This window comes from Podarcis pityusensis (genome assembly GCF_964106645.2).
Source record: "Podarcis pityusensis genome assembly, chromosome: 7".
Classification (NCBI taxonomy): Eukaryota; Metazoa; Chordata; class Lepidosauria; order Squamata; family Lacertidae; genus Podarcis; species Podarcis pityusensis.
In genome coordinates this window covers 20,780,210-21,065,703 of record NC_138031.1, presented here as the reverse complement: position 1 = coordinate 21,065,703, position 285,494 = coordinate 20,780,210, and the positions used below count along the sequence as shown (strand labels likewise).

At 43.0% G+C, this 285,494-nt stretch overlaps 1 protein-coding gene across 1 annotated transcript; it reads right to left on the bottom strand.

Annotated features, from left to right (window-relative positions):
- Positions 1 to 74,239: 74,239 nt before the first annotated feature.
- Positions 74,240 to 220,560, bottom strand: ANGPT1 (angiopoietin 1; the record flags this gene model as incomplete). Its single annotated transcript, XM_081012697.1, has 9 exons — positions 219,729 to 220,560; positions 142,821 to 142,976; positions 138,957 to 139,078; positions 124,339 to 124,571; positions 114,111 to 114,238; positions 110,700 to 110,801; positions 100,825 to 100,994; positions 84,788 to 84,918; positions 74,240 to 74,400 (listed from the first exon to the last, which is right to left on the bottom strand). Exons 1-9 carry the CDS (start codon positions 220,023 to 220,025, stop codon positions 74,240 to 74,242), a joined length of 1,500 nt encoding a protein of 499 aa, XP_080868823.1. The 5' UTR covers positions 220,026 to 220,560.
- Positions 220,561 to 285,494: the final 64,934 nt, after the last annotated feature.

The window sequence follows — 285,494 nt, the reverse complement described above, 5'->3', positions numbered from 1 at the left end:
ATATATATTTTGGGTGTCTCAGCTATTGCTGGTTCCAGCTGGGTTCGGTTATAGCTTTTCACAGGATTAGTTCTGTAGCAGTCCTGGGCTTTCTGAAGCACTGAATTATTATTTTTTATTATTTGTAGGCTTTTTTTATAGAGTGCTTGAAGGCTTTGCAGTCCTTATGTCATTCCTCCATGGGGAGTGGAGGGAACCACAGCTCTCTTGCGATCCTGGCCATTAATACCCCCTCTTGTCCAGATCACGAAATGAAAACAAGGGATTCTGCAATGCCAAAGGTCACTCAGTGACTCCGTAGATGCTCCCCTGGCCTGCAAAGGAGCAGCTCCCTGATTCAGCAGAAGATCTCTCAGCAATTCATGTGCGGTTATGTGAGAATCAAGCCGCCCTTGTCTTTATTTATACCCTACCACCAAGAAGCTCAAGGTGGCAAAACAGAGTTCTCCCTCGCTACTCTTTTATAATCTCAATAGTCCACCAAGTTAGATTGGACAGAAACGGGGGGGGGGGGGATATATCTTTCAGCTTGAGGACCACGGCTGACTTTCTAGGGTTGCAGGCCAGCAATGGGTGGCCCCAAAACAAAAGTGGGTGTGGCCAAACAAGGAAGGATTTTGCACACATACGAGCAGATTGCCTACAAACATATATGCCACACACAGATTCTCCCTCTCCCTCTCTGCTAGCATCAGTGGAAAACTGCTTTCAAGCCTGATTGCCACGTGGGGCAGATTTTTTATTTTCTCACCTCCCCACTGAGAACAGCCTCCTGCTCATCAATTAAACTTGCTAACTGGATGTGCCACACAACAACAGGGTTGGTGGGTGCAGGACTCAATAACCCTCCCACTCCATCTCCACCATGGCCCTCCATGCAGCAATTAAGCTTGGAGCCAATGAGAAGCTTTCTTTTTAAAGCCTCATTTTTATTGGTGGTGGGAGGGAAGTGATAATCCCGCCAGCTGGGTAGGGAGGTTCTGTAGCATTGCAAGAAGGTGTAGGAAAAGCAAGAAGGACAGCATCACAGGAAGAGGCAGCTTCTCCACCAACAGGAGGAGGAACGCAAGCTGGAGGGGGACAGTCTCCATCCACAGGGACCGTTGGGAGGAGAGACTTAACATATCCCAGACTTATCTCTGTGAGGTGGATGCTGCAATGTATCTGTACCTGAATCCAAAACGGAAAAGGGAGAATTGGAGATGCAGTAGAACAGCAATTTTGGTCAGCGGCCATTCATCTATTATTGCAGCGGATCCAAGTGATTAAGTCAGACCCTGCACATTTTCATGGCTTGTTAACTCAGATTAAACCAGAACTGTCTGGTTCTGAAGTAATTGGAAACTCTGGTTTAATACAAACTAGGAATGGAGCCAGGAAATCTGGTTCGTGAAGCCGGGATAGATTGTCTCAGTGAAGCCAGTGTATGAAAAAAAGGTTTCACCCTTTAAAACGGTGCCCAAGTCTCCATGACGTAATGGGCAAATAATGAAAGAAAACAGGAAAAATGAGAGGAACAAACCCTAATGCTATGGAAGATAGAGAAGTGCCAATGAAACAGGCAGTGGTCTAGGAGAATTAATCTATATAGGGTGGCTGAGTTTTTCTGTTGTACCTTATGGGAAAGAAAGAAATGAGACTTTCCAGTGTAACAGCTGACAGAGCTTCCATCTCAGCATCTATATAAATGAGTGAAAATCCAGGACAGAGAGCAGAGATGGAACCCACAATTTCACTTTCTTTAAGGTCTTAACCAGAGCAGAATTTCAGTCCAAGCTATTGGGATTTCCACATGCCCAAACTGGAAATTATCTGCACTTAGATTTTAAAAGCAGAATCCCTTGAATTTTTACAGATACAGCACTTCCTGGGACTACTGTGCTTTAATTAGAGGTGCAGCAAACTTGGCTGGGTTGTAAATTTATGAATTAGCACAAAATAGGAAGGCATCGGTTATCTGCTCAGCTGATAACTGAGTTTCTGGTTAATGTAATGGAACCAATCAGAGCATTATTTGGGTGTTTTAAATCTGGTATATAATTTGTGTTATCCTTTAATGTTTCCTGCTTCTCTTTTATAAACTTCTATTAACCTAGAATATTATAAGTTTCTTCCATTAATCTATCAGTGAAGCATGACATGGTTGCATTTTCATTCAGCGTGAAAAAAGATGGCTACCCTCTGTTTAGTGTCTGATTCCAGATAAAAGTTGACCTTTTCCTCTGTGTTTCAACATGTAAAGCCAGTACCCAGTCTGCATAAGATCCTGGTGTAACATCTTTTAACTAAACACACTTAAGGTATAAGTCAACAGTTTGTAGTATATATCATGCTCTTATTTCCATACAAATGTGTATACAGTTGTACCTTGGTTATCGAAGCATTATGCGTTTCTGTGCGCTCTGGCACTCATCACGGTCCTCTGTGATCCCGTAGCAGTTTAGCCATGCTGGCCACATGACCTGGAAAACTGAAGCTCCTGTAGCCAATCTGAAGCCGCACTTTGGTTTTCAAATGGTTCTGGGATGGATTAAGTTTGACAACCAAGGTACCACTGTACATTGCTGGCGAATTCAGCATTCAAAAGAACAGGAATATTAATGGGCAGGGCAACACCATTCTGACATCATTGGAATGGACCGCTTTATAAGATGTTAGGCCAATGAGGTGCCCACAGATGACTGGCTGGAAAGGGTTAGGATTACAAGGCAGTGCCTCTCCTGCCATGCCTCCCATGCCTTCACTGGTAGGATGGGGACCTCCTCCATGGACGCTCTGCAGGCTTAGCATTGCCTTAGTGATGCTTCCACCAGGGTTGACCCAAGACACCTGGCACCTAAGACAAACCACAAAATGGTACCACCTCCCACTGGGGAAGAAGGGAGAAGTGATGATCTATATCAGGAACATCGGGAACAAGGGTGGGAAGAGACCAGCAGTGTCTCTTACCTGCTAAGAGGCCACTGTAGAGGTAGCATGGGGGGCTGGGGCCTGCCAAGATAATGCCTTCACAGATTCAGCCTCCACAGAGTATGCCACAGTCATTGCTGCCACCATGGTAGTGGCAGCAGAAGATGCATTCTTTGGAGGCTGGATCTGCTGCTCCTGTGGATCTTGCCACCTGAGACAGTTGCCTCAACTTGATTCCTGGGTGGGCCGGCCCTGGTTCCCACCAACAGTAGCTGGCATTAGGCCCTGAAGTGGGGCATGCAGTGAAGGTGGGACAGACAGCCCTTCGGAGAGCTTTCAGATGTAATTTTGCAGGACTTGGCTATGAGCAAGATGTCCGTCTGTTCTGACGTATTTCCTATATTGACGCAGGGAAAAGACTTTGATATCTAACTACACATTAGACCAACATTTTTAAAGGTCAGCAATCTAAAGGTTATGGCCCTGATCCAGCAAAACTTAGTCATAATTAAATTGAATTGAAAGCAATGGAACTTAATAAAAGTAAGTCATTACTCAGTTATTCCATGTTTTCAATAAGATTAGTGATAACTACCTTAAACTGGACCAGAGCTGGTGTGTGTCTACTTCCAAGCTCCATTCATATCCATTATAACCACCTATCTTGCAGACAACTCTCTGGGTTTTCTATAGTCACCAAAATTTGGGGGAGGCAACAGACCCTGCAATACAAGGAGCACTATTGTCTTACTGAAAAAAATGGCTTCTTTTTCTCGTCCTCTTTATTTGATCATAATCTTTTAAGTAGGCTTTTGTGAGAAAGTTTCTACCGTGGCCACGAACCAATCTGAAATGAAGTTAAGTTTGACCTTCAGTGGTACTGTAAACTTCTGGCTGTATTCTTAGATGTCCTCTTGAAGGATAGTTTCACACATGTCCTGCTAGTGATTAGATAAACACCCTTAAAGGTAAAGGGACCCCTGACCATTAGGTCCAGTTGCGGACAACTCTGGGGTTGCAGCGCTCATCTTGCTTTATTGGCCAAGGGAGCTGGCGTACAGCTTCCAGGTCATGTAGCCAGCATGACTAAGCCGCTTCTGGCGAACCAGAGCAGCGCATGGAAACGCCGTTTACCTTCCCATCAGAGCGGTACCTGTTTATCTACTTGCACTTTGACGTGCTTTTGAACTGCTAGGTTGGCAGTAGAGTTTTTGAATTTCTTCATCAGAGAACACTGTTCTCAGTGGAATTTCTTGATGAGAGGCTGGCAGCCCAACCTAGTCAAGTTGAACACTTCAGTTACTCCTTCTAATAGCAATTTCAGCTGGTGAGTGCCAACAGTAGTCAAAACAATATGACTTAAAAACAATAAGGAGACATTAATATGTATGCAAGCATAATGTGATAATGTTGTGTGGTGGTGGGGCCCTCAATTGCGGGGGCAAGCCGGTATGCCTGGTTGAGTGGCAGACATACAACTCTTAGAAACATGACAAGAACACCTTGGAAATGATAACATACAGATAGCTCAACTGGTAGAGCATGAGACCCCTTAATCTCAGGGTTGTGGGTTCGAGCCCCACATTGGGTGAAATATTCCTACCTTGCAGCGGGTTGGACTAGATGAGCCTTGTGGTCCCTTTCAATTCTGCACTTCTATGATTCTATGAATGGTCACTTTTATCAGATGGGGCAGCCCTTATCTTTCTAAGCCTTTATTGTCCATTGCAGCATCAAAAGGAAAGCAAGGCTGAGCCTATAAATGTCTGCAAACTGTTTCCAGAAGTAAAATGTGGTCCCACTTTGCCGTAAATCTAGTGGAAATGCACTGAACTTTGCAATTTTATCACTAGTGACAGTTCATAAATTGAACTATCATTATTATAATAGGCCAATATATAGCGCTTTATAATTCAAAGCTTAAAAGCCATTTCTTCCCTTCTTCCCTTTGATGATTATGTCTGTTTCTATTACAAATGATTCAAAGGGGAAAAGCTGTAGTTTTATTGGATGAATGTTTTAAAAGGAACAGTCTTTGCCCTTGGCAGTTCTACTATGCAGGATTTTATAAGAAAGCACCGCACCGAAGAGAGAACAATAAATGTGTGTTGTACTAAAATATTTAGAGCCCCTGATTTCTAAAGGATAATCAGCTTTTGCATTCATATTGCTGAGAGTGTTTTCTTACAAAAATATTATGTAGTAAGATATACAAAGTCATTTAAACACACAGAAGAAATATCTGTCGCAGACCAGATGTTAATGGTAGACTGCAAGCACATTTGACGGGTAAAAAGTACTTGATTAATCAAAACCTCGTAATCAACAAAATGTTAGAAATGCATAGTATTGCAACTGTGATTAATCACTGCTTTATGTTATACTTAAGGAGAAATTGATTGGCAAGCTCCTTATTTGGCCTCCAACTCAAAAGCAGCATGTGAATTTCAGTCACATAAAGTCGCATAAAGAGCAATCCAGGGCAAATGTTCGTAAAAACTTTCATTCCTACTTGACCTCCTTGCACAGAAGGAAAGTGTAGTAGCTGGACGTTGTTTCTTGCTCTTTCAGTCAGGGGCTTAGTGTTGAGGGTCCCAGGGGAACCGTGTCCCCAGGTGCACAATTTTTAAGGTGGTACGAACCAGGCGACCCCGTGCAGGTAATCCCAGCACGGAATGGCACAGTGTTCCTCTCTGCCCACCAAGGGCTGCGTCGACTGGCCAGGCTCCCCCTTGCATGGGGGGGGGCAGGTGGTTCAGTGTAGTCCTGCTTTGATCCAGTGGGGTCGCTCCAGAAGCATTGGCTGCGAGTGCTGGACTGGCGCCCCCCTGCCTAGCATGTATCAGGCAGCAGAGGAACCAACCCTCACGGCAGGTTGCCAGGAACGGACAGGACAAGGGAAAAGTCCTTACCATCGGCTTTTATTCAATATTCACAGAGAGAGGCGTTTTGGAATGTAGCCTCTCAGAATAATGGTGTTGCCCCAAATGAGTCTCCACGCCCTTCCTCTCTCCTCTGAGAGTACCCTCTGCCTCTGAGCTCTCTGCTCTCCTACTTTCAATGCTCACTTGGTTCTGGGAGAGGGGAGGGTCTGGAATGCTTTCTAAAGACACTATATCCATCAGCTGTCCCCCGCTCTGGTGCTTCTACTTCCTCCTCTCCAATTATTTCCCAGCTTTCCCCCTCATCTGCTTCTGAGCTGTGATCTCCCTCAAACCCCTGTTGTAATTCTGAATTGTGCTCTTCTTCTCTGGAAGGGTCAGGCTGGGGAGGTGGTTTCCACCATTCCTCCTCTGCCCAGTCCCTGACAGCGTGTGTGTGTGTCCCTGCCCTGGTCACCAGCACCAGCTGCAACCAAGACTATGACACTGTTTTCAGTTTTGCCTTGGAATGAATTTGTGGCAAGTGCCATCTTTTTAAATCACTTTCGCTTTTAGTGGCTCTAGCAGATCTGATCTGCTATTAATGGAAAATGCTAATAAGATCATAAGGAGAGCTCTGTTTGCCACTTATTAGGAGTCAGGATGGTAGTAGAAAGCAGGTGGCTGCACACAGAATAAACAGGACACAAAGGTTGTTTAATCAGTTTACGATTTGATGATTCAAATACAGAGTTGGAAGGGACCCAAAGTCTTTATTCCTACCTTGGTATTTGGTTAAATTGGAAATACTAATTGTTGTTGCTGTAGTTTTGCTTGTTTACAATAGAATTGTTTAGCTGTTTATTGGTCGTATTTAAATTATTTTGTAGTTAGTCTGTATTGTTTTCCTCTGCTTATTATTATTCTGTGTTTCCCCACTCTGGGATTGGAAACATTCAGTGAAGAGCAATAAAGATGATATTGGAGGGGAGGGGAGTTTCCTTTGTAATATGACTTTTCCTTAGACAAGCAGAATTAAATATCAAATTAATTAACCTAGGACAAAATTCTCAATAAAATACCGTAATATGTGAAATAAAAACTAAAACTAAAACTAAAACTAAAAATAAGGAGAGCTCTGCTAGATCAGACCAAAGGCTGATAGTAGCCCAGAATCTTGCTTTCCATAGTGACCAACCTGATGCCTCTAGGAAGCTCACAGACAGAACCTAAGGCCAGTAGCCCTCTCCTGCTGTTGTTGTCCAACAACAGGCATTCAGAGGTATACTGCCTCTTATCATCAAAATATCTTTGAAAGAGGATTGGATAGATTCATGGAGTACAGTGGTACCTCGGGTTACATACGCTTCAGGTTACATACTCTGCTAACCCAGAAATAGAACCTCGGGTTAAGAACTTTGCTTCAGGATGAGAACAGAAATCGCGTGGTGGCGGTGCAGCAGCAGTGGGAGGCCCCATTAGCTAAAGCGGTGCTTCAGGTTAAGAACAGTTTCAGGTTAAGAACGGACCTCCGGAACGAATTAAGTACGTAACCAGAGGTACCACTGTATAAGGTTGCTTGCCATCTGTCGACATGCAGAGGGCGGAGAGACCAGCTTTTAAGCCCCAGCTGTGCCGTCTCCTTCCATCGGCCCATGCTCCGACGTACATCAGCGACCCGAGCTTCAAAAGCCAGGGCATGCAATTATCAGTTTGTACTGCACACAGAGAAGTAGGCGTGAGGCGTAAGTCATGCTACAGCTACAGATTTATTAAACATAAATCAGAACAAAGAAACATGTCGTCTCTCTCTCATGTCCTCTCGGAGAGAACAGCTAAAGCAAAAGCTATACACAAATGGAAGATCCCAGCAAGCTGTGCTGGAATGTAAACAGACATGTGACATGCAAGAATCTCATGCCTGTTCCTTAAGGTAGAACGGAATTCTCAACACTATCATGCCCTGCCTTTGTGGTTGGAAGCATTAATGTTTCTGAGTACCACTTGATGGGGAGAGGGCTCTTGTGCTCAGGTCCTCCTTACCAGTATCCCTCAAGCATCTGATTGGCCACTGTGAGAACAGGATGCTGGACCAGGTGGGCCATTGCCCTGATCCAGTGGGGCTCTTCTTATATTCTCATGCCATGACTAGGAGCCACTGATAGCCTTAATCCCCATGAATTTGCCTCGCCCCCTTTAAAAAGACGTCTGAAGTTGGCAACCACCACCACATCTTGTGATAGAATATTCTGTACCTGCTGCTCAAGGATGCCGCTGTCCAATCTGTTTCCTGGCTTTTATATTGGTTCTGAATATGTATGTGTTATTTATTTATTTAGAGCATTTCTTAACTGCCCTTCATCGAAAGATTCCAACGCAACGTACAAAAGGGAGAATGAAGCCATTCACGCACAATATGAATACAATGCTTCTCCTTCTTTTTTAAAAAAAGTTAAACATAATAAACATCAAGGAAAAAGGCCGACTAAAAATGTAAAACCCAAGAGCAGAAATAGCAAGCAAATTGTCACCTAAAATGTCTGGACAAACAGGAAGGTCATAACATGGCTCCACAAATATTGTTGGTTTCAGCCATGCTTCTTTTCCAAATGTACGTTGCAAGGCCCCTATTTATTGACTAGGGTGGTGGTGGAATACCTTAATCAAGCACATAGTAAATTTTGGCAAAAGAGAATAACAAATGATTTTAGGCCACCCTGCCTTCAAGATGGTTTCCATTTTGTCTGCAACGTATTCATATCCTCATGTCCTAAATTGGTGGAGATGATTTATTTCTTCAATAAAAATTAGAGACTAACCACATATCAAGTAAATGGTAGGGCACTCTTGAATTACTCCTCTTTAACATCGATATATTGTAAAAGTATGGAATTTTCTTCGTCTCCTTTCCTGCAGACATGGGTATTTTCATCTAGGCTCTTAAGTAGGGCAGACACTTGAGACACACAGAGAGCAATCGTTCTGTGTGACTTGATGTTTGAAATATCCAGATGTGATAGATGCGTGATGTTTAATGTCTGAGTTTAGAGCATTCGCCTTAGCTGGAGATTAAAAAGTCATTTAATATCAAAGGTATTTTGGAAAACATAGGCATGTAGTTCTTTGGAATCTGATTAAACCAATTACATAGAGAGAAACAGGGGGAAAACAAGGGGCCCTATGCTGCATTCTTGACTTCAGATGTCAGGTTTGCATGTTGATCTGATCATCTGTCAAAACTGCTCCACTTGTGCAACAGGACTTCCCCTTCCTCTCTTCTCCCTGTGTCCCCCAGGTCTGCTCCAGAGGGTCCTCAAACCCTCTGGAACAGACTTAAGGGTTATGAGGGATCTGCAGGGGAGAAGACAGGAGACAGAAATTCCATTGCACCAAATAGATTTACAGTGGAAGTTCGGGTTGCGGACGTAATCTGTGATGGGGGCATGTCCGCAACCCATCGTTCGTAACCTGCAGCACCACGTCTGCACACGCGTGTGACGCGATTTGGAGCTTCTGCGCATGCACAATTTAGCACTTCTGTGCATGTGCGAGAGGTGAAACCCGGAAGTAACCCTTTCTGGTACTTCCGGGTTTCCCGTGGTCCATAACCTGAAAACGTGTAACTCGAAGCGTCTGTAACCCGAGGTACCACTGTGCTGGTGTTTATTTCTAAATCATTGAAACATGAAGTTTCCAGACCATGTTCTCCTTTACACTTGGCTTCCATCCATATGAATTTCTTGATGCAGTCCATTATATCAACATAGCTTTGTAATTAATTACATTAACATAGATTAATAATTAGGATACAGAGCAAACACAGTATTTGTTGGCTGCTTTTCTTTTTTCTGTGTGAAACTTGTCATTCTTTTCCCCCTGTAAAAAAAGAACATCATAGCTACACAAAAAGCACTAGATGTGATTCCTGTGATAAGAGTTGAGGCTAAACATTTAATTTAATTGTTTCGGAACCACCAGCATCGGAAACACGCGATCCATTTCAGCAGGTTTCAGCAATGGAGGTCATTGCAAATGACCTGGATTTTGCTGCCTAGTTTAACCAAGGCAAGCTGTCTCAATTCCTTATTTGACAGGGTGGGGAGAATCTGGTCTCCTTTCAGAGATTGTCTTGAACTCGTAAGGCAAACATTTCAAATGTATTTACGTATAAAGAGCTACAACTGCCAGCAAACGTGTATATTGCCCTTAGGGAAAGAATTAATCATATATGCTGGTAAAAGATGAACTACCTACAGTAGATCAGAGATTTCACTGGAATCTACCAATAACTCTCTGTCTGCATAAAATCCTCCTTGTCCCCTCTCAGGGACTGGCAGGACACTGGCAAGAGTGCACTGGGGGAAGGAGGGCTGGCGTCTGACTTGGGAGAGAGGGGCAGTGGTTTGTGGGGACCTGTACCAGGCAGAGGGCAAGAGTCAGAAGCAGGGGAAACTTCAGAGCTAGAAGCTGGAGCACAGGATGGGTCAGAAGAAGATGAGAACCAGGCAGGTCAAGCAAGTGAAGGGCCGGGGGATGAGCAGCAGAAGTTCCCAGGCAGGCACAGTCTCTGGCTGCGTCCGTGAAGCTGGTTTGGGGAAGGTACATAGACTGGTGGAGTCCCCTGTTGCTGCAGCTGCTCCACAAAGCTTGGACCTGGGAATAGCTGTCTAGCCATTAGATTGGTGTGCATAGATATCCAGAGCTGTAGAAGGGACTGTGTTATCTTTGACAATAAATACCTATCTATCTGCCGTGTACATCCCTTTGGCTGGAAAGCACTCTTGACCTGCACTGGGATGATGTCACTGACCATATAGGTATGACCTACCTTCCAATATGATGCAGCCCAAATCTGGGATGCCATCTTCCAGCTCTGCACTCCCATGCAAGATCACGGACCTGAAAGAGTGTGTTTTGGTGTGGCAAGTGAGATTGTGGACCGGAAAAACACACACGCTTTTTTCAGGGCAAGATCTTGGCCCGAAATCCTACAGGAGCAAGGCACCCAAAATAGCTGCCTTGCTCTCGTGAGAAAAAATGGGATGTCTCGGTTTTTTCCTGGGGTTGATGGGTGTAATATGATCAGAGAGAAATATGCGCTGCATGGGGCCCTTCTTATTCCTAATGGACATTGAGGGCACATCCAACATAGTGGTTTAATTTTACAAGGCACATTTAAATCCTTGTTGCACACAGTTTGGGAGTGTGAATGCATGCAAGCACACACAAATGTGTACACACCGCAACTCAGCAGTAGAGCACCTGCCTTGCAAGGAGAAAGTTCCCAGTTCAGTCCTCAGCATTTCCAGGTAGAGGTGAGAGATAGATTCCCTGTTGAAAGTCCTGAAAAGCTGCTGTCAGTAAGTATAATCACTATAGAGATAAATGGTCCAGTGGGTCAAACTCAGTATAATAAGGCAGCTTCCTATGTTCCGCCCAAGAATGCTCTCTTGTTGGACCTGGTGCATCACAAAACCGGCCAAAGCCAACTACCACCAAACTTCACCATCTGTCATCACGGCTTATGAAGCAGAAAAATTAGCTGCAATTCTTCTAGGCTGCCCATAAAATGAAGGACAACTCCTCACATTTCATTGCGTTTTCACCCCTCCTTTCGATATTGAGAGTTTATTTCCATTATACAAGAGTACACTTCAAGATGTCTCTCCAGAACTTATAGATGCCTCCTAGTGTTATTCTTCTTCCCCACCCTTTCCCTTAATAATTCCACAGCCTTTGCCAGATCTACCACAGATTGGCTTCCTTTCTGAAGAACCTGTCATGCTCTTCTTCGGCCTTGTGATAAATCATATTTGTCACCATCAAACTAATGATAATCTATTTGGCCTTCTTTTAAGGAATGCAAGTTTCAGCTGAATGACTTGCTGGCAAGAAAAGAGCTGGCAATAGCGTTTCACAAAGAATACTGTACTGATCTAAAATATTGTTCCCTACCCCTTTTGGACATTTCCCCCCCAATAGAAATGTGGCTCTTATTTAGTAGATTGCATGTCTTTGATTGAACATTTCCAGTACAATGTGTTATAATCACTTAGCATGCATTCCTGTGCACATAAATGGTTCAATGGCTTTGAAGACTGGCATTCCATAGGGAGAAATTCATCACGCATGGCAATGCAGCTTTCCCTAAACACACACCAATAATAATATTGTTCTCCACAGCAGTGATATAGCAGGTTTGGTGGAAACACAGGAACCCCAATGCTCAGAGAGTTGCCATACTTAACGAAATCTGCTCCCTTCTTTCAAGGGACAGTTTGAGTGATGAGGAATCTGTCTGTAATAAGAAGCCTGAAACATTCTGGAATGTGATGCATGTGTATACAAGTATTTTAATGTGTTTGTCTGTGCAATAATTAGCTAAAGAAGTGTTTGGGGAATATTTACAGGTGGTACGATATCGTTAAAATGCAATTGGGAGTAAGAAATGCTCAGTTTTTAAAATGATTTCGTTGAAATCGTTCAAAATTTGCAATCTCATGTAATCAGGATAGCTGGTCTACAGCTCGACTTGTGTGATCTGAAATATCTAAACTGCTTTGCAGTCTGATCTTAATCATTACAAAAGTGTGTAAATTTAGGTAGTATGTTAGGGTCAAACCACGTATGATGCAAGAGATCTGTGACAGGATCTCTTGACATTTTCATTTAATCTGATTTTTTACAGGTGCGAGAGATTTTTAAAAGGTGTGGCAACACTTCAGGAAGGGCTGTTCATTAATGAGGCATCAGAAATCATAACCTATTAACCTGTCATCTGCACAATCAGTCCTGCACAAGGGGGCAGCTGCTGAAGCAGGAATTGTCATTGCTTTGGTGCATTTACCGTGCCAAGAGTGGGTTGTCAAATGGCTCCTTTGAAAAGTTTTATGCTCTCAGTATGTTCCTTCAGTGACACTACAGCCAGGCGGACTGGTCTTAAGCATGCTTTTCCAGAATTAGGTCACCCAATTGCAGCCAGACATACTCTCTAGTAAGTGTGCTTAGAACTGTTGTCTTAGAACAGCACTGTGTCCATTGCTTTCCAATAAGTACAGGACTGGACATCCAACTGCTTTGGAAGCTGGAAAGAGCTGAAAAGATGAGACAGCTTTGTTTGAGAATAGTGGTTTGTGCAAAATTCTGCTTTCTTAGCCTAATTCTGCTGAATATAGCCCTTTGGGAGGTAAACATTAGCATCTCCATGACAAAAAAATATCCCCCGGTGTACATTTATGCACTCCAGCATAAAAAGCTGATCTCCAGCTTTTTGCTTGATACATTAGTCAGACAAAAATAGAATTGTCATTTTCACGGAAAGTGATTCATCACATTCAGCAAAATATTTCAGACATCTGCTTTATGTTTCTGTGCAGAGATGATTATCTTCCCCTTCTCCGGGTTGCATGTATGTACTCTCCCTACATACCTATCCGTAGCGGGAATACATGGAAAATGAGGGACACAGGGTGGCAAAGTCTCTTGTACACAGAGCTTGGTCAGGGGGGAAGCCACTGGGATTTCAAAGCCCTAGCACAGTCCAGAGAGGCAAAATCTCACTTCTGGTCCGTGCTGAGCCTCCCATTGGCTGCCCGGCCACCTGGAATTTGTTTATTTATTTATTTATATCCCACCTTTTTCGCCAAGGAGCTCATTCCCCACAACAACCATGTGTGAGGTAGGTTAGGCTGAGAGGCAGTGACTGGCCTAACCCATTGAGCTTCATGACTGAAATGGGCATTTGAGACTCGGTCTCCCAGGTTGTAGTCCAACACTCTGACCATTAGACCACACTGAATTGATTTATTTCAGTCGCTGACAAGAGTGACTATACCACACTAGCTTCAATAATGAGCACTCACACTTTACATTGTGGGTGCCTGTGGTGTTTGCCCATTCTTTGGTGATATGTTTGTATTGGGGAAGAGAAAGGGTTAATAGACTGACCAATAAGAAAGCCCGGAGGCGGAGCCTACGTGACTTTGAGGCTCAGCCCAGAGGTTTTGACACCTATGGTTCTTTTGGGAGGGGTGATAGAGGAGTCAGAGTGAGTTAGAGTCAGGGACAAGACTGAGAGGGAATAGAGTGACAGCGTTTCGAATATATTTTAAAACTTGTTTGTGTTTGAAATAAACCTTAATCTTCATTGTTAACTCTACCTGACTAAGACTCAGTATTTCACTGGGGAGCCCTGGGTTTTTTACCACAAAATTGGTGGCAGCAGAAGAATAAAGTAGTGGTGCACAGGTCAATAGTCCGTGAAACGACTGGGGGTTCTGTATGAATGCCACAGTGCCCTTTGCAGGATTGCGCATGGTGCTACAGTTTCCAGGGAGCTTACTGGCAAACAGGGGCTGGCTTGCCTCTTAGTGTTCATTTTTGGAAGTTCATGCCCAGCCTCCGTAATCAAGTTTCCTGCTGGGAGGTGGGGCCAGTCCCATTTATAAATAGGGGGTGGAGCCGACAATAGCCAGGCAGTCGGCTCTGGAGATTCACCCTTCCCCCCTCCCTTTGCTTAATGTTTCTTGTTTGCAGGTTAACTTTTTCTTCCTGTTTAGCGGGCACTGCTATGGTCTTTGACTGGTTGCTGTTGAAGGACTGGGAAGAAATTTTCCTGCATTGACAGGTTTTGTCTTCTGCATAGCAATTCGTCACAACTTTGGCGGTTATGGCCATGGGTGGAATCCTTTAGTCTTTTCTTCCCTATATGGAGTGGGCAAGCATGAAGTGGTGAGACACCTTCCTGCGGCAGCAATTCCAGGGTCCCCCTCTTAAAGGGGTCATATATATGGGTTTCACTGGTCATACACTGAAAGGTCATCAGTGAACTACCCTGCGTGCGGGGATATGGGCTTGGCTGCCTGCTACACCCCCATATCCCATTTATCCTGATGAGCCCCAGTTCCCTCTGGCCGGGGGGCTGGGAGAGATACACGCCCAAGGCCTAAGCCAAGGTCTTCCTACATTCAGAAGTTTATTAAAGTTGTGGCCTAATTTTAATTCCATATAACATTGTTAGAGTCTTTATTCCTTCCTTATGATCCCTGGGGGCTGGGGCTGTCACTGCCTGGTCACTCAATGACTACCACCAATGACCTGTGCAAGCAATACAATGGCATACCCTCCAACATTTCTCCAATGAAAATAGGGACATCCTATTCAATATTAATATTATTATTTATACCCCGCCCAGCCGACTGGGTTGCCCCAACCACTCTGGGCAGCTTCCAACATATAAAAAACACAATAAAACACTAAACGTTTAAAAACTTCCTTATACAGGGTTGCCTTCATATGTCTTTTAAAGGTTTTATAGTTACTTATCCCCTTAGCTCGGGAGTCGCACAAGTCCATACCCTCCAACATTTCTCTGATGAAAATAGGGATGTCCTAAGGAAAAGCTGCACATTCTGGGATCAAATCAGAAACTAGGATGGCTTCTGTAAATCAGGGACTGCCCCTGGAAAATGGAGGATCTGCAAAGGGTGCCCACTGCTAAGGGCAACAAGCCTGTTTGTCTTGTTTATCATATCTCACTTGTTATAACCATAGTGGGGAACCCTCAACAGCTGGAGAGCTTTGTTCCTTTCTGGGCAACCTTATGAGAGTCACAAAAGTGAGCAGAGCAATGAATGTAAACTCTGTGCTTGTACTGTAGGCTAGTTTCTACACACATTCCTCTCTATACTTCATCAGAGTAACTGGGAGGCACTATCAGAGCTCATGATCCATGATCACCTCAGATGGTGACAGCAGTCACGAAATTAAAAGACGCCTGCTCCTTGGGAGAAAGGCAATGGCAAACCTAGACAGCATCCTAAAAAGCAGAGACATCACCTTGCCAACAAAGGTCCGTATAGTCAAAGCCATGGTTTTCCCAGTAGTGATGTATGGAAGTGAGAGCTGGACCATCAAGAAGGCTGATCCCCGAAGAATTGATGCTTTTGAATTATGGTGCTGTAGGAGACTCTTGAGAGTCCCATAGACTGCAAGAAGATCAAACGTATCCATTCTTAAGGAAATCAGCCCTGAGTGCTCACTGGAAGGGCAGATCGTGAAGTTGAGGCTCCAATACTTTGGCCACCTCATGAGAAGAGAAGCCTCCCTGGAAAAGACCCTGATGTTGGGAAAGATGGAGGGCACAAGGAGAAGGGGACGACAGAGGACAAGATGGCTGGATGGTGTTCTCGAAGCTACAAACATGAGCCTGACCAAACTGCAGGAGGCGGTGGAAGACAGGAGTGCCTGGCGTGCTCTGGTCCATGGGGTCACGAAGAGTCGGACATGACTAAACGACTAAACAACAACAATCAGAGCTCAAGGACACATTCCAGCCAGGCAAAAACATTTGGGGTGCAAAGTAAGTCCCAGCATGGGGAGAATTCTGAGGCCCAGATATATAGGCCTGAGGGCCACATTCAGACCCTGGGCCTAAGGGTCTCCCCCGCCCCGTTTTATAAAGACAAGGCAGGAGAATGTCTTTTCCAATTGCTACAAGTTCTTGGAAGTTTCCAGAGAGCTTGTCCTTACTGAGGGATGTTGGGAAATTCCGACAAAAACAGAAACAGGACTGGAAATTGGCCAGTGCTCATTTAGTTGTCCCATGTCCAGAATGAAAATCAGTCCAGCAGATACAACTGGTATTCACTGTGGCTGTTGTTGCTTTGAGTGTGCAAGCAATAATTTTCCATCCATTGCATTTCTTTTGCATTGAGGGAATGTTCTCCTGACTCCCCCAGAGCCAATTTTGGGGGACTGTGGGGCATGTGTGGGAGGAAAAGTGGGGAAGCTCTCTTGTGCATCCAGAAGTCTTTGCACAGAGCTACTGCTGATGGGGCTCATGAGAGGAGGAATCCTACCCTATGTAAGTTACATAAACTATGCAATTTTGTCACAGTGGACAGTGAGACAAATACCCTCAGTTTTGGTGGCAGATGAACTGCAGCAGAATGCAAACAGTGCTGCGTGTGATTAATCCAGGGCAAATGGAAAATGATACCTTCTTGTCTATCCAGATCATCCAATGGAACAGTGATTTACACAAAACTACTGGTAACAATCATTTACACAAATTTATATTATAATTAGCTCTTACACAATCTACATGGCTTCTCAGTTGTTTACTGCATTGTTCATGCAAAACTCAGTCTGCCATCTGGAACTGTCCCTCAGTTTTCTTCTCCCTTCTAGCACGAGCCTTCTTGATTTTGCCTTTTATGAGGCATCCCTTTTATATTAATGAAGGACCACACATTTCTGCTATTTGGGTCCCTGAAGCACAGATTCACACAAAGTGGCAAAACGTCCTTGCAGGTTATTAACAGGATTTTTTATTTGAAGTGCATATGCAGAACAAAGGTACAGAGCAATAAGTTTGCAATCTGTACACCGTAGTCAGGGTGTGCCCCCCTTATATAGATTTGCAGAATAGAATACCACATGATCTCTTGTAAACCGAAAGTTTGGCACTTCCTATGTCCTTACATGGGCTTGCCCCCCCTTTCCTTCCTGCACCAGCCTCTCTACGCCATGAACCTCGACACGTGTTCAAATGTAAAACATGTGATTTATACTAGTAGCAATCCTCCTCCCTTCAACTTGCCTCCTTGTCTTCAGTCTCCCCCCGGTCTGGGGCTTTCAACCCTGCTCTTATCTCTACTGTCGAAGCTAGACATTCCACAAGGGGCCCTGTAACATTTAGGCAAGAAAAAAGCCTTGTTCTTCTGGCTGGTGTTCTTCTGGCTGGTGAAAAACCTTAGGAAAAACCTCACCTTAAACAGTTTTTGGGATCATAGAGAAATATTCTAACTTTCCCCTTCATTAACTTTCCCCTTAACTAAAAGGTGAGCAACTGCCCGCTCCTGAGGACTGCCGTAAGAAGAGGAGGCAAGTGCCATTCAGAATTGTTTTTCCAACTTTGATCGCCTATTTCCAATCCCTCATTTGAATGGAATTTAAGAAATTACTAAAACGCAGCTGGAAATGAAGTAAAGGATACACAAGCAATCATCACCACTTACTCAAAGAATAAGCCATGTTTTTATATGAACTTGAATGCATACCCCAGGGTAATATCCATTCCTCATAACATCAGACTGGACCATAAGCATCTCTTTTAGCAATGCCCTAAAAAAAATAAAAATCAAAACCTCAAGAATAATATTTTGCAAACCAGAATTTGTGTCATATAATCTTCTTTATCTACAAGAATTCCTCATGATCCAGGCCGTCACCCTGAACCTATCCGAGCCTTTGTCACACAGAAGCAGTGTAGCCAAGGGATGTCAAGTATAATGTCCCCTCATCACGCTGGGGTCTAGATGAAGACATAGAGCCATCTAGCCATCTTAGGCATCTTCATCTGTGTCCAACGTGCATTGCTGAATTTATTTGGGATTCTGCAAAATTTTAGTGCATCAGAATTCTATTTTCTGGCAGCCGTTTTCAGCTAAAGTTACCACAGCAAGGAAGTGACTGTTGGTGAGAGGGAAAGACCAAAATCTGCTCCATCTCAGATATGCATGTGGCAGGTATAGAAAGGGGATCTTCAAACAAGCAGGCTTATTATTATTATTATTATTATTATTATTAAAAAGAATGACCATCAGAGTCAAGTATGGGGAAGTATGATGCTTACCTCTTCTAGGGACTTATATAGGTAGAGATTGTGCTTTCAATACACAACAGACCTCATTAAGAGGATTATGAATGAATTGACATGAGTCTGTGAGGTCCAGTGACAAGTGATTTGGGTAGACTTGGAAACCTGTATCTGGGTCTAACATCGGGGCCTTGAGACATCATTGTCTATTTGTAAAATGAGATATTTTATTGTTAGCTGCAACTATGACAATAACAGCATATTGATGAGGTTTGTTATTTGCTGTTGCCATTATCATTGCCATCATGAAACATACAAAGAGAGTATCTCTAAAGAGCAAGCAGAATGCTTTATTTCCTAACCAGAGCAGTTGCTGGGCCACTTCCCACGACTTGGAAACCTGGATTCAGCTTACAGACCTGGGTTAGCCACCCATAACGGGTGCCAGGAATCTTTGGCCCTCCAGATGTTGCTCAACTACATGGCCAATTGCAAGGGGTGATGTGAGATGTAGTTCAGCAACACCTGGAGAGCCAAATGTTCTTCATGGCTGCATTATAAGGTTGATACAAGAATGATCATGGTGAAGAATGTAAAGAACTCGGCATTCAAAACATGATCAATCTGTCTATCTATCCAGTAATAATAGAAGACACATCCTGCTTTTCATGTGGCAGATACTTAAATGCTGAAGAAAACTATTATAATTGTGTCCTGCATTGCTCTCAGACATTTGACTACCTCCTTGGCCTTGCCTGTAAAAGCTGCGAGAACCCAAGCAAAGGAAGAAATTCAGTACCTTAATACAAAAGAAGGACTCATATATTAAGTTCTATTAAATTCTTTACAAGGTCTTTCAGAACTCCCTTACAACCTTATTGTGAGAATTATTTTTACAAGGCACGCTTGGTTGGCATTTTGTAGTCCTTAAATATGAAGACAACTGAGTATAAAAATGAAAAGTTGTCTTGGGGTTCAAGGATAATGTGGCCTAAGAAGGAATTGGTAGGGGGCGCAGAGATATTTCTGAATAGTGGAGCTTGAAGACAATCTGAAGATCAAGAGAAAAGCACAAAAGCTTTGGGTGTAAGTTGGCCATTCTTCTTAATAATATTGACACATATGGTGCTTAATATTTTGACTTGCGCATAAAACTATTTTACAAGTATGTTGAAAAGGAAAGGGGGAAAACTAAGTACTGGGTATTGGTGAGTTATATAGGTTGTTATACGTCTGTTCAGCGACTTTGTGCAAAATCAAAAAAAGCTCAACAACTTTGAGCTCAACAACTCAACCATTTCTGTCCGGATTTTCACTTCTTGAAATATAGTAGTTTATAGTAGGGGCAATCTTCTTTGTGAGTAAAACCTTACATGATTTACTGGAAAACCAACATTCTAGGATGTGCAAGCTGTAAAATTGTTTTGTCCCATCTGCACTATCCATTTGGAGAAGTATCATACCACTTTAACCATCTTGTCTTCCCTTAAAGAATCCTAGGATCTGAGGTTTGTTAGAGGTTGAGAGTTCCCTGGGAAGAGGGACTAATTGTTCAACCACTCTGGGAATTTTAGCTCTGACGGGGGAATATGGGGTTTCCTAACAACTTATAGTGCCATTAACAACTTGGGTTCCCAGGATTCCTTGGGGGAGCCCATGACTTTTTAAAGTCTATGAATCTGCTTTAAATGTATAGTGTCAATGGGGCCAAAGTTTATTATGATGGACAGCCACTACCATCATGTGGGAAAGCAGTACAAGAAGCAGAAATAAAAAGAAGAAAATCAACAGGCTCTTAGTGGAATATGGCATGCAGTGTGAACAACAGAGTGTTCACAACTTGCCAGAAACAACGGAAAGATCAGACAATTGATTGGTGGCTTGCCACCACTGTCAATGGAGCTACACATTCATCTTGTGTGTTCTGGAGGGAGTGGAATAAATCCAGATGTGGAATGAACATGTTCTCCTGGGTTCTGTTCCCAACCCAGATTTCTCTCTCTGATTCGCGTAGTCAAGAAGGAACAAAGGCAGACTATCAGGGTGATAATACTTGCCTCGGAGAAGATTGTCAGCTTCAATTAATCTTTGCAGAGTGCTGAGTTTCTTAGATTAAAAAACAACAACAACCCTCTGTAAGTGCAAAGTATTCATTAATTGGCTGATTCCTAACTGAAGTTCCTTTGAAATAAAGCCTTTTATACTTTTATAGAAGTGGACTATTCTTCTGAAGAATAGAATACCGATATTCCCTCTAGTTTGGGCAAAAGTCTGTTTCTTGTAACTGTCAAATATTATAGAGTCCAAAAGCTCTTTAGCTGTTGCATTTGATTATCTAAAAATGTTTTCAAGTTCTGCCCCACGGGTACATTTTAGGGGTGTTTGTTAATGGAAAGGGGTGGGGATATTTAGACAGGTGTGGATTGCTGGTGCTGTTTGGAAATTTGGTTGGAGTCATCAGGTTTTTTCCATCACATTCTGCTGCCTTAGCATAGTGGCTTCCAACAGCAACTGGTTGCCTAGAAAGGCCCACCACAACTTCTGAAAGGCTTATCTCATGAGGTGGGCAGTGAGGAATGAAAGGGCCAGAGTTCAACTTTGCATGCGAAAGAGTCACAGAAGCATAGACTTGTAGAGTTGCAAGGAACCACAATGGGTGTTTCAGTCCAACCCCCTGCAATGCAGGAATCTTTTTGCTCAACATGGGGCTCAAACCCACAACCCTGAGATTAAGGGTCTCATGTTCTACTAACTGGGCTATCCTAGGGATCTCAGGTTCAATCCTTGGCTTCTTCAGGAAAACATGCAAAGCTGCTGTAGACAATACTGATCTAGATGAATCTTCTGATTCCCACCTTCCTGTGGTTCTATAATATGCACACACCTGCTCACTGCTCATTTCATGCTCCTGTTTATGAAATGTAAATGATACACTTTAAGGCATCTCAGGCGAAGTCCCGGCAGACTGGAGGAGGGCAAATGTTGTCCCTATTTTCAAAAAGGGGGAAAGAGAGGACCCAAATAATTACCACCCAGTCTGACATCAATACCAGGGAAGATTCTGGAGCAGATCATTAAGCAAACAGTCTGTGAGCACCTAGAAAGGAATGCTGTGATCACCAATAGTCAGCATGGATTTCTGAAAAATAAGTCATGTCAGACTAACCTGATCTCGTTTTTTGACAGAATTACAAGCCTGGTAGATGAAGGGAATGCAGTAGATGTAGCCTACCTTGATTTCAGCAAGGCATTTGACAAGGTGCCCCATGATATTCTTGTAAAGAAGCTGGTAAAATGCGGTCTTGACTATGCTACCACTCAGTGGATTTGTAACTGGCTGACTGACCGAACCCAAAGGGTGCTCATCAATGGTTCCTCTTCATCCTGGAGAAGAGTGACTAGTGGGGTGCCACAGGGTTCTGTCTTGGGCCCGGTCTTATTCAACATCTTTATCAACGACTTGGATGATGGACTCAAGGGCATCCTGATCCAATTTGCAGATGACACCAAACTGGGAGGGGTGGCTAACACCCCAGAGGACAGGATCACACTTCAAAACGACCTTGACAAATTAGAGAACTGGGCCAAAAGAAACAAGATGAATTTTAACAGGGAGAAATGTAAAGTATTGCACTTGGGCAAAAAAAATGAGAGGCACAAATACAAGATGGGTGACACCTGGCTTGAGAGCAGTACATGTGAAAAGAATCTAGGAGTCTTGGTTGACCACAAACTTGACATGAGCCAACAGTGTGACGCGGCAGCTAAAAAAGCCAATGCAGTTCTGGGCTGCATCAATAGGAGTATAGCATCTAGATCAAGGGAAGTAATAGTGCCACTGTATTCTGCTCTGGTCAGACCTCACCTGGAGTACTGTGTCCAGTTCTGGGCACCACAGTTCAAGAAGGACACTGACAAACTGGAACGTGTCCAGAGGAGGGCAACCAAAATGGTCAAAGGCCTGGAAACGATGCCTTATGAGGAACGGCTAAGGGAGCTGGGCATGTTTAGCCTGGAGAAGAGGAGGTTAAGGGGTGATATGATAGCCATGTTCAAATATATAAAAGGATGTCACATAGAGGAGGGAGAAAGGTTGTTTTCTGCTGCTCCAGAGAAGCGGACACGGAGCAATGGATCCAAACTACAAGAAGATCCACCTAAACATTAGGAAGAACTTCCTGACAGTAAGAGCTGTTCGACAGTGGAATTTGCTGCCAAGGAGTGTGGTGGAGTCTTCTTCTTTGGAGGTCTTTAAGCAGAGGCTTGACAACCATATGTCAGGAGTGCTCTGATGGTGTTTCCTGCTTGGCAGGAGGTTGGACTCGATGGCCCTTGTGGTCTCTTCCAACTCTATGATTCTATGATTCTACATGACACATGGTTGTTGCAATGGTGGCTATTCTTCTGGAGAGAAGTTCAACTTTGGAAGTTGGATGGCTTTAAAAGAGGATTGGACAAATCCACTGAGGACAAGGCTTTCAGCTGCTACTGGCCATGATGGCTATGTTCTGCCTATACAGTCAGAGGCTTCATGCCTCTGAATACTAGTTGTTGAGAATTGCAAGTGGGCAGCATGCTGTAGGCTTCCCACAGGCCTCTGGTCGACCACTGTGATAACAGGATGCTAGACTAGATGGGCCACTGGCTAGCTCCTGCAGCCTTGTCTTACGTTCTTATGTTCTTAGACTTTTCAGAATCTGAAATTGATTTAGAGATGGATAGTGGGAATCTTGGTGCCGGAGGAGACTCTTGAGAGTCCCATGGACTGCAAGAAGATCAAATCTATCCATTCTTAAGGAAATCAGCCCTGAGTGCTCACTTGAAGAACAGATCGTGAAGCTGAGACTCCAGTACTGTGGCCACCTCATGAGAAGAGAAGACTCCTTGGGAAAGACCCTGATGTTGGGAAAGATGGAGGGCACAAGGAGAAGGGGATGACAGAGGACGAGATGGTTGGATAGTGTTCTCGAAGCTACCAACATGAGTTTGACCAAACCACAGGAGACAGTGGAAGACAAGAGTGCCTGGCGTGCCCTGGTCCATGGGGTCACAAAGAGTCGGACACGACTAAACGACTAAACAGCAACAACAAGTAGGAATCTGACTGAAGTATCCATATTTATTGAACATGATTCTGCCCGACACTATTCTGCTACCATTTCTTGTGTGTTCTGTTGCATGGAGTAGAGACTTTAACACTATAACTGCAACTGTTTACTTATAGTTCATCCCTTGTTGAACCATAGAGGTTGAATGCCGGCTGAGCTCATAACAAGGCAGATAATATCTACCACATCACCTACAGTTGGGCTTCCTGATTGTCAGCCCAATCTGTGCTTGTCTGCCATGAAGTAAGTCCAAATGAGTTTAATGGATCTCTCACTCCTGAGTAAGTGTGCTTAGGATTGCAGCCTTAAATAATTATTTCATGCCTTCCTACTGTCATGGTGAAACAATTACTTGGGTCAAGGGTCTGCACCATAGGGATTGTTTTGGAAGGGGCCCACCCACATTCCAACCTGAGCAGGGTAAACCTGACTCTGGACTCCTGGCTGGAATGTCATGTTAACAATAAATCACGAAGCCATTTAGCTTTCAGCAGTCAAGTGTCTTCAGGTCTGCCTTCCTGGTTTATGTTTTTAATAAAGTCACATATCAAAGCTTTGTGCCCCAGTTGGAATATATTTGGATCAAGGAGATTTAAATACCACATTTCAAACAAAGCATATTAATCCTGGAATCAAGCACTCTGTAATTTATTGGGGAGAGACGTCCCCAAGGGCTCATTGTTATTTTATTGATATGCACAGATTAGAATTATTTCCACGCATGAATGTGAGGTTTAATTTTGAAAAGTTTGTAAAGGAGACTGTGAATTTACTACAAACTCCTCACTTGCTCAGGATGCAAACACACCATACTTTTAAAGCACCTCTTCACAAGAATCCTGGAAACTGTAGTTTACCCACACAGTGAGTTCCCAGCACCCTTAACAACATACAGTTCCCAAGCTGCACGATGTGTGTGTGCTTTAAATGCACGATGCGTGTGTGCTTTAAATGTATGCTGTTTATCCTTACAATACCTTATGCTTTGTTACACACATTTCCCTAGGTTTTACAAAAGTTTATCTGTTGCATTAAGAGGGTTTGCAAAATGAAGACGATATGTTCCTGCAGACTTAAACCTAATTACATCTTTACCATGAGGGTGGAATACCTTCTCTTCCCCTCCTTGGCACAAATGCTCCTCTCACTGTCTTAACCAACTACCTTGATGATAATCAGGTTTTCTGTCTCAACTAAGAATTGAAGAGGATTTGCAAAGAGTGAATCCGGTTAGTGTTAACTGTAGTCAGCATGTGTAAAGGTGAACCATGACTAAAGCCAGCAAGAGAAAGTGCTGGATTTACTGGAGGAAAGATTTCCTCTAGAGGAGGGAAGAAAATGAATGAAGCACATACAGGTTGACACACAAGGGGGAGAAAAACGAGGCTACGGGACCAAAGAGCAACCAGAGTTGTAGGGCAAATCAGAAGGCAGGACTACAGAATATCAGGACCAAAGAACAAGACAGGATAGGCAAGCCGCATTACAACTCTAGTTGACTTTGTTGCTCAAAGAATGCTCTGCTGGAAAAGGAAGTCCTTTTGGACAATCTGGGATGGTGAATCCAAGCCATCCTTTAAATGGACTTATCTGAGAGGCTGCATGGCATAGTTCATAGCTTCTCTGAATTATTCAAGCCCCTTCGCCACGGCAAGGCAGTGATCCATGAAGGGAATTAAAGAACCTTTTAATGAGGGTGAAAGAGGAGAGTGCAAAATATGGTCTGAAGCTCAACATCAAAAAAAGAAGATCGTGGCCACTGGTCCCATCACCTCCTGGCAAATAGAAGGGGAAGAAATGGAGGCAGTGAGAGATTTTACTTTCTTGGGCTCCATGATCACTGCAGATGGTGACAGCAGCCACGAAATTAAAAGACACCTGCTTCTTGGGAGAAAAGCAATGACAAACCTAGACAGCATCTTAAAAAGCAGAGACATCACCTTGCTAAGAAAGGTCTGTATAATTAAAGCTATGGTTTTCCCAGTAGTGATGTATGGAAGTGAGAGCTGGACCATAAAGAAGGCTGATAGCCGAAGAATTGATGCTTTTGAATTATGGTGCTGGAGGAGACTCTTGAGAGTCCCATGGACTGCAAGAAGATCAAACGTATCCATTCTTAAGGAAATCAGTCCTGAATGCTCACTGGAAGGACAGATCGTGAAGCTGAGGCTCCAATACTTTGGCCACCTCATGAGAAGAGAAGACTCCTTGGAAAAGACCCTGATGTTGGGAAAGATGGAGGGCACAAGGAGAAGGGGACGACAGAGGATGAGATGGTTGGATAGTGTTCTCGAAGCTACCAACATGTGTTTGACCAAACTGTGGGAGGCAGTGGAAGACAGAAGTGCCTGGCGTGCTCTGGTCCATGGGGTCACGAAGAGTCAGACACGACTAAACGACTAAACAACAACAACAACATCTGAGAGGCTGCAGTTATGCAGCTCACCACACGGGAAAGTGGCCAGCAGTTCCTGACTCAGAAGCAGTGGTGTAGTGGTAAACTTGAAAATCAGGAGCTCGTCACGCTAGTCTCCATAGCTGCATCCCCAACAAGGGTCCAGAAATGTAGACAGTTATTATGTTGATCCATTACTATACAGATATAGACACACACACAGCAGAACATAACATCCTAACACCATAATGAAGCTACATTTACATCTAAGTAAATTCCACTGAAAAACACCTTGATACTCCTGCTCTTCATTTTTAATTATGAATGGGTCAATGCATGTATGCATAGAATTGTATCAAGGTAAGCCTTGGGCAAAAAAGACCCACTGAACTCAATTGATTGTCCTATTTTTTTACTGTGTTTTATAAAGTTTATATTTATACAATGCACACACACACACTAAAATGGCATGCAAAATTGCATGGTAAAATTACGGTACATACCTGGGTAGGTTTGCTGGAGTGGGGTTGGAAAGTCAGGTTCATTGATTTCAGTGAGTCTACTCCAAAAAGGAAAGAATACAACCCATAGCCTACAATTCTGAATTGTTTGCTTCTGTTGTAAATGAAAAAAAAAAAAAAAGTTGAGAAGTCATTCTTGAAATATTTTTTTTTTCATGGGAAATAGCTAGTCTGGTGTTTTGTCAGAGATCCAAACTAAATAAGTATGTTTTGATGCATCGCATTAATCACAAAAAAGACAATGTTTGAAAGATTACAAATGTAAAAGCCCCCTGGGGAAAAATATACTTTTAATAGGCTTTTATCTTTTTTTAGTCTTTCATAAGTTCACTCCTCTTACAGGAAATCTGTCTAAAAGGATCAGCATGAACTGTGGAAGTGGCAGTGTTTTCTTCAGCTACTCTCCAAGGGCTTATACAATCTTTTGAAATATTAGGTACAGGGCAATCCCTCTGTTGCTAGTTGTAATCTGATTGCATTTAATTCAGTGTACAAAATGTACTCATCATCTCCTTTTATGAAAGGTGCTAGTCACTTCTCGCTACTTAGCCCTTCAGGAACCATAAACACACCATCGTTTAATTGATCACGGAACATCCATCACTTCCCCCAGTAATTCCTTCATCTCCCATAGTAAAGATAACTGAGCAAAGGCGCCAGTGAAGGAACCTGGGCTTCTTAGATTTCAAATAACTTTCTGTTTGAAAAAGATGTATGAATGGGCTTGGCAGCTGTGTCTTGTATGTTCTGATTAGGACTTTCAGATGGAAGAAAGGGTTTTGCTAGGGCTTTGACTTGATTATGGACAGTTTGTGGTTGACTGTCAATAATTTTTCCTTCATTTTCCTTCCGAATAGTTGGAAAAAGCAATGAATTAATATTATTATTATTATTATTATTATTATTATTATTATTATTATTTTGTAACTATTCCAAAAAAGGACTGCAAAACAGATTTGCATTCCCTCTTCTTTTAAAGACCTAACTTACCGTATATACTGGAGTATAAGCCGACCCGAATATAAGCCGAGGCACCTAATTTTACCACAAAAAAACTGGGAAAACTTATTGACTCGAGTATAAGCCGGTTCAGCACAGCACAAACCTCCTGGTGGGCCGGATTGCATGTGTGTGCATGCACATGTACACATGGCAGAGGGGGCTTCTCTCTCCCCTCCAGCCCCACCCGCCCCCCTGCCTACCTAGGATGCTGCCAAGAGGCAGAAGCTGGTGGCGGCAGCAGAGGAGGAAGAACAAGCAGCCCAAAAGGACCCTCACTCGAGTATAAGCCGAGGGGGGCTTTTTCAGCATTAAAAATGTGCTGAAAAAGTCAGCTTTTACTCGAGTATATATGGTAGTTTTGAAGGCTGCAATTATATATGCACCTCCCTGGGTGTAAGTCCCATCGAATCCATTGGGGCTTACCTTGGAGTAAATATGCATCGGATTGCATTATTAATCACCCCCAGTGAAGAATAGGCTTGTACCGCAATTGAAGTGTGTTTCCAGTTTCGACTCAGCTATCAAAAGTTACTACTTTAGCTATCATACTTATTTGTGGGTGGGGGTGGGGGTGGGGAACCTGTTCTAAATTATGCACTGCAACTTGGTACACATGATAGAAAATTGTAGTAACTGAATTAGGACTATCTATGTCACTCTGACTTCTGCTAATGAAGAGTGATTGTGGCTCTCATAAGATTGGTGACTATGATTATGTTCTTATTGGAAGACGGGATTCTTGCAGAAGTTAACACCCTCCCGCTGTGTTCAGATCAACTTGCATTACTTAAGCGAAGGCAGAACAACTAATTGAATGGGAAAGCAAGGTCGGTAGAGAAAGCCCAAAGTACTCTGGAAAATCATGTTGCTTGGCTGAAAATGCAGGAAAGTGAGTAGTAATTTTTCCCCTCAGAGTGTTTTTTGAAGCGTTATTAGCTGAGAAACAGCAGGGACTTATCACAGGCCCTCCTGTGTTTAAGTGGATAATCTGGGCCACCCAGATCTGATCAGATATAACAGAACTCGTCACCTGCAGAGGAATCTGATGGCACAAAGCAGCGTTTTTTCTTTGCTTAGAAAAAAAGGAGCAGGTCTTTTGCATAGCGTGGCTGAGATATGCAACAAAAGCCCCAAGTCGTTTTGCATTATGTTTGAAGCAGAGAATCCCAAAGGCATATCCTCTATGGTGAACACACACATCAAATTATATGTTGGATTGTGCCTAGGTATGTCCATTTGCTGATGGAAGACTCTTTTATCCAGTGAACATTTCTGTGAGCAGAAAGTAGGGGAAAATCTGCAGGCAGGCCAGGGGTGGGAGTCTTGTTAGAACATGCCAGAGATCTACTGCATCCTAAGGTGCTCATCTTCACAGATCCTGCCATAGGACTGTAGAAACAGGGTAAAACAGACTTATCAGTGAAAACAGGTAAAAATGATGCAGACTGGAAGTAGGCTGACTGTTAGAATTCCTGCTCCATGATTGCAGTCATGGGATTGTTGTCTTTCACATGACGGTATATGTTTTGACTCCACGGAGTGGGAAGTGACGGAAACAGGATGTTTGTGTTACTGTGTTCCATGAAGTGAGACTATTGTCCTTTGTTCTTTTTCTCCTCTTTGCTGTCTGATGCTAGAGAGAGAGGGAGCCATGTTGCAGTGCTCTGTGTGTGTGTATATATGTAAATAAAGTAGATTAGCAAAAATGCTGAGTTGCTGAGGTCTGTCACATGAGATGCGCAAACTCTGCGGATCCCTAAGTGTGCCGGTGTCAGTTGGCATTGGTCGCTGTGATTTTCAGGCTGAAGAAAGCTTTTGAAGCTCCCGAACGATCAACCAGGAGGGAGAGAACATGCCAATCGGGTATAGGCCGAGCTCCTGACACTGACCTGTCTATGCCATTATTATATGTCCATCCCTATATGTCAGCAGTTCTGAGCTGCCTAGAAAAGAACAGCGCTGTTGACTATGATACAAATCTCTATATGTGTTAGGTCGTGGGTTGACATAGCAGCCGGCACAGCGATTTCTTCAAGTAGCTCTTTATTATGGTAAGCTGGAATAGAACTGACTGCGAACAGCTCAGCCGGCCTGTATTTATAGGCAGCCGGCTGTCAACATTGTAACCACAACAGCCCAGAGTTCCCGCCTAAAATAACAGACGCGGACCTGAGTGAAAACTATCTACAGACCTGAGTGAAAACTATATACAGTATCCCCCTGTTGGCCCAGGGTGAAACTACACTACATAACACCCCTCCCCACCGAGATAAGGCGTTAGTTACAATCGTAATGGTTTCCTTATATACAGCACTACGCGTAATGGTTCAATTAAGCACAAAAGCATATCGGTTACATTTCCCATACTTAGACCAACAGTGATACCTGTCCAACAACATAGTCCTTTAAATAAGTTGGGCGCTTGGAAACTCTGCCAGACCGCCGGGGACTGGTAGCCAAGTCCGGAGGGCCACACAGTTCTCGCTGAGGCTGTGGTGCGACCCTAGGTGGCGTTGGAACCAACTCCCCTGGATCCGCTGCTGTGGGTGGAGCCTCCGCAAGTGGAGTGGTCTGAGTCTGTTCTGAAACGGCTTGGTTCGGCTCCACGCTGGCAGCTTGCGAGGGAGGTGTAGGTGGGGCCTCGCCATCTGTACGTGTCTCTTCTGGAGCCGCAAGCGCAGTTGGGGGCACCTCGGTAGTGTCCAAGTCCCCAACCCTGCGCCTAAGCTGGTCTATGTGCCGTCGCCACAAGCGTCCGTCTTCGAGTGCCACCTGGTACGAGCGAGGTCCAGTGACTCCCACTACTGTGGCTGGCACCCAAGGGATGTCCCCCACATAGTTCCGGGCAAAGACCTGGTTTCCTGGGACAAATGACCGTGGTGCGTTGGCACAGCCTGGGGGTTCAGCCACGGCAAAGTCTGGGTGTAGCCGGTCGAGCGGTGACCTGAGGCGGCGGCCCATAAGCAGTTCAGCAGGACTCCTCCCTGTGGCCGCATGAGGGGTGATGTGTTGCACGAACAAGTATTCGGCGACCCGCTCATGCCAGTCTCCCCGGTCCAGGCGCGCCAGTGCCTCTTTTGTCGAGCGCACCATTCTTTCCGCTTGCCCGTTGCTGGATGGATGAAAGGGTGCCGTTAGGGCATGGCGGATGCCCAGTCCCAAAAGATACCGCTCAAACGTGCCTGACGTGAACTGCGGTCCGTTGTCAGAGACAAGGACATCAGGACACCCATGCGTTGCAAACAGGCCTCGCAGCACCCGGATGACAGCTTCGGTAGTGGTGGAGGGCATCAGGGCGACCTCCAGCCATTTGGAATAGGCGTCCACCACTACCATAAAGGTCCGGCCGTGAAAGGGGCCAGCCAGATCGATGTGCACCCTCGACCAGGGTGTCTTTGGCGTCTCCCAGGTGTGTCCCTTAGCTGCCGGTGGTGCAGGCCTCGACTCCTGGCACGCTTGACAGGCGGACACCCAGGCAGTGATGGCATCGTCCATATTAGGCCACCAGACGTAACACCGAGCCAACGCCTTCATTTTGACAATTCCCGGGTGGCCAACGTGCAGAGCCTCCAGGACGCGCTGACGGAGTCCCTGGGGAATCACGACGCGGTCTCCCCACAGCAGGCAGCCGCGATGAGCTGAGAGTTCATGTTGTCTGGTTGCGAAGGGCTGGAACTCCGATGCAACAGGCCCTTGTGGCCACCCCCTCCACACCCAGTTGAGCACCCGGCTGATGGTGCGATCCTGGGCAGATGCGGAGGCCACAGTGGCAGCCGATACAGGCGCTGCCGGAAGATCCTCAATCAGAAGGAGCGATGAAGCTGGAGCCGGGTCTTCCACAAATGCTGGAAGAGGGCAACGGCTGAGGGCGTCGGCATGGCCCATCGATTTCCCCGGGCGATGGATGAGCCGGTAGTGGTAGGCAGCCAGGAAAACAGTCCATCGCAGCATGCGTGGTGAGAGGACCGGTGGAGTTGGACGATCACCGGCGAGGAGGCCCAGGAGTGGCTTGTGGTCAGTGATGAGGTCAAAAGTCCTGCCATAGAGGTATTCATGGAACCTCTTCACTCCAGCCACAAGTGCTAATGCCTCCTTGTCGAGCTGGCTGTAATTCCGTTCCGTCGGAGATAGTGTCCTGGAAAAGTAGGCGAGCGGTGCTTCTCTTCCATCTGGAAAACGGTGACTAAGGACAGCACCGATGCCAAAAGGTGAGGCGTCGCAGGCAAGGACCAGCGGCCTGGATTCACTGTACTGTACCAGCACACTGTCTGAAGAAAGGAGAGCCTTGACCGCGTTGAAGGCCGCCGTCTCCCGATGACCCCAGGCCCAAGGCGTCTTAGTGCTAAGGAGTCGGTGAAGAGGCTCAGCCACTGTGGCTTTGTGGGGCAGGAACATGTTATAAAAGTTCAGCAGCCCCAGGAATGCCTGCAACTCCGTTTTGTTCTTTGGGGTGGGGGCCTGCTGGATAGCGCGGATCTTGGATGTGGTTGGATGAAGACCGGAGGCATCGATAAGATAGCCCAGGAACTCTACCTGTGGAACGGCGATCTGGCACTTCTCCCTCTTTACCTTGAGCCCGGCCTCCTGGAACCTGGTCAGCACGGCACGGAGGCGCTCGGACAGCTGCTGGTGTGAGTCTGCAGACACCAAGACGTCATCAAAATATGGTACCACGCCCGGAAGCCCTTGCAGGAGACGCTCCATAAGGCTTTGGAAGATGCCAGGAGCCACACTCACCCCGAACTGCAACCGGCGGCAACGGAAAGCCCCCCGGTGGGTGACGATCGTCTGGGCTTCAGCAGTGGCATCATCGACTGGCAGTTGTTGATAGGCTTGGGCAAGGTCCAGCTTAGCGAAGACCTTACCCTCACCCAGGGAATGCAGCAGGTGTTGGACAACAGGAACCGGGTAAGCGTGCTGCTGAAGTGCCTTGTTGATCGTGCACTTGTAGTCAGCGCAGATTCTCACCGACCCATCTGGCTTGACAGGCGTGACGATGGGGGTTTCCCACTTTGCGTGGTCAACCGGCTCCAAAACTCCTTGGGCGATCAGTTTGTCCAGTTGTTCGTCCACCTTAGCCTTGAGAGCAAAGGGAACCCGGCGTGGCTTTAGCTTGATGGGGGCGACTTGTGGATCAAGGCTAAAGGAGATGGGCGTACCTGTATATTGGCCCAAGGTGCCGTCAAAAAACCTCGGCAAAGTCTTTGACCAGACCCTCAGTCTCTGCGTTAGAGATGCAGTTGATGCCGGTGACTTCCAGGCCGAGGGCATCAAACCAGTCTAGCCCTAGGAGGCTTGGCCGCTGACCTTCGACCACCACCAACCGGAGCAGGCCCGAAAAATCCTTGAAGGCGATCCGGAACCGGCCAACGCCTACCACGGGAATGTCGTTTCCCTGGTAGTCTCTCAGGTGTACGCGGTGAGAGTCGAGTTGCCTTTTGGACACTCTGGGTACCAGTCTTTTGATGGTGCTCCATGACACGATGGACAGGGCAGACCCGGTGTCGATCTCCATGTCACATGGAGCTCCTTCAATGAGCACCGTGACGTTCAGCTTGCGTCGCGTAGGCGAGTCGGTTTGGCCAATCGTGGTTCCAGACGGGCAGCGGCAGTTGGTGAGAGCGAAACAACTTTCCTTGGCAGACTGGAGTGAAGACTTGGACTTGCGAGTCGATGAAGGGGGGGTGTCAGACGGAGCCGATCGGCAGACCTTAGCGATGTGGCCCCTTCTGGAACACTTCCTACAGATGGCGTCTCTGAATCGACACTTGGCACGGGAATGGTTGCCTCCGCAGCCAGCACATTCCGGTTGGCCCTTGGACTTCTGTTGGAACTTCCTGCGCTCCCGCTTTGTCTGGTGCACGTCATCATCTTCACTGGAGGATGCCTCCTCACTGCTGGCCTCTTCATGATGCACCGGAACTGGCTCCCTAGCAAGACGCGGGCTGCTGGACTTGCGGATCTCCTGGGCGGAGCGTTCAGCAGCTTCTGAGGCCACAGCCTCCTCAATGGCTTTCTGTAGCGTGAGGTCTGGCTTGGCTAGGAGGCGCCGTTGCAGATGGATGTCCCGGACCCCGCAGACGATTCGATCCATCAGGGCATCGTCTAAGTCTCGGAACTCACAGTGCATGGCAGCCTGTCGCAGGGCGGTGGTGTAGTTGTTGATTGACTCCCCCTCTGCCTGGTTCCGGTGGTAGAACACATGGTGGGCAGCAATCTTGGACGGCTTTGGTGCGTAGTGGTTGCGGAGCTTCTCTTGGATCGTGTCCCATGGTGTTGCCTGGACTGCTTCAGGCGCAACCAACGCTCGGGCCGTCTCAAACACCTCAGGCCCACAGAGGCTGAGGAATAGGCCCCGCTTCCGCTCCTGTGATACTTCTGTCAGCTCGTTGGCTTGGAGGTAGCAGTCGAACCGAGCGAGGTAGGAGTCCCATGATTCAGAGGCTGGCGCAAACGGCGGTAGAGGCACAAGTGAAGCCATGATTCCGATGCCGGCGTGAAGGGCGATGGATGGAACACAGTGCTCTAGCCAGAACAGTCAGCTCTGAATTGGTTCTGCCCAGTGATTTCGCTCAGTGATTTCGCTCTGTGATTCAGCTCAGTTCAGAGGCTGGCCGCATCTGGCTGTGCTCTGATGTCCATCTATCCCATCCTCGTCGCCATCTTATTATGAAGTTCTTTTTAATTCATGTGTAGGCATCATTACTACAATGTGCAAAATATAGAAATAATAATTTTTATTTCCTTTCTCAGCTTTATTTTACAAGTCAATGAAACACCTGATTGGGGAAATGACTGATTAGGCTCTATGTACATGACTGTGTAACTCTACTTTCAGAGGATGGTTTCTTATAAAGCATGCCAAGATGGATTTCCATGTTCCAATATGTGCTTAATCCTCAATGTGCTTATGTACACTTCCATAATCTTTGCATCTGGGGAGTTGTGTCTCGGCTTATTGAAGAGGCAGCTGCAAAAAGCAGCTTTGGAGGGTTTTTGTTTTTTTAAAACTTATTTCTGGTAAAAGGATAATATGTTAGGTGACTTTATTGTACCGTTATGAAGTGGGCTGTGCAATTCTTTCAGTACGTACGCCTCTATTTTGTGACCAGACAAAGCAAAAACTGAAATGAATTTAAAAGCCTTTTAAAGACTTGCAGGCAGTAGTTCAGCAATGCCAAGCTTTATCCGCACTGCTGCTTGACCCAAGATTTATTGCTCTCTGGATTCAAATGATTCAGCTGCAGACAGAACATGAGAAATTATATGTTTTAAGCCAGCAATAATATGGCATGGATCTACCCTGGGCCAAAGCTACTACTTCATCTGTGAGTCTTCAGCCTCCAACAAGCTGCAATGAAACCTGCCCATGAGTCTGTAGCAAATTTAAAATGTGCATCGGAGCGGCTCCAGTGTAGAGCCAATCCATAGATTTGCATGTGTTTTCCTGGTGGAGAAGCGACACACCTCTAAATAAGTGCTTTGCAAACATGCTGGCTGGTTGAAGGTAATGCAGGAAGCACTGGGGATGGATTTTCAAGGGTGAATTGGTCAATAGGATTGTGTGCTAATGGCCTACACTGTAAAAGTAGGTCTGATGGCACTATATTGGCACTGGAAACCAAAAGTCACTTGATTTGTTCTGATTGCTGCTCAACTAACTAGTCCAACCACCCAGTTATCCATGGGTGAGCGGGACATTGTTCTGAACCCAGGATGGAGAAATCACAGAAGGGACTTCCTATGTTTACCAAAGCCCATAATAAAACATCGATAGATGTGGCCAAACCTTCTGTAAAACCTTTGATCTTTGGGTTTCAGGGGCTATGAAAAGTAAGACAAAAGTTTCAAGGCTATTCTATGGGGAAATAAATGTAAATGTGTTCTCCAAACATTTAGGAGGCAGTTTCCTATTTCAGTTCTCCATATGGCACAAGCAGATTAAAACCATTGGCTGACTAGGTGTGTGTGTGTGTGTGACAAGATGAGTGAACAAGTCAGAGAAGCTGCCAGCTGAAAGTTGTTGAAAGAATTGTGTTCTCTGACCTACCCTACAATTTGATGCAAGGGAAAACACATCCATCTTTGAGATTATTGTTTGCCCTAAGTGTAGAATGCTCCTCCATTAAACTGATGACATGGAGCTGATCTGTACACTCTTCCAGATGATACCTGATGCATATGTGGGGTCATAATTGCTGTAAGCTTATGGGTAGACACCAGTCAAATTGAGAAATACTATTTTGTCAGATGACTAGATGGGCAATGACATTGTCTATGCCATGGCAACACAAAGCCTTTTGCTTCCATTCTTTGCTGGAGTCAGAGACTGGCATTAATCTCCTGCACAGTGTTTTAATTCTTATGTGTGCACATCTATTAATGCCGTCTTTTCTCCTGTGCTTTTTATTCCCTACCCCCTGCTTAACGCTACTGGAATGTTATATATATAATATCTATTATTTATTTTTGTTGAATGGGTAGTCATTGTGAAGTCCAAAACTCATTTCCCACCCCATTCCAAACAGTTTGTTTCCTTTTAATTTTCTTTTCACCTCAGGCATTTTGATAGGCTTGAGTGGGAAGAAACAGGCAAACAAAGACAAAAGACTCCCCCCCCCCCGCTTTAGTCATTTAGAAACACTATGGCTTTATCAATAGCAGACTTCAGCCAGAATACCTGCTGTTTTTCATCCAGACCAGAAATGATAGACAAGGCAAAATGTGTCAGTTTTCTTTGCATGGAAATGAGGGGGTTTTGAGAGGGAGGGGGTGGAGTGTAGGCGTCTGCAAGAGGAAACATCATATCAGCAATTCAGGAAATCATATTCTAAGACACTGGAAGCCAAAATATGGAATTACAAATCAAAGCCCATGAAAAATGGGAAGGGTTTTTTTTTTAAGTCATGCTGGGGGAGGAAGCTGGCATTGCCAACCAGCAGGTTGCAGCAGTCCTGTTTAAACTCCTGGAGCCTGTCCAGTCTCTTCTAATAAATTGCTGTGTGAGGGGCTTTCATAGGAAGTCAGAGGAACAAACATTATTCCAGACAGATTCCTGTATTGTTCAGCAGCTTCCCATCCACACTTTGTCATGAAGTAGAAATAATGCATTTTCTGCTTGAAAGTCATGCCCAGTGCCTTCCAGCTCTCAGCTGGTATGTTAACTCTCGTCTCTGACTATCAAGTATCATACACCAATGCACCTTGGAGCAGTCAGGTTTCCTTAAAAGACATATCCAGACTTAAATGGTATGGAGTCAGAGTTGGGCACTTATTTGCTTTTAAGGTATAACTTTGTGCCATCTGTTGAGCTGGTAAGCCTATTATGTTTAGTTTTTTGTTCTGTTTTCCATTAAAGCCCTAAACGAGGAATGTTGAAGTGATGTTCTTCCAGGTGTTATTGTACTCCCAACTCCCAAACTAGTACACCAAGTGGTTAGGGATGAGGGAAGCTCTACTGCAATTGTTTATTTATAGGCTGTATTTTCAGGCATTATGACTACCAGAGTAGTTTACAACATTCTGAACAAATTCAAATCCTACTAAATAGTTGAAATCCACACAAAGCAATGTACGGTACCAAGTACAAATAAAAATACAGAGTGCAAAGGAGAAAAGAAAATCAACAAAAGGCCTGGGTGAAAAGATGAGGTTTTAACTGGTGGTGAAAACTCAAATGTTATCTGGATGCCATCTAAACCAGTGGTTATTGCTCACAGTTTAAGAAGATAGGAAGCTGCCTCCCTCCGTCAAACCATTGATCCATCTAGTGCAGTTCTGTTGACACAAGTAAAAAGGGTAAAGGTAAAGGACCCATGGATGGTTAAGTCCAGTCAAAGGTGACTATGAGGTTGTGGCGCTCATCTCACTTTTAAAGCTGAGTGAGCTGGCGTTTGTCCACAGACAGCTTTCCAGGTCTTGTGGCCAGCATGAGTAAACTGCTTCTGGCGCAACAGAACACTGTGATGGAAGTCAGAGTGCACAGAAATGCCATTTACTTTCCCGCCACAGTGGTACCTATTTATCTACTTGCACTGGCATGCTTTCGAACTGCTAGGTTGGCAGGAGCTAGGACAGAGCAATGGGAGCTCACCCCGTCACGGTGATTTGAACTGCTCACCTTCCGAATGGCAAGCCCAAGAGGCTCAGTGGTTTAGACCACAGCACCACCTGCGTCCTTGTTGACACAACTGATGGGTTAATGTGTCAGTTTTGCTTTCTCTCCATTTCTCATTTATTCACTCTTAAGTTGAGTTCTCCACATTTCCGCCTCAGTTTGCAATTAAAATAAAAATTATCATGAAAATTCATCTGTTTTTAATGCAGAATTCTCCCAATGCACGCATTATTGTGTGCTATGCTGCTCAGAATGTAGGTCTTCACAAATCAATTTTCCCTAATATAACAATTTTTTTGTATGTTATTTTCATGAATTATGCGTTTTTATACGCATTGCTTGGCTGGAGAACTACACTGCAAAATTCAAAGAAGTGCAAATTTTGAATCCTGGCTGGTTTTTTTTTAATTGTTTCGGAAAGTACAAATTAGGTTGATTTGCCTTTCAATGCAAAGTGAATTGAATATCTTCCCCATCTCTGTTTACAGCCCGGCTTTAGACCTTCTCACCCAGAAAGATCAAGTATAGATGGACAATACAAGTGATCTTGCTCTTCCTGTATGGATAGAAATTAAGAACACCTCATTGTGTTGGCTATTTCCTGGGCAACAGGCCCAGTGGGCCTTAATGCAGAGAGGCGACGCTAACAAATGTATTCCCCACCACTGCCATGCTGCTTTGACTGATGCTTTGTGCTGTACTAGCTTCACCCCTTCACCCTGGAATAAATTACAATGCAGATGGGAGGCAGTGAAGTAATGCATTGACCACATCACCGCTACTGTCTTATCGTCTAGAACATGAAATGGAATCTCTTCGGTGGTGGAGGGGAGTTATGAGAGCACATTTCTTTTGGTTCTTGCTATGTAAGGACATCACTGTAACTTGCTGTTAATCAGCCTTGGGGTCTCTATCTCTCAGCATTTTGTCAGCTCAATGTCTGCAAAGAAGGTCACTGCATCTGGGCATAATGAAACACATCAAACATCTCACTTGTAATCTTGAGGCTCTGCTTCTCTAGCCTGTCTGCCCCCTCCCTAAGAGCTGAATGAACTTTTAGACGTTTGTTTTCTACTGTTTTGGATATAGCCAGTGGGTTCCATTTTTCCATACATTACTGTTATATTAAAACGGCTTTATACTTGCCCAAAATCTGTTCCACACTATTGTTCTACGTTTATGATTCACTTCGGTGCCAAGAGATATGAAACTAGCTGTGTATAACGACCATCTGTTTTTTGGCTTGCTATGAAATGGTGAGTGAATGAGCAAGTGAGTTCCAAAACACAAAAGGGATGCTCAGTTCCATAGAAAACAAGCCAGGATTGGACACTTCTCCATGCTGCTGAAATGCATCCAACATTGTTATCTTCATCTATGGGAGCGGTTGTTTCTTTAATTGGCCCCTGCTGCTTTTTGGCTTATACTATAGTGGGAGATGATCTGGACTGGAATAATTTTGGTAACCATTCTGGCAACACTAGATCTGCTCAGTCTCTTTCATGGCTCATAGCTGGGAATAACAGTTGGTTACCCTCTGAAGCTAAAAATCTATCTAACCTGTCCTTGGTGGGATTGATAGAGGCAGATAGTGGAACCATTTTTCTGTGGGTGTCCTTAATTTGCATGAGAGGAATTGGAAAGAGGGGACATTAAAAGTAGAAGAACTTGCAGGATCATGTCAGTGACCCATCTAGTCCAGCAGCCTGTTTTCACAGTGGCCACTCAAATGCCTAAGGGAAGTCCCAAAGTACAACTTGAGCACTACAACACCCTCCATTCATGCAGTTTCTGATAACTGGTATTGAGAAGTACATTGCCCCTGGAAATGGTGGTACAACATACCAGAATGCACTGCTGAAGTTCATCTGAAGAACACTCTCAGTTCCATTTTTCTGGAGACCTCCACTTGCACATTTCTTGTGTTTCATAAAAAGCCAACTTATCCTGAGTCAGGCCATAGGCATATTTAGCTCAGCCTTGTCTACATTGACTGGCAACAGCTCTTCAGAATTTTAGGCCTATTCCTAACCATAACTAGAGATGCCAGGTATTGAACCTAGGAGCTTTCAGATACAATTCATGGAACTGTGCCTCTTCTTCATAATTATCTCCCCATGGGGAAAAAAAAACTTTCCACATGTAATAAGATCTAACTGAGAACTGGGCTGAAGGTTCCCACCTGATATGCTGCTTTTCTAAGATGTTGTTTCAGGGAGGAGGCAAATATGTGACTCCTGAAGTTTTAAGCCTTCATTTGCTCCTCAGCAAGGATGGGCAATCTGTTATTAATTTATTACATCTTTCATGGAGCTCTAGGAAATCATCCTTCCTTCTGTTGTCAATGTTCAGATGTGAATATCATTGCATATGACCAGCACCCTCCATGAACAAAGGGAAAATATTGACAGACGTAAGGGGAACATCAATATTTGCAGAAGTACAACAAAAATCTTTAAGGAGAATGTCAGGGAACTGACATCAGAGCGGGAGGCGAAGGGGAGGCTCCTAGATGATGCTGGAGAAGGACCCAGCAGCAGGGGGAGAGGCAGCTCAGTGGAGGGGGAAGCATTTAAGCGCAACACCAGGAACAAAAGTGAGCTGATGGGGAAATTGGAGAGAGGGCTCACGGACTCTTCACTGGAACTCAGTGAGGAGGGGACAGGTCCTCCGCTACCTACGCCCACCCTGCGCAGAAGGCTCCCGCGCAGTGAGAGGCGGAGGAGATTGGGTGTCAAACAACTCTTATGTTGGAAGAGATTCAAGAAACGCCCACTGACGGATTCTGCTAGTGACTGAGACAATCATGATGAGAAAGGGCTGTGCAGTCAGAAAGGTTTAACAAGGCAAATGAGCCTAGAGAAGCACCAGTTTACGCACGAGTAACTCATAATCATCACAGCAATCCGTCAGTCCCTGAAAAGTTGCTCGTGCGCAGCAGCAGGCAGGCAGCATCATGAGCAAGCCCGGAGAAGCAGGCACCCAGGGGGGAGCAGCTGGAGGGCAAACGCTGGTGGAGAGGAACCGAGAGTTGGAGCAGCATGTGGCCATTCTGACGGCGCGGCTGGACGAAAGGCGGTCTCAAGATGCACAGGTCAGACCCACCCCCATAGCAAGGAAGGTACCGGGACTGGTGCACAAGTTTGGGGGGAAGCCGCAAGAATACAGTGCGTTTCGAACGGAAATAGAGTACGCATTGGAATTGCAGCATAACGATTTTGAAGACGACGCGGCGCGGGTGGCATATGTTGTGGGTCACCTGCAGGACGGGGCCAGGGAATGGGTCAGGCCCCTTATGGCGACGCAGAATGCCGCCATGCAGGACCTGAGGAAATTCTTCCAAGCAATGGACGCGATGTTTTCCACTGATGTTCAAAAAAGTGTGACAAGGCGGGAATTGATGAACTGTAAACAGGGGAGCCAGTCAGTTAGGGACTACTGGTCGCGCTTTGCCATGATAGTTCACCGCCTCGGGTGGGAACTGGGCTCCGAACCCATACAGATGTTATTCGAGGAGGGGTTGTCCCCAACGGTTAAGGATGAACTTTCCCGCGCACCCCGCCCACAGGGGATGGATCAGCTGACCAAGGCTGTGCTTGCGATTGGCGTGCGCCAGGAAGCGCGGGCCCAGGAGAGGCGGGAAGGGAGAGAGCAACGTTGCCATGACTACCGCATTCCTGAAATACCAAGGCAGCCCTCCCCGCCAGCAGAGCCAATGGAAATAGATGGGGCACGCGCGCGGGAAGTTTCAAGCACCAGCGAAGGGCGCAAGAAGGAGGGAAAGGATTGGAAAACCTCCAAGAAGTGTTACCTTTGCCAGCGGCCAGGCCATTTTGCCAGAGCCTGCCCTCAAAGAAAGGCTTGGCAAGGAATGGTGGGAACCGCAGGGGGTGAGGAGGAGGTGGTAAAGGAACAGGAACAGGGAAACGGGAACGCTTGGCTGCCAATCAAGGGGCACAACAGCCAGGCCAGCCACCAGTAAAAGTGCCCCAACCAGACCCCCCCAAGGCAGCAATAGCCATCGAAGTGGTGCTAGAACTCCCGAACGGGCACCCAGTCAAGGTGAAAGGGATGCTGGATTCAGGCAGCTCATGTAATTTCTTCAGCAAAGACTTTGCATTAGAGCACCAGCTCCACTTACTGCCTTTGGATTTTCCCTTGCAAGTGACCACCATTGATGGCAGGGAGCTTCTAGGAGGGGAAGTGACACACCAGACCCCGCCAATGAGAATGAGGGTGTCCAGGCACTCGGAGACCATCGCCTTTCACGTCGCCTCACTAGCAGGACCCCCAATAATATTAGGGATGAGCTGGCTAGCACAACATGATCCAGTGGTGGCGTGGCATCAGAGGACAGTCACCTTTGGGTCAGCTTACTGCCTGGAACACTGTCTAGGGGGGGAAGCCCCAAGAATGACCGTGGCCAGGGTGGCTGGGATGGCGGTGGAGCGGAAAGGGGAGGTGCCGACACAATACGCAGATCTGCGGGAGGTCTTCAGCGAGAAAGAGGCAGATAGACTGCCACCCCATAGGCCCTTTGACTGCCAGATCAATTTGCTTCCGGGGGCTCAGCTGCCAGTGGGTAAGCTGTACGCCATGTCAGACAGGGAGATGGAGGAGTTGCGATAATTTATTGAGAAGAACCTGTAAAGAGGCTTCATAAGAGAATCAAATGCAGTAGGGGGCAGTCCGGTGTTCTTTGTGGACAAAAAGGACACAAATAAACCCAGGCTCGTAGTGGACTATAGAGCTGTCAATTTGGTGTCAGAACCTGTGACCTTCCCAATGCCCAGGATTGACGACATTTTAACGCGAGTGAGGAAAGGCAAATTTTTTATCAAGCTGGACCTCAGGGGCGCATACAATTTGATCAGGATGAGGGAGGGGGACGAATGGAAGACCACAATGTTCACACCCCTAGGTGCCTTTGAGTACTTAGTTATGCCTTTTGGATTACAGTCGGGCTCCGCCTGTTTTCAAGCTTTCATGCACCACGTGTTGGGGTCTCTGCTGTACAAGAACTGCGTAGCCTTCTTGGACGACGTCTTAATTTATTCAGACAATGAGGAACAACATGTTAGAGACGTCAGGGAAGTGTTACAACGACTGGAGAAGCACCAGTTGTGGGTCAAGCTGGAAAAATGTCAGTTTCACGCCAGAGAAGTCGAGTTTCTGGGGTACAAGTTGTCTGACAAAGGCTTAGCGATGGACCCAAGCAAGGTGCAGGCAGTCTGGAGTGGAAGGCTCCCAAAACACGGAAGGACGTACAGAGGTTCCTAGGGTTCAGCAACTTCTACAGGAAGTTCATCAAGAACTTCGCCCACTTGACAGCGCCCATCACGGATTGTCTCAGTAGCAAAAAGAAGTTTGTGTGGACAGAAGAGGCCCAACAATCCTTCGAAAAGCTGAAGAAGGCGTTCGCATCGGAAGAGCAACTCCTGCACGTGGATCTGGAGAAACCACTGAGGCTAGAGACCGACGCGTCCGACAGAGCCGTAGGGGCGGTCCTTTTGCAGCCAGGGAAGAGCAAGCAGGAATGGAAACCGTGTGCCTTTTTCTCGAGAAAACTGAGCAAGTCGGAGCAAAACTATACAGTGTATGACCGCGAACTGCTGGCAATCTACGCGGCCTTTCGTCGTTGGCGCCATCTACTGATAGGAGCGCAACAACAGATCCAGGTTTGCACAGATCACAAGAACTTGGAGTACTGGAGAACCGCACGAGTACTCAACCAGAGACAGATTCGATGGGCACAGGAGTTCTCCAAGTTTTTCTTTGAAATCCGCTACGTGCCCGGAGAGGAAAACGTAAGAGCAGACGCTCTCTCGCGTAAACCGGAGTACCTGGAAGGAGAGGGGCCGCCGGAGAAACGACACGTGATCCCCGAGGACCGATGGGTGTGTGTGGGAACTTTGGTGGGGAAGCGAGAACTAGCCGGGCTGACCAGAAACGACGTGTTCGCGCAAACTAAAATCCGGGAACTACGAGACGGAAGAGGGACCCAAGAAGGGTTTGAGGAGAAGGAAGGGGTACTGTACTATAGGGGAGCGCTGTACGTACCGGGGGAGACCCTGAGGGGAAAGCTACTCAAACAACTCCACGACAACCCCACAGCAGGGCACTTTGGACAGCACAAAACCATGATGCTTGTGACCAGGCAGTTCTGGTGGCCCAGGGTGAGGGAGGATGTACGGGAATATGTACAGGGGTGCGACCGCTGCCAAAGGGCAAAGGGGGAGCGAGCTGCCCCCACAGGATTGCTGGAACCCTTACCCACGCCGGGGAAACCCTGGGAGGTGGTATCCATTGATTTTATGACAGATTTGCCCAAGTCCCGGGGAAAGACAGTAGTTATGGTAGTGGTCGACCTACTGACAAAAATGTGCCATTTTATAGCTTGCTCACATGCTGTAACGGCAGAGGAAACAGCCCGGTTGTTTGTGGAGCACATATTCCGGCTGCATGGCGCCCCCTTGAGGGTTATCTCCGACCGCGGAAAACAATTTACTTCCCGGTTCTGGAGGAAGCTCATGAGCTTACTGCAGGTGGAGGTGGGTTTCTCGACGGCGAGACACCCAGAGACCAACGGGCAAGCAGAAAGAGCGAACAGTATACTCCAGCAATACCTACGCTGCTATGTCAGCGAGAGGCAGAACGATTGGGTAGAAAAACTAGCGCTGGCTGAATTCGCGTACAACAACGCGGAACACGTGTCCACGGGAATGAGCCCATTCATGGCCAACCATGGGTGTCATCCCAGGGCCTTCCCGGGGAGTGGGGAGGAAAGCTGGAGCGTACCCGCTGCAGAGCAGTTTGTGGAAGAAATGGAGGCCCTACACCAGCAACTTAAGATGAACTTGGAGCGGGCCAAGGAAACTTACAAGAGGCAGGCAGACAAGCACCGCAGGGAAGGGGAGACCATACGGGTGGGGGACCGGGTGTGGTTGTCCACCCAAGGGCTACCTTTCAAAGGGGGGTGCAAGAAGTTGCAGCCCAGACGGCTGGGACCTTTTGAGGTAACACAGCAAGTTAATCCCGTGGCATTTAAGCTCAGGTTGCCTGATAGCATGAAAATACACCCGGTTTTCCATAGGTCCCTGCTCTCACCGCATAGGGAAGGGCGGGAATTCCAGGGGCAAGAGGGAGAAGTCACCACACACCTGCAGGTAGAAGAAAGGGAACACCACCACAGGGCCACGGAAATACTGGACTCAAGGTGGCAAGGGCGCCGGGTGGAGTATTTGGTAGCATGGGAAGGGGAACCCAGGTCCGAAAACACGTGGGTCCCCACGGAAGCCGTCGAGGACAGGTATCTGGTGGAGGTATTCCACCGCCAGTTCCCGGACAAACTCAAACCCCTGGAGAGATTCTGGGAGGAGCAATTTGGAACCACAGATGAGGAAGAGGTTTTTGAGGGATTTTCTGACTCCGAGGAGGAGGGAGGAGAGGTTTCGGAGGAAGAAGCGTCAGACGGGGAAGACCACCCCGTTGGTAGGTGGAAGAGCGATTGGGAAGCGGGTTTCGAATCCACAGAAGATGGTGACAGTTCCTTCCGGGGTTTCCCCGCCTCCTCGACCGACGAAGGGGACGAAGTTGGTCCCACAGGTCGGTCCAGGGGTGGAGGGGATTCTGGGGGGGAGGTGGATGTCAGGGAACTGACATCAGAGCGGGAGGCGAAGGGGAGGCTCCTAGATGATGCTGGAGAAGGACCCAGCAGCAGGGGGAGAGGCAGCTCAGTGGAGGGGGAAGCATTTAAGCGCAACACCAGGAACAAAAGTGAGCTGATGGGGAAATCGGAGAGAGGGCTCACGGACTCTTCACTGGAACTCAGTGAGGAGGGGACAGGTCCTCCGCTACCTACGCCCACCCTGCGCAGAAGGCTCCCACGCAGTGAGAGGCGGAGGAGATTGGGTGTCAAACAACTCTTATGTTGGAAGAGATTCAAGAAACGCCCACTGACGGATTCTGCTAGTGACTGAGACAGTCATGATGAGAAAGGGCTGTGCAGTCAGAAAGGTTTAACAAGGCAAATGAGCCTAGAGAAGCACCAGTTTACGCACGAGTAACTCATAATCATCACAGAGAAGATCCCAAGAATGGCTCAGTTTAGGAATGAGTGATTTATTTTTAGGAGGGGGAATGAAAACTGGGTAGGAGGGGAATTGGGACAGAGTATTGTGGAAGTGGGCATGGCTGAATGAACAGGAAAACAGTGAACTATGCTACAACATTTTGTGCAGGTCCCACCTAAGGAAAACAATTTACAAGTTATTTAAGCACAAATTGGACATTTTGTTTTTGTATGAACTTGGCCATACCACAGCAGTTGCTGTCTCTGATATGTTGTGCCCCTCTCCATAACAGGAAAAGTGGTTTCCCTCGTTTATTCTCAAGGGGCACCAAGTCTCCTGATGGTTATTTGGCAGCAAATGTGATGACTCAGCCAAAAATATTGTTTAAAGAGTGGGATTCAGGAAAAGAAAGTTATTTGGAGGGTGGGGGCACACAAGCTTACCAAAGGCTCAGGGTTCGAATGAAAGCAGAAGAGCTTTCAAAGCAATGAAGTGAAACAAGAATTTTCCACTAAGAAAATAATCAGGAATTACTATTTAGTACTAAGTTTATTTTACTGTTATCCTCTCTTGGATTGTGACCTTCTTTGCAGTTGGAATGTGTTATTATTCAACCAATTCATATAAACATCCTTTGTGGCTTGGTAGCTTTATAACCGGGAGAAGATACATTTTTGGGTTTTCATCTCGTCCCAGCTTGCCTGTGCATCTCTATAGGTTCAACACAGAGGAGGACTAAGACAGAAGACAAGGAAAACAAAGAGAGGCCTTCATTTGTACATCAGTTGTTGTCTTGCCAAATATGTTGGCTCGGTGCAGCATCAATTTCCATCCTGCTTTGCACTGGCTTCCACTTGTGGAAGTTGTGAAATATTTATCATCAAAAATGAGTCCTCTGGGATTATTCTTGGAAGGCAACTGCTCTCCAAACCATAGCATGTTGATTGAAATCCTTTGTGTCCAGATGTGGAGAAGCAAATTGCGAATGCCACTCATTCCCCATTCAAAAGTTTAAAGGAAACAGCAGAGCAGATATGAAGAAATGGTACCTATTGCTGTTGGGTCTGTGTACAATATGGTGCGGTGTTTGGTCATCTTCTGCTGTTCTTGCCATGAAGTGGCAGGAGCAAACCAACCAGGTGAAATTTCATCAACCAGAAACAACATGGACGTCTATGTTAATTTTGGAAGGGAACCGCACCTGTGCGGTTTGCTGCAGCTTTCAGTTTCTTCAGCATTTTTGTGTCTCCCCCCAGTCCACATCAACAAAGTGCCCAACTACAGTGCTAAATCAGTACCCCCCAAAAAGCAGTCTTGATGTCATTGTGTACATACGTTTGCATCAAAATTCTTTTGTGTGTTGTGTTTTACCAACAAAGATGTGTGCTTGTGTGCGCTGATAAACACACGACACAAAGAATCTATCCCACGCAACTTTTTCCTCTCCCCACTAGCACCAAAGAATTACGTAAGTTTCATAGGGATGGGGAAGGAATTTAATTCAGGTTACATTCAAAGACAAATATACCTTTGTATTGAGTTGAACAGGATCCAAAATGCAGCAGTCTGATTGGTCCTAGAACAATCGGGTCCAAAATGCAGCAGTCTGATTGGTCCTAGAACAATAGGATCCAGAATGCAGCAGTCTGATTGGTCCACAGGAGCCACCCAATCCAACTCCAGGTGGAAGTGAATCCGCAACCTGATTGGCCTACAGGAGAATCCCAGAAATAGCCAATCATGTGGGGCCCATTGTGTAAATAATGTATATAAAGCAGACATTTCGGGGGAAATTCCATTCCTCACTACTATGAGCTGAATAAAGAGCATGAAATCCACACTCGACTCCGAGTATATTTCACATACCTAATTAGCACTTTCTGAAGCAACTAGCAAATTCTAAAGTATCTTAAAGTTTTCATTAATGTACTCCTCAATTCTTTTTTCATCTCTTATTGTTCACTTTCATTTTGTGTTCTTTTTTTGTTCTCTTTATCTGGGCAAAACTTGCATTTTTAAAAAGGGATCCTCTTGCCTTTAATAGCTTCCTTGACTCTGCTCACGAACCCCGCTGGCATCTCCTTTGCCCTTGTTGTGGTATCTTTTTGGATCTGCAGTATACATTCTAGCCAAGCTGATATTTTCACCTCCAGTTGAAATTTGCAGGTGGGACTGGGGAAGATTCTTGCCTGACACCCTAGAGAGCTGCTTCTAGTCAATGAACACCATAGATATCCTCCAGATGTTGTTGAATTCCCACTTCCAACAGACCAATCCATCAGGCCAATGATTAGGGATAGTAGAACAGCATCTGGAGGGCATCATGCTGAGGTTGACAATGCTGGACTAGGTGGTCCCTAGCTCATCACAAGACAGGTTCCTATGTACCTAAGTTAGTGATCACTAAAGCAATAAACAAGGAGAAGAGGATGACAGAGGACGAGATGGTTGGATAGTGTTCTTGAAGCTACCGGCATGAGTTTGACCAAACTACGGGAGGCAGTGGAAGACAGGAGTGCCTGGCGTGCTCTGGTCCATGGGGTCACGAAGAGTCGGACACGACTAAACGACTAAACAACAACAACAAAGCAATAAATGATGGTGTTCTAAATAGGAGTTTTCTTGCTCTACAAGAGACCTGTATTTACACTGGCAGTTTCTGCATATTTTCACTTGCAAAGCATGCAAAATCACCCTCTGAGGGCAAGAAATGCACAGTAGCTTGGCTACCAGCTTTCATCAGAGTACCCATACTCTCTTGTGACTTGCAGTTGCCAAATGTTCCTGTCTCTAATGAACTTTATATGGCTGTTGTGCAATGTGGGCAAGGGCACAAAACTCTCCATTTAATTTGTTACGACAAAATGACCTTCGGCTGAATTGCATCATTCAGAACACCAAGGGGCTTACCCAGGCCTTCTCCACCCCTTTTCAAATTAAAAGAGTGGCTTCAGCTATAGCTGTGAATTCATCCAATCCTCTTTTGAAATCTCTCCCTATTTCTTGGAGGGAGTGAATTCCATGGTTTAATGGTGCCCTCCAGAATCTGCTGGACTATAACTCCCATCATTCTTGGTCATTGGCCATGCTGGCTGAAGCTGATGAGAGGTGTAGCCTAGCTCCATAGAATCAAATAATCGTAGAATTGTAGCATTGGGGGGACCCCGAGGGTCATCTAGTCCAACCCCCTGCAATGCAGGGATCTCAGTTAAAGCATCCATGACAGATGGCCACCCAACAACACCATTCCTGCCTTAAAGACCAGGTGGCTGAGGGTGTTTTTCTTTTCCTCCCTTCCTCTTATTTTAAAAAAGGAGAAGATTCTAGCCACAACAGTATGGCTACATTCCTAAAGGATTTTATTGCTGTGTAGAATACCTAATTCTACACGGCAATGTCCTCAGCATTTGTCAGCCTACCTGTGCATTTTATAATAAGGAAACGGAGGCTGGTCCATGAAAGTGAATGGGGCACTGCCCCACCAACCTCTGCCTGCCTGCTCTATTATGTACCACCAGTCAGGGGGTGGCTCTGTCTGCCATTGGCTGCGGCGCCACCTACTGGTCGTCTCCTTGCCTTCCACCCCATCAGTCCCAATGGGCACCAGCTGGGGCTGTATTCAGGTATGAACGTCCAAGTACGAAGGAGAAGGTGAAGGTGAAGGTGAAGGTGAAGGAGAGGTGAGAATTGATCCCGGGATGTGACAATATATCAAGGATTCCAATCTTTACCTCCTGTTGATAAAATGTCATATTCCTGAGCGTAATGCAAATTATGTTAGCTTCCTGGCAGGAAAGCATCGCTGTATATAGTCAAGCGGTGGTTCTTTCAGGACAGACATTCTGACTATTTCAAAAGACGGGAGAAAACATACAGTCTGGGTTTTGGTCTTGACCGAAATGTGACCTCGGTTACGTTGATTTGCCGATCAGTTCGTTCCACCTAAACTAGAACCACAGATTTGGAGCTTTTGAAAAGAGCAAGCCACTTTATTTAGATGCCTTGATGTGATAGTGGGAAATCTACCATTAAATATTCCTTAAAAAAAAACAACAACCCTGAGGAAACAATATGACAACAGGAGGCAGACGGTAAGGGGGTTTTGCATTTAAGAGAGGAAATGACATGGGGTTTTTGGCAAGCGCAGTTGAGACAGCTTGGATCCAAATGAAAGGTAGAAAGGGTAAAAAGATCAGAGGGAAATATTAGCGAGCCTGGGCCTGTGATAAGGCAGACCTGGAAATCTCTATTTAGATAAAGACTGCACACACACACCCTGGCAGAACTTTATCACATTAATCCTCATCAGAAACAGATTTCTTAAACCTCTGCAACTGCCTTTTGGAATAAGTGTGATTTTGCTAAAGAAAAGGCGATGCTCTTTAAGGGAGCATTTGTGCTCTCTGGATTTTGACAACATCCAGATTGGCACCAGCACTTGGCATTGTGGGGCAAAGGCTGTTGTGGCCACAGGTCCTGGAAGGCCCCCTGCAGATGGAAAAAAAAAATCTCCCTTCAATAATAATAATACATTAAAAATAATAATAGCCCAGCAACGTAAAGAAACATGCTGGGTTTTGCACTTCCTAGACCCAAACTTCAGGGCACTGCCCCTGACATATACGTTATTTATGTGTTTATTTTGAGGTGGAGATCTGTGCCCCAGTCTGTAGCTGTGTTGGATATGAAACGGGTTTTACATATGGATTTATTTGTAATTGTTTCTACGTACGGAACTGTTATTACACATGGAACTGTTTTAACTGGTTGTGGTTTTTTACATTGGAATTGTTTTTAAATGTTTTTATTGGGTTTTTTTAAAAAACCTGTGAAATTGCTTTGAGATTTTATGGGTAGCAATTCATACATAGAATCAAATCAAATCAAAGTAAATAAATGTATAAATCTGTTGGTCTACTCTGTCTTTTTTTCGTGCACTAATCTGCTCTATACCGAAATGTCAAGTTACATATTACAACAACGATTATCATCCTTTCCCTCCTACCAGTGAAGTCACGGTTAGTATCAGAGCCTGGTACCGTTTTGTAATATTATATTTTAATGTGTCCTTTATCTTTTTACTGCATTATTGCTTAATTAAGGTACTGCCAAAGTTCTCAATCCACAGCCTAAGATGATTCAAATAGAACTAGTAAGGATGAAAGCGTACACTTTACCAGAGTCTCTGTTAAGTTCCCCTCAATACCTCAGCCTCGACACTGACCCCTTCTCTGGTGTCTTCTTCAGGTGTTTGAAAGGTCGTGGTAGAATAGCTGCTTTGCATGCAGAAGGTTCCAGGTTCAATACGTGGCTTCTCCAGGTTGGCTAGGTGAGTACCTTACCTAAAACCCTAGGCAGGCATGGCCAAACTTGGCCCTCCAGGTGTTTTGGGACTACAACTCCCATCATCCCTGACCACTGGTCCTGTTAGCTAGGGATGATGGGAGTTGTAGTCCCAAAACATCTGGAGAGCTATGTTTGGCCATGCCTGCCCTAGAGAGTCTCTGCCACTCAGTGTAGACAATATTGAGCAAGATGAACTAATGATCTGACTCAGTGTAAGGCAACTTATTGTGTTTGTAGGTTTTCTACCCTCAGCCATCCGTCATCCTCTGTGATGGGCCTTTGAAGCTACTTATGAGACGGTCCTTCTCTCCCATTCCACTCCCAAAGAGAATGCCTACCTGGTCAATTAACTGCAGTTAGCTCCATAAATCTATCTATTAATCCTATAGCAAGGTCAAATACATTTCAATTCAGGACATCATTTCTGTGGTTCCATTCATTAATCATTGCTTCATAACATCCTCATTAATTTATAAAAAACCCCTATCCAGCTCACACCCATTCAATTCCTTTGGCATCAACCTTTGAAGCTGACATTTTAGCAAATCCCACAATGCTGAATTTATTCAAGGAAATGATTCTGTTCATTCATCAACCAACCTTTATACTCCACTGAAGAAAACGTTGGCTTATTTATTTAATATTTAAGATATACCGACTGTGTGTTCAGATTGGACATTGGTAAAGAAGAACCTACTGTATTTTGCGCTCTATAAGACGCACCAGACCATAAGACGCACCTAGTTTTTGGAGGAGGAAAACAAGAAAAAAAATATTCTGAATCTCAGAAGCCAGAACAACAAGAGGGATCGCTGTGCAGCGAAAGCAGCGATCCCTCTTGCTGTTCTGGCTTCTGGGATAGCTGCACAGCTTGCATTCACTCCATAACACACACACACATTTCCCCTTACTTTTTAGGAGGGAAAAAGTGAGCCTTATAGAGCAAAAAATACGGTATGTGTGTTCAGTCATGGGCTTCCATGTGATTAGCAATTCCGCCTGATCAGGATTTCAAATTGCATGGAGACCGTCACACACATAGCTAAATGATTTTAAAATGTTGTCTTATTTTATTGTTGTTAGCCGCCCTGAGCCCGGCTTTGGCTGGGGAGGGCAGGATATAAATAAAAAAAAATATTATTATTATTATTATTATTATTATTAAACATGTGTACACTTTTCTTGTCGGATGTCTGCAAAGAATATGTAGACAATATGGAAGAAAGGGAAGTGGGGCACGTGTCGTTATGTGGCTCGTTCCATCAGTGCAAGGAACCCAGAACCTTCTTGCCAAGAAGATGCTATTCCGCTAAGTAAATGCACAAGTGGTACAAACTACAGCTTGTGGACTTTATTCAGTGGATCTGGATGACAGTCTGTGGGAGGGGGGACCTTTCCAAGACAAACTGATTTAAAAAAAAAACAAAACAGACACACACAGAACGATTCACTGACAGAAAGCATCTGTTGTCTGCAGCAGAAAGAAATTGAAAACAAAGCCCAAGAAATGCAGGAGTATTATTTTGCAATGGCATTCCAAAAGTGAAGTGCCAGGAGAAATTGGCAATAAAACCACCCCAACTGAGATGGAGTTTCTCTAGGTATCAAACAAAGAATTAGACACTGTGCTAGCTTTGCCAACAACTTTGGCTGCCATTGCTACAGAGCCAGGGATATTATAGTTGTCAGGAGCCCAAGGCAAACAACATCCATCCAAGACTGATAAAGGAAGTTTGGGTGGAAATGAGAGAAGCTTTAACAGATATTTTCACAGGTTTGTTTGGTTCAGATGAGCTCCCTGTGGGACTGGAACATAGTTAGAATAACCCTCTAATGAAAAACTAGCCTGGAGACGTCCTTAGAAATTAAACATTAATCCATTTAACCTCTTCTGAGAGAAGGTTTTGTCAGCATTTGAGTGATTTCAAATGCTGATACTTTTGCGAAGCTGAATGTCTCGGCTTGGCTGTGAACAGTTACAAGGCATCAGAAGATGACTACAGTGCTCTAAAAAGACCATAATTCCATATATATTTATATTAGTTATGAAAATACAAAGAGATAATGACTGTGACCCACCAGAAAAAAGGGATCCTGAGGTTGTGGTGGATAGTTTGATGAAAATGTCGATCCAGTGTGCAGGTGCTACAAATCAAGGAAAATCCCACCTTGGGGATGATTAGGAAATGAACTAAAACTGTCAATATCACAGAACAATTATACAAATCTATGGTGAAACCACAATTGGAAAACTGCATGCAGTTCTGACAATCACACCCCAGAATCACACCAATCAAAGGATATTGTAGGGATAGGAATGGGTGAATCTGTCACTTCAGTTTTTCAGTTTTCCATTCTTCAGTTTTCCACATTTCCACATCAGTTTGCAAAAAACTCTTCATGAAAATCCACCAGCATTTGGGTCCAAATTTTTGTTAATATTATCCAAATACACTTTTCTTATGCCATTTTGCCTAATACACACATTTTCCCCCCAAAGCCATTTCCCCTAATATAATGCAGGTTATTTTCACTTATGCCTTTTATGCACACTTGACCCCAGTATATGCATTCTGTACACATTACATGGCTGGGATGCTGCACTGCAAAATTTGGAGACGCGTCAAAGGATGGTTGTGTCACAGTTTGTGTATTGTTTTGGAAAGTGCAAATTGGTTAGATTTATGAACTAGATTGAATCCCCTGCCTCCAGTCTATGTAGAGCTGAAAAAAGTGCAGAAAACAGCAACCAAAATCATCCTGTGAGGGAAGGTTACAACATTTGGGGCCTTTTAGCTCAGGAAAAAAAGTTGTGAAAGGCGGCAGAAGTTCATTAAAGCCACAGCACCATGGTAGAAGCTCCAGCTGACCGAGTAGCTCCAGAAGGCAGTAAAAAGAAAGAAATATTTCTGAGAACTCCTATAACACCTGCTGCCCTGGTTTCCAATTTGTTTCTTTTTATTTATCCCTTTGTTGCATTTATATCTCACCTACTTCTCCATGGTGCCTCTTTTAACCTACATAGTTGTTCTCCTCCTCATTTAAACCCCACAACAGCCCCGTAAGGTTGGTTAGGCAGGGAGTGAGTGACTGTGTGCTGGGCCCAGGGGTAACCCGTGAAACACGGTCCAAGACCGGACCAGAATCCAGAGGTTCCTCTAGGAGTCAGTCCTACAGAGCCAAGGCAGGGTACGAGGCAGGAAACCAGGCAAGGACAGGTACAGGATCTCAGGCAGGATCTAGCATACAGCAGCGGCTGGTCCTGATCCCCCGGTGACTCACCTCCCTGTTTCGCCCGAAGGCAAGTACTCTTCCTGCGAGTACTCAGGTCTCTCCTTCTCTCAGACCTTAGTCTCTGCAGCTCGAGAGACATCGGTGGGTTACTAGACCCAGGGGTTGCCTCAGCCTCCCCTGACCCAACCGGTAGTGGAGCAGCTGTAAGTGATGGCCAAGCTCAAGGCAATGAGGTAATCCTCACATCTGGGGCCAGGGCAGGCTCAGGCCCCTGACTCAGCCCAGCTGGTGTTTGTTGCAGGGGAACCTGTGCAGACTGGAACTCTTCAGGACCAGGCCCCAGACTTGTTTCAGATTATGCCTGAGGCAAAGGATCCAGTGCAAACCGAGACTCCTCTGGTTCTGAGTCTGAGCCCGAGTCTCAGGCCATCACAGACTGGCCCAACATCACCCAGTTAGCTTCACGGCTGAGTGGAGATTTAAACCCTGGTCATCCAAGTCCTCGCTTAACATTCTGACCAACACTGTGACCAGTGGCCCAATTTAGGGTGCTCATGTTCGTAGTTAAACCACTAAGTGAGTTATCCCACAAACATCTGAAAGGCAGCCTTCTTCACTACAAGCTGTTAAGATAAGCAGAGGGAGGCCCTCTTAGTAGTGTGGGGAATCTTGGGAAAAGCCCAGGAGAGGGCAGCTTTCCATGGCAGCCTCTACATTTTGGAACTCCCCACAGAGCTGCATCTAACACCCTCATTAGGCAACTTCTGCCGTATGCTGATGGCTCACCTCTTTGAGTTTCCCATCTGATATATAATTATTAGGACCTACCCTATTCTTCTGATTGGCTCAGATATGTTTGAAAATGTGGCCATTTCTGGCTGCCACCTCCTTGATAGAATAGTTTTCAGTGGGCTGAACATGGTGTATATATATATATATATATATATATATATATATTGTCAGAAACAGATGTTGGCCCAGATATAATTGAAACCATGGTGCATGGTGTTTTTTTGGAAGGTAGAGAATCTAAGGTAACAGAATTATTGACACATTTCATTGCTCCCAGTCCAGTTTGAAACATGGGACAATAAGTAGAGTAAATTCACAGCTTAGGAAATTCTTGGAACAAAGAGAGGCGGAATGGTCTTAAAGTCAAACATTAGATCTAATCAGCCAGCTAACACAACTTAGTGCAGAACTACAGATGTCATTTTTGGATTAGGTTGAGATCAGGCCCGTTTGAAGAAAGTGCAATGCTGGATGTGTTACTTCGTTACGGGAATTAGCTTGGGCTGCGGTACGACATTCGCTGTTGGAGGAAAAGCTCCAGAGAAAACTCTTGGCTTTGGCTATTTTTAAATGGTTCAATTGTCTGATAGGAGTGGGGGGGGGGGGAAGTGGCTGTGTAAAGTCTTTCCCAAAAAGTGATACTAACTCCTGGGATGCCCGAAGGATTTATATTCATGCTGGATTATATTATCATGGAATTCATACAGTAATCATTTTATGTGTTGTCGAAATACAGACCTAAAACCCCCCAAAGGTGAAAAACACCAGAGAAAATCACTTTTGGTCTTCAAGGAATTCTCACGGACTTCCAGATCTAATTGTTATTTGGCAGGAATCAAACGAAGCAGACTTTTAAAGATTATTATTCTTCAGAAGCCTCCATTAGGTCTTCTTCTGCTGTAAACATTTGACTGTTCCAAATCTGAATCTTACTTAAATACTTATTCTGTTGCGCTACCTGGTGTTTTTCACCTTTTGGATTGTTACTGTTCCTTGTTTTTTGTCCAAATTCAGGGCAAATGCACATCTACAGCCCCTCAGGTTAGAGGGCACCCAACCTGCCTTTGAGTGTCATTCCTTTCAAATTTTGTCTTCAGGTCTATTTCACACCATAAAAGGAACTCCATGTATCCACCAGAACTTCAGATACTTTGCTCAAATGACAGCCTCACCCTCAATGGTGCATGACATACTGCCTTTGAAATACATATAGCATTTAAAACATTATTTAGTTTATGCATATTTTGCGCCATTAATTTGCATCCTCTGTGAAACCCAGGACAATGTTCACAGGGTTCCTGGTGAGTCACCTGTTCAGGTACTGACGTGGTCCAGGATCTCAGTACTCATGGAATAAGCTTACTGTTATTAAAACAATGTTCTCTTTCTCATAGAAATGTAGAGATAGGTAGATAAATAGATATCCATATAGATATATGGATATAATTTATTTATTTCAGGTTGTGTTCTATGAATGTTTACTCAAACCCGTTTAAAATGAACAGCATTTTCCAACCTTGGGTTCCCAGATGTTCTTGAATTATAACTCATATCAGTCCCAGCCAACACGGCCCAATGGCCAGGGATGATGAGAATTGCAGTCCAACAACACCTGGACCCAAGGTTGGGAAAGGCTGGCATAGAACTAGGATAGCCAATCAATAGTTTGCCAGATGTTTTTGTAGTCCAAGTCCCCTTTTCCTGCCCACTGACCTTGCAGGTTGAGACTGCTGAGAGTTGAAGTCCAACATCTGGAGGTTTGCTCCCGTGGTTTAGAAGATCCATGTATATGCATACTATGCATAGTATTAATTCTTTCCTTTTCTAAATGTTTTGTTCCTGATAAATTGTCCCGAGAAGATGCTAATCCAGGTAAAACAGAAGCCAAGCCTTTCTCTAGGTATGTGTTTTCATTAAAAAGGAATACGCTTTGGACCTACAAACTCAAGATGAAGGATGAAAATACTAAGGAAAAAATGATTAGAATGTTATTTCTAGCTAGGAAATATCTCCTAATAAAGGCACAGAAAATCAGAGTAGATGCCTTTTCGTGGGCCAAAAAGCACAGAAAAGCTAAACACAAAAATGGCAAAACTATTTTGCCCCTTCTCCTTTCTGATTAGTGCTGACTATTCTGCAAGACAATGTACAGTAGTGATTATTAGAGTATAAGGATTGGTTGTTTTCCCCTCAAATCAAAAACAGATTGTAAGGAAAGGATGCTACATTCAATCTGTTTCATGAATAATGGGTGGCAATTAGCCTTACCTTAGGCACGTATATATTAAAACTTAGTGTTCTAGGTGGGGAGAGTTGATTTGAAGAATTAATATTAAAATGTGCCTTAACTACCTGAGACATCAGGGGTTAGGCAAAGCAGGTGACTGCTATACTCCCCCCCCTTAAAGTCAAAATACTATGTTGAGCAAGTCCAATTTCATTCACCAGAGCTTACTCATGGGCAAAGGAGTATATGATTGCAAAAAAGGCTCTTTCCAAAGTGGTCAAAAGAGAAATATATTTCACTGGTTTCTCTAGGTTTTGTTTCTTTTACTTAGGCTGCAATCCTGCACACAATCAAGCTATTTAATTCTTAAAAATAAGTTTGAGGAAGGAGGGGGGGGGAGTTGCTGAACAGGAGAGACTGATTATTCCTATTTTTCGTCTTGGTTTGAAGCAAATTTTCACCCAGCTTGCATCTCCATTAAACCTGGCTTAAGATGCAATCTTATGCACAGCTATTTGACAATAACATCAGCTGAAGCCAACAGAATTTAATTCCAAGACATTCGTTGACTTCAGTGGGTCTAATTTGGCTTCGGTTCAAGTGTTTTGATTTACCTCCGTTGTGTGGATAAGACTGTTGATGGGATTCACACAAAGGCATTCAGAGAAAGGATACTTGGCAGTTAGATCATTTCCCTGAGCTTCATATCACTCTTTTAGGCCACCTACTGTGCTGCCCGAGAGGAGTCGTATAACCTTTGACTAAATGTAGGAATTTAAGCTATGAAAAGGTCCGAAACTTGACACTTGCCATGACGCCACCCTGTCGGTTGTTAAAGATAATTCCGCAGTAGATACTGAATTCTGAAAATAGAATTACACAAAGGTTATTTATCTACCTTTGCCCTGCCATACTTTCAACTGAACCCTGCTGTGATTGGAGATTTCCTGAAATCAACACTTTGTCTATATTAACTTTTGCGTTTAAGTCTGTTGATGAGCACAAAAGACGTTTGCAGAAGGCAGTGATTGCAAAGCAGCCAATTTGAGGCCAACAAAGACAGGCGATTGCCCAATTAGCATCTCCTGTCACTCGATCACAAAAGCTTCCCCACAGATGGCTTACTTTTGATTATGATTCCCATTCCCATGAAACGGAATGAAAGGCTTGGTCAACTGAGTTAGGGCTATGTTTGATGTCACCTGTGTTGACTGAGGCCCACCTAGCTTGTCCTCAGGGTTGGCCCAGCACATGTTTCTGCCTGAGGCGAAGGACACAGGAGCACAGGAAGATATTTTAAACCATCAGCCCATCTAGTTCAGTATTGTCTACACTCAATTCTTTTCCTTTAGGAAAAAAAAAAACCGGTGCTGATACTGTGTACTCTTGAGTACCCTGAGAAAAAAAGCACTGTCTACCCTGGAGGCTCTCCCAGATTTCAGATGGGGACATTCCCAGTCTTATGAGGAGATGCAAGGGATTGAAACTGGGACTTTCTGCATGCAAAGCAGATGCTCTACCACTGAGCTGTGGTCCTTCCCATCAGAAGATGTTGCACCTTCCTCAACCCACATCCAGAAGCTGACTGGACTGGCAGTGGAATCTCCCTTGAACACTGGCAATGGGCTAGCTAAGGGAAGCCAGGTCAGGCCATGTAGCATATACAGTTCTGTTCACCAAGAGATGGAAATGGCTGGAGGAACGGGTGGCTGCCAATGTTGCCTCAGCATCTGCCGCCTGAGGCTGCATTCTCATTTTGCCTAATGGTAGGGCAACACTTCTTCTCTTCATTACTTACATTTGTGCTTCAATAGGACAAAAAACAGGAGGCAGATCATTCAGCACACAATGGCAAGCAAGAGGCATTATCACTGCTCATTGACACATTCCAGGCAGGCAAACACACTTGAGGAAGGTGCAGAACAGGAACATGAGGGGTGTGAGCTGCAGGGAGGATAAACCTGAGCACCAGACACATTTGAGGCCTGAGGTTCCTGAGGTGGTGGGAATCCATTGCCTTCAACTCGTGTATTTTTCATAGTTGGCTACTGTGGCAAACAGAATATTGAGCAGCTGGACCTTTGGTTAGATCCAGTTTTACTTTATGTGAACAATTACAAAAATCTCGCTTTCAGTGAAGCCCTTGCCCCCCACTCCCATTGTAGCTGGTCAAGATACACATTGTGCAATCTTCCCTGATAATAACACATGAGCCACTTGCTGGAGACAAACTCTCTGGAATAAACAAAGTAATGTAATATTTCCTGGTGCAATCCCAAGTTTATCCTATTCCCTGACACTAATCTTTTAATTCATTGGCCGGGCACAAGCAATCTCCTCCTGCATTTAGATACATTGGACAAGGCTTTGAGTGTTTTGACATTTTTTGATGCATTACAGCTGATTTCCCTTTTGGTCTTAACTCTTTCAGATTAGAAAGCTGCCAGTGCCAATGAAGAGGAGTAGGAAGTGTAAACAGGGTCATCTCGGCCCATGATCGGAATCGTTTATGAATGAATTCCAAGCTATGCCTGGACCAACTCCTTTTTTGCACCATCTAAAAACATAAGAACCACCTGCTGGATCAAGCCAATGGCCCATCTAACTCACTGTTCTCACAGTGGCCATCCAGATGCCTGCGGGAAACCAGCAAGCAGGACCCAGCACAAGAGTACTCTTCCATCCTGTGGTTTCCAGCAACTGGCATTCAGAAAAACTACTGCTTTCAACCGAGGGTCCACTGATAGCCTTGTCCTTCACAAATTTGTCAAATCCTCTTTTAAAGCCATCCAAGTTTGTAGCCTTTACTTCCTCCTGTGGCAGCAAGTTCCATATTTGAATTGTGTGCTGAACTATCTCTGTAAATATCATTACATGTCCTGCCACAAGACCCTTTCTCATAATATAACCATTGCCACACCATTTGACTTGGGGAGCAGGTGGCGCTGTGGTCTAAACCACTGAGCCTCTTGGGCTTGCTGATCAGAAGATTCAAATCCCTGTGATGGGGTGAGCTACCATTGCTCTGTCCCAGCTCCTACCAACCTAGCTGTTCGAAAGCACGCCAGTGCAAGTAGATAAATAGGTACTGCTGCAGCGGGATGGTATACAGTGGTACCTCAGGTTACAGACGCTTCAGGTTACAGACGCTTCAGATTACAGACTCCGCTAACCCAGAAATAGTACCTCAGGTTAAGAACTTTGCTTCAGGATGAGAATAGAAATCGTGCGGCGGCAGTGCAGTGGCAGTGGGAGGCCCCATTAGCTAAAGTGGTACCTCAGGTTAAGAACAGTTTCAGGTTAAGAACAGTTTCAGATTAAGAATGGACCTCCAGAACGAATTAAGTTCTTAACCTGAGGTACCACTGTACTCCGTTTCAATGCACTCTGGCTTACCTCATGATGTCTCGTTGTGCCAGAAGTGGTTTAGTCATGCTGGTCACATGACCTGAAAAGCTGTCTGTGGACAAACGCCGGCTCCCTTGGCCTAAAGCGATATGAGCGCCGTAACCCCATAGTCACCTTTGACAGGACTTAACCATCCAGGGGTCCTTTACCTTTACCTTACACCATTTGGGTAGCATGAATAGGCCCAGGCTGTGTGGGCGGAGAGCTAGTTGAAGAATCTCCCCTTCCCAGCAGCATTGCTGCTACCAGAAGCCAGAACAATTCTGGCCCATAAAAGAAGCCCAGTGTTGACTTTACTAGTTAACCATAGTCCTTATCATATCAACCAACTGCTAGGGGCTGAGGTCCCTTTGCCATAACATATTTGAGGGCCCCTGGGCCCACCAAAGTTGATGGGCATTGCCATTCAAATGGTGTGCGTGTGTATATCACATCATGTGATCAATTCTGCAGGGCGGAGCTTCCTTGTCCCCTTCCCCCATATTTCATTCAAGTTGGCACCCCTGGTCCTTATCATGCTATTTTGAGCGTGGGAAATGGAGCTGCACAGCAGCCGATCAAGGATGGGGAATCTATATCCCTTTAGCTGTTAGTGTACTACTGTTCCTATCACCCCTGAGCATCGGCTGCATGTACTGGGGCTGATGTGGACTGGGGTCTAGCAAAATGTGGAAGGACATGACTCCCTCACTCATTAATCTCCCTGTAGCAGATCTCTACCAAGAATGTTAATGTGAGAAAGCAGGGCACAGACAGACCTTAGTTAGTATTGCCCTTCCTTGCAGCTTTGCATGAAACATAGAACTTCAGTGGAGAACTTACAATTTGTGTGAATAAATATCTGACAGTGAGATGCACCTATGGTCCACTGTTTTGTTCCAGCTTCAAGATCAGAGCCTTTAAAAGTGTTCAGTATAATCTTGTTTAAGTACATAGGTAGGCCTGTTAAAAATTGTTTTATGAAACTGTGTATATTAAAATAAAAAGAACACTGGGAAATAATTGATTTTCGCAGGTACAAAATGGAAAGTGTGCAGGTAACCATTTTAATATATGGTGCAGAACACTATGGACCACGTTGACAATGGAATTTCCCTCCTTTCTCCAACCAATACTTCATTGTCAAAGAATTAGGTGGTTTTCACTGAGTAATTTTTATTCCTGATCATTTCAGTGCTTTCATTCAGGCTAGCTGATTTTTGTGACTCGTCTGACTGGCAAGGGATGAGAACGGCATCAACAACTGGATCTGCTCAGTGTTCCAAATATTGATTTCCCGAAAAATATTTGTTAAAGCAAATTAGTTATGGTGGGAAGTCCTGGCTAGAATGCAAAGGTTATCTGGAGCATTGTGACCTCTTGGGCCCAATCTGCATGCTGCTCTGGCTAGAACAGAAGAAAGCAAAAAGGTCAAAGAAACAAGATAGCTGATGTAGGGCAAGAAGATTAGCGGCTTTCGCTGCCTGCTAAGCTATTAATTCAAACCAGAACTGTACCTTTTGGCAGGTACTGTGGGGGTGGGAGAAGGAGTGTATTTTTTATTATTATTGCTAATTAGATCCATCCGAGTGCAGGCAGTGCAGGTCCACCCTATTAAGTTTTGCGGAACAAATCTCTCTCTGTGTGTTGCAATCAATGAATGAAATGTATGCAATGGTGTAAGTTCCTGCGTCTGCATGAATTTCACTACTGAACATGAAAGAAAATAGCAGGTGAATGTTCAGGGATGGATTTTCCATCTAGGCTGAGATATTTCCTGTTTCTCCTCCAGTCAACGCATACACTTCTAGGAGAGACTTTGGGTTCATAGAAATGATAGGTGGAGGAAGATTCCTACCGAACCTGGTATTTTTTTAGCTTATACAAAAGGCAACTAAGAGGTGACATGATAGAAATTTATAATGTCATGCATGGCATGGAGAGAGTTGAGGGAGGAAAGTTATTCTCCCTCTCTCATAATACTGAAACTCATGGATAAAGCTGAATGTTGTAAGACTTAAAGACAGATAAAGGAAAGCACATAGTTAAACTCCCATTTTAATTATCATCAACACCACAATCTTGATTCCTGGTCCATGCTTTTAAAATCTATTTTAATGTAATTTTGCATTAAGTGCTATCTTGTGTTCTGCAATATTGGCAGTTTATTGCAGTCTGCCTTCTGTTCAGAGACCTGAGACCTGATAAGCAAACAGCTACTGTCAGATGCTGTTGCGGTTGCTCGAGAGTAACCAGGCAGGACTCTGACCTGTTTTTTACAGGCTTTATTTTGGCGCAAACTATTTACAGTGAAGAGTGTCATAAGTTCATGTCTGGCTCAATCGCTAGCAGAATCCAGGAGTGGTCTGTTTTTGTACCTCCCCCAACATAAAGGGCGAGCAGCCTTTTCCGCCTCTCCCTGTGCCTCAAACTACTGCGCATGATGGGTGACAGCAAGGGCCTGCCTCCCTCCGCTCTGGCTTGCTCATGCGCGGTGTTAAGGCTCTTACTAGCATCCTCTGGTCCTTGCACCTCTTTTCCACTGGAGGTGGGGCTTTCCTCCTTGCCGGAAGAGGAACTGCTTCGCAAGATTTTCCGAGGCTCCCTGTAACACAACTGCCCCTTCATCTCTCGTCTCTGAGCCAATGGCAGTTCCCTGACATCCACATTCTTAAGTGTGGCTCAGGATAACCCCAGTTGACTATTATCAGATACAGGATAACTCCCATGAAGTAATTAGACCTCAGCAAAGCCACTGAGTGTTTGGGAAGTTAACACCTCAGGATATGATGGGTTAATGTTTGTACATATTTCTCATAACTTTTCATGAAAAGTCGAACTCTGCCGCACCAGTCCTGACTTAATTCTTTATTCCCTTGTAGGATATGTGCATGGTACTTTTGTCTTAAACAGGACATAATCCTAGCATGGCGCTAATGTGGATTTAAAAAATAAAAGCCAATTTATCAAAAAATTGGATCAACTGCTTTTCAGCCCTCAATCTCCTCCTCTAGTTTTGTATGGTGAAAACAGTTCATTTGAACTTGGTCGTTTTGGATTCATTAAAAATGTTACTAATATGCTATAGGTGGCAGCAGACATCAAAAGAACTCAATTGAAAGACCCTTGTGTATTTCATTATGGCTCCTAGGTGCTGGTAATTTCCTCACTGCTTATTTACAGTCATGTCTTCTGTGGGCAAATCCTATTGACTTTGGTAGGATTTATGAAGCAATCCTATGCTCACGAAGCTAGCATAAAATTACACCAGATCTTTACCTTGTTCAGCAGCAGGGCTGCTGCTCTGCTTTAAAATCTGGCTATGCAGCACTAATAATAATAATTTATTTATACCCCACCCATCTGGTTGGGATTCCCCACCCACCCTGGGTGGCTTCCAACAGAATATTAAAAACACCATGAAGCATTGAACACTAAAAACTTCATTAAAGAGGGCTGCCTTCAGATGTGTTGTAAAAGTCAGATATTTATTTCCTTGACATCTGATGGGAGGGCATTCCACAGGGCGGGTGCCACTACCAAGAGGCCCTCTGCCTGGTTCCCTATAACCTCACTTCTCCCAGTGAGGGAACCACCAGAAAGCCCTCGGAGCTGGACCTCAGGCTGAACGATGGGGGTGGAGACGCTCCTTCAGGTATACTAGGCCAAGGCTGTTTAGGACTTCAAAGGTCAGCACCAACACTTTGAATTGTGCTTGGAAACTTACTGGGAGCCAATGTAGGTCTTTCAGGACCGGTGTTATGTGATCTCGGCGGCCACTCCCAGTCACCAGTCTCACAAAAGCTCACTTTCATGCATAGAGCTCTCTTGCTGGATGTGTAACTATGTGTAGCACAACAGCCTTATTTTATACTGTCTGTGAGGGTGAGCATTATTTCCACTCATGAATGCTACTTTCATCAACCTCACTTACCTGATGGAAATGTGAGCTCCCTTCTTTCAACCACAGCTCATTGGTACAGCACTTCTTTCAGCCAAGTAAACACCTAGGCCCATATCATGCCACTTTTGAGGGTTATTAGCCTTCCTTACAATAGCTACCTAAAGGAAGGATCATAGCTGAGTGGTGGAGCACTTTCTTTGCACAGAGAAGGTTTCTTGCACCTGCAGTTGAATGGCTCATATAACAGGTGACAGGAAAGGCCTGAAGCTCTCTCTTGCCTGCCTGGAGAGTCACTGGTACTCAGAGCCAGATAGACAAGTAACCTGACCCGAAAGTCAGGTCAGCTTCCTATGTATGTTAAAGAAGTTTGCAATTCCTGCATTGCTGATTCCATCAAGGTGCATTCAACCACATGGTTCTAATTTAAGGAGTGGCTGTGCTTTTTATTTAATGCATCCTATCCCCAGCATGAGCAAAGTCCTTCAGCCTGTATCTCTTGTTAATCTGGGCCCTGCTAGGTTTGCATATCTATGATGTGCAGTTTAATGCACACGGTAAAGCTATGGACTGCAAGAAGATCAAACCTATCCATTCTTAAGGAAATCAGCCCTGAGTGCTCACTGGAAGGACAGATCCTGAAGCTGAGGCTCCAATACTTTGGCCACCTCATGAGAAGAGAAGACTCCCTGGAAAAGACCCTGATGTTGGGAAAGATGGAGGGCACAAGGAGAAGGGGACAACAGAGGACGAGATGGTTGGACAGTGTTCTCGAAGCTACTAGCATGAGTTTGACCAAACTGCGGGAGGCAGTGGAAGACAAGAGTGCCTGGCATGCTCTGGTCCATGGGGTCATGAAGAGTCGGACACGACTAAATGACTAAACAACAACAACAAAAGAGCAACCATAAAGGATTAAGATGGATGATGCTACACCATGTCCGTGTCAGCTTTGTGTAACCTGCTTGGATCTATATGGTGGTGTTTGCAACTGTAGATGCCACTACATATGTGAGGAACAAAGAGAGAGGTTCTACTCTGGTTTTATGAAGGCAGAATTTTGCCTGGCTATCACCCCGTTGGAATCACATTTTCAGAAGAGGAAAGACAAAATAACATACAGTGGATGCGAGACAAGATCTAAAGCCAAAGCCTTTAGTAGAGGAGAAAGTTTTGCCTCACAAAAAAGGAAAAGAAAATATACACTGAGGAGTTCTGCTCCATTTCCCCAAAGAAAATAAATGAACAGTTCAATGATGCATCTGAATGTGAAGAAATCAGAGATTTGTAGTTTCCCTGAGAGCAGACAGTGCTTCTAAATTTAAGCATGAAAGGGATGCTGGAGGATGGGTCTACATCTAAACATGGAAGAATAAATATTATCTGAAGATGATTTATTTGACTTAAGGGTTCCTGACTCAGTAGAAATATGGACTGTTTCTTGAGACACCCCCGCCGAAGTCTCTTTAAGAAAGTGAATGTTCTCTGGGTTATGTCATCCATTTTAGACCCTGATGCCTACTGACATTTCGATATACTGATAGTAAATCTGAAACTATCCATTCATGTTGACTAGTTACACAGCTAGGGCTAGAGACTTGTACCATGAGATGCTTTAGGCTCCAATTCTAACCCTACTTATATGGGAGCCGTGGAGGCTGGTCCATTAGGGTGAATGTGACAATGCCCCACCAACTTTCTGAACTCTGACAGCCTCCATCAGCTGGCCTTCTTACAGACAACCAGCCCGGGGGTGGCATTGCCTGTAACAGCTTTCTCTTCCTTCATCTCAGTGCTGTCCTTGTAGAACTCAGGAGACAGAAGGCAGATGAGGACAAGACTAGACTTAGTTAGCTATGCCTGTCCTTGTCTCTGGTTCTATGGGCTGTTGGTTTCCCTGTCTTCCACCCTGCCAGTCCCAATGGATACCAGTCACCAGTGCCTGTGAGTAAGCCCCACTGGATTCAGTAGGACTTATTTCTGAGTAGACATAGTTAGGACTGCACCATTATTCTCCCACTTTGAGAGCCAAATTGATTCTTTGTATATGAAGCCGGTGAAGGCTTTAGCATTCAATCAAGGCTAAAGGTTTAGAAAAATCACAAGGCATAATGCCTTCAGGACCATAGGGTGGGAATTGCATGTCTGAAGGCTCCCCTGTATCAAAATATAGCACTGATATAGATATACTACAAACAGTTTAACATCTACTTGCCTTCTATATATTTCTAGGAGACCAGCAATAACTTGCAACTGAACTCAACATATTGACTTGTCCCAGAAAAAAGGACTTTTAGGAGAAGCAGAAATGGTGTTTCTTCATCATAATAATGTCTACCACCTGTTCAGGTCCTCTCTCTCTCTCTCTCTCTCTCCTCTTCTGCACCCTTTAGGGCACAGAGAGTTGCCTGAAAGCACACAAGGGAGCATTCAAATATGATTTTTTAAAAAATAAAATATAAAAGGTGGCACCTCCAAAATGTGGAGTTCTTTCCATTGACGTGCATAGGTGAATGGTGTGGTGGTATAATAGCAGAGACTCCCAGTAAAGACTGGGGTGTCGTAAAGCTTCCCAGTAAAGATTCTTTCCCAGCAAAGATGCTGTTACCACATTGGAAGAGGGTGGGCTTCTCTCACCCCCACAGATTTTGGGGGACAGAATGGAGTGCTCTCCATGCACTTAAATGGGGGAAGGCATGGATCCACCTGCAAAATAAACCCAGTTTTTAATCCCTCCTTCAAATCGCTCTGATTCAACTGGCCTGGGAAAACCATTCAATGCAACTAAAAGCTAGACCAGTCCATCAACTCAAAATATATTCCCACCTCTGCACACACTCCCTTCTTGAACTCTGGATGTTTTCCCAGGCAGCTTGGCTTTGTTTCTCAGGGTGGTAAAGCAACAGCCGTTGTTGTTGTTGTTGTTTTAGGAGAGCCAAAGCCACAGAGCCAATCAAATTTAGCAAGGTCCTGATTCACTTTGAGACACCCTGTTAATGGTGCATTCTGACTTGGAAATGTGAAAACCTTCACTGAATCACCCAATTTTCCTTATAATTCAGAGAACGCAAAGACCTGAGGCACACCCTTAGTATATCTATATAGTGGTACCTCAGGTTACATATGCTTCAGGTTACAGACTCCGCTAACCCAGAAATAATGCTTCAGGTTAAGAACTTTGCTTCAGGATGAGAACAGAAATCGTGCTCCAGCAGCGCGGCGGCAGCAGGAGGCCCCATTAGCTAAAGTGGTGCTTCAGGTTAAGAACAGTTTCAGGTTAAGAACGGACCTCCGGAACTAATTAAGTACTTAACCCGAGGTACCACTGTATATCTATATGCTGTATCTTAATATTTTGCTACAGTTATAAATGTATATTTATAAATTATAAGTTATAAATTCAACAGACTGGATTCCACCCCCTTCCTAAAAAAAATCCTTTGCATTTACTTTCAAGGCATACAAGAGCCTGTAAGTACTAATTGGCATGATAATCTAGGACTTGAAAGAAGCAAAGACACATTGCTCCATTCCCCTGTGTCTTTTGTACTGGCTCCCACCCTCAACCCACCGCTTTAAGCTAGGCTGGCTTGAATGTATACAAGAAAGAAGTCTAATTATGCTTAACTTCCCTGAAGAAAAAAGTGGATAAATCTGTTACAAAGAGATGTTGAAAATACTCCCTCCATCCTTGAGCTACATATATGAAACAATGGCTGGGATCTGGTAAAAGAATTCGAGCTAATTGAGGCTGGTCACTGCCAGGCTTCATAAACCAGAGAGTGATTAATGAATAAAAAGTCATTAGGGAAGAAGAAACAAGTAATTCCATTTCATACAAAGATGGCCCAAAGGAAAATGAGTCATTAGAAAGGAAATCCAAATCCAAATTAAGTTGTGTAGTAATCAGCTGGTAGGAACCAGCAAGAAATGGAATTGTATCGTTTGTTAACAAGAGACAGAATATTTTTTTTAAAAAAATTGTGGAGTGCTTTTAGAACATAAGAAGGGCCTCCTTGATCAGGCCAATGGCTCATCTTGTCCTTCACTCTGATGTTATAGTGGCCAATCAGATGCCTAGGGGGAGCCTGAAAGCAGAAGCTGAGTGCTTGAGCCCTGTCTCCACTTGGGATTGTCAGGTTTCATTTCTTAGTACTGAAAGTATTGATCTGATCTTTCCTATTCGAACTAATTCAAAAGAATTCTGGAAGCTCCTCTGTGTGAAAGAAGCAAGCAGAAGGTTCATGATTGTTTGGGTTATACCTTCAGAGAAGCTGAGTACAGCTGGCTTGAACTGGTTCTCTTATCTCTTCCAATTAAGGTCATGTTGATTATAAATATAAGCCAGAAGGAGCCTGGGTTTTACTTTCTCTTTCTATCTCTCTTCCTTTTGGTATGGTGTTCTGTACATAGTATGCTTTGTGTTAAGGTTTAGTCTTGTTATAAGTTTATAAGTTTTTGTAAGTGCTGCAACTGGATTTTTTATGGACTGTGCCAATCCTGAATGTACTGGATTTGTGACCATTATGCTCATTTGCCTTCAGATGAAAGTAAAAGCTCTGCTGGATGAAATATTAATTGCCTCCAGTCTATTTTTGGGGAACTCTGCTACGTGTTAAAGTTTTCCCCTCCTCTAGCGCTGGCGCAACAGGGATACCCGGCAATTGGCATGCAGGGGCATATTGGAACATATTTACAGCCTTATCCTCCATGAATTTGCCCAATCCTCTTTGAAAGCCATCCAAGCTGGTGCCTGTGGAGATCACACAGGGTCCCTGGACATTTGACGGTCTATTGATCCCCTTGCCACCTCTGTGCTCGCTTCCCCGCTGCCACCAACCCGTTACTGTCGGGTACACACTGAGTCCGGACAGTTGTTAAAATTAAATCAAATAAACAAGTTTATTTTGTAAGCATTAACAAGTATGGTTTCTCAGTTAATTTTCTTGTCAGTTTCTTATCCTTAGTTTCTTTACCGGCCTATACCTTCCTAATACCTTCTGACTGAATATCTCAACTTAACAGTCTCTCTCACTCTCTTACATCAGACTAGCCCAACCCATAGACTTATCCTCCCTCTCTCTTCTCTAACTCCAGACTGACTTCTTAACAACTTTAACTCTAACTCTAACTCCTCCCCTTGGGTCCCTATAGGTTAGTCATTTTACAATTAGTTAACCCTTTCCTTATGAACCCAGTATGATGTCACACACCTAGGAGGGCAAACGCCACAGTGCCCATTACTACTTTTTGTGGGACTGCATTCCATCGTTTACCTTGGTGCTGTGTGAAGAAGTACTTCCTTTTGTCTTTCCTGAATCTTCCAACAACCAGCTTCACTGGATGTCCCCAAGTTCTTGTAGTGTCAAAGAGGCTTGATCTTCTCAGCCCTCGGATTGCCAGCCTGAACTTCTGAATATTGTTCTACTTAGGTTTTCCCTCCTCTCAAATGTGGGCTACCACAAGAATGTATACTCCAAACACAGCAAAACACGGAGCCAACCAATGTGTTTTAAATGTTTTATTATAAAGGATAGGAAACCATGTTCCCATTTGTTCAAACTGAGATAAATAAACAGTAAATATCATGCTTGAGTTTTGACATTTCTTTTCCTTTATGATTTTTTAAAAAATTGTCCTTTGCAATACGATCTACACGATGGCATTCCTGATTTGGAGACTTAAAAAAAAAAAAGAACTTTTGAGAAGTAGCACACTTTTTGGACTTAAATGAAGACTGCTGGAATGAGAGAGAAACCAGAAGTATGAAGGAACCACTGAGCAAAGAACAAGCTAATCCTTCAGGCACGATAATGCAAAGCAAAATACATACGGATACATCAATACAAAAGACCTTCTAAACTTGAGAGACATTGAGCCATCACGGTTACAAATAATCCTGTGGTTACCCCCTTGTACTTCCAGGTTTTCAGTAGGAAACCTGTGCAAGCTTCATCATTCCCATAAATGGAAGCAAAGTAAGCTCCCTACCAGGGATGAAGAGGGTGGATAGTCAACTTTCTTAAGCACAACATTAGAAACACTTGTTGAACATTTTTTATTTCCTTCAAAAAGAGGCTCATGCTTCAGAGCAACCCACCTGTGTGCTCATTTCAACAAGGCCAGATTCCACTATTGTTTATTTATTAGTTATTCATTTCCATTTCTGAATCACTTGCTATAAAATAATTTGCAGTGATTCAACAGTTAAAAATATATCAAACATTAGACACAGTGAGTGGTCATCTCAAGTGACAGAGGCTGAGCGTGAGGGATTGACTGTGTCGGAAGGCAGAGCAATGTGTCTACACCACAGCCTGCCCTGCACTTCCCATGTTAGCCTGTTGTCTTCAGGAGTAGTGGAGCACATCAAACTTAAAAATGCCTGCTGGATCAGCCCAATGGCCCATTTAGTCCAGCATGGTGCTCTCACAGTGGACAACTGGATGCCTGTGGGAAACTCACAAACAGGATTTGAGCACAAGAGCACTTCCTATGGTTTCCAGCAACTGGTATTCAGAAACATTACTGTCTCCAACTATGGAGGCAGAATATAGCCATCAAGGCTAGTGGCCTGTCCCATTTAATGGGGGTGTGTGATGAGGGGGCACAAAGAAAACCTCTTGGAGGACCAGATGTGGTCTGCAGCCCACAGATTAGTCACTCCTAAAGTACACCCATAATGATATATGCAACACAGTTGAAAGTCAGAGTGAGACTTGTTGAACAGTGCTGAACACAGTGTTCTTACAACAAGGACTTCCTGAGATGCTGATTTGTAAATGATTTCCCCCATAAGATGATCCTTCCTCTCTCAGATACTTCTCATGGCGTAGAAAAGTTTGGATAATGATACCTTGATAGCTGGAAAAACCCCAATCTGCATATACATAAGGAATGTGTGCAGTGCACGTCCAATGCTTTGTTGATAGCATTTGCTCAGTGCCACACATGCACACAAGTTCCCGTCACACAGAAGATTTTACTGTGGGTTCCTTGAGTTCCCATTCACAATGGTTTCCCCATTTAACTTCTCATGCACACTGGAGCTCTGAAGTCTTGTCAACGTTTTGTGGACCTGATAAGTTCCTATGTATTCTGAAAATGCACATAGATGAATGCCAACTGAGCAAATAATATTGGATGTGGACCAGATGGTTTCACATACAAATGTATGGCCGGTCAGCTTTCTCTGACCCCCATTTTCTTAAAAAGGATAGCTCTCAAAAATAATGGAATGAGCCTAATTTTTACGTGTGAATGGTTATCTCACCCATTTCTGCAAGAGAAGGACCACAAGCTCTGTGGCAGAGTACATGGTTTAATACCTGACATCTGCAGGTAGAACTGGGGGAAACTCACATCTAAAACCCTAGAAAGATACTGATAGTTTGCACTGAAGCAGTGCTGAGCTAGAGGGACCTGTATAAGGCAACTTCCTATGTATGAGATTTTTCATGCACATGAGTCACAATAAATGAAGCATAGGTGTGTTTCCCTTGGGCCATATGTCTGTCTGAGCTGGTCGACAATGTACACAAGGAAGCACATGAAATTCTAGAAGTGCATACATTGAAGGCAAGTGTCAGGGGTTCAGGGACAGAGGCACAGGGTAGGCAGGAGATGGAGAGCGATGGGGATGAATCCCAGGACAGCGAGGAAGAGGATGACAATGACTCAAGAGATTCCATGAGTCTTTCCAGCGAATCAGAGGATTCCCAGAAGGGGGCGCCGGTGGTCAAGGCCAGGGGAGACCCAGGGGGGACGTGTCAGGAGCAGGGGGCCAGCGGGGGATCCCAAAGTGGCAGCTGGGCGTCAGGACCAGCCTCCCCGCCAGAGTGCAGCGAAGGGGGTGGAGGTTTCAGTGTATCAGGGGAAGCGGCTCCGGCAGCAGAGAAAGGAGGGAGGTCGGAGCAAGCCACCCTCCCGGAAGGGGAGGGGAGTAGTGAAGGGAGTAGTGTAGCTGTTAAAAGGAAGGTTAGAGGTTGGGCGCGCGCGCCAAGTTCAAATGTAGAGGCGCGCGGAAGTACAGGGAGCCCGGAGGAGGGGCCAGGTCCCAAAGCCCGCAGGAGGGGGCAAGAGCAGTCTGATTCCGCGTCAGAGGAATCCAGGAGGGGCGAAACCCCAGCGGGCAGAAAGACCCTGCGGAAAAGGAAAGAGAGAAAGAGGTGGAGCAGCGCAAGCCTCTTAAACTGGTGCGGGGCAGGGACAGATTCAGAAGGGACTTCAGCGGTCTAAGCCTAGCAGACGTAGGGCTGCGCGCCTCGGATGTGAAGCAAACAATGAACTGCAATAAACACTTTTGTATATAAGAAGAGATAGGCGTTGGTCTTTTGTGAGCTGAGACTTGAGGCAGCCTTGACAGCAAGTTAATCAGGAATCAACATTGTAGTACTAGAGCACAACAAACCCCTTCCATACAACTACCAAAAGCTACACGTTTATTGCAGCCCTACGTATGGGACATGATTCAGATGAGCACTTTTAAGTCCCATTCATTTCAAATAAAAGAGTTACACATAGGCTTAATTTTCCCACTGAAATTAATGCCTTTAACTTTGGCTACTCTGTGCCCATGCCCACTGCAATTACAATACATAACTGTAAGTATTCCCTTAGTTCTCCTGTATTTACTATTTCACAGCAGTAACTGAAGCACAGCAAAGAACTGATAGTCTCCTGCTTAACTTATTTTGCAGATTAAGGATGAATAACATAGAGAAGAAATGAAGGTCTAAAAGCAATTCAGAAGTAATTAACTCTAAAATGTGCACATGCAAAAACAACAACAAAACACTGCTTCATGAACCAAATCCAGTTGGAATATGTGGTTACGCCATCTGCATCCATGCCGTATATTTCAAAGGAAATTCCATTTGCAAAATAACCTTTATTTCACCTTACAAAATATCTGGGTTTGACATTCAGACTTCATTTGCTAGAGGCCAGAGCCGTAACAGTCAGAAAGAAAAATCCCTGGTTTCTTTTGTTATCATGCTATAAATCCCAGTTGAAGGATTATGCCAATTATCAGGATTACCTACATTCACCCCAGCCATGCAGGACCATTGACAACTCTCTGCACATTGCTCTTATCATTCTCTGTCCATCATGATTCACAGTCTCTTTATTGGGGGCATGTTTCACATTTGAAACTGACTTAATGAGAAATTGCTCCAACATACCATATTGATCCTACATTAAAGAGACGTTATCCATCTAAATGGTGTTTGCTGATACCAAGCAACGCTTTGAACGACCATCTTTGTGTTTCTTTTTTAAGGCACGTGTACCAATTAAAATAAATATCGGTTGTGCTTTTTTTTGCATAGATTCTGTGCTATTTCCTTCACTGACAAGCATCCTTTTCTCCACGGATGTTGGTGATGATGACGATGATGATGTATTTCTGCTTTACAAAATTTCATCTAGTTTAATCTGGCAGTTTTGTACAAGCAAACAAGCTTCTGTTCAAAAGTATTAGGTTCATTTGTGGCAACCGAACCGTAATGTTGTCCACTGATCTGTCGCAATAAACACCTTCGCTAGTCCAAGCAACCACAGTGTCATCTGCATCCTGGTGTGTTGGGTGGTGACTTGTGTCCGTTTACTGCAGCCTGTGACAGGGAAGATCTGAGTACTGATGGGCGGCTGCCATTTGATGCTTTCAGGAAGTCCTCACCCTCTGCTTCTGAAGGTCACATACGAAGTTCTTCAGAATATGGTAGCTATACTGCACATTGTTCTTGCTTTTGCTTGATGCGTTTAAAAGTCTAAGGGCCGGATCATCATAGTTGTGGAACGTAATGAATAACTGGGGCCTTTGAAGTAGTGCCATTTGATTCCATTTATTTTTCCATGGTGCTGCCCAGCAGAGTAGAACATTCCATTGAGATTGGAAGGCCCACAGGCATCAAACCACCATCCTGAAATCATTAAGAACAAAACCATTAGACCATACACCAACTAAGCATGCTCACTTTGGCTTGCAACATCACGCTGGCTGGCAAATGTGTAGAATCCAACTTGGTAAAGGCCGTGGAGGCCATGGTTTGAGTTTCTTCTTCTTTTTTTTGAAAAAGAAGAAATATTTTGAGGTTGGGATTCTAAGAACTGCACGAGTGGCTACATAAAAAACGGTCATAATAACAGAAATAGGAATAGCAGTACTCTGTGCCAAACAGCAGACTGTTTCTGAAAGTGAGGGAATTTTCAAAAAATATTTTGTTATGTGGCATACAGGTCTGCTTCTCTAAAAGAAAGGAACAACTATTCCAGTGGATACTGCAAACCCTTGACAGCAGCTAAATTTTGGGTCCTTGTCTGTAACCAGAGCTGATTCTAGATCAAATGACACTGAGCAAGACATCCTTCCATTTCTTTGACTTCTTAACATCTTATTTTGTAGTCATTTCACAACACTGACACCCCACGTGCATGCATTTCTAGAAGCTGATACATTTTCATGGGTGCACCTGCAAATCTATTCATTCATGTCATTGTCTCTAAACTTATGGAATAGAGCTCTTATGCCGGGCTGCCAGGCCACGTGACCAAACTGAATGGGGTTACGATCCAGCTAAGTCCATGGTTCTGCCCCCACTACACCCTTGGAATGCCCTTTTCGGGTGAATTATGCTTGTATCAGCTCAGCCAGCTTTGGTTCAGCCAGCTGAGTCCTGGCTGAGCCAGGATGAGCAAGTTTCACCATCATATTTTCAGCCTAAGCAGGGCCGGGGGCTTAATCAGCTGGGCCAGAGATCCACTGCATCCTAAATTGCTCATCCCAGTGAATCTTGCCATAGGATTGCTCCCTAAATGTATGAAAAAACTGCAAAGATTTTTTTTAACAGGGAAGCTTGTTTCTTTCCTTGATTAAGAAGCATACATGCTCCAGCCGTGTTTGTGGGGGATCACAACATTTCCTTCTTGAAAGTATAAAATTATGTGAGATCAAGTTTTGCCCTCTGAAGTTTTTTTGGGGTTGTTTAAATATTTGTAGCCAAACTTTAAAGAGGTAAACAATGGCTAAATAAATCATTCAGAAACAAACATTTGCAGACTCTTATTCTCGATGACACTCACTCAAACAAACTCAACTCGTTTTAATTAGAATACAGGGAAGGAACATATCACTTTACTAGCACAGTTTGGGCAAAGCAGAACTTTGTGCATTGCAGGGGGTTGGACTAGATGACCCTTAGGGTACATTCCAACTCTACAATTCTATTATTCTAAATCAAATCATACCCCCTGCAGTGCAGAAATCACAGCCAAAGATTCCCTGACAGATAGCCATCCAACCTCTGCTTAAAAACCTCCAACAATGGAGAGCCTACCACTTTCCATATGTCCATTCCACTGTCAAACAACTCTTACTACCAGAAAGTTCCTCCAAATGTTTAGCTGGAGTCTCCTTTCTTGTCATTTGAAAACATTAGTTTGGGTTCTACCTTCTGCTCCCTTCGGATACTTGAAGATGGCTATCATATCACCTCTCACTCTTCTGTTCTCCAGGCTAAACATAACCAATGCCTTCAACCATTCCTCATAAGGTCAGGTTGCCAGACGTCCCCGTTTCCCGGGGACAGTCCCTGGATTTACAAATCAGTCCCCATACAAAATCCATTGAAGTTGAAAAGTGTCCCCGGATTCATTGAAAAAAAATCTGGTAACCTTATATAAGGCTTGGTTTCCAGACCCTCTATCATCTTGGTCATCCATGACGATATGTTCACAGGCATAGAATCATGGGCTTGTAAGGGACTTTGGAGGCTATCCCATTCAACCCCCATGTTTCAGAGGCCTGACTGACCTCCCGTAGAAGTCGAGCAGTTAGTATTACCAGCACCATGTGGTGGAATACTCTTTCAGCAGAGATTCAACAGGTATGCTTGCTATTGACTTTCAGGCATCTCTTGAAGACAGGCCTATGCAACAGTATACCGTATTTTTCGCTCCATAAGATGCACTTTTTTCTTCCTAAAAAGTAAGGGGAAAGGTCTGTGCGTCTTATGGAGCGAATGCATGGTCCCTGGAGCTGAATTGCCCAGGGGCAAAAAGCAGATCATGGTGGGTTTCTTTGAAAGAGGGAAGTGGGTGTTGAAACAAAGCCGCTGATTAGCAATAAAGGAGACTGCCTGGGAGGGAGGAGGTAAAGACAGCAAACTTGCAAGGAGAGGAGACAGGAAGACTAAAGCAATGAGGAGAGAAATTAGAAGAACAGGAGGAGTAAAAGACTGCTCCAGCTAAGGAAAAGACACTAAGGCAAACAAGAGGGAAGGGAGTGTTGAAAGGAAGCAGCTGATCAGTAAGGGATCAGGAGGAAGATAAGGGAGGCTAGTGATAAAGGAGGCTGCCTGGGAAGGGGGAGGTAAAAGCCCATGGATCCTCAGGATTTTTACATTGGGTCACCCCAAATTCACCATCAGATCACATAGCATGTCCGTGGCTACAGCCTGCACCAAAAAAATCACGCACCCACTGTTGCCTGGCGCAAAAACGTGGTTACAAAGCACATAATTTTTTTGATCAGCCAGTCACTTTAACAATCATTTTGTACTGTTTATATGGTGTTTTATACTTTGTAGTATATATTGTTATACAGTGCCTTGTTATATTGTATGAATGGGTGGTATATAGCTACTTTTATAAACAAATAAATGAATAAAAGCCTTGTTAACACTGGTTTTACCCACTCACCCTTTCTTTCTGTTGTTTCTTATTTCCACTCCTTTTTGCCCTCCTTGATACCCCCACCCACCCCCCGCCAACAAAATTTAGACTTTCAGCAGATTTGTGGCAGGGACTCACCATGTACATTGATGAGAGAATAAAATAATGTGGACATTCCTCCCCCACCTCATATTACTTACAATTCTCCTTCCTCCCACCCTCCAACCTCTTTCCAAGCAAATCAATAAGGGATATGTGAAACTCCTGTGAGAACTGTTAGTACTCTTTCCAAAAAAAATTGGGCTACCCTCAAAAGCTGGTCACCTGAAAAGGAACCCCCACATTAGCCTTGAATTTCAGTTTAGGTAACGTTTCAGCGGTCACTCTAAGAGCCAAGCTAAATAGTGTGTGGGAGATCTCTGACCGGATCTCCTGAAATCTTTTCCTTTGGTTAAAAGCAGCCACCGTGGAAGCAATTTCACTTGACTTGCAGTTGCAGTGCTGGGGAGGGGATATTAATTTATCTCGCTGAGCTAAAACTCTGCACCCCCATTGGAAGCTGCTGTTTAGGTGGCAGGAAAAGCTATCTATAACATGGGATATTATCACCATAACCACTTTAAGAGTCATGGAGCATCCTGAAAACTGTAGGATGTTAAAGGTGATGACCTCACAGAACTATAATTCCCAGCGCCCTTAACAAACTACAATTCCCAGGATGCTCCATGCTTGTCACAGTATTATTAAAGTGCTTTTAATGTATGGATGTAGGTTATCTCCATTGCTGATAGCAGTTTGGGGACATTTTCGTCCAAGCAAAGCAGACTGAATCCAAATTTGCTTTTTACCAAATTTAAAAACTATCATGGTTCCCACTCACATCAAATCTAGTTTGGCCCTCAGACAAACTGTTCCTTCTACAAAGCACAATGCAGAGTGACCTGCAAGACAAGAATTCTGAAGCAAAGCAATGTATCAGAAGCATGGCTTCACTCATTACAAAAGTCCTTTTTTTGAAAGGAGTATATAGCAGGACAGCTTAGGTTTGTGCTTTTGGGGTTGAAGGCTAATAATGAAATAAAGAGATTTCCCCATCTCCCAAAGGGGAAGGAAGCCAGTCTGCACCTTTTGTTCCATTTAAACTAGAGGTTGCTTGTTTTGTGCAGCAACACAGCATCTGTGAACCTGCTGGAAGCATCTGCAGGGGAGCCTAGCAGAGCCAAGTAACAATCAAAACTGAGCACACACAGTTAGCAGAGCGGTGTGAGATTTCTTTGACTCCACGGAACAACACGGCGTCTTCCAAACTGAAATGCTTACTAACTTTTTTTTTTGTAAGAAAGAATAATAAAAATAATAAAAGGCACCTTTGGTGTTCAAGGATTCCCGTCCTATCTCTGGAGATGCAGGGGAATTAAACACAAATTTCTTTTTTTTGTGGGCAGAATGTGCTTCCCATGCGGCTTGTGCACTTTGTCAGCAGATCTGGTCCTCTGCATTCCATTCAAAGGAAAGGAGTCCTTGTTTTCTTTTTTAACCAGTGGTAACAATGATCAGCGCATAGCTCCAAGGTTTACGCGACTCTGTGCGTTTCGACCAGAGTGAATTTATGACTTGAGCCTTGCAAAGTAATTTCTTGCATTATTTTTTTTGAACGATACTTTGTAGGCTCCCCACCCCCGAAGTAACACTTCATAACAAGATCTTTGGGGAAGGATCATTGCCAAATACATTCTGGCATTCTGCTATTTTGATACAGCTGACCTCTCTTTGATTACAAAGCTATACCTAAGGGGCTAATAACCAAAGAAAAAGAAAGCAGCAGAGCTGATGTTTGACTGTAACAAGAGCATAATCTTGCAGAAATTTAAGACAAAGCTAAACATGGAAAAATCTAATCCTCGATTTCCCCCTCCCCCTTTCCAGAGCTGAGCCTGGAACACATAAGCGGCTCTCAGCTCCATTTACACTGTCAGGAGTATGGACCAGGAAAGTGGTATCTATTACCATTCAACTTCACAACAACCATCATAGCATGAAAGACAGACTTTCTTTGGGGATATTTTTCTTTTCTGAGCAAGGCAACCTAAACACTGTGTAATCCCAAAGCAGCCCTACATGACAAACTACCTAAATTATGCCTACAGGAATGATCTGCTAAAGTACGTACCACATTTAAGGACTCCCGGCTGACTTGCACAATTAAGTGGGGTCTCTTTTATAGGGTACTGGAGACATGTCTATTACAGTTTATCTATGTGGTCCAGCTCACACAAACATGTGTTGTTTATCCCTTCTTGACTGCCTCATCAAATCATTGCTCGTTTGCTTGGATGAGCTATCACAGTTTAATCCCCTCAGAGAAAACCTGCATCTCATGCAATTCCAACTCAAACAATGCTTTTCCAGTGAAGATGCTTCACACATTCAGCTGAGAGATCAAGTGAAATATATATATATATATATATATATATATATATATATATATGTAGGTGTGAACCAAGACAAAAGTCAGCACATGCTGAAACAGGTCCCAGGATGCTAACTTCCTGCCTTCCTGCTGACCTGGCTACAGGACAGATCTCCACATTTCCCCCATAGTTTCAAGTGTTTAAAAGTTGCCATTGCCTCAACGGTTCGATTTCTGCTAAGCAGCAACTGCAGCAACTGCAACTTATTCTGGAGAATAATGTGAGGGACGGTCTTTTTTAAACTCTACTTATGGTGCTATCCCCAGCCCAGCAACAGTAGACTGGCAGATAACTGCACAGATAAAACGGGGAAAGGGGAATTGCAGCCTGTTAAATTAATCCACATCCGAATTGCAGCCATCTCCCCTACAAATCTCTGAATTTTTCTCATACAGCTTAGGGAGTGGTGATTGACTAGATAGAATTGCAATCAGCTTCTGAGCTGGTCCATTTCATCCCCAGAGATATATTATACTGCCAGAATGATTCAATATAACTGGAAGGATTTTGCATTGTTCTTGGTGGTTCTATCATTCTAGAATTTTTTTTATTTTGTTGTTTTAAAAACACTTCAAATATTGTTATGGCCAATGGCTTCAATCATTTCAACAGTAAACATTTATTCATTCATACCAGAAATTATACTGGCCTAAAACAATCAAGGTTTGCTTTTTATGGACCTGTAGGGGGAGAGCAAGAAATAATTCTACTGATGTTTCTAAATCCTCATCCTTCTGTTTAGATTACTAGTTGAGCATCTGCTGATTTTAATTCAATATTCCTAACTAAAATATGTCTTATTTATTGGAACCACAGCATACCCTCCAACATTTCTCTGATGGAAATAGGGATATCCCATTCCATAATAATAATTTTACTATTTATACCCCACACATCTTACTGGGTTGCCCCAGCCACTCTGGGCAGCTTTCAACATATATAAAAACATTTTTTTAAAAAAACCTTCCCTATACAGGATTGCCTTCAGACAGCTCGGGAGTCAAATAACTCCATACCCTCCAACATTTATCCAAAGAAAATAAGGACATCCTACCATACCTTCTAACATTTTTGCGATGAAAATAGGGACATCCTAAGGAAAAAGCAGGATATTCCAGGATCAAATCAGAAACCAGGATGGCTTCTCTAAATCAGGGACATCCCTGGAAAATAGGACACTTGGCGGTTTACAATCTTTTGTCTTCAAGCTGGTTTCTATCTTTCTCTTTCTGAGGCAGAAAGTTCCACAACTAGAGATTGGATTTGGATTTGATATCCCACTTTATCACTACCCAAAGGAGTCTCAAAGCGGCTAACATTCTCCTTTCCCTCCCTCCCCCACAACAAACACTCTGTGAGGTGAGTGGGGCTGAGAGACTTCAGAGAAGTGTGACTAGCCCAGGGTCACCCAGCAGCTGCATGGGGTGGAGCGGAGATGCGAACCCAGTTCCCCAGATTACGAGACTACCGCTCTTAACCACTACACCACACTGGCTGTTGGGTATCTTGGAAATCCATCCAAAAAACAAAACAAAACCTTTTTCGGATGATTCTGAACTAGTTCACTCATGTATGCACATTGCTGGAGTTTGCCTAGTCTACATGAAAAGACTGACATCTGAAGGTATAGACTTACTATTGATAATGTCTGTTTGATGGGCCATTGGATAATATGACTGCTCCATCTCTGGTATTACGTCTGTGATGGCTCATGGGCACATACATTGACAGTGCAGTCAGAAAGTGATGAATGCACAGAACACTGATGAACTAGTTTTCAGTAGAAATGTTGTGTTCATGTCCCCAAGTTCAGGTTAAACTGGCTGCCTGCATGTGCACAACTCTCTCTCTCTCTCTCTCTCTCTCTCTCTCTCTCACACACACACACACACACACACAGAACTTTGCTTAGATCCTATGAAAAAGTAAATTTTTGTTTTGTATGTCTGTTCCTTAGAAAGAACACCCATTATGATAACATACAGCTCAACATTTAGCACATCCACACATGCAACAGGCAATGTAAAACACAACAGTTCAATGTCCTGTAACTATATGCCTACAAACTCTATGGACATTGGCTCCATAACTGTGGAGGCTGGTCCATTCATGGTCTGCCCTCAGCTAGTCTTCTCCTGCCTCCCTTCCTACTTACAAACCAGTCCAGGGGCTGAAATTGCCTGTCACTTTCTTCCTTCTAAGTCTCAGTGTTGTACATGAAGGAAGGAGGGGGCAAAACTAGAATGACTTGGCTCTGCCTGCCACTAGCTCTGTCTCTGCCTACGGTGGCTCCCTCTGCCTTCCGTCCTACCATTGACAATGTGCACCAGCCACCACGGCATTTAAATGTGATTTAAATATGCAAATGGCCTTAAATATGGCCTTGTCTTAATAATAAATGTGCTCAGTACTTCTACGAGTTTTCAATGGAAAAGACCTGTTTTGATGGTTCAGTGAAGATTGTAAACCTTTTTGGAAACAGACTGCTCTACTTTTGCGATCTGTATATACTCCACAGCACTGTAGGTAATTATGATGATCATAACAGGTCAACAAAAGCAGCATCAAGGGACCTTTTATATCCTGTTGCAAACCTCTGAGCCAGGTATGCCAGCACAAAGCAATAGACTGTGGTAGATCTACCTGCTCTAAATCTTGCTTGGCCTTCCATAATTACCTCTTTTGGTTCCACCCAGCCTATCAAATGATTGCATGAATGGCATGCAAACATTTTAGATGCAAAATAAATAATGGCTTTTGGAATACTACCTAGAAGGATCAGAGCATTAACTATAGAGTTTTCTACACAGAGCTTTAAAGTTTGGCCAAACTTGAAGCCCACTGTTCCACATCATGCTGGAAAGAGAAATTCAATCAAGTTGTTGAGCTGGCGGAAGCCAACACAATGAGTCCCCTCAGTGCAATGGGACTTTCCCCTCTCTCCTCCCCAACACCCTCCCCAAATCTGCTTGGGAGGGTTGGGAGATTGTTCCATCTGGCAAGCAGAAATGTTTGTGCTGATGGAGCTAACACCTTTGCACGACACTGAATTCTACCCAAAGTCTTCTCCTGTTGGCCTTGTTATTTCTTAGCCTTTAAATCAAGTGTTTAACTTTTGCTGAATTGATAAATGATCTCTCCTCCCACCATGCATCAACCAGATTTGTCCTAGAGGTCCCCCCCAACCCTCTGGAGCAGATCTGGGTAGAGTAAAGAGGGAGGAGAGGGGGGCAGAAATCCCATTGCACAAGAAGAAATCTTTGCAGTGATGGGACGTTGCACTTGAATATTGCAATTAGTTTTATACACATTTGTTGCATTAATCATATAACAAGATCAAATATATTTCATTTCAGAATGTCATCATACCTTCCTATGTTCCTAAGTTCTACTCTATGTCTAGTCAAAATCACATGTTTGTAATTCAATCCAATTATTTTAGGTCCCATCCTTTGAAGCAACATAAAATGAACCTGCTTTATCACAGCTCAGTTGGTAGAGCGTGAGACTCTTAATCTCAGGGCTGTGGATTTGAGCCCCACGTTGGGTGAAAGATTCCTGGATTGTAGGGGGTTGGACTCAATGATCCTTGTGGTCCTTCCAGCTCTATGATTCTGTAATCTCTGTGGCAGCCCTTCAGTTATTTGAAGATGTCTATCGTGTCACTTTTTAATTGCTTCTTCTCCAGGCTAAATATCCCCACCTCCTTCAAACTTTCCTCAAGGGACTTTGGCACTAAAAGATTTAACAACAGTACAGAATAAATTGAGGCTTCCCAGTTGTAGTTTTTAATCTCCGGTTTTTCCAGTCTCCATCTCTGATCATCTCTTTTGTCACTTGCTACACATAAAATATTTTGCTCATCTCCCAGAGACTACAAAACCCTCCAGGCTGTCAAGATAGCTGCAGAACTTGTGTATATTTTATAGAATTCATAATCAAAAGGCTGTCTATGGTGTTGCCAAAACCAACAGAAAGTCTGATAAGGCTTTCTACTGTCTAAGATACAATTATTTTACAAGATGAATTATTTTTATTACATAGTTATCACAGCCACTTTTTGTTATCAGACAGTTTGTTGTGACAAAAGAATTGAACGGATCTTTCTACGGTTCAGTGTTGTGAAGTGCTCAAAGCGCTATCTCACAGGAAGCTGGCTGTACGTTGCAAATCCATGAAAAAAAATAACCCATCATATCCTATTTAAAGATGTTTATTCACAATCAATTAGTAGCACCGACCCTGAAAAAATGACTCAAGCATCGTTAGTCATACAGCTGACAAAAACGGGTAAAAGCATCTCCTTATATGTCCATATAGCTTTTTCTTACTTGGAAGCTTTGCACAAGAAATTACTAGGACTCACTTCAAATGTCTAGGATCACCCTGGCAGGGGGCATCTTGGTTACTAACTCAACATTCCCAGTGAATTTCCCATTGGACTCTTATCAATACATCAGCAGTATTGTTTTTGTTTGGCGCTATAAATCATATACCAAGATGATAGTGACTTGAGATCAGATGACACCCCCACCGTCCACCCCAACATCATCACCACTATCATTTGTAACAAGCAGCCATGGGGAGGGGCAGATGACAAAATCAGAAACTGGAACTGAAATCCCAAGTGTTCACTTATTTGTCCCATTTCCAGAATAGAAATAAATCTAGTGAACATAAATAAATACTGTGGTCCCAATCCAAATCTAACAAAAATGTTGTGAGACAGGAGACCCAAAACCAAGTCTCCATTATCTTCACCTTTGGCCCTGCATCTTTCCTTAAAAAAAAAGAAAAAGATTTAAATCAATTCGTCACTTCTTAGAAGGTAGAGAGCAGTAACAGAAGCAGAAGATAGCTCAGTAACAGAAAAAAAACGTTGAACACACCAGGTTTCACAAGTCTTAACAAGGCTCCCTTAAAACCCTGCAGATGTTTCCCCTAAGGAGGAAGACCAATTTCCCATTGATTTTCAGTGAAACTTTAGCTAAAGGAATCTCAGTAAGCCGAAAAGAACTTCTGTTTGAAGCCCTTTGGAAAACTGTTGGTAGCAGTGGGCTAGAAGGATTAGAATCATGATTCAGTAGAAAGTAGCTCTTTCTCCATTCATCTTTTGATCCATCCATCCCTTTATTATGAGTGTTTTTTTTTATCATTTGATGCTTACCTCCTGTTAGCATAAGGGCACATTTGCACATGCAGTTGTCATTGTCAGCATCTTTGGTACTGAAGTCAGCTCCGTGCAGTATCAAGCTGCTCTGTTTTCCTGCGGTTCCTGAATGACCTTTTAGATACAGCCTACAAAGAGACAGGAGAGGTTCTTCATGTTATCCAATACATCCACACAATGAACCACACTTGATTTGGAATTCTGTGGTGGTGACAAGTCAGGAAGATTCCCAAAATCCTGAAAATGCTGCGGGTCAGTGAAATCATATTTCAGCCATATCATTATGACTTAACTAATTTGTGATTTCCCCCACTGTGTACCACAGACTTAGAATGGCTCACACTAGGGCTGGATCTTGACACATCAAAGAAGCATTTCAGTTTAAAGAAATGTAAATTTAAACAGGGAAAACAGGTAGAGGAAAACGGGACTCCATGTCGCCATCCGGTGGCACAATGTTATATCACACATACAACACATATAAATGACTTTTTCTTTACCAGTCTAGCTGAGTCCTAGAACTCATGGACATACAATGAAGGTGAAGGTCGGAAGATTCAGGAGAGACCAAAGAAAGGAATTTTTCACACAGTGTGCAGTTAAACTACGGAATTGGTTCCCACAGAAAGTAGTGATGGCCACCAACTAAGGTGGTTTTAACAGAGAATTAAATAAGTCCCAGCAAAGGAAGAATGGATACAAAAACTTATGGAATATGCAGAAATGGCGAAACTTACTGGAAGAATAAGAAATCAAGGTAACAAACTTTTTATAAAAGAACGGAAAGGGTTTATTGAATATTTACAGATAAATTGTAAACAGATAAAAACACAGGCAGGGTGGTTGTAATAACCTGCAGCTACATAACAGTATATATTTAAAGAAGATAAATCAATGAGTTAAGTTAATTTGGATATGCAGAAGATATTAAAAATAAAGTTAAGGGAACCTGCAGAAAGAGGGGGAAGGAAGTCAGGTTCTAAAATGTCAGAATGATTGTAAGATCAGTGAAATGTATATGTCTGAAAAGTATAAATAAAATGTTAAAAAAGTAAAAAAAAAAGGGATTCACAAGTTCATGGAGGATCAATGGCTGTGATCTGTGATGGCTTTGTTCTACCTAGAAGGTCATCTGTCATGGATGCTTTAACTGAGATTCCAACATCGCAGGGGGTTGGACTAGATTACCACTGAGTCCCTTCCAACTCTACGATTCTTTAATTCTACCTCCACTGGTGATGGCAGTGTGCTCCTCAACTCAGTAGCTGGGAATTGAAAGACAGCAGGTCCTGCTTGCAGACTTCCCAGAAGCTTCTATCTGGTTGGCCGCTGTTAGAACAGGATACTGTATTAGATGGGCCATTGGGCTGATCCAGGAGGGCTTTTATTGTGTTCTTAGATGATTGCACTGTCAGCTACACAATGCCCATTCCCAACTAAGAGAACGCTGCTGCATAATCCCTTTACACACAGCCAGAATTGGATCAGTAAGGGGAGAATTAAGGGCACTACGTTGGAAAGAATGCAGCCAATCAAAATGGCAAGATAAATCCAATGTAGGGGAAGTTCCAAATGCAGGGCTGAGATAAAGTATCTTGGAAAAAGTCAGAGAAAGGCTGGGCATAAAAACAGTCACGCTTTATGAGGCACAGTTGAAATGCAGTGCCAATTAGATATTGTTTTCTAAAGCAATACACAGGCTACATTTTTGGAGCAATAAGTATTCCGCTGGTCCTTATGCTTTTTTTGTTGTTGCTTGAATATAAACAAACTAAATTGAGATTAAAGCCTTCTAGATTTACTGAACTTGGACTCTCTTGGCTTATTTTGGTAAATGATCTTACTTTTTTTTCCCCCTAGAGGAAAATAAACTCCTTCGGAATAGTGCTGATAGAAAAATGACTCCGGAACATGGTATCTACAAGCTTATTTTAAACTGTCACAGATCGTCAGTACATCACCCCCTGCCAAGCTCACAGAAGCAAATGTCAGCAGAAATAGTGGAACCTGGCTTTTTGACACCATTTAAAGAACTCTGGCTAAATCCCATCATGAAGTCAATAGCCGAAAGTGCTAAAAAAAGAGCCAGGGGTTTCTTAAACTGGATGTATAGAAACTCCATGAGAATTTTTGCTCAACTTAAATCCAAACTGGTCATGGCATAATCTGCACATGAACAAATAATCTTGTCATGTTTATAGCATGTAGGTCATTGCTGTTGTTTTGCTATGTCATTATGAAAGTGTTTTCGTACTGTTTGTTTGAAACGCAGCCTTGTTTTCTTTGTTGCAAGCTGCTTTGAGCATAATTTTATTTTGTGGGAAATCGGTATAGAAAGAGCATGAATGGAAATGAATGAATGAACACAGAACACAGAAGGTCCCATATTCACTACCCATGTAGTGAATGGACCTGGGAGACCAGAGTTCGAATCCCCACTCGGCCATGTGTTGGGGCATGTGCAGAGTGCCCATTCAACACGCCAGCAGATTGTGCAAATGGAAAAAACCCAGGATGCGGTTGTCAAAGAAAAAACCCAGACAGTTTGGGGAGGGTCAGTTCCTTTACTGACAGGCAGTCCAAAATATAATGCTGTTCCTCAGCTTAGCAGTAACATACTGTACAGCTGTGGTATAAAGTACAGTGGTACCTCGGGTTACATACGCTTCAGGTTAAAGACTCTGCTAACCCAGAAATAGTGCTTCAGGTTAAGAACTTTGCTTCAGGATGAGAACAGAAATCATGCTCCGGTGGTGCGGCAGCAGCAGGAGGCCCCATTAGCTAAAGTGGTGCTTCAGGTTAAGAACAGTTTCGGGTTAAGTACGGACCTCCGGAACGAATTAAGTACTGTATTTTTTGATCTATAAGACTCACCTTTTCCCTCCTAAAAAGTAAGGGGAAATGTGTGTGCATCTTATGGAGCGAATGCAGGCTGCGCAGCTTTCCCAGAAGCCAGAACAGCAAGAGGGATCGCTGCTTTTGCTGCGCAGCGATCCCTCTTGCTGTTCTGGCTTCTGGGATTCAGAATATTTTTTTTCTTGTTTTCCTCCTCCAAAAACTAGGTGCGTCTTATGGTCTGGTGCGTCTTATAGAACGAAAGATACAGTACTTAACCTGAGGTACCACTGTAACCCTACCTCAGTCTGTCCCAACAGACTGAGGTAGCTTACAGCAAAATTAAGAAAATGTATTTCCAGCAAAATGTCCTCCTAGTGGCGTTCCAACACAGAATTGGTTCTAGCCAAGGGGTGGGGATCCAGTGGAACGTGCTACAAACACAAGGGTATTTATACTTTAGATTGTGCTGAGTCACTCACAAGTTTGCTGACTCACACTTATCCAGCTGCAGGGAAAGGACAATCACAGCTAAAGTAACCCTTTCTTGTCCTTTTTCTCTGCATGCATAACTCTTATACACATAGATTGTCTTTCATAGTTTTTATAGGAGGGGAAAGAGGACTAATTAAAGGGTCAAACGACACCATTAAGTTCACTGGGTGACTTTGGGCCAGTCATTGCTTCTCAACTTAACATTTCTCACTGGTTTGCCAGTACCAGAGCTCAAAGAAAAGCAATCTTTGCCCTGCCCTTTTAGATTAGCAGTATGTGCTACTTCAGTATCTGCACAGAGAAAGACTTTGCAATTGGGATAGTGGTGGGTCAAGACTGATTGGTAAGGAAGCTTCTAAAAATCCCCCCAATTGAACTTTGAATTAATTAATAATGTTGAATATTGTAGACCAGGCTTAGACAAGCTAGTCCCTACCAGATGTCTTGGATAACCACACCCATCATCCCTGAGCATTGGCTATGCTGGCTGGTGCTGATGGGAGTTGTAGTTCAGGCCGAGGGAGCTGACGTTTGTCTGCAGACAGCTTTCTAGGTTATGTAGCCAGCATGACTAAACAGCTTCTGGTGCAACGGGACACCGTGGCAGAAATCAGAGCACACGGAAACACCATTTACCTTCCCGCCACAGCAGTACCTATTTATCTACTTGCGCTGGTGGGCTTTCGAACTGCTAGGTTGGCAGAAGCTGGGACAGAGCAATGGGAGTTCACTCCATCGTGGGGATTTGAACCGCCGACCTTCCAATCAGCAAGCCCAAGAGGCTCAGTGGTTTAGACCACAGCGCCACCCGCTGTGGGAATGAGAACCACCTCATTCCCCCATAATGTTCATAGAATCATAGAATCATAGAATCATAGAGTTGGAAGAGACCACAAGGGCCATCGAGTCCAACCCCCTGCCAAGCAGGAAACACCACCAGAGCACTCCTGACATATGGTTGTCAAGCCTCTGCTTAAAGACCTCCAAAGAAGGAGACTCCACCACACTCCTTGGCAGCAAATTCCACTGTCGAACAGCTCTTACTGTCAGGAAGTTCTTCCTAATGTTTAGGTGGAATCTTCTTTCTTGTAGTTTGGATCCATTGCTCCGTGTCTGCTTCTCTGGAGCAGCAGAAAACAACCTTTCTCCCTCCTCTATGTGACATCCTTTTATATATTTGAACATGGCTATCATATCACCCCTTAACCTCCTCTTCTCCAGGCTAAACATGCCCAGCTCCCTTAGCCGTTCCTCATAAGGCATCGTTTCCAGGCCTTTGACCATTTTGGTTGCCCTCCTCTGGACACGTTCCAGTTTGTCAGTGTCCTTCTTGAACTGTGGTGCCCAGAACTGGACACAGTACTCCAGGTGAGGTCTGACCAGAGCAGAATACAGTGGCACTATTACTTCCCTTGATCTAGATGCTATACTCCTATTGATGCAGCCCAGAATTGCACTGGCTTTTTTATATGTTAGATGAGTCATTCGTTGGGGTATCTGGTGATAAAATTCATATAATAATTTTAATAATTTTTGCATGTAGGGGAAAGTTAACTATACAGTGGTACCTCGGGTTAAGAACTTAATTCGTTCCAGAGGCCCGTTCTTAACCTGAAATGGTTCTTAACCTGAAATGTGCTTTTGCTAATGGGGCCTCCTGCTTCTGCTGTGCCGCTGGTGCACGATTTCTGTTCTTATCCTGGGGCAAAGTTCTTAACCTGGAGCAACCACTTCCTGGTTAGCGGAGTAACCCAAAGTGTCTTTAACCCAAAGCGTCTGTAACCTGATGTATCACTGTAAAGGAGAAAAAAACCCTGATTACTGAAAGAGGAGAATGGACTAAATTCTTTCCTTGATCTCTCCCACAGCTGTCTATATTTATGACATTCTTCCAGTCTAATAGCATAATTGTGTTTTACCAGAAGTTCTCTTCGGGCCTTTGCAATTTTGAGTTTTGATTTCTCTAGTGTTAATGGCTTAACATATCTTTCACATCATGCTACAGAGATGGTTTCCAGTACAGATGGAAGGGAGATTGTGGTTGATAGGAGACTGTGCAGTGAGACACCGCTAAATGAGTATCTGTAACAGAACACACATGGAACTGAATTCTAAGTGAGAAACAGAAAGAGAGGGCAATTCACATGTGGAGAAAAGATTGCCGCAGTCGGGACTTTTTAAGTTTAGGCAAAAGGCGAGGAAGGGGATTGTTATGTACTGAGTTGAATAGGATCCAAAATGCAGCAGTCTGATTGGTCCTAGAACAATAGGATCCAGAATGCAGCAGTCTGATTGGTCCACAGGAGCAACCCAATCCAGCTCCAGGTGGAAGTGAATCCGCAACCTGATTGGCCTACAGGTGAATCCCAGAATTAGCCAATCACGTGGGGCCCATTGTGTAAATAATGTATATAAAGCAGGCATACTGGGGGAACTTCCATTCCTCCTCACCACTATGAGCTGAATAAAGAACATGAAATCCACTCTTCAGTGGATTTCAGAGATGATTATGCAAGGTACGGAGAAAGTGGACTCGTTGACATCAAATACAGATGAATACTGAAAGATTCACCAAGAGCACTAAGGCTCCAATTCTATAGGCAGGTGAGCACCAAAGGTGGACAAACTGCCTTGTCAAATGCCAGCAGAGTAACAGTGAACGGAGCCTGCAATTTGTCTCTGTGCCTTCTTTAGGAATTTTCCTCCCATTTGTAACAATGTGAATGTAATTTGCTGTGCCAGCTATGAGAGTGGACTTTCCTCCCTGGAGGAGGGGGAATGGCATGGATCCTTCCTCTCATCATCCCCAGCATGCTCTGCATCAGCATCCTTTTTGCCTCCATCAACATCTACTGACTGTTGGTGAAGACTGGACCAAAGCGGTGAGGTCTCCTAGTCTGAGAAAGGAAATCTCTCCCCAGCTTCATACACAGAGATCTGCTTTATCCTATAGTCTCTGCAATGCCCCCTTCCTCTTGGACCCTAGGCCCCAGAACTAATTGCAGGCCCCAGAACTAATCATATTTTATTATTATTATTATTATTATTATTATTATTAAATAAATAAATAAATAATTTATTTGTACCCCGCCCATCTGGCTGGGTTTTCCCAGCCACTCTGGGCAGCTTCCAACAAAGATTAAAAAATACATAAAAATGTCACACATTAAAAACTTCCCTGAACAGGGCTGCCTTCAGATGTCTTCTAAATGTCAGGTAGTTGTTTATCTCTTTGACAACTGGTGGGAGGGTGTTCCACAGGGTGGGCGCCACTACCGAGAAGGCCCTCTGCCTGGTTCCCTGTAACTTTGCTTCTCACAATGAGGGAACCGGCAGAAGGCCCTCGGCACTGGACCTCGGCACTGGACAAAGACAACAGATTCAGAATCCAGCAAATAAAATCTGGAGCTGGATTCAAATATGTTTACTCAGAAGCAAACAAACTCTTTGCCTGGAACTGGACCTTTTAATGAGATATTTAGGAAAACTTCCTTTATTTCTAAGGGTTATATTTCCAAGTGAGTTACCCAAAGGGGTTGACTAATTCCCCTGGGACGAAATCTAGACATCTATCTGTTCTGATTAGCTTGGGTCTTCTAAGGAGGCCTCAAAAGGCAACAACTGGTCCAGATTATGCTTGAGTGATGTCCTAATTCTGATTTATTGCTTTAACTACTAAACACTTTTTATCTAGAGGTAAAAGGAGAGAGAGAGAATGAGCCTCATCTGAAAATATGCCAGGCGTCGATTCAACTTTATTGCAAAATCAAGCGCCAGTAATTGTATATTTTCAATTCATCTGAAGCCAAAAATATTTTTTCCTTGCAAAGAAGTCGATATTTTTTGTATCACACGCATGAAATCAGGGATGTACTCCTACTTTGGCAAGGGAACATTCACTTAAGGCAAGACAGTGATTACGGGGAAGTTCCCAAGGAGTTGAAAATGCATAATAGGATACAGTAATTGTCATAGTTACAAGAAAAATGCTTATTTTCTATGCCACAAATAATTTGATTTCCTTCTGTATTCACTAATAGCAGAAGAAAATAAGCACATGCGCTTGTTATGCTCAGAGGCAATGACTGATGCTGCCTTGACCTAACCTGGTTAATGATGCAGATATATTTGCTGGGATTACAGGCCTGGACTATGCACATAGCAGAAATCCTGGAGAGTTGAATTGTATATTGATTTCTCCTTTACGCCTTATTCTAGGAAGGCGGTGGAGGTCCCAAACATAGCCGTCAACCGTCCCTTATTTGGCGGGAAAGTCCCTTATCCCAGTGCCGTGTCCCGCTGCTGTCCCTTATTGATTATGTCCCTTAAATTTCCCGGGTTTCAAAGGAAGCAGCTCCTCTCCCTCCCTCCCTGCCAGCAAGGGAGGAGGGAGGCTCCAACTGTGTTGCTTAGCTGCATTGCTCACTCAATAAGGAGTCTAAGAACGACTGGGGGGTAGAGCTTGCATGCTTTGTGCTGATCAAATCAGCTGTGTTGCCTGGGGACTCCCCTTTGCTCAGCACTTCCCAGTGGAGAGATGACGGTGGCTTTCCTTGCTGCATCCCTTTTGCCGGGTTGCTGCGCTGTGGGAACCACCGCTTGAGGCGTCGTTTGGCTGTTGGTTGACTAAAATCCTTTATTTTGGCTGCTGATCCCTTATTTTTGAGGCTGCTGGTCCCTTATTTTCAAATCTGTAAGTTGACAGCTATGGTCCCAAACCAGTGTCTGGAGGTAGCAAAGGACTGGATGTGGACAAACAAATTGACACTTAATTCAGACAGGACAGTGGTGCTCAGGCTAAGGACCTGAAACGTGAATTTCAAAGGATAGTTGTGTTTCAGTTCACTAGCTTCAGGAAATGTGATTAAGTAGGTTTGCAGTAAAGATGAAATGAGCTTAATATCTTCCCCATCCCTTATTACATGGAAAACAAGAGGTTGCCACACTAGTGCTTGCCTTGCAATGCTAATGTGGAGGTGAGGGGGGTTGTGTAGAACCCATGAGTTGGTCGGAGATACAGAAATGCCTAAGGAATGTATGTAGTGTGAAACATACACCAAGCACAGACATGATGCCCAAACAATGAGGTTTGGCTGTCATGTTTTATACCTGTATATTCTAATTCTCCCATTGACTCCCTGATTTGAACAAACCATAGATTATTGTGTTTTTCTGCGCATGGAACCTATGGTTTATTAAAACCATTGTTTGCCTCCAAATCAGAAATGGAAGGCACAGTTTGATCTCAGGTTCTGTTTCTGGCTTGTGGATTAGCTATGGGTTACTCATACTGGGAAACGAGTGAGGGAATCAGATTATGCAAGCGGCTGCAAAGCCTATCTTCAACAGCCCAACTATAGTGATGTCACAACTGGGTTATAGGGTGTTCATATAAACACAGTTTGGCATTCTATAACTCAGGGCATGAAAGTTCTTTAACAAACAGCTAATTTCTAAGTGTAGGTAATCAGTGCAGAAAAATCAAGAAGTGGAAAGGGTATTCCTGGAAATGTTTACAGAAATTTGAAATAAATAACTGTTGCCTCGGAATCCTTGATTTGCTTTCTAAGGACATAATGTGGATTTCAAGAAGTGCCAAGATGAATTATGTGCCACTAAGACCCCAGTTTGAAAAACACAAACAGCCTGTTAAACATATTTCTACTCCCATGGCGTCATTTGTGGCTTCTAGAGTCAGATATGAGTGAAAGGTTCACTCATTGTCATCTATTTATACTTCAAGTTGTTAGCTGGTGCCATACTGACCAAGCCAGGAGGGTTCAGACTGAACCCTGAACCCTGAACACTTTTTTTCTTCTTTTAAAAATCAGAGTCATGGCCTTATAAAAAAAAATCTGCAGTTCAGAATTATAACCCCGTGTCTTTAAATAGAATCAGGAATTAGGTACATGGGGCTTGTTATTAATGCTAAACAGACTAATAAAGACTACTAAATAATGAGTTTGCTTTATGCATGGTTTGGTTTGCAGCAGATTGTCAGGGAGATTTAATGCAATCAGGTATTTGGCAGGTCTTAGTTTTCCATACTGATAAAAGTCTCATGTAATTGCTTGCTTGTGGAATCTCCTGCCTCACCATGTCTGCGGATGGCCTGCTTTACCAAAGACAGTCCTTTATTTGAAGGTGTCATCTGTTGGAATGGCTGTCCAAGTCCAGAAGGAAGATTAAGAAGCATGAGAAAGGAGAGCAGGAGTCTTGAACTAGAGCAGCGGTTCTCAACCTGTGGGTCCTCAGATGTTGTTGGACTACAACTCCCATCATCCCTGAGCTCTGGCTTTGCTAGCTAGGGGTGATGGGAGTTGTAGTTCAACAACATCTGGGGACCCACAGGTTGAGAAAGGCTGAACTAGAGCATCAACAGGACATGATCATCCGTTGAGTTGTGGTTGATCAGTCATAGGACATCTACAGGAAACAATGCACCAAGCTTCTGAATCAGCCCTTTTCTGTGCAACTGAGGAGCGTGGGGTGGAGGCAGACAGATCATGGGGAGGCAAGCTTTAGCCAAGAAACAAAACAAAACCAAAAAAACCCCTGTAATATATATTTTTAAAGCATTTGGCTCACACCTACTGCAAATGCCTAGTGATAATTGATGACAGCTTTCATTTTTTTCTCTTTAAAAAAAAACACAGGGCGGGTGAAGGGTGGAAATTGATGGATGATGAATGAATGTGTCCTGTCTAGCTGTCAACATATTGCATGGACTGGGATTTGATTGGATTAAGCTACAACTGTGAGTTTACAAACCTTACGAGAACAATAGCGTCAGCTTTCAGTTAGCCAAACAACGTTTCTCTTAACATTTGCTAATGCTCAGAGATAGCTCACACAGTGCTACTTCGGACTTTGGTCACTCAACTGATAAAGCACTTTGGCATTGTTCCAAAATGGGTCTCTTGCTAATGGGCACTAGATTAAATCACTACACGTTTTGGTATATTTCAAGTCATTCCTGAGAAGTCATGGTGGCCTGTTGAATGCAGGGATAAATCTCCATGTTGAGAACATTTGCAAGATATGTACAGAAAGCACATCTGCTAAAATCTTATTATGAGTTGCATTCTACAGCGTTGTGTTCTACGGTATGGCTTGAACGAGCTCATTTGGGTTAGGATTGATTTGATGGGAACTTGGAGGTTCTGCAACCAGAGAAGGAGAAAATTGGGTGTTCCAACCCACCTAGGCTGTTCTGGAGTACATCCTTCCCATTGTGATATCATAATATTATGCATTTCCCTAGCTCTGTTACCATTATTGGCTGTTGATGCTGCTGGAGGCAGGGGAAAGCACAACAAGGCAATCTCGTGGCATGGGTGAAATGTCCCCCACATTATATTTGAGAGTGGAGAATGTAATGGCAGGATGCTATCCCCATGTTCAGTGCAACACGTTGTTTGGCTGTTTCATTAATTCCCATCACACTACTTCTTGCCATTGCCCCCCTCCATATTTTCTCCCAGCCACGTTATTTAGTAAATTCCCATCTGAAATTTGCTTGCAAAATCAGAGAGAAGTTTATGTTCTGGTGTATACTATTTAAATCAAATACATCTGATGAATGTGAATGCTAATGTGAAAATTTGTTTCAGCCAAATATTCTAATTTGAAACAAACACACATGAAAGCTCGAAAAGTATATGCAAGGCATGCCAGAAACAAATGTGCATTCCCCATGATTACAAAGTCTTCTGTTTAACTCTCTTTATTTCCTCATATAGATATAGAAAGAGATTAATTTGGCCCCTGGAATGTAAATATGAATATTTCACCATTATTTAAAATGTGTATCTAAATGGCCCTTACTTGAATAGAGTTACCCTGTGATCTAAAAGGACACTTGGAGATAACCCATTTAATCATTTCTGCATGCAAATACTGCCAGAAAGTAATATTAAAGAACATATAAATCAGATGAGATGCGTTCAGATTCAGGAATTAGGTCATCATTCAGCATTGATTAGTAAATGCCACTTATTATCAGCCAATACTCTAAGCTCCTTCGCACTTTTTTTATACCCATCTGGGATATATTTTATCCTGCCTTCTCAGAATATATATATATATATATATATATATATATATATATAGCAGCTGTATGGTTCTGAAAAGAGAGGATTTTTTTTAACGTACATGTGTTCAGCATTACTGCTTTCAAATCAGAGATCCTTTAGGCTAATAAAAAGTAGTAGAAAGAAGGAAATACAAACAGTTAGGAGAATAAGCAGAACATGTCTGAAGTCACCAATTGGGAATGATCCAGGCTGAATCAAAACTTTCTATAGAGCCGCATGAAAAATGATTTTCCATATTTTCTCAGGCATAATATATCACTCCATAGCCTCTGAATCCTTACATCAGTGATTGCAAGGAAATGTTGGAGCAGCGTTATTTGTCCTTTGATAAGGCATTAGTGTGCTGAATGCAAACAAAGCGCTTCTTCCACCTCCCAAGGCTTCCCCCCTCCCACTCCTTCACGTTGTTTTCTGTTTTCTATTTTAGGTTCCCTTGAACTAATGCCCAGGCCAACTTGGAAACCAGTTTCTTTGCTGGTTCTTATTATTGCTGATGGAAATGGTAGTATTTGGAAGTTAAAAATGCAGTGCATCCTTCCTCTGTGTTTTCTTGCTAACAGGAAATATTGGATGCAGGATCATTGTTGCTGTTAATAGTTTCATCAGCAAGAAAGATCATTTGCTTGGCTGAAAGGAGTCTGTGTCCCGCGGGGGATATTCAGAGTAGATGCAACCACCAACTAGCAATGCGGAAAGAAAGCAACAGTGGATTTTTGCTCAGTAGGCACTTCTTGGGCTTGCTATGCACAATGCGAACCAATGAAAGTTGCGCCATCAAAGGCACGGACACACTCTGCTCTGTGGTAGGTTGGCCAGCTGTTTGGCATCCAGCCTTAAGATTTAGCTCCCTCCTCAGTTCCACAGCCAACTTCTGTAGCCATCCTAGATTTGGCAAGGGAAGTGAGACTTTTTATTCACGAGGCTGTAACAAGTTCCTACACTAATGCCTTGATGATCAACATTCTTTGGTTAAAAAAAAAAACTGGGGTGGGGGGGGAGGACATTGGCCAAGCTTAAATCTCCCAAGATGAAGAGATTTGCATATTGGTAACACACCTCATTATTTTAGCAGCGATTTAGACTGTTAGCTGTAAAGGACAAAGCTCTCGCTTTATGACTTATGCTACTTTGTAAAGTATCATGATGGCACAATATAAATAGACACATAGGATTAGTTCTAACTACTCTGACCAGCCTGCACCTTCCCAGAATGTCAGATAATTTTCACCTGTGACCTGATCATTTTAACTCAAGATGCCAAGGACCGGTGCTTTTCCCCCAAGAAAAACAGGTACCATAACTCAGCATGTTACAATAAGTCACCAGGCGACTCGGGGCAGCCCTGAACAGATACTGGTTTGACATTAGGGATGTGGGTGGTGCTGTGGTCTAAACCACTGAACCTCTTGAGCTTGCCAATCAGAAGGTCGGCGGTTCGAATCCCCATGATGGGGTGAGCTCCCATTGCTCTGTCCCAGCTCCTGCCAACCTAGCAGTTTGAAAGCACGTCAAAGTACAAGTAGATAAATAGGTACCACTGTGACGGGAAGGCAAATGGCCTTTCTGTGCACTCTGGCTTCCATCACAGCATCCCGTTGCGCCAGAAGCGGTTTAGTCATGCTAGCCATGTCTGAAAGCAGGATGAATGCCGCAACCCCATAGTCATCTTTGACTGGATTTAACCATCCAGGGGTGCTTTACCTTTTACCTTTCCTTACTGGTGTGACAACAGCTGTGTTCACTGCTCACAGAGGTGCTAAAAACTACAACAAGCTGCCTTGCTAGCTGGCTTGGGGGTCCCCCCTGATTTTGGTGCAGGTGAAATAAATGTGGCCCCACCTCCCTCATTCTCTTAGATTCAGGCAGATGGCTAGGGCAGCTCTGAAGGGCCCTCGCGCAAATGCACACATGTGCAACAGTAGAAGCCTGGCTGGAAACCTTAAAGCCCACTGCCACTACACAGGAGACAGATGGAAGAAAGAGAAAGATGAACTGCCCCCACCCTCGTGGCTAGGAGATAGGTGGAGTCATAGATCTAAAGAAAAGTGTAGACTCACACTTGCTGGCCAGTCTGCATTTTGACTTGAAATGTTTGTTTGGTGATTCTCAGAAGTAAGTAAAGGCACAAAGCAAGACACCACAAACTGGTGCTGACCTTTAAAGCCCTAAATGGCCTTGGTCCAGTATACCTGAAGGAGTGTCTCCACCCCTATCGTTCTGCCCGGACACTGAGGTCCAGCGCCCAGGGCTTTCTGGCAGTTCCCTCGCTGTGAGAAGCCAAGTTACAGGGAACCAGGCAGAGGGCCTTCTCGGTAGTGGCACCCACCCTGTAGAACGCCCTCCCACCAGATGCCAAAGAGAAAAACAACTACCAGAGTTTTAGAAGACATATGAAGGCAGCCCTGTTTAGGGAAGCTTTTAATGTCTGACAGACTATTGTATTTTAATATTCTGTTGGAAGCCACCCAGAGTGGCTGGGGAAACCCAGCCAGATGGGCAGGGTATAAATAATAAATTATTATTATTATTATTATTATTATTATTATTATTATTAGTGCCAGAACTGTGCTCCAGCTGGGGGGGGGGGGGGGAGCACTGCCAGGAACTGAGACTAAAATCTGAGATTAAGGGTGCATTCAGATGTTGCTCTACTTTTCTTGATTACAAAGCTAGCACTTCTATTCCGGATTTTAATGTTCCTTTCACACAGCATTACCTGTTGCCTTATGGTACTGTGGCTTTTGGATTGATGTGGAGGGAAGAACAGTGTGCCGGAACACTGGCCCATATTTCATCATGTGAAATTACAACTGAAAACTCCTGTGATTTTCCAGATTAACAGGATAACAAATGGATTTTTTTCTGGCCGCAAATAACATGGAAATAATTACCAGATTATGCTTCTTTTCCAGAAGTGGCTTTTACAGAGTGTGAGAGATCACAAAAAAACATGGAAATTATCATATATAGAAACATTAGAAAAATGGAACTTCTGAAAGTCCTGAATGTAGCCTGACTTTGGCTAGCTAAGGCTATATTTGGGTGCTGAGAGACAGGGTGCTTTTGCCTTTATTTGTGTTAATGGAAAGACATCCATAAGATTTTGTGAGTTTACAGACTTTGAAATTGTACTAGACAAGCTGGGCAATAAGGAGACAAGCACCAGTATATCAAGTCCATGAGATTCCCTTATCACCGTTGGATCTTGGCTCCAACAGATAACAAACTGAGCTTGGCTAGAGAAAGAACTGTGCAGCTTAACCTCAGCTATTAGATCACTAGCTAGTCTCGTATTTCTACCTTGGGAAATGTTAATCTTTGGGGTTTTAACTGATGTAAGCAGAATTTTCTTGTATGGCTTAAAAAAACCCCACCACCATTATTTCCCCCCAGTATTTTCAAAATATGCATAAAATTAAGACAAAATTCGATAGTTTGGTGATTATAAACCAAATTGAACCTTGTTGCACTGCAGATGATGGAACTGGATGTGCAATAAGGTAATATCAGCTCTCAACTCTATTCTTCTACCCCCAACTAGCGGTGGCAGCAGCTGCTACGCTAGAGGCAAGGACAGTTGTATCTCTCTCCGACACACCCTTCACCCCTTTTCCCTGGCACTGGGAACAATGTCACAACAGCAACCTGGTACAGGAAGCTCCCAGAAATGCAAGTCCCTGGGGAAATTACCTTTCCCAGTCTGTTAGCATCTGAGTCACTGCCATAATAATGATCTATACACCAGGGGGAGTGGGGGGGGCAGAGACACCTCCTTCTTTCATTGCCTCCCCGCAAGTGCCAAAAAATCAGCTGCCAGATAGGTGAATGGTGGAAAGATTTGTGGTGTGGAGGAGTTCTTCTCTGGTTCAGATTACAATCCAAGCCAGAGAAAGACTCAGAACTTTAAAAAATAATAATAATAAAAATGAGGTGAGCATTATGAGTCCCAAGATTCATATTTTGAGCCAAGGAATTGACTCAGTGACATGATTTAGGTGCAACAATATATCCAGTGAAGAAAAGAAAAGAAAAGAAAAGAAAAGAAAAGAAAAGAAAAGAAAAGAAAAGAAAAGAAAAGAAAAGAAAAGAAAAGAAAAGAAAAGAAAAGAAAAGAGTCGCTATAATTCAGAGTGCTGATTCCAGCACTTAAATTCTTTTAGGCTACAACCGTATGCACACCTACTGTCAGGAGCAAGCCAGCAATAAATCACACTGTGCAAGTTTGAGTTAACTCTTTATTAGCAAGAACACGATCTTCAAACCTACCTGGGGGTAAACACCACTGAACATAATGAGACATATTTTGAAGTAAACATAGGTAGTTGTGGGAAATATCTCTAGAACGTTATACCAGCAGAATGGGGATGCCTTGTCAAACATGACCACTTTATATTTACATGTCCATAGTATATGGATATCTTATATGTCAACAAGTATAAGTTTGTACCTAGACAGTCAGTGTAGACAATACAGAATAGTCTGATTCGTGTAAATGAGCTTCATATATTTTCTCATATTCTATCTACTAAAAGCTACCTTCCAATTGTATATGCTTGGTTAGTTTCTAATTCATTACATGCACACAGTGACAAAAACATTTGGACTCACCTGTAATTCTGCTTTTCATTTCCTATGTAAAATCTATCGTATTGTGAATATGCCCGGCTTCCTTCCCAATCCATTAGTTCAATTCTTAGAGAATAGTGTCTTTGACTAGTGGTTATTGCAAAGATAAACTCATTCCCCAGCCAATATTCACCAGAAGGACTACCAAAGCCCTAGAAAAAAAGAGATAATATTAAATTTATTGGTATTTGCTTACATTTCTTTAGCACTTAAACTATAGCAACTGTCACTTGAAGGGAAACCAACTTTCATAGTTGTGATAAAACTTGACTAATACCCACAATATTATTGAAGTTGTCAGATGCAATTTGGAAATACGAGCTCGTGTTTTCGTTGATAACTATTATTATTGCCGCTGTTTGTTGACTATGGTGACACGAGATTGCTATGAAAGTTTCCTCATGTTTGAGGCATAGAGTTACTACTTATTTTTCCCAACTCCTCATTTATTAAAACATGGCAAGCTTTAGGTCGGATCAGATGTACTCTTTGCAAAAGAATTAAAATATATCAGGTTGGATCCAGACAATGTTAGTCATAAGGTAGCCATGATACCCTAATTTTCCAATTGATTTTGATAGACCTTGCGTTTGCTTCTGCTGCAGAGAACATTTATACTCTACTTCATTAATTACTTTGTTATACTACTTTAGTAATTATTAATTATATTTCTGGGTTGTATCCAATGTAGTGCTAAGCAACCCGTTCTGTTAGCACAAAGATTTCTGCTTGTGCAATGGAACTTCCACTCTCTCCTTCTTCTGTACCCCCTAAATTTGCTCTGGAATTTTCCCCAACCCTCTGGATCAAATTTGAGAAGGATACAGGGCATCTGCAGCAGCAGAAGGAGTGGGAATGCCACTGCACAAGCATAAATCCTTGCACTCATGGAATGAGTGCACAGCATACCTCCCTTTGCATGTGGAATTTTATTAAAGAGTTGGTTTTATGGCTTTATTGCTATTAATTGTTCTAGGATTTTAAAATGAATTTATTTATTATAAAATTAAAGGAATAATAATACTAGTTTGAATGCAACTCATGTTGTCTAGAAAAGGCAAAAAAGGATGGTAAAAAATTCCCAGGAGAGAATGGGAGAGATGGACAGCATTAGCTGCTAAAATAAAGGTAACGGGACCCCTGACCGTTAGGTCCAGTCGCGGACGACTCTGGGGTTGCAACGCTCATATCGTTTACTGGCCGAGGGAGCTGGCATACAGCTTCCGGGTCATGTGGCCAGCATGACTAAGCTGCTTTCTGGCGAACCAGAGCAGCACACGGAAACGCTGTTTACCTTCCCGCTGGAGTGGTACCTAATTATCTACTTGCAGTGCGTGCTTTCAAACTGCTAGGTTGGCAAGAGCTGGGACCGAGCAACGGGAGCTCACCCCATTGCAGGGATTTGAACCGCCGACCTTCTGATCGGCAAGCCCTAGGCTCTGTGGTTTAACCCACAGCGCCAGTCGTGTCCCAGCTGCTAAAATAGCTGTCTACTAATACATGATATTGAAAAGGAAAGACCTTTGGAAAAACAGAAATAAGACAGCATGTGTTTTCCAGTCCGATAGGTTCTACACTTTTGTTGTGAACCACATTAGGAACATCTATGTAGAAAAGTGTCATAAAATAAAAACAGCACCACTACTACCAAAACATAATGGCAGGCCCAAAGGATTACCATATCTAGAAATGCCTGTTATAATTAAGCCACATATTTTTGCCCACTTGATAAGGCTCTTGATATTACAACATAATGTTATTTTTATTCATAATTTTGACCTGGTTGGGACATCCAGCAGCCCTCTACACTCACACACATGTGCGTGCGTGCACACACAATCAAATTTGCAATATTTAAGCTCCTGCTGACCTTGAAATAAAATAAACAACCTGGCAAGCAAAGGCAACATTGATTTGGGACACAACTAATTGCCCTTGTGGTATGTTTTAAAATGGCAGACTGTCATTTAAGTGGGATGCCTTTATCCCTTAGGACACCTGGAGTTTCCCATAGAACCATTGGCATTGTCTGCCTGGTTGTGCAGCTGAAGTGGCAAAGCAGCAAGCATTGGTGCTGAATGCACTAGAAGAAAAGACGTGACCCTGGACAGCTCTGTTGGACGTCACTTTAGAGGGCTTTGCGCCCTAATGGTCTAAGGACATAATGCATCACTTGGCTCTCCTTATTGCAGAGGGGAGGATGTTTTCCTTGGCTCTGCCCAGCGTGCTAGGAGTAAGAAGCAGGGCTCACCCACACTTTTCTTTGTCCCATGGTTTCTTCCATTTCCCCCCTGTGATTTCCAGGCACAAGTTTGGGCGGTTTTTCTTTTGTCCTGTTTTTATTGTTGGCCTGGAAAACCCACAGTTTACTGCTGAATTGGAACAAATGTCAATCCACAGAAAACCTGACTGACGTTTGTTCCGATTCAGCAGTATACAGCAGGTTTTCCTGGGGGAAGTAGAAGGACAAACCTAAAACCTCTCAGACCGGTGCCTGGACATCACAGGGCAAATGTGATGAGCCCGCAGTTATAAAGACCACCATTTGTGTTGGTGCAAACTGATATGGCTACATTAAACCAGTCGTGTCCAATAATAATAGTCTATTGTTAAAATGTTACTTCAATGATGTTCTGATCAGAGGGATATATAACAAAGGGAACTGGAGACAAATGGCATTTTATAATGTTTCAGCTACTTAGCAAGAACCACCAAAGGCCAATCTACATTACCCGTTAATTGTGCTGCAATTAGCGGAGCTGAAATAACAAAAAGGGTCAGGGAGTCTGTGTGAGTTTTGAAAGCGACTGCAAGGATCTTGCATGACTCTTAATAGAGCCACTCAGAATTTGCAGACTCGATGTTAACAAGGGGGCAGGGGGAAATCCCATGGATGGTGCAAAAGGGATTTATTACCTTTGGCAAATTTCATAAGGGTATCCTATTTGAATCGTGTTCCTTCAGCGTCATTAAACCATTTTCTCTCTTGCGTTGTTTATTTTGTCTGATAATGTTCATAGGAAGCTTTGGCGTTTTTTGTAGGCACTCCCCCCAAATTGAAACCAGACACAGACAGTATAGCCTATGGGTTCATCTCTTGTCAGATAGCCCACTGAAGAAAGCAGTTAATATGTCAGGTAAGCCCCCCTCTCCCCAATCTCAGCAAGCATGCCTTTCCAGAGACTATAAAGAATAATCAGGGAGATTCTCAAGCTTTACATGGGAATACGCAGCAGTCTTTGAACATTTCTGGCAATAATTTTATTACTGTGCACGATTTCTTTTTTTGATGCATACCCCACTTTTTAGATATTTCTCACAAGGCAGTAACAAAAAACCACACGCACCATAAACAATATGTATAACGTTTTGCGAGGGGGGAATCAACAACAAAGTCAAAATTGTAAGAATAGCAATCAAAGCTAGCAACCATTGATAACCCTGTGAATTTGTCCAGTGCCCTTTTAAAGTCATTCAGGTTGTGGACATCTGTCATAATACCCCCATCCACACTTTGGTTAAGCAGAGGAAGGGAGATCAAGCCAACCAGAGTGTTCCTCTCTGTTTGCCGTCCCTTATGATTAATGTTTTGCTACCACAAGCTCAAAGTCTTCGTTTCACCAGGCTGCCTGCACCAAAAAGCTACAAACTCCCCCAAGAACACCTCTACTGTGGGGTTTGGTTGTTAAGGGTGGGTGGTTAAAATAATAGATTCCACAAGGTTTCATGAACCAAGATTAAAAGCTAACGAAAAGGATAAATAGAAAGGTTGTTCTTAGGATAAAATGTTTTGACATATGAATAGTTACACGCACACAATCAGTGGTGGACCTATATTTGGGGGGCCTGAAGCTGGAACGGTCATGGGGGCCCCTTTGTAACCAGCAAAGAGGTCTGGGTAGCCACTGCTGTCTTCTTCAATGGGGTTGTTCTGTGACAGATTACCAAACTTTTACAACACCTGTGCTACTGACTCACAAACTTTGATTAACACAAAATTGATCAATTTGAGTTGTGCGACTCATGTCACCCATTTTTTTTAAAAAAAGCAATGTTGACTAAGGTCACTTCTGGGCCCCCTCTAGAATTAGGGGCCTTGATGCTTAAGATTCATTAGTTTTATAATAGACAAAATCAATCCCACAAGAGCAAAGTACAGAAAACAAAAGCAGGTTGAATTCATCCCAACAGATGAGAGTTAAGGCCCTAAAGATAAAAGTCCTAGAAACCTTATTGGCAGTTTGCAGCTCCCTCTGGCTTGTCTTCTTCCAACACCTACATGATTTATTGTTCCAGAGATCTGTGCCAGTCTGACAATCATTGCAAGTAGCTGGCTAAATATACCTTTGCATATGCCAAATTACAAACAGACACAAACATCAAAGAAGTGCACTTTTGTCTGAATCCCGTTTGTAGACTGGCCCACACAGAATCCACACCTTACCTCATTACTTCCTAAAACCTCCTGAGAGGCTTACCTGAGAAAGATAGCAAATTAACCCCTTGATTCCCAAACCAAACTATATACAATATTTCTATTTCTTTTTAAGCAGCCTGTTTCCTTCACAGCCATCACTATATCTTCTAGTAATAAATTCCATAGTTTGGCTATGAATGGTGTGCATCCTCATGCTTCCTCCATGTGCCTGCAGAAGACCCACTGCCTGTCTTCTAGCTCACCCACCAGAGCCAAATCTCAGACAACCACAAAGCAGCCATGGTTTTTCTCTACTCTCACCCAGGAAGATAAGGCATGAGGAGACCTGTTTGAGAACCAGAGCAGGGGTCTCATCTTGCCACAATCCCATTTGAAATAACCCAATCCCATTTTATCTTAGAAATTAAGTAGGGTTGAGCCTGGCTAGTAGAGGCATAGGTAAACTTGGCCCTCCATATGTTTTTGGCTTACAACTCCCATGATCCCTAGCTAAGGGGACCAGTGGTCAGGGATGAATGGAGAGCCAGTATGGTGTAGTAGTTAAGAGTGGTAGACTCATAAACTGGTCAACCGGGTTCACTTCCCCGCTCCTCCACATGCAACTGCTGGGTGACCTTGGGCTAGTCAGACTTCTCTGAAGTCTCTCAGCCCCACTCACCTCACAGAGTGTTTGTTGTGGGGGAGGAAGGGAAAGGAGAATGTTAGCTGCTTTGAGACTTCTTTGGGTAGTGATAAAGCGGGATGTCAAATCCAAACTCTTCTTCTTCTTCTATGCCTGGGCTAGTACTCAGGTAGGAGGCTGATTGGGAATCCTACGTGCTTTGACCTCCTATTTTGTGTTTCAGTGAATGGTCATTAACTAGCTCCAGGTTCTCTGGAATGAAATGGGATTTTCCAGATCCATTTCAGTGGGGCTTTAGGCCTGATTTTGGAACTGAAACTACCTTAGTCACCCTGTGAGATTACTATTGCCAAGAGAGGGGTGAGAGAGTTCATAGAATCATAGAATCATAGAATCATAGAGTTGGAAGAGACCACAAGGGCCATCAAGTCCAACCCCCTGCCAAGCAGGAAACACCATCAGAGCACTCCTGACATATGGTTGTCAAGCCTCTGCTTAAAGACCTCCAAAGAAGGAGACTCCACCACACTCCTTGGCAGCAAATTCCACTGTCGAACAGCTCTTACTGTCAGGAAGTTCTTCCTAATGTTTAGGTGGAATCTTCTTTCTTGTAGTTTGGATCCATTGCTCCGTGTCCGCTTCTCTGGAGCAGCAGAAGACAACCTTTCTCCCTCCTCTATGTGACATCCTTTTATATATTTGAACATGGCTATCATATCACCCCTTAACCTCCTCTTCTCCAGGCTAACACTGGAGTTCAACACTGCTGATTCTCTTGAAGGCTTTTGATGCCATTAGTCATGGTATCCTTCTGGATAGGCTGCCCAGAATAGGGGAGGGAGGCCTTCCTTTGCAGTTTTCCCTCTCCTGTTTGGATGGTAAGTGTTAGTAGATTTTTGCTTCACCCTACTTCCATTTTTCCTGTGCATCCACACATCTGGGAACCTGATATTTTAGGGTTCTGCACTTTAGATGTTTGTGTGGTATGGTGAAGCAGGAATATGTGATGTCTGGGTCAAGGCTAAGTGGTACACCCTTCTGCAATGCATGAGCAAATCTTCTGAAGGCAGCTATAATTTCCCCAACAGAATTTATATACAATGCAGCCAAGCGCTATGTGTTATGAAACAACTCTTTTTGCTAGAGCTGAACTCTCCTTGTCCTTTCTGACTAGGGAAGGCTGCCATATGGGTATTATTTAAATAATACATGGGTAGCATTTATTACAGCATCCCTAGAAATGCTGTACTCAGCCGAACCAAGCAGATATATAGCCGCACGTCAACACAATTCCTCAAACAGATGTTATCCAGTAACATTCACAAAGGGAGGATAGCGGATTCTTTTTACCACAAGCTCAGGCAAAGAAAATGTAATCAGCTTTTTGTTCAGTAGCTGAGAAATGACTATAAATTAATTAAACAAGAATTTATGTGGTGGCTTGTGGTTTTATCTAATAGGTTTGCTGAACTGCGTGGGGCGGAAGTGTCACAGCTTCTGGTTACATGATTTTTGGCACAGCAAGTTTCTTCTGATCTTGTCCATCCATACCACTCAACCTTCTCCTTTCACCCAGCTGCAGACAGTTTGGTCAAGCAGTGGTACATACCTGGCCTCTTGATAACTGAGCCACTACTCTCCAATTTCTCATAATCCACCCTGGCCTTTCTTGTATATTGTAGGCTTATAGGCATTTAATTTTGCTTTCAGAAGATGCCTGTTTGCAGCATTTTCCCCCTTTAATATCTAGATTGCTGAGGCACCACAAAGTGTTTCAGGGATCCCTGTTCAACTCATACCACCTCACAGTGATCTGCCTTCACCTCTGGAAATCCTCAATCCAACCAAAGTAACCCTGCTATGATTTGGAACTCATCTGAATATAATGCACATCCTTATCCTGGTTAAGTATGCCACATTCCAGAAACAAGGAACTGAAATAATCTAAAGTAGCTTTATTTAAATTAACAAAGAACCATAAAATCAATAGAATGAGTAGTTTAAAAATGCAGAATATTTATTTTGATCAAAAACATACCCTTCAAGCTAAGCCAAATGTTTTTTGCTTGACAAATGCATGTAAAAGTGGTTTTCCCACTAAAAAAAAAATCATTAGTAGTGAGAGCAGAATGGAAACAGTGAAGCAGGCATGACTAACTCTGAAAACACAAAGCTTTAAAAAATGTAGTCAACACCTCATTTTTTTTAAAAAAGGAAAGTATTTAATCAGGAACAATTTCTTCCTAATTTAATAAGCTGCTTGACATTATGTCTTCTAGTTTTAGCCTTGTGGTGTACCCTGGCATCCTTCAGCAAGTCTTGAAACTTCTCTATACCCTGGCACCCTCTGGAGGACACAAGGACAGCTAATTTCATTTGTCACAAGATCATATGGAGAAGTGCTGTCAAGTTGTTCCTTGTGTTCCAGAAACCCAACAGGCTTCAGTTACATTTGGGCATTTAGTGACAGTAGCCCCATGCTGTGGAACAATCTTCCAGCAGAGATTCAGCAAGCATCATCAGTTTTGACTTTCAGGCATCTCTTGAAGACTTTTTTTTTTTAATGCTGACAGCCTATGCAGTTGTTTAATCCCCCCCCCCCCCCGCCAGCCAGTCATTTTAATGATTGTTTTGTACTGATATATTGTGAATTATTTTTGTACACCACCCTGATGTTATAGCATACAAATGGCAATATATAAATACTTTTGTAATGGAACAAAAAACCCAACTATTTAAATAGTCGTCCCTTTATCTCTGGGATTAAATGCAGAACAGAAAAGACCAAATCAGTGTTAGCTACCACCATCTATTGACTTCAGAACAGGAGTTCAGAGGAGATGACTGAATATGAATAAGGGTGGTGTAGAAATTCATTGTGTCCTTAAAAAAGAAGAAGAGGACCAAGCCAATTCAGCATTTCTCAGTTTTCTTGCACAGTAGAACACAACTATTAGTTGGATTATCCACTTCTTTGGATTTTGCTCCACAATAGTGGTCTCAAAAGGTGCACATTTTCAAAACATTAGTAAGCACACAAAATGTGTATGTTAGGATGAAAAGGAATGTATTGAAAATGCATATTTTATGGGTAAATGAATTCAAAGTTCATACAATTGACATGTGAACTTTGTTTCTGTTAATTTTGGAAAGCCTGCAAAAAATAGGACATAGCAGATCTATATCTGAGAACACCAGTGAAACTGACATAGAATGGACTTAGGCAGGTCTGCCCATCCTTAAATGGAAGAGGAAAACACTTTCAGCACTGAATCCAGACAAACCTACTTCCCATCATGCCACTATTGCACAACTAGCAGAAGGAATGCAGATGCCCTTAGAGTCTGATGGTTCATTCTCACAGAGAAACCACATCATAGCCTCAGTCTCATCAGTGATAGTGGAGCCAATGGCTGCTAAAGCAGGCCAAGTGCATTTACCTACCAGAGGCAGAGGAAGCCAGCTGGACTGAGCAACAGCCCCATTTTAGTCTCAGTCTAGGAGTGCCTGGTGCTGAAGCAACATTTGAGCCTGCTCCTGTCAGTCTGTCCACAGCCTGAGCTGCTCTTGGAGCTGTCCATGGTTCTACCTTAACCCTGAACTCTTGCCTTTAACATATACTCTTCCCATGAACGTGAACTGCTTATGGGTCTGCTCCCTTCAGGTTGGACTGGAACATTCAATGGGCTGCAATTACTACCCACTTGGACAAGAACACCTATGTGGTGGCACGAGCTCAAACAGCACCTCCATCTGAGGGCATCCCAGCAATCTGTCTCTCCACAGCCCTAACTTTTAATGCTGGAGTCAACAATGTGTCTGACTGTGGAGTAACACAAGCTTTTATGGGTTTTGTAGGATAAAAACATAATGCTTTGATTACAGCTGGGAAGTTTTCAGTCTCTCTATTTCTTAAATAAACTAGTCATTCTCAAGACCTCTATCTGCAAAAGCAGAAATGAAAAAATATTGCCTGAATTATATTTGAAAGATGATCCTTGGGCTATAGAGAAAAGATGTTCTTCACCATCTGATTATCCATCCCCAGGTTTAAAATACTGAACACCTATTGTTCCCCCACCTCAAATTTAATACATAATTTGTGCTATGTTTTTAAAAAGAGATAATCTAGGGCAGGGTTTCCCAAACTTGGGTCTCCAGCTATTTTTGGACTACAATTTCCACCATCCCTAACCACTGGTTCTGCTAGCTAGGGATGATGGGAGTTATAGTCCAAAACAGCTGGAGACCCAAGTTTGGGAAACCCTGATCTAGGGCAAAATATCAAGTATAGCAGTTTTCCTCAGAACAGTGACTGTGATCCAAACCAGCTTTCTCCTTTAGAATACTAGTCATTTCCCCGTGTTTCCTTTCAGAGACAAATCTCCCTCACTACATGAGAAGCTCCCATTCTTGAGCAGACGTCCTTTCCCCTTGTTGACAAGGGAGTTTGGAGCTCACCCAAGGTTACTTTTATTATTCATGCTGAATGTGAGACATCCTCTTGGGGTGAGGAACGGAAAGCATAGACAAAGGCAACAGATACATCCCAAAATCTGTGAGGCATGGGGAGTTTCTGAGCAGAGAAGCTCTAAGAAGTATGATCCATGTTAAATCAAATCAAGAAAGGGGTCTTTAGATGGCTATATGAGACTTGAGTCACATGGTTCTTCTGGCTTTCCTGTTTAAAGGCCACATTCTTAACACAGTGTCCGCTTCAAAATAAGAATTATTTTATAGCAATATCCTCATGGATTGTAGGGATAGAATTCCTGTAAGTAACTCCCCCCAGCTTACCATCTTGTATTCTTTCCAGCTTTTTTGGAAATCTAGGCTCCCATCTTCTCGGTGTTGTATGACTGTCCAGCCTCCTCCTGCGGTCTCCATGTTACAAAAAACCTAGGCATAAGAAGATACACTCGTAAGATTCACTGTGCGGATCTGGGCCCTTGATATATCCAGGTCAGTTTTCAGCCTCCTGCAGTGGCCAATCTGAGTCTTCAGAAAGCTTTGCAAAAAAGCAAATTAGATAGTAACCCATGTTTTTTAATGCCTAGATTCTAAAAAAGGGGGGAAAGGAAAAAAAGGGTTACTGAACATGGAGGGTGGATTTCTCAGTCTCAGAGACCCAGGGAGCAATTGTATACACAAGAAGCTGGCACAAAGCAAGCTGGCATAAGTTACACCAGATCCAAACTCCACTAGCAGTTGAGCCAAGCTAAGACTGGCAGAGGGAAAACAAACCTTCAAAATAGTTTTGAGTTACACTATCCTCTGACCCTGTCAGAGCCCTCAGAAGACAGGCAAGCACTTACCACACTTTGAGAAGGTGCTGCACCACTCACACTGTGTGAAATACATCTCTGCCCACACGTATTTAACTATGTAAGTAAGGCCCCCTTTCCACACACCAGCAGCTCTGTCAGAGCTGTTTCCCTCAGGTGCTATCTAACACAGCTTTGGTATCTGTCCGGTTGAAACATCCACATGGATGGGATCTATAGCACAATTCTTTCTAGCCTCAGCTGAGAGAGTGTAACGGTTAGGTGGAAGAGACACACACAACCACCGTTGGCCACATGTGGGAAGGGTTGGGCAGTGGCTTCCATGTTCCTGCAGGTGCATGCAAACGGCATGAAGGATCCACACCACTGTGTGCTTTATACTGCACATCTTTTATGTGAGATGCTGGGATATATATATATATATATATATATATATATATATATATATATGATGCATTCCTATTCCAAAAGGAGCTTTCACTGATTGTATAGCTTACATGTATTTAGGAACAGGTTAGTCAAAATATTCTCAGCCCTTTCTCTTTCCTAGGAGGGGGGAAAAAATGAAAAACCCTGTTTCTCAGGTTTTGCTCAGTCTTCTTACTTGAAGCAATTCCCTTAAATATGTTCATACTCAGATGCACATGCTCCAGAATGGTTGAAAGTATTTCAGAGTTCCTCTCAATGTGATCTCTTAGCAAAGCTATATGCTCCGCTGGTGTTTAGAGCATGATTTCAACAAAAGTTGTTATGAATTCAGTGCAGGTCTCAGCATTCTCACGCAGGAACATAGAAGGAAGCGGACCTCATGACACTAGCTGGTAACATAACGCTGTACATGGCCTGATCACATGGGGGTCACTACCCAATTCCTTTCAACTGTTTCCTTCATAATTGTCCAAAGGATGCTATTTTATCCTTAGCTGAATCAATTCCATGCCTTTCACTCTGAGGGGTATTGTCCATTCTGTGTTATGCGGTTCCCACTACTGAATGAACTTCCAGTCTGCTTTATGCAGCCAAGAACCCCACATTTTGTGTCAGAGGAAGGGGGTTGTACAATGCCCCCCCCCCCGCCAAATGCAAGCCTTATTTGAGGAGGGAAGATCAAAAAAGGGAAAAAAATCTAAAGAAGTGCTTTTGCTTGGAGAAAAACAATTTGGCTCTCTGCTTCCTCCCACAATGACATTTGAGTGCAAACATTTATCTGCACCATGTGGCTTCACTGGTCTTTGATTTATAGCTGCCTTTTTAAAGCAATTCATGTATCTTATTTAACACTCGCGTCAAGCTCCCAGAAAGACAGTGGCTACTTTTTTTGCACATTAAATCCTCATACACCAGTCTGTAGGCTTATGTTTCCATATGGCAGCTGTGGGGAGGGCATGGCTGGGGGAGATATATAAGCACACCCACACATACAGGAAACTTCTTGAAGTGTAATTTTTTTAAAAATTTTTTTAAAAATCCTTTCCTAAACAGGTTAGGGAGTTTTACTGTTCTGAGTAATGTAGCAAATTAAAAATGAGGACTCAGACAATGACAGAGGGATTTGCAGCACTAAATTATTCACTGTGTGGTCTGGTCCTCTCCATAGTAATGGAAGGGAACACCTGCCACATTAACAGGAATGGCAGGCTGATTATAAATGTTAGCTTACCACTATCTGAGCCAACAAATGTCCTCAACTGGCTCATGTCCCAGACAAGGTCAAGGCACTCAGCTATTAAACACCTTTAACATGTTTTGAGGTCGAAACTTGAATACACACACGAAATAAGAACTTGAATTGGTCTGCTTTTTTATTTTATTTGCTTGATAGTGGATGGAATATAACCTGAATCATCACAATGCAGTGGATTCTAATGAAATGAAACTCCCTAAACTGATAAGAGATATATCAAATTTACAACAGCCCCATGGAAGCATGTGCTCTTGTTGTTGTTTCAGGATTAAAATATACCATAGCTCTCAACTTTATTTCAGATGCTGCCAGTTCCAGTCATATGTCAGCTGAAAGAATTCCATCAAAAATGGAAACAGGAGTGGGAAATGTCATCTCCCTCCCATTTTCTGTCCCATGTCTGGTAAAATCCAGTGACTATGATGGGTACAGCAATACAAATAATGTTATCTTTGGCCGAAGGCGAACAGTAGCTGAATGGAAACAATGCCACACGTGACTAATATATGGCAGAATGAAAAAGGATGCCTTCTTACATCCCTATTGATGGACTGGTTGGAAGAAGTCATTGTAGTACAAAGGTGTCTGCACCCAGTACTCTTTCTTCTCTCCCTCTGGAGAGACCAATGAAGTCTATCACTGATGGGACATGCATTTTGAAACTATCTAGCACTGCTCCAAGCATTGCTTTTTCTTGCTAGTTTCTTTAGATGCCTTTGTATTTAGAGGATCATGAGGATCAGAGGACCAGTGTGGTGTAGTGGTTAGGAGCAGTAGACTTGTAATCTGGTGAACCGGGTTCGCGTCTCCGCTCCTCCACATGCAGCTGCTGGGTGACCTTGGGCTAGTCACACTTCTCTGAAGTCTCTCAGCCCCACTCACCTCACAGAGTGTTTGTTGTGGGGGAGGAAGGGAAAGAAGAATGTTAGCCGCTTCGAGACTCCCTAGGGTAGTGATAAAGCGGGATATCAAATCCAAACTCTCTTCTTCTCCTTCTTCTTTTGAGGCACAATATTGCAACTTACCTTAATACTGCAAAATTTCAAAATCCCTGTTAAGCAGACACGTGCTTTTAAGTCCCTTCCTGCAGAAATTGAGGAGAGGGGCCAGGGATGCATCATATCTCACAGCATTAGAATTTAAGGATATGATACCCAGATTTCAAAAGGCCAACTCTTGAGCTCTGCAGAGTATCTAATGAAACAGTTAAAAAAAACAAACCCATGAAAAATTATTTACCTTTTTAGGTTCTGATATGTTATTAACATAAATAGTGTAGACGCCACTTTTGTTGAAGCCAGCTTGGTATGCATCAGCACAGTCTCTGAACGGCCTGTCATCTTCTCGTTTTGTATTCTTTAGTACAACTGAAAAAACAGAAAACAAGTATGGCGTTGACATCAGCAGTAACAGCCGCATTGCAATGTTATTTCTAATGGTGTATTTTTTTTTAATGGTTGCTCTGATATTTTACAATGTGGTGACATAAAAACACTTTCATAAATAGATCAACATAATATATGAAAATTAGAGGCATTTAATTCAGTGATAAGCAGAGTGATACCACAGCCTGAGCAACTGAGTCTAGGTTATCCTGGTCCAAGGGCTGATCCACACTCATGGGTTTTAACATTAAGGAAGGGTTAAGGAATGCTTTTGATAATGTAGATGGACACATGGCATCCTACTTTTTACATTCATAAAACGTTATTACCTTGACTTCTTTATCACTTAATACTAAAAGGAAAGGGAGTTCATGATGGCTGGGAGTTTGTTAAGAGGGAGATACTAAAAGCACAACGTCAGGCAATACCAATGAGATGGAAACATGGAAGGTGCCTAAAGAAGCCAGGGTGGCTATCTAAAGAACTTTTAACTGAGTTAAGATTAAAAAAGGATGTGTACAAAAAATGGAAAAGGGGGGAAACCACCAAAGAGGAATTCAAACAAATAGCCAGCACGTGTAGACACAAAGTCAGAAAAGCTAAAGCACAGAATGAACTCAGGCTTGCTAGAGAGGTTAAAAGCAACAAAAAAGGCTTTTATGCGTATGTTCGTAGCAAAAGGAAGAACAAAGAAACAGTGGAGTCACTCAGAGGAGAAGATGGTGAAATGCAAACAGGGGACACAGAAAGGGCTGAACTCCTCAATGCCTTCTTTGCCTCAGTCTTCTCCGATAAAGAAAACAATGCCCGACCTGAAGAATTTGGAGCAAATGATTCAGCAGAGGAAACACAGCCCAGAATAACTAAGGAGATAGTACAAGAATACTTGGCTAGTTTAGATGTATTCAAGTCTCCAGGGCCAGATGAACTGCATCCAAGAGTATTAAAAGAACTGGCAGATGTGATCTCAGAACCACTGGCAGTCATCTTTGAGAATTCCTGGAGAACAGGCGAAGTCCCGGCAGACTGGAGGAGGGCAAATGTTGTCCCTATTTTCAAAAAGGGGAAAAGAGAGGACCCAAATAATTACCGCCCAGTCAGTCTGACATCAATACCAGGGAAGATTCTGGAGCAGATCATTAAGCAAACAGTCTGTGAGCACCTAGAAAGGAATGCTGTGATCACCAATAGTCAGCATGGATTTCTGAAAAATAAGTCATGTCAGATTAACATGATCTCGTTTTTTGACAGAATTACAAGCCTGGTAGATGAAGGGAATGCAGTGGATGTAGCCTACCTTGATTTCAGCAAGGCATTTGACAAGGTGCCCCATGATATTCTTGTAAAGAAGCTGGCAAAATGCGGTCTTGACTATGCTACCACTCAGTGGATTTGTAACTGGCTGACTGACCGAACCCAAAGGGTGCTCATCAATGGTTCCTCTTCATCCTGGAGAAGAGTGACTAGTGGGGTGCCACAGGGTTCTGTCTTGGGCCCGGTCTTATTCAACATCTTTATCAACGACTTGGATGATGGACTCAAGGGCATCCTGATCAAATTTGCAGATGACACCAAACTGGGAGGGGTGGCTAACACCCCAGAGGACAGGATCACACTTCAAAACGACCTTGACAGATTAGAGAACTGGGCCAAAACAAACAAGATGAATTTTAATAGGGAGAAATGTAAAGTATTGCACTTGGGCAAAAAAAATGAGAGGCACAAATACAAGATGGGGGACACCTGGCTTGAGAGCAGTACATGTGAAAAGGATCTAGGAGTCTTGGTTGACCACAAACTTGACATGAGCCAACAGTGTGACGCGGCAGCTAAAAAAGCCAATGCAATTCTGGGCTGCATCAATAGGAGTATAGCATCTAGATCAAGGGAAGTAATAGTGCCACTGTATTCTGCTCTGGTCAGACCTCACCTGGAGTACTGTGTCCAGTTCTGGGCACCACAGTTCAAGAAGGACACTGACAAACTGGAACGTGTCCAGAGGAGGGCAACCAAAATGGTCAAAGGCCTGGAAACGATGCCTTATGAGGAACGGCTAAGGGAGCTGGGCATGTTTAGCCTGGAGAAGAGGAGGTTAAGGGGTGATATGATAGCCATGTTCAAATATATAAAAGGATGTCACATAGAGGAGGGAGAAATGTTGTTTTCTGCTGCTCCAGAGAAGCGGACACGGAGCAATGGATCCAAACTACAAGAAAGAAGATTCCACCTAAACATTAGGAAGAACTTCCTGACAGTAAGAGCTGTTCGACAGTGGAATTTGCTGCCAAGGAGTGTGGTGGAGTCTCCTTCTTTGGAGGTCTTTAAGCAGAGGCTTGACAACCATATGTCAGGAGTGCTCTGACGGTGTTTCCTGCTTGGCAGGGGGTTGGACTCGATGGCCCTTGTGGTCTCTTCCAGCTCTATGATTCTATGATTCTATAATTTTTAATTGTTTTATGCTGCCATATCGGTGCAACAATGCTCATATGTCCCTAGGTAGTGTTTTGTCTGGGTTTTTTTTACTGCATTCAAACTCTGACCCCCCTCCCATGGTATTCAAGGGGCAGATAACAAAGGACATGGAGGGGGAGAGGAAGAATTAAAATGTGAGACCAGATGGCAGAGCACAGCAACCAGCGACCACCACCAGCATTTTGGAAAATGGCATGGCCAGGTATTACTTACATTTGATGGGGAAAAAACCAAAGGTTAAAAAATGTTTTGATTAACAAGTATGCCCTGTGACATTTTAGGATGACATATCTAATATCATTCCAATAGGGGGAAATAATGTTCAACAGGTCAGTGTAGATCCAGCCCAAGAACAGCTGCAGTTGGTGAATTAGCCTAAACTGGGCAGAAGCATTCATAGCCACAAAAGCCACTAAAGACTCCAGTGATAAGCCCTGCAGAAAGAGGCAAGTCCTCACCTGGTGCCTAAAGAGATGGGGAGTGTTGATGCTACCTGGACCTCATGGGGAAGTGAGGACGATAACCCTGCTACTCCAAGGGCCTTCAGGTGGTTCCCTCACTGCAAGAAGTGAGGTTACAGGGAACCAGGCAGAGGGCTTTCTCGGTAGTGGCGCCTGCTCTGTGGAATGCCCTCCCATTGGATGTCAAGGAAATAAACAACTATCTGACTTTTAGAAGACATCTGAAAACAACCCTGTTTAGGGAAGTTTTTAATGTCTCATGTTTCATCATGTTTTTAATATTCTGTTGGGAGCCGCTCAGAGTGGCTGGGGAGGCCTAGCCAGATGGGTGAGGTATAAGTAATAAATTATTGTTGTTGCTGCTGCTGCTGCTGCTGCTGCTGTTACTGAGAAGGCCTTCAGCAAGGTACAGACCTCTCCAGCAAATGATACAGTAAATCAGGGGTCAGCAGACTTTTTCAGCAGGGGACCAGTCCACTGTCCCTCAGACCTTGTGGGGGGTCGGACTATGTTTTGAAAAAAAGAAGAAGAACGAATTCCTATGCCCCACAAATAACCCAGAGATGCATTTTAAATAAAAGCACACATTCTACTCATGTAAAAACACGCTGATTCCCAGACCGTCCGCAGGCCGGATTTAGAAGGCGCCTGGGCCGGATTTGGCCCCCGGGCCTTAGTTTGCCTACCCATGCAGTAAATTAACAGACAGAAATAAACAGCTACAGGTTTAATGGAGGAAGCTTCCCTAACCTGCCAAAATGCCTGTTTAAAGCACACAGTATCTGCTGACGAACGAAGGTGGAAGCCCTATGTTTAAGTTATGCTACGATACATAAAACTCACATTACCTATTAACGGCAGGATTCGTGACTCACAAGCTGTTGGCACTATATAAATGTTAAATAGTAGCAGCAGTAAAAGTTTTACGGAGGAATCTTAACGTCTTTTGTTACACTTAGAGGGAAAAGGCAACAGAGCTACTGTTACACTGCCAGATTAGCACATACTCTCTCCCTTTTATTATCAAGGAAAACATCCATTTGCTGCCTTCTTCACCTCACTTTTCTTTTGAGTCCCTAGCACAGCCCGATGGATGAGGCCCAGAGTTTATTGTTTTAGGCTGTTTATCTTGAAAGAAAAATCAAGGCAGCTTAGAAGTCAAACAGTGGGAAAATAGAATGAGAAATCGGAACAATAAAATAGGGTGCTGTTGGCTTCATTCATATGTTATCATCAGTCTGGGTTGCTGAAAGATTGCTCAGATAAAAAAGATTTTATCTTCCTCTGGGAAGCAAATTCCACTAAATAATGGCTAAGGCTATAAAGGCTTGCCAGTTGCCTTGAAGCTCTGATAAAGAGAAAAGGCAGAACCCGGAACAGCCCCAGTCTTGCTGAGCAAGAAGGCTTCTATGAGAAGCTCCCTGTGATATGCTGGTCCCAGGCTTTAAAAATTTAAACCAGCATATTGAACCTTACCTAGAAGAACTATAGCTAAAACAATTGTTTTGTAAAGGTAAAGGGACCTCTGACCGTTAGGTCCAGTTGCGGACGACTCTGGGGTGCGGCGCTCATCTCGCTTTATTGGCCAAAGGAGCTGGCGTTTGTCCACAGATAGTTTTTCCGGGTCATGTGGCCAGCATGACAAAGCTGCTTCTGGCGAAACCAGAGCAGCACACAGAAACGCCGTTTACCTTCCCGCCAGAGCAGTACCTATTTATCTACTTGCACTTTGACGTGCTTTCAAACTGCTAGGTTGGCAGGTTGTTTTGTAACCTAGGCCTAGCAGCTGATCCGATCAACAGATGTCACCATATTCTATCATTCCAGCTGGAGTGAATTGCATGCTATGATCGCTATCCAAGGAAGAATCCTACTATTTTTATGGTAGATGATTTATTTCCTGTAAGTCACCACCACCAAAAAGCACTTGCAGGAAGGAATCCAACAGGTAGAGGGTTTTTTTTGCTTTTTTTGTTTACAATCACACACATTCTCTACCTGCCGAATTTCTGGGGAAAAGTTTTTATTTATGGCAACAGAATATTGTTTCTCCAGCAGGGTAGTCATTGATTGTCCTCATACTCCCCCATCTATTATTTTAAATATTTATTAGGTTTTTTTTCTTACAAATCTGTATCTGTTTATGAAAAAATAAATAATTTTTTTTAAAAAAAGTTTAGTGCACACAGAAATTCAACAGGTGGATCATTTACAATCACACATATTCTCTATCTGTTGAATTCCTGCCTCTGATTGTATTACTAAACAATAGGGGGGAAATGGCAGGAATGTTTTATTGTGAAGAAGGACTACATGAAGAAAATGAAATACAAGCTTGATAACTCAGTTCCTTTTGTTTTTACATCCAATCAGGAATCTCAGCATGGTGTGGTGGAACAATAATTCCCTTACAGGTGCCTTTCCCCCAAAATAAAACTGGCATGAAAACTGAGCTGCCAAGCAATTGTGTTCCTTTAAGACTGCTGCATTTCCTCTTTCTTTCTCTTTTTTGTGTGAGCAACGAAAACCTTTGCCTTCTTGGCAAAGTTCCAATTTGTAATTACTCCAGGATGGAACTACGTTCTCTTGTATCCAAACGAAATGACTTCTGTGCCAAGAATTATCTTCCAGTCACTGCCCTTGTGCACCTCTATTCTATCTTCCCTTACTTGCTCCCCCCCCTAAACTGAACCCCCCTCAATGTTGTAACCCTTTCCTCCTCTAGGAATGTTGCTCCAGTCCCTTGATCATTTTGGTTACTAGTTAACAAGCAGTTTTTAGAGATTTAGATTCAGGTAGGTAGCCGTGTTGGTCTGACACAGTCGAAATAAATAAAAAATTGTCCAGTAGCACCTTATAAGCACATGAAAGCTTATACCCAGAACAAACTTAGTTGGTCTCTAAGGTGCTACTGGACATTTTTTTATTTATTTAGAGATTTAGGATATACTTCTTTAAGACACTTAGGTAAAGGTAAAGGGAACCCTGACCATTAGGTCCAGTCGTAGCCGACTCTGGGGTTGCGGTGCTCATCTCACTTTATTGGCGGAGGGAGCCGGTGTACAGCTTCCAGGTCATGTGGCCAGCAGAGCAGCACACGGAAATGCCGTTTACCTTCCCGCCGGAGCAGTACCAATTATCTACTTGCACTTTGACGTGCTTTTGAACTGCTAGGTTGGCAGGAGCTGGGACCGAGCAACGGGAGCTCACCCCGTCGCGGGGATTTGAACCACCGACCTTCTGATCGGCAAGCCCTAGGCTCTGTGGTTTAACCCACAGCACCACCCGCGTCCCTTAAGACACTTACCTAGCAGTAAATCTGGGAGACCAGCAAAGCCAATGTGGTGCACTCCAGAATTTGGTGACTGCAACTCCCATCAGCCCAAGCCAGCACAGCCAATCATCCACAACATCTGAAGTGCATCACATTGGCTACCCATGCTGCAGACATTAGTAGGTTTCACAGTTAAACCTGAAAGACCATAATAACCTAATGCTAGAAGACATGCTTCTACTTTGCATGCAGAAGATCCTGGGTTCAGTCCCTGGGATGTCCAAGCATGCCCGGTAGGGTTGCCATATTTTAATAAGTGAAAATCTGGACAGAAAAGTTGTTGAGCTTATTTCTGCAAAACAGCAAAGAGATTTTGAGCTTTCTCCTTAGGAAAATCAGCAAAAACAACACTGCCGACATCAGCTGCCATACATCCGGATTTTCCCAGACATTTAGCAGATTTTCCTCCAGGACACTGCTTGCGGCAGAAGAAAGACTTCTTTCTGAAACTTGGAGAGCCGCTTTCAACCTGTAAACCATTGTGAGTGATATAGAACAATGGTTTGACTCAGTATATGGCAGCCTCTTCGTGATCTGGCTTCATATCTAGGGCTTACATTGAAAGCTGAGCCTAGCTTGCCTCTCCTTCCTTGAATTTGCTCTGTAACTGGAAGTGGAGCAGTCCCATCCCTGTTGAAGGAATGCTAGAATGAATGGCCATTTACTCTCTGGCTGAGAAGAAAAGGGCAGCAGCAGTAAGGTATCCATGTACTGTAGGCTTCTTTATTACATTGGATTATGATCCTAGGGAGCAAAGTATATTGTGTGTTTTAATAACCACGATAATGCTGTGCCTGCACTTTTACTTTTTTTAAAACACCCTCATTTCACAGCCACTTTGGAACCTTTTTTTGGCTGGGAAGTGAAGCATAAATGCAAATAAACATTTGTGGGTATATAGTGATCTTTGATATCAGTTGCTGGGAAGCAACAGTGGGAGAAAGTTATTGCATTCATGTTCTGCTTTTGGTTTTTCTTAGGCATTTGTTTGGCTGCTGCGGGAAACAGGATGGTGGACTAGATCGGCCTTTGGTCTGATGTGGCAGGGTTCTTTTTAATGTTTAAATATGCACTAATTAATGTTTAATTATCATGTTTAATTTGCTAAGCGGAGAGGTTCAGCTGCAGAAGCTTGTCTGTTTTATACCTATTTATGGGGTGGGGTATAATTAATCACTTCAGAATTCCCAGTACCTTGTGCTAGACAAGATAACCAAGTCTGGGGTGTAGATAGAACCTTGCTGACTGTCACTCAGCAACAATGCAAGACTGAATTACTATACTCTCTTTTAAGGCCAAACTACATATGATATTCAACACAACAATTGATATATATATAGTCAACACCAGTGGTGGAGGACCAATCAGGATCAGAACTGCAGTGTGTGAGGAGTGGGGTTAACTTAGTCCTCCCACATTGCTTTCTCAATGAAAATCACCCTCACAATTTGGCATTATTTGGTTTAGAACGGAAGCTTCCAATATTTCCAATTCTGTTGTTGTTGTTGTGGAAATTTTTATACTCATTGAAATCCCACCTTTTACCTAGGAAATGTGCGTGTGCAAAGTTGACACAGTATTTCCTTAGCATTGGGATGCAGCTTTTTTCATGCTATAATAAACCTTGAGGTGAAGTGTGAAAAGCTGAATAGCACAGGATGGACACAGGAAGCTAGGCTGGAGGCTGGCACTTGTAACATTTCCTTGCATCTACCAGACTCCCTGTTGTTTTTGTCCATTGAGTTGGGAAAGATTGAGGGCACAAGGAGAAGAGGACAACAGAGGACGAGATGGTTGGACAGTGTTCTCAAAGCTACCAACATGAGTTTGACCAAACTGCGGGAGGTAGTGGAAGACAGGAATGCCTGGCGTGCTCTGGTCCATGGGGTCACAAAGAGTCAGACATGACTAAACAACAACAACCATACTCCCTAATGCATGGGGAAGGGCTGTAGCTTAATGACGGAACATCTGCTTTTCATGCAGAAGGTCCTAGGCTCAATCTTCAGGATAAGAGCACCCCGCCTGAACTCTCAGAAGCTGGTGCTGCCAGTCAATGTACTGACCTAGAAGAACCAATGGTCATACTCCATGTGTTCCTGCGTTGGTGTGAATAGATTCTGAATTGTCCTCATATGGAGTCAGGAACTTTCCTTTGATCAACCAAAGATTGTCCAACGCTAGTTTAGTAATTCTCATACCCCTGATAATAATGTGATATTATATATCAGAGGATGTTGAGAAAAGGCTGTGTCAAGCAAAATTAATTTTGATTTACTCAGTAATCTAAGATCTGACACAATGAATAAGAAATTCAAAACACAGTATTTACTGGTTCCGATGTAAATTAACCAATCCTATTACTAATCTAAGGATGCTTATCTTGATACTAGCATATTTCAACATTTCCTGACATTTCTAATCACATGTTGATATAATGAAGGATGTAGTGCTTTGTGGCTTTTCAAATATCTGTCAAATATGGTTGTTATATTAACCTAAAACTGACTTTTCCTGATTGCATGCTCGACTATTCAACAGTGATCGCGGACATGGGTTTGTGATCCCACTTGTTGGTGAGACTGTTGATCCTACTCATTACTAAGATTGTATAGTTCCATTCAAAGTTCAGCTAATGAGAGTCGAAAATTTCTTGTAGGTTGGTAAAGACAAAAGCTCTGATGCAGTTGCACTTGGACCTAAGTCACCATGATCCCTAGTGACAGTAGAGCCACCATGTCCCACCCCAGCAGAGACCTCTAACTTTCCTATGGTCACAAAGAGCACACCAAGTGGTGGTGCTCCATTTCAGGTCTGGAGGCTGCCCTTTCAATGATCCCTACTGGTTGGAAAGCAAATGAGACCCAGGAGAGGTTGACAGGGCCTAGAGAGATATAAAGGCTCTGCAGGAGTAGGGACTTTGTTATGAACAAGTGGTTGACTCTGATGCCTCCTGGGGATCTGTCTGTGATTCTGCAAGCCCTGTGTCCAGCCATCTTTGCTATGTGGAACTGTAGTGATCTGCTACTCTCGTCATCCTGGGTTTTGAACATGTACTTGGTTCACCCAGGTTGACCCAGGGTCCCTTCGACACCCCACTCTGTTTAGTCCAGCCTTTCCCAAGGCAAACACAAGTCCCAGCTCAGCCACGATTCTCACTGTTATGCTCCCTCAAGGGATTGTTCTGAGGATAAAACTTCCATGGGTGCTGCTTTAATACTAACATGTCAATATATGCTTGTCTAATGCATGTGTTATGAAGCTTATCCTGGAAATCTCTTGGCACTTACTAGTCCCACTTGGTCCATTGGTAGGACTGGTCCTGGTGGCTACCTAGCAAAATCCTCAAAAATGGGAGTCCAGTTGCTGTGCTTAGGCTTAGAACTCATCCCTGTCCCAACAATTCCTTAATCTGTCTTATTCACTCCTGCCCACTTAACTATGCTTAAGTTCTACTCATACAACACTTCTGTGAGGTCAGATGGGGACATGCAGAACTTGGGGGGGGGGCATCTAGCAACCCGCTGAATCATACCATAGTAAGTCTGAAAGTCTACATTATAATCTTAGGTGTTAAATTGGATAATGGCTTTACAATCCACAAGGAGGCCCCGTGGTCATTTGATTCTGAATGTGTTCAAGGAAGCCGGCCTAAGCAGGTATTTGGAAAATATAGCTTTATCCTCAGAATAACATGCTAATAGAAATCTGGGACAGAATTGACTCAATAAGTTGGAAGTCATTGTATTAGAGACATTCTGTGGAGAAATCCATAGCCACCCCTGATTTAATTGTTCAAGCATATGCCATCTTACCTCCTTCTTTAGAACAAAGACTGACTAAGTTGTGAACGGTGTCCATGAGCTCCAGCTGTTGTTTTTGCAGAATACTGTTATTGGTGGTTGCCTTACTCAGCTGCCTCTCCAGTTCTTGGATGATGTAGGTCTGGCGTGAAACCAAGCCTTGCAGGTTCTCTTTCTCCTCCTTCAATGTATCCAGCTCCCCTTTATGTCTTTCTTCCATTTCAAGGATTTTGTGTTCCAATAAACTAGTAGGGGCAAAACACATCAATACCACATCTTTGTTAGTGCTAGTGTATGGGAGTAGCTGGTTGGAGAATCAAGCAGAGGAGATGAGAGGCTGCAGGTCATTCATTTATTCATTCATTACATTTATATCCCGCCGTTCCTCCAAGGAGCTCCACGTGGTACACATGGTTGTCCATTTCATTTTGCCCTCACAACCACCCTGTGAGGTAGGTTAGGCTGAGAGACAGTGATTGGCCAAGGTTGCTGAGTGGGGACTATTATCTTAGTCTTCCAGTTCTTAGTCCATCACTGTAACTAGTACATCACGCTGGCTGTCTTTTATATGTGGAAGGGGCCCAAAGCCTTTGAGAACCAACCCAGCTCTGGAGGGTAGCCTCCCAACGATAGGAGTGGTTGCATCCGTCACTTTTGGTTTCTCGGTTTCTCAATTCCCCACTCTTAATTTCAGCTCTCCACATTTCCACATCAGTTTGCAACTTTTTATTTTAAAAAATCCTCATGAAAATGCATCTGCATTGAACTGCAACTTTCTCCTAAAATACACTTTTTTTTTTTAGGGGAGATTCCCAATACAGTGGGCAGCTAGCATCTGCAAAGAATAAGAGGATAAGGGGAGGAGGAGCGAAGGAGAAGCACACTAGCCCAAAGCTCACTTTATTATTACTATAAACTATAGTCAAGGCATGCCTGCCCATGAGGTGGGCTGAGGTCGCCACCTTGGGTGGTGGAATCCTGCAGGGCAGCACTTGTGCAGCAATGACCTCTTCTGGCAAGCTCTCGTGAGAGTTCTGTGAGATCTTGTGCGAGTTCTGTGAGATCTTGCCAGAAGAAGCCACTGCCATGTGACCTAGGCAAGTGAGGCTTCTGAGGGAAAGGGCACCTCACGTTTTGCCACAGGTGGTTAAACAGGATGGGTCCTCCCCTGACCATAGTTTATCATTACAGCAGAAGAGTCTACACTAAAATGCAGCACCGAGTTGCATTTAAAGTGTGATTTCAAGACAGTTTGGAGGTTACTGGCTGGAGAAACTGCAAAGGGAGCGGAAATGAGTTTCGAAAAGCCTAGTGAGCCCCTCATTGCTCCTCCTCAGAGGAGCAACATAACGCAGGCCTGTTTCTGGATAATACTGCTGACAAACATGGCCAAACCTTGACACCTGGCAACATACCATTGTTATAATGTGAATGGTTTCCTATCTGAAAACTAATATTTGGCTAAAGAGTAAAGGTGACTAGACTGAGTATGGCTGCATGGAAAATAAAAATACCACCCACCCACCCCCGTGCACATTTTATTACGATTCAGATTTCCAAGTGAGATAACATGTACAGCATACAGGAATATATTAAATATGTTTTTAGAAAAAGCAAGATGATGTAAGATCTTCTCTCTCTCTCTCTCTCTAAATGAGAGTGATACCCAGATCCTCGTGTGTCCCCCTTGCCCCCATAGTCTTTAGTTGTACTAGGATCCAAGGACATTTAAAGTTAAAAAATATCAGTTTCTCCAAATCTAGTTAATTTCTCTGTGAGGTGTCAGAGGAAATACAGCACCCTGACTGTTCTCAGATTGTAGAGTTATGTGAGGTACATAGCGTCTTTAGAGAACAGGGAAGTGAAAACCGACACAGCAAAGGTGATCCAGATAAAGACTATAATAGTTCATCCAAAGAGGAAATTAGTCACAAGCTAACATGATACTTCACTCTGCCAGAATTTCTTTCAGTGAAGTTGGCTTGTGCATGTTTGAAATTTATTTTCGTGGTGAATCAGAGGGCGTTCACTCTTCATTGAGAACTTCAGGCTAGAATAAGGGGATGGGGGAACCTTGGACCTGGGGGCAGAATGTGGCCTTCTCGGAGTCCCTCTCTGACCCTCAGTACTCTCTCCACAGACCCTTCTCAGGGTCACACTACTCAACACCCCAGATCCACACTCTCCTCCCTCAAGTGTTTGGGCCTAACCAGAATGTCCTTGAACTACAAAAATGCCTATTGCTTCCCTGACTGGAAAAGGGATGTCCGTATAGAAACCCCTGGATTTTGTGTAGTTGAAATGTCCAAAGTAAGAGTCTCCTCCATTGCGCCAGCCACTTTTCTCTCTGGCTCCACCCACCACTGGAACGGTTCTGGAAAGTTCCCCATGTGGGAACATGGTCCTCCTTATTATGGGATTTTTATTCCCACTCACACTCAGATCTTGCTCCCAGTGGGATAGGTAGCTCGGAGTTTGGAAGAGTTGCCTCTCCTTTTGAGGTAGGTCTCCAAACAGCCAAGGTTCTTCTATCACAAGCATCTTTACATCTTTCTCTGGAAACTACATTTACGAAAGGGTCACCGGCATCCTTTTTCTTGGCCTGCTCTCCTTCTTAGCCTGAAAGAGGAAAATATATGGCTTTTTCCCATTCCTCTCCCTGTGGGCACATCACTGCTATGGGCTTTGTTGGTTTCAGAGGAAGGAAGAGGGTTGGGGGACTGCAAATCTAAATAGGACATTTTCTTCTCCCGCTCACTCTTCTCTGAGGTGAGCACTATGAGCTCCTAAAAGCTGTATCTGTTCCTGATAATCTTCACTCACATCCCTAATCACCAGGTCTATCTCTTACAGAGATGATTGGGGAGCATCTTCATAAATGGATGTGCATTTTGCCCCAGAGTTCCACTGGACACTATAGCAATGGACTACTCGTGGTAGTCCAATATTAGCATCAAGACTCAGCATCATAAAACCACTCATGTGGTGCTGCTTGGAGGTTTTAGCATCAAAACCTTCCTGTTATAACAAGGAAGATGTAAATATATCCCATCTGCAGACCAGTCCTTTGATTCCGTATGCCAAAGATCATGCTTTTTATATCCACAGACTAACCAGTGGATTCAAGACTGCCAGTGATCCACGTGCTATCCAAGATTTAATTTGAAATTCCCCCCACATCCCTCTTAAGGCTTTTATTTCTGGATAACAGATCAGTGGCAGAGTGCCTTGAACACAGTTCATCTACCCAAAGCTCGGGATATAATAGTATCCATATGTTATTGTTTTTATTGACTATCACAGACATTCAATGTGGGATGTTACATATGATAAACATATACTTAATTAAAGCCATGGATCTGCTTCTACACTCTGGAGTAATATTTTTCTAGAAAGGAAAAGTAATGAAAATGAAACACAAATATGCTTTCCATTTAAATTATAAAACATTTGATGTACAAGAAACACACCTCCTAAAAGCATGACTTTTTGTCTCACAAAGTGAAAAGTAGGAGGGATTATGGATTAGAAGAACATGAAAAGAGCCTTGCTGGATCAGGCAAAAGGCCGATTGAGTCCAGCCTCCCTGCTTCCCACCATGGCCAACCAGATGTTTCTGGGAAGCTCAAAGCAGTTAGTGCAGTTCTTATTGTTACAACCACTTCTGCTTGGCTTTTCTAGGATGCTCATAAGAAAGCTGTCCCCCACATAGGTAAAGGTAAAGGGGCCCCTGACCATTAGGTCCAGTCATGACTGACTCTGTGGTTGCGGCGCTCATCTCGCTTTATTGGCGGAGGGAGCCGGCGTACAGCTTCCGGGTCATGTGGCCAGCATGACTAAGCCGCTTCTGGCAAACCAGAGCAGCGCACGGAAACGCCATTTACCTTCCCGCCGGATCGGTACCTATTTATCTACTTGCACTTTGACGTGCTTTTGAACTGCTAGGTTGGCAGGAGCAGGGACCGAGCAACGGGAGCTCACCACGTCACAGGGATTTGAACTGCCGACCTTCTGATCGGCAAGTCCTAGGCTCTGTAGTTTAACCCACAGCGCCACCAGTGTCCCCCACATACTGAACCCTCTATACACCATTTCTGCAACAATTTGTTTTTTGCTTTTCTTTTTTTGGTAGATCCTCATGAAAATACGCCAACATTTTAATGTGGTATTTTTTCCTAATACAGTCATACTTTGGTTCTCGAACAGAATCTGTTCCAAAAGTCCAGTCGACTTCTGTAAACGTTTGAAAACCAAGGCGCAGCTTCTGATTGGCTGCAGGAGCTTCCTGCACTCAATCGGATGCAGCGGGGAAACTGTGTCAGATGTTCAGCTTCCAAAAAACCTTCAAAACTGGAACACTCACTTCCGGGCTTGTGGCATTCAGGAGCCAAAAAGTTTGAGTGGCAAGGCGTTCCAGAACCAAGGTACGACTGTAACTATGTACAGTCTGTACGACTGTACAACTGTAAAAATTTGTGTATGTTTTGAAAAATATACACATTTTTGCAAGTGCTTTCCCCGAATCAAATGCATTTTTCTATGTTATTGTTGTGTGCATGTGCACTTTCACACACACTTTATCTTAGTATATGCATTTTTGTACACACTGCTTGGGTGAAGAGCTGCATTGCAAAATTCAGGAAAGCTTAAATTTCAAAGGATCTATGATGTACTGCTTCCTTGAGGAGGGAGGTTAAGTGGGGGTGTCTGTATATATCTGTTGATTTCCACAATGCAGCATGCTGTCTTGTTTGTTACCTCCCAGACAATATTTTACATAACAGTAAATTAATTCCCAGTAATGAGTCGGCCACGGGAGTTAGATTAGTGGAATGTTGCCTATGTCAAGGAAGAAAGAGAGATGGTAGCATTTTTAACCCCACTGACTGGGATGTTGTGGAATGAGGAAGCCTACAGATGTTTTACCGCTTAAGCAACAACACATCTGACCATTTATAGATGACTTCATGAAAGTCATGTCAGCTTCATGTAGTGCAATAAAGAGGCTGGGTATTTTAGATTTCCCCTTCCCGTTTATATTTACAAATGTGGTTTTGTATTAATTTCAGAATCAGTGTATAGATAAGGGAATCATACACACTGCCTTAATGATTTTCTCTGCAGAAATGGCAATGAAAACCATATTGAAGTGTTCAGAGTGGTATGCAGATCCAGAAAGGGTGACATTCTCAGTAACATGGTAATTACTTGTCAACGGTGGTCAGACCACTAATTTCATGTCTCCTTTATTTAGCTGCACAACAAACCTCACAATGAAACCACAGGCCTATATTTAGATGGTAGATCTCGAAGCCATGTTTAAAGGCAGAAATACCAGCAGAGAATAAAGTCCTGCTGTTGAGACCTTCTATCAGCCCTTTACTTCAGAGTTTGCAGGGCACACTGCGGCCAGCTCAAGACTTGGATTCTATTTATTTTAAATTTTTGATAAGATCAAGTGTTGGCATTTTTTTAAGGGAAACTAATTGCATGTGTTTTGTGAAATGCGCATTATAAAGTTCTTGAAAAAACAGATAGTAAAAAATAAAACCCTGCATATAAAAATGTGTTCATTGGGAGAAATTCACTCTAAAATGCTGATAAATTTTCACGAGGATTAAGAGAAGAAGAAAAAGAATTAGCAAATTGCTGAAAAATGGGGAGAACTCGATTTAATGTTGGGAAAATGAGCCTCTGAGAACAAAACGTGACAGATCCATCCCTATTTCAAGGAAATAATTAGGGATGCTTCAAATATCATACGTTTCCTACATGGAGAGCATGTAGGAAAAGCAAGAAGGCCACATGTGGATTTTCATGAATAATGATCATGATTGTGTCTATTACTACAGCCCACATAGGAAATACAGATCATTTGAAATAGGCTTTAGATGTTGCAAGATCAGGTTAAAGGTGCAAAGAAAAGTGTGTTGTCTTTAGGGCATGTTAGCTAGGGGGCATATTCTTTTAGATGGCAACGTTTAAGAGCCGCTAGTTCCTAGTCTCAAATGCCACAATATTATCTAATGCTGTCAAGTCTATTGATCTTAAATGAGGCCCGAAATCAATTTTCTACCGGAGAAATGGTGCGTTACATTTGTCAGGATGTAAACCAGCAGGGTGGATCAGCAGGAGAGTATACATAACCCCCTTCTCCCTGTTCTCCTAATAAACTTCACTCTTAGGGAGAGGTTAGACAGAAAGGCCAATGTAAAAAATTCTCTGTTGTAGCTACTGTGGAAAAAAAAGGTGATGAAGTAGACCGTGGAACCAGCCCTGATGATTCTCCCCTGGGGCTAGGATTGCTTGATTCAGACAATTTCCTTTGCAAGGTAGATCTGCTAATCCAGTCCAGACCATGCTTGAAGTTTAAAGAGGATTTTAACTCAGATGCATTTGAGAACAGGATGTGGGCCAGTACTTAGATATATATTAGGGTTCTCAAGAGCTTGGACATTTTAAAAGTACAGATAATAAGATTTAGTCTGCCCAATAGATACAGATAACTGCCATCACTGGGATAAATGCCCTGCATATCGTCTACATTTTTACTGTATTTTATATGTATAAGGGAATTCGAGATGACACTTCACCTGCTACGAAGCTGGAATGGTTGTCTTAGAGATGGAATTCTCTGACGATCTTGACCTTGACCTTATCTGCACACTTTTTTTTTCTAATTCGAGTTTCACTCCCTTACTGGTTCTGCTAAAAATATTAACATTAACATCAGCAAAGGGAGCCCTCCTTGCTCACCTACAACTTAGATCTGTGAGACAGGCAGGCACAGGGCACAGGGCCTTTTCTGTGGTGGCTTCATGGTTTTGGAATCTTTTACTGCCTCACCTCCAGAAGCCAGTTTTTCTCCCAAGGGGCTTGAATGACTTGAAACTTGGCATTCACGTCAGCAATATTCTTCTCTGAGAGAGCTTTCCTTCTGTTGTCTTGTATTAGGAGGTCAATGTGTTTTATCTGGCTTATTGTTTTGATTTCTCAGCACATAAGTGGAACATGGTTCAGCGAAACTTGGTGATTCAGCCTACAAGTATTTTAAAACAAATAAAGCAATTCACAAACATCAGAAGTAAGAGTTGTCATCCTTTTTCAAAACAACAACAACCGTAAGCAATCCCTTGCATTGAGCTAACTGATGGGGCCTATTTTGTTGCGGTTGTTGCTGTTATTAATAAAATACATGTTATTTCTTTCTGAAGATGTAAACTGGCTCTTTCAAGGAGTACTGGAAACCTTTTCTAATCTATTTAAAAAGTAATTTTCCATATGTGAAGTCCACAGCGGGGTTTGAAGTTTAAGGAAAAAAAACAGCAGAACTTATTAAGAAAACCATTAAAGAAGATGAAACTGGATGTGATGGAATTTTAGAATGAAATTGTATGTAATCTTGATTATAAACATTGAGGATGGGTGAGTGGGAAGGCAACAGTATTCCAGGAAGTTTTTTTATGGTTGATGTGTTTGTAATATTTTGTTGGCAGCCACCCAGAGTGGCTGGGGCAACCCAGTCAGATGGGCAGCATGTAAATATAAATATAAATATAAATATAAATATAAATATAAATATAAATATAAATTAAATATAAATATAAATATAAATATAAAAGATTATTATTATTATTAAATAGGATTTTAACTATTGAGTGATAAAATGTAACTTTAAATTTTGAAATAAAATAAAATATTTATTGGGGGGGATGTAAACTGGACATTTTATTTAGTCATAAGAGCATTTCTTCAACCCACCTTTCAGGCCAATGGGGCCACCTAGAAGGCATGTACACACACACACACACACACACACACACACACACACCACAGAATAACAAGCAATACAAACTGGGATTGTTTACACAGAGCCAAACAGAATGCAAGCAAACAGCAGGAATGGGATAAAAACAAAAGCTTGGCAAGCTACTGAGGCTTTGCCGCAAATCAAAACGCCACAACAGAGGAGCCCACGGAGCCTTTCCATAGCGGGGATTTCGCAGGCAGAGGTGCTGCTGATGTGATGCAGGAGATCAGATCTCCTGGCTTTTAATTATTTTGTAAAAAAGGCTTCATAGCAGAAGAATATCAGAAGAGCCTGCTGGATCAAGCCAATGGCCCATTGACCACCCAGGTGCCTGTGGGAAACCCGCTAGGAGGACATGAGCACAAGAGCAATCTCCCCTCCCGTTGTTTCCAATAACTGGTATTTGGAAACATATTGTCTCTGTCTGTGGAGGCACAGGATACCAGCTGTGGGGTGGAATGAATTGGAATGGGGCAGAGTGCTGGGGGAAATGATGTCCAGTGCTTCTGTGATGGCCTGGGAATCAGATTCAGAGGCTGAACCTGAGGAATCCCAGCCTGCACAAGAGTCCCCGCCTCCAGGGCCGGCTGAGCCGGGGCTGGGGCTTGAACCTGAAGGGCCCTCACCTGTGCCAGATCCTCAGGAGCAGACACCAGCTGAATCCGCTCTGGCTCCGGAGGTGATTGAGGACCCATTGCCTGCAGGTGCGCCTCTCTCAGCCCTGTCAGGGGAAGCTGAGTTTGCCTCTGGGTCCAGTAACCCTCCATCCTCTCTGGAGCTGCAGAGGCTCAGGGCAGAGAGGCGGAGGGAACTAAGTTCTCACAGGAGGAGTGCTCACCTTAAGGCCAGGAGAGGTGAGTCACCTATGGGCTGGGACTGCCCTAGGCCTCAGAGGAGATAAAGGCCAGTCAGCCCAGACCCAGGTTGCGGGAGCAACATTGTTGGTATCCTGTTCCTGCCGGCACCCTGACCTGCTCGCCTGAGTTCCTGACCACTCCCGACTCCTTGCTTTGGACCTCTCTTCCCCCCTGACGGACAGCCTCCTTGCCCTCAACCCAGGACCGGACTTAGACCACGCTGCACGGTACCCCCCCCCCCCCGGGACCAGCACAGCTTCTCTGTTGCTCTGTTTCCCTGACCAAAATCCCCCTCCCCAAGCTGCCATTAGCTCTACTAGGAGGAAAGGGGACCTCCTGAGCTTATTAGCTTCCCCCAACGGGACTTCAGGGGAAGGGACATATTTTAACTAGGAAAACAGCACAGAGACAAAGGTTTCAACACTGCGCCACCTCCTGGTGCCACTGCCCTCGTCTAATTTGGGGGGTCCCACAGCTGCTTAGAGCTGTAATAAAACATCAAGAGCTCTGATTACAGATGTCCCACCACATCATGTATGTTTTGGCCCATAGTTTTCAATGCATCTATAAAAAAAAATTACGTCCAAGGTATTACAAATTCCTCTTGCATAGCACCAGATGTTTTTTTGACAGCGCATTATACTAACACCACAGATTTTTTTAAAAAAAAATTTGGTGAAGGGATCATAATGTCGCTGCTGTGGCAATTCTCATGCCAAAATCCTTTTTAAAGCACTTTTTGTTCATGGCTGAGCAGTCGCAAGCCCTTGTGTTAGAAACGCAGAGATATCCTTTCCAACGAAAGGCTGCTCCTTAAATTACAATATTCTTACAGGGGAAGATTGGTATGTGGGGGAAGGGGTAGGAAACGTGTAGATCAGGATGGGCAAACTCAGTTGACAAGACCTATTTTGTTTGACAGCATAAGAAGAGTTTGCAGGATCAGACCAAATGTTCCTTTAGTCCAGCATTTAGTCATGGTGGCTAACAAAAGGCCTGCAGGAAGTCTGGTAGCAGGACATGAGTGGTGTGGTCCTCTCCCACTCGATTCCCAGCAAATCATGTTCAAAGGCATATTGCCTCTGGCACTGAAAGTAGTTCATAAACCTCATGACTTATGAGCCTTTTAAAAAATAACTAGAACCTTAAGATCAACCAATCAAACCCGGATGCAAAAGACATACAGTGGTACCTCAGAAGTCGAATGGAATCCGTTCCAGAAGTCCGTTCAACTTCCAAAATGTTCAGAAACCAAGGTGTGGCTTCTGATTGGCTGCAGGAAGCTCCTGCAGCTAATTGGAAGCCACAGAAGCCCCATCAGACATTTGGGTTACAAAGAACGTTCGCAAACCGGAACACTTCTGGGTTTGCGGCGTTTGGGAGCCAAAACATTCGACTCACAAGGCGTTCGCAAACCAAGGTACAACTGTACTTAGAATTAAAGAATTCTGAGCCTAATGATTTGTTTCAGTACCAGAACCGATTGCACAGCCCCTAAAACCCCACTCCTGTGTGTCCCCCTTCCCCAATTTTCTTCATTTCAGCAATATAATTTGGAGTTCAGGGGGAGCCATGTTGCCATTGCTGCTGTTAAACAATTGGAAGTTGCCAGCCCACAAACAGATCCAGAGCTACTTTTCACTCACCCCTGGCATGGATCGTTCTTGGTGATGATCTCACATGCAGATACTTTTTGCTCTGAGCTGCAGTTGGAATCTGCTTTCCAAAGCATGCATGCATGCTGCCAGTTCATTGAAAAGAACAGATGTGATAGTTTTGCCTGCATTTTGTTATGTATGAAAAATGCATTGATTAAAGTACATGCATTGATTAGAAGAACTGTGATGTGATTGTGCAATCACAGATTCCTTTTTGTGCTGTGATTTAATCTAAGTACATATTTATTTATTTTTATTATATTTATTAGATTTATATACTGCCCTGCATCAAAAGATCTGAGGGTGGTACACAAGATTAAAACATGAGATAAAATCACAAATAGATAGTTAAAACAGAAACAACAAAACAACAATAAGTAAATATGTACTGGTCTGCATTCATAACCCACAAAGGAAAAAGCTGTTAACTGCAAACAGCATCAAACTGATTATGTGCAGGGGTCTGAACAAACTCTGGGTTTTTATTTTGTTTTTATTTGTTTAAGGTATGATGAACAGTTAAGGCATCAGTGCCATTCTGGAAATAAAACCAGATTCTAAAATCTGGGAAAAACATTAGAAGGGGGCAATGCCACAAGCATATTGAGGAACCATCCTCACTCAATTATTATCCAAACTTTCAATTCAACCCGTTTGTGGTTTATGGGCTAGGCAACTTTTCTCCATTATCTATAGGGAAATTTCTGAGTAGCCTAGTATCTCAATCCTGTTGTTCCAATTCAATGGCTTTTTGGAAATAAGCAAGACAGTGAAAAAGTTGTGATCTCTATAACAAGAAAATATTATCTCTCCAGTCTGCTCACTCCTGCTAATTTTATTAATGGACCTTACTGCATTCTGCTTTCTTGAACAAACAGTTTCTGCTCCCCTTCCCCCCTTTAACTGCAGCATGAAAATAGGTTGATTTTCAACACATCCCTTCCTTCCATATAGAAGGCCAGGCTATTTCATCACATTAAAAGGGCACATCAGTGTGTAAGTCGATGCAGCCGCACACAGAGGTCAAGGTAGGCCATGTTTATTTGCTGCCAAACATATCTTAACACTGTGACACATTGTTAAAGCACATAAATAAATGCAAAATATTAAGCACACCAGTTATCACCTATAGGAATCTCTGCCTTTTCCACATTCTAAATAAATACTTAGGCCTAAGCCGATAATTGGTAGGTCACTAATACAATCAGTAGGTCAGTGGGTTAAAAAGCCACACACATTTCCACTTTGACACTGAAGCTTTGTAATGGTCTTGCAGCTAATTCAATAATACGGAAGCAAAAAAGTTGATAGAGCACATTACCTATAAAGGGTCTAGATTTCAGCCTATTACCGAATCTCCCTGCTCTGCCTTTCTACAGGGCCAGTATTCCTATATAACTAAGTGGCCTTTTATGCATTACCACAATGATGCAGAGACCACGTTCCCACAGCTTTAATTCTGGTTGTACAAGAGTGGTTGAATGCTAAGAACAATGTGAACAGAGCCAATTGCAATTTTCACCCAATGGTTGCTGTCTTTCCCAGTGGGATGAATGAATGAATGAAACACCTACTGTATTTTTTGCACCATAACACTCACTTTTTTCCTCCTAGAAAGTAAGGGGAAATGTCTGTGCGTGTTATGGAGGGAATGCCTACGGGTGGCATGCCTACGGATTTTCCTCCTCTAAAAACTACGTGCATGTTATGGTCGGGTGTGTGTTATAGAGCGAAAAATACGGTATGTAATTTACCCCACCCATATGGTTCTGGGGTTTCATTTCTGCAACAGAATGGAAAGACGGCATGAGTGGCTGTTGAGCTTTCTTGTGACATATGAAGGTCCTTAAGGGCGCTGCTCCACATTTTTTTAAGCAAACTGGTCTATTTAACAATTGCCAGACTAATGCATACTAAATCCTTGGGAGGCTTTTGAGGGAGGAACTACATTGATGAGCCTGTAATTAAACTTTCGATTTTTCCAGATATTGTGATATGGTTATTTTCTTTTATAAAAATGCACCAAAATACATATTTTAGGATAAAATATGCTTAGAAATGTCTATATTGAAAGAAAATGTGAATTTGCATTTTGTGATAAAATATGCATTTAAGTAAGTATTTGGATACAAATTTTCATATGGATTATTTCCCCACCTCCAAAATGTACAGATCAATGTGGAAATAGGATGAAAACATGTGAAACGAGCATTGACTGGCAACAGACTGCTCCATCCATCCCTAGTTAGAACCAAGTCAACTACTTGGTGACTACAATAATTGCTTAATAAACTAGTCATTTAGGAATCATGCGATATCTCTCTATGAGATTGTTTTATCATCTCCTAAGTGCAATTAATGGAACGAAAGATCCTGCAAAATGATACAATCAGGTTGTGAATGTCCTGTTAAAAGCATCTCTGAATACATGCAAACTGTTTGCTAAGCACAAAGCTGTTCCTAGGTTCTTTGAGAATATCAGTGTGTGTAAGTGTTTGTGCAGCAATTGTCCAAGAAGTACATTTCAAACAGCACAAAAAGCAGTCCAGAACAGCCTTGATGTTAGTTAATAATTGGAATGGTTTGGGAAAGCATAATAATATCCAATTTCATTTGTCTATTTGTCCCTTTCTTAAGCTACCCCCTGCCTTTATATGGAACAATGTTTCTTAAGATAACATGAATAGCCCTGCTCCATATTCAATACTCCTGATAGGGCCATATAGAATTCCCCCTATAGTTGGTGGCCCTCTGCCAATCAAGAGGGCAGTGACACAAGGCCACCCACAGACAAAGTAGGAATTTCTTCATACCTGGGAGACTTCCTAGGGTGTTTTTTTTTTTAAAGTAGCACTTTGTTTAAAGAATGAGAAAAATCCTCCCCCAAAAGCCTCCTAAGGATTTAGTATGCATAGACCCTTCCCTAGCTATAGATGTTAAAAAGAGTTAAAAACAATGCTAGTGATGAATGTAAGTGGGGGTGACAATCTCATTCCAAGATCAGCAAGAGAAATAAAGAAATCTCCAAAGCAAGGAAGGAGAGGTGGGTAACCATGTACGGTTCAGGTTGGAGATGAATAAATATATTCCTCCACAATCTGCCCCGCCCCGATTTCTCCCCATTGATCTAGAGCAGGTGTAGCTAACTTGTGGTTCTCTAGATGCTGCTAGACAGCAACTCCCATCATCCCTGATCACTGACCAATATCTTGAGAGCCATAGTTTCCGCAAGCCAATCAATACCATTGCTGGACTACAAATCCTCTCATGTACCATGCTAGCTGCGATTGATTAGCACTAGGAATGTCAGAGGATTCCACTGTAAGCACAGCGCAGCACAGCACAGCCTTTCCACAAAGGAGAGAACTACATTGAAATAAACACAATGAAATAACTGCAAAGAAGTGAGATGTAAGGAAAATAATGCTAAAAAAATGAATATCAAAATACGGTGTCTATGTATGGCATTACACACCACAAAAATACATATACAGTATAATTCTACTTACGTGAATGATGCAGCGGGTAGCATATTACAAGGGGAAAAGAAAATTCAGTTGAGCATATTGACCAATATGTCAGTATGAATGAACGTCAGAATGGAATGAGGCACATTCCTACATCCCTAATGCAGGCTTCCTCAACCTTGGCCCTCCAGATGTTTTGAGACTACAATTCCCATCATCCCTGACCACTGGTCCTGCTAGCTAGGGATCATGGGAGTTGTAGCTGGAGGGCCAAGGTTGAGGAAGCCTGCCCTAATGGGTCCAACAATATTCAGAGGGCCATCATTTTAGCTACCACTTACCTACAGCAATATAGTGCTTTATCATTCACCCAGGGCCAGTGATTGTATCAAATGTATGAAGGAAGAGCTCACACTCCTTTCACCAACTGTACTGCTCATTATTTACCTTCCCCCAGTGATTGACATGGGGGTGAAGGGAAGCAGAGCCCCTTCATGAGTCTTTCTGGTTTCCAGGTTCTTTTGAGATGCCAGTATCACACCTTGCTGCCTCTCATCCACTGGTATCATTCAAAAGTTTAGGGTCATTGTAAGCATAACAGTATAGAGTACTGGCCATTTTACCTGATAGTCTCATATATAATTGTATTGTTTTGTTGCTTGCCAGCCTGGGCTCCTTTGTGAGAAACAGTGGAGTAGAAATCCTATCAGTCAATCAACCAACCAACCAACCAACCAATCAATTAATTAATTAGAGAATGTCTGGAAGAAGGCCTCTTGGTACTGCAAATGTTCTTCCATGCATACTGTACAACAGTATTAAAGAACTCTGCACTCACCTGTTTTTATCATGGATTTTCAAGATTTCATGTGTCTGCTGCAGCAGTTGTTTCTCCAGCTTGTAAGTAGATAATGAATTCTCCAGCAGCTGAATTTCTAGTCGAGATGTTTGATTTAGTACCTGAAGGAGGCAAGCGAGAAATAATTGATAGGCCTTCCAATATTTTGACTTTAGCAGTCAACATTGCTGTTCTGCTTTGCTTGGTCCCAGACATATCATGATGATCCAAAAGAAAAATATTGCAAAACAGAGACACACCAACAGGACATTTTATTTTGGTCTCGACAGGTTTTCCATTGTTCTTTTATGAAGTCCATTTACCTAAGAAACTTGCCAGGGTGATTTAAATTTAAACACAAGCCAACCTGCTCCCCAGCTTCTGTTCTGTAAACAGAAGTTCCAAAACATCATTGTCCCAAGGTATTTCTTTGGCTGTGTTTGGTCTAGGTTTATTTATAGCATAGCTTCAGATATTGCATACCTCCTTGGAAGTAAGTCTACATTCCTCCCTTGAGCTTCTTCAATTTCAGTCACTCTAAGCCTCACTAGGTTCTTCCTGTGTCCTTACCGAACAACACCACCTAGAACAGTAGCCTTCAGTGTTCTCAGACCTCAGCCCACCTTTAAACCAAACATGTTGGGGGGGGGGACCCATTCCTTCCTATATATGGGGCATGGGGGAATCTTCCTAGATACACATAAAATATAAGGCTGTCAATGCCAATCAGGTTATGGAGAATTTATAGGACCACTACCAATCATCATGTCTCTGCATGCCAAGCATGGTGCATGTGTGTTATTTAAAGAAGGCACCATTGGCCAAATGCAGAATTGCCATAGGATATAACAGGCCTGTCATTACAGGGAGACAGACTATTTTCTACCATGACCCAAAATCATGTGTGCTCCAGCTATGAGTCACTTCAGATCCAAGAATTCTGTCTTGTGGATCACATTGTGAATCTACTTATTCGTGCATGATCAAATCAGGTTTTGGGGCAGTCGTTATAAAATTAGAAAGAGAAGGCTCTGGCAGTTCTGATGGGCGATTGTCTAGAAAATTATTGAATAACACACATTTATCTTGTTGTATCACAACACATATTTTCTCTACATATTTGGATAGCATTGCCAGTTGGTGTTATGAGTGACTCAACAAAAAAAGGTCACAATCTTTGGTCGAAATCCTGTGTAAAGCATAAATTCTAGTGTTGCCTTCTGATAGTGGGCATCCCCCCTATATTGTATGTGTGCCAAAAGTCAATTCTTATGTTTAATACTGTGACTGCAGGACTAAGCCAATGGGGATCAGCATCTACACTGCTCTGGTAATATAAAAGCCGGCCTTTGTTTATCAAGGATGATGGGTGAGTTGACCTTGACATGCTTATTTTCTCCTAATGCAGTTCAAATATATAGTGTAGCCTCTATTCTCTGTTATGACTTAAGACTAAAAATATAAGATTTTGGTTCCAGCAATTTCTCATGCTCATATTCCATTACCTACAAGCTAAGGCCGTCTTATATGAAACTTTTATTAGCCCTTCCATGGAAAACTAAGAAGCTGAGAGCTTGAGTAAGACTATATTGTCATCACCATGTGTATATTATCTCTAGCTAGACTAAATTAATTGTCCTTTCTTGTGTAATTGATCTTGTTACTCTATATGTTGATATGCGTTTTAAGTAATCATTTCAGGAAAGGATACTGTAAACACGGTTTGAGGCTCGGAGAATACAAAAAATATGATCCATCTCAAACACTCTGCTGGTATAACTAACTGGCCAGTGTAGTGATTACACACATGCATACATTTGTTTTAAGCAGACAGTCTGGATGCGGAGCATCTGCTAGATACCATATGCTTGAAACCGTAAGGGAAAGGGGAAAGAGTGATGGGGAATTATGAATTGTGAACAGACAGATAATATCAAAGGGCTCTCAATGAGTTAGGGCCAACGGACATGTATCAGAAGCTGGGATGCTGATCTTGTGGACTTCTCTGTCTCCTCCCTTCAAACCCAGGCCCTGTCTGTGATGGGTTCCCAACAGAACTGCAATTAGCAAACACATGTTCTCTAGACCTCTTAGCCTTTGGTATAGACAGTTGGGAACATAAGACTATGAGAAGAGCCTGCTGGATCAGGCCAAAATGGCCCATCTTGTCTGGGATCCTGTTATCACAGTGGTCAACCAAATGCGTGTGGGAAACAGGATTCAGACACAAGAGCCCTCTCCCCTCCTGTGGATTCCAGCAAATGGTATTCAGGAGCAGTACTGCCTCCAGTGGTAGAGGCAGTGCATAGCCATCTTGCCTAACAGCCAGCAATAGTCTTCTTCTCCATGAATTTGTCTAATCCTCTTTTAAAGCTATGTAGAAACAGGGTCCCTACTTAATTACAGCTTGAACAGGCAGAAAGGGTCTGGTCTTTTCTTTAGCCCTGGAAGAAGAAGAAGAAGAAGAAGAAGAAGAAGAAGAGGAGTAGTAGTAGTAGTAGTAGTTTGGACTTGATATTCCACCTTTCACTCCCCTTAAGGTGTCTCAAAGCGGCTAACAATCTCCTTTCCCTTCTTCCCCCACAACAAACACTCTGTGAGGTAAGTGAGGCTGAGAGACTTCAGAGAAGTGTGACTAGGCCAAGGTCATCCAGCAGCTGCACGTGGAGGAGCGGGGAAGCGAACCCAGTTCACCAGATTACGAGTCCACCGCTCTTAACCACTACACCATAGGCCATCCCACTTCTGGGTGTGACCAGCACATGGGGCAACACATGGAATGGCCTACACCATCCCACCTCCACTACCATCGTTAAACAACAGGAGAAGTATTGTTGGACATGAACTTACACATGGGACATTAAATGACTTGCAATCTTAAGCACGTCACAGAAGCCCCTACAATAACTTACAATTCAGGCCAAGTTCTCACTGAGATGATAAACTTGTGTTTTGGCTGTTCCCAGGTTCCAGGGCTGGATCCAGATTCAAGGGGACCCTCAGCAAAGTGCCTTCCACAGATTCTGTCCTACATTGGATCCTTCCTCCCCTCAGCTATGGGCTGTGCCCCACCATTGCCCTACAGCAGCATTGATGGAGTAAGAGTGTTTTCTCCTGTTCTAGAGGGTAGGACCTGCACCAGTGGATTCAAGTTAAGGGAGAGGAGATTCCAACTAATCATCAGAAAGGACTTTATGACAGTAAGAGCAGTTTGACCATGAAAAGGACTCCCTTGGCAGGTGGTGGATTCTCCTTCCTTGGAGGTTTTTAAGCAGAGGTTGGACGGTCATCTGTCATTGCTGCTTTGGTTGAGATTCTTGGATTGCAAGCAGTTGGATTAGATGACCCCAAAGGTCTTTCCCAACTCTACATTTCTACAACCCTGGGATTCTATAATTGTCTTCGATAGCAATACTCCATGGGCACAGTGTATTTTTCATGGCTGTGAACATTGAAGAGAAAATCAAAGCAACCCAAGCTAGCATAAAGCGGCAAGTGATCATATATATAAAAGGCACAATCAGAACTTTTCGACACATTCGATGCTTCAGTTGCTCACAGCTAGTAGCCAAGCTGTTTATTTGAAGTCAGCAGCAGCTCACTTTCTTGGCTAGTCCGGCCTGAGATAACACATGCAGAGCAAACTATACCAAGCAACTCCCATTTGGCTGAAACCAGAACACTTTAACTCAAACCAGCCTTTGCTGCTGTTACCACCAATCAATAAGTGTGTTTCCTGCAGCAAATATAAATAAATAAATGCCGAGAAGCACAGTATGAGGAAATGACACAGAAAAAGGGGAGTAAAGGGGAAAATGTTTTGTCATAGTTAACAGCCTGGTGAATGCAACCATGGAAACATACCTGTGTTTCAACATCTGTGAGCTTTCTTGTCTGCTCCGCTGTCTGGCTGAGTAGGCTGGTTCCTATTTCCAGCATGGTGGCGGTATGGTTCTGCACAGCGTTCTGCTGTAACTGCGCCATCTCTGATTTCATGTTTTCCACAATGTAGTTCTCAAGCTATAGAACAGAACAGGTAACGAGTTTAAATGGCAGCAACGTATTTATGTTAAAATGCATCTGCAATTTAAATGTGTGTGTGTGTAATAAATTTATAAGCGCTTTTTCCTCTCCATAGCGGACTTCAAAACAATGTGAAATGCAAGAGTTTTTAAAAAAATAAAAATAAAAATAAGCAAAGCAAAAATAACAAAGCTTGGAAACAATCCCATAAATACTACCAGCACAGCAAACAAAAGTAAAATCAGCAACAGAACATAAGAAGATTTCAGGGGCAGGACTGAGGAGGAATGGTGCCCACTGTTCTCCTGAACCTTCCCAAGAATAGGAGGACAGTATAGATTTAGAACAGTGGTTTGCAGAAGGACCTAGTTCAGAGATTGCAGAGGGGGAAAGCTGGGAAATATTGGAAGAGGAACAGCAGGAAGAAGAAACACCAGGGGAGAGACAGCTGGCGGACTCAGAGTCTTTGGAGAGCATTCCTGAGCCAACTTTCTGAGTGAGAGTAGCCGAACAGAAAGCTCAGAGACAGAAAGCCCAGCTCAGTCGGTGCAGGGATGACGTAGGATACGAGAGACGGGGGGTGGGAGTTTGGCTTTACTTGGAACAACACCATTTCTAGAGAGAGATTGCATACCTTTGTCTCTCGCTGTGATTATTGAATAAACTAATTGGTAAGAACTCTTCTTTTTTAATCTGCTTCTTTGCTGCCACCGGGGGAGGGATCTGATTCCCTGAAGCCTGACAGAAGATGAGTCCTGCCATCAGGCAAAGGCCCACATTCTAGTCCAACTTTCTGGTGTCATACCAGATGCCTACAGGAAGGCCACAAGTAGGACCAGAACCACAATAGCACTGTCCCTGCTTGTGATTCACTTCAGTAGGTATTCAGAAACATATTGCCTCCAGCAGTGGAGGTAGAACAGCCATCGTGGCCAGCAGTGATTGATGGCCTTATTCACCACGAATATGTCTAATATTCTTTTATAGCCATCTAAGTGGTGGCCATCATTACATTCACTGGAATCTAGTGTGGAGAACTACACTGTCCTGAATTTTCCAACATATAGCTTCCCTGGATTCATAGACAGCAGCCTCAGGCATACCATTTTCTCATAAGACAAGGTGAGTTGTGGTTCTTCTACAGTGAGATGTAGCCCTTTCATATGCAGTATGTTTAGGAATCAATCCTACCATTCCGGAAACGAAAGTTCATTGCAGCTTCCCTTGTAAAAATCAATCACCCAACGCACTTTTACACAACAGCTGATTCAACAAACTATGTGATGAGCCATATAATAAAGTCAGTTGGGGCCAAATGAACTCTTACCTTCCCTTTGGCCTCTAATGTTGCCTTGGGGAGTACCAATAGTGTCCAAAGTTGTGGATGGAAAACACATTATAATATGTTACAATGGGAAGGCTAGATTTACACATCTAGTAGCAAAATTGCAGTTCTGAGAAGCTCATAATCAAGAAATAGAGCAAAACCACAAGCAATTGGCTTGTGACATTCAGAGGGGGTGTGTGAATTAATTTCCTCCAAAATAGTACTGGGTTGATGACATTTTTAGAGTGTGATAACCTCTCACAGAATAATTGTAACACAGAACTCCATTGTAATAATTTCCAGAGAAATATCCTTGTTAGTCTCTGGAAACAAAAACAAGAAAGTCTTGTAAAGAAAATCTTGTGGCACCTTAAAGACTGACAAATTTATGATGAATAAGCTTCTCTTGTGGACTATAATCCAGTACCTGCATCAACTGAAGTGGACTATAGTCCACAAAAGGTTATGCTATAATAAATATATTCATCTTGTTTTTTACAGATGGCCATGAGGGGGGGAAATCTGTATTTTATTATTGGGACAGTAAATGAGGAGGGCACAGCTTACAAAGTCAAATGTACATATGACTAAGTCATGTGATTAATTTTTCATATACATCTATATAATTTGATCATTAGTTAACTGTGTACTTACATACTGCTTTGTGAAGAGTTTTTTTATTTATTTGAAAAGTGGACTATAAATTTATTAAATAACAGAAATAACAGCAACAACAACACTAGCATCATGGTATGACTATTCAGCTCCATTTCTGAAATATGCTTAATTTCTTTTTGTAGGCTACATTAAATAGTATATTCACAGTCATAGTTATAGCTGAGGCTTCTGCATAAAAAACTAGTGCCCATCATACTCATCAGATTACAGGGTTTTTGAGTCAATGGAATTGATGGGTAAATGTAAAGCTCCCATCTCCTAGAGATCTACGAATGTAGGGAAAGAGGCAGGCAAAGACAACTTCATACACATGTCTGTGAATCAGTTTGATGGGCCTCTCACTCCTCTGGTGATATTATCTCACTGCCCTGTGAGAGAGCCCTGAGAAAGGGTGGCAAATGGAGACACCACCATCTTGTCTGCAGACAGAGCAATTCAGATGGCCTCTTCTGGAGTCTCCCTTCACAACAGTTACAGAAAGGGGCTCAACATGCATTGGACTTTGCAGATGATACTCACTGGGTAAGATATGAAAGTCTAGCTTGGGTTTACTGACTATCAATGAAAGTTAGCAACTTTCTAAGTCAATGTAATTCAGAGTAAAGCATTGCAAGTGGGTTCAGAGTCTTTGAGTCTTGGCTAAGCCGTTCTTTCTTTGTCCCTGCCTGAACATGTGCAGGATATTCGTTCCCATGTCAGATTTTGAGTGTTTCAGCTAGGGATGCAGAGGATGAATTTAGGCATAAAGTGGCAGGAGACCTGAATGTCTTCTCCAGTGAAGAACGGATAGGCATTGTTGACCAGATGCCAGGATCTCTGGAGTGTTTGCAGATGTAGGAGGTGTTTTCACTATTGCTATTTTGATAATATTTCTTTGGAGTTCACAGCCTTTTAAAACCAATTCCAGGAATGTGACCCTGTGCTCCCTGTGTTACTGTCTTGAATAATGGTCACTTAAATACATTGAAGATGGAGTCATTTTTTTTTGGGGGGGGGAGAGTGAGAAGAAGAATTCAATAACAGCTGAGATTCTTTGATGCAACACACTGCAAAGACAATGCCAGTTATGTATTGCCTAAATAGGCACATTCTGTGGCCCATGAGAACAGTGAAAAAAATTGAGACAAGACACTGAAGTTCGGTGAAAACCAGATGAGATTTTCACTGACTACGGTCAGTAAGCTGGGTTGGCATGGCTGTAGGACAAGGATGAGTTCCTCATTCCACTCTGCCTTTGCTGATGGAATGGCAGTGCACTGAGCTTAGAAAGGCCCTCTGTGGGAGTTCTCCAGCATTGAACTCTGGTTTGATGAAAGCCTGGCATCCAGGTTCTCACTAGGCAAGTGGGGAGAGATTCCTGTTAGGTAGAGATCCTAACTCATGCTGGGCATGTCTTAGTGAATCCTCCCCTCAGACCCATTTACTCGGAACCAGGCAAAGGGCCTTCTCAGAAATGGCGCCCATCCTGTGAAAAGCCCTCCCATCAGATGTCAAGGAAATAAACAACTACAGTGGAACCTCGGGTTGCGGACGTAATCTGTGACGGAGGCATGTCCATAACCCACAGCATTCGTAAGCTGCAGTGTCGCGTCTGCGCACACGCGTGACGTGATTTGGCACTTCTGCGCATGCACAAAGCACGATTTAGTGCTTCCGTGCATGTGTGAGCGACAAAACCCGGAAGTAACCCTTTCCGGTACTTCCAGGTTTCCCGCGGTCCGCAACCTGAAAATGCTTAACCCGAAGCATTTGTAACCCAAGGTACCACTGTATCTGACTTTTAGAAGACATCTGAAGGCAGCCCTGTTTAGGGAAGTTTTTAATGTTTGATGCTTTATTGTATTTTTAATATTTTGTTGGGAGCTGCCCAGAGTGGCTGGGGAAACCCAGCCAGATGGGCATGGTATAAATAATAATAATAATAATAATAATAATAATAATAATAATAATAACAATAATAACAACTACTACTAATATGCCGATCCTACCCAATTCCATTTCCACCCACACTTGTAACAAAAATTCTCTCCAATGCTTAACATAATGAGGGAATTAACATTTCAATGAGGGAAAGGGAAACAAACAAACAAACAAACAAACCCCCAAAGACGCCAGTTGAGGTTGAAAGGAAAGAACCAGAGACCCTTTTAATGGCTTCCGTCCTTCCTTTCTCACCTGAGTTCCTGGGGGATGAATACCACCCCGTGAGATCTTGTGAGGGCAGACACAATTCTTCCTCCCCCATCCTTTTCTGGGCTCTGCACTGCTGGGTAATGTTGCCCCATGGTCACACCCAGTCACACCCAGAAGGAGGCTCAGAGGTGTATGAACTTTCCTTTATACAACCTGGAAACTTTTCATATGTGAGATTTAAATCACTTTTATACTTACATCGCATTGTTATGAGAATCCCAAGGCATTTTTTAAAGGCTCATTTCCCTACTAAGCAAAGTTTTAGTCTTACATCTGAACCAGCCCTCTGAAGTTGCCGTCCCCATTTTAATCGGGTAACATCCTCAAGTTCTACTGCCGTTCCTTTTCTATTAAATTTGAAATGCTGCAGGGGAAGTGAGCATGTTTCATTCTGAACAGTAAGCAGCACCCAATACGGGCCAGATGTTTGCCTTGATTTAGGGACTGAGGGAAAAAGTAAGAAGGGAAATGTACAGCATGGGATTAATACAAAAGCACCCTTTCATCTTTTATCTATGTACTTCTGCAGATGCCAGACTGGCAAAGGCTGATGAATTGCACTGGCTGAGGTCAAGAAAGATTTGTAACAAATTTGATTGTCTATGTAGAACTCCAAGTAGTGGGGTTTTTTTGTTTTTTTTTTTGTGGGAGGCAGAGAATGTTTGCCTATGAGGGAGAAAATGGAGCTGTCCCTCCAGAACAAATATAGGTGATTGAGAGATGATTTTTCAGCTCAGAAAAGGGAGAAAACCAATAGAAGCATTAGAATAGAAGCTCAGAAATATCACAGGCTTTGCTTGCTTCCTAAATACATCTAAATACATCCTAAATATCACAGGCTTTGAGCTTCCTAAATACATCTGCTTAGTCACTGTGAGAACAAGATGCTTCCTTATGTAATAATAATAATAATAATAATAATAATAATAATAATAATAATAGGGTGTGGGTGGTGTTGTGGTCTAAACAACAGAGCCTAGGGCTTGCTAATCAGAAGGTCGGCGGTTTGAATCCCCACGACGGGGTGAGCTCCTGTTGCTCGGTCCCTGCTCCTGCCAACCTAGCAGTTCGAAAGCACGTCAAATGCAAGTAGATAAATAGGTACCACTCTGGCAGGAAGGTAAATGGCGTTTCCGTGTGCTGCTCTGGTTCACCAGAAGCGGCTTAGTCATGCTGGCCACATGACCCGGAAGCTGTACGCAGGCTCCCTCAGCCAATAAAGCGAGATGAGCACCGCAACCCCAGAGTCGGTCACGACTGGACCTAATGGTCAGGGGTCCCTTTACCTTTACCTTTAATAATAATAATAATAATACTTTTATTATTTATATGTTGCCCATCTGAATGGGTTGCCCATAAAACATTAAAAACACAAAGAAATCCAAAGAGAGGGAATGATGTGTGCATATATATTTATTTTTTTAAAAAAACACATCATATTGCCTTCAATCAATATCCTAGATCTTTTGCAATCTCGTATGTTAAAAGTCTTCTGAGCATTTCCCAGTCAATCCAAGGTAAGTGTAGCACAGCTCACCATTTCTAGTGTAACAACCTGTTCCCCTCTGCACTAATGAACCTAGAGAAAAACCAAGAGGAAGCATAGGCTTGCCATATGTCAGGAAAATTCCTGACATGTCCTGGTTTTTGGGTGTAAAAAGGGAGACAGGGTGAATTTTGCAGAATCAGCAAAATGTCAGGGAAAACCCAGATGTATAGCAATGTGATGGAAAAGGCAGCAGAAAAGGCTTAAAATCACTATTTTTTTTGGGGGGGGGTGTCAAAAATTTTGGTGGGTTTCTTAAAAAAAGCAACTTTGTGAACTATGGCAACCCTAGAAAACATTACCGATGGTAGCTCACTAGGTTAAGTCCCGGTTATCATGATTTGTACAGCAAAACCTTCTTTGGGAGAGAAACAAACTACAGTCTCTGGTTGGGATGCAATTCCAAGACAGGACTTGTGGTCTGTTTCTTCTGTGAGCTAGTTGGGAAGAGCAAAACAGACCAAAGAAGCACAATCACAGTACAGTGTACCTTGGGTTACAGACGCTTCAGGTTACAGACGCTTCAGGTTACAGACTCTGCTAACGCAGAAATAGCACCTTGGGTTAAGAACTTTGCTTCAGGATGAGAACAGAAATCGCGTGGTGGCGACAGCGAGAGGCCCCATTAACTAAAGTGGTACCTCAGGTTAAGACCAGTTTCAGGTTAAGAACGGACCTCCAGAACGAATTAAGTTCTTAACCCGAGGTACCACTGTAAACCATTAACTATGGTTTCCTGCAACATGAGATTGACAACATAGATTGTATGGCCTCATTTGTATATAATACTAAACCATAGGTGGCTGTTGATTCTACAGGAAAGGCTTTCTTATGCATTTCTTTATTTGCTTTATGGCTTTCCTTTCTTTTTTGCTTTGGAGCCTCTGTCTAAGCCAGCTCTTTTTATGCTTTATGTTAGCTTGCAGCCTGCCTGCATAATGGTATGGGTGCTCATGCTATTAAATTCAGCGGCATCTGCTTTCTGTAAACACTCATTACACTGAATCTGTGTTTTCAACAATGTGGTAATACTCAGCAGCGATGTAATAAAGCTCCAACGTTCTCCGAAATAAAACTGCCACAGAGTTAAATATTATTGTTTATTAAACATTCCAGGAGATCGCGTATTAGGAGTAACTGATTTTATTTTATTTATTTTATTTTTTTGCTTTCGGTGTTTACCAAATGATCTTTATAGAAGCCACCCAAACGCTAATGATTAAAATGCAAACAGAAATGCTGAACATGAGTGCATGTTAAGGTTAGTGGCTTCCGGCATATGCCTATAAATAACGTAAGAGCTATTCTCTCTTACTTTGATTGACTATTACTCAGTGTAGTTTACACTTTTACATTTGACCGGAAGAAGTACAATGGGTGCCCAGATGATTCTGAGCTCACAAATAGGCTTCAGAATTCTATTAATTGGCCTCAGTAAGAGGGTGAAGCTTAGCATGACAAGAAATGGTTTTCAAGCTGAAACCTGTTAAAACCCTTTTAAGTAAACAGTGTGTTTTGGAGGTTGATGAAAGGCGATAGATTGCTCCATAGCTCAACAGCACACATGGCAGCTGGTATACATGCACCCATACTTAAAAGGCAAAGAAATCATGAACAACATTGGGACATAGCTGTCAACCGTCCCTTATTTGGTGGGAAAGTCCCTTATCCCAGCGCCATGTCCCGCTGCTGTCCCTTATTGACGATGTCCCTTAAATTTCCCGGGTTTCAAAGGAAGCAGCTCCTCTCCCTCCCTCCCTGCCGGCCAGTGAGGAGGGAAGCTCCAACTGTATTGCTTGGCTGAGTTGCTCACCCAATAAGGAGTCTAAGAACGCCTGGGGGGTGGAGCTTGCATGCCTTGAGCCGATCAAATCGGCCGTGGAGAGGTGACAGTGGTTTTTCTTGCTGCATCCCCTTTGCCGGGTTGCTGCGCTGTCGGAACCACCGCTTGAGGCTTCATATGGCTGCTGGCTGGGCTTTCTGCCTTTGGCTTGGAGGGGCTCAGAAGTTAAACATACCTGTGCTCTGAAAATCCCTTATTTTGGCTGCTGATCCCTTATTTTCAAATCTGTAAGTTGACATCTATGCATTGGGAAAGGAACTATGAGCATGTGTCAAGTGTAATTCACAACCTGATTGGTGCACCAGGTAGGCTGATAATTTATTACCAGCATTTATTTGCTGTGGTTCAGGACCGAAGCCTTCCATGTTAAAACATGAAACACAGATAAAATCAAATTAATTAAGATGGTAAGCGGCAGTGTGAAAGGACTCCATAGTCCAGCACAAGCAAATGCAGTAATGCAACTCAAAACTATTTAAAACTGAGACCGCATTGGTATAAAGAATAAAATATTGGCCACTGCACTTTTAACTAAAAGGCAGAGGGGAACAAAATGATTTCCCGGAGCTGTTCAAAGGCTGCTAAGGAACAAGGTCAAAGATATATCCCTCAAGGGAGAGTTCCACATATATGGGGCCATTACCAAGAAGCCCCAGTCTCAAGGACCACCTAATCCCTTATATCCCTGCCCAATGACTGCAGCCTTTGGGAAAGTTGCTGTTAGATGTTTCCACGGCTCAGGTGCATGGTTTGTACCCACCAAGAGCCATTCATTCAGTTTGGTGGAACTCCCTTCCAGCTGAGGTCAGAAGGGATACCTCTGCTTCTGAAGATTCGCCTCCCCCCCCCCCCCCGTAGGCACTTTAATTGAAGCCTGCTTTTTATAATGTTGGCCAATTTTTACCTATTCTCAATGCGTTTCTTATACATTGCTTAGGGACAATAGTGGTTAAGCAGTATAGAATTTTTTTAAATAAACAAAAAATATGTACGGTTGCAGAATACATAGCATTTCCATAAAGGCAATTTATGTATTGAAGCTAGACAGGCTTTGGCACGGTACACTTTTGGAGGGTGCTAAACACTAAAAATATTATTTTTGCAGCCTTTCCCAGAAGGATGAGTTGACTACTGGGGAAGTATCTGACTTCTTTTTTGAGAACTTTTTGGAAATTAGTTTTTACTTCTTATATTCTTTAATTCCTTTACTTATATTCTTTAATTCTTTTACTCACCCAAGGCTTGTTCTTAGCTGCAGCTTGCAGTTAGTGATGAGAGAGCTTAACTGCAGGGTCTGGTTCAGACAACATGCTAAGCCAAATCTTGGCTTAGATCAGTGGGGTATGGCAGCAAGAAGGATCAGGGAGCAGACAGTGGCTATTAATTCCTCTCTAACTATCTACACATTCAATTGCAGTCCTCGGTCAGCAATAGTTTGGGCTTCCTATAATGTGTGAACAAGACCACAAAGAAGAGATTTGCCCCTATGTTTCTCAACATATTGCTCCATGCTGAAGCCACTTATATCTGTCAAGGCTGAATTGCCAGCATAATCTGTTAAAAAACAAGAAAATCACATCCATTCACTAGGGATAATTCAGAGTTAACAGCTGATTTATCAAGGGGGTGGAGAAAGCTTATACAGAACTGTGGCTGACCACACATGTTCAGTTTCTGTCTCTCAACATTATATTTCAATAAACATATTGAGAGCATTTATCTGAGATGTATACCAGATCACACATACAAATAAACAGTTGGTGTTTATTTGAATGTGCAATCACTGAAGTAAACACAGCTGTATTTGGCGTACGTGATGTTTAAATGCGCTGCTTCTAATCCAACTGGCTTGCAGGGGTCCGAATGCACTTGTGCTTGATAAGGATCACCTTAGGGCAACAATGCCTACTGAAAAATCAAAATATACGCACAATTTGAGTAGGAAAATATTGGGTTTGCCAGTGAAAAACCACCATTGCCTGTGCTTTCATGGCCACGATCAAAACGCACTTATTTTCCTTCTTGCGCTAAATTTGAAATTAACAAGCTGTTTCATCTTCTTTATAGTATTTCTTTATTATTTCATGAAATGTATACACCACTTGATTATTAAAAAACCCCTCAAAAAGCAAAAAAAGATAAAACAATAAAAGCGACCAAAAAAATCACCAAAAAACCATACAAAAATTAGAATACTAAAACCGATTAAAATCACCTCAACTTTCTAAGCGTCTTGGTAGACTTGTCTAAACGGGAATGTTTTTAGCAGGCACCGAAAATAGTACAGTGAAGGTGTCTGCTTGATCTCAATAGGCAGGGAGTCTCAAAGTGCAGGTTGAGATCAGAAATGTTCCGTGCATTGGATTTGCCAACCCAGGAAAGTCCCCTTTGGATAATAACAATAACAACAAAATGTTAATCTATTTATATACCACCTTTCTCCCAAATTGGGAAAAGGCAGCAGCTCTGCAAGATCTTTTAAACTTCCCTACCCCTTCAGGTTTGTTGAAGGAGAAACTTTTGTTAAATAGCTCAGCAGATTGCATAGTCATCTAATGTGTTTCTCTGCTTTTCATCCATGTCCTGGTTGTTAATTATAACCTAGACAGAGAAGTGTGGAAAATCAGACTCTTGGGCCCTTTTGCACATCTCCAAGACATGGACAACAAAAAGATGAAATTTCAAGGGTGCACTTGAAAGCAATGAAAGCAGTGAAACCCAGACTATATCCACTGTTGTTGTTCAGCTCTCCTGAAATCCCAGATAATAAAGTTTAGAATTTCCATATCCAATGATCATAATCTTTCATGGAGGTATGACCCTCTATTATCTTCAGGGGCAAACAAACATCTGCGGTGAAATACTCTTAAAATTAACTACAATAAATTATACTGTATTTCACTACTGCACTTCGCCCCAATAGGTGTAACTCGTAATAAGCGTGAGAGAGACTCTCACTCTTGATTTAAATAAATCAAGATTAAATCAAGAGGAATTCATATCAAAAGAATGACACATCTACAATATACTAATACCAAGTGGACTTAACTGGGGCTGTTATGCAGGGGAAAGGATGAAACTGTAATTTATTGTAGGTTTGTTCCTATATTCAAAATTAATAAAAAATATTTTTTAACGATGTGCAATTAACTTTGCCGTTCACTATCATGAAGGAAGCCAAAAATCTAATCTATATGGTTCATCTCTGATCATTGAAATAAACAGAGGATGGTATACATACCAGAAAACTTGATTAGCTACTTCTAGTCACCGGCAATTAAAAATTAGACAGAGGATTATTTCTCCCATGCATGGCACTTCTGTTCCTGGATTTACATGTATTATCTACTTTTGATTACAGCTTCGCTTAATATGGTTAGACAACCATATTCATTGGTGTCCTATAAAGTTTGTTATATTTATGGTCTTCAGTTTTTATAGCGCTAATGTGTAGCACAAGTGGTTTAGTGATGAATATTCCATATAGATGGCAATGTTTACTTTAGTTCCTCCCCAAGAATTGTATCAATACATCTCTGTTGGACTTGCTTTATAATTGTAGGAGCACATAAACTGAACAATTCCAGAAATGACCATGGCAATAAAGGAGCAATTTTCAGTTTCCCACAGCACCATAAAAATAGCAAAATGCTAATGGAAACTACAGTACATGTCTTCCTTTCCGCTCCCATAATTCTGCACCCATCTATTAAACTCCACATGGCCTTAGCTCTAACTTTACTTTTAATGAGATTGCCTGCGTAACTCTCCACATATAAAACTCTCCAAGTATTGAGAACAAAAACTTTCAACGTAAGTGTGCAGCCTCCATTTACCCAGGATGCACCAGTATTCAGAATCTCACATGAAAAACAAAATGGCTGCTGAGTATTTTCAACAGTGGGCTTAGTGCCCGACTCTGGCTTCGACTTGTTTAGAATTTAGGGAAATCTGCATTTGGTTTTACTGAGACATCGAACTATAAAACTGAATGCCCTTAATATTGATAATACCAAGTGTAGTCATTTCTTAGAAGTGTTGGGTGTGGCTGTATTCCACTGAGCAAAAGAAAAAAAGGCTTCGATGTTACACAAGGGTTTGTGTGTGAAATTACACATCACAAACCATTAATATGTTTATCGCGCCAGTAAAACCTTACCAGATTTAATCCCTTCCCCCTTTACATTTATATTCGGTCTTTCTTCCATGCGTGGAACTTAAGGTGGTGTAAATGTGGTTCTCGGGCAGTCACTCATCTGGATACTGACCAAATCCAGACCTGCTTTGTTTCAGCAAGGTGGTGGATTCATGCACATTCATACCATAAACTGGGACCAGGGCAATTCTGTGCATGTCTAATCAGAAGCTAGGGGGTTAATATCAGGTTAGTGGGTACAGGATTTCATCCCACCATGGAGAATCTATCATAAAGAACCGCTTACAGGAAAAGAAGCTGAAGTGAGTCCTACTGTAAAGGGTAAGGGAGCACTTGTGGATTTCATGAGTGTGGTGTGGTTAAGAGTGGTAGACTCGTAATCTGGTGAACCAGGTTCGCTTCCCCGCTCCTCCACATGCAGCTGCTGGGTGACCTTGGGCTAGTCACACTTCTCTGAAGTCTCTCAGCCCCACTCACCTCACAGAGTGTTTGTTGTGGGGGAGGAAGGGAAAGGAGAATGTTAGCCGCTTTGAGACTCCTGAAGGGGAGTGATAAAGCGGGATATCAAATCTAAACTCTTCTTCTTCTTCTTCTTCTTCTTCTTCTTCTTCTTCTTCTTCACCAACCGCAAAGGCCACCTTGTGCTCAGAGAACTCCATTTTGGTGAGATCTATATGTTCCACTTGAAACAGAATGAAAAAAGTGATGGGGGTGAGCAGAATGAGTTGCCCGTGCCTCTTCGTTTTTCTTGGGCAGTGGTTTGTTACTGCAATAACAAACACTTAGCATGCTGGCTATTGAAAAAGATTCAAGCCAAAATTGAGAGGCTTTGCCTGTGAGTGACATGGCCATTTGGATGAACAATGAGCAAGTTCCACTTGTGCATCTAGCTTGACATCACCGCTAAACAGAATACTGCTTGCTGTTATTTCTGCTTAGCTCTTCATCTGAGTCTTGTTAAAATAATAATAATAATAACCTCTCTCTCTCTTTTTTACTTGGCTCCATTTTCCTGGACTCTCCTGCGGTCCATTTCAGTGCTACAATAAATCCAAGTTAGATAGTGGACATTAATAAACTTATATTATTCTGCCAAGTAAAAGCCTTGGCCAGAGGAACAGCTTTGTAATCATGCTAAGACATTACAGTGTAATCAGAAGTCCATAAAACAGTGCAGCAGAGAAAGATAACAGGGCTGCCAATTTATTTATTTATTTTCCGAAAAGGAAAGGGGAAATCTCCATTCTCTGAAATCACGTTCAAGGACATTAAAACACTGATATGTGATGTTCAGACTTTTATTTGTAGAATGACGGCGAGCCGTGTTGCTTTTTATTTGTATTTGTAGCTTTTTATTGCACTGAGTCTCTGGATGACGCATGAGGGTGCAGGCCATCGTTCATCACAGCACCCACAAAAGCAATACGGCACTGAATCAGAGACTATCCAAATCCTGGGGGAAGGAATGAAGAGCCTTCAGAAGCAGCTCTAACTAGGTCACAGACTTTATATCATGTCGTGAAGTCTAAGGAAAGAGCAACACCATAACTTGAGTGGAGCTTGGTCGTGCCACCATCAAAAGGTAGTCAGGAAACATGTGTGATGCATCTTACATTGATGGGGTGCCTGGGTTCAAGGCAGCGGCAAGATCAGGTCCAAGACCAGCGGCAAGAACACAAGCCCAATACACTGCTAGTGGCATCTGATCTGACATATGGGCTCTGCTCTCCATGTTTTTCTTTAAAATCTTCCCCAATGAGAATAACTTGTTAAGGGCAGGTTTAGGTTAGGGCATATAAAGATTTATCTGTAGGAAAGCAGCAGGCAGCCCTCTATAAGGATGAGACAGGGAGGTCAATGACAAGCTATTTCCTGCCCCTAAAAGAGATGCAAATAATTCTTCTCCAGGCTGACAAACTGCTGACCAGCCCCCTCAGTATTACCCACCCTCAGAAGCCTCGCTTGACGTTTCTGGCAACGAGTTTTGTCCTTTCACTGTAAACTTTCCTCACATGTTGTCCGCGATGATTTTCTTCTAAAACTCGAGCTGTTAACATTAGTGCAAGACGTATGCAGGGGGATTTTTACTTTGTTTCCTTTGGAACAAACCACCCATTTTGTTAAGCATGAAAAGGAAATGCGTAAGTGCTTCTGTTTCAGTTGAAGTGAGCCATCATCGTTCCATGAATTCCCAGCTGAAGGAAAGAAAGGTGGAGTGTACTAGATGAGGTGTAGGACACGTGAAATATTTGCACATCATGAACTAGGGTCGTTGTCAGTGGAGGGTGGAATCTTGAGAATATTCATTTTCCTAGCTTGGAGGCAAAGCTGCAACGCAGCATGCCTTTAGGTCTGATTTGTTTAACATACACGAAGGCATCTCACTGTAAGCAATTATTTCATGAGTCAAGGGCTGTAAAAATTATTGCTACTATTATGCTGACATCATGATGAGCAGCAACCCCTGCATGGTAATAATAATAATAATAATAATAATAATAATAATAATAATAATAATTTATTACTTATAACCCACCCATCTGGCCAGGTCTCCCCAGCCACTCTGGGCGGCTCCCAACAGAATATAAAAAACACAATAAAACACCAGACATTAAAAACTTCCCTAAACAGGGCTGCCTTCAGATGTCTTCTAAAAGTCAGATAGTTGTTTATTTCCTTGACATCTGAAGGAGAGGGCGTTCCATAGGCTGGGCGTCACTACCAAGAAAGCCCTCTGCCTGGTTCCCTGTAGCCTCACTTTCCACAGTGAGGGAACTGCCAGAAGGCCCTCTGTGCTGGACCTCAGTGGCTGGGCTGAAAGATGGGGGTGGAGACGCTCCTTCAGGTATACTGGGCTGAGGCCATTTAGGGCGTTAAAGGTCAGCATCAACACTTTGAATTGTGCTTGGAAAAGTACTGGATCTGAAACTGACATTTCCTACCATATCCCTCTTGTGATTGGGAAAATATATATGGGAATTTGCTTTAATCAACATGCAGAATTGGGCAGGTTCTTAATGTGTGGATTCTTCTTCTTCTTCTTCTTCTTCTTCTTCTTCTTCTTCTTCTTCTATCACTCGTAGCCGAGTAAGATTGTCTTCCATAAACACGGTTTTAACAATGAGTCCGTAAGTGACTGTGGAGGCCAATTCTGGATCCACACGTCCTTCCACAGTGGGGACATTGGTTTCCGGGCAGGAGTTGATCACGGTGTGGATTTGCCAAGCGTGCCTTCCTCTTAGCACGTTTCTCCCTTGCATTCTGAGTTTGAGCGTCTTCTAAACCCATGACACCTTTGGTAAAGGCTGTTCTCCAACTGGAGCACTCGCAGGCCAGTGTTTCCCAGTTGCCAGTGTTTATACTACATTTTTTCAGATTTGCCTTGAGATAGTCTTTAAACCTCTTTTGTTGACCATCATTATACTTTCCATTTTTAAGTTTGGGATAGAGTAGTTGCTTTGGAAGACTATGCACATGCAATGAACAATCAGAAACACCCAAAACATATACAAAGTTAATAAGCCCACCACAAATACACTATACACTGATTGCACTTCTGACATAGCATCTAATGACAGCTGTCTGTCTAATTCAACTGCAGCTCCACAACGCTGCTCCAACAGCGATCACATCAGAAGCGCCCCATGACAACAACCATGCAATCGCATGCCAGCAGCCCAAAGCTCAGCCCCATCTCTGCCCCCAAGTTGGGGAACGAATCCCATTTTCTCCAGCAGCGGTGCATTGTAATTTGAGTGCTGGGAAAATGCTGAAGCCCTCCCCCCTCCAACATGAAACTTTTAAAGAGGTTGATTATTTTAACCCTTATTCTTGTGCGAGAGCTTTCAGACAAATAACTAATGAAGCTCAGAATCAAAGTCATCAGCAGCAAATGTCAAGTATGGGTAAATGCAGGGGTACGTTTGATTGGACAAAGGCGGAGAAACTTGGCTCAGACTGTACCGGGGACCAGCAGAACCAGCACAAAAGGCCAACATAAAAAGCCATTCTTTGTAATGCCTTTTGCTAATCCTCACCTTTTAGCACTTGTTTTGGAGGACAAGAAAGGCAAGAAAGATTTAATATAAACTGGCTTTTCTGGCTACAAAATGCTAATATGATTGGCATTTCATATCATTTCCCTTCTATTTAAACTCGGTTCTATTCTTAGGAGCACTGTAAAGCTTTTATTGAGAAAAAAGAGTGAGATGCATATCTGTGTGTGTGTGTGTGTGTATATATATATATATATATATATATATATATATATATGCACACACACACACATGCACAGTCCATAATTGGCTCCAGTTGAGTTGGCAGTGGGGCAATACTCTAGACAGCATAATCCTGAACTGGCAAAGGATGAACAGAATGACCTCATCAGAGCATTCCACCTCTGGCTTTCTATGAAATGAGTAGCTGCTTTCTTCCTTTCTTTTTTACTCAACCAATAGAAGGGCGGACAGGATTAAATTCAAATTACAGGCAAATAAATCTTACATAACTTTTTGTAAGGGAGGAGAGACCTAATGGTACAAATCTATTTTTACAACGTAGAACAAGCTTCCAAACTTAGTTAGCTGATCATTAATCAAGTGTCCTATTAAACTCTGGGATAAATTTCAATACAAATTGGATTTTGAAATGCATGAGCTTTTTGTTCCTGGAAGGATCTTGTGTTTAACTGGAATTCGGAAGAGGAAAAAGAAGCTGATTGGCTGAATTCATGCCTTGGCAGTGAGTAAGCAAATGTGCTCACTAATTGTAAGTAACAGAACATATACATGTAAACAGTAATCTCCAAGGAAGACTTCAGGTTTTGCAGGCAAAAGTGTGTGATTAATATCTGGGTTGGACCAGATATGAAAAAAAAGGTTCTCTATCTGATAGATGTTTTACACGTTTCTACTTAATTCATTTCCAGATGTTTTCCTAATCTCATCTTCCTCTAAATAGTACATACACCAAATACATTTTTGCAGCTAATGCAAGTCAGGAGCATTTGTGAGCTTGCAAATCTGGGCTATGAATTAGGGAGTCACTAATTTAAAGCCTGCCTCTTCCATGAACTCACAGGGTGGCCTTCACCAAGCCACTCTTTTGGCCTCGGCCCCATATGCAATATGTGGGATAAGAATAGCAGAGTTGCTAACCCATAGGTTGTATAATGCCCCCAACATTTCTATGTGATCACCAAGACCTTTCTTGTTGCCTTTTTAAAAATAAACAATGCCCTTCTTGCCCCTCTTCCAAACCACCCTTGGCTGAAGGTTTGTATGCAATGTGTTTACATCTCTTTGTATGTGGCTGAGGGGGACAACCCTTGAAAGGTTGGCCAACCATCAGTGCAGCTCTAGGTTAGCTGCTCTTGCCGTCCAGGTGTGTGCAGATGATATAATGATGACGATTCTTATGCCAGTGTGATGTAGTGGTTCAGAGCAGTAGACTCATAATCTGGTGAACCGGGTTCGCTTCCCCGTTCCTCCACATGCAGCTGCTGGGTGACCTTGGCCTAGTCACACTTCTCTGAAGTCTCTCAGCCTCACTCACCTTCCAGAGTGTTTGTTGTGGGGGAGGAAGGGGAATGAGATTGTTAGCCGCTTTGAGACTCCCGAGGGTAGTGATGAAGCAGGATATCAAATCCAAACTCCTCCTCCTCCTCCTCCTCCTCCTCCTCCTCTTCTTCTTCTTCTTCTTCTTCTTCTTCTTCCTATCATCCTATCATCATCATGCATCTCAGAGTCATATCTTTCCATGAATAAATTGCAGAGAGAAAGAATGAGAGTAGCCTGTGTCTACTATCATCAAGTTGTTTATCAGAATGGGAAACTGCCAGCTATTTGCAGGATCTGACTGTGGCTCAGGGTCTGCCTTGAAGCCGACTGTGGTTAGAGGGAGAGGCTGGACAGGCAAAAGTTGCAAACATGAAGCAGTAATTTGGAAGGGAAGAGGAAGATGGCAGCAAGACGGAGGAGTTCAAGCGAAGAGCAAACTACTTGCTAACCAGTGTGGGTGAAGTTTCAGCTGCTGTGCTTGGCTGGCATCAGTCCTAAGGACCTGTGTGGCGTTCGTATGGAGCCCCCAATCGTCTCACGGACTACTGACCTGTACACCACTAATCCGCTGCCACCAACCAGGTCCTCCCCAGTAAATCACTTAGTCTCAGTCAGGTTCTCAAGTTAACAAAGAAGAGTCTAGTTTATTTCAGACACAAGCAAACTTTAACTGCATTCCAAATGTTGTTACTCTTTACCTTCTTAGTCTTATTTTATCCTGTCCCTATCTCTTCTACCTCCCCTCACACAAGAACCCACTGCACTAACTGTCTCTCTATTTCCTACTGCCTGCCAACTGCTTTTCCAACTGCCTTTCCCAACCAACCAACCAACCAACCCACTAAAACCAACCAACTAACCACCACCAACTAACTAAAAACCTCGGGCTAAGCCCTTTTATATACAGGTAGGCTCCACCTCTGGCTTTCCTATTGGTTTACTTATTAACCCTTTCTCTCCCCCTGTACAGACATTTTTCAAACAAACGCGCAAATGCCACAACCTGACTTGCTGTTCTTGGCAAAGCACCACCACCTGAACTTCAGGCTCCACCTAACTTCTTCAGCTGAATCTCGAGCTCCAACCACTGACCCTGAGCTGGAGAACTCATCCTCCAAGTGGGGTCTGAACAATGTGTCCACTAGGACTCACTATGCCTTCCTGGTGATGGCCACCAGAAGTGAAGGTGGGCACCTTCCCCTTTTATTTTATTTTAAAAACCAAGGCTGAAGGAGTAAAAATGCTCTGAACCAAAGCACTGAGTGAGAATGCAGCCGCCTCCCATCTTCATCCCGCAGAACACCTCTGTTTCTGTAACCCTAATTTAAAACAAATTGTAAGTCGCTTTGAGCTGCCTTGGACAAGATAAATTAGCTAACAAATTTAATAAATAATAAATATAATAAAGGAAATGGGATGCTTCTGACATGCATTTGCCTCACCATGCCAAGTGCTGAGGATGAGCCTGATTCCTGGAAGTATGGTATATTTAAAGTTCTTGTTTTTACCTTGCCCTGCTTGTGTTGCACAAGATGGTGCATGCTGCCTAGGGCAACAAACTCTGAGATGTTAGAACCCCGGAGAATGATGAAGCACAGGAGCGGCTAGGATATCATCTTTCTAAAGTGACTCTGATCATGCCACTTCTATGTTAGTAGCACGAGCCCAGCTGAAGCAGGGACATAATTTGCAGCCTGCGTGGCAAAAAGCCTGAAATCTACCAAGAAATATCCCAGAGGAGCTCCCCATATAGTAGCCGGTATTTAAAGTTCTTGCTTTTCTTTCAGATCTTTTGCATAGTGTGTAGTTTTTACATTGTATTTTGGGATATATTAGTAGATTTGCTTGTCACTCAAATAAATGGGAAATAAATGTTTTTCCTTCAGAATCCTTACTTTTTTCCAGTAAATTTAAACCAACCCTGAATTTTTCTTTCTACACCCTTTCTTGACAAATGAAGGTTCTCTCGGGGTTCCTAGCGCTTAATAGCTTCTTTCAACTATTGACTGTTCCTTCCTAATGAAAAGCCATTTTTAAAAATAAAACAAAACAAAAAGTATTTGTTACATTAAAGGGTTCTGATGAAATGATGAAAGCTCAGTTACAGCATGTCCTTAAATACACAAATTATGTTACACGGCGGAGGACAAACGGTATATTTGTTCATGGCATGCAGTAATCCCTTGTAAGTTGTTTGCTACCTTAGAACTGCACACACATAGAGAAAGAATGAAATAAAAACACACATGACTTCTTAGTCAGTTTGAAACTTCAGCTTATGCAAAATGCAGCTGCCATAATTAGTGCAAGAGCTAGACAATTTGGTCCTATGACCATACCGATTTTGGATCTGTTGCATGTGTTACTCTGGCTCAGTTTAGAATGCTAGTGCTAACCTGTAAAACTGAGACAGTCTTGCAGACCAGGTTATCCAATGCGTTGCTTAGATCTGTAGGAACCTGCCCAGGTCCTAGTATCAGCCTCAGAGAAGCTCTCTAGCCTGCTGGTAAGTTCAATCAGGTTGACAAGTACCAATGATAGGGTCTTTTCAATGGTGGCTCCATACTTTTGAAATTCCCTCCCCTGAGAATTCTACTTCTGCATGCAAAACAAATGCTGTGCCACTGAGCTATGGCCCTTCCCAAATGATCAAGACAGTAAGGAGAGGAGAGGAGGGCGATGCCTGCTGCCACAGCCCCAGAAGCCCTTCCCCTTCACCATCCACACACTGAGGGATAAGCTCAGCAAAGAAGAAGGATCTTTGAAGAATCTTTGTGAGGCTTACGGCATTTTCTTTGAAGAGGCTTCCTCAGGATGAACTGGAGTACTCTAGAAATGCAAGAAAGATCTGCCAGCTCAGCACCTGAGCTATAGTTATTCTAACCTTTCAGATTATTTTTTCAAGTTGGATTTACACCAGTGAAAAACTGCTTTGCCTGTGGTATCAAGAGACTTCAGCTTAGACCTGTGTTCTCTGAAAAGACTACAGCTGTTCGGGAAAAGACCAAATCTCGATTCCAAAAACGTTTTGCTTATGCACATGTCTGGAACTGATTTTAGCTGACCTTGAGACTCTGCATCTATTCAGGTAACCTATCCAAAAGGAACTTGGAAAAGGATTTTTGGTACTCATCTTTAGGACACCTGTGTTGTCCCTCTCTGAGTGCATACCTCATTAATCTCCAAAGCAGATACAAATATATTGCATTGGCAGTAGATGTGGCTACTGTCCGGCCCTGCTTTAGCTCGGCTGAGACAGATTGCAGCTGGAACCCACTTTGTCTGAGGGCGGAAGAGAACAAGAAGAGCAACAGACTTGGTCACAGATGGGCTGGACGTCAAGGCCCAAAATCAGGCAGATGAGCGTCAAAGGACCAGAGACAATAGCAGAGTAAGAGCCAGGAAGAAGAGCCCTTTTCAAGCATTACAAAGGTGGAGATGGAACCATGTACGGGGGGAAGTGTGAGGACCAGCATACCACACCCCACCCTGTCCCCATTTTTGTCACCTTCCATCTTGTGAAGAACTGTGAAGCAGGGAGCCTCCTGCATTTTCGGAGGCTGCCCACACATTTTCCCAGTTCCAAAAAGTGTGGGGAGCCTTCACAGAAATGTATGGTGCAAATGCAGCCAGCGTCTGCTGCTGCACATCATTATTATTATTATTATTATTATTATTATTATTATTATTATTTACCCCACCTATCTAGCTGGTTTCCCCCAGCCACTCTGGGCAGCTCCCAACAAAAGATTAAAAATACAATAAAACATCAGACATGAAAAACTTCCCTAAACAGGGCTGCTTTCAGATGTCTTCTAAAAGTCAGATAGTTGTTTATTTCCTTGACATCTGATGGGAGGACGTTCCACAGGACGGAACTACCAAGAAGGCCTTCTGCCTGGTTCCCTATAACCTCACTTCTCGCAGGGAGGTAACCACCAGAAGGCCCTCGGAGCTGGACCTCAGTGTCCGGGCTGAACAATGGTGGAGACGCTCCTTCGGGTATACTGGACCGAGGCCGTTTAGGGCTTTAAAGGTCAGCACCAACACTTTGAATTGTGCTCAGAAATGTACTGGGAGCCAATGTAGGTCTTTCAAGGCCGGTGTTATGTGGTCTCGGCGGCCACTGAGGTCTGTTTAAAGAAGGGGAAAGCAATGGCAGGATGGGTGTTTGGGAGGCTGCAGCTGCAATCGTGTGCACTTACCTGGGAGTATGTCACCTTGAACTCAAGGGACTTACTTCTAAGTAGACATGCACAGGACTTTTCCCATGTGAAAAGTTTCCAGTTTCCTAAAGAGAGTCACTTATGCTGCAGAAGGCAGGCAGGCAAGCAGGCTTGCAAAGGTGCCAAACAGCATTCTGCAAGATGCTGCTGTCATTTAAAATTTTTATTTTAAATGCACCAGACAGACTAAAAGTGGAGCAAGGGATAAGTTTGTACAAGCTGTTGGGACCTGGCTCAAGATTTCTGGATGGCTGGAATACCTCACTCATGCACTTTCTAATTATGCTAATAAAAACAGACTCGTTGTGGTTTTCCAGCTTCCTTGTGACTTCACTGCACTTCCTCGTTTACATCAATACATATTAACTGTATTTTAAGACTAAAGATCACTACAGGGAGGAGGCTCCACAATTTGGGCGTGTTGTCAAAAAGGCCCTTTCCACCATAATGGAGACAGCACATTTGTGAACGTTGGCACTAAGCTTCTCTTTAATTGGACAATTTACTACAAGATTGTTTTTGCTGATCTGCGTGTTCTAGACACTTTTTTGCCTTCTATTAGGTTGCATTACATGCTCTACTTTTAAAGCACATTCTGTCCCTCAAAGAATTCTGGGCACTGTAGTTTGACACTCAGGGTGTTGCAATTCTTAACAAATTACAGTGCTCAGAGTGGGAAAATGTACTTGGAAGGTGCTTTAAAGTTATAGTGTGTCACAGTCTTACATGACTAAACGTTAAATCAGGTCCTCCCTTAAAGAAGGCACGTATTGCGGTGAGACCTGGACAACCAGGACCATGTGTTGTGGGTGGGTACAGTTGGGTCAGCCACAACACCCAATTGGTAGGTCCCTCAAAGCTGGGTGCAATCTGGCCAATGGGACGCAGTTCAAATGGTTCGAAGGACCTATTTATGCCCATGCACGTGACCCAGAGCTTCTTCTTTCGGCGCATGCATTCAGAACACCCGCCCACCTCTCCCTACTTTTAGGGCTTTGTGCTTGACCTTGCTATGCCATCATGGCATCTGTCGTTGGGACAGGGGCACGGCAGGAATTTTCCCCACTTGGCTGATTGGCTGTTGCCATTTGGGTTTCGCCTGCCGCCTAGCAAATCGTCACAACTTGTAAGGTTGCGGACAGGCTCTGGTTCAGGTGATAGGGATGAGAGAACGCTCTTGCCATCCCTATGCGGAGGGTATTCCGTTAAAGGAATCCAGGGACTCGATGGTTTGGTCAACCCCTGAGAGGGGGTTGTGCCCATGCCTTATGTTCAGGGGGACATTTGGGTGGTGGAGATAGCCTGTTCCCGGCTTTCCGCTTATCCAGGTGTTCACCCTTGGCTGACCTATGCTGGAACCCTGGGTCAGTGCTACCTGCATGGCAGGGAGCTAGCTGAACCAGAGCCTATGCAACCATTCACTTTCTGTAATCAATAAAGTTGTGGCCTAAATTCTGCCAAAAACCAAACCAAAATTTGAGTCAAGTGTGAATTTATTTAGAGGGGAGGTTCCTGGGTCTGAACACACAAAAGGAAAGGTAACCGATACAGTTTCTGATTACTCTCAATCCTAGATTATGAATATAGTAGCAGTCCATTCTGCAGCATCTAATAACTGTGTGCCATATTTGTAATTGATTAATGTACTGTCATTTGGCTTTAAAAATATATTGAAAAAAATCATTTAAAAATGCTTTATTAAAGACTAAGGAAGGGGTAGCCAATATAATTGGCGATGTAATTACAGTCCACCAGCCCCACCAGCCAACATGGTCAATGATCAGGGGTGATGAGAATTATTGTCTAATCAAATTTGGAGAGTGTCACACTGGCTACAATATATTTAAAACTGGGACACTAAAAAAGAAATTAGAAGAAGGAATCCCTGAAATATGAAGAATGTGACTATTAAATGTTTATAGGCAGAAATTACTATTGATTACTTTAAATCACATAGATTTGGTAGTAAGAGTTTTATTGAACATATTATTTGAAATAGCCAGAAGTATGCATTTCATCAGTACAGTTGCATCAATGCACTGGATCCCATTTTTTCACTCTACTTCCCCCAAAGCTATGGTTTCTGCAATAGTAAATAAACATCTAAAACTGCCCTTAACTAACAGATCACAGAAGCATTTTGGGGGTCTAAGACCTCCACACCACTAGATAGAAACCCTTAAATGTACTATAAGCATGTACACCATCCTTAAATAAAAGTATGAAACAAAAGTTTGAAATATATGTAAGAGGTTATCACTATTTTACACACTTTTTATGTAGAATACAAGATCTGCTCAATACTTTTCTTAATATTATATTTCTCAGAGGGAATCAACAAAGGTTTCTTTTTAAACTAGTCTATAAATGCTTTCCTGGTAATAGTTCTTTCTAAAAGCTATTTTCATTACTTAGCATTATATTAAGGTTGCTTTTTCCAGGTGTATACTGAGGAAACACTTATACATGGTTTCCAAAGTATGCTACAGTATAATTGCTAAGTGCAGTATCACAGATAACATCAATGGAAAATTGTTAGATGCACATTTTTCCCTGAGGGAGAGTCATTGCTGCACCATGAATGAGTTTAAAATATTGTAAGGTAAAGGTACCCCTGACCGTTAGGTCCAGTCGTGGATGACTCTGGGGTTGTGCGCTCATCTCGCTTTACTGGACAAGGGAGCTGGCGTTTGTCCGCAGACAGCTTCCAGGTCATGTGGCCAGCATGATTAAGCCGCTTCTGGCGAATCAGAGCAGCACACGGAAACGCATATGTAGTACACTTAAAAATGATACATATCCAGATTCTTGGTTTTAAAACTCAAATACACTTGAAGAGCTCAGGCAGTTTTTGACTAAATTTATTCTCAGAAACTCAGTCTAGCCTGTTGACACACACACACACACACACACACACACACACACACGTGTGTGTGTGTGTGTGTGTGTGCATTTGCATGCAATCTTTTCTCCAAGGAACTGAGAAATATATACATGGTGTCATCCATCCCCAAAAATATATTATACGGAGGTACCTCTAGTTACGAACTTAATTCGTTCCAGAGGTGCGTTCTTAATCTGAAACTGTTCTTAACTAGAGGCATGCTTTTGCTAATGGGGCCTCTTGCTGCTGCCGCTGCGCCGCCGGCACACGATTTCCGTTCTCATCCTGGGGCAAAGTTCTCAACTCAAGGTAACTCTTCCAGGTTAGCGGAGTTTGTAACCTGAAGTGTTTGTAACCTGAGGCGTTTGTAACTCGAGGTACCACTGTACTCACAACCTCATAGGTAAGGCTGAGAGAGACACACACACGGAGAGAGACAGAGCCAATGTCACCCCTTGAGCTTTGCACTTGAATGAAAGTTTGAAACCAGGACAGTAAATGACATCACCAAGCCAGAACCTAGTTCAGTATTGTCAGCACTGATTGGCAGCAGCTCTGCGGGCAGGAAACTTTCCCAGCCCTAGCTAGGAACTGAACCTGGATTGAACCTGAGACTTTCTGTTTGTAACCCATGTATGCTACCATTAAGTTGCAAAACTAGTAGAGAAATCTGGCTGCCTAATTCAGATAAGGTCAGAGTATGTGCTATTATTAGAGTAAGGTAGAAAAAGCCTCTTTTCATAGCATTCATTAGAGAGGGAAAGTGAAACAAAAATCTCTCAGAAAAATCTTGGGGGGGGGGTTTAAAAAATTGAGAGGGGGTCGGCCAAAGTGTTTCAGGTCTGTTGTTTTCCTTTTCAAGTGGGGAAATTTCAGCGCAACCTTAATTGCTATTGCATTTTCATTCCATCCTTTTTCCAAGGATTTCAGAGAAGCATACTTTGTTTCTTTCCTCTTCCCCCATTTTAATTTCTTAGGCTGAAAGATAGCCCAAAGTCATCCAGTGAGCTTCAGAGTGCAGTAGATATTTGAACCTGTGTTTCCCAGGCCCTCCTATCCAACAATTTAATTCCTACACCATAATGAATATCCATGAAAATCCACCTGAGTGTCATTCAGTTTACATACCACATCTCTTTCCTCTATTATCAGCTTCTCTGATGGCTCAGATGGTCTGTTGATTCCCATCAAAAGCAATAGGATGAAGAGCATTTCATTTTGTACTGTACATCCATTCATTTGATCAAAACTGACTTTGGTTTGATCATGTTTTGTCTTCAGTACTTGTTTATGCAGCACAGAGAATGGATGTTTCAAATGATGTCCCTATTTCAAAGGATGCTGGCTTTATGAACACCAGACTTAGGCAAAATAAGAGTTAATGCAGAAGCCCAAATCATCCAGTGGTTTCTTTTGGATATGGAAACTTATTATTCCCCCCAGGGTAGCAGTGAACTCTGATGTGTATAATATCTGCAAAACTGTAAGAAAGGATATCTAAACATGCAGATTTACTGTATTGTTCTGAGAATACAAGGGACCAAAAATCTGATTTCCAAATCACAGTGGAACATGTCCTGTTTTGTTATACACTAACATTCAAGCTGTTCCAAAAGTTAATGTTGGCATGTCAGCCTTGAATTAGGAAACTAGGAAAGATTTAAGCAACCTTTACACAATAGTAAGTTGTCATTGCATTGCTGTAAACTAGGTCTCAGGGGCCATTGTTGAGTTATATTGGTGGCAAGATTGATAGCCATCAGGACCACTAACTGTTTGGGCTCCCGTCCAAGCCCCAGAGGGATAGTAATATTAGTCTGTTATAGACAATATCCCAAATGAGAGCTTGACACTAGGGATTGAAAGGATTCCTTACATACCATTACACTTTATCTCATGGATTCTTACATTCCATTTTTCCTGAATTCTGGTTTAATGATTAAAATATATATATATATTAAAAATCAGAATTTGCCATCCTGACTGAAGCTTTAACTTATGTAATTAACATAAAAGAGGCCAATGTATCTGGCCAATGGCCCATCTTGTCCACCAGCCAGTTCTTTTCCTACAGATGGAAGGATAAAATATTTGAGGTTTTATAGTTTAGCAAAATAGATGGGAGGATAGAAATTATAAAGGTTTATTAAATGAGAGTTGAATTAGGACAGACAAAATAAATGACTTCTTCACATCAGCACCGACCCGATACACTTCACTGCCTAAGGAAAAGGAAAAGATGGCAACATACAGACAGCCCATTCCACATACAGAGGGTCATTCCTGTCTCCCTAGCATTTGCCACCTGAGGTGGATACCTCACTTTGCCTAATAATAGAGCAAGTGCATACTTTGCTTTGTTCCCACAAGATGTGGTGATGGCTTCAGGTTTAGATGGCTTTAAAGGGGGATTAAATGACATAATAAAGGATAGGTTTATCAATGGCTCTTTCTTACATTATTTGAGTTTAAGATGCTTTTCTAAGAAAGCAGTCCAGGCAGTTCAAAGGCACAACAATGAGACAATCAGTAGCTAACATCTTGAGCTGAGTCTGCAGGCTGTTTGGAAGCCAGTTCAATTGGATAAGATGATCAGATGATAACAGCGTGGGTGGCAAAAAAGTGATTAGGCAAGCAATGTAATCCTATATCTGTTTACCTCAGAGTAAGCCCCACTGAACTCAGTGGGACTTAACTTTTATAGGGACAGATGTCCTGTAAGGCTGAGATCCTGAGGTTATTTACATGGATGGCAGTTTCTCTGAAATCTAACTCACTTTCAAGTAAATATCCATAGGATCTGGCTACAGAAGTCCTTGTGAGTTGTTTTGATACCTTTTCCTTGCGGTTATAATTTAGTGCAGCCAAGAGGGGAAAGCACCAGTTATGGAGTTTCTTAACTTCCATGCCTGGCAGAGGAACGGACAATGGACTGAAAGAATTCTGGTCAACAGTAATGGGAAACTGGCATGGATATGCTAATTATTTACTTTATCCAGATTATTTCTGCAGTTCTGAATATTCTCCTCCTCTAGCCCTGTTGAAAGTACTGCCTTGTTGCTGTGCAATCACAGAGGACCATGCAAAGGTGTACAATTTATAGCCTTTTACGTAACAGGTGGTAGCTGTGAGTTTCCTGCACTGGATAATAAAAAAGAAAACCATGTCTTCTTTTTGTCTTTTCCTCTCTTCTCAACATAAAAGAGGGGCGGTATTAGTCACAGTTTGCATGGACAGTTGCCAGCCCAATCGCTTGCTATTTTTCTTTTCTTTTTTGAGCCTAATAAAAATGTCTATTAGGCTTTTGTAGGGATTTAAAGACTGACCTGCACCACTGGCCAAAGCCGAATGAAATTGGCAAAGCACGACAGTCAAATCCCATGTTGCTTTGCAACTTTCAAACAATCTAAAAGCCTTGTTGAAATGTAGCAGCCATGGCAAGCTCACGCTCTTTGCCAAAGCACTCTAGGGGTACGCCAAACAAGATCTGATCTCTCAGGCTCGGACAGTGAAGGGGGGAAAAAAGAAAGAAAAAAAGAGGTTAGGTTCTGTCAATATCGTGCACAGTACAAACAGGGGGAGAAATTCCCCTTGACTTGTTTTCTTAATGAGACATCCCCTTGGATCTGTTTCATCTGTGCTCCATGGGATCCGATTAGGAAGACTTTCATCCAGCCAAAAGTCAAATGAAATTATCAGGAGTGAAGGCTAGAAGGGGACCATGAAACTGGATTTTCCAAGAGGCTACTCCACCCCACCCTCCTCCTCCAAAACAAAAACAAAAGCAAAATCCACAGGGAGAAGCAAAGTAATAAAAATGGTTATAAACTTAAATGACCCCACCTCCTTAGCCTGCAATTAAATAAATAATAATGATTCTACACTAGTAAGAACTTAGTCCACACATGTGATACTTTTTGAAAAACCACTGAGTAACAATGAGGATTTTAAATGGCATAGCTCTTTGCTTTCCTATTTGTTTTCCCCTTAACACTATCCTATGAGATGTAGAAAATGTTATCACAGTTATTGGAAAGATCATTGGAACTTAGGTGTATTGTCTTCACTAGATATTGTGTATATTTTTTTTGTGGGGGGATGCCAAATTTTGATTATGAAATTATTGGTTGTTGTTTTTTAAAAAAATGCATTTTCAGGTGAAATGTTAACTAAAAAATTGAGTGCTTTGGCACCTGTCAGATCCTAAATATCATTACATCTTAATTATCAAATACAGGATATCAAATCCTGTAATGTCAAGTATCTGGGATAACTTAAAGATTCTATCTGTAGGCATCAATGTTTATGGAGAGAGAGAGATAGAAATATTATATGCAGCTGCAGAACAGAGTGCTGGACGTCCTTTCGCTCTTTTCTATATTTCTGTAGTTTTCCCCTTCTTTTCCTTTTCTCTAACTTTCTCTTTTTTGGGGGGGGTGTTTCTTTTCTTTTCTCTTTTCTAACTTGGTTCTTTCACAAGAAAGTAGCTGTTTTATCTTAGTATATTATAAAAAGATACTTTGTAATGGGTACGTATTTTTATATATCTATGAATAAGTATCAATACATAAGTTAAATTTTTTAGGTGGGGGGAATGAGAGAAATTTGAAAACATTTGGGTTAACTTTAATTCCACCACTGATCATCACCTGTTTTATGGCAGGAAACAACGATTTATCCAACAGGAACAACAGGTTGTCATCCTACATTAAGGATGGGGAACTTACAGCCCTTTAGACATTACTGGACATCAACTTTGGGGAGCTGGATCCCAGCATCAACTGGAGAGTTATCTCTGCTCTACAAAATGAATGGCCTTTTGATATTTTGGCTCTGCTTACAAACTATAGCAAGTATAACCTGTAGAGAAAGGTCGGTGCTCACTAGACCCTCTTCCATGCCCTTCCTGGCCCAATGGATTATACAGAGAGAGGTGCTCCTGTGGGTATCATTTGTTAGAGTATATTGATTTATTGCTCAGATAAGCGTACGGCACACTTCCCTGCGCAGGCCTCTGCATTCCAAAGTCCGACATATCTGAGCATAGCAGAGTTTCAACAGCGGCAAGAGGAAACTGCAAAAAACTCCAGTGCATTCTTCAGTGTGCTCAAATCCTCGGAGCCGGTTGGTACGCGTAGCAACAGCTCTCACAGCTCCCTCTTCAGCCATTCCTTTGTTCCCAGCACCCCTACCTTTGGGTGCACATCATTTAGGGTAAAGGTAAAGATAAAGGGACCACTGACCATTAGGTCCAGTTACAGATGACTCTGGGGTTGCGGCGCTCATCTCGCTTTACTGGCCGAGGGAACCGGCATACAGCTTCCGGGTCATGTGGCCAGCATGACTAAGCAACTTCTGGCAAACCAGAGAAGCGCACGGAAATGCTGTTTACCTTCCTGCTGGAGCGGTACCTATTTCTCTACTTGCACTTTGACGTGCTTTCGAACTGCTAGGTTGGCAGGAGCAGGGACTGAGCAACGGGAGCTCACCGCGTCGCGGGGTTCAAACTGCCAACCTTTCTGATCGTCAAGCCCTAGGCTCTGTAGTTTAACCCACAGCACCACTAGCGTCCCTATCATTTAGGGTAGTACAGGTCAAATCCAGAACCTTAAATTGTGCCCGGCGGAAAACAGACAGAGAGAAGCACAGTAAACCAATAGAAAAACAGGACCGGAATGCCCTGGCCTGGAGATATGGCTGGCACACTATATTGCAGATCTCACTTGTTCAGTGTTGTGCTTTGGTGACGTTTGATGTGTTTGTGGTGTCGTTCTCAACCTGTGCCTGTTTTTTTACTGCTTCAGGCTGGGAACTAAGCATGACTGGATGCTCCACCATATAAAAATATCCCCAGCACCCAGGGGAAGGTGGTAGGCTACTCTTCCTCCTCACCTGCACTTAAGTATGGGATGCCCCTCAGCCATACCCCACCGCCACCTGTAGTCTGAAGAAGATAGACCAGACACAAGCAAGAACTACCCTTTGCAATCAGTTGAACAAGTATTTTCCTGGGGTTGTTTTTTTAAAAGCCAAAGCAGCTTTAGGAGTCAGCAACCTGGAGCAGACTATCATTGGAGCACTTGCCTCTTTCGCTGTGGGCCAATTTCACTCTTCACTCTGAGGAAAGTTATGATAAATGTACTGATTGCTTTCCTTCATGAGGTAAAAGCAGCTTAGGTGGGTGATTTTTGATGCCGGGGGGGGGGGCGGAATGGGTCAGAATAGAAAACTGAAGTGCACTTTCTTCACTCAGTGTGATGTTCAACACCAGACTGTAGCCTTAGCCAAAAGCAGCCGCACAAAGACATGTGTGTGTGTTTGTTTGACATGCAACTTACCATCTTGCGTTGTTGTGATCCTTCGTCTTTTTTGTGGTTTTGACTTTATCTGGCTTTTATAATGTTTTGATGATTTTACTGTGCAAACATTTTGAGCTCGCTCAGAATAAAATGTGCACAATAAACAAACAAAGTAAGAGCATAAGAACGCAAGCTCTTACGTTATTTGTTTATTGTATATTTAAGCCACGCTGAATCAAACCAAGCCAAAGGGTCCATTTAGTCCACCGGCTCTTTCCCAAGAATGGCCAGCCAGATATCTTTGAGGAGCTCACTAGCAAGCCATGAAAACAACAGCGCTCGCCTGTTACCCGTCCTCAGCACCTGGTATCTGCTAATGAACATGGAGACTCCATTTGCCTACAATATAACAAAACCATTGAAGGAACTATCCTCCCTGAATTTGCCTAACCTAAACTTGTGGCCACTACCGTATCCTGAGGCACAAAATTCCAGATTAACCATGTATTGTGTGAGGAACTACATTGTGTTGTCCATCCCAGATCAAACAACTTCGTTGAGTGATGCAGAGCTCTAGTAGTGAGGGAACCCAGAGTAGGCAGCACACACCCCACTGGCTCCCTACAGAAACAGCAATGGCCTGAGATAAATGCTGAGGCAGCTATAATAATAATAATAATAATAATAATAATAATAATAATAATAATAAATTTATTTATATCCTGCCCTCCCCAGCCAAAGCCGGGCTCAGAGCGGCTAACAACAGTAAAAATAGCACAATTTACATAAAATCACAGTCAATTAATTGAAATACATTCTAAAATCAATTCAGAATCAAATTAATGGCAACCATGGGGCTAGAGTTCTATGAAGATTATAGAAGGAGAGAATGGGTCAGACTGTGCCTTGGCCAAAGGCCTGGTGGAACAGCTCTGTCTTGCAGGCCCTGTGGAAAGATGTCAAGTCCCGCAGGGCCCTAGTCTCTTGTGACAGAGCATTCCATCAGATCAGGGCCATGGCTGAAAAAGCCCTGGTTCTGGTTGAGGCCAGCCTAACCTCCCTGTGGCCCTGGATCTCCAAGATGTTTTTATTTGAAGACTGTAAGGTCCTCCATGGGACATACCAGGAGAGGCGGTCTCATAGGTATGAGGCTCCTAGGCCGTATAGGGCTTTAAAGGTTAAAACCAGCTTTTACCTGAGGGAAAGGCCAAAGAAAGGGACTTCAGGCTAGGGAACACAGATACCATTGACTCCCAGTTGGCCTGAGAGGCTTTTGTCACTCTACATTTTATATAATGTATTTATTTATTTTTTACCGTATTTTAAAATTGTAAACAGCCTGGGCAGAAATCCAAGAAATAAATCCAATAAATAAATACTGTTATGCCATGCATTGTTATCCGCAGAACCAAGAGTGAGGGAAAGGGTTGGGTGGCAGAGAACAAATACTTCACACAGCACATTCTTAAACTTTCTGAAGATGTAGTGATGGCAACCAAGTTGGATAGACTTAAAAGGTAATACTAGACAAAATCATGGAGGAAAAGGCCACAAGCCACTGTTCTACCTTCCACTGTCAGAGGCAGCATGCTTCAGAATCACAAGAGGGGACAGGTGCTGTTGCACCAAGGTCCTGTTCTTGCATAACCTCCAGGATTCCTCATATGAAAATAGGAGCGTTTCTTCCCCCCCCATTGCCCTTCTCAACCCCCCATTCACACTTCCAACACTACTACACCAACATACACATCCTCCACTATCCTGAGAAAACCCCTTAATCCCAATTTTATTTTATCCTTGGGTAGATTTACCAAAAAAGGAAAAACAAACCCACCAATAAATACATTTTCGAAAGGGGCAAGGTTAGATGCAGATGCATAGTTTATTTTATTTTATTTTTTTAAAAATTAAGACTCCTAGCGCTCCACTCTCCCTTCCTTTCCATCCAGGGCAGCCCTGCCCTCTGCCTGCATGCCAGAGGTCAACAATGTCTAAGCAACACGATGACCATATACATACGTAATAGACAATCTTTATAGAATTCCTTCAAATCATAAAAAGTTCAAAATGAAATATTTAGTCTCAAAGTCTCTGAAAATCTTTAAATGAAGTGAGGTACCAAACTTTGTACGGTGGAAGACCGTACAAAGCTGTGAAGCTTTGTGTATTCAACAATGATGTCCAACACTGAACAGTAATTCCGGATATTGACTACTATTTGGTAGAATTCTTCATCAGCGTGGTGGGTGGATATAGAATGCTTTATAAACGAATCTTATTTTGAATGAATGTATATAAATGAAAATATCAAATGCTGTGGAACAGTGCTCATGTAATAATGTAGTCACTGCATGCCAGTGGTGGCAGCCCTCTCTTCCTCCTCCCCTGCTCTTCAGCAGCTGCTGTGAGCTGCCCAAGGAGGCCAGCAAAAGCAGCCATGGAGGGGCCGTGGAGAGGTAACAGGATGCTGCCTCGCAGTCACCACTGCCACCACTGCAGTCACTCAAGACAAGTGCTGGCTGATCCTTCTCCCCAAGCTCAGCGGCAGCACTAGCAGGGAAAATAGGGACATTCCGGGATCAAATCAAAAGCCGGAATGGCTTTCCTAATTCCAGGACTATCCCTGGAAAATAAGGACACTTGGAGGGTATGCTTTTGGGCTTCCCTCAGGCATCTGCAGTGCCAGAGTTATGTATCAGCTAAACAAACTATAGCTTAGGGCCCCACTCTCTTGCCCCCCCCCATATACTTCTTCTTAATTATATTTCACTATTAATATAATTCTTCTTAATTGTATTTCAGCCGGCGGTTCGAATCCCCGCGACGGGGTGAGCTCCCGTTGTTCAGTCCCAGTTCCTGCCCACCTAGCAGTTCGAAAGCACGTCAAAGTGCAAGTAGATAACTAGGTACCGCTCCGACAGGAAGGTAAATGGCATTTCCGTGCACTGCTCTGGTTCACCAGAAGCAGCTTAGTCATGCTGGCCACATGATCCGGAAGCTGTACGCTGGCTCCCTCAGCCAATAAAGCGAGATGAGTGCCGCAACCCCAGAGTCGGCCACGACTGGACCTAACGGTCGGGGTCCTTTTACCTTTATTAATATACTTCTTCTTAATTGTATTCCAGTTCAACAATTACTTTGATAAAATACATATTTTGTTACTTTTAGATACCTATTAGGTCCATAAATTACCATATAGCATATATTCAACACAAAAAACAGTGAGAATTTGTTGTTGACAAAGGACAGCTGGACATATAAAGGGCCCCATTACCTTCAGTAGCTTAGGGCCTCATCAAACCTAAATCCAGCCCTGGGCATCTGGTTGGCCACCATAATAACAGGATGGCTCTTGTTATGTTCTTATGTATTAAAGTTTCTGCACAAATTACAATTTCTCTCTTGGTAAAGGTAAAGGTAAAGGGACCCCTGACCATTAAGTCCAGTTGTGACCGACTCTGGGGTTGCGGCACTCATCTCATTTTATTGGCCGAGGGAGCCGGCATACAGCTTCTGGGTCATTTATCTACTTGCACTTTGATGTGCTTTCGAACTGCTAGGTTGGCAGGAGCAGGGACAGAGCTACGGGAGCTCACCCCATTGCGGGGATTCGAACCGTCAACCTTCTGATCGGCAAGTCCTAGGCTCTGTGGTTTAACCCACAGCGCCACCCGCGTCTCTCTTGGTAATGCATGACAAAAGTCCATTTGTTGTGGTCAAAATAGTGACTAGTCATGGTGGCTATGATATATTATCTCCAGTAACAGAGGTAGTACGTTTCCAAATACAGTGGTACCTCGGGTTAAGAACTTAATTCGTTCTGGAGGTCCATTCTTAACCTGAAACTGTTCTTAACCTGAAACCCACTTTAGCTAATGGGGCCTCCCACTGCTGCCCCATGATTTCTGTTCTCATCCTGAAGCAAAGTTCTTAACCTGAGGTACTATTTCTGGGTTAGCGGAGTCTGTAACCTGAAGTGTCTGTAACCTGAAGCATCTGTAACCCAGGGTACCACTGTACCAGTTGTTGAGGATCACAAGCAGGGATATTGCCGCTGCACTCATGCCCTGCCTGTGCATTTCCCAGAGGCACGTGGTGAACAGAATGCCAGACGAATGGAAATGCCACAGCGGCTGACAGGATCAGGGTCTTAACTGGGCAACAAAGCAAATGGAGACTCTCCAGCTCCTATGTAGAAATCTCCTCCCTCTCCCAGCTCCCCCTCAGCTGGCCTTCCTTTTTACTGACAATGAGTTTGCTACATACCGTGACTGTTGCATTTTAATGAGTTTATGCATGGCTTCTTTCGGAGCGAGCAATTAAAAGAAAGAAAGAAAAGAAGACATGGCACAAAAGGCGAAACTCCTCATTTACTGCTGCTCTATTATTTCTGCACAGGTTTAAGTTGGCCTTTATTTTACTTAGGCCTATTCTCTACTTAATCCCGCTCTGGTCTCAAGTGCTGGCAAATCAACCACACTAACTTCAGTAGAAAAGGCCGGTTTAGGAGTTACCAATTTCAGCCTTTCTCTCTCTTCACTCCATTCTATGCAATGCACCCAGAGAAGAAAAAAGGTCGCTTAAATCCATCTCCTGCTTAGCTGCATTGTGGCTCACTCTAACCCACAACAACAGTGAGCAAACCTTCCTGACACTGCAGGCTTCGATACGTTCATGTATACATTTGCACTATTTAATAATACCATTTCCCCCAAAGCTCAACACAGCATATGACAAAACTGTAACACATAATAAGAGTGCGCATAAAAGAATTAGGAAAGAATAGCAATCCAGAGAGAAAAAAAGAAAGCAGGCAGAGACACAATATCATTAAAAACTAGCAGCAGGTCAAGGCTGTCAAGATCTACTGCAGGCATAGGCAAACTCGGCCCTCCAGATGTTTTGGGACTACAATTCCCATCATCCCTGACCACTAGTCCTGTTAGCTAGGGGTGATGGGAGTTGTAGCCCCAAAACATCTGGAGAGCCGAGTTTGCCTATGCCTGATCTACTGCAATCCAAACGTCTGCCTAGGCTGAACAGTTTTTGCCCGTTTGAAGAGGAGCGTCAGTGTTGGCTTCAGACCTCAGGGTCTCAGATTTCAGTGGTGCCCTGTGGAACACCAAAATTTGGCACCCTTGCCTCTTGCACTCCATTTTAAATCAGTGTCATGGCTCCCTCAGCAGCACCCCTGAGGCTTGATGCCCAGTGTGACCAAACCGGTCACACTCCCTAAAATCCGTCTCTGGTTCCTCAGCTGAGGAAGGGATGCAGAATCCATGGCCTTCTATATTTTCTTCAGCTGCAACTCCTATCAGCACCAACCAGCACTCTAAAGCCACCCCAATGAACTTCGTAGCTGACTGAGGATTTGAAACCTCGTCTCTCCAGTCCTAGTTTAGCACTTTATCCACTGCAGAACATGTCACGTCCAAGCAGGAGTTGGCAAATGCAGTTCAAACACCATTCTGAGGGCTCATTTTAGGAGTTTGCAACCAGGCACAAGATTTAACTTGTGTCTGTAGCTTTAGTAAGCAGCTTCTTCTGTTTTGGAGCTGCTGTGTGTCTTTCCAGCTCAACACATTATTCAGGAATGAATTTGATCTGTTAAAAACAAAGTTTTGTCTTCCCCCATTCGTTGTCATGGGGAATCTAAAAATGACTGTAACTTCACAGAATCTGATTCAATTTGCAGGCATAGGAAGGCCTCCATAATGAATTCAGGCTGCCAACCAAAGGCAGATACATCCATATCTTTTATTGTTAATCAGTTGGGGTGCTTCATGGGAGTGATTCATGAGGCAACGAAGGTTCAGCAGAAAATGGACCTTCACTGGGAGAAAGGTGATAATAAACATCCACTCAGATATGCAATCTCTTTCTGACTCCCCACCCCATGCCAACTGCTTAAATGTTCACACTACTTGACTTCTGCAGGATTCACCATCTTTGCACTGCATGGTAAGCACACAATGGAGTTTGAGTTGAAAAAAAGAGGGGGAATTGTTTTGTTTCTCTACAAGTCCACAGTTGTTCCTTTTTCGATAGTTGCACTCCATTTATTATAGACAGCAGAATTGCTCATTTAGTTAAGCCATCCCGGAACCAGATGGTTCCTATCAGTCGAGATGAAGAAAAATGAAGAGCTATTCTTGAGAAAACCTGACATCAACAAGTCTCAGAAACGATGCCAAGCAACAAACTTAGACCGAGATTTGGAAGGCTCAAAGTGCCAACACTACAAGGCTTGGTGATGGCAGAAAGTGGGAAAACATAACTCAAGTAGGGCAATCCAGACATGATGTAGACTCAAGAACTCTTTTTAAATAGTTTTTGGAGACTGGAAACCCTACTTTTAGTCTATCAAGACTTTCAATGAAATTTTACACGACAATTTTACATGAAAAGCTATCTTGGGTGGGGAAGGTCAGACACAGCATGTTATTCAATTAACATATCCCATCAATGCAAGGATTTACACCTGCACAATCAAACTTCACCCCTCTCCTCCCCCTGCACACACCCTGTCAGTTTCCTCAGTGCAGATTTGGGGAGGGGTAAAGTTATGCTGTGCAAGCATAAATCCTTGCACTGATGGAACACATTCATTTCCTGCTGCAAAGAGACAAATAACATAGGAAATTGCCTTAACATGAGTCAAATTGTTGGTCCATCTAGCTCACTATAGCCTGTGGTGACAAGTGGCAGATCTCCAGGCTTTCAAGCAAGTTTAGCAAAGGGTACCGCACTCCTCAAGATGGCTATCCTACAGGAGTGCTCTTATTTGATGTAAGTCATAGGATTCTCCCGCTGGATTGACCCAGTGTATACTTCTGGGAGGCGGGAGGCCAGAAGTCAATGGTTGTACCCAATGCCTATGTCAAACACGTCTAACATCTGCAATCAATAAAGCTGTGGCCTTATTTGACCCCCCAAAACATTGTGTTCCATCTAGTGTATTACTCTGGATGCTGCAATGCTTCTTGGCTTGAAACCGAATGTTTCCATTGGAAAAATTTGGGTTGGATCACATGTTTGTCCCATTGACATAAATGGAACTTTAAGTGAGTCATGAAAAACTTGCCCTGTTGATTTAAATGGAACTAAACAGTGACAAACTTCCTTTGGATCCAGCACGTTGTATTTGGAGGTGTGAAGTATATGCAAGTTCTCTTACTGTATCTCTCACTCCTGTAAGTCATCACTTGATACTGCAGTCATCAAGTGATGAACTTCAATGTAGTGAACCAACCTTGAACCTTTTACTTTGTCTAGTGCTTCTTAAGACCCTCATCCAACAGCTAGGAGAGGAGGCCACCAGAAATATCTGCTTTTATTTGACTAGAATACAAACAATTCAGTCTTCTCTCATTCATACATTTATTAAATTTGTATTACACCCTTCTTCACAAAGAAGCTCAGGATGGCAAACATCAAAATGTTAAAACAATACCATTTAAATAAGATAAAACACACTAAAAACATTAAAAAGCGATTAGAAACCATCTAAAAACATTTCATGTGTTTGAAAATATTTTAAAATGTTTGGAGTCCTTACTCCCAAATTATGGGGATGTTACTGTGCTTGGTACAGACCATCCACACTAAGGAACTTGGATGGATATGGAGGTGCAAACATTCACAGCTGGATGCTATCCAGATGTCTTATTTATATCACACACTAGATTTTATCAGATCTGTTATGCTTCGTTTTGGAATAATTTACATGTAGATAGGGCTTGCAGTAAAAATCAGGAGTTGGCAGGACAAGTTGTACCCAGTTCCCAACTGTGTTGTAGCTGTGTTAAAAAAAGGGGGGGAGTTCAATCATTTTGTTTTGCTATCCAAATCCACAATTGTTCAGTTTTGATTGTTGCACTAATGTTTATTAACTCACACAACTGAATTGCTCTGATAGTTCAGCTGCTCAGAACCAGATGGTTTCTATCAGGAGAGTAACCTTAAAAATTGGGAGTGGGGATTATGATTCAGGAGGTGATTACATGCTCCACCCCCATCCCTACACACAACCACAACCTAACCTTCATAGCCACAGCCACTGCTTACAGAACAGTTGGGTCATGCTCTCCAATGCAAGAGTCAGCCTAAGACACCCAGCTGTAGAATGCATACTCCGGTTTTAATGATTCTGGTGCCTTCGTGCATACTTTATCAATGGACTGCCACATTCTCTTGAGTGCCAGGAAATTCTCTGCTTATAACCTTCCAATTTTTTGTCTCATGACATATATATTTGCCAGCAGCCTTTTGGCAAGAAACAACTCAGCGGATACTGCGTTAGTTGTCTCTGTGGTACACAACCGCATGACAGCTGTCTAGTTACTACACTGCCACTTGTCAATGCTTTGAAATGAGATGAATGAATGTGTTTCTTGCCCTACCCCACAAAAGATTCCTCCCATCCCTGCAGCCATCTTCCGATTCCCATGCCCCAATGGCAGAGTGGCTGATTCCCATTGGCAATGTTTACTGAGCTGTTTTTTCAGCAGAAGGGTGGTGACTGGTAAGCCCAGCACACCAGAACATTTGTGGGTAACAAGGACAGTCATCTGGGAGCTGCGAGTGGGGTGGAAATTCCTGCAATCCGCTTTTTGCCATAGACCACTCTGACACTCCCAAACTTGCTTGCTGGTAGGATTAGATACTTCCCCAGATTTTGCAACAAAAAGTGTACACAAAAATACAATTTACTTAAACAATGCATAGTAAATGTACCTATCCCACTTTTCTGGGATGTCCAATGCAGCACAAAGTACAAAAAATATATATGCCTAAAACATAATGAAAACTAGCAATATAGCCAAACCTACAACTGAAAGAACAAAATCAATTCAGAAGCCAGGAGCTAAGATAAAATGTTAATTTTTATTTTATTTTATTTTTAAAAATATTCCAGCCTGGATGGAATCATTCTTGTTTTGCATGCTTATTGGCGAAGGTTTTATTATCACTCTGCTAAGATGTACACTTTGAAACAAATGCTTGGATTTATATAAACGGAAAAAGCAAATATCCAAAATATGTAAACAACGCGGCATTATTTGAGTGGTTTGGGTTTCAAGACAATTATAGTAAGTATGCAGATCTGGTTTTGATGGGCCATGCAGAAGACGTTGGTAAAGTGCTAAATGTGCAAGTAATTATGAACTTGGCACAGTAGCACTATTTATACTTTAAACTGTACATTTGCTGCTTTGGGGGAGGATGTTTACTTAACCAGAATCTATTAAACATGCTGAAGAGTATCACCGGGGAAGAAGGGAAAAAAGCTGTATCCCGAAACATCTTTCATTGATGAAACACAGAGTCAGTCAGTCATCACAAATGGTAAAGAAAGGCAGACACAAGTTGGCAGAATACAGGAGACCCTTAGGTGTCTTTTATCTCCTTTTTAATAAATCTGTGCTGAAGTGTTTGGTGACAGTGAAAAGGGCTCATGGGGCCGGCAGCTTGAGTCTTTCACTGGGTTACATACTTTGCAGTCATGGAAACATAGGAAGCTGCCCTGTGCTGAACCAGGCCCATTGGTCCATTGAGCTTAGTGTTGTCTACACTGACGGACAGCAACAAGTTTTCAAGCAGGGAGCATTCCCAAACTTTCTTCTGCATGGAAAGCAAATGCTCTCCCACTGAGGTACACCCTTTCTCTTGTTTTGTACCACTGCCTCAAGAAACAACGTTGAAAGGAGGGGAGGGGGGACAGAAATGGGCATTGGTGGGCTACCTCCCCCAACTATATATGCTTTCATCACAGTCATCTCCCATTTTCTCTTTGAAAAAGCGCCAGCGTTATCCCTCTGCAGCAATTTATTTGTCACTAGCTGGTGTTTAGGCCACCCATCCCAAAGATTAGTTGAGTGGATGGCCTGCAAATAGATTTTATTTTTAAGGTGTGTAAACCTAGGAGACCATACTATTTGGAATGATTAAACCACACAGATACCATATTTTCTGTTTGTTGGGTTTCAGTGCCACGCAACACCAAAATGTTACACTTTCAGGCACCTAACATCAGTACAATATTTGACTGTCTGACTGATTGATTGATCAACATGTATTGATCAACACTTCACTTGACAGAAAGCCTCTAAGCAGTTTACAAATAACAGGCTAAAAGAATCATTAAAAAAAACAACCAATACAGTGGTACCTCGGGTTACAGATGCTTCAGGTTGTAGACGCTTCAGGTTACAGACTCCGCTAACCCAGAAATAGTACCTTGGGTTAAGAACTTTGCTTCAGGATGAGAACAGAAATTGTGCAGCGGCAGCGGGAGGCCCCATTAGCTAAAGTGGTACCTCAGGTTAAGAACAGTTTCAGGTTAAGAACGGACCTCCAGAATGAATTAAGTTCTTAACCAGAGGTACCACTGTAAAAGCAAACATTGACAACAAACTGGCATGTTTTCCTCCAAAATATTAATATAATCAGCAATTTAAAAACAATTATATAAAGCTACATGTCAAAAAATTATCTGTGGGGGGTTATTTGGGGGGTGGGGATAGGAAATGCAGATTAATGCCAAAATGGGATAGACTGGACTATGAAAATGGCACAGAGCAGAAGTAGACTGGTCCATCCAACCTTCCTCAAATTCTGTAAACTCTTAGTTGATGTTTCCCCACTCAGTCCCCATTCTCAGACATGAGAGTGGGGAGTGATTTAAAGCAGTTTCTCTCACCACATTAAAAAGTTGATACTTTTAACATGGCTCACTAATGATTATTCATCAATGCATATTTGCATAAATGCAAGTCAGATGTGTCTGTGCTCTCATATAATGTATCTTCGCTCTGTCTGCTTCACTAAAAAAAGTGAAGTTGAACTATGTTTGATTTGCAGATATGAACTAAAATATGATCTCTTTTAAGGGGTAGAATTTTCTCATACAATGCAGAAGAATCTTCTATATATTCAGAAGATTATAATGAGTTAGGGTTGAAAGATTATTATTTTGAATAAAGAATGTGAAGCATTAAATGCTTAACATCCCTCTGGAAGAAATATATATTTAGCAACATAAGCTTAACTTTTAATTGGAGGGGCTAGATTCTATTAACAATGCTTTACATGTGCATCTTATGGATTTTATTACTACTTAGTCCAATTCTCATCTTCCACAGAGAGTCACACAGACCCACAGTATGCTTTAAAGTGTTGAAGAAGATTTCCAAGCTTTTGCAAAAGCTACTTTACACTCACAAGTGATCAGAAGGAGAAATCAGGAACGGAGTTATCAGTTGCATGGAAATGATGTCCTACAGCAATGCACCAGCCATAAGATGTATCTTGTGTGTGTATCTGTTGCACTGGGAAGCAACTTGAACTGTTTCAGATCCATCTACATCTTTCCAATCTGACATGTTGTTCAGGACCTAATAAAATCTGACCCTCACCAAATATAAAGGGGAATCTACAAATAGCTAAATCTCCCCCCTCTTTCCATAGAAGTGTGTGGAATTTGCAGGCAAAGGAGTCCCTCCAGAGTGGCTTAAGCTTGCCAAACTGTGGAGAGATCCATCTGGGGTATGGGGGGGGAGCTTTAATGTTTAAAACCAACCTTCTATGTTAGTCCTGTTTGGCAATCCCCTGGTTTTTAGAGGCAGAATGCCTCCCTTCCAGTCTACTCTCAAGATTTACTGAGATACTATATGTAACTGGTGAGTAGCTACTGTCTGTATACTCTACAGCTTCATTCTGTTGCACTCTTTGGTCAGCACTGAGAGAAGATAAATAAAACAAAAGTCATTTGTAATGGAAAATATTACAAACCGTTTAATTTTAGCAAGTGATGATTTGCTGCCCTATATAATTAGTTTTCCCTTCATTCTCTGACCTAAATATTATGCTCTTTTGTTGTATCCATGAAACCACACATCCTGCATTTAAATCCTACAAGACCTATTAAAAATGGTGTAGCATAACTATTGTATGAAAATGAGCCAAGTAAGAGAAAGGTTGAGTGCAGCGAAGTGGGTTATTAAATCCTTGCTCTGGTCAGTCTTCATGTTACGGTTCTGTTTCTGGAAATGTTTATCCAAACAAGCGGTTGTTGTTGTTTTGGACACATGCAAAATTCTAACTGGACACAACCTTTTTTGTTGTCACAGATGCCCCCTTTTACATCACCATCACCATCGCCATCACATATAATGGTTGTCTCTATGTAAAACTATGTTACACCAAGGGAGGAATTCAATGTAGCACCAGGCAAATCGTTCCATCAGTCCAAGCATTTCTGCTTGCACTAATAGAATGATCGGCCCTCTCCTCCACCCTGTTCTGGGGGTTCTGCCAACCCCACAACCAAAAACTGGGGAGGCACAGAGGGTGTGGGGAGCCCTACTGGGCTAGTGGAAGTCATTGTGTGGGCTTCTGCTGGTGGGGTTCATTCTCTGAATCCCATTCAATACGTTTATTCACATGGTTGTTTTCTAATGTACAAAATCACTGGTGGCACATTCAGTAGAGAATAAATGTGTTACTTGCAGCTATAACCTTCTTTCTTATTGCGCCTGCCACTAATGGATTGTATTACTTTATTCTGGGTCAGACTCTCTTCAGGGGATGATGCCGTGGATTCAGAGTGAAAATTGCCTTCAGATCCAGCCCCAGGTGTACATACAACACCGGAAACACTTGAACAAAATGACCCCTCTGATCCTCTCATTACCCTCTGAGGGTTCCAGCCATACAATGACTGTCACTGAAACAACACCTGAGCTCTAGTTGTATGGAGTCTTCAACCTGAGCCCTGTAGGGAGCTGTCCAGGGTACCACCAAAGGGTTGCCTTGCCTCCAGGCTGCTGAAGCCCTGACTCACAACAAAATGGAGTGGCCTATTGATGTACACAGGAATGCATGCTGTGGACACCACACTTGGGAGAATGCCCAGCAGAGTTGTAGGCCAGTGACACAATCAGCCTGCACTGAGCAGTACAAAGCACAATCTGCCTGATTGGTACAGAGGTAGACTGCCCTAACTTCCAACTTTAACAAGTGACAGCCTCTTAAAATAACAGTGACCCACTTTTGCTCTTCCTCCTTTATTCACTCCTCAGCCTCAGCAGCTGAGCTGTGTGTCATCTGTCCCATATAAACTGTTGCTGTGTATACTCTCAAAATAGTACTTAAAGTAAAACCTTTCATTTTCTTATAGCTGCTCCCTCGCTACAGCGTTAAAGCATTTTTAATGTAATCTGGTTCGTTTTTTTATCAGCCTCATGAGTGGAAAACCTTTAGATGTTGTTGGACTCCATCAGTGGTCAGAGACAATGAGAGTTGGAGTCTAGTAACATCTGGGGGGCCACATATCTCCCATCTTTGGCCTACCTGATTAACTGGCAAAGTTCATGTTCGCTTGTAGAATATTTCCATTGTAACTCACTGCTTCTCGTCTCTGAATTGGTTTATGTATCCTAGCTCCAAGATGTGCTCTGCTCCTTCAGAACTAATGGCAAATCATCAACTTCTGAACACAAGATCTACTGCCTGTTGGTTGACAATTTTACTATTATCCCTCACTGTTTTGCTGGGCTTTGACCTCTTGTGTTTTATTAGCTTAGATCTTAAAGTAGCAGGCTATGATGGCATTCACTCCAAAACATACCTGTAGTGACTGCCAGAACAGTCCCCCACCATCCCCTTTCCCCAGAAAATCCTGGCAAAATCAAAGAGCAAATGATATAGCATGCCAAGAGGTTCAGGTTTTACAGTTCGTCTTTGCTACTGTTTGTCATTTCTCTTCAGATATATTCAAAGTGCTATTTAACCACTGAAAACAACAAGAGGGAATAGGAGTACAAACTTGCTGAATTAACAGTTGTAAATATGATGCAACGCAATACTTAAGTGACTGAATTCAGTAATTTGACCTGCATACGGATCCCAGGAAAGAGAGGGGAGCTATATTTGTAACTGAGAACTGGGCTGGCTACAGGGCAAAATTACCCATTTTGCTAGAAACTCTTCAGATGTAAGATCCAAGCAAAGCAGGAATCATGACCAGGAAGAAAGTATCTGGAGTGCTACGCAAGGTTAGGAAACTGTGTCTGATTTCAACGCTGCTTGCTAAATTACGAGTTCGGTATTATTTAATGTGCATAGATCTAAACATGCTTCCGCATGGAAGAGTACTATTCCAACATTCCTCTTTCCCCTCTAGTTATTCCTCTCTCAACCAGTGCAGCCAGACAGCCCAACTGTCTCTCACCGCTCTCTGTCCTCAGTGTTCAGTTCATTCAATATGACATCACGCCCTGACCCCGTGAAACAGGAAGCCATAGCAATATAAGAAGGTGCCTTATACCAGGCCAGAGTATTTGCCCATCTAGCTTGTAGGCATTCCATGGGCATCTGGTTAGTCACTGTGAGAACAGAGTGTTATGCACCAGGAGTCAGCTTCAACTGCTGAACAGCAGCCAGAAGGGGGAGTGACTCCATCTGCAGCTGATCAGCCATCAAGGACACAGAGTAGAAGGCACTGACTATAGCCAGGTGGCTTCAGCCTTCTTAAGCAGAGCTTCCAGCAGCAGTCAGATGCTAGAAACAACACTTGTAGTTCCTGGTCCTTCTTTTCTGCTGCTTGCTCATCTTGACCCTTGACCCCATGATCCCTGGACCATCTGACCACATGCTCACCCAACCCTAGGAATGGACGTGACTTTGGATGCTAACTCTGCCTCCAGACAAGTACACCTCAGAGACTCTTCTGGTTGGCTGGCCTCCCACTCCACTGAGCTCTGCACATTGCGGCTCAGCAATGAGACTACAATACAGAGGGCTGGACTAGATGGGCCTTTGACCTGATGCAGCAGAGCTCTTCTTATGTTCTAAGAACTGTCAGCTTTGGCTGGCAAGTTTTTAGGCAGACATCTTCCTCACTGCTGTTACTTGACCCTTTTAACTGGAGATACCTAGGACAGCGCAGGTTGGTTTATAAACACAACAGGGGAGTTGTCATCTCTGTATAGGTTGGGATCTAGCATGCACAGTGCTCACCATGCTACAATACAAGTTTGGGAAGCAGGGAATGTAATCTGATTTGCAAAGTCTGCCCTCTTCTTCTTTTTGAAAGGGAAAGCGTATGCAAATTGGCAAAATCCGCACAGCAAATTCTGCATATGCTGTCCACTTTGAAGATTGCCTCTGCTGTGGGTGAGAGGGCCAAGGTGCCTGTTTCACACACCCTGCCTACAGGATCTCTGTGTGCATGAATCTACCCTAAAAACAAGAAATTGTTGTTTAAATGCACCTTGTGTTTTATGAGGCAGATGAACTAAGGGCCACAACAGACTTGTTTTGCTAATTGGCAGCTGCACAACATAGCTTTGACAATACGAAATGTGATGCTCTGTCTTCCTTGTACTCCCCCCCCAAAAAAGCTGCTATTAGTGGAAAAGGTGGTGATGAGACCCAAAGAACATATGTACCTGTTTCCCTCTTCTGCTGAGCTGAAAGCAGGTTGGTGGGTGGAATCTCCATCTCGCTGTTCTGGCTTCGGGGACAGCATTTGTAGCCTCCGCAGGGCAGCGGGGTGCCTTCACCCCGCTGCCCTGTGGAGGCTTTGCGCAGCTAACCCCAAGCTCCGTCTCCCTGTTCTGGCTTTGGGCTTAGCTGCGCAGCCTGCATTCGCTCTATAGGACACACACACATTTCCCCTTAATTTTTGGGGGAAAAGTGCATCCTATAGAGCGAAAAATACGGTACATCAGGAAAGGGCATGACAGGAAGGGTTAAGTAAGTCTTGTTAGGTCACCTTTGAGACCTTTTAAATACAAAATGACTGACAAATGTAATAATATAATGATAATGATTTTAAAAACCTCTTCTCCCACACCAGCACATCCACAATTTTCAAAATCATCCCTGAGGAGCTGCTAATGAATAACAACAACAAAAACGCCGCATGAGATCCTCATCACAGCTTTCCTTTATTTTGTCTAGTTTAGCCCTAGGGCTTACTCTAAAAATGTTGGCATTTCATCTATGACTAACAGGAAATATGGCGCTGAACTCTCAATTTAGTAATGTGGGAAACATTCAAAACTGGAACCCACTTTAAAGCAAGACCCCAAAGCCCTGCTTTTATAGCATGGTGACACATTCTTCACACACCAGCCACAAATTCTGGTCCTCCAGGTGCTTGACAATTCCATCTCTGCAGTTCATGGTAATCAGGAAGAAAAACTAGGAGGCTTAAAACTCCACTAATGGGTCACCATTAGAGATGGACACATCAGGCTATCTCTGGTGGATGTCAATTTCATTCATTCAAAAGTCATATGTATATACATTCATAAGGATTCTTTGGATTAATACAGATGCAGTCATGCAAATCTGTTATGATACAAGTCCATTCCATCCTGTTTCTGCATTAATCTGTGCATATATAGAGAAATATAGGTAATCATATTTAAATATATATGTATTTTATCACAATGTACACAGTTCTAAACATATTGTATCCTAAAACATGACTTTTGTAATGCATTTTGATTTATGCATCATTTTTGTGTCAGGAACATTATTTTTGAAAGGAAAGGAGACATGTAAAATCAGAATGTTAAGTAGGGTCCACCCCACACACACCAGTCTGGCCCACACAGTAGTCCACATCTAGATAAGATGTCAGCTTGCACAGAAATTCACAAAGCTGAATTCTTCAAGTATCCTTTGGTACCATGCTAGTGTGTGTATGTGGGCGGGTGCTCTTCTGAGGTTGGAGTATCACAGCTTACACAGGCCTGCAAAACTTGTGGTAGATGCCTGCTTTCTATCATGATTTGGGATCCCTTCACATTAACCGGCCAGATTTTCACAAGCTGATTTCATACTGAGAGGGTAGAGTGAGATGATGTTAGTGTGAGCCAGCTGCATACATGAGGATAACCACAGGGACCTTCCTGATCACAGCTGCCATTTTGCAAAGTGACATGGTCAAGAAATGCCTATTACTGCCCACCTACTGCTTTGACATACACATGCGTACAGAAGAATGGACAAAGCAAATGTGTATTGACAGATTCCCAAAGCAAAACTAAGACACACACACACACACACAGAGAGAGAGAGAGAGAGAGAGAGAGAGAGAGTTAATGACTTCTTTAGACTCAACAGCTCCCTCCACATACCTAAATAACATCTGTTTTAAGCAACCAGCAAGATCAATTGATGTTTTCATCTTGGACAATCCCACATCAAGTTGCAAGTGGAGGGTTTCATGTCTGAAGGCTCCCTTTTGTATAAAACTCCCTGAGAACAGGCTTAAATGGCAAGTCAGAGAAAAGGCTTCGGACTAGCCTTCTTCCTATAAACAGGGTTTCATCAGGTGAGGAAGTGGCCAGCCACCCAGGACCTGAAGCTGTGCATTCGATGAAAGGCTTCAGCCATCAGTCTGCTAACTACATAGACTGACTGAAATGCTACGATGAGAATGCCAATCCCCATCTCTATTTTAATTATTCCAACTGTAATGCAGGCACAATACAGAACATCTGTATGGCAGAACCACTGGCTTTTAACTTTGAAGAAAACAGTTCAGCCCTAAAACCCTACACTGCTCATTAATGTAGTGAAAAGAGGACCTTTAATTGTATGTCTCCTCAGACACAAGATCTACCCATTCTGGAAGAATGGCAGATGAAGGTGATTGACTACATGGAATTGGCGGAAATGACTGGCAGAATCCGAGACCAGGGAGAAGAGTCGGTGGAAGAAGACTGGAAGAAATTTAAAGACTATTTACAGAAATATTGTAAAATTAAGGAATCTTAGAAGGATGTTGGATAGAAACTAAGAGGTTTTTAGCTGTAATGCTTTAAGAGATATGAAAAAAGGTTTACAATTGGGTAAAAGTTTAATGGTAAGGATTTGCTGAACTAACAAACTGAACTGGAATACAAAAAAGGGAGGTATGAGGAGGTCCGGGGAAATAAGTGTAGGGAAGATAGGTTATGGAAAATTAATGTCTTTTTAACTGTTTTATTTTGTATGTTTCTTTTTTATTCTTTACTTTTTTGTTATATTTTAAAAACTTTTTTTCTTCTGTATTTTGTATTTCTTGTATTTTTTGAAACTTTAATAAATATCATTTAAAAAAATAATAATAATAATTGTATGTCTCCTCTGTGTTAGCCAAATTTACTGTCAGTCTGTACAGGACCAGCCAAGTAGACTGCTTTTGATGTCTGCACATTGGACTGCTCAGCACTGGAGACTACAAGGCGTGAACCAGGACTGTGGTAAGGCATTTCAGAGACCAGACCTTGAATACATGTTATCTAATATGGTCCCCTGCTTTTAGGAGCAGGGGCCTGTTTTAGAACAGGCAGGAGGTTCTATTAGGGCTGTGCACCAGATTCAGTTGAGGCCAAGGTGAATCAGGTCATGTAGGGCTTCTACTAGGTTGGGTGGAAGCAGTCCTAGACCATTTCTGATTGGGCCCTGCAGAGTGATCCAGGGCTGGGGGGGGGGTGAGTTGGGCGGGGGGGGGGGAGAGAAAGTGGTTTGAGCATGCCTGTTTCCAACAGGGGAACACACAAACAATCAAACTGAGCAGAACTGATTCAGTTCCGCAGGCTGCAGGGGTCTGCTTCTCCAGCATATTCCCCACAGGGAATTCACTGGGGAAGCAGACCCCAGCAGAATATCACATTATGATTTGGGATGATCATAAAGCCAAATCAGAGTAAGGGCAATGCTTCCTGCCCTCACTCAGGAGTTATATATTTAAAAATGTCAGCCAGCAGGTATAAAATAAGTAACAAATGCTGGAAGTGTAAAGAAAAAGAAGGAACATTTTATCATATGTGGTGGGAATGTAAAAAAGTGAAATGCTTTTTGGGAAATGATATATAATGAGTTAAAAAAAATGTTGAAATACTCATTTGTTAAAAAACCAGAAGCATTTCTATTAGGAATAATAGGAAATGAAATTAAAAAAGAATGGAAGCTGTTTTTATATGCAGTAACAGCAGCAAGAATTTTGTTGGCCCAAAAATGGAAACAAGAAGAATTACCTACAATTGAAGAATGGAGAATGAAATTAATGGACTATGCAGAACTTGATAAACTAACAGGGAGGATCCGGAACCGACGAGACCAGAAATTCACTGAAGACTGGAATAAATTTACAGATTATATGAAAAGTATATGTGATGATCAGATAACGTTAGTAAGTTTTCAGGAAGTTCTGTGAGAATGTATAGTAGAAATATTGTTTAAAAAATAAGGTAAAATAAGATATTAATGTAGTGCAATATTAAATTGAGAAATGTGGAAGAAGTGAGCAAAACGGAGAATTATCAGACATGCTGATGGAAGTCCAAAAAGAGGATGTTGGTGATAAATTGGATATTTTGTTTTGTATAATTTTATATTGGAAAATTTATAAAAATTATATTAAAAAAAAAGTCAGCCAGCAGCCTAGACTTCCTGCAGAATGATCACAAACATCGTGCCCACAAAAGAAATGGCAGTAGTGGGGAGAGATCAACTGCTACATTATTTCAGTGAACTTTCTTCACACACAGAAACCCAAGCTGAAAAAGGTTCAGAGGAAGAATTTTTTTGTTCCAGCTCTAGTTTAAGATGATAAAAGTTCTCTCAGCAGTCTTTGATAGGTGATACCTCTTTCAGATCTGCTATTTATCACTTGTTCCTGCAGAAGGGGGAATGATTATGTGTGAAACAACCCAAAGTGTTTTGTGTTTTGTTTTGTTCTTCAGTTGCGGGCATTTGAAACACGTCCATAACAAAAAAATGATGCCCAAAACTTTTCAGCTTAATGGGATAACCTTTAAAAAGTCCAAATGAAAAATGTGTAGTGCTTTTTCCCCCATTTTTCCTTTTTGTAATGATCTTTTAACTTTTCCCGGAGGTGATTAAGCAAAGAGTAATGGGACTCTTTCTTCCAACTAAATTACATCAAGTTTTTTTTAGTATTTATGAATCACTTGGACAAGGCTTTGAGTCTGATCTATGCAAAAGGTGCAAAAACTCTATTTTATCTGTCATTACTTTTAATCATAGCAGAGAGGAATTTCATTCCTAATAAATTACACGGTTTATTGTACAACATTGTCAACAGGTTTCATTTTTCATTCCTCGGTTTTAGAGTCCGACAAGATGAATGTCCCTGGGTATTACTCTATATGCATACAGCAGAAAAGCAAATGCAAACCACCCAGTGGGAAAGAGCAAATGGTTTTCATGCTGGACCAATTTGATACTTAATAAGAAAGAGAGGAAGGTTTTTTTACAGGGTACATGGTTTTAACTCAAGGAATCTGCATATTATCATGACCCCATCAGCTAATTTCTCCATACCTGTTTAAAAGCAGAGTCCAGAGGCTTTGGATTCTGTTGTCCATGTGGAAGGCACTCACAGACGCACTGCCTCATGGGTATTGTAGCAGATTGCCCATGTTTGAGCAGGAGGCTTGGCTATTTTCATCCACATGCGATCAACTTCCCAACGTAAGGACGTAGAAAATAAGAGCTGCCTTATGTGTCTTCATATTGCAGTGGTACCTTGGGTTAAGTACTTAATTTGTTCCAGAGGTCCGTTCTTAACCTGAAAGTGTTTCTTAACCTGAAGACCACTTTAGCTAATGGGGCCTCCCGCTGCTGCCACACCACTGGAACATGATTTCTGTTCTTATCCTGAAACAAAGTTCTTAACCTGAGGTACTATTTCTGGGTTAGTGGAGTCTGTAACCTGAAGCGTATGTAACCTGAAGCATATGTAACCCAAGGTACCACTGTACTTGGACTTGAAAAAGACCAGCTAGCGGAAACACACTTCCAAACAGGGCTCCCTTTTCCATTATGTGTTATAATTATTTTGCTACTTTTTATTGTTTGCTGTTTCATATTTGAGCAAAATATAGTTTATTCTCATATTCTGGGTTCTGCTGTTGTCTGTACACTGTCATAGTGGGTCAGACTACTAATTAATGATTAAGTATACTGACTCAGTATAAACCAGCTTCCTGGATTAAATGCTAATCCATCTATCTCAGCATTGTCTGGTAACAGTGACCAGCAAAAGCTCCCCAGACTTTCAGACAGGGGCCTTTCCCAATCTAATCTGGAGATGCGAGGGATTAAACCCGAGACCTTTCGCATGCAAAGCAGATGTGCTATCGCTGAGCTATGACCCTTCATCAAAGTGGGAGAAGGAGGAGGCCTATTCTGCTCCTTGGCAGCAAATGAATCACACTTCTTCCAGGCTTCCTGGAGATCTGGCTGGCCGATTGTGAAAACAAGATGCTGAGGTGTGTGGACCTTTGGCCTGATCCTGTGACACCCTCCTTATGTTTAGGAAAAAGAGACGTACCTGAACTCAACAGACACAACACATATTGTGATGGTGCATATTCATCTGCCCTAAGAGAGCCCCCATATTCATTCTGAATTTGTATTCAGACTTTACTTACAATTCTAGTCAAGCCCAAGGTTGGGCCCATGCAGATTTATTTATTTAGCCCCATCTATATCGGTTTCTGGTTCTTTCAATGGTATTTTAGTTCTGTATTGTTTTGCACGTAGAAGGTTGGGGGGCTCAGTTAAAAGGCTTCCAGGCAGCAGTGCTGAGAAAGACCCAACCTAAGATCTTGGAGAGTTGCTGTCTGTAAGAAGAGAAAGCACTCAGCTACATGAGCTAAACAGCATCTTAAAAAGTAGAGACATCACCTTGCCAACAAAGGTCCGTATAGTAAAAGCTATGGTTTTCCCAGTAGTGATGTATGGAAGTGAGAGCTGGACCATAAAGAAGGCTGATCGCCCAAGAATTGATGCTTTTGAATTATGGTGCTGGAGGAGACTCTTGAGAGTCCCATGGACTGCAAGAAGATAAAACCTCTCCATTCTGAAAGAAATCAGCCCTGAGTGCTCACTGGAAGGACAGATCCTGAAGCTGAGGCTCCAATACTTTGGCCATCTCATGAGAAGAGAAGACTCCCTGGAAAAGACCCTGATGTTGGGAAAGATGGAGGGCACAAGAAGAAGGGGACGACAGAGGACGAGATGGTTGGATAGTGTTCTCGAAGCTACCAGCATGAGTTTGATCAAACTGTGGGAGGCAGTGGAAGACAGGAGTGCCTGGCGTGCTCTGGTCCACAGGGCCATGTAGAGTCGGACACGACTAAACGACTAAACAACAACAACACATGAACTAATGCAGAAAAAGGCAACTCCCTACATTGGGGAGAGGCTGTGGCTCAGTGGAAGAGCATCTGATTTTCCTGCAGCAGGTCCCAGGTTCAATCCCTGATATCTCTTGGTAGAACTGGGAGAGCGCCTTGTATGAATTCCTAGAGAGACACTGTCAGTCACCATAGACAATACTGAACTGGATGGATAGCATTTCTGAGCCAGAATAAGGCAGTTTCCTATGTTCCATCAGGTTGTATTGATATTGAAAAAATTTAGGGCCCTTAAAATATTGTTATGGTGCGGAACCTGCTGCAACATGTATTGTTCATTTACTACTCCACAACACTACTTGTTCCATTTGCCCAAGTTTCAGAGGTGAGGCAATAATTTCATGGGAAAGAGCCTCATTGCCAGGCTCACTGCCATATCTGTCAAGTCTTCTGACTTCACTGGAACTGCACAAGAACAGGATGTGCTGCAACAGCTCCTATAATGCAAATGTAACATCATCATAAGGTTGTTTCTCGATCTGTGTGACTGAAAGTCCATTGCCAAAGTGAATTTAAAGCAGCTGCCATTCATTCGGGACTTCTGCCTATATCCAGTTTGTATCTGTACTGGAAATACTTTTACCTGCTTCTATATGTGGAATTGTTGTTAAATATTTTGTATTGTTTTTCCACCTGCAATTATTTTTCATTGTTTTATATTCAGAACTGCTTTTTTTATGGTTATACATCAAATGTTAACCTGGCATGTGCATAGTTTTTTATACTTAGATTCTATTGGCAAATTAACTTGACATAAACTCTCATTTTGCATAACTTACCACTGAAGCACAATAAAAAAGGGGAGGACAGAAAACATCAAAAAAGAAAGCAAAAATAATGTGCTGTTTTAATATCTATATTTATATGACATTTTAAAATTGTTTAATATTTGGAACTGTTTTTACCATTGCTTTATGGTTGTAACTGTCTGATATGTTTAATAATTGTATATATAACCAGCCCAGGGACCTTGTGTTGAAGCAAGGGCAGAAGAAATCAAAATACAGTCAAACTTTGGTTGTCCAATGTAATCCATTCCGGAAGACCGTTCGACTTCCAAAATGTTTGACAACCGAAAAATGAAAGAGGACACCTCAATACAATAGGGAAACTCAAAATGGAAGCCGTGTCGGATGTTTGCCTTCCGAAAGGCATTCGAAAACCGGAGCAGTTACTTCCAGGTTTTTGTCTTTCAGAAGTCAAAACGTGCGATAATGGAGGTGTTCAGGAACTGAGGTTAGACTGTAAATAAATAAATTGCTAGTAAAAATTCAATTGTTTAAAAAAGGAATCCAGTACACTAAAATCTGGAAACTGAAGATTATTTAAGGCAGGGATAGGGGACCTATGGCCCCTGGCATTAACTCTTTAGTCAAAGGAACAAACAGCTCAGGAGGCCAGGCCTAGTAAGCACAGCAACTCTTCCTGGTAGATCATGCCCCCAATGAGGTCCCTGCCTTCCCACAGTTGCTTAAACATCCTTCTTCCCCAGGTCCTTCCCAAGCAATTTGAGACTCTGTCAACATATTTGTCTCTGCTCCTCCCCCTTCATACTTATTCTGGTCCTGGGAGACCAGAGGAGAGAGGAGCTTTGCTTGCTGGGGTTGATGGGAATGGAGTCCAGCAATATCTGGAAGGCCATGAATTACCCATCCCAGGTTTAAGGGCATGTTTACTCTCAATGCCTTCACACGACCAAATCTTTGCTAATGAAACAGTAATATAATGCTTGGTCAATGGATAAAATCCACCAAATAGTTATTGTGAATTCAGTTGCAGTATTAATAACAGATGTTTCTATATGCTAACACATACTATGATGGACACATGTTCTTCAGTCATCAGAAACTGCGGTGAGTAAGTGGTTTACCTATGACCTTGCTATTCTAACACAACATGAACCTGAAATCAACCAGAAATCGTTGTTACGTGCCTCAGGAGGATCACGTCTCTTCATAAAATTGCAGGGGCAGGCCATTTTGGCCACATAGACTCCAGAAGTAGATACTTACAAGAAAGTCATGCTTGTGGTTTTCTCTGCTTGGGAACATAGCAGTCGTTTTACAAGGCCATTGTGTTAATTGTAAAAATAAAACAGAAACTATTTGATGGTGTTGTATTTCCTTGCTTACGTGTAAGTCTCAAGCAATAATAAACTGAGATCATGAGCAATGTGGGACAATAATTGGTTTGATTAATCACTCATAAGTAACTCCGCAAGCAGGCAGACATATCACTGTACTATGTGTGGTGTGAAATTTTCAATACCACTAAGGGATGCTGGTAGAACGCATCTGCTTTGAGACAACTGAAATGATATTGCAGAGTGGCAGTGTCTCAGTAATAGTTCACATATACTTTGCATGCCAGAAAAAGAGAGAAGGAGAAGAAGAAGAAGAAGAAGAAGAAGAAGAAGAAGAAGAAGAAGAAGAAGAAGAGTTTGGATTTGATATCCCGCTTTATCACTACCCGAAGGAGTCTCAAAGCGGCTAACATTTTCCTTTCCCTTCCTCCCCCACAACAAACACTCTGTGAGGTGAGTGGGGCTGAGAGACTTCAAAGAAGTGTGACTAGCCCAAGGTCACCCAGCAGTTGCATGTGGAGGAGCGGAGACGCGAACCCGGTTCACCAGATTACGAGTCTACCGCTCTTAAACACTACACCACACTGGCTCACAAGACCTTGATCATTTTTATGGGAATGCAAGATATAAACAAAATAGTCAGAGAGGTGTGCATTCTATGGACTGTGCAAAGACTGAATTCTTCAAGCATTCCTACAGTACAGAGACATCAGCGGGAATCTATGACCTCAGATGGAAATGTTGCCTTACCATTGGCTTTGTATTAACCTATCCATATGATTATGGATAAAGGTACTATAAACTTTGCACAGCATACTAACCACAAAGCCAAACACACATCAGCAGTCATATATTGTGGCCTGTCTGGGGCTTCTGCAGTCTCAGACAAGCACCCAAACCCCGGAGGGCTATGGAAGGCCAGTTAACAGTATTAGGCTTGCTGAGTCAGACGTTGTGAAGGCTCTTTCAAGCAGCTAGATTAGCTTTTCACAGGTAAACTAACAGGGGAAACCCAACAAGCCACTGAAGGAACTGCAAGATGGCAAAAGTAAATCAACATTACAGGTTACATCAAAAGAGCAATGCTGTTGAAGCTCTTTCAAAATGAGTATCTAGATGTGCGGTGGGAAAATCTCAGCCTTTCAGATGTTGCTGAACTACAACTCCCATCAGCCCCAGCATGCATGGCCATTGGCCAGGGATGATGGGAGTCGTAATTCAGCAACATCTGGAGGACCAAAGGTTCTCCAACTTGCTCAAATATGTTTGAATTGGCATTCGGAGGAAGAGGGTAGAGAAGAGGCTGCAGGGAATGATTAGAGAACAATAGCCATTGTCACAAGTAACAATGATCTTTAATGATCTATTTCGCATCACAACCAAACTATTAATTCAAAAGATGTGTTTCCTCCTTCAGTGATTCTAAGATTGCATTTTAAGTGGAGCACTGAGAAGAACCAACAACAGTGATATATTATTTTGTAAAGACCCTCATCCTTCATCTCACTTGTTTATTTCCCAGTTCAGCTGTTAAGGGAGGTTTTGATATATATACACATATATATTCTTGAGCATTCTGGAGGAAGGTTTTTCCCCTCCAGGATGACTTAAAAGAATTGTCAACAAGGAGTATTAGTTCTGAACTGAAACAAAAACTAGTGCACATGGGGGGAAGTTACTGATTTATTATTCTGAATGTGCTTTTTGTTTTTTAAAAAGGAATTCTTAGATATAGAGATGAGTGAATTGTCCAGAGCTCTTCTAGCATAAATACATTCAAAAATGTTCCAAAACGTGTGTGTGCGCACACACACACACACACACACACATTAATCAAAGAATGAATTTGAATGCTGATCATCACAGAATGTGTGTGTGTGTGTGTGTGTGTGTGTGTGTGTATCCCCTCGCGGGGCTAGATTTTACATAATTGACGTTTATAGGTTGCAGCTCAGAATCCATTTAGCGCCCTGTCAATGAAAGACTGAGTAAGTAAAGAAATGACTTGACTCTCTTCCTTTCCATTGTTTCATTAACTGTGGTCAGAACATCTTGAAAATATCTCCCATGTTTGTTTATTCAAGGCAGCAGTAAAGACCACCTGTTTTCCATAATATCTTGACTTTCCTCCGGGGGAAAAAAACAACCAAAGGGGAAATCACTTTTCTAGTTTTAAATGGTTTGGTAATTTTTATTTGTTTGCTGTTTTAAGTGATGTGCACCTCAGGTCTTCAGGATATCTCCTGGCATAACAGAAGAAAAAAATCCAAAAACAAAACAAGAGACCAGCAACCAGAGATGGTGATAAACCACAGACAAATCTGTTCAGACTGTATTTTGGATATAGTCACTGAAAAAGAATATCCTGGAAAAAAAATCTCTCAAGAAATGAAGTTCTCATGAGAAATAGAGTTTGTTATGCAGGCCAACCTGCTTTTCACAAAAGCGTGCCCAACCTGAAATCTGGTTAGCTGAAGCTAAGTTACATATGTTTTGGGGTTTCATGCATCACAAAATTCTAACTCTGTGGGCAATCCTTCCATGTCTATAAAGATACATTGTGATATGGTTGCTCCTTGGATGTGTATTCATTCATTCTTCATTCCATTCAGAAGTGTTCTCTTGGCATTGCTCCACCAGCTCCAGCTTAGATATCTGCTAATGGTGATTTCAGTTATAAATATAATAGTAGTTCCTTGTATTTGAGCATGGTGCTTGTTTTTCAAGGAGAGAAGACATCCTTTCTTTACTGGACAACTTAACACCACTGCCTAGTGTACACCTGCTTATGACATAATTGTTTTTTAAAAATGCTTTTTATTAATTTTTAACATAAATATACAATTTTGATCCAAATTATCACAAATTCCATACTTTTGGACTTCCTTCAACTTCTCTGACAATCATCCATATTTAACTCTTGCTTGCGCATTTCTTCTGTTCTCTATTGCCATAAGTCCCCCCTCCAATCATCCATTTTCATTTAACAATATACCTCAGTTTTTACAGTGCTTCTTTAAACCCCACTAGCGTTGTTTGTACTTCACATGTACTTTTCAGATATTCCACAAATTTTCCCCAGTCCTCGATGAACTTTTGGTCTCAAAGATATCTAACTTTCCCTGTTAACTTGTCCAGTTCTGCATAGTCTGTTAATTTCATCCTCCATTCCTCTTTCGTCGGTATTTCCTCTTGTTTCCACTTCTGGGCCAGTAGAATTCTTGCTGCTGTAACTGCATATTGAAAAAGTTTATAATCCTTCCTTCTTATTTCCTTTCCTGTAATGCCTAAAAGTAGGGCTTCTGGTTTCTTAACAAATGTATACTTCAACATTTTTTTCATCTCATTATATATCATCTCCCAGAAGCTCTTCACTTTCTTACACTCCCACCACATATGATAAAACGTTCCTTCTTTTTCTTTACATTTCCAACATTTATTACATGTTTTATACATTTTTGCTAATTTTACCGGTGTAATATACCATCTATAAAACATTTTCATGATATTTTCTTTTAACGCCGTACATGCAGTAAATCTTAAGTTTTCCTTCCATAATTTTTCCCAATCATCAAATTGTATATTATATCCAAAATCTCTGGCCCACTGTATCATTACCGTTTTAACTTCTTCATCTTTCGTATACCATTCTAACAATATCTTATACATTTTTGACAGAATTTTACAATCATTGTTTATTATATCTGTTTGGAACTTTGAATCTTTTTCCATATACCTACTTTCTTTGATATCTTTTTTAGACATTTCATTAACCTGAAAATAGTGCAACCAATCATAAACATGATCCTTAACTTGTTCATATGGTTTTATCTTCCATTTACCTCCTTCTTTAATTATTAAGTCTCCATAAGTAATCCAATTACTTCTCATATTTACTTTCTTCACAGACATAATCTCTAACGGAGATAACCAATGCGGAACTCTTGGCTCTAATGGGTTTTTATACCTATCCCATACTTCTATTAATGGACCTCGGAATATGTGGCTCCCAAACCCTTTGTGTATTTTCTTCTTCTCACACCATAAATACGCGTGCCATCCAAATCTATTATCAAAACCTTCAAGGTCTAATAATTCCTTACTTTCTAATTTTATCCATTCTTCCAACCAACAGAGACAGGCTGCTTCATAGTACAATTTCAAATCTGGAAGGGCGAAGCCTCCTCTTTCCTTCACATCTGTTAATAACTTAAATTTAATTCTCGGCTTCTTGCCCTGCCAGATATACCTAGATATCACTCTTTGCCACTCTGTAAAGATTGATACCCCCTTTATTATGGGGATAATCTGAAACAAGAATAATATCTTAGGAAGGACGCTCATCTTTATAGAAGAAATTCTACCCCAAAAGGATAGTTTCAGTCTGCCCCATACTTCCAGGTCTTTCCTTATTTTGTTCCACACCGGAATATAATTGTTTTGAAATAAGTCAATGTTTTTGGGAGTTAGCCAGATTCCCAAATATTTTACCTTTTTCACCACATCTATCTCTGTTTTTTGTTGCAATAATTCAATCATACTTTGGTCCATATTTTTCGCTATTATTTTGGTTTTCTTTTTATTTAGTCTAAACCCTGCTACCATTCCAAATTGCTCCATCTCCTTCAATACTTCTATTACACCTTCTGTTGGTTCTTCAATTGTTATTACCAGATCATCTGCAAAGGCTTTCACTTTATATTCATTCTGGCCAACTGTCACCCCTGCTTATGACATAAATTAAGCAGGAATGGAGATTTGAACTCTCAATAACCATTCCAGAAATGAGGGTCCAGTTCAGACAATCAACTCACCATAAGACACCATATTTTATAAGAAACCTTGAGAAGGACATGCAAGAAATAAACAAAACTTTTCATTGCAACAATGGGATATCTTCAGACATCAACAACTCATCCGGAAAAGCTCCCTGATCTGGGAATCTCACCTTCACCATTATCAGTGGGAAGCAGGAGATGTGAAACCCACATGGAATCATATGCCTCAGGAAGAAAGCATGGCTTCTTTAACTGGGGAGGAAGACTCTCAGACACAGTCTTCCCCAGATGACTACTTTCAGCCTTCAGTATGCCAGCCCAGTGCTGGAGCAACATTCCAAGCTATTGATTCCTTGATCCAAATACACCTGCTGCAGCTACACCAAGTCTGACTCCCACAGTGCACTGACCAAGGTGCTGACTTCTGACTTGGACTGCAGGCTCAACTCTATTAGATGCCCATCTTGTCTGTCAACACTTGAAGTCCATCCTCAGTCAAGGCTGCAAGAAGTTTGGAGTAAGCTACCATTAGATGTTGGGGAGATGTTCCTTGTCTGCTTTTTTGAAAGAAGAAGAAGAAGAGTTTGGATTTGATATCCCCCCCTTTCACTCCCTTTAAGGAGTCTCAAAGCAGCTAACATTCTCCTTTCCCTTCCTCCCCCACAACAAACACTCTGTGAGGTGAGTGGGGCTGAGAGACTTCAAAGAAGTGTGACTGGCCCAAGGTCACCCAGCAGCTGCATGTGGAGGAGCGGAGACGCGAACCCGGTTCCCCAGATTACGAGACTACCGCTCTTAACCACTACACAACACTGGGATGTATGATGCTGCCTTATATTGAGTCAGACCATTGGGCCATCTAGCTCGGTACTGTATACACTGACAGGGTTCTCTTCCAGCCCTTCCTGGAAACAACACCAGTGACTGAACCTGGGACCTTCTACAGGCAAAGTCAATGCTCTACCACTGAGCCAAACCTCCTCCCAGAGTTGGGGTTGTATTCTTAGTGGTTGAGCTGATGGCTACAACTCAGCTGTTATATTGGTCCTGTTCAGCAATGTTTCTGATTTTTTTGTATTTAAAAAATGTTGTTTGTTGCATTTCTGAGCTACATTTGGAAAAGAGGCACTGACATTATTTAAATTGACAAATCCTCCTCTTTCTTTCTTTCTTTCTTTCTTGAACACTGTTGCACTTGGTTTGCTAAGACTCTTTGCTTCAAATGCCACTGGAAGACAGATTCTAGACAAGCACAGCATGTAGCAGGCAGAAAACGTTCTTTAGCTACCTGCAACTGGCCAAGGGAAAAACATATAATGATCCAAATGTCTGTATTTTCATCCATGAAATGTCTGAGAATATCCACTCATGTGCAAGCAGCCCACCAGAGGATGGATTAAGTCCTATTTTTACTGCATTTCGGGGAGTGTAAAAACAAAAAGGAGAGTTGTGTGGCACCTGGTAGGCCAAAATACATGACTGCTGAGCTGTATTTAGCCTTGTTGAACAAACCTGGTGAAATTGATGGAGTTGAGAGTGCAGAGAAACAGAAAGAGATAGCTATAATAGGAGAGAAAGATTTTTTCAGCATTCTGAACAGACCAAAGAGCCTGAAGCTAGGGTGGGAGACCTATAGATCTCCAGGTGTTGTTGGACTGCAGTTCCCATGCTAGCAGGTGTTCATGGGAGTTAAAGAGTCTGACAACATATGGAGAGTGACAGGCCATCCATCCCTGGTGTCAAGGAAGTCCTGTATTGTACTCTCAAGTACAGCTGTGGATGCATTGATCATCTGGCTTCTCCAACTCCCTTTGAACCACAGGTAAGTTGGGAGGTTTGTCTAAATATCTTTACATCTACAATGGTATTTGGTCATAGTGCAGAGGCCTTCAAATACCAGAGCCTCGTCTAAGCCAAGAGCAAATAACCCTACATAATAAATCTGGTTCACCCCTGAACAGATGTGAGTCAAGCTGAAAATAGATAAGATCTTAATAGGAGCTCTGCAGGAGTGCAATCCTCACAGTTGAACAACTCTAGCCAGCCAGATGTTTACAAGCATCTGGGAAGCTTATAAGCAGGGCATGGAGGCTTCCCTTCTTATTTGTCCACAGCATTTGGTATTCAACATCTGGTATTCAGAGGTACACTAGCTCTGAAAACAAACACTCCATTTAGCTATCATCTTAATAATTGTTGATAGACCTGCTGGTGAGTAGTGGGTTGCTATTTTGGGGTAATTTCACGTTACTAAATAATATGGAAGAACATGAAAACACAAGTGAATTATTTGAGGGATGATGGGGTTAATGAATGCTAAACTGGGCAAAACTGTCTGAGTAGATTTGATACTGATTTACATCCCACTGCTATTTGATTTCAAACACTTCATAAATTAGATGCCTCTATTAGGCCTCTATTATGCAGAATGATCAAATTAACAACAATGGAACTACGGACTTCTTGGCATGCAAATGGATGGATTAATTCTGATTTATAAAGACAGCATGTGTATGCCAGGAAGTCTGTACTATAATGGGGGGGGAGGGGTTTGACCACACGCACAACCCAAAATATACACACACTACACAACCCAACACACTTTCCCAAAATAGGTACAGCCCTAGACTTTCTGATACCCTTCCAAAGTAGGAATGAGTTATACGACAGGATTCAAAACCACATGGACATTTGGAGAGCTGACGGAATCCAGCTTGAAATTCGCTAAGGATAAAAAAGTGGGATTTCAGTCTACAGCTAGTTTCCAATATTCCATCACGTTAAATTATCGTTCAGTGGAAAAAGAACAAAGGAAACGCAAGTGACTTCAAAGCCAAGACTTTTGTTCGTAGAAGTTCACATGCACTCTTCCTCTGTACATAAGTCACAGGTCCCATCATTCTAAAAGCATTTATGTCACATGGTTGTGTTCTGTGTAACAGTTGGGGAAGGGAGTGTGAGACACTTCCAACTTTTCACAGTTCCTCCAGAGTTTCTATGGGACAAATCACTAAATCTTTCCGGGATATGTGGGAGTGTAAAAATGTTGATTCATAAAGTCAAATCTGGTAACACACTTCTCAGTTTCTTTACACCACACTCAAGGTTTCAACAATGTTTTTCTTTTTCATTTTAATTACTGCAGAAGGGCAAAAGGAATGTAACACTTTATAGTAAGTTTACATAACGCTGCTCTTTTTCATAGTTTCAACTAGTTGCTGTCACTCATGAATGCAATGAAGTCTGATAAATGCATAGCTGTCAACGTTTCCCTTTTTTCAAGGGAAATTCCCTTATTCCGAATAGGATTCCTCACAAGAAAAGGGAAAAGTTGACAGCTATGTAAATGTAAGGATCAGTGGTCTACAGCATTTTTTTTAAAAAAAAAAATCTTTTATGGTAGTTTGAAAGCTAGCATGTGCACCACCACCATTTTGAGCTGAGTACGCATGAATGAACCCTCCATTCCTTTCTTGACCCTAAAGCAGAAGCTTACAGGGTGCAATGGGATCATCAGCAACAGAGGCTAGAGTTGCAGAATCTCAAAGTGAGCCAACTGCTAGGACAAAAGCTGTAGTACTGAGGCCTTCCAACTTCTCCAGCACAGATTACCCTTCAGAAAACCCACCCCATGAATGCACACTCCAGTAGTTGCCCCCCCAAAACCCCCATAAACCCCAGATTCCCAACTTTCATTTAAAAAGCAAGGTATATTTAAAGCAATATACCACTTTAAACAGTGGGAAGAAGAATGGACCCCTATCCGGCCATTACTGGAAGACACACAAATTAAATCCTACAGAATAAATAGAATTTGTGTCTATTTATTGTGATCCCAGATGAGGTAAGTGATCTCATTACAGGAGAGGTGACCTAATTTCATTGGGCTATTCCAAAAAGCTCCTCAAAAACATGTTGGCAATAGCTGAAAGACAATATTACCTGAACATTTGCAAATCTGTGTTTCTGTGTTAATCGGCATCATGCAAGATATACCTGGCATGCCTCTCATTGACAACTGGTTTTGCATCGTGTCCAAGACACGGCATTTTTATATTAGATAACGTTCTTTTTAAAAAACACAGTAAAAATATCCTCTGGTGGATACAAAAATAACCTATTAGAAGAGACTACAGCCATGACACTATCGTGCAAGTTCTGGCAGAGGACTTCACACAACAATACCACAGTAAATGTGTAAAACTTTCCATAAGCAAGGGAGTGGGGAGGTGCTTGTAAGATAATAGTGATGGTGCAAGGCAAAGAAGGTGTGGTGAATCTTCAGAATCTTCCTCTAGTGTGACATAGACAAGGTAGGGGAAGAATTTTTCACAACTGCAAATAATTACACTTACAAAGCATGAGCAAACACATCCACTACAGACAATTCCACAGTTTCCCCATCTGTAGCATATGTACATGTAATATGGCCATGGTATATAGGCTGTATAGACATCACCTTGCCAACAAAGGTCCGTATAGTTAAAGCTATGGTTTTCCCAGTAGTGATGTATGGAAATAAGAGCTGGTCCATAAAGAAGGCTGATCGCCAAAGAATTGATGCTTTGAATTATGGTGCTGGAGGAGACTCTTGAGAGTCCCATGGACTGCAAGAAGATCAAACCTATCCATTCTTAAGGTAATCAGCCCTGAGTGCTCACTGGAAGGACAGGTCGTGAAGCTGAGGTTCCAATACTTTGGCCACCTCATGAGAAGAGAAGAGTCCCTGGAAAAGTCCCTGATTTTGGGAAAGATTGAGGGCACAAGGAGAAGGGGACGACAGAGGACAAGATGGTTGGACAGTGTTCTCAAAGCTACCAGCATGAGTTTGACCAAACTGCGGGAGGCAGTGGAAGACAGGAGGGCCTGGCGTGCTCTGGTCCATGGGGTCACAAAGAGTCGGACACAACTAAACGCCTGAACAACAACAACAGTATAGGCTGTTCACTTGAGAAAGACCACTACAGCAATAACTGGGTTGTGGCAGCTGTAGGGAACAGAACATAAACAAACAAACAAAACTGGCATATGTTGGGTGTGGCTGACTGAAACCAGGCCAAAGTTCTCTGTGCCAAAATATCTGCTCTAGGAAGTTATCAGCTTCTGCAAAGGATGCAATCTGCATTTTAACAACAGCAGTGTTGCCCTCCTATTCCACACATAATCAGGAGGCATCTGAATTATAATATAATAATAATAAAAAAATAATATAATAATATAATATAAAAACCAGGACATAGTAGAGAGACATTATTCATGTTTACATGCTTCCTCTGGTTTTAATGTAAAGTTCACATCTCCAAACAGTGTTGGCATCCCATAAATGTCTCCCCGCCTTGGAAGACTGACTCCAATTCTTCCCTAGTGAAGTGAGAGCCAATGTCCCAAACAGCTGCTCCTTAGATCTGACCTGGGCAAGGCAGTATATTTAATCCAGAGATGGTATCTTTAGGAAGGAAGCTCCTTTACACATTGGCAGACAACTTTAGAGCACACATAAATAAGACAGCCCAAAGGGCAAGTCAACTCTCTGTGCCTCTGAAGGGCAAAATGTGAAAAAGAGAATAAAAAAGGGGGGAAAGAAAAGCTGTTTAGGATATAGCTTTGAAGAGTTATCCCTGGAACCTTAGAGCTGCATAAAATATTTTCCAAGATCACTGAATGCTCCAAAGGTCAGCAACTGATATACTTCTCAAATTATCAGATAAAATGAACCCAAGTTAAGAGCAGTGTTACTTTCAAGGGCTGTCAGGAATAATTTCATAATGCATAGTGATTGCCACAAAACCCTACATGCATTTAAAGCCCAACTGCATGGTGACCTTAAAATGCTGAGAAACCTAAAGTATAAATGTTTGATAGAAGTCTCCACCACCTGTTCTTTCAGCCTATAAGAATGTTGTTATTTAAGCAGCTCTGAAACCCATTTTCTATATAGAAACCTTGAAAAGCTGTACTGGGGGAGTAGATTTGAAGATAAATAAAGGTTGCAGCGCTCATCTCGCTTTACTGGCGGAGGGAGCTGGCGTACAGCTTCCGGGTCATGTGGCCAGCATGACTAAGCCGCTTCTGGCGAACCAGAGCAGCGCACGGAAATGCCGTTTACCTTCCTGCCGGAGCGGTACCTATTTGTCTACTTGCACTTTGAATGTGCTTTCGAACTGCTAGGTGGGCAGGAGCTGGGACCAAACAATGGGAGCTCACCCCATCGTGGGGATTCGAACCGCCAACCTTCTGATTGGCAAGCCCTAGGCTCTGTGGTTTAACCCACAGCACCACCCACATCCCTATTTGAAGATAAGTAGTGGTGAGGAAGGAAGGAAGGAAAAAATAAATATAGATCAGGTAAATATTGAAACAGACAGGAAAGAGTCCTGTAAAACTTTGGAACAGTGCAATTTTAAAATTTCCTACTAACTACTAACTCCCATGTTTGTTATCAGATTTGTTGCCCAACTTGTGTCTGTTTGGAGAGGATCTAGTTAGAAACTGAAACAAGCATCACTATTAATCTGGAGCAATTATGAGCGTTTTGCAGAATCGACCTTCCCCAGGGCCCAGTATTTTTGCAAAGTATTTTTGCAAAACTGCTGCTGCTGGCTGCAATCCAGAATTTCAGGTAGGCTATCCTATTTGTTGCAGCAAGGAAGAAGCACTGTGCAAGAACAAGCAAGCTTTCTTCAACACTGCAGAAAAACAGATACATCTTTACTTGCATGGAGCTCCATGAGTGTGTATGTGTGGGTGTTCTAGGTGTGTTACTGCATCTAGAAAGGTGCCAAAAATTAGGTGCACCAGCCCTAACAGCCACTGGTTGGGTTGATGGAGGAGTCTGTTAGCATCTAAATGCACATACAGCTGTAGTCTGCATGCAACCCAAAGACACAACAACAACTTCCTCTGCTTCTACCCATCCTGTGGAATGCAAGTCACTTTCCAAGAAACTCACACCAATCTAGGAATGGGGTAAAAGTCAATCCTTGCTCCCAGGGTTTAAACCAAAATAAGAGATGGGGACCTGTAGACTGTAAGCTCCTTGAGAGCAGGGACCTGTGTAATGCTGAAAGACAGCAAGCATGTTACATATAGTAGTGATCACAGGTAGGAGGAGGAGTTACGCTAAGACCAGACCATGTCATTACAGAGAAGGCAGGTTTAGTTGTTGTTTGAGGACTATGCCTGCCTCTGGGTCTGGTCCTGACCGGATGGATACTAGAATCAGCAAGGGATACGCACATGACCTGAAGGTGCTGCTGTGCAATGCCAGGTCAATGATTCATAAGACCACTGCCATCCATGACTTGATAATGGATGGAGGACTTGACCTGGCATGTGTAACAGAGACTTGGTTGGATGAAGCAGATGGGCCTGTCCTTGCCGCTGCTTGTTCACCAGGTTTCTCTTACGCACAGGCGTCTTATTGGGAAGACCCAGTTCTCTGAGTGCTTGTTCTGGAAGTTGGGCAATAGGGGCAGTACAGGATTCCTTTTGGTGTACCGACCTCCCCGCTGCACCAAGGATTCCCTGCCCGAGCTGCTTCAGGTCGTGGCGGATGTTCTCCTAGAGACACCTAGTTTAATTGTCCTAGGGGATTTTAACATCCATGCCGACACGACCTTACAAGGGGCCGCTCGGGACTTCGTGGAAAGCATGGCCTCCATGGGGCTGTCCCTGAATAAGTCTGGCCCAACCCATAGCCGCGGACATGCCTTGGACCTGGTGTTTACCTCTATGGATGTTGGTGATCTGACACTAAGTAAAAGCGAAACGAAAGAAGTGCCATGGTCAGATCACTTCCTGGTGCAACTGGACTTCTCCGCGACCCATCCCCTCTGCAGGGAGGTGGGACCGATTCGGATGGTCTGCCCCCACCACTTAATGGATCCAAATGGCTTCCAGAGAGTGCTTGGGGATGCTTTATCCCATGTTGACTACTGCAATGCGCTCTACGTGGGGCTACCTTTGAAGGTGACCCGGAAACTACAACTAATCCAGAATGCAGCAGCTAGACTGGTGACTGGGAGTGGCCGCCAAGACCATATAACACTGGTCTTGAAAGACCTACATTGGCTCCCAGTACGTTTCTGAGCACAATTCAAAGTGTTGGTGCTGGCCTTTAAAGCCCTAAATGGCCTCGGTCCAGTATATCTGAAGGAGCGTCTCCACCCCCATCATTCTACCCGGACACTGAGGTCCAGCACCGAGGGCCTTCTTGCGGTTCCCTCACTGCGAGAAGCCAAGTTACAGGGAACCAGGCAGAGGGCCTTCTCGGAAGTGGCGCCCTCCCTGTGGAACGCCCTCCCATCAGATGTCAAAGCGATAAACAATTACCTGACATTCAGAAGACATCTTAAGGCAGCCCTGTTCAGGGAAGTTTTTAATGTGTGATTTTAGTGTATTTTTTGTTTCTGTGGAAGCCACCCAGAGTGGCTGGGGAAACCCAACCAGATGGGCGGGGTACAAATAATAAATTATTATTATTATTATCATAACTCATTGTTGCAATATAGAACCGCACACAAAACCATTCAATGTAAATAAGAGTGGGACGAGATCAATGCATAGGTTTAAATGTTTCCCAATTAAAAGCTGTAATCTTGTCCAGCAAAACCCAGGCAAAATAGACTTTTTTTTGGCAAGAGGATTTGTACGGATGGCTTTGTCTCAAGCTTTGTTGAAAACCTATGTATGCTTTCTTAGAAATCACCATATGGCACAGCTCTCTTAAAATACACCACGAGAATCCAGGTGGCTAATAGCATGTTTGAATGTTCTCTCAGAAATCATAACATTAAGCATGCATGCATGCATGCATGTATGTAGGTATGAACCTTGCAACTCAAGAGTTCTCATAGTCTTTAGCCTTGTCAACAATGTCTCATGATCCCTTGGTTGTTAGGGATGGCATCTGGGAGCTACGAGATAGCGAAGCACCCACTAGCAGAAGTTTAAAAATAGAACGAAGAAGACACCATCTGCTAAAGGTGAGTGACCCCACAACAGTGGCAAATTTCAATGTGTAAACCTCCTTCCCCTGCCACAATGGGATAAATCTCCCCCTGCTTCACTGCTTATGAACGGGGCCACAAAATGCAGAGGGCCCTCTCTAGGTGTATCCATTGTTTTGTCTCATCTAGAAGATATATGGGATAATATGGCGTATTTGGTTGGCAATGTAATATGCTTCTATGTTGGGGATTCCCCATCCTCCTTCTGAGGTGGGGAGGTGCAGGTATTTGTGGCTTATTCTTGGCCACCAACAGCATACAAATCAATATGGCTAACCTGATCCAAAACACCCACCCACCCCACTCACACATGAAAACAAAGATCACCAAAGCCAATCACAAACAAACAACCACACCCTAGGCCAACCCCAACCTCTCTCACCACCAAAGAAACACAAATGAACAGCACGAGCAATGCTGCCACCAAACCCTACAGACATTAAGCAAAATAGAAACATCGCCACCCGACCCCCCCATCTTCCCCCCCCTAATGTCTCAACAAATGAAACTGATTTGTAAAAATGTTACATGGAAAAAATACGAGAGACATTACACATACTTCTTTAAAACAAGAAAATCTTTAATTTAAAAAATAAAATAAAAGTGCAGAGGGCCATTTCGGTCCAGCCAGTAGACTCACATCCAAATGCACATCCACACCAGCAACAGATGTGCAAGAAGATGCTGACTGCTATGATATCCCTTGTTGGACCCTAGCAGCTCATACATACACCATTTATTCATCACATTAGCAGTTGCCTCTATTTGTCCTCTGCATTTGATTAGTAAAATATACACTGGTGCTTTAGGGATAGCGAGTTCTCCCAGGGAGAATGTCAGGGACAAGCCTAGAGACAAGTCTGATGACTGATAGTTTTCTATGATTTAGTGTGACCGCAAAGCGCCGACCTACCACTGTTATTAATGAAAATAAATAATTTGGGGCTGGATGGCCCATTGTGACAAGGCTCTCCATCAAAGCCTGGGAAACATTTTGAGAAACTAAAGAAATGTGATGGTGCCCCCCCCCCCCAAAGCAAGATATGCTGCTTCTCTTTTCTAATGGCCCTTTGATGCTTCCACTTGCGTGTATTTATTTTATCATTGCCAAATAAGTAATCTCTCAATTTTGACCAATCCTTAGCATTTCTACGCTGGGGATCCCTTGACTTTTGTTGTGGGCACTTGGAATATCTCTGTGGGTTACCAGAATGTGAATGAATAAAGCTCTTAACGAAATTCAGCCACATGAATAGGAGAAAGATGTTTTTAAAGCCCAAAGCAGCCAACTATTTTTATTTTTGGACACAAAGTGCATTGCTTTTGAGACAATTTTCATTGCTAAATAAAATCCCGCTGCCAGCCTGACTCTGTTCTTGGCCGCAGGTGTAAGAATCCCAAAACAGACCGTAGGGAAGTTGAATTTCTTGCCCACTCCTAGCGACTGCTTTGTAACCACCATTGGTCCTGCTGTGGGTAATTTCCTTCCCAGACCTTGGGCAATACTGCTCTGTCATACAAAGAGCATTTTAGCCCAGGGGCAGACACACGCTTTGCATTCAAAAAAAGTGCCTGGTTAAAGGGCTAAGTGATGAAAAATAGGGCTGTGTAGCCAGTTTGGTCAAAGCTCAAGTACTGACCCAAATCAGCCTGATTTGGGTGGATCAGGGCTTCAGCCAGATCAGATTGAGACTACCCTGGCTTGACTAACCGAGAGCAACCCACTGCATTTTAAAATCTGTCTCATGGCTTTCCCTCGTCACCAGCCACAAGTTTCCCAAAACACTACTTCCCCTGGTCATTCTGGCTTAGAGACAAAGTGGGTGGCTAACTATAAGGATGGAAGGATCTGTCAATTTCACTTCCACTTCTCTCCATTTCTCATCAACCCAATCTTAAATACCGTTCTCCACATTTTCCAGCAATTTATACCTGTATCTATATAAATCCGCATGAAATTTCACCAGCATTCTAATGTGAATGTCTCCAAATTTTAAATGCTGTTTTGAGTAATGCACACATTTCACTAGCAATTTCCTCTAATAGAAAATAATAATTAATAATAATAATAATAATAATAATAATAATAATAATAATTTATACCCCGCCCATTTGGCTGGGTTTCCCCAGCCACTCTGTGCGGCTTCCAACAAAATATTAAAATACAATGGTCTGTTAAACATTAAAAGCTTCGCTAAACAGGGCTGCCTTCAGATTTCTTCTAAAAGAAGAAAGTTGTTTTTCTATTTGACATCTGGTGGGAGGGCATTCCACAGGGCAGAAAAATAGACTTTTGTATGTTCTTTTCAATAATATCTTCATTTTTATGCATGCTTGCTAAATGATGTTTGTTGGGGGGACTGTGAATTTCAAAGGAAAGATGTGTTTCAATTTGCATATAGTTTTGGAAAGTGTGAATCTGATATATTCATCTTTAAATGCATCCTGAATCTAATTTCTCCTCCATTCCTAGTTGGGTGACACTGAAATGAGGTGCATTGAATAGCACCAACTAGCACCATCCAACATCTCGCTCTTTTTTGAGATGGAGAGGCGGCTATCATAACTGAATGAACTAAAGCCTATGCATTAGGGTTTTCTCTGTACAAAATGATCAGAAAAGTGTTTCATGGACACTGCCAAGAAGAGATTTGGTTTATTGCCACATCTTAAATCTCAGTAATGCTTAGAAAAACTATAAATCTCAGCTGATATTGTAACTAAGGATTCTATCCCAGCGAGCACTGGTCGAACGTGGAGTTGGAGAATTTCTTACTGGATTCAGTTGCTTCCCATACAATTGTTCTGAACCAGGCAGAGGGCCTTTTCGGTAGTGGCTCCCACCCTGTGGAACGCCCTCCCATCAGATAAGGAAATAAACAACTATCTGACTTTTGTAAGACATCCGAAGGCAGCCCTGTATCGAGAAATTTTTAATGCCTAATGTTTTACAAAAAAATTTATGTGCTATAAACTGCCCAGAGTGGCTGGGGAAACCCAGTCAGATGGGTGAAATATAAATAAAATATAATAATAATAATAATAATAATAATAATAATAATAACAATAATAATAATAATAATTCCGAGAGTATTCAAGTTGGGAAAAAGAGGAGGAGGGAGAGTCAGGTATCAGAAAAAAGTGAGAAGGGAATAGCACAATGAAACCCTGGACATGTGATCTACAACACCTTGCAACTGCAGAAATCCACACACAGATTTCCTACTCCCTTAGACACCAACTACTCAGGGAAGAACACTGATGTTCAGAGTACCTTTTAATTGAAGTGTAACCGCAAGGATCATTTCACGTGCAACTTCAGGGTAAGTTCTGTTAGCCAACTAGCCAAGACTAGACAAGTGAAGGTATTGCTGAACAACCAGCAAGAAAGAGCGGCGTGATGTTTCTTGAGGTAGCACATGGCCTCACTGGCTATGTAGTACTGAGTGAGTTTTCCTCTGTATGTTTGATTGAATGCCTCCCTGCTGTCTACAAGGCCTGAAGTCAGAAAGATAAAGCCTCTATTTCTCCTCATATTATACAATGTTCTGTACAGTTTCTCTAGTAAAGCATTTTGGGATTTCTCTTCTCTCTGAACTCCATCTGCGTTACTTAAGTGGCTTTTCAGTTTGTTTGTTTATTGAAGAATTTATAAAGGAGCTGCCAACCAATGTTTCTGAAGTGGTGCTCAGTAAAGATATCAGAAAAAGAACGTTTAAGAGATATAAATACATACACAACAATTTGAATGCAAATCTAAAAGTAAAAATAAGAAACCAAACTCCACAAATTCAGCATACATTATGAAATGGCCAAGTCACACTGCTCAGAAAGCCTTTTTTAAAAGATAAGTTGGACCATGGTTCTTTATGCTATGGCACTTATCATTCTTAGTTGCTAACTGATGGTTAGGACTGAGCTATACATGGAGCAAAACCTGGTGGGAATGAGATGGTAGAATGGATTGTACCACCTCAGACTGCGAGTGGGGATAACATTTTCAAAAGCTGCTGTATGCAAAACAACGACAACCCGCTCATTTCCCTGCTTGCAGAAAGCAAGCACTGAAGGATAAGGGCTCCATTAGCACTTTTCACTGCATTGCCAAGTTGTACTTGGAGCATGAGATGAAACCTGCCTTCCTCCATCTTTTTTCAGAGTAGCTTAAGCCAATCCCTCTTCCCAGGGAACTCCGGGAATTGTAGCACTGTGAAATTAACTCTCAGCACCCTTAACAAACTACAGTTCCCAGGATTCTTTGCGGGGAGTCATGAGTGTTTAAAGTGACACGATACTGCTTTAAATGTATAGTTGCGGATGGGGCCTGAGAAAGGCAATATATGAATAGGACAGAAACAGACGGGCAAGATAGGATCTTGAGAATGACAACAGAAAAGACATTCTGTCTGCCTAAATTCAGGAAACGTCAAGATTGTAAGGCTATCATATATGCTGAGCCATCATCTTCCATACACAACACCCTTAACAGACCAAAGTGGTCTACGGTCAGAAAATAGGTACAACATGTGATCAGGCATCCCAAGCGTATATGGAGAGGTTTATGAAAACATATTCAAATTACTCAGTCATGAAAACTCTGCCACATGGTAAAAGGAACAGAGAACATTCCCCTGAATTATCTTCCAATCTGATTCATGGGAGATCGGCTTAACAGACCCATTTTTAATTTAGATTTTGGCTGATTACAGAAACAACCGCCAGTTTCTCTTTAACAAGGTTATGCTTTTAACTGTTGGGTATTGAATGCCAAACACTTTTGCTAGAAACGGTTTTGAGAGAGATTAAAAAAAAAAAAATGCTGGCCGCATTATGCCGATGTGCAACTTCATCCACCTACAGCAATCTCAAGCATTGTGTTGAGAGAGGACTAAATGGATACCATACATACATCTGCACAGTTGTGAAACTATTTGTACTTCTATTGGTACCATACATTCGCTCAGCATGGGAAAAAAATCCTGAATAGTTGCCAAGCTAAAAATGTCAGTTATTCTTTGACAATGTTTAAACACTGAAATTACAACCTAAGCATTTCAATGCTGCATGACAGCCAGTTATTGCAAGGAATAAAAACCAGTAAGCAGCCTGTTTGACGCTGTTAGAACAAACATGGCAGATGCGCAGCCCAGGGTTAAATAACGAAGGAAGCTACCCTTGTTAAAACAAATCCTTCAAGGGAAAAGCGCTAAATAGGCTTCCCAAACCATCACCTTCTGGTAGTTTCGGCAAAAGAGCCCCTCATTCCTAAGCTGGGTCTTCCTCCAGCCAATCACTTCCGCACCAACCGTGAATATGCAAATGTCATTGGACAATGCAGAAACTCAGACAAGGCAATCCTCAGGAAGATTTAAACTGACAGTTCATTTTAAGAGGGGTTTAAAAATATTTATTTTGTTTCCCAAAATCTGCTGCCTTTCGCTTTTTGTTAAAGAAAGATCAGGCTACATTTCTTCCAGATTAGCTAAACTAAGACCCTCGCAATGTCAACTTCCTCGTTAAACAATGCATACTACAATCCTTTCTTACATTGCCAGTCTGCCTTCCAAAGTGTACAAGACTGTGTTTGGGATATGTTCTAATAGAAGTAATATGTTCTGACGTGCTCTAATGCTGAGCAGTTTTAATGAATGTGATACATTACAGGAAAGGCTCAGGAACCCACATAGACACAAGCACTGTGAATATAAATATATATCTTCCCAGATTCTTAAAGCAGTTCTAATGCTGCGCTTGGGTCATAGCCATGGGACTAGTAATATTTCTCATTTACTCTGTCTGTGGCAATATATTGCTCAAACAGAAACTTATTTGAACAGACGGGGTTTGGGGGGAGGGAATTAGGGAGCATAAACCTCAGCTTTGGAACTGTAATATAGTCTTTGCTATTAAAAAGGAGGAATTGCAATATAAATAGCCCACATTGACACCAACAATGCAGCAAATGGATTGTGCTGGTATGTTATAATGGAGCCCAATAGAAGAGTCATTTGCACCACCACCTATAATGCTGGGAAGCAGGCTATTTTGTTCTGTGAAACAGGAAAAGTTGTGACCTTTGTTTGTTTGCTGCTTTGAAAGAACCCATCAGGAAACCTTTTGCCTAATTTCAAAATTCCAATAACCACTGAACGGTGCTCTCCCTAGACATACCACTTAGGTGATGAGTCAGCCAGTGGCTATCTGCTCTTGGAGCCTGGGGGCCAACTGCAATTCAGAAGTAGGTTTTTTTCCTCCCTTACTTCCACCTCTCTCGCCCCCCCCCCCCCTTGTGCAGATTGCAAATAAAACAGTGGGCTTAGTTCAGTCCCTAGTGGTCAAATGCAGAACACGGAACAACATCCTAGATGCCTTCTAGCAGAGCAGCTCTTTCCACAAGAGAAGCAATGACACGTGAACACAGAGGACTTGTGAATGCAGGCATTTCTCTCCTGCATAAGGTTTGCTCAAAGCCATGCTGAATAGAACAAGTGTTTATTATAAAAGCGTCCCTCTACTTTAAGTCTCCTCTCAATGAAGTTGGAGGCACAGGCTGAAATCCTACAAACCTTTAACTGGGAGGAATTCCCAATGCATTAGATTAGTCTTATCTCTAGGGAAATGCACTTGGAATTGTGATGCATGCCTATGAAGAGTAAAAGACAGCGCAGCGCATCAAATTTTGTACAATTTCACCAAAACATGGAAGCCATGTGGGTTCCTCCCAAGCTATTATTCAGGTTAAAATGCAACATTAAACCAGGAAAACTGCAGTAGCAACACGTTCATAAGTCTAAATGAGGCAGATCTTCTCTGGAAAGCTTTAAAGCTGCAATTCTATGCACTGTTATGAAGGAGTAAATCCAACTGAAAACAGTGGGTCTTACTTCTGAGTCGAGGTGCATAGGATTGTAGCGCAGGATTGTGCTCATGAAATCCACCTGTCCAGCTGATTATCACTGTTGCGATATAATGAACCACATTTGGTGACCATTTTGTATAATTAAGGAATGGATTGTGCATAGAATGTCGAAAGGCAGCCTCAGAATATTCAGGCGCAGAGAATGGCCAAAAAGTTTTCAAATCACTAGTTAGGTGATGTATTGGGATGTGTGATTCAAAGCTGCTTTTCAGATGACAATCCAGTGTAAACAAAAACAGCAAACCCTTTACCTAGCCACAGTTCTACTAAGGTGCATGCATGTCTCATCTAAAACTTCCAGCATTATTCTTCTGACTAAGCACATTTATAACATTCCTAACTTGTATCAACTTTTTCTTAGCTGAACCAAAATAAAAATAAAAATGGAAGGAGTCTTGTGGTTTATTGATGAGGCACAATGTACTGAACGATTACCGTAATTACCCTTAAACCATTCATCAGTTATCCCCTGCAGTGTTGAAATTTATTACTGGAATAAATTTCAACTTGATATTGATATCAGATGCAAGCTGTTTTATTTTTATGAGGGTTAAAAAAGAAAAAACCTTTACAGTTCTCTTTATAGATCCATAACGCTTAATCTCTTATCTAACCAACTGGCAATACTTATTTCCATGAGCACCAAGATCATGCTTAAAATATTGCATGCAGTTTATTTTTTAAGAGCCTGTTTTAGCTTGTCAACAGGTTAACTGATCATAAGCTACCAGCACATGATATAAAATGTATTTCTTCAGAAGTTCCTAACGGATTATTATAAGCCCCAGCTTTTATGTTCGGAAACTAAAGAGATCAAACTTTTTTTTTGTTTTAGGAGTGGGGGGAATCTTCAAGAAACATGCACCAAGCTTTATTTGCTTTATTCCACAACAGAGAGGATGCTGTCACCGTTTTATCAGCGCGTACGCAATGTCCGCCCAGCCAATATAACATCTCAGTCAGAATAGCATGTACAACTTGAGCAAGGTGTGCGAGGAATCGGAAAAAAATGGAGTGCTTACCTTTTGCAGCCACTGAGTGTAGTTTTCCATCACATGCTCCAAGCGCTGCAGTTTCTGGGAAGAGAAATCCTGCTCCATGTGGGGGGCATCCCTTTGGAGAGCGTTAGCGTTGTATTGGTCGGTGGTGCTTTCACGACAGTTCCCATCCTGTTCTGGAAGGATGAACGTGTAGGTGCACTGTCCATGCTGAATCCGGTTATATCTTCTGGCACTGGACTCTGGACCCCGACGTGGATTGCTGCAGCCTAGGTGAGTCAGAAGTGTAGCAAGGAAAGCAAGCTGAAGGAATATGGTCATGTTACTGTCCCTTTCCTTTCCTGCTCTTAGAGACAATTTTGACCCAACCCCTTTCCTTCCTTCCTTTTCTTTTCTTTTTTTCTAAAAAAAAAAAATGCTTTACCTTGTCTTTTGAAATCCCTTTGGGGGATCAGAGAAGGTAAAGAAAAGTGAAGAAGATTCAGATAATAAATGGTGACTTTAAAAAAACCAACAACAACAACAGTGACTAAGTGCACCAGAGCTGATTGCTTCCTTAGCTGGAGTTTGAGCAATTTATTGCATAGTAGCCGGGATTTATCGTTTCCTCTCTGTTACACTTCAGCATGCAGCCTCTTTGAGTCAGCTGCCCAGGCATAGCCCCAGCCTCTTTCTCCTACCCTCGCTGCGGCTGAACTGCTATTTTCTCGGAGACCTCGGCGTGTTTTATTAAGGTTGTACATTCAAGCCAAGTTGGAAGCCGGCAGCCTTTCACAAGATGACTTGAGTGGAATGTGTGTGAGTGAGTGTGTCCCTGTGCGAAGGGATGCCTGATGGGTTCGGCAAAGGAGGATCATCTTACACTCTGGCTCGAAGCATGACCTCAAACATGCACGCCTGCTCAGCTCCCTCTGCACAGAAAACGGCTAAGAGCCTTTTGACAAAGTTTAACGAGTCGAACAGTCCACCTTAATAGACTTCCCATGTTCAAACTGAACTATTTAAATGGACTTGCAGGGTCCAGGCTTGCTGTAATCCCCCCCTCCAGTAAACATTAACACACAGACCGCCGCACATGGAAAATATCTGCTCTCGTATAATGGGTATGTGACCGAGCGACTCTCTCAGGGAATGCTAAATCGGAGAGTGGGTTGCGATTCTTGTCAAACGATTGGGGTAGAAAGCAGGCATGATAACAGAACAGAGACCAATTTCATTTCTTTCATCAAAACACAGAATCATTTCTGCATCGGAGATATGATTAAAGCAAAAGCAAACAGTTTGGGAAATGTAACTCACCAGATTATTTCTTTGCATGTCGATACAAGATTGAAAAGAGTGTTTGCATATATAATGTGGAAGAGGGAAGCAATGATGCTGGTTTCTCCCCCCCTCCACTCTGACTAAGATTTCAAACAACTTGGCACTGATCCACTGAGCCGCACTGCACATTTGCAACTAATACTGTGTACACATTAAACTTCTGCGATGGCAATTTTCCTCCTGCAGTCCCCTTTGCAGCTCAGCACATGACTTTTAAAACTGGGGAAGCTGCTTGAGGACAAATGACTCAAGGAAAACCCTAATTGAAACCTGGATCTGTTGCGCTGCATTGAATTATGACCACAGATGCATTTTATAATAGTGTTTTATATCCATAGGATATCCCACCAGGTATTCACTTTGTACATAATTCCATGCCTATAATTCACTTGCATGGGGCTACTAGGTGGTCTTCCTTCAAGGTGCTGGTAAAGGTACCCCTGCCCGTACGGGCCAGTCGTGTCCGACTCTGGGGTTGCGCGCCCATCTCACTCAAGAGGCCGGGGGCCAGCGCTGTCCGGAGACACTTCCGGGTCACGTGGCCAGCGTGACAAAGATGCATCTGGCGAGCCAGCGCAGCACACGGAAACGCCGTTTACCTTCCCGCCAGTAAGCAGTCCCTATTTATCTACTTGCACCCGGGGGTGCTTTCGAACTGCTAGGTTGGCAGGCGCTGGGACTGAGCAACGGAAGCGCACCCCACCGCGGGGATTCGAACCGCCGACCTTTCGATCGGCAAGTCCTAGGCACTGAGGCTTTTACCCACAGCGCCACCCACGTCCCATGCGCCACCCGCGTCCCACCACCAAAAGTGTTTGGTGCTGACCCACCACCAAAAGACCTCCTTAGCTTTAACAAATGAGGGTCGGTTGAGGAACCAGGTCCTGCAAAGAAGGCTTCATGGTCCTATACTTCACACTGAGCTTCCACATCAGATCCAAGATTTTCACTTTCAGTGTCATTCTTAGTAAAATTCCAAGATTCTTGTGGCTTTATAACTGGAAGTGCATCATTATGTTCAATGGGTCTTGTTGCTGATGGCAAATTCAGATATTGTACAATATGTTCAGATTTCAGCCCAGTGTCTATTTGTCAAGCAGAAAAAACAATCTCTGACATTGTCTTTTGGATTTCTCCAGACCATCATCATCCTGGGGAAAAGCAACAAATGGGGTGTCAAAGGTTTTCGTCCTGGGCCCGCTGTTGTTCATCGTCTACAAATCCACCTAACAGTTACTGTACCTCACTCAGTCCACATTTTACCAGCTTCCTTGCAACAATATCATGGGGCAGTTTGTCAAATCTAATTGACCAACATAACTGCAATTTATAATTAGAACCAATTAACTTCATAAAGATTTTTCTGATTGTTTTCGCACCCCAGTGTGTTTTGAAAGCATCAGATCAGAATTACAACTTTTCTTCATAGATAAAATCTTTGTTGTTGATGTTTTTGTTCATCTGTTACTTTAGTTAGCAAACTGTTTGAGCCAGACTGAAAAAAGTGCTTGTCTGTTTTGAAGGATTAATTGGTGTCTTTTAACCCCTTATCATTTGGTTTCTTCAACCTCCTTACATCCCTGGCTCCCTGATTTGTATTTATAGCCAGACATAACAGTATGGTATATGTATGAGAGTGGGTGGGTGGGTGCGAACTAGACATTTGCTCAGATAGTAATGGTTTTATGGAGCCCTAAACAACCCAATGATCCAAGTATCTGTAGGAGAAGCCCCTTCATTACCACCCAACTCAATCCTGACAAGGCACACTCTTCTCTTGATTGCCACTGCAATTGGGGGGGTGAAGGAGGGAACACATAGAATGGCCTTCTCCGTAGTGGGACCTGAACTCTGGAATGATCTCCCACCGCCACCCAGAGGTATGTGCCCCCAGGCCTTGGTAAATTGAACTCTTCCATGCTTGAAATGAAATGTTCCAAGTTCATTTTTGTCTCACTTTATCACTGTCTGGAGGGGCAGCAGTGCAACCAATTGTGGTAGCATTGCAGAAGAAATCAAAGCCGAACAAATTCACTGCCAATGCCCAGTTACTGTGTCAAGGACACTGCAGAACGCACCCACAATAAAACTTGAGAAGGAATGGCCCCTAAAGCTGTGTACACAGCATAAAAGGTAAAGGGACCCCTGGCCATTAGGTCCAGTCGCAGATGACTCTGGGGTTGCCGCGCTCACCTTGCTTTATTGGCCGAGGGAGTCGGCATACAGTTTCTGGGTCATGTGGCCAGCATGACTAAGCCGCTTCTGGTGAACCAGAGCAATGCATGGAAACGCCGTTTACCTTCCCGCCGGAGCGGTACCTATTTATTTACTTGCACTTTGAAGTGCTTTCAAACTGCTAGGTGGGCAGGAGCTGGGACCAAACAATGGGAGCTCACCCCATCGCAGGGATTTGAACCAGCAACCTTCTGATCAGCAAGTCCTAGGCTCTGTAGTTTAAAACACATTTAAAGGACATGGCTTCCCTCAAAGAATTCTGGGAATTGTAGTTTGTTAAGCCTGCTGGGAATTGTAGATCTGTAGTAGGTAAAGTCCAGTTACAGAAACTGCAATTTACACACCTACAATTCCCAGCAGCCTTAATAAACTACAATTCCCAGAATTCTTTGAGGGAAGCCAAGTGCTTTAAATATATGGTGTGTCTGCAGCCCCAGCCTTTAAGATGCTTTTATATCCACTTGTCTATCTCATAATCTATATCTTGTCTATCTGTGCACACCGGCACCAGTACAAGTGTGCATGAATTGATATCTTTGGCATTGCAAAGGGTGACAAACTGTTTGCAGAGTTTGTTTGTTTGGGTTTGGCATAGGGTTTTTTTGTTTGCTTGCTTGCCTGCCTGCCTGCCTGCCTGCCTGCCTGCCTGCTTTTGAGGCTGCTAGATAAAGTTAAGTTACGTTCACGTCACACAAAATACCTGAATCCCTTCCAACCCAATTTCCTGTTCATGGCAAAAATAGAAATCATAAACGTTTTTCTACCAGACACATGATTTACAACCTAATGTGCTTCTGACACAACCTTCACACAGTTCAATTAATAGCCGGCATTAACAACTGTCAGAGTGGAAGCCCTTGACTAAAGAAGCACAGAATCGTGGTAACGGAAGGAACTGCGTGGACATAAGAAGATGACCATAAAGCTCAGATCAAAGGTCTTTTGATTTCTGCAGTAAGTTTCAAACGCAGCTATATGCCTTCAGAAAGTTCAAACAGGATATAAAGGTGACAGACAGCCCCTGTTGTTTAGGCCTTAGCAGTGAAAATTCAGAGGGAAACCCCCCTTCTTCTAAACCCTTCGCCATCATGGCTACTGACAGGTAGAACCTGCAATAAAATGTTGCACCGTGAAGGACTGCTGTTCAGAATTCTAGTCCCTTCACTCACTTTCTCCTCCAGCACTCACACAGGCTGTGTACACGCAAGACTTCGCCAAAGAATCCTGGGAACTCTAGTTTTCACCCCTCACAGAGCTACAACTTCCAGAACCCTTAGCAAACTGCAGTTCCTAGGGGTTTTGGGGAAAACATCTTGTGCTTTAAATGTATGGCATGTATGCAGCCACGTTCGTCCATCATTCTACGACAACGGAGACTGCTAAGTCTTTAGTGGTGAGACGACTTTCCCATAAGCTTTCCCCCCACCCCATAAAGTTTTTTGTACTTGCAAACCTTGGGGTTCTCCACAAGCCTACTAGTATTTCCCTCTGGTGCATTGGTTGTGCTATTTGGGCTACAAAACAAATGATACTCACAGCCTGACAATCAGAAATAGAGGGAACAATCAACATATCCCCCTTGGATTTGTCTAATTTGTAGCCATCCATTAATATATATATATATATATATATATATATATATATGTGTGTGTGAAAGAAGTACTTCCTTTGTCTCTCAAGACTCTAGCAAGTATGTGATGAATTGCCTCATGATCTACTAAACCATCTTGGGTGGCGGAGGCCCTGAAATGTCGGTTGAACGCACAACACTTTCCTGGAAGGCACACCTATCTGCAACGGGAAAAGGAACTTCTAATCAGAGATTAAGAAAGGAGCAGCTTTGACTTCCTTGCGCCAAGAGCTGCAGGAGATTTGGGGGCTAAACTGAGGTTACGGTGGGGTCTGTACTTGTCGTGCATTGCTGAAATACCTTCCCATCTGCTTCGTGAGTAAATAAATTATAAGAAAGACACTCAGATCTGTATGAAGCCTATATATACAGCAAACACTGTAGGTCTCGGGATAACTTGCCTCAGAGACCATATAAATCATAACTGCAGGAGCCCAAGCCAATGAAGAACAACTTGCAGCAAGGGAGACATTCAACTATCTCCACCGTACACTAGGAACACTCTTAAAGGTGCAGGGACCAATCTATGTCACCCAAACTATTCCATTAAGGCATGGGTAGCTAACGTGATGCCCTCCCAATGTTGCAGGACAACAACTTCCATCATCTCTGGCAGTTGGCCATGCTGACTGGGGCTGATGAGAATTGAAGTCTATCATCAGCTAGAGGGCTTCGCCAGACTGGCTGCCCCTACATTGCGGCAATGGTACGTGGCATGGCCAACTGTCAGGGTTGATGGTAGTTGTTGTCCTGCAACACCAATCAATATCTGAGAATGGGTAGGTACAGATGCGCATTCAAACAGAAAAGCGCAAGAGTGGCCAGGAGGTTGTCCAGGTATTAACTGTTGATGGGCAGCTTCAGGGGCCCTGTTTCCCATTATTATTGTACTTATTGTCTTTAAACTGAATTGGGCTGACAGTCCTTCAAATGGAGGGTGTCAAGGACTGTGCTGAGGAGGGCTGCACAGATATGGAATAGTGGGAGCCTCGCCCTCCCCCTACTCCAGATCCGGTTCCTGACTCTTCCTAGGAGCAGGAAGACAGTATAGATTTGGAACAGTGGTTTGCAGAGGGACATAGTTCAGAAGACAAAAGCTGGGAAATACTGAGTGGAGAACAGCTAGGAGAAGAAACACTGGAAGAGAGAGGGTTGGACTCGATGGCCCTTGTGGTCTCTTCCAACTCTATGATTCTATAACAGATTCACAGTCTCTAGACAGCATTCACACACACACCCTTCTCCAAAGTCACAGAGAGCTCAGAAAACTGCAGAACAGAAAGCACAGAGGGTACAAACTCAGATTACAAGATGTAGTAGATTAATTGGGATGTAAGAGGGTGTGAACCTTATCTGGAAGCACCGCCATTTCTAGGAGATGTGTTCTTTGTTCTCTCGCTGTGATTATTAAAGTTTCGAACTGGTAAGAAGACTCCTTTTCCTTTCTTCTGCTTATCAACTGCCACGTGGGGAGGAAGTCAATTCCCTGAAACCTGACAGAGGGCATCTTCAAATAGAGAGCCCTGACCTCTGAGGGCCCTCCCATTAGAGGACTGTCCACTGTAAAGGTATGCAACCTGAATACACACCATTTAACACACACAATTTTGGGGGCCAGGAGGTTAAATGTATGGTGTGTGCCAGATGCGCCAGCTTGCGAGGGCAATTAGGGGGGCTGACACAATGTCCTCACACGTGCTCAACGTCCCAATGTTGGGCGGAACTGCTGGTGGAGCCGAACACATTGGTAACGTGGCTTCAATGGCAGATGGCCCCTCCTCCTGCTGCAGCCACTGGTGGGGGGGGCTGCTTCAACCCTCCTTCCCCCTGCAGCCAGGAACCAGCCACTGAAACCATGCCACATTCGGTCCTGCACTTGGCTTTCTCCGCCCCCTGATTTTTTGGGACATGTGGGAGGGGCTGATTCCCTTCCAAAAATACTGGGGTTGGGGAGAGAAAAGGGCTTGGCCGACATGAGTTGGCACAACCTGGTGTGTGACGATGCCTACTTTGGAGTAACGAAGGTGCTGATGTTGGAGGAGGGGCAGTTTCAAAATGTAGAGTCTCCCCTGTCAAAATCCCAGCCTTGTTTTGAGTCGGGATCAAGCCCCATCGAAAGCTGGGCCCACCATGTAATGGGGGCTACACCCTATCCCTGCAATCTCCAAGCCTTCCCTGCTAGTCTCCCACCCCTCAGACCTGCCTCAAAAGGGGTGGAATAAAACTTACTTTGAAGAAGGAGACCACCAGAGCTGAAGCGACTACATTTCCCTCAGAAGAAGCTTATCAGATGGCAGAAATTAATTTTCCCACTCAAGATGCGAAAGTTAGAGATATTTCCTCAAGGCAAGGTAGGCTCTTTTTCGTGCTTGGGAATGCAGGTGAAGGAAAGACGGAAGCTATTTTTCAGTCAAATTGGGCTCATTGAACATTCCTATCACATGTGATTATAGTGTGAGGAATATCAGTTGCAGGTTATTTGGGCAGGTTCCCTAATTACACAACTGACTAAGGCAGCTGCTTTAATTCAGTTTCATTTCCCATCCTGTTTGTTAGTGGGTTTTTGCTATCATTGTTAAAGTAATTTTCAGACAGGGAACAGAAGAGGCCTTGTCTATACTCTAGTAATATTCTGTTGGGTGTCGGAGGAATTACCACATACAGGCTTAGAAAGAAACCAACACATACACACCTTGAGGTGGCCTGTGAGGGGCTTGGTATACCTCCATGTTTTGGCACCTGCCTGGGATTGAAAACAGATTGCAAAGTACCCAAGCAGACCACAATGCATAGCTCAGATGTTGCCAACATGGCCCTGGTGTGAGCCCTTGAGGTCTTTCTGTGGCAGTTTACACAAGAACATAACAAGACGCACCAATCAAAATGTTACAAGCAAAACAGAATAGGCAACTATCTGTAGCTGTTTCTCCTCCGTTCTCCTCAGGGCAAGATGGGTTTTTCAGTAGCGGTTGCAGGACGGAGAGGACAATGGCTGATAGCTGAATGGCAAACACACTGCATCAGGTCAATGGCTCATCTAATACAGTAGACTGTTCTCACAGCGGCCACCCAGATGTGTATGGGAAATTGGCAAGCAGGACCTGAGACCAAGAGCTCTCTCCCCTCCTGTGGTTTCTGAAAACTGGTATTCAGAAGCATTATTGCCTCCAACTGTGGATGCAGGGCACAGCCGTCATGGCTAGCAGCCATCGATAGCCCCCTGTCCTCCCATCAATTTGTCCAATCCTCTTTTAAAGCCATGGAAGCTGCTGGCCATTGTTGCTTCCTGCAGCAGTGAGTTCCATAGTTTAATTATACACTATGTGTAGAAGGGGACGCAGGTGGCGCTGTGGTCTAAACCACAGAGCCTAGGACTTGCCGATCAGAAGGTCAGCGGTTCGAATCCCCGCGATGGGGTGAGCTCCCGTTGCTCAGTCCCAGCTCCTGCCAACCTAGCAGTTCGAAAGCACATCCAAGTGCAAGTAGATAAATAGGTACCGCTCCGGCGGGAAGGCAAACGGTGTTCCCATGCGCTGCTCTGGTTCACCAGAAGCGGCTTAGTCATGCTGGCCACATGACACAGAAGCTGTACGCCGGCTCCCTCAGCCAGTAAAGCGAGATGAGCGCGCAACCCCAGAGTCGTCCGCAACTGGACCTAATGGTCAGGGGTACCTTTACCTTTAAATATGTGTAGAAGTACTTTCCTTTATCAGTTCTTGAACCTTCCAACATTCGGAATATACATGAATTCTGTGTTTGGAGGAGGGGTGAGGACTTTACTCTATCCACTTTCTCCACATGATGGCATCTCCCCAGGCTGTTTCTCTGGAACGCCTTGGTTCTTCAGAAGAGAAGGCGTCAATCCTGCCATATGGCACTGCCATGGACCGCAAGCATACCCTTTTCTCCTATTCTTGGCTCAACACTAATTATTTTGGACCCTGAAGACAGCACCCATCAAAGCAGGAGACGTCTACGAAGGATTAGAAGGTAAGTAAACAAGCGTGCAGACACAGTGAGAAAGAGACAAAGAGGGAGACAAAGTTCAGATTCAAGAATTGCAGCTATTTCTTATTTAAGCAAGGCAGCTTATTAATGAAAGATCACTTACATTTTTATACACTGCTTGGCTTGCCAGAACTTTATATTTATTTTTATACCCGGCCTTCAGTTTCACGCTGTGATGCTCTGAGTATATGCATGGTTATAAACGAAGAAGCAGGACCCTGAACACCGTGCTCAGAAGGAGCCATTTATATATAGGAAGTAGAGTCATGCATATCTGTCTATAATCCAGAATGTGGCAGCTAGACAGATGACTGGGAGTGGCTGCCAGGACCATATAACACCGGTCCTAAAGGATCTTCACTGGCTCCCAGGACGTTTCCAAGCACAATTCAAAGTGTTGGTGCTGACCTTTAAAGCCCTAAACAGCCTCGGCCCAGTATACCTGAAGGAGCGCCTCCACTCCCATTGTTCTGCCCGGACACTGAGGTCCACTTCCGAGGGCCTTCTGGTGGTTCCCTCACTGTGAGAAGTGAGGTTACAGGGAACGAGGCAGAGGGCCTCATGGCACCTGCCCTGTGGAACACCCTCCCATCAGATGTCAAGCAGATAAAGAACTACAGTGGTACCTCGGGTTACATACGCTTCAGGTTACAGACTCCGCTAACCCAGAAATAGTACCTCAGGTTAAGAACTTTGCTTCAGGATGAGAACAGAAATTGTGCTCCGGTGGTGCGGCAGCAGCAGCAGCAGGAGGCCCCATTAGCTAAAGTGGTGCTTCAGGTTAAGAACAGTTTCAGGTTAAGTACGGACCTCCGGAACAAATTAAGTAGTTAACCTGAGGTATCACTGTATACAGTAGTTCATCTGAAGGCAGCCCTGTATCAGGATGTTTTTAATGCTTGATATTTTACTATGTTTTTATATGTGCTGTAAGCCACCCAGAGTGGCTGGGGAAAACCAGCCAGATGGGCAGGGTATAAATAATAAAAATATTATTTGTTTGTTTGTTTCTCTACAGAAAGACTCTAGACTCTTACTTACTGGTGGGGTATGAGATTAGTTGATAGTTCCATATCAGATAGAGACATGGAATCTAGTGCACATGTGGTTCAAAATGTCAGCATCGCCCTAGAGCCAGTGCACCAACTGGACTCTTGCACCTCAACCCCGACTGGGCTAGGCGAGCTGGGTAGCACCGCCAGAGACCTCCTTCTCACAGGAAACGGTCACAGTGCTGTGGACTCACAGCTCAGAGCTGAGAGCACCGGATTCACTGTCTCAATAATACAGTCGTTGCGCAGCAGAGTTTTGCAGAGTCTTGCAGAGTATAAACCACTCGGAGAGCAGCTCTGTAAAATATCTTCCTTTTATTCTATAACTACAACTATGATACAAAGCTATATACAGAGCTGAATATTCTAAGCATAAATCAATGCTACACTGAGAGTCTGCAGCTGCTCTTAGCAGCAATCTTATCTCTAGGATCTCTAACACTCTCACTCTCTCCGATACACTGACTGACTGACTCTCTCTCTCACACACACACAGATATGTTGCTGGGCAGAATAAGTAGATAGGCAGGACACGCCTCCTCTTCTCTGGAGAGTCAGCAGAGACCATCAGGAGATCATCAGGAGATTCTTGTGTATGGGAGGGGTGAAATCTCCTCACAAAACACCTACCACAAGAACAAACTGAAAATAGGTTTGTTCATCCTTTGTTTGAAAGGGAAAATATGGTGTACTCCCAAATGACTGAGGTATTGCCAGACCAGAATAGGAAATTGGTGCACACTTGGGACTCAGCTATGCCGCTGGAAATATGAGTGCATTATACAAATGTGACACTAGATAACGCTGGGAAGCTAATGGCAAATACCACATATATTTTAAAATGTTTTTTTCACATATGTATAGGTTCAGCCTTATTCCAAGGGAACACTTTCCCTAGAGTTCTTTTGGGAGAGGAACTTCCTTTCCTTTGAACAAGAGACATGAAATCATTAACATATTTCATCAACAAACTGACCACATGCATAATCCAAGATTACTTGAGTTGCGATATTTTGTTGGAAGGCACATAGATAGAACTCACTAGCATCCCTGCATCACACAGTTCATTCCCACTCTTCTCTTTTTACCTGCAAAATATGAGACCTGTAAAAAGGATCTCCTGCATCTATTTAAAAGGTTATAACACCTGGGGAAGCCTATTTGATTCCAGAGTGTGGTTCTGCAGGAGAGAGTTAATTCTTTCCCTTTTGCATTCCGATTTTGCCCAATAGGACAAAACATGCAAATACCTACATGGTTCTGTATGTTTCTCTCCATGGAACAAACGGCAACTAGAAAGGAAAGATAATTTTAATTGAGAAAATGTATAGGGGAGGAGGAAGGATAGCTATCCACATGCTTGCAATCAGAAGGGAAAATAAGAACTGAGATTATCACTTATTTGCTATACTAAAAATAGGGTGCTGCTAATAGGAATGGATAGTGGAACAAAGTAGCATTGCTGCACTTAAATAAATTCATCATGGGGCTTTTGGCCACAAATTAGATTTGCCACAAACGAGATGGAGATTTTGCCTCCATGTCAAAAACATTTTGGAAGAAATTTAATTTTTTTTTTTTTTAAGGGAGAAAAATGCAATTCTATACCTGTATACCTTTATGGGTGGCGCTGTGAGTTAAGGGTGGCGCTGTGGGTTAAACCACAGAGCCTAGGACTTGCCGATCAGAAGGTCGGCGGTTCGAATCCCCGCGACGGGGTGCGCTCCCGTTGCTCGGTCCCTGCTCCTGCCAACCTAGCAGTTCGAAAGCACGTCCAAGTGCAAGTAGATAAATAGGTGCCGCTCCGGCGGGAAGGTAAATGGTGTTTCCATGCGCTGCTCTGATTCGCCAGAAGTGGCTTAGTCATGCTGGCCATGTGACCCAGAAGCTGTACGCCGGCTCCCTCGGCAATAAAGTGTGATGAGCACCGTAACCCCAGAGTCGTCCGCGACTGGACCTAATGGTCAGGGGTCCCTTTAACTTTAACTATACTGTGTGTGTGTGTGTGTGTGTGTGTGAGAGAGAGAGAGAGAGAGAGAGAGAGAGAGACTTTATAAAAGTATTTATATACCTCCCTCTCATAAGATATCAGGGTGGTATACAGCACAACAAAGACATAAAACACCACTGAAGAGAGTGATTAATGGAGGAGATGAAAATTTGGGAAATGTTATACACATGCATGAATAATTTCGCTTCTGGGGCCCCTCTAGGAATAGGGGATCTGAAGCTTAAGCTTCATTAGTTTCATCGTAGTTCTGCCCCAAATATGAGCCTCCATTCTTTGAATTTATGTCACCAAGAGCACATGTGATTTATGCCCTGGGTCAGTAGCTTTCCAGTAGCCAATGAGTTTCATTTCCTAGTGTAAACAGAGCACAGATTCATTTTGTGGTGCAAAACGGCCTATCATCTGCATAGTACCCACCCAGCCAACAAGCCAGCTTTCTTTTTCTTAATGGTATTTTGCTTTTAACAATATAGCACCCTAGTGACCTATTGCCACGGTTACTGCATGTTTTAAACTGGTGTCTGCAACTCTTCATTGGGATTACTATAAACTCATCAGGAAGCTGTTGTGTTTTCATACTACTGAAGAGCAGCAGAACAGTAAAAATGCTTGTCAGAGCTGTTAGCTGCTACTTTTCAGCAGCAACTATTAATCGCTGGGCCCAATGTTTCCAGAATTGTCACTTTACAGAAGATTTTTTTAAAGGCCTTGAGTATGGGAGAGAGCACATAAATAAGAGTGAAGGGGAGGAGCTAAAGTCTTTGCTGTCAAGAATTTTTGAAGGACCACTACAGACCACCTGGCTGCACCCTATGTTTGTTACCTCCTTCTTGTTCTTTTATTTGCATCTCCCTTACAGGGTTACATTTGAGTTGCTGGGTCTGGTACAATGTTAAGCAGTACATCGAGTTGTTAAATAGATACACTCTATCCAGAAGAAGCCTCATTGAATTCAAAGAGTTTTGCTTGCAGTTAAGTGGGTACAGCAGAGATGGGGGAATCTGCGGCCTTCTGGGTATTGCTGAGGACAACTCCCATCAGTGCCAGACAGCCAGCCTGGCCCAGGTATGATAGGAGAGGTAGATCTGCAACATCTGGAGAGCCACAGGTTCCTCATTCTTGGGGTACAGGATTGCAGCTTTGATGTTACTACCGTAAAATTTATTTTCAAGGAATGTGATCCTGCCAAAGGCTTTAAAATCTTTGCACTCTTACCAAGGAGGAAGTTCAAAGTTAATGTTACGGTGTAAAAGATGTGTGGATCCAGAATTGGCCTCCACAGTCACTCGGCCTCAGCCCAGTATACCTGAAGGAGCGTCTCTACCACCATCGTTCTGTCCGGACACTGAGGTCCCGCGCTGAGGGCCTTCTGGCGGTTCCCTCACTGCGAGAAGCAAAGCTACAGGGAACCAGGCAGAGGGCCTTCTCGGTAGTGGTGCCCGCCCCATGGAACGCCCTCCCATCAGATGTCAAAGAGATAAACAACTATCTGACATTTAGAAGATATCTGAAGGCAGCCCTGTTCAGGGAAGTTTTTAATGTGTGACATTTTAATGTATTTTTAATCTTTGTTGGAAGTCGCCCAGAGTGGCTGGGGAAACCCAACCAGATGGGTGGGGTACAAATAATAAATTATTATTATTATTATTAATTCTTATTGGAAGACAATCTTACATGGCTACGAGTAATCACCAAAGAGGAAGAAGCTTCTTTCCAAATACACAAGCAAAGGATGGTGCTCTCTCTCAAACCCCATTTTCATCTTAGGATATGCATCCACCATAATTTATTCTTGATGTTTTTTATGCAACCATAGCTGGACCTCCTTCTTGCTCTTCATCCTTTCTGCTTCCCTTGGATTGTGCCTCCCTTTAGTTGCCACTACTTAATGTGCGTCCTCCCTTGTTTATTATTAGGCTGCCCTGTGCACGACACAAGCAATATATTTACATTCCTGGCTTCTGCTTATAATCGGCAGGCAATTTGAATGCAATTTATACACTGGAAAGGGAAACACCACACTGAGTTTTGTTTCCTTGAGCTGTTTTCCAATGTCCCCTTTCTTTTTCCTTTTTGCATGATAACTTGGTAATAAAGGCAGCTGCTTTGAACATTTTCAGACAGAGGAAATGGTAACCCTGACAACAGGAACCATGGCGCACGTGTGATCTTTCAGCACAGCACCTGCATAGTTTATTCACACCCTCATTGGTTCTCTCTGTAATATTAGTAGTTGGAATTCATTAGCTTTGTTGAATTGCTTTCCGTTTTGAAACCCCTATTCTTTTCCTCTTTCTCCTGCGTTGCAGTTCCTCGCTGAATCTCAAGCAGTGGGTTCTCTTGTTCCGTGTCGGAGACTGCAGACTGATATATACCTATCTAGAACTTCCGAACTCTTGGGAACTTTCTTCTGAGTAGACATGCACAGAGTTACACTGTGTAGGTGCAGGTTTTCAGTTGTCATAACGCCCTAGTCCATGTGCTTTCTTAAAAATCAGTTGAGAACATTAATCTGGGACACACATTTCTATACTAACCCACAAAGACCACAGCCCAGCATGTTGTGTTGTTTTTTTAAAAAAATTATTCATGGCATATTGTTATGATTTTCTTTACTGTAACAGTAGTAATAGCCGTGACTTTTTCCGAGAGATATGAATGTACAGAGAGGAGATTTATCCAGGGTTGATAAGCCATTCAATGAACAGCAACTGAGTAACTCAGTTTATAGCACACTTCCAATTAACTCTTTCTTTCTTTCTTTCTTTCTTTCTTTCTTTCTTTCTCTCTCTCTCTCCTTGTATTTTTTAAAAATGCAATCTATAAGTATTTAAATATTTTATATATAAACTCAACTCAAAGCCTAATCAATAAACCAACTGAGCTAAGGTACATTAGCTTTAATCTAGTTTAGTCTTTTGGCTTCTCTTGGACTAAATAATATTAAATTCCAGTAATGTGATTCCCAAACCATTTAGCCATATGTTTTGACTTTACAATACTTCAAAGATCAAATGTACAGTAAGTACCCGATAACAATGGGGCAGTTATAAAGAAATAATGTGTTTCTATAACTGGTGGTTGGTTGGGGCTTTTTTTTTTTTTTAAAGTAATCTATTGCAATTGCTTCTGCTTAATAATATACATTTCAATTATCTGGAATTTTGTTCATCTTGATTGCGATAGAGTTACCATCATGTCTGTCACAATGCTTTTTTCATAGAACCACTTCATGCATTCATGATATAATCGCAATAGGATTTAAAGGGGAAGACAGAGGAAGAGATGGCTGGACAGTGTTCTCGAAGCTACTAAAATGAGTTTGACCAAACTGTGGGAGACAGTGGAAGACAGGAGTGCCTGGCATGCTCTGGTCCATGGGGTCACGAAGAGTTGGACACGACTAAACGACTAAACAACAAAACAAAGGATATACTCAATATTACATTTTAAAAGGCAGTGTGCTTTGAGGACATTTGCTATACTTTCTAATATAGTGGTACTTCGGGTTAAGAACTTAATTCATTCTGGAGGTCCGTTCTTAACCTGAAACTGTTCTTAACCTGAAGCACCACTTTAGCTAATGGGATCTCCCGCTGCCGGAGCACGATTTCTGTTCTTATCCTGAAGCAAAGTTCTTAACCCGAGGTACTAGTTCTGGGTTAGTGGAGTATGTAACCTGAAGCGTCTGTAAGCTGAAGCGTCTGTAACCTGAGGTACCACTGTAGTTGCTTTTGAAAAAGAACAGCAAGAAAAGGATTTTTGCCTTTGGCTTCATGGATACCTAGTATATAAACTCATTTAACTCAGTGCTGCAAACATGGAGTTCCCCTCACACAGGAAGAACTTATAATGACCTCCTGATGGTGAGAGGATCTGAAAGAGAGGATAGGCAGATGACATCTGGGCAGGTTCAAATGATGAAAGACATACCTGAAAACCTAACTGAAGTAATGACGGCAGCTTCGCTTAGGCTTGGAAATGAATTGGCAGCCAGTTAATTGATTTTAATATTGGTGCACCTAAATGGAGATATGCACACCTGGAAAAAAAAAAGGTGGTATAACATAACACATGGCTTGACCTGTCAGTACTATATGAAATATTAAGGAATTGATTACAGTATCATTCTTAATTATGTGAACGGGACTATCTGCAGCTCACTGAGAAAATACTCAAGCTTTGGCTAATCTCTTCAGAGGCATTTGCTTGTTTAACCTTGACCAGTATCAAGCCTGCTGAGATTCATTAATCAAAAGCACTATCTACGGTTTTGCAAGAAGATCGACTCTAGTTGCTAATTGCTGATCTTTAAGCAACTTTTCAATCATGCATGAGGCTAGGCTGAGACATCCTGCTCCCCCAAGTGGATGTCTTGTGCAATTCAAAGTCCTTGCCAGATTGCTGAGGAGGCTGTAACTCTGAAATTGGGCACGTATGCCTGCAGTCCTAATGACACTACCCAGCATACTTTGTATCCGTGCAAGAAATAATCACTTAAACTGTGCTGTGCTTCATTGGTTCCCTAAATATATTGATGCCCCTACTGAGTGCTTTGGTAGTCGATCCAGTCCTGGCCCTCAGTTAAGTATGACATACACAAGAGTTTGCCAATAACATTTGAAAATAGATCTGGCCCATTGTTTACCGTGCCCAAGACTGAAAGGAGAGAAATTGCATCTAGGAGAGAACTGTGTAAGATGGATGAAGCTTGGCGTCGTATTTTTGCCACAATAATCCTTGCACTTTTAAAACAGTGGCTTATCTCTTTAGCAACAAACTGTGAAAATATGCTCCAGCAGCATGTATGGTTCTCTTCTGCATAGACATGTTCCTTCCATGGATGCTGGCCAATAATTCCCATTATGAAACTAAAAATCTTGGACCAGGGTTTGTATTGGAATTCTAAGAAAACAAAACAACGGATGCAGTTTTGAAATCAATGATTAAAATCAGTGCCGTTTTGACAATTTCAGTCTGAGGTTGAATCCTGACAAGACAGAAGTACTGTTTTGGGGGGACAGGGGGCAGGCAGGTGTGGGGGATTCCCTGGCCCTGAATGGGGTAACTGTGCCCCTGAAGGACCAGGTGCACAGCCTGGGAGTCATTCTGGACTCACAGCTGTCCATGGAGGCACAGGTAAATTCTGTGCCCAGGGCAGCTGTCTACCAGCTCCATCTAGTACGCAGGCTGAGACCCTACCTGCCCGCGGACTGTCTCGCCAGAGTGGTGCATGCTCTAGTTATCTCCCACTTGGACTACTGAAATGGGCTCTACGCGGGGCTACCTTTGAAGGTGACCCGGAAACTGCAGTTAATCCAGAATGCAGCAGCTAGACTGGTGACTGGGAGTGGCTGCTGGGACCACATAACACCGGTCCTGAGAGATCTGCATTGGCTCCCAGTACGTTTCCGAGCTCAATTCAAAGTGTTGGTGCTGACCTTTAAAGTCCTAAACAACCTCGATCCTGTATACCTGAAGGAGCGTCTCCACCCCCATCATTCAGCCTGGACACTGAGATCCAGCGCCGAGGGCCTTCTGGCGGTTCCCTCATTGCGAGAAGTGAGGTTACAGGGAACCAGACAGGGGGCCTTCTTGGTAGTGGTGCCCGCCTTGTGGAACGCCCTCCCTTCAGATGTGAAGGAAATAAGTAGCTATCTTATCTTTAAAAGACATCTGAAGGCATTCCTGTTTAGGGAAGTTTTTAATATTTAATGCTGTATTGTTTTTAACACTCGATTGGAAGCCGCCCAGAGTGGCTGGGGAAACTCAGCCAGATGGGTGGGGTATAAATAATAAATTATTATATTATTATTATACCATTTGATTCAGAATGAGGTCCATTTGTATCCAAACACAGACAAAAACCTGCTCTTGAATCTCAAGAACCATCATGCAAAATTTGGTTATGAGAGGTTCTATTCAACTCAGAGTGGACTTCGAGTGGTGCTTAAGAAATGTTCAAATACATAGTGAACAAACTTTCTTCCTCCTTTGCTTTTTTTTTTGTAATCAGTTCTTCAGACCATAGTTTACTGTGGTGTCTGAATAAGTAAATTGCAAGTAAATTGCAAACTATTAATGATTGTTCAAACCACAGTTTGCCAGTTCAGCAATCACAAAAAGTACACAAAAATAACAAACATTAAACTTTTTTTTTTAAAAAAATACATATAAAATTATAAATATAATATATTTTAAATTTAGCATACATACTGCACTAGAGAATTTAGTTTAAACATGCAGCCATACACAATTAATAGCCTGGGAGAATAGCAATATATCCTCCTGGCATGTCAATAGGACTAGTCCCTTGTCACCAACCACCTCACCTGAGAGACTTTCTAACCCCCTGATATCTCACTGATAGTAAAGCCATTATAAAACATTTATAAATCATATTGGTTGTGGTAGAATATAGCTGAGTATGCACTTAAGTCCTTCCAACTGGAATTTATCAGACTTAATTTCTTAGTTTGGGTTGGATAATGCCTAGTAATTGTACAAATTACTTGTTTTACTAAGTGATTTAGCTGTATGTGTTCTGTCTTGGAAGCCTAGCAAGGAATCAAAAAATTAAAATGGCAGTGCTGCTGTCAGCATATTATTATAGACATCATGTTTAGGAATGTGAAGGTTACGCTTTCTGGGACCTGCCAATTAGAGCAAACTCACCTGATAGTTGTATCAATAAACATTCCAATAACTCAATTAGATATTGCCCTGTTTGTGAGCCAGATTTATCAGAAGAAATGTTTACATGCCCTTGGGAGTTGACATCACACTTTAAAATCATTACACAGAGTCTGTCTGTGGCACCCTCCTACAATGGCAGGTGACTGGATCACACACAAACACCACAATTCACTTTAATTTTTGCTTCTAATTCATACATTTTGAAATGAAACTCCAGGGGTGAAACTTCCTACATATGCAATCTCAAATAACCATTTAAAAATATTTTTGGATTCAGTTCGCAGCATGCTACAGGATAGCCAATTATAGGCATTTTTGTTACAGCTTCCTGGAAAATAAAACCAAAACACTAAGCAGTTAGGATTTGGCAGGAGGGGTGGCAGACAAGCTGACAATCTTTTTCTTATTCCAATATTCAACAGACAAAATAAAAATCTTCTGCAGGAAGTAAATGAATGTTAGCCTATAGAGCCTACATGCAGCAACAAAAGTTAACATTCGTTAAACGAATCCTTGCTCAGAGCAGACCTTCAGCTGAAAGGTAGTCACACTGAGACCTGGTATAAAATAGGAAAGCTGGTGTTTATCCATGTTTATTGTATTGTTGACTGGGAAGAGTTCTATAGTTCTGGTCAACTATCTAGTTGGAAAAGCAAAGCCATGTTTGCCCCTTTGCAGGAGCAGACTTTGGTCTTTCAAATTTCAGCGGTGTCCTATGCAAGGCCAAAATCTGCCTCTCACCTTCTGCTCTGCTCAGTGCACCACATTATATTTGTCATGTCCTAGAGTGCTCTCTAGGGACGCGGGTGGCGCTGTGGGTTAAACCACAGAGCCTAGGACTTGCCAATCAGAAGGTCGGTGGTTCAAATCCCCGCAACGGGGTAAGCTCCCGTTGCTCGGTCCCTCCTCCTGCCCACCTAGCAGTTCAAAAGCACGTCAAAGTGCAAGTAGATAAATAGGTACCACTCCGGCGGGAAGGTAAACGCCGTTTCCATGCACTGCTCTGGTTCGCCAGAAGCAGCTCAGTCATGCTGGCCACATGACCCGGAAGCTGTACGCAGGCTCCCTCGGCCAATAAAGCAAGATGAACGCCACAACCCCAGAGTCGGCCACAACTGGACCTAATGGTCAGGGGTCCCTTTACCTTTACCTTTAGAGTGCTCTCTAGGCTCAATGCCCAGTGCAGCAGAACTGGTCATGTTGCCCTAAACTAATCTCTGCCTTTTGTTCTCAGAGGATAGATCCAAGATGACTTCTTGCCTTGAGGTCCAGAGAAAGAATGTGAGGAGGAGCAGGAAGTGTCAGGAGTTCAGCCTACACTTGAGTAGGACCCTGGCAGAGACACATGCCTGACTGGCATGTTCCCTCCCTCTCTCTCTAGCATCAGACAGGCAAAGAGGAAAAGAACAAAGGACAATAGTCCCAGTTCATGGAACACAGTAACACAAACATCCTGTTTCCATAACTTCCCACTCTGTGGAGTCAAAACATGTACCGTCATGTGATAGACAACAATCCTATGACTGCAATCATGGAGCAGGAATTCTAACATCAAGTTGTTCATTTGAACAGTGGAATAGCAGGGGGAGCAGAGGAGCCAAGGTCCCGGGGGGGCATAAACCAGGTGCCCCCAGCCCCTGCAGAGATCCCCACACCCTGCCTGGCTCCAGCGGTGGGGGGGGGGGGTTGATGAGAGCGGAGAGCACCCTCTGCCCCCACTAAGCACCAGGTGGGGAGCGGGAGCTCGTCACCCTCTGTTCTCACCAGTAGCACCCCCTATGACCTGCCCCCCATGCCTGCCCAACAGAGAAGGCTGGGCAAGCACGCTCTGCCCCCACCTGGCATGTGTCCCACACACTCTCCTCGGGCACTGATGAGCAGCCCCTGCACTGGATGCAACCTAAGATTTATCATCAAAGCATCAAAGAAATAGAGAGAAGTCAGCAGACAAAGTTACAGGGATAGTATGGGAATCGTGCCCTAGAAGAAGAAGAAGAAGAGTTTGGACTTGATATCCCGTCTTTCACTCCCCTTAAGGAGTCTCAAAGCGGCTAACAATCTCCTTTCCCTTCCTCCCCCACAACAAACACTCTGTGAGGTGAGTGGGGCTGAGAGACTTCAGAGAAGTGTGACTGGCCCACAGTCACCCAGCAGCTGCATGTGGAGGAGCGGGGAAGCGAACCCGGTTCACCAGATTACAAGTCCACCGCTCTTAACCACTACACCACACTGGCTCTCTACTCTATTTGAGTTGCACCCAAACTGCCAACAATATCAAATGCAAAGAACATCATTGTTCTCATTCATCCAACAGTTCATGATTAAGGGACCTAAGAATAAGTGTGTGGGTGTTTTTCAGAGGATGGTGTGTTTCCTATGACTCTGTTAGCTGCCCTGGGAATGTAAAGGTGAGGTATACATTATTGAAGTAATAGTGCCACTCTATTCTGCCTTGATCAGACCCCACTTGGAGCAATGTGCCCAATTCTGGGCACCACAGTTTAACCCTATTCAGAAACTCTGATCAGAGTGTTGGGATTGCTCTGCAATTTTGTAACTAAATTTAATCAAAGAGTCATTTAAGACCCCCTTCTATATTCTTTAGAATGGCTCTTTTGGCTGCATTTTCAAAATAAATCAATGCACACCACTTCCTCCTGTGCTACTAGCCTAAGGCTGACTACCAGCAGGGAAACTTATCTGATACTATTACATATTTATTGGAAATATTGATATATACTGCCTGCCTTTCAACAGCAGCAAAGCTGTTGCCCCCCCCCCCCAAAGTCAATGCTTTCAAGTGTCCCTTTTGAAAAGAACTCCCACCCCGTAGCAGTAAGTGGGGGATATGAACAAATGCTGTTGGGAGGCATCATCACATGGTTTACATAACAGAGAGACAAAGGAGAAACAGCGCTGTTTTGTTTTTAAAAGTTACAATAATACAGGGTCAGAAAAGGTTGCAGTATTCCTGCTGAAATATGTGGTGGGGCATTTTGCTCCCCGAGCTCAGCAGGACAGGGTCACAACTGAATCTTAAGGCATATCTATCCCACAGACTTGTGGTTTAATAATTTCATTTTCTCCCCAGGAGACTCTGAGAACTGTAGATTTGAAGTGGGGGAGTCGAGATTCCTAACCAATTCTCAGCACTCACATGACCAGAGACAATTGGGAGATGCTTGGAGTATCCCTAGGAGAAGAGTAGAGAGCAGGCATGCGTTTTGTAGTGTCTACATGCCCCTCTTAGGAATCAGGGTGGAGGAATTCTTTCAGATTCATTTTTGAAGGTAACCTATCGAGGTCATATTTTCCAAACGAATGTGTGGTCTGAAACTCTGACATCCTTTGAAATTCACACTTTTCTGAATGTTGTGATGCATGTCTCTAATCCAAAAATATGGCGCTTATACACACACACACAAAGAGAGAGAGAGAGAGATGAAAGGTGCATACAAAAAAAAATGTTAATGTAAGGGGAAATAATGTGCAACAATGCATTCTATAAGGGGTAAAATGTGTATATTAGAGTCTGTACAAAAATTGCAATACAGTACATAATGGGAAATGTATGTGAAAATGCACACACATTTTATTGCAGAATACACACACACACACTTGGAAACTTGAAAAATGAGAAAGTTTTGGGAACCAAAACCAACAGACTCATTCATGTGGACAAAATCTGAAGTGGAAGGTCATATATATAATCCTTGATAGTAAAGGTAAAGGGACCCCTGACCATTAGGTCCAGTCGTGGCCGACTCTGGGGTTGCGGCGCTCATATCGCTTTATTGGCCGAGGGAGCCGGCGTACAGCTTCCGGGTCATGTGGCCAGCATGACTAAGCTGCTTCTGGCAAACCAGAGCAGCGCACGGAAACGCCATTTACCTTCCCGCTAGAGCGGTACCTATTTATCTACTTGCACTTGGACCTGCTTTCGAACTGCTAGGTTGGCAGGAGCAGGGGATTTGAACCGTCAACCTTCTGATCGGCAAGTCCTAGGCTCTGTGGTTTAACCCACAGCGCCACCCGCGTCCCTGGGATAATCCTTGATTTGTTGTTGTTGTTTAGTCGTTTAGTCGTGTCCGACTCTTCGTGACCCCATGGACCAGAGCACGCCAGGCACTTCTGTCCTCCACTGCCTCCCGCAGTTTGATCAAACTCATGCTGGTAGCTTCAAGAACACCATCCAACCATCTCATCCTCTGTCATCCCCTTCTCCTTGTGCCCTCCATCTTTCCCAACATCAGGGTCTTTTCCAGGGAGTCTTCTCTTCTCATGAGGTGGCCAAAGTATTGGAGCCTCAGCTTCACGATCTGTCCTTCCAGTGAGCACTCAGGGCTGATTTCCTTAAGAATGGATACGTTTGATCTTCTTGCAATCCATGGGACTCTCAAGAGTCTCCTCCAGCACCATAATTCAAAAGCATCAATTCTTCGGCGATCAGCCTTCTTTATGGTCCAACTCTCACTTCCATACATCACTACTGGGAAAACCATGGCTTTTACTATACGGACCTTTGTTGGCAATCCTTGATACACTTGATAATCCTTGATACACTGATCTAAAAAGATGAAGGGGCAAAAGATTGCATGTTCATTCAGTTAAAATGACCTGCTGCCTACAGAAAATCTCCATGAAAAGGAGCTTGGAAGTCACCTAGTCCAACCCATTGCCACCAATCCATTTGGTGCAGCCACAGCACCTGTGTCCAGGCACTTCAACACCCCTTGGGATGGCAAGAGAGGCCAGGGTATATCAGGTCACCATTTTGAGCCTTCCAGTTGCTGGAAACAATGCAGGTCTCTGACTGGAACCCCAGCTCCTGAGGACACTGCTGCAGCACGTGGTGGTTTCTGCTTGCCTTTGGCAGGAACAGCAGAGATCTCTGTGGTGGCAGTGACTCCCCACAGTTGCAACAGAGTGGAGGAGCAACTCTGTATATCCACATCCCCTCCAGCATGGCAGATCAAGTGTATAAATGGACATTCATACCTGCAACAGGGCCCAGGACTACCTTCTCACTGACCCTTTCCCCTTGGTTACTGAGATAGAGGCGAAGTGGGGACGACTCCTAAGAATGCTTAGGGTGGGACCTCTGATTCTGGAGGTTAATTGTAGTGCCTGCATAAGTTGAACAAAAAGGTGCAACTTCCATTTATTTTATTTTTGCAGATTGGTACAGTGCTTGGCCTTTTAATATCACATTGGTAGCTATCTAATTCACTGTATCATAACATCAAGGAGAGAAAATCTCTTGGTTCCTGGCTTGTTGCAAAGATGGACATTTGGCTTCCCAGCTGTTTCAGAGTCCCAAGTGTTTTGTGTTACTGTCAATCACCACCAGGCTTCCAGCTGTTTCCAGCTCTGTGTTTATGGGCTGGCAGCCCATGATCCACATCTCAGGGAACTTGTTTTTGGAACCAGCCCACAGAACAAGCCCCTTGGAACAACTTTTTACCACCTCAAAGGAGTCATCTGCTCAGGATTGTTAGGGGAGTCTTAGAGAGCTCTGCCCTTATGTAAACAGATCACCAGAAGCTTTCCATTTTGTCTACTAGGGCCCAAATCAAATGTGATGCAGGGTAACTGAAGAATGCAGGGAATTTTTTTTTTAGCCATGTGTGGTTCTACAAGCTCAGCGTCATGTAAACATTTTGTCACTGGTACCTGCAACATTAGCATGTCAACACCGTGTGCTCTTGGCTCACAGATCTGCAGTATGGTGACACTGAACCAACAGATGCAAGCAATTCAGTGTTTACCCATGGAAGCTCACAAAACATTTTTTTAAGTATTAGTATCTGGATTATGCTAGACCTCAACAGCAATGAGGAGGAGGGGGAGAAGTGAAGACTACAGGAAACCAGGCAGAGGGCCTACTTGGTAGTCGCACCGGCCCTATGGAATGCCTTCCCATCATATGTCAAGAAAGTAAACAACATCTACCTGACCTTTAGAAGACATCTGAAGGCAGCCTCGTACAGGGAGGCCCTTAATATCCGAGGGTTTTTGTGTTTTAATATTTGGTTGGAAGCTGCCCAGAGTGACTGAGGCAACCCAATCAGATGGGCGACATATAAATAATGTTTTTTTGGTTGTTTTTCACCTTTAAATGTGAACTGAATCCAATCCCCCACCATCCCTAGTAGCAGGTGATGAGGAAGACCTATGCTTGACACCTTGAAGTGTGATTGCCAATCCGAGGAGAATGGGGGCAGCCAAGGTGGTGCCATCCAGATGTTGTTGGACTCCACCTCCCACCAGTCCTAATCAGAATCACCAATGGTCAGGGATAATGAGAGTTGAAGCCCAATTACATCTGGAGGGCATCTAATTGGTTATATCTGGAGTAGACCATACTGGCTTAGATGCATAAACAGCATGACCTTGTATAAGGCAACTTTGTGAGAGCTCATGTTCAAGGTTTGTACCGGGTGGTAGGAAGGGAGGTGGCGAGAGATGAAATCTCAAAGATGCACAAAAACAAAGGTTTCTGTTTCCAGGATGGAAATTATTTTGTAGAGATCGTGAGCATTATATATAATGTTTGGCCAATAAGATCTACCCCTCTTGCCCCATCATTGGCGCCTTTCTTCCTACAGTTTGTTCCAGGCCCAGATAAACTATGCCCAGACACTGTCACTACCTTAATCTGTGGGTAGCCTCGTTTTGCAGCCAGACTGATAGTCACAGAACCATCAGATTTGGTATTAGAAGGGAACTGGAATAGTCTGTATATAAGATATTGTGACATTGCAGTAGTATGCTGCCAGTTCTCGCTTGCGGCCACAGAAATCTGGCACCTGAAAAATGGATTGGCTTTGCCAAATGTCTGGCACACTGCTAAGGGTTCCAGTATTACCTAAGTAGAAAGCAGTATCTCAATCTAAGATTTATGGTATCTAGGATCTCTCATCACACAAATGAAAATTAGAAAACTTGGACCCAGTGAAGTGAAATTCTTTTATAATAATTCTTTAGAAGGTGAGTCAAGAACAAGGATTTAATTGTTACAAATCTGGAGAAACCAGAGTTATCCTTTTTGTTTTTCCCCCTGCCGTCTCCACGATGGAAGAGATCCAATGCTTGGCAAGGCGGCACAGCCACAGAACTATAGATATTTGGAATTAAGCAGTGAGTGATGTGAGTGCAGGTGGGGATGTTTTTACCCACTTTCTCCAAACCAGGCATAATTTTATAGACCACGTGCAAAGAAGGGGCCAGGTTACTTCAGGGCTTTTAAGATGGTTTTAAATATGGGGATTGGACGAATTTATGGAGGTCAGGGGATTTCAGCCATGATGAGTAAAAGAAACCTCCACAATCAGTTGCAAGAGTGAATATAAGCTGCTGGGGGATGTGGCAAACAGCAGTGTCTTCAGCATTCATGCCCTGGTTGTAGGGATGGAAGATTTCTCATTGTTCCAGGCTTAAGTTCAATGCACAACATTTGCACAGCAGGTTGCAATTAAAAAAAAATAAAAAATATGAAAATTCACCAGCATATCAGTACATACACGAGCTTAGGGGTTCTAGGTGTCTCTTGTTCCCAATGTTTGGGACTGTCACCGAGTTGTATGTTGCAGTGTATGGATTTCACAGTTCCACAGAGCAAGGGTGGAGAGCTTCAGGCCTGGAGGCCAAATGTGGGTCTGGAGGATAGAGAAGGATATTTGTGAGGTGTGTTGTACAAGGATGAAATTTACATTAATTGCGCCACCCACCTTTGCCTCTGGCCCAATGCATCACTGTCATGGGGTCCCAGAAGGCTGCTCAGAGTGGAATGCCACCCTCAAGCTGAAAAAGGTCCCAACCTATGTCCTAGAACCTTACATACCAGCTTTTTGCACAGATACAGTTATCATCAAGGACTTGGATGCAAAAGTAGTGAAAACCCCACTGAAAAACAGAAGTGGTTGGTTTTTTTTTAAGCACGCATGAATCTCTGTGGTTTTTGTTGTTTTAGAGAAAATCTCTGTGATTTTGATCAGTTCACTAAATTGGTTCTAACAAACATAGGGCAGGTGTCCGTCCCCACCCCAGCCAGATCTAAAACTCCATTGCATTCATGAATGTGTTGAGATTGGGAGTGGAGGCATTGAGACAGAGGAAGTGACTGAGTTTTCAAGTGGTTCTCCACTACAACTGGAGCTGGCAACTGCAAATTGCACCGGTTAGCATAATAGGGGTGGAGCAGTATGGCCGAGCCACTATTATAAAACAGAATGGAGTAACCTTTTCTTAACACTGTACTCAAACAATAAAAAAATCTCATAAATGCCAAGCAAGTGAAATTTACCCTTCACTAATAGGAAACAAAATTAAAATGTTCATAGGCAAGCATACAGACAAACTACATTAAGATATCTATATGGTGATTTTTTTTTGTACCGGATTAAGACATTTTTATTTGCCTGACCATTTTTAATTTATGGCATTGTTTTAGCTGTTGAAATAGATTTTGGTTTATTATTTTTCAGATATCACATTGTCTTGCTTTTCTTTTCTTTTTTAAAAAGAAGTTATTTTAATATAAGGTTGTATTCAGTGTGGCACTTGTTCCATCAGTGCAAACTCTTCTGCTTGCACAGCAGAATTATCTTCACTCGCCTCCCCTGCATGCTATTCTGGAGGTTCTCCTGACCCTCCAGAGCCGATTCGGGTAGCGTGGGGAAAGAGAGAAGCAAGTACCGTATTTTTCACTCTATAAGACGCACCAGACCATAAGACGCACTTAGTTTTTGGAGGATGGAAACAAGAAAAAAAATATTCTGAATCTCAGAAGCCAGAACAGTAAGAGGGATCGCTGCGCAGCGAAAGCAGCGATTCCTCTTGCTGTTCTGGCTTCTGGGATAGCTGCGCAGCCTGCATTCACTCCATAAGACGCACACACATTTCCCCTTACTTTTTAGGAGGGAAAAAGTGAGTCTTATAGAGCAAAAAATACAGTAATTCTGTTGCACTAGTCAGAATCATTGCGATTTAATTGAATGAGGCTCATTGTATTATGTTTATGCACACTGCTCTGGAATCCTTATTTTGGCTCAAGGCATGGCTTAAACATTTCCCCAATTAAAAGATGGATTAAAGTGAGATTAATTATTTGACAGTAACATTTCTCTAATGGGAATTATGTGACTTAGGCTCCTATAGTGACTTACTGTGTGACCTGGGTTTCTGTAGTAGTTTTGTGGGCATTGCTAAAAAGAAAAAGGAAAGAAAAACCCATGTTAAAGACCTTGCGAAGCATTTGGTTTTATATTTGTGTTTTTTCTACTGACCCGTGTTTTTAATTAGGAGACATGTGCTTTGTATTACTCTGCCTGTAGGAATAATTGTTACTGCCATGGTCCATTCAAACTGCAAACGATTATCTGACTAATTGCAATTTAAGAGGGTTCTGTTCTCCCATTCTATGTCCCTATAAAGAAGTCATGCTATTTAACCGCTGGTCTTGTCCAAGGCTCTTTTCCCTTAGAAGGTAAACAAGGCGAAGTTTCGAGGCTAGACACAGGTCATATTTGTCATTATCTCTGCTTGTTAAAACAAAAGAAAAGAAAGAAAGAAGCGATACTGTTAAAATCTAGCAGTGTACCCAGCCATAAATTAGCCTTGCCTTGGTGACCAAATATGAAGTCTCCAGGCATCGTTCTAAAGAGAAAGAACACTGTGACTATATATTGGGTCACCCGGACTCCTTTACCTCAGTCCATTTATACTTGTGGGCCAATTCCACAAGTGAAGAAAGGTTTTATCCATCAAGGATCCTTCAAGGAGAGCAGGGCAATGCTCTACAGATGAGGCTATGGTCCTTTCCATAGTCTAAACTGTTAAATGACTTGTTATGCAAAGCTCTGGCAAAGAACTTCAGCACTGCCACATAATGGAAAACAACTCTGACAAATTACAATTTAAGCAGCCAGATAACAGGGGTGGGGGAGACACAAGGAAAAACTATCAGTCTAGTATTTTCTGAAGATCTACAAGTTGTATAAACTTCATCATCTAAGTACAGTACATCATCCGGCCTCAGTGCAACTTTTTCGGAGTCATTCTCTCATTTATCCACCTGCTAATTATCGCTTATTGTTACCTATATATGGACTTAATTGATGGCACTTTTATGCTGATTTTCCTTCAGACAAGTTCCAAAGCAGATTGCAATCAATAAAGAACAGCAAAAAAATTTTTTAAAAATCACAGTTACAGCACATAATTGTATTGTAAGATTAACAAATCGTGAATGGAAGTTATTAATAATTATATGTGAAACAAGACTAACAAAAGAGCTGAAAAGGAAGCTAAACAATATTCCCTGCTGATATGCGGTACTCATCTGGATAGTTGACCATCACTGTTGCCCTCAGGTCATAATACGCTAAGTGCTCAGGGACAGAGGACATGAGCTGTGAGTCTGCAGCTATGTTGCGTTTTTCCTTATCCCTCTTGGTCTCCACCTCGAGTAAGTTAATGCATTATTCTGCTTTTCCTGTGACACGCTCCAGCATTCACATTATCGCTACAATGTGGAACTGGTTTACAATGTGGAACTGGTTGGCCCAGATGGAAGGGGTGTTTCCAGAACATTCCTTTCACGCTCTTTTTTATGTATTGGTGCAGGAGATGGCACCATACTCTGTTTTTGAGAAGAAGAAAAAATCTTTATTGGGTGTTTCCACATGCCACAAGAGGAAAGTATAACAAAGACTCAAAAAATCCAAGTTACCAAAAGTGCTAACGCATCCCAAGAGATCTATGCATGCCCCCTGCGTTGTACTGACATGGTCACATTTAGAAACAATTGGAGCCGTGCTATACCTCTAGAAAAAGAGAGCCAGTGTGGTGTAGTGGTTAAGAGCAGTGGACTCGTAATCTGGTGAACCGGGTTCGCTTCCCCACTCCTCCACATGCAGCTGCTGGGTGACCTTGGGCCAGTCACACTTCTCTGAAGTCTCTCAGCCCCACTCACCTCACAGAGTGTTTGTTGTGAGGGAGGAAGGGAAAGGAGATTGTTAGCCGCTTTGAGACTCCTTAGGGTAGTGATAAAGTGGGATATCAAATCGAAATCGAAAAAGAGGTGCTGGAACTCACCATGAACACCTCCTTTGTTCTGTTATCATGGCCATGGCACGCCCCTGAGAGGTGCCGGAACTGAGTTCTGGAGAGTTCCGGCTGAAAAAAAAAGCCCTGAATAGGAGGCTCTCAGTGAGCTCACCCTGATGAAATCTATATGGGTTTTCACCCCTACTTTCCAAATTGTTTTCATCTGCCTTATGCCTCGTTTTTTTACCTCATACTGACAGTACAAACGGACCCAGAAAGTGGTGGTCTCTCCTTTATTAGAGGTTTTTAGCACAGACTCAATGGCCAATTTTTAAGGATGCTCTAGCTGCAGATTTCCAGGGGTTTGGGATAGATAAGGGGTAGGGAATCTTTGTCACTCCAGATGTTGCTAAACTACAACTCCCAACTCAGCCTTTGAAGTACAGTGGTACCTCAGGTTAAGAACTTAATTCGTTCCAGAGGTCCATTCTTAACCTGAAACTGTTCTTAACCTGAGGTACCACTTTAGCTAATGGGGCCTCCCGCTGCCGCCACGCCGGCACCACGCGATTTCTGTTCTCATCCTGAAGCAAAGTTCTTAATCCGAGGTACTATTACTGGGTTAGCGGAGTCTGTAACCTGAAGTGCCTGTAACCTGAAGCGTCTGTAACCCGAGGTACCACTGTACTTGGCCTTAGAGGTTATTTTCAACTCTTTGATTAAACAATGCAACTCCCTCATCTTGACTGATGTGCTTCTGCTTCTTTCATCACTTCTTGAGCAGGCTTTCTTTCTTTCTTTCTTTCTTTCTTTCTTTCTTTCTTTTACTCCTACTTCTTTATTGAGTGGCCCTGCGGTTTTCCTTGGGGTGCTCAAGAGTTTCTATTTTGTTCTGTTTCTCAGTTTATTTTTGTTCCTAAAAATCTCATTAATTTTATGGTTTGTTCTGCTGCCCTCCTTTTCTTTTCTTACATCTATCTTTCACATCTTTTTTTTGCCATGGCTTATTGTGAAAAACGGCAATAAAAGTGACAGAGCTGATTTCAGCAGTCACCTCTTGGCAGATGCATTTTGTTTTCCCATGATGCCTCAGACGTTGCGCCGTTCCAAGGCATTCTGTGGGTAGGTGGAGCAATGTTTTCCAGAAAGATACAACATATGAGATGCTCTGGAAAAACAAAAATGGTGACTGCCAAGAGCAGTCACCAAAACCAAGAGCAGCTGCTCCTGGGGAAGGAAAACCCTTACAATCTCCAAATCACTGGCAACTGGGTCTGAATGGAAACAAATATGGGTAATGAAAAGCATGCCGATTCGTTACTCATGACTTTTGGAATGAATGAAAATTGAACCCAATAGACCCAATTTTCGTTCATTCTCACACGACTGGACACACTTCTCAATGCCTGCACCTTTCCATGTAGACTTTTCTTCTTCTGATTTTGGTCACTGCTTGGTCTCTGGCCTTCTTCCTATTTTGGAGGACATTTCAAACAAATGTCTCCCATCCTGAGGATCCCCAATTGCAGTCTTCAGACCTTTTCTCATGGTATGTATGGTAAGAAACCCAGCTGAGGGAACACACCCTCAGCATGAGCTTTGTGCTACCCTTTCAGAAGTACAGGCATGAAACAGTCCACAATATCCATGATGGATATGGATCCATTTCCCAGGCAGGCAAATTGAAGTTTATTTTTATTACCACTTAAAAATACCCTATTTTATTTTATTTTATTCCAAGTAACTTTTAAAAGGGTGGGATCTTTACACATGCCAGGATATTGTTCTTTCTATCTTCTCTATAGAATACTGATATTCTGCTTCAAAACTCCAAAAGTCTTTCAAAGATGGCGGCAGTTGATAGGCAACAGCTCTCACTGAGGACCTCTGAGGCAGATCAGCTGGAACTTCGGCAGCCGATGATGGAGGCAAATATTCCCTTGCTGTTGGTTCCCACTGATGTCCTCTAAGGCAAGGGGGTTGAATAGCTGGATCCTGCCAAGCCCATTATGAAGGCAAGTCTTGCCTTGCTGGTGGCTGGCGGTTTTTAATATCAATTAACTTTTGACAGATAGCTTTTCACAGAGAGAAATAAGGTGGCTTGTGAAACTTTCAGATGTTATTTCAGGAATTTAGTAATGCTCTTCAGGTAAACAAACATTACATGGCTCCTTAGGTTTCCAATAAAGCAAATCTGAAATGGGCTCCAGCTCTTCCTGGAGAAATATTACGATTCTCTTTGAACACAGCATGAACTTCTATAGAAATGTGTCATCTCATTTATGATGTATTAAACATTTGCCTTGGAAAAAAATGTTTCCCCCTCATTTTTATTCCCAAAGTGACATCTTACTTTGGGTAAAAGGGGTTTTCTCGCCACCATTTCCCACATCATGAGCTGAGCGCTCTGCTAAATATTTCCCATGCCTAAAAATGTTAATTGAGAAGGAACTGTACAGTATGCATTTGCTACACAGGTGAAAGGCTTGCATATGACAAGCTAGACCCAGAGACCTCCCCCCTAAAGTCACATTTGATTCAAATTTTAATTTTGGTTTTTGGCAGAATTTAGGCCACAACTTTATTGATTACAGAAGGTGAGTGGTTGCATAGGCTCTGGTTCGATTAGCTCCCTGCACCCTTGCAGGCAGCTCTGACCCAGGGCACCAGCATAGGTCAGCCAAGGGTGAACACCTGGGTAGGCGAACATGCCCCCTGGACTCAGGCATGGGCACAACCCCCCTCTCAGGGGTTGACCAAACCAGTTGAACCATGGATTCCTTTAACTGAATACCCTTCACATAGGGATGGCAAGACCATTCTCCCATCCCTATCACCTGAACCAGTGCCTTATAAGTTGTGACGACTTGCTACGCAGCAGGCAAAACCCAAATGGCAACAGCCAATCAGCCTGATGGGGGAAATTCCTGCCGTGCCCCTGTCCCAACAACAGACGACACATGATGGCATAGCAATGTCAATCGTAAAATGCCCTAAAAGTAGGGAGAGATGGGCAGGTGTTCCGAATGCACGAGCCAAAAGAGGAAGCTCTGGGTCATGTGCATGGGTATATACAGGTCCCTCGATCTGTTTGGACTGCGCCCCATTGGCCAGATTGAACCCAACATTGAGGGACCTACCAATGGGGTGTTGTGGCTATCCAGTCTTACCCACCCACAACACCAGAGTTCGGTCTCCAGATTTCACCACAACACATGCCCTCTTTTAGGGAGGACACAATTTCTCTGCATATTAGGTAGCAATCCCATACAACTGTCCAGGGGTCCTTTACTTTTACCTTTGCACACTGACCTGGGAGTAACTTGCATTTAACTCAGGGGGGCTTACTCCTGAGGAGACATGTATAGGGTTGTACTGTTAAAGGTCACAGGCTGTAATCCTATGCATATTTATTTTGTAGTGAGTCCTATGATGGAACTCAGTAGGATTTACTGCTGAGTAAACATGCATAGGGTTAGGCTGTATACAGCTGGAACTCAATGTCACACTCTTATAGTCTTTCCCTCTGTGCAAGCATTGCAGCTGATCAGACAGAATAATCTCCTTTCTCCTCCCACATGTGCTTTCCTGGCAGTGGCGTAGCGTGGGGGGTGCAGGGGGGGCCGGCCGCACCGGGCGCAACATTTGGGGGGGCCCCGCTCGCACTCGCAGCTCTCTGCCCCTACCTGGCTCACTCACTCTCTCTCTCTCACTGCAGTGCTGGCTGTGTGAATCCGATCCGAGCCGCTGGGTCGCCGCCCACTGTGGAGGGGGTGGGTGCCAGGCGTGCGGTGCGGAGAGAGAGCGAGGGACTATTTGGGGGAGGGACAGTGCAGCGGCCGCCCAGCGCAGCGCTGAGCGCGGGAGAGAACCACACCAGACCAGACCAGGCAGCAGCAAGAAGAAGCTGGCAGCGGCGGCAGGTTAGGGGTTAGGGGGCGCAAATTACTTGCCTTGCCCCGGGTTAGGGGGCGCAAATTACTTGCCTTGCCCCGGGTGCTGACAACCCACGCTACGCTGCTGTTTCCTGGGGAGGAAGGAGGGGAGAGAGCCTTTTGTGCAGTGGAAGTCCTTGCACAGGGTATTCACTGATGGGGCTCCTTAGGTCAATCCTGCCCTAATTCTTGTGAGGTTCTGCCTTATTCATTTAATGCCTTTCTAGGGTCTCTGGCATTACCTGTACCATTACCTGCTACCTCTTAGGGATTGAGCATGGGAATTTCAGCATCAAAACATGTGTCCTACCAATCACATTTGATTCCTCTCCATTAATATGTTGACAACACCCAGCACTGTATTCCTTGACACAACTCTGAAGAGGCTGTGGAGGTCCTCAACCAGGACATAAAATCATAGAAAGTGGGCCAGGCATGGCAGACTGAGGCAGCTGCCCCAGGGGACAGATGCTGGAGGGCACATCTTAGTGTGCCACGCAGGGCTAAGCTGGCTTACTGCCCTCTGATGTGCTGGAAGAGGATGTCCTGTTGCCAGTGCTGAAGAAAGATTCAACCACCAGTCCCAATTTGTGGAACTGGGAGAGGGTGTCATCTGGTTCTTCACCTCAGACGATGAAAAACATTTGGCTGGACCTAAACTGCCCCCAAAGGGACGCGGGTGGCGCTGTGGGTTAAACCACAGAGCCTAGGGCTTGCCGATCAGAAGGTTGGTGATTCGAATCCCTGCGACGGGGTGAGCTCCTGTTGCTCGGTCCCTGCTCCTGCCAACCTAGCTGTCGAAAGCACATCAAAGCGCAAGTAGATAAATAGGTACCGCTCCGGCGGGAAGGTAAACAGCGTTTCCATGTGCTGCTCTGGTTCTCCAGAAGTGGCTTAGTCATGCTGGCCACATGACCCAGAAGCTGTAAACCGGCTCCCTCGGCCAATAAAGCGAGATGAGCACCGAAACCCCAGAGTCAGCCACGACAGGACCTAATGGTCAGGGGTCCCTTTACCTTTACCTTTAAACTGCACCCACAAACTGGGTGGGTATGGGTTCTGGAGTTCACCCATGTCACCTGTGTTCATGAGTCACTCCTTTTGCCCAATATAATCCAGAAATTGGACTGCATGAATGCACAGCAGTCAGCAGCTTTCTTCGTCCCAGGGATGCTTGTGGAATTTATCTTTCTGAATTCCGATTTGAAGTGACCTCATCTGCACCTCCTGCACTGATTTGTGAATCAGAACTTAGTTATCCACCAGCTTCGCACTTCTGAAATATTGCAATGCAGTTCTCCACTAAAAAAAAGAAGTAAATTGCAGATTGATGTGGAACAGAGACAGAACAAATTTATGAGTGAGCACATGCGATGGCAACACAGTCCAGAAATAGACTGATTCATCTGCAACCATTTCCAAGATTGTCTACCTTTTTTACTCCCCTCCCCCAACATATTACTACTTACTGCAGGCACATAAATATATCAAAGGCAATTTGTTCCCTGTGTCCTGGATGGCAGAATACATTTTCTCTTCCCAGCAAAAGTCTGCATTTTCATTCAGTGTTTTATCTTCGGGTTCAGTTCCTATTCTTTTCACCAGTGTAGCAGAAGCTGTTATAGTGCATATATCACAAATATTTTACAGCCTGTAAAGGGAGTCATGTACTGGATTCTGAACAAGCCGTGAGTTTGATGATATGAGCTTAGCCATATTTTCAACATCCAGGTGTTGCTAAGCCATGGCCTTTCAAGTTTATTATTCTGTTATCAAATCTAGGAGGAGTAAGATAATTACAGCCTATCGACCCAAAATAGCTCTGAAGTGTTGGCAAATATATTCTTGTTGCGAAGTTACATAAAGTGCTCTTTGTCAGCTTTATGCAACAAGTGTTAACTGACATACAACATGCAGGGTAAGGCAGCCTCATAAAAAAAAAAATTAGCTTAAGAAATAATTGCAAGGTGAAGACTTTGGGCTGTTTGTTATGTGGGCTGATTTGGCATTTGGAACATATAAAAAATACCAAACATGTTAAACAATCCAGATGAGACTTTTTATGTGACAGGCAAAGCTCATAAATATGGGTGTGTGTTTCTTATAAAGATAGGCAAAGCTTCCCATTTCAATTGTGTTATCTTTTTAAGCACAGAAGCATTTTACTGGCTGAAGGCAAAGAAGATCTAACAAGAAGTAACTGAGCCTTCCTGTATAAGTGATGTTGCATAAACGGTCTAGGAAATTTCTGTGAACTTTAATTGTAAGCCAACAGAAGGGCAGTTCATCCATTGTTTTTATCACCTTTGCAAATAGTTATTAGCATTTTTAGACAAATATAATGAGTGAGACAAATGATCAGGAAAACGTGCTCTGATCCAACAGTATGAATCATCCATTCGGATTAATGACATGAATGTGTTTTTCCAGACAGAAAAGCCCAAGCCAAAAGATGGGACTCTATATACAGTGATCAATAGCTTCATTCATCTATTTGGGAGTCAGTCAGGCAATGGAGGGTTGGATTTAGGGAGGAAATGCTGTCTAAGATCCACTGGGATGAGCAGCTTAGGCTGCAGTAGATCTCAGCTGACTCAGCTGACCCAGCCCCAGTTCAGCTAAAGTTTCGCTGGCATAATTTGATTGTCCTGGCACAACCAAGACTCAGCCAATTGCAATCCGTTTTTGCAAGCCACGTGACTTTCATTGAACATCTGAGTTTAAAAGCAAACTAAAATTACACCAATGAATACAGCTGTATTTCTTTTCAATACATTTGCCTAAGCCACATGTTCTTCTCATGATTGATGAGGTTCTTCGGTCCGGACAGATATCTGCTTTTGATGACGAAACAGTTCACGTTCTGTTTCAAATTCAAGATGCTCTTTTCATGCATGACATAAATCCTAAAGTGCACGACAGAAGATAATTCATGATGGGTCTATAGAAAAGTCACACATTGTTTTATTTCCGCTGAAAATAAGAATGGGGAAGAAATTCGGTTGAGTCCACATTTAAAGGCAGACTTACCAAATTCATATTTACTGAAACAATTCACAGACTGAAACACAACCATATTTCAAAATTCACACTTCTCCAAATGCTGCAATGCAAAGTAATGTGTACAATAATATATATACTCTGTAGAGCAAGGTGGGCATATAAAAGCAAAAATAGCATACGAAAATGCATGATAGAGAGAAATTCTTTGGGGGAAAAACCCCCCAAAACAAAAGACTGGATAAATATTGAATTTAAGTTCACTGTACCACCTAATCACAAGTGAATTTCTTCTTTTTGGTATATATTTGTTGTTTAGTTATCTTAGTTGTGTTTGACTCTCCGTGACCCCATGAACCAGAGCATGCATTAGAAACTCACTTTCTTCTCAAAGCTTCTCCTTTTTTATGTCCATGGAGTTTTCTTGACAAAATACTGAAGTGGATTGCCAGTTCCTTCTCCAGGTGGATCACATTTAGTCTAAACTCTCGGCTATGACCTGTCCGTCTTGGGTGGCCCTGCATGCATAGCTCATAGCTTCATGGAGTTATTCAAGCCCCTTCGCCACGACAAGACAGTGATCCATGAAGGGGTATGGTATATATAGCAATCTATAAAAACAAGTCAGCAAAGTTGCACCCTATGTGCCAGGATTAAAATCCCAGAATGCTTTGGGATGGCACCATTGTGAGCATCAGAAACTAGCAAACCCTTCTTCATGAAGCTCTTCTGAGACTGCCTCTGGAATCTTATGCTCAGGTCTGGGCACCACATTATTAAAGAGATTAGGAAACTGGAGGCTATTGACAGAGAAAGTAAGAGAAGAAACTTGAGTTAAAGAGAAAGTTGTAGAGAGATAAATGTGTTGTGCCTTGGCAAACTAATTGCAGCAGCTGTTATATGGTAGTTATCTAATTATATATCTGAAAAGGTGTAGAAGGCAGAAGAAAAGGTAATATTTTCTCTTCTGTGGGGAAAAAAGAACACTTGGATAATTTGTCAAGAGAGACAGTAATGTAGCATTGTAGTAAGCATGTGCAGAAACCTGTTTTCCAGTTTCTCAAAAGTTTTCTTCCCCCATGAAGGAGGCTAATGGTTTGGGGCCTCATTTACAAGATGCTGTATAATTGATTTAGAATTCAGGTGGGTGCAAGGTTGAGTTTACCTTGCCACTGTGAGGTAGCCTAGTGTAGTGTGTGTTTTATTTCCATATTCTTTTTTTTCCCCCTCTAGGGTGAAAAAGCTTCAGGTTTCCTGATCTGAAAATGCCTCATGTTTTGTGATTTGAAAAAGCCCCAGGGGTGGAGTTACCTTATGTTACCTCCACGCAGCCTTTAAGTGAAGTTCAGGAAGCCAGATTTCTCCAGCAATCAATGCACTTGCTGACTTTGTTTTTGGGAAAGTTCTTCCCTTTGTCTTCTTTAAACACACACACTCTCACACACATACTTCACATTGATTTATGTAAAAGTAAAAAGACTTCACTTAAAAAAATAACCATGAACAGATGTCAGGACCATGGGAGATGGGCCTCCATGAGAGGCCCAGCTAAAGATACCATGAGGTGTTCAGGAAGTGTGGACACCTGGGAAGACTGCAGAAGGCAGATGACCAGAGAAATGATTTGTAGAATTGAAAGCACACTCACAAAAAACCAAATTATGCCCCACCTGAAAAGCGTTTTGCTGAAAGTTTCTCTTCTCTCATTTTCAAGGTGCTTTCTTATCTCGATAATTGATGGGATTGTTAAAATAAAATACAAATACATTTGTACAGCTGTAATTGCAGACTTTTGCTGAAGGGGATTCCACTCACCCATTCTTTCTTCAGGATAGATCGATTGCATGGACAGGCCCTGTTTGGAACGATGTGTTTAAGCCCTGGCTTATATTAACGGATGCCAGCAGATGACAAATTAGCCCAAGGCTTACCCTCATGCCCTCCAAATTGGCATCTTGCTCACAAAGCCTATATGCAAACCAGCCTTTAGAAACTGGAATGCACTGTCAAAATTAGGCTGGGGTTGCTGGAAGCCATATACAAATCCAGGCCTGGAATGATCTCCAACTCTGTGTTCCCGTTCCCATGGTTAGCTTCTGGGTCTAAGGCTAGCTGCAACTGGTGGGTTATACTCATGCCCCCACCAAACTTAGTGCTGGGTCCAAGCTATAGATAGGACAGGAATTTGGTGAAAGTTCCTGGGAGGTTTTTTTTAAGGATTTGTGCAAATTCATCCTAAAATATCTGGACAACAAGGACAGGAGGACCCTCTCAGTAGTGGCGCCTGCCCTGTGGAACACCCTCCCATCAGATGTCAAGGAAATAAACAACTATCTGACTTTTAGAAGACATCTGAAGACAGCCCTGTTTAGGGAAGTTTTTAATGTTTGATGTTTTATTGTGCTTTTAATATTCTGTTGGGAGCCGCCCAGAGTTGCTGGGGAAACCCATCCAGATTGAGGGGGGGTAATAAATAAATTACTACTACTACTGACGCGGGTGGCGCTGTGGGTTAAAACACAGAGCCTAGGACTTGCTAATCAGAAGGTCGGCAGTTTGAATCCCTGTGATGGGGTGAGCTCCTGTTGCTCGGTCCCTGCTCCTGCCAACCTAGCAGTTCAAAAGCACATCAAAGTGAAAGTAGGTAAATAGGTACCACTCCAGCGGGAAGGTAAATGGCATTTCCGTGTGCTGCTCTGGTTCACCAGAAGCGGCTTAGTCATGTTGGCCACATGACCCGGAAGCTGTACACCAGCTACCTTGGCCAATAAAGTGAGATGAGTGCCGCAACCCCAGAGTTGGCCACGACTGGACCTAATGGTCAGGGGTCCCTTTATCTTTACCTTACTACTACCACTCTAGTCCTATGTGGTAGAAACAGCCCTCCTTTGCACACTCACCAGATAGACCGCTGTAAGTTCTGATATGATATGGGAACCATCTGTAGATGGCAAGAAAACAGTCAAGGCAACAGCAGCGAAAATACACAGATCCTGCAAAAACCACTAAGAAAATACTGTCCTGGGCCATGTCTCTCAAACACAGGAAGTCAAGCTGTTAGTTCACCTAGCCCAGGACTGTCTACAGTGAACAGCAGTGTCTCACCAGGGTTTCAGACAAGGGACATCCCAAGCCATATCTGGAGAGGCTGCATGGGAACCTGATGCTGTACCGCTCAACTACAGCCATTCCCTGGCCTATGGGACATGCCCAGGTAGGATAATCATGTCACCAAATCTCTCCCATTCTGAGGACACCAGTCCTTATAAATTCAGGATTGTAAAGTTATTTGGAACTCTAGACTTGATGCCATGGCATCAGTGTCCCCAATCTTTGTCACAGGCTATACGTTGCCACATTTTTGGCTGGAGTGTCCCAGGGGGCAATGGTACTTGGCCAGCAATGCAGCTGCAACAGCTGCGCTGCTGCTTCAAGTCACAGAAAGGCTTTGTTGGATAGAAATAAGGCAAAACGGGGAAATCCTTGGCCACCTTGTAAGATAAGAAAGCATTTTTAAACCCCTCCCCCCCAAAAGTGCATGTGTGCCTGGGGGAGATATTTGTCCCAGCTTGAATCCAAATATGAAGCATTTTGTCTTACAGCTGGTTCAAAGCCAAGCTGAGGATTTAACCATTGAGACCAGGTTTCTTCTTCCCTTTACCATGAAATCTTTTCAGTTCTACATTCATCGCATTTTTTTCCTTTCACCAGTCTCCCTGTCATTTTTGACGTTTTCTTGAAACTGATCAAAAAGGTACTACTGTGAAACAATGCATGTTTTGGGGAAATATACCAGCGATGGCATGACAGGTTTATGAAAAATACATACTGTTGAGAGGGGTGTTTGTATTTATTCATATGCATGTATATTGTAAAATGTTAAAAACCATCAGGTGCATTTTTTAAGTTGCGCTCCATATTTATTTCCAGATTACCGCAATCAATATTTCACACACAAATCCATTCGAAGATTTCCCTCTCCTAATTATTATTGTCGCAGATTGAACAATCGCTCCTCTGAACCACATGTAAAACTCAGGAAATTCACAAATAACTGTGGTTGCTGAAAGTTTTTCTTTAATATCCTGGAACGAACACTTAGCCAGATGTCTGAGTCAAAACTGCTTTTGTCAATCTGAAGTGGGTTGTGCTGGTTACAAGGAAAGTGTGCTTAGAAAATGACTGAGCTGCTCAGCAAAGAAGTTGGGGAAATTGCTCCAATTAATATATTTCCAATGAATTGCAGTCGGTTAAGCCACTCTAGAGGCAGTACTGTGTTGCTGTGTTGACATTGCTTGGCAGTGGCTAAGTGTGGGATGAGTGGGGAAGGCCTTATCCTGTTGTGCAAAGGTCTCTTCAGGATGCAGTGGGCCCATGTCATTATCAGCAGCAGAGACACAAGCCAGACATCCCTGGTTGCCAGGAGGTTGGCCTTCTGCACACTGCACGTTCTTCATGCTGCTACCATACAGAGGGTCTTTATTTTTGCAGCAGGAATAATGTCCATCATTGACAATGCATCCTATGCAAAAAGTCTGCACAGCTGGCTTCCAGTGGCCGATTCTAAACAAGCAGGCATATCTTCCACAGAATGCACCTGAAAGCAAATGTACAATGGAAATTCCTTTATGTTCCACACATTCCTGTTCATGGTACTCACATCCTGGCTTGTGGCTCATAAGACACAAAACCCATTTGTTTTCAGTGGTTCAGCAACCTACCAAACTACAATGTGACCCAACATACAGGCCACCAATCATATATTGTGGCCAGACAGGTGTTGGATCAGGGGAATGCTGTGGACAAAGTGTATCTTGATTTCAGTTGTGCTTTTGACAAAGTCCCTCATAATATTCTTGCAAGGAAGCTGGTAAAATGTGGGTTGAACAGGGTAAACAACTCTTTTAGAACTTTAATTTTATATTTATTTTGTAATTGTGACACTTAGGAGAAAGTCTGTCTGACTTTGTCAGAGACTGTTTTGAGCTCCCAATTGGCACAAATCATTACAAATCAGTTTGGGTCAATCCAATCTGCTCTGTTGTGATTTATAGCCGCCTAAACCCAATCTGGATTCACTACAAATTGACCTGACTCTGTTCAGGATTTGGGCAAAGCTCTAGTGTGTACTGTTACTATTCTGTCATCATTATGTCAATATTATTTTTTAAATCACATGTTCTTTTCCCAATTATTTTTATGCTTAAATATATATTTGCTAGCTTCTTTCTGCAGTCCCAGGCATGTAGCAAAAAGAGGAGAGTTCTCAAACTACAGGCACACCATGATTTATTGCTGGTGAGCTGCACTTGGCTTTGTAGCTCACTCTTTCTGCATGCTTAAGCTGGTCACATCACTTAACTACTCTTCTCAAGACAGCAGACACATGAGTGCTCTTCCCTTCCTTTTATACATCAGCTGAGAGGATTGAGATCACCACCTGGATTGCAAACATATACGGGCGTCACACTGCCAACTTCCAGCCAAAATGGAGAACCTATTCCATATGCCTCTGCTGTGAGCAACATTTGCATTTGTAATGTCATCTCCTGTCATCTCGAAATCTCGCTTGGCACATTGCCTTAGCTAAATAGCTGGCTTTCAGAGCAAACAAAGCAAGGCAACCGTGCCAGTTTGGCAACATACTGCAGGCACAACAGATTGGAAGACGCTTCCAGGAATCCTACTAGCTGCCCAACTAGCCACAGCTGGAATCATTCAAACTCTCTCACACCCAGCAGGGTGACCAAACCCTCAAAATCCCTCTTCTCCCCTTAAGTACCTGGTTATTATGAACACACTGGGACTGTGGAACTGATAAATGCACTTATTTAGATTTTTAAATCCCCTCTTTCCCTAAAGGCTGAGTGTGAGGCAACACATATCTGAAGCGATGAACACATGCATGTGTGTATGGATGTAAGAGTGGTGTCAGGAAGAGTTGGGGAGAATTCAGGGAGTGCCAGCAAACCCAAGGCCATGTGCCCAGAGGATGGAGAGGCTTTCAGTCCCAGGAATATGAACTGGACACGAAACACTTTCCCTTAATCCAGCAGACATACTGGCCCAGTGTCTTCAGAAGTTATGGGAAATATAGTCAGTTGTTAAATCAGCAAGTTACAAATATTGCAGAACATTAGCAGGCTGGGACAACGCTATTTGTGCGCCACAAGAAATGAATTAATTCAGTTTCTTTCTTTATTTTTGTATTATTATTTATTAAAGTTGTCTGCTCCCCTTTATCCATAGATCTCAGGGCAAGTCACAACATAAAATTAAAAAACAAACAGACCATGGGATACATAATAAAATTAAGAACATCCCCCCCAAAAAATTGCCCCCTCCCACAACACATTTAAAATGACATTGAATGTCAATCAGCCCAAGCCCTGGTTGAAGAGGAACCTTTTTGCCTGGTGCCTAAAGGTATATAATGAAGACACCAGCTGAAATATTGCAGAAAGGTCTGTTATTGTGTTGCAACCCTCTGGACCTCTCGTGGAGGAGGCACACAAAGAAGAGGATGATCTCAAGGTCCAGGTAAATTCGTTTGGAGAGAGGTGATCCTTGGCATCTTGTGGTCCTGAGCCATTTAAGGCTCTTAAACCACCACTTAGAATTGGGCCCGGAAACTAATTGGGAGCCAGTGCAGTCAGGCCAGGATCGATGTAATGTGCTAAATCTTGCTCCAGTGAGCAATTCAAGGCTCCCAGGAACCCCCAATGATCTCTCTACAAAAGAAACCATCTCTTCATGATCTTGCCTCAGTCTATGCCGTACTTTGTCCATTCTTCCATCAGCTATAAATAAATCATCCAGTCACTCCCATTACCAAAAGACAGAAGATTTACCTGTTTTCAAAGGAGGCTGCCCATTGTATCTATCCATATCGGTGTTCTCACCCCTTCAGACTGAGAGTTATGCTGAAAACAATCAATAATCTTTGTAGAGCCACTGATCTGTTACAAAAGAAGCTTCCATGGATGAGATTCCTGGAAGCTTCCATCAGATGCACCAGAGCTCTGATGGAGTGGAATCCAGACCACGGAAGCCTCTACTACAAGAAATCTCAGGGAAGAAATCATCCACAAGATTCTTTGATGTTTCAGCTTCAGCAGACTAGCACAACTACCCGCCTGGAAGTTGTTGCCATGCTCAAAAAATGTCAAAACACAGGAACACAGTGTCTGTGGTCCTCAAAGAGTGGGTATTATTTGCGATTTTAATGATCTAATGAAAAGAAATCTTGATTGTAAGAGTGAAGCGTACCTCCAAGTTTAATTCAGGAAATAATGATCCCCAGGCTGCCTTGTGCAGGGATCAGATTTTGAACCCACCCTTTCGAGGGGAAAAGCATGGAGGGGAGGCCAGGCTGGCTTTCATGCCTTGTAGAGCTCAGCTGATGAAGGGGAGTTGCCATCATCTCTCACCACTGTCCATGGTGACTGGGGCTGCTGGGTTCAGCAACATCTGGGGTTCAGCAACATCTGCAGAGCTATATGTTCCCCATCCCTGTTGTAATGGATTGTCCTTACTTGTTTTGATATTAATTTTATGTTTTGGCCATTCAGATTGTCGTTAGCTGCTTTTTATGAGGGAACGTGGAGTAGACAGGTTTGCAATTAATAAGGAATGAACATGTAATTGGCCCATATAAATGATTACTGGGTTTTGACAAATGGAATGCTCTTGCACAACGGCATTTGAAATTGTTTTTCACAGAAACCTCTGGAGTACAATCTTTCACATATGAAGTCGTTTTGGTGGACTTCCTACATAATATGGGCACTTTTATATCTTAGGAAGAAAACCACCAAGATGTGGAATCTTAAGAAAATTAATAGAAAGGATGCTGTTTGCAGAGCCAAATTGTCCTCAGAATAAATAGAACGCAAGCAATGCTCATTTTTACATTCTTGACCTGGCAAATATATATGTATGTATATAGTATTGGAACAGGAAATCACAGTCTGAAACATCGACAGCCTCCAAATCAAAAGTACCTATGAACAGGACAAAATATGACCATGTGTCACCTACAATATGCATTTTTTTAATTTAAAAAATGTACCCAGTTTAACGTCTCCCCATAATGCAAAGCAGACTTTCTCATTATTTTTATAGGCTTTATTGCTTTCATGTGGCCCACAAAATGTTTTGTATTTTTTGTTCAAATGGTAAAAATAGGCAGTCTTTTCCACAAAGGATTGTGCATTATTGTCACGACTTATAAAATTGGGAACGGATATGTTGCATGTGTGTGTGTTTTGGAAATAAGCCACAGTCAACATGTAGCCAATTATATTTGATCATTAAATAATTTAACAACTGAGACAGGGAACCAAACACTATTCATCGTGTTAAAAATGGTTCACAATGCAGATCTCTGTGTGATGCAAAAGATTTCAAAACTTTTCCCTCCCACCCACCCACCACCACAGTGCTTGACAGATGGGTGAAGAAAATTCAGGGAGAAAAAATAGTTAGATTCTGGTGTTCTCCTAAGGACTTTTATTTGATTTTTCCAGTGGGTGATGGGAACTGAAGACAAACAACATCTGGAGGGAGAAAGGTTAGCCATCCCTGATTCATAACATTAGTGAATGATATTCTGATATATACGTCACTGAACTCCAAAGTGCATTTCTGCTCCTAGAAAAGTGCTGTAATCATCATGAGAGGAGCATGTAGGGCTTTAACTACTTATGAATTGCTGCTTCCTGTGTTCCATAAATGTTTGATCTAGTCTGAAGACACCAAAAGCAAGTGTCCCGATTCTCCTGTTCTTTTGAGCAGGCACACATGATATAGGTGCGAGGGTCATGGGGGGAAGTTTGGTGAAAATGTCCTAATGTGCCAAATTGGGATCTGCATGAACCTAATGACCCCACCACTGACTTACATGATCAGTTATCATGCCAGCTTGAAACCAGGCTTAGCCAGCCAGTGTCGCTTGGACATGGACCCATGAAGGCATGATAATACTACATTTATTTACAAAAAAGGGGAAATAAATTACAGTGAGATCACTTACACTAAATTCTCACAGAGCTGGACTGGATGTTTACATGCAGAGTAGCTTAGTTTTATCCAATGTTCTAGTCGTATGTGTGTGTTTTTGTATTTTTATGTACTGGAATCTATTTGTGGGTATTTGGACTGCAGTGGGTTTTTGTTTTGTTTTTTTAATGGCATCCTCAGAGAGTCCAAGATCAGGCCCCTCTCCAGGAAATGGACTGACTCAGGGTCCAGCAGATCTCTATGCCCAGCCCTGACCTTCTCCCATAATTCCCCATTTAGATGGTCTTCTCTGGCTACCTCCGATGGGACGCTGTTGGCGGTAGCTTCTTGGCTGCCCGTGCTTGCATTTGGCGGGGGTTGTGAGAGCCTCCAGACCAGGAGATTCCCCACTGTTAATAGAGCCTGGCAGAGGGACTCCTCTGCCTATTCCTAACCCCCTGCAGCAATGTTGATGGGAGGGGTGGGGTTGATTGCTCTCTAAGTATACATTCGTAGGATCAAGTTGACAAAGGGTCCATTGGCAGTTGCTCTTGTAATTGATGTAGTTATACTAATAAAATAAACTAAAACCCTGAGAAATGACTTAAGGTTTCAAGCCAGCCCTCGTGGCCAATACACGCAAACCTCTGAGCATGCCAAGATGTGGATTGAGTGAATGTTTACTTCATTTTTTCCAGTGCGTCAGTCAGTTTGTGGCATTTCCCATATCTGTATATTGAATTTAAGAGCTACATTGTCAAGATCGCTGGTTTACAAGTCAAGGCCAGGATCCATGAGTGAGTCACACATTGTCCACTACCATCATTTTCTTTCTTTCTTTGTTGTTTAGACTTGGGGAGGGGCTTTTTAGAATAAGATGATGGGGGGGGAGAGAAAGACAGGCAGGTGCATAAAAATGAAGTGGGATCCTTATTGCAGTTTCAGATTAAAAGTACATCTTGAGATTGTAAAGACTGAAGGCTAGAGAGTATATTCTATAGGTCACTTTTGCTGCAGAACACTCAAGCATGCACTATCAACCTATTCATAGACAACCTTTCCTCCCATTTTTCTTTTTCTCATCACCCTAAAAATAGGAAACATTGGTGCAGTGGTACAGAAACATTGGGCGTCATTCTGGATTGGCTTATGTTTCCTCACATTGACACTGTTGCAAACAAGCAAATATGACAGGCTTTTTGGCATTGTGACATCAATACATTCCCAAGGTGATCCCTGATTGGCTGGGATCGTGTTGTAAGGATGAAGAAGTCTTGAGGGAAGACCAAAAAAATGCCCCACAGCTCTGTCCAGAGGTTAGAAAATATAAAAAATGGCAATCTTTTGAGAGTTTGGCCAAATGATTCAGTGCTTCCCAAAAGCTCCCTTTTAAATCCAGAAGTGTTCATCCATGATCAGTCAAGACAGCCCTAATATTATATTTCAGAATGTCTTTTTCCAACTTCTACTTTGTGGACAACAAAGAGAAATGATGTGTTCTGATGGAATGGCATTCTCAGCCCCCCCCCCTTTGTGAAAATGTGGTTGCTTAAGGTGACTGCACATTGCAACTGTGTGATTTGCTGTTTACCAATGAGCAAGCGAGGGGAGCCCCAAGTTTTTTAACCTATCTATCTTGATGGGTAAAGTGAGCATTTGACAGGATAATCACATAAGTGGCTTGGCCCAATGGCCAATTTGAATAAAGAAACGATCCAGCTCGCATCAGGGAGCACACTGAGAGTTGTGTGAATTGGCCCTCGCTTTCTAGTGGAACACCTGCAATAGCACATCTCTCCGAAATGCTGCCTGCCAAAAAATTGGGCCATTTGACTCACTAATGAATGGAAAAAGGAAACAGACACAGATCTTTGTGTGTGTGTATAAACAACAAAGTCAAGACCAATGAGGAGAACCAGCATACCATGGAAATGAAGGGATGGAGGGGTACCAAGAATGGGCACTGCACATGTTGTATGACAACCGTAATAAACATTTCACACGGAGAATTATAGCTGGGTTAAGTCTCAAGGAATGTCCCACAGAGAGAATAGGTAAAGTGATACCTTTCCCAAGAATGAAAAACAAAAATGGCAGTGATGAAAAGCTATGTACAGTATGATCTGCATGGCTGTATGGATATGAGGCATGGAATATTGACATGGAACAGAGGGGGCGGAAATGGGACCAATTCAGATGTAGTTTTCTTAGGCAGATGCTCAAAATGACTAGTATTATTCTATAGCAGTGTAACCCCTGAAGGCTTTCCGCTGCTGCATTAACCATTTTCTTCCACTCTAGCCTTTCCAGATGTAGTGTATGTCAACCAAGAGAGGTGATACCTTCAAAGTTATTTATGTATTATCACAGGCTCCTTGACTTCTTCAGGATCTGGCATGGTTTCACAGCCCCAGACGCAAGTGGAGGAGGAAGGAAAAAGAACAGATGAAAGGCTGGAAGGTGAGCATCTCAGGGATGAAGGAAGAAGGTCCTTCTCTTGTTACTCCAGATGCCAGAGAGGGAGAAGCAGATCTACCAGCTCTCTCCCTTGCCCCTCCTACAGATCACAGAACCTCATGTGCCAGAGAGAGGGACCCAACAGGAGGAGGCGGTAGCTGAGCTGCAGGAAGAGGGGCAGAACACAGTGTTGACACTGAGAACCAGGTGCTGCCTTCAAAAGTAGGATCAGATGCACCCAGCCAGGTGTAATGTTTGTGTGTACGCATGATGTAGGAGCTCATCCTACATCATCTTTAATAGCTTGGCGGAAGAGGCATGTCACCAGTCAGGACATCTTCATAGCTTCTGGTTGGGTATGAATCTCTTGCCTTGCTCATATACCGTGGAATCTTGACTTCTAGATCTTGTGCTTGCTGCTGAGCCTGTACTGCTATTTAGAATGAATAAAGATCTCTTCTTTATTTTCAGCTAAAAGTTGTCCTTGCATTTTGTGATGGCCTGGGAATCCGATTCAGAGGGTGAACCAGAGGAATCCCAGCCTGCACAGGAGTCCCTGCCTCCAGGGCCAGCTGAACTGGGGCAGGGCCTTGATTCTGAGGCGCCTACACCTGTGCCGGATCCTCAGGAGCAGGCACCAGGTGAATCCATTCTGGCTCCAGAGGTGGTTGAGGACTCAGTGCCTACAGGTGAGTCTCCCTCTGGGCCCAGTAACCCTTCAGCCTCTCCTGAACTGCAGAGGCTCAGGGCAGAGAGGCGAAGGGAACTGGTTTCTCCCAGGAGGAGTGCTCGCCTTAAGGCCAGGAGAGGCGGGTCTCCTGGGGGCTGGGACCGCCCCTGGCCTCAGAGAAGATAAAGGCCAGTCAGCCCAGTCCCAGGTTGCGGGAGCAATGTCGTTGTGGAGTACCTGTTCCTGCCTGGACCCAGACCTGACCCTCCAGTGTTCCTGTCCTTGCCTGGCTTCCTGCTCCGGACCTCGCCCCGCACCTTGTGAACTGTTTACAGGCTAGTGACCCAGGACCGGACTTTGACTACGCCAACGGTAACCTTCCCCCCGGGACCAGCACACATTTTGGGACAGGAGCCTGACACATATCTTAAGCAAAATCTTATATGTCTCAAGGCTGAGGAGCCTTATGCCTGGGGGCCAAATGCAGCCCTTCAGATCTCTCTACCTGGTCCTCAAGAGTCTCTCTAGACCAGGCATAGGCAAACTCAGCCCTCCAGATGTTTTGGGACTACAACTCCCATCATCCCTAGCTAACAGGACCAGTGGTCAGGGATGATGGGAGTTGTAGTCCCCAAACATTTGGAGGGCCAAGTTTGCCTATGCCTGCTCTAGACCTTGCACCTTCTCAAGGCCAATCCTGCTCCATGCCCTCCTCAGGTGCTTTTGCTTGAAATGTGGTGATGTCTCCTGTTTGTTTGGATGAAAAGAGGAATATGTACTGATTTAATACTGTAGTCCAATTGTGATTTTATTTAGAGCAAAGATTACTGAAGACAAGCTCTCTTGGTCCAGTAACTTTCGCTGGTAAGCCAGCTGTAACAAGATGTAGGCACAGTTCAATATACATTAAATAGTTCAGCTTGTAGAGCTTTTCCAGTTCAACTATTTCCCAAAAAGAAACAGCTCATCTTGTTTATAAGCTAGTCTGACTTTGGAAATCAGAGTAGCCCTCAGAAAAACCATCGCTCCCAAAGGATGCTGGAAACTTCTCCACAACTACTGTCCTAACAGCACACAAGAGAGAAGGAAAGGAGAAACCCAACCTCCCTCTTCACATTAGTCTTCCTCCATTGCAGCTGGAGTGCCAACACTGCTGCTATCCCTGTGCTACCCAGTAACTGTAATATATATGGGAGAGGGATGAGGGTTTGGAGATCAGGGAGCTGGGAGGAAGAGTGTTTTGGGCATCATGGCGGCTGGGTGGGTACGCCTGGAATTTTATTCTGAGTCAGAGAAGAGTTTGGGGGCTTGTAAAGCTCACCAAAACTTGTATTCGTGCCCACATTTGGAGATCTCTGCCAACATCTTCCATGCTTAATATACACTTTTTGATTTGATTTTGTGAACGTCCAAATCAAATCTGTTGCAGTTTCCAATTTTTTATTTATTTTAATGATAGTAATGGATGAAGAATAAGAAATAATGAAAAACACACTAGGCTGTATCATGAATGCAAAAATCAAATTACAGAGATATTCATTGGTGGCCTTCACAGGAGCCCCTAATAAACATGTTCGGCCACAAGTGGCCTTGCAACGTAGCTGTGCTGATGAAGAGATAGAGAAACATAGGAACCTGCAATAGACTAAGTCTTTTTTTTTCTTTCCTTTTTTTAAAAAAATGATATTTATTAAGGTTTCAATAAAAGATTAAACAGAAAAACATAAAAGAGAAATACACAATTCAAAAATACACAATACATAATCCAAAAAAGAAAAAAAGAACAAAAAACAAAAGACAAAAAAGAAAAAGAACAGTTAAAAACAATATCACCTTTTCATTTCCATCTTTAAATTTACTTATTTTCTGGACCTCCTCATACCTCCCTCTTTTGTATTCCAGTTCAAATTGTTTGTCCAGCAATTTCTTTCCCTCTTTTTTTAGTCCCAATCTTTAGTCTTAATATAATATAACATTAAAATTTTACCTCTTAAAAACCAAATTTCCATTTCCTTAAACTTTTTTAATCCTAATCCTTAATCTTGATCTATCTATAACTTTAAATCTTGTACAGCTGGAAGCCACTTATTTTCAATCCAACATCACTCTAACATTCTTTAATTTTGCAATATTTCTGCAGATAGTCTTTGAATTTCTTCCAATCTTCCTCCACCGACTCTTCTCCCTGGTCACGGATTCTACCAGTCATTTCCGCCAGTTCCATATAGTCCATCAGTTTCATCTGCCATTCCTCCAGTGTGGGAAGTTCTTGTGTCTTCCAGCAATAGACTAAGTCAGACTACTGGTCCACCTACCTCAGCATTGTCTACACTAACTGACGAGTGTATCTCTCAGGCATAAGAACATAAGAAGAGCCTGCTGGATTGACGCAGTGGCCCTTCTAGTCCAGCATCCTATTGTCACAGTGCCCAATCAGATGCCTGTGAGAAACCAGCAAGCAGGACCTGAGCAGGACAAGAGTGCTCTCCTCTTCTGTGACTTCCAGCAACCGGTAGTCAATAGCATTACTGCCTCCAACCCTAGAGACAAAGCATAGCCCTCATGGCTGGCAGCCATTGGTAGGATGGCTAGTAGCCCTACCTGGAGATGTCAGAGATTGAACATGGGATCTTCTGTGTTCAAAGCAGATGTTCTATCACTGAACTACATCCCTCTCTTGGGGTGCTTTGGAGGGTGTTAACATACAGGAATTTTCTGTACTGTTCTAGACATCAACACATTGTTGCCATCAAAACATTTCAAGAACCAGCATCAACAGTTTTTAATGGCTAATTTTTTTGCAGCAACTCTAAATCCAGCCTCATAAAACCTTAAGTACCCAGATTAGTTTAATGATGAAGGTTTTAAATAATGAGAAACTACCGACGATTAAGAGTGTGATTCTGATTTATGGAACCCAAAGGCATGTGTAACCTCAAAAATTTCTCATTAGAGCACATGTTTAATCAAGCCAGGCATTTGCAGATCTGCGTGACATCTATCTTTACACAACATGACAATGAAGAGAGTCTGCCTCCCTTCTGAATTTCATAACTGGTGTCCCAGTTTTGCAAAAACGATGGTATGCATTTCTGTTTAGCTTGGATTTTATTTCCTTTGCATTAGAAGCTGCAGAAATCATCTGCAACAGCCTACAGATGAGGAGTGAAATAGCAGCTCACAACGAATCTACATAGTGTTCACATCCTCTATTAACAATAATTAACCACACATTTTATATACAGAAAATACTGTCATGTGGCCAGCTTTGGCTGGACAGCATTCTCCTTATTTTCATGCCCACTTCCAGAGTGGCTTTTCCTGCACAAGATGAATAGCCATAGCTCGCTGGAAGAGCATCTGCTTTGCATTCAGGAGCTTCCAGGTTCAATCCCTGGTACCTCCAGGTCGGGCTGGGGAAAAACGCATATCTGAAAGCGTGGAGGGTCTCTGCTAGTCAGTCCTACACTAAGTGGACCAATGGTCTGACTCAGTATAAGGCAGCTTCCTGTGTCCACACCCCAGCTTTTATAATCCCATGTTTGCATACCCAGGCACAGCACCACCTGCTTCTCACGTCTCTAATGGAATAACCAGACAGGACAACATAAAGGTAAAGGGACCCCTGACCATTAGGTCCAGTCGTGACCGACTCTGGGGTTGTGGCGCTCATCTCACTTTATTGGCTGAGGGAGCCGGCGTACAGCTTCCAACCTTCTGATCAGCAAGTCCACCGACCTTCTGATCAGCAAGTCCTAGGCTCTGTGGTTTAACCCACAGCGCCACCCGCGTCCCTACAGGACAACATATTTGGGGGCAAATAAGGCCATAACCTTTATTGATTACAGATGTCAGAGGTTTAGCATAGGCATAGAGTATAACTGTTGACGTCCAGCCCGCCTGCTGGAAGTATTTCCTGGGTCAACCCAGCAATGACGGAGTCCTAAGACATGCATCAAATAAGAATGCCTCTGTGGAATTGCTGTCTTGTACTGTATTTGTTAGAAGATGTATTTTACAAAGAATAAATCGTACGGGGAAAAGAAAACCTATGTAATGTAATGTAACAGCTGCAAAATCTTGTCTCCAATTCAGGTCACAGAAATGCTGAATCATTGCCTTTTCAATTTGTTAACTCCCTTTAAAAGTGAGGATGTGTGTGTCTTATGGGAGGGATGGGAGTTGAAGGTTGGCTGGTTGTTTAGCTGTGTGTGGAGACTCCAAGAACACACTGTTGTGAGGACAGACAAAGGAGTTTTTGAAGCAAGAAGCAAGAAAGGCACTCAAGGGAGAGAAACACATTTTTGGACTTGATATGCATAAATACTATTGCTTGTTAGTAGTTGCCATCCTGCAAGAGTCCTCTTCAAAGTCTTGTGTGTGGAGTCTACTTCATCACTAGGGCTTCAAGGGTAAAACCACTGTATCACTCTGCATGATGCAGAAAAATAGACAACAGCCATCTGGGTGTCTGGGCAAAATAATCTCTTCCCAGATCCCTTTAATGGGATAGCCTTTCTCTTGGAGGGGCAGGCAGAGGCTACAACCTCCCCTCCAACCAAGACTAAGGCATACCCAATTCCAATCCGCCCAAAGTTGTGACAATTGCTATGAGACAGGCAAAAACCACCCAACGGGAGCCAATTGGCCTGGTGAAAAAATTCCTGTCTGGTCCTGAATATGGCAGCCAATGAAGTCCATAACAAGGTCAAGCACAAACAAGAGAAACAAATGGAAGAGGGTGGGAGATCTGGTGATGAGCTGGGTGCAGGGGTCAGGGAAGGTTTATTTACGTTCCCCAGGGAAATCTGAAGGTTGATGATGAAATGGGAAAAAAGGTTGTGTGAAATAAACCAATTTCAGTAGAATGAAAAAGAGCAGGTGAAAATGTGAATGAATGTAAGAATAGACTGAGGCGCATCCATCCATCCATCCCCAAATGCCACCCAAAGGGAGAGGGCAGGAGTGAAAGCACATTGCTTCAATGATGGCGGCTCTGCATGGTGTAGTGGTTAAGAGCACTGGACTCGTAATCTGGTGAACTGGGTTTGCTTCCCCGCTCCTCAACAAGCAACTGCTGGGTGACCTTGGGCTAGTCACACTTCTCTGAAGTCTCTCAGCCTCACTCACCTCACAGAGTGTTTGTTGTGGGGGAGGAAGCAAAAGGAGATTTTTAGCTGCTTTGAGACTCCTTAAGGGGAGGGAAAGGTGGGATATCAAGTCCAAACTCCTCCTCCTCCTCCTCCTCTCCTCCTCCTCCTTTCCTTGCTCCACTCAGCACTCACTCACTTGGCTTCAGTATAGGATAATCTGTAAATACGATCTAAAGTTCCTCAACTCAGTCTTCAAGACTGTGAATGTCTAATGCTTAAGCTAAAAACATTCTCCCTCAAAGCATTCTCCCTTTCAAAACAGATGAGCCACAGCATTTCTATAGATTGTGGTGGCTTGAACTGCAGGATTTCCTCTTTCTCTGGAATCAAGAAAATCACCACACTTTCCAGCACAGAGGACTTGGTCATAGCTTAGTGGCAGTGCACATAACTTAGTCTGCATGCAGGTTCCCAGGTTTAGTCCACAACATTTCCAAGTAGCAGTGATGGGAAAGGCTTCTCCCTGAAACCTTGAAGAACAAAGTATACTACATTAGGTATTTTGGGGGTCTAGGGTCTCTGCTTTTTAAGATGCTGTCCTAAGCAGAGACATCACCTTGCCAACAAAGGTCCATATAGTTAAAGCTATGGTTTTTCCAGTAGTGATGTATGGAAGTGAGAGCTAGACCATAAAGAAGGCTAATCGCCAAAGAATTGATGCTTTTGAATTATGGTGCTGGAGGAGACGCTGGAGAGTCCCATGGACTGCAAGAAGATCATACCTCTCCATTCTTAAGGAAATCAGCCCTGAGTGCTCACTGGAAGGACAGATCTTGAAGCTGAGGCTCCAATACTTTGGCCACCTCATGAGAAGAGAAGACTCCCTGGAAAAGACCCTGATGTTGGGAAAGATTGAGGGCACAAGGAGAAGGGGACGACAGAGGACGAGATGGTTGGACCGTGTTCTCAAAGCTAGCAGCATGAGTTTGACCAAACTGCGGGAGGCAGTGGAAGACAGGAGTGCCTGGCGTGCTCTAGTCCATGGGGTCACGAACAGTCGGACACAACTAAATGACTAAACAATAACAAGGGAGATCTGTACAGACTCTTGGGTTGGTGTATTGTTTAATATAAATAACAGCAACACCCCAAAACACTTTTCTGTATCTTTGTCTAAGGTCTTATGATTTATGTGGAAATTGTTCGGTTTGGTTTTGTGCTTTTTGATTCAACAGTCTATTGTTGTTTCAAATGAATCGGGCTACGATTATCCAAGATGTCTCCCTTGACAAATATCAGTCATCCTTCTGGTGTGACTAGAGCTATATTTATCTAAGCCAAGCAAATGAATCAGTCTTTTTTTATGTGTGTTACAAAACTAAACTCAATACAGTACAAACTAAACTGTAAAACAAAATGTATTTTATCAAACATTATTCTACAAGCTTTGGGAAATAAAGTAAGCCACTTGATTTTAAGTGGAGCTTTGCCTAGAAAGCCATAATGAGATATAACATGTGCTTTAGCACCTGCTCTGCTAATGGGGTTGCCATAACATCTGCCACACTTGGCAAAATTGCCTGGAAGTATTTACCTGGAAGAAGGAAGTACCTCATTGACAGCTTCCACTGGTAAGACTCCAAGGACAATTTATAGCTGTCCTCTCTTGGTACCCAGAAAAGAGGAAACCTCATCTCCCTTTTCAAGTAGAGATTAAGTTCTTTACTTCTGGTTAGCGAGGTGATTATTGCTTTCAAGGAATTGGGGAGAGGGGGGAACCATTTGTGGAAACATAATCCATCTCTGAAGGCAACTGAGAGGATCCTGGAAAGAAGCCCATCATGTGAACTGTAATTCATGTATTTTCTAAGGCTGATCAGCAAGCTTTACCTTTCTGCTTAAAAAATGCAAGCCTTTTTCTGCCTGGACAGCACAGAGAATATCCGTGCAATGAAGTATCTGAAACAGTCATATATTAACATGCTGCCTTCCTGATCTTCTGCTTCCAGAACCATTCCAGATGTTTCATAAAAGTGGCAAGCGAGCAACGTATTTATTTACCTTCTTCTGAGTCAGACCAGCTGGTCTGTCCAGCTCACAAGTTGCCTAATTTGTGGTAAGCTGCTATGTGAACATATTTGAAAGGCTGGTTCAAATGCCTAAAATATTAATATATAAATGATAACTTGGACAAAGGGCAGCTACCTATTGTTATAACAGGAGATACTTGAACCTGACCACCAATGAATATCATTCCCAGAGGCTTTGGAGGATAGTAAGACAGTGGAGACTGGGCATTTATTTATTTATTTATTTAGGCATGCCAATATTGTATTTGCCTTCCTCAAAAATTCCAAGGCAATTTACAAAATCATTTTTAACAACTGTATTTAAGCATCCAAACAGACAAAGAACAAGCTGCAAAACCACAGTAAAGACAGCAGCAGACAAGTTCATTAAATCTATTTTAACCAAATTAAAAACTATTGAAAAGCTACTCCAAAAGGGCCTGGGAGAATAGAAAATATCTTTGCCTGTTGGCGGAGCAGTTTGGATAACCGCACCACGCCCTTAGAAACTCACAGGACTTTATGGAACATGCTCACCAGGGATCCTCGCCTGACACGTATTACATTGAGGTTTCAGGCACTAAGTCAAAAACCATTTTATTTTGCCCATGGTTGTGTGTGTGTGTGTGTGTGCGCGCGCGTGTGTGTGTGTGTGTGTGTGTGCGTGCAATCAGATCTCTGTTTTGCTGCTATGTCTATTGTTCTAGCTGCTGTTATTTTAGAATGATTCTATGTTTTTGGAACAGTATAATGCTGCTTTTATTATTCTCTTGTTGCCTTTGAATATCTTATGGTTGGAAACTGCCATGCAAATTCTTTGAGTTTAAAGGCAGAGTGTAATACTCCAAATAAGCAGAGAAACAAATGGCTCAGACCTGAAGCCATCAATATACAAAGCTCTACTTGTGCACAAAGACTCCTCCCCACAATTTCCATCAAGAAATCTCATCCATATCCCAGCAGATACAGAACTCCCCATATTCAGTATCTGCACTGAAATCTCGTCAGGATCATTGTCAAGGTGTTGGTGGATCAGTTAAGACAACTTCACCACACCCTCGGAAAGCTGCATGACTGATTGGATTCCTGCACTCTTTAGCAGACATAACTATCAGGCACTGTTCATTGTCTCCAGTAGTATTATTTTTTACATATTTGATCCCAGGTAAGCCCCTTCATTAGGGACACGGGTGGCACTGTGGTCTTAACCACAGAGCCTAGGACTTGCCAATCAGAAGGTCAGCTGTTCAAATCCCCGCGACGGGGTGAGCTTCCGTTGCTCGGTCCCTGCTCCTGCCAACCTAGCAGTTCGAAAGCACGTCAAAGTGCAAGTAGATAAATAGGTACCGCTCCGGCGGTTTCCGTGCTCTGCTCTGGTTCGCCAGAAGCGGCTTAGTCATGCTGGCCACATGACCCGGAAGCTGTACACCGGCTCCCTCAGCCAATAAAGCGAGATGAGCGCGCAACCCCAGAGTCGTCCGCAACTGGACCTAACAGTCAGGGGTCCCTTTACCTTTACCTTTAATCCCCTTCATTGGCTTATAAGAAGCAAATGGAGGACAATGGGGAATTCATTACAGCCATTGGATACTCCTAGACTCAACACTGCAGCTAAGTTCTGAGAGCAAGAAGAGCACCTTTCAACAACCCAGTTTGGCCAAAAGATTGCACTCCTTTCTGCTGAGAGGTCACCCATAAAGGCTGCCCTTTATGGTGTTTTGGCAGATTCATAAGATGCAGAATCTCATCATAATTTCTAACAGAGGTAGGATGCCAACAGAGTATTACCTCGGCACACCACCATACACTCTGACTTCCTGTTACCTTCCATGACCATTTCAGCTCCCTCCCGCATACAAATACCCACTGGGAAGTGTTTTAAGTTTTGAATGGGGGACAAAGAGCAGCCCTAAGTATGTTTCATGTACAATCCATTCTGGATCTCTTTCTGTCATTATGGCGGAAGCAAAGTTGGTTTCCCACAATGGACTGACATCTATACAGGAGATGTTGGGCAGAACTAATCACCTTTTACTGCAGCATTGCGTCTTGTGAGGATGATTGCTCTTCCTTCAATTCAGTTCTATCCTCCTTGTCTGCACCTCTGAGTCAGAAGTCTGAGTATTTGCCTCCTCACACTGCTGGTAATCAAACACAAGCTATTCCCCATAAATCTGTTGCGTTCCTTTACCAGCACCTGAAGAGGTGATAAATGTTTATGAACATTCATTGACTGCAAGGCTTATTGCCTTGGATGACTAATTATACTAGGAAGCATAGGCAGCAGCCCTGAACTACTGAGGTGGCTTAATAATAAGCATACAGAGCTCTGCAAAGTCTCATCTCAGCTTGCCAATTTGTAGTGCATCCCTGCCTCAGAACACCTTCAGGTGATGAGATTTCCCAGCCAAGAAAGCTTTCAGCAGATGGAATGGAGCACTGAAGAATGTCTTTCTTGAGTCAGGCCTTACAACTGTCTTTTGACAGGCTTTGCACAGTAAATCCATCTGCAATTTCTGTGGGAGGGATGACAAATGCGTCTGCGAAGGCACCTGATTCCAAATACATGAACAGTTCCAGATATGTTTCTGAAACTCCTCCTTCTTTACTGTATCACAGGACAGAAGGAACACATTTCATTCTCAGACCTGCTTTTTTCCTGAATGAGTCATTTGTGTTTTTCTTCAAACCTACAAAATTGAATGCTCCCATAAACGGTAATAAAAAAAGCAAATGCGCACATTCTCTTTAGAATTTTTATGTACCAAATAAACTTACTGGGATTTGTGCTTTTCTGCATGGCAGCTTTGGCTCCTGCTAATCTGTTTGGGTTCAGCAAACTAAAGAGCAGGAAGTCGTTCTTGCATTATTTATTATTAATATTATTATTAACCTCCTGAGGATTTAAATAGAAATTCTGTATGAGATGCACAGTTCCTAAATTTTCACATAAGAAAGTTGTTTGACACATTGAATCTCCCCCTATTCTTGCCAAGGTTATTGACTAAAATTCTTCAGGTTGGTTGTATTTCAATATTAAGCTCTGCAAGTTATCTGAGTCAAGGGGAAATCCTATGGCAAGGTCCACCAGAATGAGCAGCTTAGGATGCAGCAGATCTCTAGACGTGGGGTATAACATCTATATGGATCAATGGGAGAAACTATGGAGGGAGGATATTAAATTTACAGCGTGCTATAATCTCAGAGAAAATATTCTGAAACTGCAATACAGATGGCACCACACTCCAGCAAAACTTGCAAAGATGTATAAAAATAGATTACCAACTTGCTGGAGGTGTAAAGACGGTATAGGGTCATATATGCACATGTGGTGGGAATGCACAGCCATTAAGGAATTCTGGAATAACATCTACAATGAATTAAAAAAGTTATTTAAGTTCTCATTTAAGAAAAAACCTGAAACCTTACTCCTAGGTATAATGTCATCAGAAATTTAAAAAGATGTTAGACCACTTTTTATGTACACGACAATAGTAGCCAGGATCTTAATTGCAAGAAACAGGAAAAGTGATAGAACACCTACGATAAATGAGTGGCAGGTCCAAATGATAGAATATCTCCAGTTGTCTATGATGACAGGGAAAGTCAGAGGATATCCAAAACAGAAAGTACAGAAAGAATGAAAAATGTTTAAAGAATACCTGGAAAATTATTGTAATAATAAACATCTCCTGGCAGAACTAGAATGATTCTTGTAAAATAAGAAACATAATGTTTTTGTTATCTGATAAAAACAAAGAAAGTAATACAGTAATTTGGAACTCTGTGAAAGAACAATAGAAATAATAATACAATGAGTCTAATCAGAAGTTAAACGTATTTATTTTCTTTTTTAATACTTTCTTTATTAATTTCTTTCTTCTTCTTTTCTTTTTCCTTTTCTTTCTTTCTTAATTTTCTCTCTCTTCTCACTTTTCTTAGTCTCCTTTTTTCTGATTTGCTAAGAAAGAGATAAAGTTAAATATGAAAAGTTGACTAACTCGAAGTGATGTTTTGTAGTTTGTTAACTATTGTTAAAGATGGTCAACTGTAGTGAATTGATGTATTAGTTACTGTTGATTTATTGTTATTGTTGAATATATATATATATATATATATATATATATATATATATGGATGCAGCAGATCTCTGACTTGGCTGGCTGATTCCTGGCTCAAAAGATACACCAACATAAATTGTTCATCATGGCTTTGTCGGCTCAGCCAAAACTAGCTGAGCTGAGGCTGGCATACGTTCCCCAAGGGGGGTGTTACAAGAGTGTGGCAGGGTGGGACCAGAAATGGGGAACTTAGAGAAGCTGAATGGGTTTAGGATCTGCCTATGTGAACTGGCAACCCAGCAGAGAACACCATTTTAAATACTTGCTTTTCGTCTGCCAGGCTTAGGCACAGTAGTAGCCCTGCTTAAGTCAGTCCCATTAAGTTAGACCTAAGTCCTATTGATTCCACATATGCCTGAATCCATCCTATTTCAGCAATACGTTAACTAGTCACTCCTTAAGTGATAGTGCAGAAACATTTCTCCACTTCTGTGGTGCCAAAATTCTCACTGCTGCTAACAGCTTCCCAACTATTTTTGCATTTTTTTAAATCAGCTTTTTTGCTGTAATTCTCCATTCTTTGCTTTCTTGTCGTTGTTGCTGCTTTTTGGTTGAGCTCTTTCCCTATTGGGTTTCTGATGTTGTTGTTTTGTAAAAGAAGATTGGAGTTGTTTTCAAGCATAGAATTGTTTCATTTCATTGCTTTAAACAGCTTAATTATGAACAGCTTTTGAAGCCATTATGGTTGCAAGTTGATCTAGAAATATAATTAAAAATGTCCTCTGATCAATATATAAACACTAACAGCCTAATCTTGACTTTGGGGCAAAATTGGGAGCTATTTGAGCATATTGTATAAGGATTCTCTGCATGGCAAAGCATCCAAGGGGGGAAATTGAGATCCAAACTGTAATGTTTTCATGACTTTCCATGATTTCCCTTGTGACATAGATTGCGTGGCGAGTCCCCCCCCCCAGTGGAAATAAAGACACATGACACAATTATTAAGGTCAATAGGCTAAATAAGGCCACAAATTTATTGGTTACAGGTAATGAGCGGTATTGGCTTGGGCATTGGTCCTAACCGACTATATCTGGCTTCAGCCCGTCCGCTTGAAGTCTGGGAAGGTTTAACCACCAGTAGGGGAGCCCTGCTGATGCACATCAACTAGGAACTCCCCCGGGGTCACCGCTCGGGGGCGTGCCTTAGGCCCTCACCTCCATAGGCTTCAGACAGGGCCACACCTCCCAGAATCCTTTATTGGACTACCCTTCACTTTGGGGGAAGATGATGGCGCTTCCTCCCCTCTTCCATCTACAGAACAATACCAATACCAATGCCTAACCGCCAATACCAAGAAAGTTGTGAGGATTTGCTATGAGGTAGGCGAAAACCAAGTGGCTGGTGCCATTTGCCAAGTGGAAAATTTACTACCAGGCCCCTCAACGGCTACCAACCAAGGTCCATAGCAAGGTCAAGGAACTAAAACCTTAAAGGGCGGGAGGGTGGGAAACAGGAACAGCTGGTGGGCAGGAAAAGAGGGAGATCCCTGGCTGCGCCTGCGTTAAATGGGGCAGGCCACACCCCCAGAGCGAGCCGATTGGCTGGCCAGGGGGTGATGCAGCCGGGGATTCCCCCAATTGTGCAGGGGCTGGGCTCCAGCCGCCGTGCCATGAAGCCTGCAACCCCACCTCCTCTGCAGGGCGGAAGTGGCTTTTCTTTCTTTCTTTTAATTCAGGGGCCTAATATTTTTAACAGACTATATAGAGAATGATAGTAGGATCAGCTCCTTCATTTAGCCAATGACATAAATTAAAATGAGTTTTCACGTGTTTTTGACAGAGCTGACTGTCTTAAATTCAATTAAATATTGCTCCTGATTTCTGCTGTAAGATCTTCATGAACAGAAATTTGCAAATAAATAAGATCAGCAAAATGAGCAAAACACAGTGCTAGCTAAAAGAACATTTTTGTTCCTTCAGAGTCTGGTCTGCAAATCTGACAATATTTGGAAAGATTGCTGATTTATTCTTTGGAAGCACTTGATTTGTGTTTCATGCAATCAGTTAATCAGTGACACAGAGTTCTTTTTTCCTGACAAGGTGATTAAGTTGAATATGTTAAGATTCCCATATCGTTTTGGCTGCGGTAATCGGTAACTTTCTGAAACAGATATTGCCATCTTTTAGTGAACTTCAACCATCTATAAAGCTATAACTTTCCCAGCATCAGCAAAATAATAATAATAATAATAAAATTTTATTTATATCCCACCCTCCCCAGCCGAAGCCGGGCTCAGAGCGGCTAACAACAATAAAATGATAAATTTTATTTATATCCCGCCCTCCCCAGCCGAAGCCGGGCTCAGAGAGGCTAACAACAGTAAAATGATAAAACATTCTAAAATCATTTCATTATAAAATTAATTCAAATCAGATTAATGGCAACCAATTGGGCTAGAGTTCTGTGAGAATTGCCAAAGGAGGGAGTCAGGCTGTGCCCTGGCCAAAGGCCTGGTGGAACAGCTCTGTCTTGCAGGCCCTGCGGAAAGATGTCAAATCCCTCAGGGCCCTAGTCTCTTGTGACAGAGCATTCCACCAGATCAGAGCCACATCCGAAAAAGCCCTGGCTCTGGTTGAGACCAGCCTAACCTCTCTGTGGCCTGGGACCTTCAAGATGTTTTTGTTTGAAGACCGTAAGTTCCTCTGTAAGTTCCTACCAGGAGAGTCAGTCCCGTAGATACGAGGGTCCAAGGCCGTATAGGATCGTATAGCAGCAATTATTTTTTTTAGATCAGAGGTTGGTCATCAACCCCCTACATACAAACTTCTCCCGCCCCGTTCAAAATTCCTTTAGGAGATCTAGGCTTTCAAATATATTCTCATGAGATAGTAGCCCTTCATAGCAAACATACATTTGAGAGGAATGTTGCATTCCTCATTTGTTTGCACTTAAGAACCATCTCCTTGCACCAATTCCAATCACTTAAAAAAACCAACATGGGGACCTTCAGGTGTTGTGAGGCTACAACTCCCCTGATCCATGCTGCCTTGCACTTGTGGGAGTCTAGAATCCAACAACATTGCAGGGTGACTGCACAATGGCTAGCCCTGTTGTTTGCAGCATAATGCATAGTGGGTAAAATAATATATATATTTTTAAAGGTGTGCTTGTGTTTATGGTGAAAAATCACAAAAAAGTATAAAGAATTAGCTTCTACTTCTATTTTCCAGATGCTATAGGAAAGCCAAAACAGGAAAACAAAAGAGTTTCTGTGATGTGACCTAAGCATTCTGGTTATTCCCAAAAGAAGCCCAGTCTTGCAAGATTTCCAGCACAATGCTGCATATACTAGATATTTAGATAAGGATCTGCACTTGTCCAAAACTCACCCAGATTCCAAGCCTCTGGAGAGTCATCAATCAATATGAATTTCCCTCATTATATGGACTTGACAGACTTCTGTGACCCTAACATTTTCAGTGGGGTTTGAGGGTCCACAACCCTGATGAAAGTCCACAGGAACAATGGAACCCAATTCCCATTTCCTTCTAGGAAGTGAGAGCTCCCTTTTGCTTATAGATGTGTTCCTGTCATGAACTAACATACCGAAGGGGAATTTGCACAGCTATGCAAAATTAGTCTCTGGGCACCTCTTATAAATATTAGAGCCCTCAGGGTGCCAAGTTTCAGTGATAAAAGGCCCAATGTTGATTGCAAAACGCAAGCAAATACCTCAGGCGGGCATGTGTGTTTGTGAGAGAGATAGAATTGTGACTGGGGGAAAAACATCAGGGCTAACACAATTAATCATAGTACAGTATAAACCTCCCTGGGACAGCTCATTTCATCACAAGTAATGGGTGAGTCCACAAAGTTTGTGTGCCAGCCTTCTTTAGTGCCCTTCAGGTGTTTCAAACTACAACTCCTATCCTACTTGAACATTGTTTAGGCCAGTTGAGGCTTGTGGGAGTTGCAGTCCAACCATATCTGGATTGCTGTACATTGGGATAGGCTGGTATACGCCATAATATGCCATGTTTGTCTTTGAGGCATCACAAGATTTTTCTGTTTTCAGACTTACAGGGCTACACTCTATGGAAACTGGAATTACATATTCATTTATGAACTAAAATCTTTCTTACATCCTCCAAATGCTGGTGTTGGGTTCAAAGCAGAGAGATGTACCATGTTTATGTGGTTCCATGGAATGCATATCTTCAGTATTTTCATGGGCTAAGTGAACTTATTCCTTTTGTGAGTAGAGGTGACCAGTTGCACCAGAAGGTGGGATGTCTGTCCTGACAGGCTTAAGCCTAAAATTGATCACACACTGGAGGTAAGGGGACATGGAAATTCATCCCAGAAAGCAAAGTGCACAGTCTTAGAATTAAATGGAAGTCAAAGCAGAAGGGTGGGGGAAGGAATACTAGCAGGCAGGAGGAATGACAAGCCGTTGCTGGAGACAGCAGGTGTTGTGAACCCCATGAGTGCTTTGCACATGCTTTCTTGGAGCACACATGAAGGAGTGAGCCCCTCTTGAAGCAAACAGCAGGATGCTTGAGGATCCCTACCTGACATGGATTAACATCTGTTTAGATTGTGACCATTAGCAATTACATCGAATAAACCAATGAACAAATATTGAATTTTCATCCATTCATTCCAAATGTCTTCAGGAGAGGAAGCTGCAATACAGACAGGTAAGCAGATACACAGATACACACAAGCCTAAATCGTAACAATAACCCCCTAAAATATACAATTGAAAGTTACAATAAGGTATGAAATAAGGTAACAAATTGCTGACATTGTTAATTTAAAGAACGCAGAGCCAGAAGGTGTGGGGAAGTCCAAACAGGGATTTATTGAAAGTGGATTTATAACCTCTCTTTTTTTTTTCCTTTTTTGTTAAAAAAAAAAATTGTTTCTTGTATTTACGGTTTTTGTGTTGTGTGGAATCTACAAAATTATGGAAAGAAACGCAATAAAAAATTTATAAAAAAAAAAAAAATAAAATATGATTCATGTTCCAATGTTACTAACGCAATACAACTTTAGGATACCATTAGTATTTAAAGTCGACATGTGTTGGGATTTGTTAAATTATGATCACACACAATTCACTCTGTCTGTTGCATTTTTCCTGCTATTGCTGCACCCTGCTTTGAATAGGAAAAAAATTTCCCCTCTTCTCCCTTCCACACACACACACACACACCTTGGTTTGTTTTAATGTCATAGGTGAAAGGCTATCATATTAAGCCTTGGGTGTAAGGGGATCCATCTCTTTTCCTTCACTGCAGCTGCCCTGTTTATACCAGGAGCAGTGAAAGCTGAGCTGGTTTCCGCTCTCTGGCATATTTCTTCAGAGCTCAGGTTGTGTTTTTGTGTTGTTTAGCTGAAAGCTTCCCCTGTCGTGACAGAGAAATAAGAAACACCATGCCCTCAATTCTCCAGGAGCATGTCATGTCACTGGGGTTGTTTATATTGGTTAGCA